The sequence below is a fragment of the Sceloporus occidentalis genome, unplaced genomic scaffold (genome assembly GCF_023333645.1).
Source record: "Sceloporus occidentalis isolate IW3139 unplaced genomic scaffold, rSceOcc1.0.p SCAF_3, whole genome shotgun sequence".
NCBI classification, from domain to species: domain Eukaryota; kingdom Metazoa; phylum Chordata; class Lepidosauria; order Squamata; family Phrynosomatidae; genus Sceloporus; species Sceloporus occidentalis.
The window spans coordinates 231308574-231596931 of NW_028316983.1; the positions used below are offsets into that span (position 1 = coordinate 231308574).

General features: G+C 41.5%; 2 protein-coding genes across 2 annotated transcripts in view; both read right to left on the reverse strand.

Moving 5' to 3' along the window:
- Positions 1–1091: 1091 nt before the first annotated feature.
- Positions 1092–181326, reverse strand: SAMD12 (sterile alpha motif domain containing 12). Its single transcript, XM_089518390.1, has 5 exons — positions 181045–181326; positions 154597–154775; positions 111770–111899; positions 71864–72004; positions 1092–1219 (listed from the first exon to the last, which is right to left on the reverse strand). Exons 1-5 carry the CDS (start codon positions 181055–181057, stop codon positions 1092–1094), a joined length of 591 nt encoding a protein of 196 aa, XP_089374516.1. The 5' UTR covers positions 181058–181326.
- A 98070-nt stretch (positions 181327–279396) lies between these two features.
- The window catches only part of TNFRSF11B (TNF receptor superfamily member 11b), a 19224-nt gene continuing 10262 nt past the window's right edge, over positions 279397–288358 (reverse strand). The window contains exons 3-5 of the mRNA XM_089518943.1: positions 283420–283617; positions 280709–280924; positions 279397–279855 (exon numbers count right to left, since the gene is read on the reverse strand). Of these exons, the coding sequence (XP_089375069.1) occupies positions 279467–279855; positions 280709–280924; positions 283420–283617 (803 nt within the window). The 3' untranslated portion in view covers positions 279397–279466. The remainder of the gene's footprint in view (positions 279856–280708; positions 280925–283419; positions 283618–288358) is intronic.

Genomic DNA, 288358 nt, shown 5'->3' on the forward strand with positions numbered 1-288358 from the left:
ATCGTATGCATAGTCAACTGATGTTTGGCTAGTCACAGCAGCTGGTGTTACACACTTCATCTAATCTTTTCTGTGTTTGAAAATGGCTAAGTTTTAACTCACGTGCTAAGAATGTTAAGAGGCTAAATTCCAGCCTTTTCTCATGAGGTTCAAACCCTGGATTGTGATCAAGATTCATATATTATTCACCTTTCTTGGAAGGAAGAAACATAGCCTTTGTCATTTAAAAATATTTTTGGTGGCATTGCTCTATAAAATTCCATCAATATTTTATACCAGGGTTTTTGAATCATGGTTCCCTGGAAACTTAGGGGCTCAGGCTTGACAGATGGGCAGCTCCGTGCCGCCCCTTTTAGCTCTGCATCATTACCACAGCCACCAAAGAGTGTGGCAATGATGCGCTGCCTGAAAGACGCTTCTTAGAGCGGCTTCTTTTTTGCTGTGCCCTAAGTGCTGTGCATCGATGTTGTGATGCTCTTTCTGGCAAGTGACGTGTACACGCTGCGTGGTTTTGTGCATCATCATGGCACCGCCTGCATGGACGGCAGCAAGCCATGATGGCAGCGTCCTCATGGACATGTAAATGCCCAGCCTCATCTAGCCCTAGTTTGTGGTGAGGGCACCGCAAACTGCCCGTCTGTACCAGGCTTTCTGTACCAGGGTTCTATGAGCGGCTGCCAGGAATTCCACAAGATTATGACTGAAAATGATTATTAAATACATGAGCTGTAAATGTAATCATTTTTATGCAGGGGTTCCCTAAGACCTGAATTTTTTTCCAAGGGTTCCTCTAAGGTAAAAAGGTGGTGAAAGGCTGTTTTACACTGTCTTAACTAAAGGAAAACCATGCTGTGCTCCTCATCATTAAATCTGATCAAGTGGGGATATGCCCTGTTTATTCTTGTTCCCATTTAAGATTTAAGAATTTGGTCAATATCTCAAGAGCTCTGCTTTTTGTATTTGTTTCTCAGAAATACCCCAAAGTCTCTGAGCAGTGATTATGAAAGCATTTGCATACTTGAGCGTAATGCATGTTTTTAGCGTAATGCCTTTGGGGAAAAGTGCAGTGCAATATTGTATGACCTGATGCATCAGTTGTTTCTTGTTTCTGGAGGCAGCTGCTTCTTCCCTCCCAGCCAACTGAGATGCTCTTGTTTTCTAGTACAGGTGAGTATAAAAGAGTTCTTGAAGCGTTCCTTATCTTCGGTGCCCAGAAACTCTTCGATAAGAAAGAAAGAATAAAGGTTCATGACAGCTGACACTGTATTTTTAATAGCAAGCGGGGGGGGGGGGGAGGGAGTGACAAGAAAAACAATGGATTGGTGATGACATTAGGTTTGCTTTTAAATATTCGCTCCTATATGTATTGAGATCAGAATAAAACTATGCACACAGTCACAGCAGTTAGTTATTATCCAAATATGCCACATGCCTCATATTTTGGATGCACTGATTTTATATTATGGTTTAAAGAAGTGACGGCATAAACAGTAATTTAGGCCCAGTGCAGACCCCCCAGGGCGGCATGATGCCATGTGCCGCTCTACATGGTGCATGGCATCACAGAGCTCCTCTGGCACTGTGTCTGCACAACGTAATGCCAAAGGAGCGCCATAAAGCCACAGCACCACGGCTATCGCACCCTTTGCAGGGCGCTAAAAGGAGTTGGTTTTTGTGGCTCCTTTTTGTGTTCTGCAAAGGCCAGATTGGGGTCGAGGCATGCAGTTGCCATGGTCCTGATCTGGCTGTAAAAGGGGCAGCCTCTGGGGCTGTCTGCACAGCCCCATAATCACTAGGAGCAAGAAACAAAAGGCAAAAATGGCCACAGATATCCATCTGTTGTAGGGGTAGACAATACTCTACCCTCCAATGGACCTGGTTTGGCAGGGACAGTCTCAAATAATCCTCTCCTGTCCCAATTTTCTCTCCTCCTCCTATCTTTCCCTTGGTCTTCAGCTTACTGTATATACTGGACTGTAAATTGACCTCATGTATAAAAGTTAAGGGGAGGTTTGAGGGTCAAAATTATGGATTTTGATTATAGATAAGTCGAGAGTAAAACTTAGGGGCATGTAACAAAGGATCTAAAGGATGAAGCAAAGGAAAACAATGCCAAAGAATTTACAAAATACCAGCAGGCACAACTGTTTCTACTTATCCTAAAGGCTGGATGAGAGAACAGAGCGGGGTCAGTGTTTCCAGGGCAGATTACACTTTCACCAAGAGGTGGGTCCTATCTATCTATCTATCTATCTATCTATCTATCTATCTATCTATCGTTACTGATCTATCTATCTATCTATCTATCTATCTATCTATCTATCTATCTATCGTTACTGTACATACACTAACATGTGGGTAAGTCAAATATTTCTAGACTTACATATGAGTATATACAGTACATCTGTAGTACATTGCTGCAAAGTCAGTTCAAAGTGCAAAAGACATTTGCATTAAAAAAACCACTCAGCAGTAGGGAACAGATTCTGTCAGACCTTGGAAGATAGGAAGGGTTAGTCCTGGTTAATACTTGGGGACCACAAAGGAAAATCAGGTGCTATAGATTATATTTCAGAGCAAGCCTAAGAAACCCATGAAATTCATTTTGTTGCCATAAAGTGACAGGCAGCATGAAGGCATGCACACACACATGCACATGGGGGGGGGGGAGTTGCTGGTCCCCACATCAAATAGCTTGAGAATCACTGGATTAAAATGAATGAAAGAATGAATGTGTCCATTCTGACACTTTTTTTCACTCTTGAAAAAAAGTTGGGTAGACTTTAAACATAAATAACTATATTTTTAAATAAATACAACACTGAGACAAGGAAGATCTCAGATTATTTTATTAACTTCCTTATTCAATGTACTAATATACCACATTTCCAGGCAGAAAGTGTTTGACTGTGGTTTAAAAAACTAAAAACATAACTGAACTCACCCCAGAAAACAACACTACATAAATACAGTCGGCCCTTCCTATACACGGATATTTTATACACGGATTCAAGCATCCATGGTTTGAAAATGTTTTTAAAAAGTATAAATTTCCAATATCAAACCTTGATTTTCCATTTTTTATAAGGGACATCATTTTGCTATGTCATTATATTTAATGGGACTTGAGCATCCATGGATTTTATTATCCATGGGGGATCCTGGAACCAAATCCCAGCGTATAACAAGGATCCACTGTACTGGCATAAATCAAATTGTCAGTCCCAGCCAAAGCAGGCCCATTGAATCAATTGAATTTATAGAAGGACTTTACTCTTATTTATGCACCTTTGCATTGACAGGCAAAACCTGTCAATAGGCTCTCAATCTTGCTGCTATTCCATTTCTGCTTTTAAATAAATAAATTTCTGCTTTGGTGTGATAGGTTCGTTCCACAGTAGTTCTGCTTCTCAGGTATCCATGTGGTCTGACTGGCCGTGCTGCTTCTCTCCTCCTCTCCCTCTTGCAGCAATCATAGCTGCCAGTACCTTCCCAAAGCTATCTGCTGTGTGCACATTCACACAGCAGCTGTCTTTGGGAGGTGAGTGGCACCCACGACTGCTCATTCCCAGTCTTCCTCCTACAAGGCAGCGATTGGCAATGTGGAAAACAGATTACACATGGATTGCCAAAGCACTATTGTGAGGAGAAGTGTGATAAGAAATGAAGCCAAACTGGTATGCTTCCATTCTTAAATTAGTGCAATTGTGGCAGGACAGCAAGCTGGTGTGATGATGTCCTAAATGTTGACTCACTCAGGCCCTGTGCAGACCGGCAGTTTGTTCAAGCCTGGGGGTGGACTTGGGGTGTAGCATCTACATAAGGCATGCCCTGGCTCTTCCCCCAGGGTGCTGTGATGCCATGCACTGCATTGCATGGCATGTCAGATCCTGGTGCTCCTCTGGTGCTGCATCTGCACAACATAACACCAAAGGAACACCTTCAAGTTGTGGTGTCATGGCTATTGTGCCCTTTACAAGGCACAAAAAGGAGCTGTTTTTGGGGCTCCTTTTTGCAGCATGGAAAGGTCTGGTCAGGGCCACAGTGTGCGGTTGTCGCAGCCCCAATCTGGTGCACCTCGAGGCAGCTGCAGACTGCCCCTTAGGGTCTGCACAGCCCCTCAGTTTCCATTGATTCTATGAAACTGAGTACCAACTGGATTCTGGCCAGAATCCAACAACTAGTTCTACCATGAACTGGACACATCAACTGTGAATGCAACTGAAGTGTGAAATGCCGTATATATTTGACTATGCATTGACCTCATGTATAAATTAAGAGCAGGTTTTGGGGACAAAATTATGGATTTTGATATGTCCTGTGGATAAGATGAGGGTAAAACTTAGTGACATTTAACCAAGGATTTAAAGGTTGAAGCAAAGAAAATCAATGCAAAAAACTTACAGAATTCCAGCAGGCTCATGTTTGTGCTCATGCTAAAGGCTAGATAGATGAGAGAGTATGGATGTGTATGTGTGTGTGTCAGGGCTTCTACGACAGATTACACTAGTCTTGTCTTTCACCAGGGGATAGTTTCTTTTTTAATAAGAGTTGAAGTACAGTACTAACATTGACTCATGGATAAGCAGACTCAGGTTTGTTGGGTCAATTTTTTGACTAAAATTTCTAGATTTAGACATGTATATATACAGTAGTTGCAACCTGTTCTACTCTTAGACTGTACCTCCCAGCTTTCCTTATCCATTGCTTAAATTGATAAGGAATGTTAGACCCTGAAATGCAACAACCTCTGGAGGGCTGCATGATTTTCATCCCTATATAAACATTCAACACCAACAATAAAACAGCAGCAGCCATTAAATTTCTTCAACTACAGAGAGCATCAGCAAGTCAATTAAAAGCAATTTCAATTAAGAAGAGATTCAAACAACCAGGTCGTAAGGCCCCCTTTAAAAGCAGTCAATGAGGGAGCCAGATGCATTTTCCCAAAGCAGGGTGTGCCGCTATGACAGATTTTTCAAAGCTTACTTTAAATAACTCACAAATGAGCGGTGCTCCCAACAAAATGTGCTTTGATCAAGTTGCTCAGGCTTAGGAAAAACAACAAAGAGTCTTGTGGCACCTTAAAGGCTAACCAATTTATTAAGATGTAAGCTTTGGGTGGACACAGGGCTCTTCAACAGGACTGGGAAGTGATAGTATGTTGGGGAAGCTACATTCTCTCAGCCTCAGAGGATGGCAGTGGCAAACCCCCTGTGAATAAACCTGCCAAGAAAACTCCATGATATATTCGTCTTATGGTTGCCATAAGTTGGAAATGACTTGAAGATGCCTAACAACAACAACTCTCAGTTGTTGTAGTTACCACTACATGGGATTTGTATGGAGCTAAGGAGAGATGATGAATATGCTGTCAGGGATGATGGGAGTTGTAGCTCTTCACCTCTGGCTCGAACTCACCACCTTGTTACGCACCGGCGCTGACCAGTTTTGGCCAGTGGTTAAAGCTTTGCTCTAAAGCAGCAGAGTTACAGAGAATAGGCTGAAGACCCTGACAAACTCTCCAAGCCTTCTCACTCTTGCTTCCACAGAAGTCTTCCCACTTCTTCAGGATCCAGCTGGCTCTTGTATCTTCACCCAAGACACCAGACAACTCAGTAGTCTTATATAAAAGATCTACTTTATTCTACTATATACAGCTCCAAAACTATCCAATACTACCCACAAAATACATTGGGATTCATAGCCATTATTATAGTCATTGCAAAATACCACCCACTGTTGTCTGTTTCCACCCAGTGGGCGTGTACATCCACTCTCATTGGCTCTCTTGGTTCAACCCACAATTAATGATTTCATCATTTCACCTTGTCCACTTAACAATTCTCAGGTGTGTTCAATTATCCACTTTACATTTCTGTCCTTGGCATTTAGGACTTGTTAATTCCATTACCTTTTACACCTGTGTGGCTTCTAATTGCTTCTGCTGAGTCACCCTGACTCTCACATACATGTTTTATTTCATTCACTGTATATCCCATGTTGCATTTTCCTTAACATATGTGGGGGGGGGGGGGGGGGCTTTCCTTAAAGTGGCAGGAATCTAAAAACAAGCCCTTGTAAAAACTGACAAAGAAACTGCTGGCTGTTCATTCAGACTGTTGGAAGATCTAATAATTTTTGGATGACTGAGGCCTGGGGAGACTTGATAGAGGTTTCTGGAATTGCAAGTGATGTGGAGGGGGTTGATAGAGGCATCATGGAGTTTTCTTGGCAGGTTTATTTATAGGGGGTTTGCCACTGCCATCCTCTGAGGCTGAGAGAATGTGGTTTCCCCAACATACTAGCACTTCCCAGTCCTTGTCGGTGGCTGCCCCTAGACTCTGGAACTCCCTTCCTAGGGAGGCCCAAATGGTCCCTTCTTTGTTATCCCTCCATCAGCAAGCTAAACTCTTTTTATCAAGGCAGGCTTTTAAAACTGAACATTTTTTAAAAAGAGGCTAGAGAGTGCTGTGCTGAATTCTTTTTAAGAGTCTTTAATCTTTTAAATTACATTTTAGTCTTTTAGCTTGAAATGTGAAAATACTGTAAATAGTGTAATGTTTTCTTTTTTAATGTTTTTAATTCTTTTTAAATTGTGAGCCGCTCCAAGTGCCAAACTTGGGGGGGGGGGGGGACAGGATACAAACAACAACAACAAGGAATCTGTTAGTAACACGTAACTTATGGAGTTACATCTCTGAATTAGAGTCACAGTTTCAAGTAGTGACGCAAATGATCAAAAAATGAGTAAAGTTTTAAGAAGTAACATTCCAAGCTCTGTATCAAATAGACTCCTGGATATATTCTTATGCTTTGCTTCTTTCAGAGACTCCTGGCAAGACCAGTGAGCTTTTTCTGGTATCCACTGTTCACTGCTTGTAGAGCATGCAAAGGGCTTTGTTTTTCAAATCAAATTCTCCAGTTTTGGAATGGCTTCTATTCTGAGCAAGACACCACAACATTCTAGTTCTGAAGATATTATTCTGCTTATCCCCACCGAGAGAGTGCTGCTGAGCTCATAAAACAACCAGACTGCCTGTTCTTCATTTGGGCTACAGGTCTTCATTTAGACAATGTTACTTTCTAAAAACACCTTGGCTAAGTCCCTAGCTGGGATGTTATGTTTGCCTTCTACTGTATTAAATCCTTTGGTTAAGGAAGGAACACTGTTGTTTTTCTCAGCTTTAAAAAAAGGAAAAGAGGAGGGGGGGGGGAGGAGAGAAGGAACAACCCCCTAACAATGGAACAGTTTCATTTAGCTAGAAATATCTCAGATAAGAGACAGCCATAAAAATAGATTGGTTTTATAGTGACAAGCACAGCGCAGAAAATTATGTTACATAGCGAGGGCTCACAAGGGCCGTGTGGCAAATCACTGACTTTTTCATCACAGGAAAGGTGAGATTGCTCTAAGGTAAATGCTAGGTGAGCTGCCACAAGCAGCGGGAATGGCTCGTATTATGCTCCTTTCTCCGTGTGAATCTCATGCTGCCACACTGCTAATACCTAACTCTCCATAAAGTAACTGCTGGAATGGATGAGGTGGAGGGAGGAGGGACAGGAAAGAAGAAGACGAAGAAACCAAGGCAGAAGTAAATCCGCAGACTAATTGTTTCCCAGCAAAGAAATAACTCTTGAGTGCTGAGGAAAGAGTGAGCCCTGGAGATCTTAAACACATTTATCTTTATATGGAAGGAAAGATGTAGACACGTTCCAAGCAGATGGACATGAATCACACAGCAAAGCATAATTCTCCTTCCCCCTTTCTGGTGATGGGATAGGACCAGTGATGGGAAGGACTTGTGAATAAGTTCCTTCCACAAAGCATTGCTAATTCAGTACTCATTCCAGTCAATGGGGAAAAATAAGAATAATTAACTAGAAAGGAGAATGGGATGGGATGAGATATGGTCAGAGTGACTCCTAGGAGCACCAAGAGGGGATTTTTTGAAGAAGGAAATATTTCCACTTCAGAGAAAAAGGAGAAGAAAAAGCCTTCTGGCTTTGGTCCACCTCTCTTATGCAGTTTTGACTTGGTAAGTCACTGCAAGCTGCTCTGATGATTTCTGTGTGCCAAAAGGACTGTAGCAAACACAGAGGCACTGAGAATCAAGAGGAAGGCACTGAAATGTTTTGGGGTGGGGTCGGGAAGATGGGCACTTGAAAAAAATACAAAAATATTTTTTTGGGGAAAGGAAACAAGGGATAATTCTTTTCTTTAACAATGCTTTGTGGAAGGAAAGCCCACTGAGCATAGAACATGTTTACAGAAAGCTGATGACCTGTTGGAAAAGAAATGTGGGTCAAGGTGTGCTGGAATACACTGCCTTGCTTGAGTTCCCTGTATATTATCACATGGATGGGGAACTTAATTAGATCCAGAGGATCATTTTTGTGCTCACTTGGACCTTGGTTAGTACATGCCCCAAAACCTGCCACATACTTAAAAAAAATTATCAGAATGAAAAATAGTCAATGGCAATTTGGGGGGGGGGGGGAAGGATGCAATTCGTTGTCTTTAGGCTCAATGGTCACCTGAAACAGCACCAGAATAGCCAAACATATCCCCCACCCAAGTTTCGGGATCACAAAGGGCTATTTTCACACTGGACAATAATGTTGGTGTGTGTGTTGGGGTCTGGACTATATGTACACTCAGGTCCAGGTGGACTACACAGCACTTGCTAGCGATATTTTACCCATTCTGCATCTGAATAACTGCACTCCCGATAGATGGGCACAACATTTTGTTGCAGATCCTTCTACTATGACATAATAATTGCTATTTTCGAATAAGGTTCAAGAGCCTTCTCACTGGCTGCTCCAGACTTTGGAACTACTTCCCTTGGATGGCTCATCCTTGCTCTCCTTCTGATGGCAAGTCAAAATACTTCTGTGCCATCACAGGCTTTTACAATCTAGCTAGTGTTTGGCTTTTAATGCTGTGAAGTTCTGTTTTAAGGTGGGTATGTAGTCTTTCAATGCATTTTAATATTTTTAATATTTAACTAAATACTAATTTAACTTCATAAATCTTATATGTATACTTTTATTAAAGTTATTGTCTTGTTGTTAACCTGTATTGTTTCAAATATGGTGTCAACCACCTAGAGTCTCATTTTCAGGAGAAAGTCTGGATAAAAATGAATATACCTATCATCATCATCATCATCGTTGTCATCGGCGTCAAATAACTGGTGGCCATTCAGAGTTGACTGGTTGGCAAAACATTGCTGCATGTGGATTTATTGTCACACTTATGTTGGATCCACCACTTAACACTGGGTTGGGGATGCTCTGATTGTGGATTTCTTACATTGGGTAGTAAGAATTTGGGATATATAGCTTGGAATTCCTGTCTCCATTTAGAATTCTGTGTATTTTGAGGGCATAGTCTCAATGTTCTCATACCCGAGGACTGACAATATTAAGTATCTGCGGCATTTCACCATGCCACTGATGACATTTAAAGAATGATCTATGAAATTAATAGAGGTGACAGGAGCGGAGCCGGGAGAGATGCTGAAATTCTAGGCACGTCAATTTTGCAGATATGTTGGAATTGGAATATCTAAACCAGTTTTTACATCGTAGAATATTTTCTGTTTCTCTCTGTGTTTCCTTTTATTATTATATTTTAAAATAAATGTTCATCATTAATTTATTTTGGGAGTCAGTGGGAAATCAGCTTTGGCTCTTATGCCCAAGCTGACAGTCTAAGGTATCATCAGAAAGATTACAATGAAATGTTAGAGAGAGATATTATACCCTTCAGGCTGACTGAGTCAAGAAATGTCTCTTTGTGAGAATTCCTCCTGATTCTATGTGAAGCCCTTAGCTGCACATAACCACTTTCTTTTATACTCCCCTCAACAGCCATCATATTTATTGTATTACATATTACATTTAAAGGAAAGCCCTGCTGTAAACTGGTTTTTGACTAAATATTATAAAAAAAAATGTTGGGGCTGGCGTCGGTAGATTAAGCATAAAAATTAATTGTCTTGCAATGAGAGGAAAGGACTTTGCTAAGAACCTAGTGGGCTAGCAAGCCATGAGTGCTCCGCATGCCCTAAAGCACCACTGAAAACATTATTACTCAACAAGCCACAAAGCCTGGCTTCTGAGAGGAGACTTTCACAGTATGACATTCATAATTCATTAAGAGACTATTACCAAAAAAATGGGAAGAGGGGAATCTGCCTACCAAATGACGATTGTATTACTCGCACAACAAGTTCTAGCAAAAGCTACATTTGTTCACTCTGATCTAGCTAAATGGATCCATTCCCATAAGCAGGATCCTTTGGATCAGGAACTGGGAGCATGAAATAGGAAGTGCACCCAAGTATAAAATGGCATTTCTTCAGTGGCAGGTGAAGTAAAAGGTGAGGTGAAATGTGCTTCTAGTACTTTTTTTGGTGCAGTGAACAAGGCTTATTCCTCTCAGCCATAAAAACCCACTTGGTGGCCTTGGGCAAAACACACTCTCTTAGCTACAGAGGGAAGCAAAGCACCCTCCCCAAACAAATCCTGCAAAGAAAATCCCATGGTAGGTTCACTTTAGTGTCTTCAAAAGTTGGAAACAACTTGAAGGCATGTAACAACAAACAAAATTCTTGCTATATTTGAACATCCCAAGGTATTTGCAGAAAAATTACTCTGTGGAGGAAAGAAAATGGGAGCATTTTTATGCGGACACTGGTTTCCCATGAAAAAACAAAACAAAAAACAAAAGCCCATACATTTTTTCTCCATGGAATAATACTTCTGCAACACTTCAGGATGTTGGAGAAAATGCTACAAAATTCTTGCAGGTCTATTATTCTTCCTGACAGGGTTTTCTGGCTGTCAGGAACCCCATTTTTGATGTAGGGATGCATCATTATGATTCTGCCACCGGTATTACTTTAAAACTGTGCATTACATCAAATATGAAATTCAGGAATAGTTGGGTATGATTTTATATTTAGAGGCCACTAGTAATCAGAGACATTAAGTGAGTAGTGAGAATGGTCTCGTAAGTCAGAAATAAACTTGAAGGCGCATAACAACAACATCTCACATGGTGCTGGAGGACAGTTTACAGTTTTGTGTATTGCCAAAAAGACAAATACAGTGTGCCCGCCTTAGGTGCATCTTACACCGCTTCCAGCATATGTTGGAAGCCACGCCAGAAGAAATGGCACCGCACACCAGAAAGAGTAATGGCATGCATGCCTATGCACACCGCCGGGAAGGATCTACTGTACATGGATCCTAGAGCAAATCAAGTCTGAACTTTCTCTAGAAGCCATGATGACTATGCTAAGGCAGTAACTTGGTCATATCATGCGAAGACACGGTTTACTAGAAAAGGCAATAATGCTTGGCAAGATAGAAGGCAACAAGAAAAAAGGAAGACCACATTACACAATATTACATTATAGATTCAATGAAAGAAGTCACAGCCCTGATTTTGCAAGACCTAAGCATGACTGTTGATGATAGGGTCCCTCATTCATGAGGTCACTATAGTCGAGGTCAACTAAATGACAGTTAACAACAATACCTCAGTTAATAAAGTAGGTCTCTTCCTGGGCATTACTTCTTTAAGAGAAACTTTGGTCCCAGAGGAAGAGATAACATTCAAAGAATAAGGATATGGTTTTTCGGGCTATGTGGCCATGTTCTAGAAGTGTTTGTTTCTGACGTTTCACCAGCATGGAACTTCCATGCCAGCATTCTCTGAAGATGCCAGCTATAGATGCTGTTTTTATATCACAAAAAAGTAGTGTAGTTTGAACATCTTTCAACAGATTTTTATTGAGAACTAAACTATACAGAAGTGAAATGAAACAGCCTGATAAAACTTGCATGAGTAAACAAAAACACTTTGAACATTCTAGGAAGCAATGTGTTTTCCAAATTCCATTGTTGTTGTGTTCCTTCAACTTGTTTCTGACTTATGGTGACCCTAAGGCTCATGGGGAGAGGGTGGGTTGGTAATGCATGCAGGGATGATTTTTTTTTCTTTCACTAATCCCCACTTTTTTTTTTTTTAATGATTTCAATGTTGGTGGCAGACTTATAGATCTATTGTTTTTAAATGTGTTGGGAGTAGCTGGTGAGGCAAGCTTTTCTGCACTCCTCTTTTTTCTAGGTTTTGCTGTCCATATGTGCAAGGTAAGGGATTTTGGAGGCAGCTGCTGTTTACCTTGCCTGTTGCAGGCTGACACATGTCTATAATAAGATCAGATAGAGTAGCATCCCATTCTTTCCTAGCTCAAAGTTTATTGAATTGTTTACTGCACACATGCTGCCACCAAAAGTCTGTGTTTCTCTGCCCCTTTTTTGCAATCTTCTCAGTACTGACGCTGCTAAAAAAGCTTCCAGCTAGACAAAGATCAAGGAAGTAGAAGAGGCTAGGCAGGCATTAAAAGATTTTTTAAATATAAACTTCTTTCTCAGAGGTTTTGTTAATTGAGGTATGCCTGTAATACCATCCCCACTTCCCACTGGAAGTACATCATTTCTTACTTCTGCCGCTACAATTGGGTAGTGCGTGATGGATTTATCATCCCACTTTCATTGGAACCACTGGGTGACATCAGGGATGTAGTCTAGCTAGGACTAGAAATCAGACTAGACTAATGTATGAGTTGGTCCTTATTTTTGTGACTTTGCAGAACTTCAGCACCACAAAGACTGATGGCCTGAGTTATACACAAAGGAGGCAGAAGTGCTAGATGAAATGAATAAAATATTATGTTTACCACAAGGCCCATCAAACACATTCCACTAAACAAAGTAGATGCATACATATTTAGATACACAATAAATGCCTAACTGTACTAGAACTGGATTTCTAATTATATTAAAATTAACTGTTACAGTTAACTAGAGAAGAAGAGAGCCAAAATAAATTCTTTGGCAATTTTGTTAAGCAGAGCATGCAAAAGGCAGAAGAGGAATAAATATAAAGAAGGCACAGACCCTGTTCTTGAAATATAGGTCCACACTGTTTAAATCCAGGGTAGGCGAGTTTAAAACTGTTTAAACCAAGTAACTTTAAAAAATAAACAACAACACTCCTGGTTTTTAAAAACTGATTATTCATATATATTTTTAAAGTCTGGCTATTATTACTATTTCCAACCTTCTCACTGAAATAACAATGAGTATTTGAATTTAAACATTTTCTTTAACAGTTTATTGGAAATTGTTCAATGTTAAACTAGTGTCCGGTGTAAGTTGCTTCTTTTTAATCACTTTATTTTATAGTGCAAGAAATGCCATTCAGAAACAAATTCTTCAATTAATTTCAGCCAAAACAACTTGCTTTGAAAGAGAACTTTTAACAGAACAATTATTTAAAGTAGTCACCATAACACCTGAACTGCATTTTGCTACTTAATTTTCTGATTTAGTCTTAAATTGAGTTAGTCCTATACATGCCCACACATACAAAAAACTTGTTTAAATAAAACAAAACCACCCCAGTTTAAACAAACAAACAATACAATCTTTGAGTTTTTCTCCCAACCCTAAATCCCTAGTCAAAGGGACAACCAAGCAGTCTTCTGTAGTTTTCCTGACTAAATTGAGACTATTGTTCTTTGGACTTATCATAAGAGAGCATGCATGACCCATTGGAAAAGATAATGATGCTTGCTAAAGTGGAAGGCAGTAGGAAAAGAAGACCACAGGTCAAAAGACTCAGTCAAGGAAATCATGGCCCCGAGTTTGCAAGACTGAGATGTGCCAGACCAAGGCTCATGGGACCTTACCACACAGGGCACAGAAGTAGGGTCAGTTCGCATTGGTTGAAGCGTATTCGCGTTATATCGCATTGGTGTTTCACACTTGTGAGCTCAGAATACGTATTGACCAATGCGATATAACGTGAATACGCTTTGGCCAATGCATATTCACGGTGGGGTTCCGAACTGAAGGCAGCCGGCTCCTCCGTTTTGCGAGTCCGCAAAATTAGTGGATTCACGGGATCCGTATTGATGGCCAGTGTGAAACCTCTGCTGCTTTGGCTGGTGTGTACATCCAATCCGCTGGTTCTCCTGAAGACCACCGGGTTACAAATTTCCCATGATGATGCGCTGGAATTTCCCCCATCTCCTTCCATTGGCCCTTTCCCCTTTCAGGACAACCGTCAGGGCTGGGGAGCGATTTTTCCACTGAACGAGATAAAGCAGAAACCTTTTGTGTGTGTGTGTGGGGGCAATGTATATGCATATGTGTGTGTATATGTATGTGTATGTGTATATATATATATATACACACATGCGCACACACACACACACACACACACACACACTAAGATGTGTGTGTAAGCATATACATGCAGCATTACACTTTTGGCTGCTCCACAGTTTGTGTGTGTGTGTGTGTTTGTGTGTGTGTGTATGTATGTATATGTGTGTGTGTGTGTGTATATATTTATACACACACACACACACAAAGATGTGTGTGTAAGCATATACATGCAGCATTACACTTTCGGCTGCTCCACAGTTTGTGTGTGTGTGTATGTATGTATATGTTTGTATATATGTATATGTATGTGTATATATATATATATATATACACACACACACACACACATATATATACAAACACTCAAGCAGACAGATGTGTGTGTACACATATAAATACGGCATCACACTTTTGGCTGTGGCACAGTGTGTTTTTGTATATATATGTGTGTGTGTTTGTGTGTGTGTATTTATATATGTATATGTATGTGTATATATATATTTATGTATGTATGTGTGTGTGTGTGTGTGTGTGTGTATATATATATATTAACACTCATACAGACAAATGTGTGTGTACACATAAAAAAGGCATCACACTTTTGGCTGTACCACTATGTGTATATGTGTGTATATCTATCTGTGTGTGTGTGTATGTGTGTGTATGTATGTATATATATGTGTGTGTGTGTGTGTGTGTGTGTGTGTGTGTGTGTGTGTGTGTGTATATATATAAACACTCATACAGACAAATGTGTGTGTACACATAAAAAAGGCATCACACTTTTGGCTGTACCACTATGTGTATATGTGTGTATATCTATATATGTGTGTGTGTATTGTGTGTGTGTGTGTATAAACACTCATACAGACAAATGTGTGTGTACACATAAAAAAGGCATCTCACTTTTGGCTATACCACTATGTGTATACATATAAGTATGTATGTATATATATAAGTATGTATGTATGTATTTATGTGTATACACACACACACACACACACACACACACACACACACACACACATACAGATGGTGCATACCCCTTTCGTAAGTGGCTAAAGGCAGCAATTCTCGCGATATTACACGCTAAACAGTGACCTCATTCTTCACCCCGGAAGTTAAAAATGTTGCACCCCGTTCAGAGCCCCACAGAGCATGCTCAAGGCTGCCGATGCGAATCGGCCAATACACATTGTATTGGGCTGGTGTGGTTATCCAATCTGCACTTGCCCCACTTTGCCTGAATACGCATTGGCCGATTCGCAAAACCTCGATTCGGAAGGCCGCCCAGGTGTGAAACAACAATGCGATATGACGCGAATACAAATCAGCAAAGCGTATTCAGAGAGCGCGGGTGTGAATGAACGATGTGATATAATGTGAATACGCATCGACCAATGCGAACTGACCCTACTTCTGTGCCCTGTGTGGTAAGGTCCATGGAAGCACAAGCTTGGTCTCATCTGTTTCCAGAACTGTGAGCCAGAAGCAACTGAGAAGTGAGCCCTTTGTTTCTTCATCATCCTGGCCTAGACTTGATGTCTTAAAAACACAGTGATGACACATGCCAGGAGCGTGTTTGCAATGCTTTATAGATAACATGGATATGTGTACTTGGATTACTTGCTAATAACCAGTGCTCACAGATGTGCTTGCTAAAATTAGTGCCTTGAAGTGGAGTGGTCAGAGTTGGAGGAAACGGGACACTAAATCTAAGGAAGCCAAACAGATGTTTCCTTTACTATGCTACACCCTTTTCGGAACAGAATTAGTAATATGTCTGAGTTGAGTAAAAAGCAGTGACAGTTGTGACTTCCGTATCGGGGGGGGTGGGGTTAGATCTGCTCTGGATTTTACTCCAAACTTTAAAGGAGCTATCTATGGTGCTGAACGCATTTGAGCTAACAGGGTTCAGCTCCTTGCATAGACCCTTTAATGTTTGGACTAACCTTGTCTCTCAAGATGTTTTGGACTACAACTCCCATAATTATTTACAATTCACCATGATGAGTAGGGCTTCTGAGAGCCTAAGTCCAAAACATGGGTGGTAGTGGGGAGAACAAAACTTTGCCCACTCATGAGCTATAAAAAACAATTGGGGATTGTACTTAATCCCTAATCAGGATTGTAATAGAGCTGGGATTTGCAAGCAATTTGGATGGAAATTAAGGTGGTTTAAGTAGCCCATTGGGTTACAGAGCAGTTGATCAGCAAAAGAAAACTAGGAGAAACTGAAAAGAGTTTAGCAGCAAAACTTAGGTTTTTGCTTGTTTTGGTTCAGTATGTCTGCCATCTTAAAGGGAAAGTGAAGGTGTTATGTCAATAAACCATTCTTAAATTGTTTGCAAATACTGGATGAATTGTCTGCCTGGGTTTATGGAGGGGAGAGAGAAAGAAACCAGGTGTGGCTGACAAATGCTTGCAGAGAACAGACAACACCATCTAGTGGTATGTTTGGTACCACAAGAGGCAATGTCGATATAAGCCTTCCTTTCCTAGCATAAAGACTTTGGGGCTCAAATATGTATCCGTGATCCCTTAAAATACTTCCTGAACACTTTCAGCATCCTGAAAGGATAGGCTGAGTCTCCCTTATTCAAAATTATTGGGAACAGAAGTGTTCTGGATTTTGGATTTTTGTGCATTTTGGAATACTTGCATTTATAAATCCATTTGTTGTTGTTGTTGTCGTCGTTGTGTCTTCAAGTCATTTCTGACTTATGACAACCCTAAGGTGAATCTATCATGTGGTTTTATTGGCAAGATTTGTTCAGAGGAGGTTTGCCATTGCCTTTCCCTGAGGTTCAGAGAGTGTGACGTGTCCAAGGTCACCCAGTAGGTTTCATGGCCAAGCAGGAATTGAACCCTGGTCTCCAGAGTCATAATCCAACAGACCAGTACACCACACTGCTTAATGAGATATCTTAGAGATGGAACCAAAGTCTAAACACAAAAGTCATTTATCTTTCATATATACCTTACACACATAGCCTGAAGATTATTTTTTATACAAGATGTTGAATAATTTTGCGCATGAAACAAAAATTTGTGTAGATTGAACCATCAGAAAGCAAAGGTGTCACTATCTCAGCCATCCATGTGGAAAACTTTGGATTTTGGAATATTTCAGATTTTGCAATTCAGGATAAAAGAGATTCAACTTGCACAATTAAGCCCACACTGTGTTACATATTCTGTAATGAATTATCTTGATGCTGCTTCCTTAAAACACATACTTAAATTATACGTTTAAAATAAAAGTTTTAAACTAGTTATCCAATATTTTTCCTCTTCAGCTCAAAGCGTTTGTGACCCTTTTCCTCCTTGCCCTGCCTTCTTCTCTGCCCGGCTAGGAACTTTATAAAATGATATGACAGATGATGAAGAAACATACTGGGTAAAGTTGCAAGCAATCTTCTTCATGCTATAGGAGTCCTGTCCTTCTGCTTGCAGTCCTTTCTGCTCTCTTCTTTCCTGAAGTGGGTGGGTGTTGGATGAGGGCATACGTTCTTACCCACTGATTAGTTAGACACAGTCCCTTTGTTTCTACAGTCATATTCTGGCACCTTGCAACCAACATTTATATTGCAAGCTCCCATAGTCAAAGATCTGACAGAGTAATGCTGTTCCACAAACTGGAAACATTATCTTTGGGATGACAACTCCCAGAATCCCCTAGTTGACTTGGCCACATTTTAACTCTCTGCTTTTAAATTCCTGGTTTAGATGGTCTTACTTTCAAGTACTGTTTAATGTTATTTTAATCTTCACATTTTGTACATTTTTTAGTTGCATGCAGTATTACTTGTATCTCTTTTTATTCTGTAAGCTGCCTGGAATCCTACTTTGCGGGGGTGAGGGAGACAGGATATAAATAAAGTGATTGATTTATTGATTGATATAGGCTGGGGAATTTGGGGAGCTGTAGTCCAAAAAGTAACTTTTCTTGGCTCTGGTAAAGTGTCATGTATTCAAATACTGTCAGCACTTTGTTGTTGTGTGCCTTCAAATCTTTTCTCACTTATGGTGACCCTAAGCTAAGCTTACCACAGAGTTTCCTTGGCAAGTTTTTTCAGAGGCGGTTTGTAACTGCCATCCTCTGAGACAGTGTGACTTGTCCACGGGCATCCAATGAGTTGCCATGGCTGAGCCGGGATTCAAACCCTGATCTCCAGTGTTGCAGTCAAACATTCAAACTACTACGCCATGCTTGACTGCTGCTAACCATGAATCATCATCATCACCATCATCATCACCACCACCATTACAAGTCTTAAACTCCATATGAATGGCTATCAGTTAAACTGATAGGACTGCTCTCTTTCTGTGAGAAGTCATGCAACATTTACCCACTGGTTGTTCAATTTGTAATTACAGACTCTGGCTTAAATGTCGACTCTGAAATCTTCCAAGGCTGTTCACAAACAATCTAAATGGCATACTGCCACCTGATCTACATGGAACTGATCTAAGTGCCACCTCCAGAAAAGGAGATGAAGAGGAGGTTGGCATGCATAAAGGTTGGAAATTAGAAGCTTGAGTTGGAAGAAGCTTATACAGGTATGACATTTTGGAGCCTCTAAAAATTAACTGCATGGTTGGAATACAGTTGTACACCTCACTCCAGGGAAAGGTAGCAATGCTTCTTATGTACCATTCAAATCAATAAAGCTGACATTAATCATAAGTCACTTAAGTCCTATTGATTTTAAAGGCAATAGATCTGTTCTGGATTTGGGTCATAAAACTCATACTACCCACCATGGCATAGTGGTTTGAGCATTGGACTATGACTCTGGAAACAAGGTTTGATTGCTAGCTCAGCCATGGAAACCACTCGTGACCTGGGCAAGTCACATGCTCTCGGTCTCAGGGGAAGGCAGTGGCAAACCTCCTCTGAACAAATCTTGCCAAGAAAATCTCATGATAGGTTCACCATAAGTCAGAAAGGACTTGGTGACACACAACAAGAACAACGAAGAAGATACTACAAGAAAAAAAATCAAGTTCAGCCATTTTGTCCTAAAGCAGGATACATTTTGCCTAATCATCCTTGACCAGGGCTGGCACTACTATTAGGCACATTGAAGTAGCTGCTTCAGGTGACAGATAGTAGGGGAAGACTGACAGCTCTCCACCATTCCCCTTCCTTCCCTTGCTCTAGTCTGTCTCCTCCAGATGTGATGGAAAAAACAGTGTTAAACTGACAGTCCAGTTGGATTCTACACAGAAGATGGGAAGTTGTTTCTTAGCTTTCACTTAGGCAACAAATTTAGGCTAGTCCTGACCCTATACAGCAGGGATGGGCAACTGTGAGAGGCTAGGGGGTGCATTGTCTGAGTAGCCTTTGCAGGTTGCACCAAATCCCCCCACTCAAAAGCCTCCCAAAATTGTTTGCCCAAAGTTTCCCCAATGTCCTTTCCAGGGCCATTTTTAGCCTCCTGGGCCATTTTAGGCCCAAGAGAAACCATTTTTTCAAAAAGAAAAGTGGCCAGAAGTCATTTCTAGTTTACAACTAGTTTTTTAAAAAGGCCTTTCCTGGGCCTAAAATGGCCTAGGAGGGCAAATGTGGGAAAAGTGCCCCCATGTCCACTATAGGGCATTTAGGGGCATTTTCCACCCAAAAAACAATAATGTTTCTGGCCCTTAGAGGGCACTGAGGGCCATGAAAATGATCCCAAGGCCCATGAGCATCACTTTAGCCACCCCTGATTTACAGCCAGAAATAAACATATTCTGAAAACTTTCCAGATCAGGAGACTGTGTAATCACATGGAGTATTTGAGTGTATATTCTGTCCAGAAATACATTTTCCTTACGCTTAAGTTTAAGGTACTGTTTTTTAAAAAAATCAAACCTGTAATCATATTTAACATCTACTCACCCTTAGGACAGCAATTATGCTACTTATCACTGCTGAAGAAATAGGATGCACAAATGCCTCATGCTTCCTGTTGAGGCAGACAACTAGGCTAAATTAAATGCCAAAAATAATCCCTGTTATCCATGAACAGAACTGCAACCTTAACTGTGCAAAATGAAAGTCTCTTGGTGAAGTTGGAAGAGCCGGTGTGGTATAGTTGTTTCAGTGTTGGGCTAGGATTCTGAGAGACTAGAGTTCGAATCCCTGCTCAGCCACATAAAGCCACTCAGAGAGATGATGATGATGATGATGATGATGAGGAGGAGGAGGAGGAGGAGGAGGATTTATTTATAGCCCAAGGAATCAGGTCAGGTTATAATAAAGAAAGTTCAAAGCAAATAAACAATAACAATAAAATAATGAAGCAATTCACAATAGCAATAAATAGCAAACATACATAGCAATTCACAGCAGCAATAAAATAAAGAAAGTAAATTACATAGCAATAAATGAACAAAACAAGTAAAATAGAAAATAATCCCCATTCTCAATCCCCCATCCCAATCCTAAAAACAATATAAATGATACACAATCTTAAAACATTACAATCTAGGACCATAGGGGGAAAGGAAAACAAAAACAAAAAACAGCTGGGCTCCTGTGCCTCCAGAGTCTCTCTGCTGATCCCTGGTGTTTCTGGGAAAGGCAGGTAATGGTTCTTGGATGGCCAGCTGAGAGCATCTTGCCCACTGCCCCCCTAGATGCAGTAACAGGGCGTAAAGGAAAATAATGTGGCATAGTGTTTGAGCACTGGACTAGGAATCTGGGAGACCAGGGTAGAAATCCCTGCTCAGCCATGGAAACACTGGGTGATCTTGGTCAAAGCACCTATGCTTAGCCTAAGAGAAAGGCAATGCCCAAATCCTCTGAATAAATCTTGCCAAGAAAACCCACAGTGTAGCGGTCTGAATGCTGGACTAGGACACTTAGAGATCAGAGTTGGAATCCTCGCTTGGCCATGAAAACCCACTGGGTTACCTTTTGCAAGTCACACTCTCTCAGTCTCAGAGGAAGGCAAGGGCAAACCCCCACTGAATAAATTCTGCCAAGAAAACCCATGATAAGATTCAACTTAGGCTCACCCTAAGTCAGGAATGACTTGTAGGCACACAACAAGGACAGGGACACCACAAACCATGGTTGACTTAGGACCTTATTGCATGTGCATGGCCAAGTGAAAACACATTTTATTGCATGCCATACTATCCTCAAGGTGGCCTCATGCCATTGCCCAGCCCTAAACCATCACCGATCAAGGCTCAGCTGCATGATTTTGCTCTGCCAGAAAGTTTCTCTCTTTTGAAATTCATGCTCCTGAGCCCTGATCAAGAACAGGTTAGCACCGGGTGATGGCATGGGGCCATCTTGAGGGCAGTATGATATGTGATAAAATGCCTTTTCACTCGTTCACACGTGTCCCATGCCTGTGCCCAGATCGGGGGCAAAAGTATGTGCAATAAGGTCCTTAAAAGCACAGAGCAAGAGCAGGAAAGATTAAGTAGACATTACATTTTATGACCCACTGCTAGCTCCATATGTTAAATTCTAAAAATGGATCTTAATTTGGATGCCCCATTATGGGATGGGTCCAAATTTAATTACATAAAAAGGTAAACCTCCTCATCCTCTCATTCCTTTTCTGCACCCCTGAAAATGTTACGCAGAGGTTGAATTGTGGCAGAGGGAAATTCCACACTCAGAGCTCTTTTATCAGCACAATGTGGGAAGATCTATCTAGATGTTTTTGGACTGCAGCTTCTATCATCTCTCATAGGTTAAGGTGGCTAGAGCTGACAGGAGTTTCAATACAATAATATCTGTAAAGCCATACACTTGCCTCTTCTGAGCTAGCAAAGGCAGAATCTAGATCCTACACTTATTACATTCACAAAAGCTGAAAGAAAATTAAAGCTGTGAACTCGCAATCTGTCTGCCAGTATTAATTGCATGGGTAATAAAATTAAATACCTGGCTTATGTTCATGTTTCCGTGCTTCCAAGAATTATTGGGTACACATTTCAATGTGCTGGTTTCAAATAAATACGTCCTAGTTATGTCAGAGCATGTATGAAACATGACACATTAAAAACAGGCTTCTTGCTACATCTTTATGGAGTTTATCACACTAGCGATTTTCCGCAGGCATACTGGAGTTAAACATGATTTAACGCAAAAGAAACCCAGAAATACCCATATGACATTGCAGTTAATGTGCAATAACACGAAGTTAATCTGCAGTTAAAGTGGAGAAAACCGGCAGCTTTTTACTTTCGGAACAAACCGAATTTAAAAAGCTGCCGGTTTCCTCCACTTTAACTGCAGATTAACTTTCCATTATTGCACTTAGTGTGAAAAATTAACTGAATTTACAAGTCTTTAAATTTGAATGCACTTTAATTTCCTCATGGAAAATTGCTAGTATGATAAAGACTTATGGGACTATAGGCCCTTTTGCACAGCACAAATATAACACTATGATCCTGCCTCAACTGTAATGGTTCCAGACTATGAAATCTTCCGGTTTATAGTTTGATGAGGCAGTATTGCTATATGGCAGAGAATGCTACATAGCTCATGAAATCACAAAACCCAGGATTCCAACAGATGGGACTAAGAAAGCTAACATGGGCGGGATACATACCTCCATTTTGTAGCGTGGTGGCAGCAGTAGGGTTAGGGAGTGTGCACCATTCACATGCTCCCTAACCCTAGTACGTACTAGGCTAACCCTAGTACGTACTGGGAGTGAAAAATGGCGTGCCCTGTCTACATGGGTGCTGCAATTTTGACGTGATGGATGCCTAGCATCCTCACGTCCTGGCACACTTGTGACGCTGCAAGTGCGCCATTGGCACATTGCGGCATCACAAGCACGCCTCAAGAAGAACCCGCTTTCTGCGGGTTCTTTTTGTTCCGCGACGAAGCCATGAGGTTTGGCCTCTGCGGCTCCCTCGTGGAGCAAACCAGGGCGGTGGAAGACCGCTCTTTTTGGGTGGTCTGTATCCTGCCATGGAATCATAGTGCTATATTTCTGTAGTGTGAAAAGGCCAAACGGTAGAGGAGAAATGAGAGATCAGCTCTGAATCGCCACTTTCTGCCCCCCTGTTCAACCATTAGGAAACAACCAACCATAAAATTAATCCAGCATGCAAACAGTGTCCACTTCAGGAATCCCATATACTTCACTGGGAGCATCCAAACTGAATGAAACATGGGATCCTACTTAGCTGTCCACGTACCTAATATGTAAGCCAAGAAGCTCATTAAAAAAAACAACAACCTGAAACCCAAAAGCATACCTCTGGATATGAAATAAATACATTTTGCTTCAAACTTATGGAAAATGATTGACTGCCAAAATGAGAGTCTATATCCCTCCAGTGTGACTGAATCATCAAATGGCACAATGCATTTTACAGATTTCATCCTGGAATGAGGACAAAATTTAAAACCAGACAAAAGGACTCAAAGGACTTTTATACATGGTCGGGGTGTGCCAACAAAATATTAGAATGAAATCTGACCACCGTTTTTCAAAATGCACACAGCACCGAGTGTATAAACATTGCTGCATTGTCCATAAAACCTATTTTTCAAAAGCATTGGTGCCATTTATTGAGTTCTGGAAGTGTAGGCCCTAGTGGATCACTATGGTGATTCTGGAGAGGACTTTGGGGCCCAGTTTAAATCCTGAAGAAAGTGCAGTAACTGCCATATTTGGACTCTTAAATAACTATCATTATTATAGTTAAAATACTGATTGATATAGCAAAGTTAATGTATTGCACTGATATAACACTGGGCCCTTGGTATATGCTGTAGTTTGGTTCCAGAGTCTCATGTGGATACCAAAATCCATGGACGCTCAAATCCCATTATAGATAATGGTGTAACAAAATGGTATCTCTTATATAAATCAAAGTTTGCCTTTTGGGTTTTTGTTTTTGACTATATTCCAACTGTGGATGGTTGAATGTGGATGCAGAATCCATGGATATAGACGCCTGACTATCCTATTTATATGATGTCTGTGTTGTTTATTTTGTGTTATAAATAAATAATAATTTTACAAACCCTGTTTTCAGTAACAAAAGCACCAGCAAGGTGGCAACAGCATCGATGTGTTGGACACTTAAAGGGTGCAGTATTTGTTTTTCTAAAACACTGAAGAATTTCCTGCCATAAATCCTCCTTTAAGCCCATCAGTGACCTTCCTATTTCTGTCTATTGTTTTTGCCAATCCTTTCCCTTTTACCTAAAAAATAACTGAACCACTTTTTACATTGTAGCCCTTGCAGGAAACATTGATCCTCCCTCAACTCCCTCTTCCTTCTGCCAGTGTTTCTAATGGAGCTTGAAATTAACATGGCTTTTTGTTTAGCTCCTAATTTGAGCATCAACATCATCAATGTTGTCAGTAGAGAGCTGCAAAAAGTGTTTTTGTTTACTACTAGCCAGAGAAGGACAAAAGAACACATGGTGCTAAATACAGTATTCCCTCCTTTTAGGGAGACAACAGACACACATCCACATTCATCACTTGTTTTGTTGCTCTGTCTGCTCCACATTCAGTGACCCACACCTGAATGTGTGAATGGTCTATCAGCAGCAGCAGCAGCATCACACTCCCTCCCCTAAAATTGGGACACAAAGTGGCTTACAAATTAAAACAGTATAATTAAAACATAAAAATACACATTAGAATAGCTATAAACATATACAGAGTGAATACAGTCAGCCCTCCATAACCACAGATTTCTATATCCATGGATTCAAGCATCCACATCTTATAAACATTTTAAAAATATATAAATTCCACAAAGCAAATCCTGATTTAGCCATTTTATATAAGGGACACCATTTTACTACCCATTGTATTTAATGGGACTTGAACATCCATGAAAAGAAGGGGGGGGGGGAATAAACTCTTTCCCTCTATTTGCTGCTTCCTAATCTGCTGCCTGAGAAGAAACCTCAGAGACTCAGAATCAGAGTAACCCTGGATGTTGCAGTTCTCTGAATGTGGCATACCTTCATCAAATAATTTTTCCTTCTGCTCCTGAAGTGGTCTTCATGCAGGGTGACCAGAGGTCCACCTTTCCTAGGATATGTACTACATTTCAATGTCCTGTCCGGGAGGAATTCCAAAATATCCTCCATTTTGAGCATGAACCAAGAAGTCAATTGAGTAACATCATGTTTGCTGTTCCCCTTTGTGAACTTCCCATTCTCACTGGCACTTTTGCGCTGGAAGGAACTGGGAAGCTTCGGTTTCTCCCTCCCCAAATCCTTCCTGAAGCAAGTGCTGACTACCAATCAGGGGCATTTTAATCTGAATGCCCTCATGCACACATTTTGTCAAATTTAAAAACCTCCCGTGTGTGTGTGTGTGTGCTGTGGGGGTTTGGGTCAGTGCAGGTTATGATCTGTCCTTGGCCCCATTTTCAACCCCAAAATGCAAGCTAATGCCATCTCTGCATCCTGTATCCCCCCTCCTTACAACCCCAGAATGCCTCATACACATGCAACAACAACAACAACAACAACAACAATAATAAATTCCTCAACTTGGAATTCCAGAAAAGGATGCGATGCTGTGCATTCTTTACTTTTCCTAGACTACCCCTGAATTCCTTAGAGACAGTAGCAAAAGCATTCTGTGTGTATCAATTTGACCATTTGCCAAATTGGAAAGAGAAACATTGTAACATTTGCATTGTAGCATTCATTCGCAAAGGAAAAAAAGTATTGCAAAGTGCCCTTTGCAGCATTTCCCCATTGCTGGAAGTGAGGAAATGAAAGGGAAAGTGAACAAGCAGCTAGCCACGTTCTATCTAATATATATCTATCTGAAGCAAAAAACATGTGCATTTTTTGCAAAAAATAATTAAAAAAAATAAAAAGGAAAAGGAAAAGGTCACTGCTGGAGAGCAGAGGCTTGGCTTGCTGTGGCCCTCTGACCTGCCCTGAATTGACCCCGTTAGTCACCCTGATTCCCCCTTTTTGTCTCCTGTCAGATTCCCCCTTTTTTGCATCCTCTCTGGCTCCTTCCAATGAGGGGAGGGAATGCTCTGCCCACTGCCCTCCCTCTGACCTAAATCCCTCCCCTGAATTTTCCCAATCATAATTGGGGGCGAGTTCATATTCAGCAGAACCCGTTTTTTCAAAAGAGACAGCTTTTGCCCTGATTGCAAATGACCCGCACTAAGGGGCATTGGCCACAAAACGTTTGTGCAAGCCTCTGATTCGCTTGTGGGAGATTCAAGGCCAATATGAACTTCACGTGAAAGAATCAATTTCTGATCTGGGGTAAAGTGTAGTCTGAAGGAATTGACACAATTGCCGACCACCCTGAACCCTTTATTAGAACCAACTATAGCCTGCTGTGATGCTTTCAATGACTTTTTCGCCGATAAAATCTCTCAGATAAGGGCTGATCTCGACGCCGGCTTTTTGACAGAATCAACAAAAGAGGTATCCAGTGGCTCTGGAAACAAGGTTATACTGGATCACTTTGAGTTTGTGAATACCGAGCACGTGGACAAGCTCCTTGGAAGTGTAAGGAGGACGACATGCCCTCTCGACCCTTGTCCTTCTTGGTTGACCGTCCAGGGAGGAGATGCAAGAAAGACATCATTACATCTTATAATTAATGCATCCCTTTGGGAGGGCTTATTTCCATCTGCCTTAAAACAGGCAATAGTGAAACCTATCTTGAAGAAACCCTCCCTAAACCCCCTGTTGAGAAACAACTACAGACCGGTCTCCCTTTTACCATTCTTGGGCAAGGTGATCAAGAGGGCGGTTGCCTTCCAACTCCAAGCCGTCTTGGAGGAAACCGATTATCTGGACCCATTTCAAACTAGCTTCAGTCGATGATCTTTGTCTGGGCATCAACAGGGGAAGTGTGACCCTGTTGGTGCTCTTGGACATCTCAGCGGCCTTCGATACCATCGACCATAGTATCCTTCTGGAACGCCTGAGAGAGTTGGGTATTGGGGGGCACTGCGCTCCAGTGGCTCCAGTCCTACCTCTCAGGAAGGTTTCAGATGGTGAGGCTGGGGGATTGTTACTCTCGTAAAAGAGAGCTGACATCTGGTGTCCCTCAGGGCACCATTTTGTCCCCCGTGCTATTTAAGCCGCTGGGACAGATAATCCGGAAACATGGAGCACAGTGTTATCAGTACGCTGATGACAGCCAGATCTATCTTTCCATATCTCTGACTGATACAGTGACTAAGGAAGGCATCTCTCCTCTGGATGCGGGCCAGGGATCAGTAATGGGCTGGATGAGGGAAAACAAACTCAAGTTGAAACCAGAGAAAACAGAGGTACTCGTGATAGGCACCCCAAGTCCAGACAGGGAAATTTGCCATCCAGTCCTTGACGGGGTCACACTTCCCCTAAAGGACAAAGTTCGCAGTTTGGGAGTACTTCTGGACTCATCTCTACAGTTATCATCTCAAGTGGATGCGATGGCCAGGAGTGCTTGGTACCAGCTTCAGCTGATACACCAACTGTGTCCCTGTCTGGACTGAAAGGACCTTGAAACTGTAGTACACGCACTGGTAACCTCTCGCTTAAATTTCTGTAATGCACTCTACATGGGGTTACCTTTGTACCAAGTTCAGAAGCTTCAGCTAGTCCAAAATGCTGCAGCCAGATTGGTCACGGGAACATCAAGATCGGACCATATTACACCGGTACTAAAATCCTTACACTGGCTGCCAATTAACTTCCGAGCCCAATACAAAGTGTTGGTTATCACCTTTAAAGCCCTATATGGCTTGGGCCTGAGTTACTTGAGGGAACGCCTCTCCCTACACAATCTGTCCCACACTCTCAGAACAACTGGAAAACTCCTTCTTGAATATCCTAAAGTGAGATTAACAGCTACTCACCAAAGAGCGTTTACGGCCATGGTCCCCATGCATTGGAATAACCTCCCGGAAGAGATTTGACTCATCCCTATTTTGGACGCCTTTAAGAAGGCATTGAAAACTCACCTCTTCCGACAAGCATACCCCCCTGACTCTCTATAAAGGAAATAACTCTCAAATAGGATTCTACCTCAGGATATTAAATTGTGAATGGTAATTGTATGTTTTTAGATAACATTTTAGTTTTATAAGCTGATTTTAAATAATTGTATTAAAATTAACTATGTATTGTTGAAGTGACACTGACTGTAATCCTGCCTCGATCCGTCGGGAGAGGCGGGAAAATATAAATAAAATTTATTATTATTATTATTGAATGGCCCCTTCATTTACTCATCAGCCTGTCCTCACTGCAAATAGGGGATAGGATGGATCCTTTTAAAGTCCTTTCTTCTTAGAAGCAGCAGCAGTTGGGACTTGTCCCCAGAGTGCAAGGTGCATTTGTATCTCAGAGGGGGAAAGAGACATGTTACACAATGGGCTGGTTGAGAACACAATGCAAATGTTGAAAGGTCCCCCCCCCCCTTAATTCCAGCACAATGGACAAATGAACAAAATAATTTGAATGTACATTCAGCCAAGGGGTTGTTGCTAGCAAAGTACAATTTTAAGCATTTGTTTTGCTCAGAGTTCTATAAGTATATTGCAAGCCAACAAAGCATTTTAACAAAGATAAATTCATCAGAAAAATGTGGTTGAGTACATAATGAAAATCAGAATATGTAAAATAGATGTAAATAAATCATATGAAATTAATTTATTTTATTTGTGTTTTTAGCTTTTTTTTTAATGTCTGACATTTTGTAGTGCCTTGTCCTCCTTTGCAGTTATGACCTCTGTTCACCTTGCCTTCATGCAAAAGGGGGTTTCTGAGCAGGGCAGTTAATGCCTCAGCCATCTTAGCCCCAAGTAATCCAGGTTGTTGTATTTAACTGCCTTTGAGTCAGTCAGTTGATGCTTCAGCCATGGTGACCCCATGGATGAGTCATCTCCAAGATTCTGTCCTCCAATGTTCTGCCCAGGTCCTGCAAATTCATACCCATAACCTCCTTAATAGAATCCATCCATCTAGCATGTGATCTTCCTCTCTTTCTACATCATTCCACCTTTCCTAGCATTATTGTCTTTTCCAATGAGTCGTGCCTTCTTATGATGTGTCCAAAGTACAACAGCCTCAGTTTTGTCATCTTGGCAGGGAGAGTTTTGGCTTGATCTGCTGCTCTAGGGCCTATTTGTGTGTCTTTTTGGTTGTCCAGGGGATCCTCAGCACTCTTCTCCAGCACCACATCTCAAATGAACTTATTTTCCTCTTATCTGCTTTCTTCACTGTCCAGCTCTTCCATCTGTACATGGCAATTGGGTTTGAGCTTTTATGATTCTAACTTTTGTGCTCAGTTGTATATCTTCAAGCTTCAAAGGATTTTTTCTAGTTCTTTCATAGCTGCCCTCTGTGTAATACTCCAACTATGTTTTCAAAAGACCAATATAGGAGGGACTGGTGCATGCTCACATCTGCGGCTCCGTGTCCCCCATCTTCATGCTCATGATGAGCAAATGGCACAAATTATATGTAACAACAGTATGGAAACTAGCCAGCAGCCTTCCACTTCATGATGTTTTCTTACTTTAGGCAAACTGCCCACCCTGGGTTTGCAATGAGCAACTTAATGTTTATTAGGGCAGAGATCAGGGAGATGTAGTCTCAAAATAACAAAAATGGTGACAACTCTGCACTGTGAGCTATTCTGCTCACAGCAATTGTCTTTCTGACTCATGCACTCATCTGTTTTCATTTCCATTTTGTTTGTCAAAGATGAAGGTCCTAAAATTTTTAATGCTGCATAATTATATATTCTGTAAATTAAAGCAGCAGGGCATGCTGGCTGGTAACAGCACATTTCACACTTCATTATGTCTGCTGCAACTCAGCTAATATTAAGGCCAGATCCCCCCACCCTCAAACACACACATTACCTTTCCATATTTTTCATTAGTGGTGGGAATTTCCTTTTCCAGCAGATTCTTGGCACAGGATGAGTCTTCTGGGGATCAAGAGTACACCTTGCCACCTCCCCAACAGATGCACAAGGTACTCTTTCCATCAGATTCAATGAAGCTGATGCTCAGCTAGGAGGCATGAAAGTCACTCTACAGAGCATTAGCTTTGGGAAGCCTCAATCTAGTAAAGAAATATTATTTTCTGTGCAGAAAATGCTGTTCCTGTGTAAAACAACCCTTGGCAAATTTTGAACAGAGTAAGTTCTGAACTATGAAAATAAGGGTTCTAATATTGCATGGCTTTTTAAGACTTTGTCACAGAGGAACGAAAATGGTTAAAACTACTTGTTGCTTCCTTTGAGAAGAAACTTAAGTGAAGAATTACATCCCTGCTCTTTGTCTTTATGAAACTGACAGCAAATGTGCTCTGTCAAGAGTTTACATTCATATCACTACTAGGCGGTTGTAAGAGCTTCTATGGTTAATATCCAATTGCTAGTTCCAAGTAGAAGAGACCAACTGAATCATATGTTGGATGATAAGTCAACATAATGTAAATCAAATAGATTCAGTTGGTCTACTGTTGTTGGGAGCAGCAATTAGCTTCTGGTTAATGAAAGCTCAAGGTATAATAAATAATAAATAAATAAACCTAAAGGTATAATAAATTTGTTAGACTTTAAGGCCCCACAGAACTGTCTATTTATTGCTAACAGGACAGACAATGCAGTTAAAAGTATGGCAGCAATGCCCTTAAAAAAGTCATATTTTTGAAGTAACTTTGTAAGTGAGAAGGGAGTTACTGTACTGGTATTAACTATTATATTATGAACAAATTGCAGGTTGAGAATCCCTTATCCAAAATTCCAAAATATTCCAACATCCAAAACTGGCTGAGATAGTGACACCTTTGTTTTTTGATGGTTCAGTTTACACAAACTTTGTTTCATGCACAATAGTATTAAAATATTAAGTATAGAATAATCTTCAGGCTATGTGCATAAGGTGAATAAAAGATACAAATGAATTTCATGTTTAGATTTGGGCCCCATCTCCTAGATATCTCATTATATATATACAAATATTCCAAAATCCAAAATGCTTCCTAAACCTTTATTTCTCAAAAGCAATTTCCCAAGCTCTTATTACTACTAACTACTACTACTACTACTACTACTACTATTACTACTACCATCACTGTTAATCATTCACCATTTTCACTTTCCCATTTACTAATGGAAATCCAATTTGCTAAAGTGATTCTTTACAAGTTAGCATTTCTTCTTCTTTTTTTCCTACCTCGGAGACATTAAGGACCGACACAGCCAGTTTGTTGCCTGACCTTCAGAGGCAGTCCTATCACATACCTGATGTTGCGGCAACATTTTTTTTTTACCAGCACTACACTTTGGGAAGCTGGTACGCCATTTGTTTTACAGCTTTGGGAAGGCTCATTTCAACAGCCTGAAAATCCCTGTTCTGCCTGACTGCATTTAATCCCCCTCTGTAATAGCCAGCATCTATTGTTGTCCAATAGGACAGGATGCTCCGTCCAGTAACACTAGGCAAAGGCCCAAGAGAACAAATCTAAACACTGAATAGAAGTTGCAAAGGTTCCCAAAGAATTGTGTAATGCATACACCTTTAAACACTCTTATGTGGATAATAAGCTCAATAAAATCCAGGCCAGTACAAATGTAATGTTTAAAACATTAGTACTAGCAGCTCTGTGCTGCTCTTAATAGCTCTCAGCTCTCAGTGTGTCTTGCAACATTAAGGAACACGAACCCTCCCCAAAGCCTTGGGACAGTAAGGATCACCTGCCTTTCCAGCAAAGGGGGCTTAAGTTGTTTGCCAGATTCATAGCCTTCCAGCAATTTGTCAGAGTCATTGCTACAAGGTTACCTATAAAATCATTCCTCTCTTTACCTCTTTTTCAAAAGCTTTCATCCTTTTAGAGATGTCTGGTTGTAAGTCATCTATGTCCTTCCCTTGACACTGAGAAGACACAAGGCGAATGAGCTGGGAAAAGTGCAGAAGAAGGCAACCAAAATGATCAAGGCAGCTTTGAGGAAAGGTTACTATGTTTGGGGCAGTACAGTCAGCGGTTGGGGAGACTAGGGGCAGCAATAAGAGAAGTATTCAGAATTCCACATGGTGTGGAGGAAGAGAATGAGAGGCTGTTTTTCTCCTCTTCTCATAATGTCAGAACTGGGAGGGGTGTGTGAGGATTGGTGGGGGAGTCTGGATAGAGAAATGGATGCTGGAAGAGTTTGCATAGAGACATGAAAGCACTCTTTTACAAAGCACATAGTTAACATGCTGCAGTTCTACAGTCTCAAGGTGGAATGATGGCCACCTACTTGGACAAGGGGATTACCTGTTTGTGGAAAAAGGAACTGCTAGTGCTGATGGATACATATTAGTATCAGAGGTGGCATACCTTCACATATCAATTGCCAGGAGACTTTTGCAAGAAGATGAAGCTATGGCACTTGTGATCTGCTTATGGGCTTTCTAGTGGCATCTGCCTGGCCACTCTGGAAACAGAACACCATTCCAAATTATCCTTTGGTCTATCCACTCGGTGACCTTGGACAAGTCATATGCTCTCAGCCCCAGGGGAAAGCAATAGTAAACCTCCTCTGAACAAATCTTGCAAGAAAAACCTATAATAGGATAGAAATAGCAATAGCAAGTACATTTCTATACCGCTTATCAGTGCACTTAAGCACTCCCTAAGTGGTTTACAAAGTGTAAGCTAATTACCCCCAACAATCTGGGTACTCATTTTAGCGAATGAGTACTCCTCAGAAAGATGCAAGCCTGAGTCGAGCTTGAGCCCTTTTGCTGGTATTGAACACACAACCTTATGGTTTGTGAGTGAGTGGCATTTAACCACTGCACCACCAGGGCTCCTAACAGGTTCACCTTAGGGGAGCCTTAAGTTGGAAACGACTTAAAGAACAACTACAACTGATCCAGAAAGGCTCTCTGTGTGTTCATATGAAGTCAGGAGTTTACTACGCAAAGGGGTTTGGGAGTTTATCCTGTGAATATCCTAAAAAAAAATCATGTAATTACGTGAAATAATTTCACACGACATCACACAAAACCCACCATTACAGTAGTCACAAAGAAACATTAATGAGCATCTTTTTACTTTCAGGATTTCAGTGGCAATGCATTTCCAATATCACTTTATTTGCGCAATTGTGTGTGATAATCATTTGCGCAATTACTCACCATTTTTGCTTTATTTATGGGATGCTTTAAATGTGTTTTAATCTCGCTTTAATACTGAAATTAGCCCCAGTGTGATAAACCCCTCAGTTAGGTTAAGGCAAAAACCAAGTCAGAGATAGGCAAATGAAATCTATTCTCAGCAACAGTGGAGTATCCGAGTTTCTCAAGCTGTGAGTACATTCGGAGGGTGGGATATTGGGATATGGGATTCTATGTAATTTTTAAATGGTAAGCTGCCTCAATTGTCATTGACAGAGAGGTGGGATATAAATAAAGTATTATTATTATTATTATTATTATTATTATTATTATTATTTGATCTGGCAGCATCCTGTTTAACCACCAATGGGTAGCACATAACTATCTGCTTCTGTTTAATACAGTGGTGACAGGTAGATTATATGTCAACAGGGTGGTAAAGCTGTTCCAGATTTTAATCCAAATTTTAAAGCAGTTGTCTAGGGTGGTGATCTGTATAAAGCAGTCATCTAGGGTGATGATCAGAAATAGGTTCAACTCTGTAGTTTGCTTCTTTAAAATTTAGCCACCTTGAATCCCATTTTGGGAGCAGAATATAAATTCAACAAATAAATGAATGATATAGTTCCGATTGAAAACCAGAATGGATCTGTCACACCATTCACATGGAAGACACCAGCTGCCACTGATTTAAAAGTTTCCACTGGAGGCATGGCTGGTCTCCCTGTAGTTTCCTCTTTGGATCAGAGGTGAGTGTTGACTGAGAAATGCCATTTAAAGAAATCAAAAGTGGATTTAACCCACATCCAGTTGCTGCTGCTCCACTAAATCTGGCAATGTGTGCTTGCCCACCCTTATCCTAAGCAGCCTGACTTCCTCCAGGTGGTGTTGGATTGCAACTCCCATCATCTCCTCTAGCTGCCTCAATCTTGCAAGGGCAGTCACAATTAATCCTTTGTCATTCCATTTTTAAAGCTGGTTTTAAAATGGCCCAGTTTCTGTTTTCTCCCCTAACTTTCCCTTTGTATCAGCTTACTTAAATTGCTGCAAAATGAGCTGAAATTATAGAAGCAGTTTGCACGTGGTGAATTCGGCAGAGTGGAGAGGCAGAATCTTCCCCTTCCCTGTAGGTTCTGGCAGAAGCAAACTGCTGCAGCCTTTTCTAGCTTGTATCTTCTTCCTCATTAATAATTTTTCCCATCTTAAATTACACTTTGATGCTGCTTTATATCCTCCATAATTTCATCTGTGAAATGCTGGAAGGTATGCTGTCTCCATTGCACACCAGTGGCTTATGTCTAACATTCAGAACTTGCTGGATGTTTAAATCCAGACAGATGATGAACACTGATAAAGATAAATACAGGTTGAGTCTCTCATATCTTGAATTCAAAAATCTGAAATACTCCCAAAGCCAAAACTTTTTTCATGGGTGCTTGAGGTAGTGACATCTTGGCTTTTGAATAGTTCAGTGTACACAAAATGTTTCATGCAGAAAACTGTTAAAAATATTGTGTATAAAATTACTTTCAGGCTATGTATATAAATGAATTTCATGTTTAGACATGGGGTCCATTTCCAAGGTATTTCATTGTTTATATGGAAATATTCCAAAATTTTGGGAAAAAATCAGGATTCAGAAAAACTTCTGGTTCCAAACATATTGGATAAAGGAGACTCAACCTGTAACAAAATGCAGTGAGAAAACTCACATTCACAGGGTTTTCCAGCATGAGAGAACACCTCCCTAGGAATCTCTAGGTTCTCCAGTGCAACCCTGTTGTCAACATACATCAAAGTTGACGATAGAATTAAACTGGAGGGCCTATACATGCCCAGAGAATTCTCTATGTCTAGATCCTCCAGTGCAAATCTATGGAAGCTTTCAAGGTATTTAAACTTTACTGACTTTCACAACTTTTATTTTGATCACTTCACTCGGTCAGCCAAAATTAGACTTACGAATGAAAACAACACACACATAAGAAAAAGCAAGCAAATCTGTGGGTAGTTAACTTCAGTTTATATAGCCAAAATTCAATAAAACATGCACTAATTTGATAGCCATTGCAGAAAAATTCCAGTGATGGTAGTTCCAAGTGCATAAGATACAGGCAAAAAAAGTTAAGGAAATGTACAGTTTGTGCAAGCAAAATTACGCATTTGCTACAGGACTCCATTATGATGGAACTGTGGAGCTTAATTTGCTTCATGCAGAGAAAGAAAGATCAAAATGGTTTTATTTCTTCCCTCAGAAGGAAACTGTTCCATTAATTTAATAATGCATGCCTCTTACTGGCTTTCCTTCACCAGAATCTCAACTTAGGAGCAAGTTTCTCCACCTCAAGAAACTCTCTGCTCTAGTAGGGGGTATAAAGTGAAATTACAGTAAACAACTCTTCTAAGTTAGTTCACTATGCCTAGTTAGAGAACTTTTAAAACAGAGGTGAAAAAAAACAGAGAAGGCTGACATCTGGACATCTGCCTCCAGTAGTCCATTTTAATTCCACACAGTATTTACAACATTACACAGATGAAAGCCAGGATGTGTGTGGTCAAGCAGCATTAGAAAGTGGTCAAGATGGCTAAAGTTATTAATGAGGAAGAACACACAGGTTAGGAGAGACTGCAGCAGTTTGCTTTTGCCTGAGTCTACTAGGAAGGGCAAAAATCTAACCCTTCTCTCCTGTCCGCTGTGTGAGGTAGGTTAAACTGGGAGACAGTGACTGGTCCAACATCCCCAGCTGACTTCCATGGCTATATGGTGATTTGAACCTGAGTGTTCTCAATTCCAAGCCAATACTCTAACACTATGCTAGCCCTTCACTACTCAGGGAGGAAAGTATCTGTTTTGGTCCCACAGTCAACTCTCGGCATCTCAAGGGCAGGTGGTGCAGATGGTGGAATTGGCTTAAAACAATGTTGAGTCACTCAATGCCAGTCTGTGACAATAACACTAGGCTAGATGGACCAGTGGTCTGTTTCAGTGTTAAGATGGCTTTTGCTGCTTGTATTGATGCTTTTTTGTGAATATTCTAAGAATGGAGGAGACATTTGATCACAGATACTTGAAATGGGGGTGAAAACTAACAAAACCTAACAGTTCAGCAGAACTGACAAGAAGCTAGGGAAGAAGAAAGAACAGACAACTCTTGAAAGTAGGCTGGAGGTTTTATAGGCAGAAACCTTTGTGGATTACAATATTTGTGTAATAACTCTTCAGACCTTGTGATGTTATACAATAACCCTGCAAACATCAGTCACCTTGCAGATTTTCTTTGTGGGATGCTTTATAGTACATGGATTTAATTTTCATTTTTTCCCCTCTTCATGTGCACCTGAATTTGTCTCTCTGTATGTTTGCATGTGCGTGTTGGTGGAAAAAATATGGAGAGAGATAAAGAGAGGCGGGGGGAGGGAGATGGTGGTGTTTTATGAAGCTGTTATACATTTTTGTCTGATGTGCCAGGACCACATTCAGTTCATGGTCATAGAAACACAGTTGCACATGTTTTGCCTTTGTGGTTGAATGGGTATTATGTGTGAATGAACATGTGCATTATGTACTGATACACATGTGCATTTGGTTGCATGTTTGGTTTCTTGGTTCAGTTGAGTAATGCTATTCAACACAAAATTTGCATGGCACATTTAATGCATAACTACACATGTAGAAATTTCCACTGTGGACTTTATCACAACAGGCCCATAAGGCACCCAATAGTGAAAAGAAATCAACTCATTTGAGATGTGGTGCTGGGGAAGAGCATTGAGGATACCATGGACAGCTAAAAAGACAAATGAATGGATTCTAAACCAGATATCTCCCTGGAGGCCAAGATGACAAAACTGAGGTTGTTGTACTTTGGCCACATCATGAGAAGGCATGGATCACTAAAAAGACAATAATGCTAGGAAAGGTGGAGGACAGTAGAAAGGGAGGAAGACCAAACACCAGATGACTAGACTCAATTAGACAGGTCATGAATGTAAATCTGCAAGACTTAAGCAGAGCACTGGAGAATAGGGGGACTTGGAGATGTCTCATCCATAGCGTTGACATGAGCCAGAGCTGGCTGGAGGGCAATCATCATCAACAACAACAACAGGAAATTCAAATGTACTGGGTTGGAGACTGTAAATATACTCAAAGGTGTGATGGTGCTGCTTCTATCCCAGCCTTTCCTTCTGCACATTGGCCTCCATAGCCCCACCTCCCTGCCCTAACCTCTTCCCTGCATGCCTTTTGGTCTGTATTTATTTATTTTTTTATCTGTTGAGCAACTGCAACAATAAAAGTAAAAGTAAAAAAGAAAGAATGAAAGAAAAAAAAAGAATAAAACAGCCGTGGGAACAGAATCATAATCATGTCCACTCGCACGACATGACTGCCTGTATATTGGAACTGCAGCAGAAGGAACTTATCACATGTGAATCAAAGTGGAAAAGCAGTGTGATTGGGAGGCACTGATGAGTTTTGCCCATCAATGAGAAAAAGCACTTCAGTAACAGATGGTTACAGACTAGGCACAGTGTCTTGCAATAAGGTATGCCTACAGATGCTGCTTTGTTGTTCTGTGCCTTCAAATTGTTTCCAACTTATAGAGCCCTAAAATGACCCTATCATGGGGTTTTCTTGGCAATATTTGCTTAAAGGAAGTTTGATATTGCCTTCACGTGAGGCATGTAACTTATTGAAGATCACCCAGTGGGTTTCATGGCTAAGCGGGGTATTGAACCCTGATCTACAGATTCGCAGTCCAACACTCAAATCATTACGCCACACTGACTTTCTACAGACTCTGCTCCAATTTCACTCTTCAACCCTTGTGTGATAACGTCCTGAGCCACCCCCATGCAGTATTCCCAACTACAGTATTTTGCTCACATTTCTCAGTAAATATTTAACGCTGTTCATTTTAATTTACTAATTACATGATTACCTCAAGATGGCTTTATGCTGAATAGCTGATCCAGCTGAAAGTACAAATTGAACCTGGTCCTGTCTTAATGTGAAGTTGAAAAGAGCATACCAATTTAATTGTGAATATACAATACCTATTGCGATTAGAGAGACGTGTTCCTATTCTATTTTGATTGCTATTACTGTATTTTCTGTAAACCAGTTTGAGCATCATTCATTTGTGGCAATTATCTCAGCATACATCTCCAACTGCAATATATATCTCAGGACAGCACCAGAGTAGTGAGAGGCTGTTTCTAAATACAGACAATGGAAGGGTTTTTAAAAACCAGAATCTTCTGTTATGTGTTGTTATTTATTATTCCTAGTTATATAGCTATCCCACCTTTCTTCCACCATGTTCTAGATGGGAGTACATGGCTCTTGTCCCCCACTTTATCCTCACATAACCCTAAGGGTTAGGGCCAGGCTGAAAGTGACTGACTGGCCCAAGATCACTCATCAAAGTTTATGGCTCAGTAGGGATCTCCCAAGGTCCAGTCCAACACTATACCACAAAGGCTGTCCAGATTACTATACCATATCAACATTGATCACTCCATATGTTTAATATTGCTTGTGAACCACACACTCATCTCCTTCATTGGCACAGAACATGTTGTTGTTGGAATCAGCTGCAAGAACTGTAAGACATTCCTCCTTCACCATCCATTTTTGTTTATTAATCAAAAGACTGCTGGTTGTTGTTCTGTAGTTGCATGCCTCCAAGTTGTTTCTGACTTCTGATCACCCTAAAGCAGACCTGTAATGGGGTTTTCTTGGCAAGATTTGTTCAGAGGAGGTTTGGCATTACCTCCCCTGAGGCTGAGAGCATGTGACTTGCCCAAGGTCACACAGTGGGTTTCATTGTTGAGCTGGGAATTAAACCCTGGCCACCAGGCTGGCAGTCCAAACCACTACACAAGTGTGTAAAAAGAAGCCTTATAGAGGATCAGAATTTGTTTTGCCTATATAGCTCAGTACTCGCCCTCCACGAACTCTGTCACAGGCCAGAATGGTGCTTCTAGAACAATGTTCCCCAAACTTTGGTCCTCCAGAGGTAGCGTTCAGAGACATAGCTGTGTTATATAGGTTTTTTGTGGGTTTTTGGGCTATGTGGCTGTGTTCTAGAAGAGTTTTTTCCCGACATTTCACCAGCATCTGCGGATCACTATTGGATCACTAATTAAACAGTGATCACTCTGAGGCTTTGCCATTCAACACAGACCAACACAGAGATTAACATGTAAATCACTTCCTTCCAACTAAAGGCCACACAGTGTATACATACCCTTCCATGCCAGTATTCTATGAAGATGCCAGCCACAGGTGCTGGTGAAATGTCAGGGAAAAACTCCTCTAGAACACAACCATATAGCCCAAAAAACCTACAAAACACTATGGATGCTGGCTGTGGAAGCCTTCGACTTCACATAGCTGTGTTAGTCTGAAATATCAGTATGCAAAGAGATTGTCTACAAAGTTAGTCTCAAAGGTGCTATGAGATCCCTTTGGTCTTCCAGGTGTTTTGGATTTCACCTCACAGTAATCCTGACTGTTGGCCAAGCTGGATGGGGCTTCTGGAAGCTGAAGTCCAAAACACTTGGAGAACCAAAGTTTGGGAGCCTCTGTTGTAGAGTGAGATGCCAATGACTAAACCTGGCATATTCTGCATACAAAGCCTGGGTTCAGCCACTCAGTTATGGTCCCTTTCCAGGAAGAAAGGTTTTGGACTTCTATAATCCGAAAGATTATACGAGAGCAATACATCTGACCTACTACACAACAGGTTTAAGCATTTAGCTCAGGTGGTCTTCAGAGCTGTGGGAACCTGAACTAGACTAGTGAATTTTGAAGTACGGATACTCATCACAACAACCCCATATAGTTGTGTTTCCAAAGAGAATCCCAAAATGCAGGCAGCTGCATTGATCCAACAGAGCATCGTTTGCAATTTTCACCTCTACCCAGAGCAGGTGTTTTGTAACACCAAAGGGTCTTAAGTACCCAAAGGTGAATTAACCATATCCATACACTAGGGATTTGTTGTTGTTGTGTACCTTTGAGTTGTTTCCAACTTATGGTGACTCCATCACAGGGGTTTCTCAGCAAGATTTGTTCAGAGGAGGTTTATCATTGCCTTCCCCTGAGGCTGAGAGAAATGTGACATGCCCAGTGAATTTCATGGCACTTCACCACTATATATTGTCTTAGGGAAATCTATTCTCCCTTTCCAGCTAGTAGGAGGTCTGGAGGTATGTTCAGAGGGGAGAAGGAAGCATGAGGGGTTCTTGAGGTGAAGTTACTGTTTTGTTAATAAAAAAAGTCACAGTGGTTTGACTCTGCAATTCCAGACTCTACTATACCACTTATATCTCTAAGTTTAGATTTGGGTCCAGAAATGTACAGTCTGGCTCTGATGGGTGATGACGATAAAATATCTCTTTTCTTAAACTCTAAAATGGGAAGGGGAGGAGGGGAGAGATACAGATTTGGTCCATCAAAACAAATAAGTGCATTCATAGACAGGTTTGATCAACAGTCAGCTGATGGAACATGCTGTACAATGAGATGTCTGCTATTAATGTAGCAGGGCTTTCTGGCTGTAGGGAAGCGTGGGGATACAGCTGCTGAAGACTGATGTGAAATTAAAGAGGGAATGAAATGTGTGATCTTATTTAATCACACCTGGCGCTTCAATTTTTCAATAACAGCACCCTGCTAGACTGTGTCAAATCACTTTCACAAAGGGGGAGGAAAATTGATGGCAAAATGAATTAACTATTTCACTATCCTTGCAATAATGTTCAACACATGCAAAGCAAAGGTTTAATTTAAGGAACAAGATTCCAAGCCTAAACGTGTCGTAACAGGGTCAGGCTCAGTTCGTATTTGGATGAAGGACCACGAAGGAATATCTAGAGCCTATTCACACTACATAATTATAGCACTATTATTCCATAACTGCCATGGTTCCAGCCTATGAAATCCTAGGGTTTGTAGATTGGTGAGGTAGTAGACTGATCTGGCTGAGAACTGCAAATGACTCTTGCTACATTGCCAACCCCATGAATTCATAGGACAGAATTATGGTGGTTAAAGTGGGACTATAGTGCTATTATTCTGCAGCGTAAATAGGCCCCAGGAGCTGTAGGCTATGTAGGTAATGGCAACCCACCTCAGAATACTCTATGCCTAAGAAAATCCTATGAAATTAATGGGTTGCAGTAAGCTGACACAAGACACATATACAAACAAACAACAACACATTGAAGATCAAGTGACTGCTAAAGGCTTACTCCTACAATAGAAACCATCAAGTTACCATCTCAGAGGTGTTGTGAACCTCCAAATCACTTTTGATGTATGGTGACTCACAGGGTTTTATTTGCAAGATTTTTTTCAGAGGGTGATGGGCACTGCTTTCCTCTGATGCTGAGAGTGTGACTGGCCCAAGGTCACCCAGTGGTTTTCCATGGCTGAGCAGGGATTTGAACCCTGGTCTCCCAGAATTATAGTCCAACACTCAAACTATTACACTGAGCTGGCTCTCTCATCTCAGGATTATTGTCTTTTAACAAAACAATCAGATCAAGGTAGAGCTCATGATGTGTATGCCAATGGTCCCCAGTATGATTCTTGGCATCTACAGTTTAAAAGGGATTAGACATTGCTGATAGTAAATACTTCTGCCCAATGACCTGAGCAGATAATACTGGGAATATAAACAGATTTCTTGGCCCAGAGTTTAAAGCAACTAGTTATAAAGAACTGGGATTTTAGTCTATAAAATTAAATGTGACAGACCTTCTACTGCAGGAGTGAGAAATTTGTTGCTCACAGGCAAACTGCTCTTTGTTGAGGGGTCCCTTGTGCCACTTGTCCTTCCATTCTGTACTATAGAGCTCTCCAGCCTCCTTCAAAAATGAGGTTAAATATGTTTTTGTCTGAAAATGGCTTACATGCAGCGCATCTTGCCCTTAAAATGCTTGGGAGGGGGCACACTAAATCAGCAAAGTACTAGGGTGAGTGGTTCTGTTGCTGCAGCCCACCAGGAGATCAGAGAAGCTGTAAGATGATATTTTGGGTCTAAAATTGCCCCTTCCCAGAAAAGGGGACACAACTGTCTATTTTAGGCTAGCAAAACAGTAGGGGGGGGGGACTACTGGAGAGCAGGACTGGTCTGGAAGGTGCTGAGGGGCACAGTAGGAAACCTGTTGGTCAACATGTGGTCCTTGGACCATACAATTCCCACCTGTGTCTTAATAATAATAATAATAATAATAATAATAATAATAATAATAATCTAAGACAGCTTCACTGGAGAACAGTGTCAAAATGGTTTCATTTTGAAATTACTGGGCAGCCCTCCATTAACATACTAACAAACAAAGTTTTTTATACAGAAGTAAATCCGCAAATAGAGAATAAAGCTTGGAGCAGGTCTGCTTCTTTTTGAAACAGCTGAGACCTACCAGCATTCAATCCGCTTTGGGGATCTGCAACTAAACAAGATGTTGGAATTACTCCTCCGTCAGTTATGTGTTTAGGACTTTGGATGGAAGAAAAGGTTTACTCTAAGAAGTTTAACTTTGAAGATTCGATGTCCAGGAACAATGATATACCCATATTTCCAAAGAACCAGAACATTGGAAGTAATGTGTTATAAGTAACAACATTACCTGTAACCCCTTATTTTTTTATCATACCAAGGGCATAATAACCTCTTTTTGCAAAACAATATAAAGAACAGGAACATCAGTTTCTTCATCATGTAAGCAGTAGCATTCTATTCCTTCTCATTACTTGGTGGAGAGGGAGAGCAAAAATGAAAATTTCAAAACCCAATATTTATAGACCATTGGGTTTAAGGTTGATATTTTTTAAAGGAACTAAAAGCAGTAAGCATTGTAATGAGTAATGTAATCAGTTATTGTGAAACTGTGCAACATTAACAGTAAGAAATCACTGAAGGGTGCTTCGTAAAAAGTTATGGAACAAGTTACTTTCACAAAGTAAGTTTCTAAATTCTGGGGAGAGCAATGTGTAAAATGCAGGGAAGGGGGATATGTCTTTGAAGTCATGTGCATTTTGTCTCCTACTTCCTAGGAGTAAGTATGTTCTGCATCTTAGGTGTTTGGGTTTATATTAAATGCAAAATATAATTGCAACCTCATACTGTGCAATTACCCATGTTTCACTGGTTAGTCAGACACTGTATCTCAAACAGTATGCCCCTGTGTACTAATAAATCACTTTCTATAACAGACATCAAGATGCTTTATCTAACAGGGGGAAATGGTAATTGTGGTCAAAAGCTTCATTTTTTCAGAGTAACTGGGGATAGAACATATTACTTTCAGCTCCTGGGTGGCATTGTTTAAGAAGCTACAGGGTAATTAACTTCACATAACCACCTTTGTATTACATAAATGAAGAAGAACATAGAACATTGGCAGGGGAAAGCATAGCATCTGTTGCTTTATTTTTTCAAATCCTGACTGTCAAAATAGCATTAAGCAAGAGAACCAATCTTTTTACTCTCAGGGACTCTGGGGAAATCTGCACTGCAGAAATAATCCACTTTACCTGGCATGGCTCCATACTGTGGAATTCTGGGAATTGTAGTTTTGTGAGACATGTAGACCTCTCTGTCAGAGAGCTTTGGTGGTATAACAAACTTTAAGTCCCAGGATTCTATAGCATTGAGTCACTGAAGCTAAATTGTAAAATGGCATTATTTTTGCAGTGCTATGAGTAGATTAGCTGCAGTGGGGGTTGCAAATCCATGCTGGACTTTACTGCTGTTCCTTCTGAGTCAAATGGGAGCTCTGTCGGTTACAAACAAGAGTTCAGCACAGCCCCTAGTCAATTAGGAGTAGCTGCAGGAGGACTGGCGGAGTGGATTTTCCAACCCCACGGCTGAAGCCATCTCAGACTGCTCTGCAATATCAGGTGTTTTCTCATTCAGCTGATCTGGAATGCTCTGCAGCATTACCAAGATAATGGCCACAGATGGGTACACCAGCACATCAACCCAACTGGGTTAGTCAATCTGGGGAGTCAATATAGGGTTGTTTGGCTTTATGCACGAGCCTGTATGAGCTGCCTGGGCCTTGAGATCATTAGGATAGACCCTTCTCTTAGTACCTCCACCATCACAAGCATGGTTGATAGAGATGTGAGAGAGGGCCTTCTCAGTGGCTGTCTCTAGACTTGGGAACTTGCTTCCCAACAAGGTCAAAATGGCCCTAGTCTATGCTGTCTTTCCATAAGCAGACAAAGCCCTTTTTATTCTGACAGGGGTTTAAAACAGATTTTTTTTTTTAAAGAACAGGCTAGGGGCTACTATGTTGTTTTTAACAGATTTCTATCTTTTAAAAAAATCATTTTAATTGGAGAGTTGAATTGTTCTAACACAGTGAATTGTTTAATTCTATTTATTTATTTTTTTGTATGTTTCTAATTGCATTTGAGTCCCAATTTGGGGAGAAAAGTGGAATACAAATAAATATAAATATAGCAATAACATCAACAACTTGCAGTTGGTTGCTCAGTCTGAATATTTTGTAAAACTGGGAGAAAAGCATGGAGAAAGGTGTTTTAGGACTTCCCATCCTTCCTAAACCTGGCTTTGGTTCTTGTGCGATCAAATACCTCAAAGCCCGGACACCTGGTTAACAAACCAGTATTTATTAACCCTGCTATTCCTTTGTCTCTGGTGATTTCTAGCTTCCCCAGTTTTTCCAGCTTCATGTTCAGGAAGCTCCTTCCAACCTATAGTCAGACAACAGTGGCCCATAATCCTGGCACATTCACGAAACACGTTAGTCAGTGTCATCTGTTTCCAAAAATATGTCCAAACACATCATTCTAAATGTATGGTAATTTATGCATTCCCTTCAACTTCACTGACTTCTACAGGCTCCTGTGTTATACTACATTCATTACTTGATACTGAAAAATATTATAAGAAGTAAATTAAGCCACACCAACAATTACAATGGTTTCTTATGGCATCCTTCTTCATTTAAACATATCCCCCTACAATATGGAATCTCACTGCTGCTGGATTATATCAGTAATGAAGTCTAGTAATGTTCTTTTGACATTTTTCCTACTGTAATATTTTATCATAAAATGCCTTGGGAGTTAGCTTGAGAAGCTGCTTAAAAACAAAATGAATGAAGAAGACATATGAAAATTAGGAACACAATATAGTTTATCCATCGGAACATTCTAGTTTTAAGGGCTGACTACTTCTCTGCAGACTATCGCAACCATAATCCGAGGCCTCCAGCTGTATTCAGCTACAACTCCCATCATTATCAAGAAGCACAATAGGTGTGATATTCAAGGATGATGGGTGTATTAGTCCCACACACCTGAAGGGTGTGAATTGGGGAATGTAAGGCTAGTTATTTAGTAAACAAAGGACTTTGGAATAAAAGTCAAAAGCAGAAGAATTTGGAATTGGACACCCTTAATGAAAAGGGGTGGAGAGAGAGAGAGAGAGAGAGAGAGAGAAAGAAAGAAAGAAAGAAAGAAAGAAAGAAAGAAAGCCAGATGAAAGCAAAACAAATTCAAAAATCTGAAAGGTCACCATATGGAAGATGATGTGACGTGAAGGTCACATTTGCATGTTGGATTTTACATCAGTTCAGTAATGGCAATGAACGCCAGGGCCAGCCTGGCATAACTCTGCTCAGTAGAGCCACATTGGAGCTGGCAATATCTGTGCCTATTCTAGGTTGCAAGCAGCAGGGCCATCAGGACAATATTTTACTAGTGCAACCTGCTAAAACCATGTTTACTCAGAGCCAAATTCAGACATTTGCTCCAGGGAGCACAGCAGCACCTAAAGATCTAAGAGGTTCACAGAGTCAGACCTCCTGCTCCGTTCAACATGTGCCGAGTCCAGTCCATTTAAGGTTTTTAATTGAGCCCAGAAGCTAAGTGGTAGCCAGTGTGATTCCTACCAAGTTGGGACTGTCAGACCAATTAATGTTTAAAATGCTGGAAGCAAGCTTTTAAGTTCCACTGTATTGGTCTTCAGAAGTAAGCGTTCAAAGGAAAGATGTTTAAAACAAAAACAAAGATAATATTTTTGCATATCTGGGCAAACCTGGCAAAATGAAATGTATTTTACAACAAAAGAGCAGAAAGGATTGACTAGGGGCTACATTAAATAAGTTACAACTAGTTAAGCTTTAGAAGCAGGATGAGGGAACGCAAAGCCCCAGAAACCATGTTAGTAGTAAACCAATAGAACCCAAAACAGCCAGCCCAAGTCATTTTGCTGCCTGAGACAAGTAGCTAATACCTTCCCCAATTAAAGTGCACAGACATAAAAGCCAATCCCGTTATTTTGGCACCTGAGACAGAAAATACCACAAACTTCTCTCCACATCTATAGAAGTATAATTACAATGACAACAAGTTCAGTAGTAAACAATTTGCTGTTCTTTCATCAGACTAGAGTCAATGTGGTGTAGTGGTTTGAGTGTTGGATTAAGACTCTGGAGATCAGGGTTCGATTCCCACTCAGCCATGAATCTCACTGAGTGGTCTTGGGCAAGTCACATGCTCTCAGCCTCAGGGGAAGACAATTGCAAACTTTCTCTGAACAAATCCTGCCCAGAAAATCCCATGATATTAAGGTCACCATAAGTCAGAACATACATTCATCAAGCTAAGAATCTGCTGCTCGAAGCAGATGACTAGAGAGGCTGGCCCTGAAATTAAACAAAGAACCAGTGGCAGGTGATGGCTCCAGGCCAGTTGGGAAAAGAATCTATTCCAGGTTTTAGTTTGAAATTTAAAGGAACAATCCAAGATGTTGAACCTATTGGGGGGGGGGGGATAGCGTTCACCACTGTAGATAATGTATTTGAATTTCTGATTAAGCACCAGACTAGATTCATCATCCTACTGACACATCAGATATTACCACCACTGTCAATAACAGTGTTGTCAGTAAAAATATCTGACACATCAGATATTACCACCGCTGTCAGTAACATGTTGTCGGTAATAACTTTGGACACACCGCACCTTGCTGAAAACTGAAGAGGGGCACTTATATGCTGCAAACAAACAGGACAAGAGTGAGACAGAACACAAATAAGGTATCTTGAACTCCATAAGTGTGAGTAGATGTTGGCCACTAGCTTGATTTTGATTCCGAATGTCTTCGGAATATGTACTTTGAGTGATGTTTTTGAGTGATGTATCAGAACTTGGAAATGTCACTTTTTGGACTTCAGTTCCAAACATTCACTGGGCATTTTTCAAAATTCTAGGACTGTGAATGGGGAATTTTGCCTCTGTTCTGTATGTAGAATGACTGGATTAACCACAGCAGACCTACCAATGCGGGAAAAAGACCTACCACTGCTCCTTACACTATCCCACATGGCTTAAATCTGGGGTTGGCAACCCCCGGCCCGCGGGCCGGATCCGGACCAGCCCCAGCCCGGTCCTGCCGCCGACACCAGGGGTCCTCCTGCCCTTTCCCTCCCTTCCCAAGGCTGCAGACAGCCACGGAGAGGAAGGGAAAGGGGCGGGGGTCCTCCTGCCCTTTCCCTCCCTTCCCACGGCTGCCTGGCAGCCGCGGAGAGGAAGGGAAAAGGGCGGGGGTCCTCCTGCCCTTTCCCTCCCTTCCCACGGCTGCCTGGCAGCCGCGGAGAGGAAGGGAAAGGGGCGGGGGTCCTCCTGCCCTTTCCCTCCCTTCCCACGGCTGCCTGGCAGCCGCGGAGAGGAAGGGAAAGGGGCGGGGGTCCTCCTGCCCTTTCCCTCCCTTCCCATGGCTGTACCACAGCTGTGGAGAGGAAGGGAAAGGGGCGGGGGTCCTCCTGCCCTTTCCCTCCCTTCCCATGGCTGCCTGGCAGCCGCGGAGAGGAAGGGAAAGGGGCGGGGGTCCTCCTGCCCTTTCCCTCCCTTCCCATGGCTGTACCACAGCTGTGGAGAGGAAGGGAAAGGGGCGGGGGTCCTCCTGCCCTTTCCCTCCCTTCCCACGGCTGCCTGGCAGCCGCGGAGAGGAAGGGAAAGGGGCGGGGGTCCTCCTGCCCTTTCCCTCCCTTCCCATGGCTGTACCACAGCTGTGGAGAGGAAGGGAAAGGGGCGGGGGTCCTCCTGCCCTTTCCCTCCCTTCCCACGGCTGCCAGGCAGCCGTGAGGAGGGAAGGAAGGGGGCGGGGAAGAGGAGGAGGAAGAGGAGGAGGCGGGAGGATGGAAGGAGCAGGAGGAGGAGGGAGGAAGGAAGAAGGAGGAAGAGGAGGAGGAGAGAGGAAGGAAGGAGCAGGAGGAGGAGCAAGGAAGGAAGGAGGAGGAAGAAGGAGGAGGGAGGAGGAGGAGGAAGAAGGAGGAGGAAGGAAGGAAGGAAGGAGCAAGAGGAGGAGGAAGAAGAACAGTAGGAGGAGGAGAAGGATTTCCATTCCATTTGTGCAGGTCTGCTTTGTTTTAACAATGATAGTGGTGATGATGATGATGATGATGATGATGATATCAGTCAGTTTCTGAGACATGCACTCACTCTTTCTGAAGGTGAGACAGTGTGACTTTCCAAAGTGCATTTCTGTGTATTTTCGGTGCTTTTAATGCTAAAAGGTCTGCTTTAACAATGATAGTGATGATGACAATGATGATGATGATGGTGATGGTGATATTGATATCAGCCAGCTTCTGAGGCCAAAATGTCCTCCATTTTGATCATGCCTAAGAAACATGCATTTATATTAACATTTTTTAAAAATCATCAAATTTTTTCGCATGTCTTCCATTTTTAAAAAAATGTGTCCTACAATTGAAAATGTTGTCCTATATTATTTAATTATTTATTTTTTTGGCTTCGGCCCCCCAGTTGTCTGAGGGACAGCAACCCGGCCCCTGGCTCAAAAAGGTTGCCTACCCCTGGCTTAAATATTTTCTTCCTATGGTCACTCTTACTTCTTATAGTTCTTTATTGTCCGTGTTCACATGTAGCTATTACGTACTTCTGGATCATTTATTGCATTAATGTAATAAAAATATAAACAATAAGTGCTTAAGTTTCCAATCAATGGAAAATCACTGTGTACTGGTTTGGAGCTAGTGATGCTTACAACAGGACTAATGAAATCAATCTATTATATTTAAATTACTTATGATTTTGACTTGTTTAAGCATGACTCAGTCCGGATCAAACCCTATGTGTATGTCTGTGGTTATAATCAAGCCCTATGTCCAGCACTCAATGCCTTGCAAATCTGTTTAATGAAACACAAACACACACACCAAACTTGAAAATGATAGCCCTTAAATTTCCTAAGTTGCACTGGACCAGCATCCAGTAACTCACACAGCCAGTCTGTCATTGCCTCCATAGGAGATTTCTAGAGCTAGCTGTGAAGAGAAACATTTTCTTCCTTTTACAAATGTACTATTTCACGGCTTTGTAATTTTAAATAGTCTTCAACAGTTCATGGCCACTAACCTTTTATTAGCTGCCGTATATAAAGATCTTGTTTGATTCCTACTGCTGGTATACAACCTGGGGTCTATGCACTGAGTCCTGCCTTTTCATCTTCCTGTGGCAGGCATATTTGGGTCTTAAATGCCAAGGATACATTTTGGAAATGGCAGTTTTCCAAAATAAAATTGATCAGCTTTAAATGGTCACATTATTTTTACATTTGTCTGCCTTTTACCTTCCAGCAATGAACAGGTTCATGGTTTTTCAACAGGGCTGCCTGGGCAAGGCTGAAGAAAAATGATGCTGAAAGGAACTGTGGCATTGGCAGATACTCAGTGGGAAAGTGCATGTTTTGCATGCCACATCCAACCCCAGGCAACTCCAAGTAGGGTTACAAAAGGCTATGTTTGAAGCAATCAGAGTATGCCAGCCTACTTCAAACTGACACACTCCAGAAGTGACAGATTTCAGCCCCCATCATCCCCAGTCAACATGATTGTGCTTGTAGACAATGTTGGGATTTATAATCCAAGACTTAAGGAGGGCATTGCGGTGCAGGAAGGTTGGGTAACTGCCACAGTGGATCCCTGGATTTCTGTAAGTGCAACCATGCTGCTGGATTTGCCAGTACAGTTTTTGTCACTGTCAAAATCTAAGGACATTATCCCCAATTGTGTTGCCATTGTTGCTGTCCTAGTTCATGAATAACAGCAGTGCCTCTCTATGGTGTGAACTCTACCAAAATGCAAGCAGAGCACTTACACTCTCTTCTGAAAGCAAAAGGAAGGGAGGAAGACATCTGATTCTGATGGTAGAATGGAGGCAAGGCTGCAAAACTGTAAAGTGAGAATTAATTGGCAGTGGTGAGAATCATGTGACTCTCCAGTATTATTGAACTGCATGTCCCAGCATTCTTTACTGCTGGCTTTGTTGGCTATGGCTGATGGAGAGGCACATGATTGTACAGTGGGTCCTTGATATCCACTGGGGTTTTATTTCAGGACCCCGGGGATACCAAAATCATTGGATGCTCAAATTATATTAAATGGAATTTGTGTCTCTGGTATAAAATGGCAAAATCATGGTTTGCCTTTTGGAATTTATGTATTTTTAAAAATATTTTTAAGCCATGGATTGTTGAATCTCTGTATAAAAAATCCATAGATACAAAGGGGCCGACTGTATGTGGCATGTCCTCAGGCTTGGAATATATATACATCAAATGAGAATTTCTAGCAAATTTGTAAGCACCTCAACATTGTTTTTGAAAGAAAACATATTTCGGATGGACTCAAGAAAACCCCATGCTAGGTTCGCCTTAGGGTCCCCATAAGTCAGAAATGACTTGAAGGCACATAACAGCAACAACATGAGAAAAGTGATGTACTTGGATTGGGATGCATGACCATCTCAACTTCTGGTGAGCTAACAGACATGACTACATTCAGCCTGGCAGATCTCTGATTCGGCAGCCCTGAAGTAACACATAAAAGGATGCTTCCTCTTCTCCCTCCATCCCATGTAGAATAGGAAAAGCTGTAGCGAGGGGCAATTATCGTCTTTCATATGAGCAGCGCTCTTACTTCAAAATGCCTAACACTTCTCTGATGCTTTTGGAAACCTATTACTTTTCTCCAGTGCCAAAAGATGCTATTTTGGGGATTTTTCCTCTCTTCTGTGGGTTTGTAAAACTTCAAACTGGCGCTATCTTTAGGAACCATACATACCAATGCAAGCCTTTCTGTTTTTGATTCGGCAGCAAGAAGCAGAACAAAAACATTTAAACATGCTGCAGAAACATGTTTGTGTTCTCTCTCTCTCTCTCTGTATGTATTTGTATGTGTGTGTGTGAAGGCTGTACTGTTTGCTGATTTGTTTTTTTGTTTTTAAATCTTATTAAAACTTTTTTTAGAGCTTCTGGGTTAATTTTTTCAAGCTAAATTATTCATTTTAATGATATGATTGTCAATGGTTTTGAACAAATTGCTCATTTATTTGCAATGGATGTGTGCAGAAACAATCTGCCTACAGGGTAGAGAAAGCGTAAGCATAAATTACAACTTTGGTTGCATTGTGAAAGATGGTCTACACATGTTCTTGAAAATACAGTGGATCTTTTTGGGGGAAAGGGACTGCTTAGGGGGGTCTTTTTTTTTGGGGGGGGTGTCTTGGACTTTATTTCAAAAAGTAACTTAGACCAACATTTTTTGTTTGCCATAAATAGGATTTTTTTAAAAAATATGAATGGATTTTTCAGTATAGAAATATAATTACTGTAGAGGCATTGTACAGGTAGCAACAATAATACAGTTGGACCTTTGTATCCATGGGGGACCACCAAATAGATATGAAAAAAATGCAGGACCTCAAGTCCCATTGTCCCCAATGGTGATGCGATATGCACCCAGCCACCATTGGGGACAATGGGAATTGCTGTCGATGGATGCTTTAATACGTGGAGGGCAAGCTCATAGATAGCGAAACCCCACTGTAATTGATATTTTCATCATCATCAAAATCAGTATCATCTATTTATATTTCGCTTTTCTTTCCAAGACAGCTTAAAATTTAAGACAAGCACAATATAGTTAAACACAGAAAAGGCTAACTTTAAAACGTAATGAAATAACACTGAGGGGCTGGAGTGCTTCTACTGTCTGTCAGTATGTATTCCTGTGTATGTGTGTACACACAGGCCATGACAATTTTCTCTTCCTCTTCTTTTTGAGCTCAGTGACACAGTACCTGATTTGCACAGAAGGTCTGGGGTACATTATTATTATTATTATTATTATTATTATTATTATTATTATTATTATTATTATTTGCATTTTGAGCTGATGAGGAAGAAACCCTGACTGATGCAGCCAGAAAATAAGAACAGAATTTGGTTATTTCAATCTTTTGTGCCAACACATTTTTTGGCAGGAGGTGATGGTGACCTTTTAGAACCTGGACTATTTCTGCAATGTGGATACCACCTTAGACCTAAATGCCCTAAGGACACCAGATGCAATCTGATCATGGAAGCTAAGCAGGGTCAGCCCTTGTCAACAAATACCAGGTGCTGTAGCCTATATTTCTGAGGAAAGAACCATTAAAACCACATTTTGCCTAAAACACTATATGAAATTCACGAGGTAGCCATAAGCTGAAGCTAAAGGCATGCGTACACACCCACACACACACCACTAACTATCCCATGGAATGGTTTTGGTAATTTGGCAAATAATTTAGAGCAGTGGTTGTCAAGCTACAGCACTGCACTGCTTTTGACTTCATCTCCCAGAAAGCCTGACCATTGGCCATGCTGGCTGGAGCATCTGGGAGATAAAGTCCAAAGTATCTCTAGGGAGCAGAGCTACAGTCCCCATTCTTGGCTTATCAACCCGAATATGAAAAAAAATCTGATCCTTGTTTCCTATCTCATTTGAAAATTGCAGTTTTCTACTTCAGATGCTATATGAAACAGAGGCTTAACAAGCCAGGCTGTAAGAATAGATGCTAAATGTGTAAAAGGGAAGGGGATGCATAAGTGATTGCTAGAATGATAGTCGTTATTAGTCTGAGAGGAGTGAGACCACTGTCTCTTCAGGCTGTTTCATGCAAGAAATAAAATAAATTCTTCCATTTGAATGTGGGAGGTGACAGGACCACTACATCATTTGGGAAAGGCAGCTTCCACGCTCTGACATCTTTACCATCTGCCAGTCTCTGAATCCATATGTGGCTCCTTCTGCCCCTCCCCCTGCAGGCGACAGCCTGGAACCAAGATTATCTTGTACCTTTATGAGGATTTGCATTGTTAAGCTGCTTTGGGATCCCAATTTAGCTGGAAAGTGGGGTATATAAATGTAATACCTATAATAAATAGCTAGTCAACATGCATACGTAGCTATATATCTATATCTATATATAGATATATCACCAGTTGTGTACATGTTGGGAATTTTCTTCCATGAATGCCTCCTGCAAGGGAGTGTTACATTGTGTAATCTATATCCATTCCCCATTTTCAGGACTGAAAGGAGATTGTTGCCAGATCTTTCTTCAGCCCCATTAACACACACACACACACAAACCTCAGCTTTACAGGTTTTATCCCACAGCCATATAAAATGGATGTGTGCCAAGTACACAGATGAATCCAATTTAAGCATCCAGCACTGTATGTACAATCCCATATGGCAAGGAGATAGAGCATAAAGAACTGTCATTTAATCTCTCTCATGCTATAACAGCCTTGCAATACAAAGACGAAAATCAACAGCTAGTAAGCTCTTTAACACACACACACACACACACACACACACGGGGGAGGAGGTATTTCCCTCCTACAAACTGAACTGTAAGACATATTCTGCAAGTTGTTGAAATGGACAATATTATAACTATGTTCGGAAGAGCATTTGATAAATTCAGGGGTGTCCTGTTATTTTGAACACAACATGTTGGATATGGGACAAAAAAAAGTATGTCTCTACTAATTTCTCCTTACATCTAATAGGCATTGCACAGATTTACATGGTAGATTCTGATGACTTGTTTCTAAGTGTACCACTTCAAACTGCATCTGACAAGGGAATCATAATGACCCACTCCTTAGAGCAGTGGTTCCCACTTTGGGGGTCGAATGACCCTTTCATGGGGGTCACCTAAGGCCATTGGAAAACACCTATTTAATTACAGTTATGAAGTAGCAATGAGAATAATTTCATGGGATTGGGTCACCACAACATGACAAACTGTATTAAAGGGTCGCAGCATTAGAAAGGTTGGGAACCACTGCCTTAGAGAGAGAGAGAGAAACACTCATCTATCTTTGCTAGGGTTGCCAAGCACTGAGCCAGGGCAGTTAAAGCGATCTCAAACTGGATTATTTCTGCAGTGTGATTTGGCCCTAGGGTTTGAGTCCTGCTCAGCCATGAAACCCACTGGGTGACCTTGGGGAAGTCACATGCTCTCAGCCATAGGGAAGGCAATGGCAAACCGCCTTGGAACAAATCTTGCCAAGAAAACGCCATGATAGGGTCTCCGTAAGTCCGAAATGAGTTCAAGGCACATAACACACACACACACACACACACACAGATATGCCTGCTTGGAACCCTCTGTATATTAAAGAAGCACAGATCTATAACTCTGGCCACCAAAATGGAAATCATAAGAAAAGTGGAGACTGATGAAAGAAAAATTATCCCTAAATGTAATTTGGAAAGCAATTTTGAATGCTCTACAGAAGATTCAAAATGTTTTTATTTACTTATGCAAAGCTTACTTGACATGGTTGATTCACCTCATATTTACATATGGTTAGTTTGGAAAGAAAAGTCTGCTGAAACATGAGGAAATGCTTTTCTTTTTTTGTAGTGCAGGAACCTATCCCTATTGTCTTCATGTTATTTCTGCCTCTGGTACCAAATTTTCTATTAAACAAGTAAGGCCTAGGAACTCATCTACCTTATTCCCTTACTTTTGCAAGACTGAGGTAGCAAAACAGTTATTCCAACCATCTGCCTTTGGAATATGTGCAACAATTTAAACAGAACAAGTACAAAGAAATCATAATTAGCCACTTCCCATGGTTTGCTCAAGGAAGGGAAATACCTGGACAATTCTTAAGACAAATGGTATTTCAAGGAGCTGGCATTCTTTATAAGATGTATCCCTGGCTGTGGTGATAACTGCTAGAACTGGTTTGCTGATATAGATTAACGCTGCAGCCCCCCCCCCTTTTTTTTTTTTTTTTACTTGTTAGGGAAAGGGTTTGGGTAAAGAGGTTGTCATATAAACCACCTGTTTTGGTTTATCTGTTTGTTTTTTCTCCAAAATTTACCACTCCATGTGTGCATACTGCTGTACATAGAGACTTGCTTTCCCTAACTGGAAATGGTCTCTCAGGCCATGAAGACTCTGGCTGCATATGCACAGCAGAAGTAGTCAAGGTTGAAACCACTTGAACTGTCATGCTATAGAATCCTGGGAACTGTAGTGTATTATGGAACCAGAGTTCTCTAACAGAGGTGGTTAAATGTCTCAGATAACTGCAGTTCCCAGAATTCCACAGCACTGAGCCATGGCAGTTAAAGTAGTGTGAACACGGATTATTTCTGTAGCGTGGGTGCAGCCTCTCTCGGTATCTCAGATCCCTTAAGTTGCAATGCAAAAGGATAAGCCAAACAATTTTCTTCTGCATGGAAAGTTTGTGCTCTACCACCGTGTTACAGTCGCCACCATACCACTCTGAGTACTCAGAGCATTAATCTTGTCTGATTTCAAAAGTCGAGCATGGTTAGGCTTGGTTAGTATTCTGAAATGTGGTGCTGGAGGTGACTTCTGTAGATGCCATGGACTGCCAAGAAGACAAATAAGGTGGTCCTATAGCAAATTAAGACTGAATTTTCCCTAGAAGCCAAAATAACCAAACCAAGGCTATCACACTTTGGACATATCATGAGATGACATGACTCAATTCAAATAGATGATAATGCTTGGTAGGAAAAGAGGAAGACTGCATTCTAGGTGGATAGACTCCATCAAAGAAGTCATAGCCCTGAGTTTGCAAGACCAGAGCAGGGCTGTTGGTGATAGGATGTCTTGGACATCTGTCATTGTCAGGTCACAAATAATCAACATCATCTTGACAGCAATTAGCAACAAAGTACTTAGAAGAAAGATTAAAGTAATACTAGGGGTTGCCAGGTAGGGCTAGGAAATAATCTTGCCTAAAATTCTGGTGAGCCATGCCTGCCAGTCAGAGTTGATAATACTGGGCTAGGATGACCAGTGCACTGTAAGACAGCTTCCTATGTTTTCATGCTCTTTCCTGATACGCTTGCTACAAATGAAGCTACACATGCATGCACACTTTGTCACTGGGCAGCAACATTGCTTCTAACCCCATCATCCCTCTTCCACCCTTTAATGATGGTTTACTTTCTTCAAGAAAATCCACAAGCCAAATTCTCTTTGCTTTTGCCGAAGCATGGGCTTAAGTTGCCATAAATAGTCTCCAAAAGGTTTATTTGTATGTTCATGTTTTCATTCTCCCTTCACGTTCTATAGAAGTCCCTGGGTAATGTACTTTTAAAAATTAATGTTGCTCTATTCAAATAAAAATGTACTGCTAATGGCTTTCATGCTTCATCTGACATAACACCCTTCATTTGTTCATTTATACACCAGCAGTCAACAGCGTTATGAAACACCTTTTATTGCCAGGATGTGTGAAGATCTGGAGCATCTCACAGAAGACAAAACAGTTTTGTTGCTCATTTTAAAAAACCCTGACACGATCATAAAACACAGACTGAAGATGAGGCTTTTTATGATGGCTGCAGCAGGAATTAATAATTTCAACAATATTGGTTCCTCCTTCAGATCAATACCAAGGATTTTTCTTCCCCAGCACAGTTTGCATTGATATAACTGAAATTGATTTACTATGAATGAATACATTGAAATGTTTTAACCATGCCCTTCAAGGTAATAATATACTTTTGCAGGCTTTGAAGTTTTAAAAAAAATCATTTCTGCAAAAGAGAGTTCTCAGTAAAAAGATTTCCAGTTCTATGAAGTCTACAGTTTAACAAATCATCTGTCAATACCTACACTCATACCAAAGACAAACGGATTTTAAATTTGTGCTCATGTTTCAAAACCAGTGGGAATCAAATTTTCCTCCATATACTGCTAAACTACAACTTCCAGAACAGCCGGAACAGCCAATGGTGAAGAATGCTGGGAGCTGCAGTCCACCAATGTCTTAAGGGCCATGTTATTACAGTGTTACACCTTTCCAAAGAAATATCAGTTTTAATGATGTATAATGAACCTGCTTTCATTTTCCCCTTTTGGTGTATTTGTGCTATGTAAACAAGTAGTTACTCTAGGTCAGAGGTAGGAAACCAGCAACCTTCTAGATGTTTTGGACTACAAATCCCACAACCACTCATCATTAGTCATGCTGCTTGCATCTAATGGAAGCAATAGTCAAAAAATATTTGCAGTGTACCAGGCTACCTACTCTTGGTCCAGGTTAGGGGTGGCCAAGGTGCACCTCAGGGGTCGCATGTGTGCCCTGGAGTCCTCCTATGTGTCCCCTGAAGTCTTCAACCCCCACTGTTTAAAAAAATGTGTAATTTTCAGGTAATTTTTGCCCCCAAACCACACAAAAAGCCTTTGAAACATGTGAAAACATGTATAGGTACCCACCCCAGAGTCCCATTTGCTGTTGCTGTGTGCCTTGAAGTCATTAACCTATATGGATTTTCTTGGCAAGTTTCTTCGGGGGGGGGGGGGGGTTGCCATTGCCATCCTCTGAGGCTGAGAGAGTGTGACTTGCCCAAGGTCACCCAGTGGAATTCATGGCCAAACTGGGAATCTAACACTGGTCCCCAGAGTCACAGTTCAGCACTCAAACCGCTACACCACACTGACTCTCCCAAATAGCTCCATTTTCCTCTGAAAGTTCCTCTCAAAATGGTGACATGAAGTGACAGGACATCTTTCCTGTCACCATTTTGAGAGTGAAGAGAGCAAAAAGGTGATACCCTAAACCCAGAAACAACAGTTTTGAAAGCAAAAATGTCTAGGGAAATAAACTATAAAAACACAGTAGTTTTATTGGGACAAAATGAAGCATTAAAATGCGAGAAGAATTAAAAAGATAAAATGTATACAATCCTTCAGACAGACTGGCTTGTTTTGGTCTGTGTGCAAAGCCCAAATGTAAATAAAGGGCCGGTGTGACCAATATGTATTAGGCTAGAAAACTGTAAATCTCAAATAATGTATCAGATGTATGGAGGTGTCATACATACAGAGCACTAGTACAGATACAAATAGGGTTCTTAATACCTCCAAGAAGATGAATAAAAGGGATAACACAGTAAGCCCATTACAACTGAGAAATAAACCAACCAGGACCAAACACGTTTTGACTAAGAATCTTCATCAGTGGTCAGGATTAACTGGTGTTACTGCTTGAAAAATATATATCAAAATATGTGGAGACATCCAGTAATAGTAAGCTTGTTACAATAGATACAATAGGGCTTGTATCTATCTGTGGGACATCCAAGTTTCTGTACTGCACAAGGTCCATATTGGACAACTACTTGCTTACTAGTAGCCTTAATTTCACTACACCACTGTTTTCAATTTAAGAGAGGTTGAAAACCACTGATGTATTAAATTCATTTGGCTATTCATATTTTATATATCCACAGACACTTTGCTGTCTGAGGCAAATGATAAATCATCCCTTGTTATCTGTGGGCTTGCCATCCGCAGATTTGAGCTTCTGCAGACAACAAGCCCCATTGTTTTAAATGGCCGCATGCATGTTGCACGGTCATAGGAAAGAACGCAACTTGAGGTCCTGCAGTTTCTGCAGTCTGTGGGTTGGGGGTCTGGAATGAATTCCCCCATGGATAACAAGGGATGACTGAACAGAAAATGGTTAAGCTGAATCATACTTCAGTGCTGATGATAGGACTGCATCTCCTACCATGTCTGAGGCTGTTGTGTGGCTGCAAGTAATTTCCAACTTATGGCAATCTTAAGGCAAACCTATCATGGCGTTTTCTTGGCAAGATTTATTCAGAGGAGATTTGCCTTTGCCTCTCTCTGAGGCTGAGAAAGTACGACTTGCCCAAGTCACCCAGTAGGTTTTCATAGCTGGGTGGAGATTTGAACCCTGATCTCCAGAGTCACAGTCCAATGTTCAAACCACTACACCACACTGTCTGATTGAGGAAAGTAGGATAATTAAGAGGACACAGACCGAAGGACAAACAAAGCTCTATCCTCCAACAAAGATTCAGGAGAAATAGCCAGAGTAGTGGTGATAGCACTGCTGCCCTCCCTGTCCAGCATTTGCAGCCTTAGACAGTATGCTTAATAAGTGGACAAATCTTAACAGTCTCTTTCTGTTTCCCAGGAACAGTGCAGGTATGATAATAGTTTCAATGTGTGACCTCCTTATTTTTATTAGGAATTGAAGAAAGTGCTCTGAACAATTTCATGCAGATTAATGGACACCAGATTATATCCACTTCCCATTATGGCCAGGCTGATTTGTATTAGAAGCAGTTCCAACACATTAACCTGAAAACGAGGCTTATTACTGATCTCCCTTGGAGGCTTTACCTATGATAGTAACAGAAACTTTCAAATGACACTGTACTATCATTAAATATTCTATATAAGATCAGAGCAAGATATGAGATACCAAGGCCAGCCTGTCTACTGGAAGTAGGGTAGTCAAGATGTTTGTTCCAGAATTCTGTAGGAAAGGAACAATGGGCTGAACCTAGGGAATAAATAATGTCAAGTACATTCACCATGTAGAAATTTGCAAATAAAAGGAAATGCCCAAGTTTAAGCAGAGGAATAAGTCATAGGACACCAGCAGAAGCAGTGCAAGCATATTCCAAGAACAAAAAGGTAGGAACAAATTGCCAGTGCAAGGCAGAAGTCTGAAAAATACAGAACGGAAGGTTGGCATTTGGGTTGATCCATATACAGAATGGTCCACACAAGGAAACTAAAGTTGGAGACAATAAAGGAAGCATCAAGGTCCTTTCTGCCTTAACAAGGAATCAGAAAGATTCCTTGTCATAAAACCTTTTGAACTATAAAGTGTAGGTTGATAGAATTTAAAATGAGGGGGAGGGGGTAACATTCTCCTGGAGCCAGTGTGGTATAGTGGTTTGAGTGTTGGTCTATGACTCTGGATACCAGGATTCAATTCCTAGCTTGGCCATGAAACCCACTGGGTGACCTTGGACAAGTCATATGTTCTCAGAATCAGGAGAAGACAACAAGCAAACCTCCTCTGAATAAATTTTGACAAGAAAAGCCCAAGATATGTTCGCCTTAGGGTGGTCACAAGTTGAAAATGACTTAAAGGCACACAATGACAACATTCCCAGGAGTGAACACCACAGTCCACAAGGCAAGCTATGAATTGAAAAGTTAAGTGTTTCTATACTACAATGTCCAAATTCCCCTGGCCAGCATGATAGGTTTCTGGGAGCTACAGTCCAACAACAAAAAAGACTGTCTCTACCAAGAAGTAGGTTCTTGAATATCATCATCACTCAGCTAGGCTGATTTCATTTGCAGCTGTTATATAAGTTACTAAGGCAGAAGGGTAACTGCCCCCAAGGCTGGCCCACCAGCATCCTCCACCCCACCCTCCAGTAAAGGAGTTTGGCACCAGAAAAGCTACAGAGACTTTTCAGAGTTTCTTATTTGGCAAAGCAAAGACATCTGACAGAGGGAGGTAGCTCAGGGCAAAGTACATCTATTGGGAAATTTGGCTCTATATGCACATATTTGCCAAAACAAAAAAACACCTTTTGTTTCTGGCATGAGGTATAGACAAGGAAACATTTGCATAGTAATGCTTGCTTGGAGCAAAAGAGGTGAGGCCCATCTGAATCCTGAATCTATTTAAAATTGCTTGGTTTGGGGAAAGAATAAGGTCAGGCTAGAATATAAAAAGCAAAGAGGAAAAAGGGAGGTATGCATGCATATATGTACATACAGGAGCTGAACTATCTTGAATTTTAGAGACTGCAGTAGCAGGGCTGATGGAAAAATAGATTGGAGTGGAGCTGCAAATTAATTACTGCCATGTCCCCCCCCCCCCTAAAAAAAGCAGTGCAAGGAATGGAGGGTGAAGAATAAATATGAAATGGAAGCAGTGGGTAACTAGGGAGAAAACACACTATGGATTTTGCTGACATCGCTTTGCTGTTAGTGGTTCTTCTGAGTCTTCAAGTTGACTCTGACTCATGGAGACCCTAACATATTGTCTTCTTGGTAGGATTTACTCAGTTGTCACTGTTTTTGTCAGAAAGGATGACTTGCCCAAGGTCATTCAAAGTGTTTCCATGGATGAGCAGGGATTTGGACCCTGGTCTCCCAGAGTCATAGTCCAAACTCAAAAACTTCACCATACAGTACTGGGGTGTCATTCACACATCATTTTTTGCAGCGGGAAGATGCAAATAACCTCACTCATGCTTTTTGTGGCGTTTATCAGACAGGGTGTCTGCAGCCCAGATCTGGGGCTTCTGTGGATTGGGCAATTTGCATTGACATGTTATCCAGAATGTATTTCCATACCTGGTTGATTTCAATGGGAGCCCCATCTGCGGGGCTTCCGAGGGACTTCCGAACTGGCTCCTCATTTTGGTGCGTTTTGGCGAGTTCGCTAAATAAGGGGATTGACGGGAATCGCATTGGGGCTCTGTACGATCTCACTGCGAATTGGTCTGGTGTGGAATCCCAATTTGCTTGTTCTCCTGACCACCATTGCAAAGACCCCCGGGTTGCAAATCTCCCATGATGCCCTGCTGCAATTTGCCCCATTTGCTTCCGCCAGGGCTGGGGAGCGATCATGGCTCCATCGGGGCTCTCTCCCCTCTCCTTCCCCACTGCAACTTTGGCAGAGGAGCCGGCCAGTGAGCACTTTCTCCCTCCTGCCTCTCTCTCTCTCTCTCTCTCTCTCTCTCTCACACACACACACACACACACACATATTTCAGCCACATCTATATCTACATCTATCATCCTGTCATTCTCATCTATTTCACATACACAAACACACACACACACTCATACATACATACACACACACACACACACACACAAAGGGGGGGGGGGGAAGGTGCCTGATGGGAGTTCCGTTCATGCCCTGCCTTTGGTCTGACCTGAACTGACCCTTTTCCTCCTGCTGACAGGTCACTGAGGCTGAGAGAGAGTGACTTGTCAGTTCCAACTAAAGTAGACCCATGGAATCAATTGGGAATAAAAGGGAAATGCAGCGCTTGCATATAACACTAATAATAATAATAACAAGAATAATAAAGGCTCTTAAGTTCCAGGAGGTAACATTTGCAGCACTCATTGGGCATCGGAAGTCTGCTTCCCCCTCCGTTTTTTAGAGCCAGACGCCAGAATGCTCAGATTCTGTCATCAGATTAAAAATCTCTGGTGTGTGTGTGCTTGTGTTGTGGTCATTTGGGTCATTGCAGGTTATGATCTGCTCTTGGCCCCATGTTCAGTCCCAAAATGCAAGCTAGCACCATCTCTGTACCCTGTATCCCACTCCCTTGCCACCCCAGAATGCCTCATACACAGGTAATAATAATAATAATAATAATAATAATAATAATAATAATAATAATAATTCCTCACCTCGGAATGCCAGAAAAGGATGCATTTTTTTTCTTTCCCTAGGCTCCCCCCCCAATTTCCTTAGAGACAATAGGAAAAACTGTATCAATTTGACAATCAGCCAAATTGGACAGAGAAACATTTTTAACATTCGGATTGCAACATTCCTTCAGATTGCAACATTCCTTCAGATTGCATTGCAGCAATTGATTCCAAGCAGCTAGCCACATTCTATCTAAATATAGATCTACCCATTGCAAAAAAATATGAGAAGGGAAAGGTCCCTGCTGGAGACCAGAGCCTTGCCTTGCTCTGCCCCCCCTGACCTGACCTGAATTGACCCGTCAGTCACCCCCCTTTTGCCTCCTGTCAGATTTCCCTTTTTTGCATTCCTCCTTCGGCTCTTTCCTCTCCTCCTCCTCCTCCTCACTTTCAGGTAAAGGGGAGGGAATGCTCTGATACCTCCCTGGATTTGCCCCAATTATGATAAGAGAAGGCAACTGCTACAAAGGGAAGGAGAGAACTCCCATAATTCCATAGCATTGAGCCAGGACAGTTAAACTGGAGTTAAACTGGATTATCTCCCCCAGTGTGGATGCAACCTAAGAGAAGGCAACTGAATGACAGGAGGATGGGGCTCTGACATTGAATTTCACTGCCAGGGAAGGGAAACTAGAAGGGAGAAAGAAAATAGGGGCAGCTGTCATTGACGTGAGGCTAACATTCGCATGAAAGTGGAGGCAGGCTCCCTTCTTGCCCCCGGAAGTGCAAAGGTTCAAGATGCCTTCAGGGCCCCACTGGGCATGCGCAAGGGTCCCAATTCAAATCGTTGGAACCCCCATGTTATGCACCGGTGTGGAACTTCCATTTGCACTCACTCCGCTTTCCCTGAATCCGCATCACGTGACTTCCTTCAATTCGATTCCCCCCCAGTTCGGAAGGGTAATGTAACAGCGACCAGGTATGAAAATAAATTCTCATTATCATGTCAATGCAAATGGCCCAATCTGCAGAAGCCCCTGCAGAAACCTCGTCTGATAAATGCCTGTGTTTGTTATTCACATGATGAAATGGCATTGATCTGCATTTCTGCAAGATGGGTTGAGGTGGTCCCCCATTGCCGGGTCTGGGCTCATTCTCCATGGTGGGGCGGGGGGGGGGGGGGAAGGGAGATGCTGCTTTCTTCCTAGGAAGTTGCCAGAAGCCAACCTGGAGCAATGGGTGTGGAGGGAAAGAGGAAGAGGAGGAGGGTCTCCTCATAAGGCTGGCTGGGAGGAGCCTCATCCCCAAAGGAATCAATGATGTAAATATATTTGAAACCTGTCCAAGGTATGCAGAGTTTAATCTAGGTCTGTTCGTATCGGTTATTCACAATGTTGGTGATGCAAATCTTTTTTAAAAACTCAAGGGGAAAACCCAAAATCGACTGTCCCAGATTAAGTCAGTTTTTTGGCAGTTCCCCCCAAACTTAATTGGGTGCATTTGGAATGTCTGTGAACAATGGAGATTTAACCCAGATTCATCCTGGATTATTTTCACAGTATGAATAAAGCCTGGGTCCCTCTATGCCCTTAGATATAGTTCATCTAGGATGCCCTTGGACAAGGTGGTCTCAATGAGCAGTGACTTTACCTGTTCCTCACTTTTGTCTTCACTGCTTGTGCTTTCCTTTTACACAAGCTCTGTACCACTGCTAGAGGGGGAAGGAAGGTGGAGTGAGGTGGGGGAGGATGAGGAAAGGGTTGTTTGCATTGAGATGAGGCAGGTGGAGGAGATGAAGAGGGAAGGCCCTGGGGAGGAGTGAAGGGCTGGGAAAGAGACGCTGGGGGAAGGTATAAGAGGAGAGGGCGAGACCATCGCAGGGAGGAAGCGGAAGAATTGGTCACAGAGAGGCGGTCGGGAGAGGGAGAGAAAAGGTCACGAGGAGACCACACAGAGAAGGCCAACTGGTTTCCCTACAGGGGCAACATGGGCTGCTGATAATAGGGCCACAAACGGAGGTGTGGCTACGTGACCCCAAGGAGGAAGGGGACTTCAGGTACCTGCGAGAGGGGGAGTACAGAGAGAAGGAAGGGGGTACCCTGGAAGGAGAGTGGTGGGACCCGAAAGGAGGGTGCTGGGAGCAAGCCCCCGTTCCCACGGCCTGGGAAAAGGCAGAGTGTGAGCCCCTGGAGAAGCACAGGGTGTGCCAAGCCAGAGAAGAAGCCCCAGATGCTGATGAAGCCTGATGGAGAGAAGAAGCCTTGGTGGGGCAGTTGGGCAAGGGGAGTTTGTTTGGACTTTTGGTTGTTTCCTTCAAAGTTACAGTAAAGGTTGACTGAATTTACTCAGTGTGCATGTAAGTTTGTAGCACACGTGGAACAACCTGGGAAGACTCTCCGGTGGGATGCAGGCCGGAACACAAGCCCCACCCACAGCAGGGCAAGCTGAAGAAGGCATTTCATCTTCTCTGAGGACTCATCACCTAAGAAAAACCTATGAAATTCATGGGGTGGCTGTAAATTGACAGGTCACTTGAAGACACATAGATTAACACATATACACATTACTATACTATATTATGCTCAGAGTAAAAGGGCAGTGAGAGCCAGGAGGAGAGAATCAGGGCCGAGAAGATTTTAGAAATGGCAATATGCCTTCTGCAGGTTTACTGGGCCCTAGCATTTTCCCAGTGATGCCTACCTTAACAGCCTGGCCATTAGAGAGGTTAAAGAATTGGTCCTTGTGACCTCCTCCATCAAAATCAATGGCATTTAACTGGGAGTAAACTTTGGCAGGATTGTTCCTCTTGTTTTGTTAATACAACTCAATATTGTCCTATCTGTTACAGTGGTGTGGATGTTCTGTTTGTTTTGCTTTGGCAATTGTATTGTCCAGTGTAAAACTCACCCAGCAAATGCCAGCCCCAAAGCTAGCTGAAAAAGGAGAGATGCGAGACCTGTGCAAAAAATGTATCACTCAAATATGCTTCCACTCTGAGCAAGAGCAGCAACAGATCTTGAATAAAATGTGTTTTGCTTCAACAAAACACACCAGCCCACACAAGGAGCAACCAAGCCTTAGCTAAGGGACACACCAGCTGATCTCGCCCAGAGCTCAGCAAGCCACAAATATCCAAAAATAGTTTCACACCATCATCAGGCTGCTGGTTGCTGCTTCCGATGAATCAGGATTAGGAAAGAAATGAAGGATGATAATTTCCCTCTCTCCCTCCCTCTCCTCAAGCAGCTCTCCCAGAGAGGCAAGCTGCAGATATTTTTGTCAAGTAAGTTCAGTGACCTGACTGCATTTCTTTCAGACAAGCTTGCGGGGGTAAGGAGGTCATGTCTGTGCCCTTCAAGCCTGGGGAAAGGGGAAGGAGAAGGCGAGGAAAATCAGCCAAACTTCCTAAAGAAAACTGGCCCAGTTATCAACTTTTTGCTTTGCAGCAGGGCTGGAAAACAATTTTACAGTCTGTGCAGGGGAAACATATTCCCTCCATCCCTTGTATGTCAGGGGTGGATGGAGAACAGCTGGCAAGGGAATTCTTCCTCCTCTCATTATTTCCTATTCAGTGATTGTAATTTCCAATGGGAATTCCTGTTTCCTGCTCCCCATAGCCTACATGAAGTGGGGTTGGGGCTAGATTCTTATTCCCAATAGGGCAGAGGTCTCCACCTCAACGGAAAATCAACAGAAAACCAGAGCTTGGAAAGAAATATTTTTTGTGAACTACAAGTCCCAGGATCCCACAGATGGTATTGGGGGCATTAGCAGGAAAATAGAAAATAGCAGGAAACAACCCAGAGCAAGATAAAGAGTAAGCAAGGGGGTCTATGAGTACATCTACATTGCAGAAATAATGCAGTTTGGTGTCACTTTAATTATCATGGCTCCATCCTACATAATCCTGGAATTTTTAGTTTTGTGAGGCACCAGCACTCTTCAGTAGAGAAGGCTAATGATCTTGTAAAACTACAGAGCTACAGCACTTAAAATGGTGTCAAACTGCATTATTTCTACAGCATAGATGCACCCCAAGTTAGGACTGCCAGATGAAATCAGAAACAAGTATCTTGTGCTTTTAACAGTTGTGCAGAAGAGGGAATATCTGCAGGTGCTGACAGCTAATACCCCAGATGACAGGATCAAACTGTTGACCTTAATAAATTAGAAAGCTGGTCCAGGACTAACAAAATAATTTCAACATGGAGAAATGTAATGCAGGGGGAAAAATGAAATGTGCAGACATAGGATGGGGGACACCTGGCTTGACAAGACTAGATGTGAGAGGGATCTAGGAGTCCTACTAGATCACAAGTTATATTTGAGTCAACAGTGTGATGCAGCAGCTAAAAATGTCAAGATAATTCAAGGCTTCATCAATAGATCTAGAATGAAGGGATGTAATAATGTCACTCTATTATGCTTTAGTCAGACCATACCTAGAATTCAAAAAGGATATTGACAAGCTGGAGCATGTCCAGGGGAGGGTGAACAGAATAGTGAAGGAAACCATGCGCTATGAGGAACAACTTAGAAAGCTGGGTACGCTCAGCCTGAAGATGAGAAGGTTGGTGATATGATAACCCTACTGAAGATGGAGCAAGTTTGTTTTCTGCAGCTCCAGAGAATACGACACGGAGCAATGGATGTAAACTACAGGAAAAGAGATTCCACCTAAACATTAGGAGGAAGTTCCTAACAGTAACAGCTGTTCAACAGTAGAATGCACTACCTCAGAGAGTGGTGGAGTCTCCTTCTTTGGAGGTTTTTAAATAGAGGCTGGACGGTTATCTGTCAGGAGTGCTTTGACTGTGACTTCCTGCATGGCAGGGGGCTGGACTGGGTAGCCCTTGAGGTCTCTTCCAACTGTTTGATTCTAATTCTATGAACTCTAACCTAGGGAGAAATGGTATCAGAGGTGAACTGGAAAGATCACAATTTCTTTGAATAATGATAAACAAAATACACAGTTAAGATGTAATTCACACTACATTCCCATGAATGGAAAAAAACAACAACAACCCAAAGCTAAATTTACTCTTTATTTGCTGGATTATGGCGATATTGCCGATGTCGTCTGATAATCTTCAAGCAATTGCAGGATAATGATAAGAACATCTCACTATGCTCCTGTCACTTTTCTCCATATGAAAGAGTCCAGTGATAGAGTAAAGTTCAGTTCTAAATTATGCTAGCAAATATGGAAAACAAAACAGGAGCCTACAGACTGGAACTGATCAATATACATTCCTGTCCACAAAAAAGACTGCAGTAGTTACAGGACCATTGCACTGATTTCTCACACAAGCAAAATACTGCTCAAAATTCTGCAGCACAGACTCCTACTATATATGGAGTGAGAGATCCCAGAGGTGCAAGCAGCTTTCAGAAAAGGAAGAGGCTTTAGGGATCACATTGGAAACATATGGATAATAGAGTGCCAAGGGGTTTTTCCAGAAGAAAATCAGCATGTGCTTTATTAACTACAGCAAAGCATTTGACTGCATAGAACATGAAAAGCTAAGGCTTGCTCTCAGAGGAATGGGCATGCCACTACACTGATAATCTTCATGAGCAGCCGGTACTCAGGACAAGAGGCTGCTGTCAGACTGGACTGACAATTGAACCTTTCCTAAACACTGGTGATCAGAACAGGGGTTGGGCATCATGAGGCACATGGGCTGCATGTAGTGCTTAGGACTTGGTGAAAGGTGGGATGCCAAATCCTGACCTAAAATTTTTTGAGTTCTACTTGATGGAATGTAATGGCTTCAGATTTATCTTTTTTATTTATTAAAATGTTTATCATAGCCTTCAAGGGTAAGAAACATGGGGGGGGGGGGGGACAGGTAATAAATAACCAAATTAAAAACACAGCTAGAAATTACCAAGATCTACAAATGCTGTTTTCTTCACAGAGAAATATTTTAAGTAGTATACAACCATTATGCAAAAATGGAAAATAAACCTGATTTCACCCCAAACCAGGTGCAACATCACTAGAGCAAAATGAGATTTCTCCATGTTAGGCCTCTATGGCTTGTCATCCCTGAAACCAAATCCACACCATAAGCCATAAATAGTGACTTGCTGGATGTTCAAAATATATTTCAGACTCCCCCCACAAAAACAAACAAACAAACAAACAATGAAAACAGAAGAAGTGAGGCTAACAGGCTTACAGGACAGGCCTTTGCTACCTGAAAAAAATAGAAGAACCAAAATGACACACCCTCCTAATCCATGTATGAAAGCTGATTGGGCTGACAATTGAATCTTTCCTGGTGATCAGATAGTGTCCTTTATTGCATCAGAAGGCTTAGAGCATGCATGAAAGACCTCCCAGCACCCCACTGCCCGAGAGAACTGCCCAAAGGTCAAGTCAATCATGTTAATGTAGAAGTAGGACTGGCCAACTGTATATATCAAGGAGGAAGTACATGGGATATGAGCACTGTATCTCATATGATACCATAAGATGGTTTTAGACTTTGCTCATTGAATCAACAGAACAATTAGCATATTATTTGACTGTGCAGGAGTCCAAATTTTACCATCAAAACAGAGTTTTCATGTCAGTGGGACAGTGAATCTGCTCTGAGCTTTAGTTTGAGCATTGAAGAAGCCAGCCAAGTTACAGAATCCTATCTTCAAAATATGTTCAGTACCTTGGATAGTTCTTTTACAGTCTGGAGTGGCTTTACAAACCCACTTGGCATGGGACCCACCAGCCATTACTAGTATATTGGAAAGATGATACATCATCACAATGACACTAAGGCGCGCTACAGACCGCCGGAAAGTGGTGGTCTGCCTGCGCCATCATTAGCGGCGGCGAGAAGCCCCAGCGGCCAAACCGCAAGGCTTCCCGCCGCCGCTAAGAAGCGCCAAAATGGCACTTTTTCTTGCGCCGCAGAAATGACTCGGCAAGGCGCCAATAGTGCACTCGCCACATCATTTCCGCAGAGTGGTGTCCGGACGCTATGCGTCCGCGGCGTCAACATGGCGCCCCCCGGCTGTATAGGGCGCTGCCATTTTGTACGCGCAGAGTGCGTACTAGGATTAGGGGCATGAAAAAGTCACGCCCCTTCCTAACCCTAGTACGCGCTCTGCACGTACTATATGCCTGTGCAGAACGGGCCTAAGATTCTTCATAGTTCTTAGCAGGAAACAAGTCAACAAAGTATCAACCACTAAATATGATCTAGAACATCTCTGTAGACTTAACATGCTTACAAAATGCTTACAAACTGATCTATAGGTTTGCTAATATGAAGATTAATTTCCTACACCATATCTGTTCTCTGTGGTATAATGGCCTACAGCTCCCAAAACTGTTGGTATCACCAATATATTACTACAGGTGGTTGGCAAAGATTTTTTTAAATATCCTATCACCATCTTAAGGCCATTATCCAGAAGCCTCCCCCCCTTTTTTTTTTTTCAGAAGCTCCCTTTTCACATTAGGTGATCCATAACATCATTTATGTTTGGCTTTTCTTGCTACACAATATGAAGATGCTCCATGGACCCAGTTTTCCAATTTGACTGGAGTTCAGGGGTGAGGAACCTGTAGCCCTCAGCATGTTGTGGGAGCACATTTCACTTCTTCTCTGACCAAATAGCAAGAGCCAAGTGCAGCCTATTTCAGAATTTGGGTGAGCAGATCACCCAGTATTGGCATTATAATACAAACTGGTATGCCTTCCCAGTAAGGCCAACTTGGAGTGCAGGCACACTATGTAATTACAGGTGGCCCTCAACTTTCATGGGCATTAGGGGAAAAGATCCCTGCAAAAAGGGGAAAAACATAAATATTAGCCTTCTGTCTGTCTGTCTGTCCATCTGTCCATCCATCTATTCATCCATTCTATCTGTCTGTCTTATCTGTGAGAACACTCTCTAGGCATTCACTCAAAGTTGACCGTAGAATTATACTGGAGGAACTACAGATGCCTAGAAAGAACATACTGTTTTGGCAGCAGGGTCAAATATAGTAATTAAATAACCAAATCTGCAAATGCTTAACCCAAAAATGTGGAAAGACAACTATACAGCAGTCTGATACCACTTTAAGTGCCTTGGCTCCATCCTACACAATTACTGTATTAGAAACTTAGTGAGATACTTGGAATTGTCTAATGCACTTGCCTAAATTGCAGCATTAGAACTCTGTCATGGAGAATTCTGAAACTAGAAATCTCAGAATTCCATAGGAAGGAAGCATGGCATTTAATGTGGTATTAAGCTGCTACAATATCATAATGTGGCAACCTGTTTGGTTGTAATAATTACATTTTTGGACTACAAATCCAAATGGCTATTAATGTCCTAGTAAGTATCTGGAACACAGGTGAGGGAGGGATTGTGAGAGTAGTACTACCACAGAATGTCACCTTTTTTGAGCCTGAGATTCCAGACATTGCGGGTGGGATTGACAGGGCTGTTAGCCCACTAGCTACCTTTGGGAATGCAGTAGAATTTAGGATCGGGCTGCTATTTTCAAAGGCAGCCTTTTTGTCAGGCGTAACACCAAGTTATTCAAGTAGGATGAGAGAAACACCAACAATTACACTTCCAGTATTTGATGTTTACAAGGCAATACTGAATCCCTCCTGTTTGTTTTAGGAAGACAGGTGTGTGTGTGTGTGTGTGTGTGTGTGTGTGTGTGTGTGTGTGTGTGTGTTGGAAAAGCAGTAGACTTTTTTTATTAAAAAAATTGCTCTTATCATAACAGACAGGCAGTCCCTAATACACATATTGATCTGCTCTTGTTATTTTCCCTTTGTTCTCCACCGGGGAAGGCGCTACCACCCCATGAGGCCTCTTCGTGCAACAGTTCATGCTGGAGAACATCAAAGCCATCTTTGTACTTTCGTTGGTGACCTTTTCCCCTCCTCTCCTGTGGTCCCTCATCAGAAGGTCTCCTACCTTGCGTGAGTAACTGAAGGTTTCGGACCTCCTCCCTCACTTTTAGCTGAAGGACCTGCTGCAGAATATGCTGCCGCAAGCTCTCTTGAGCAATCCCCATCCGCTCAAGCTTTTTGTCTGTCAGCCTGAGCAAGGCACGACCTAGATCCAAAGGAAAAAAAAAGAAGAAGAGAGACAGAGACAGAGAGAGAAATTATCCAAGGATTTTCATTTAATGAATCAAAATTCTACATGCTGTAAATGTCCTTATTCCAGCAGATAAAACCTGCCTGCACCACTAATATCATCCCTGGTGAAACAATTCGAATCACAATGGGATAGAGAGGGGGAATGAAGCCTCAAAGCATATGCTGGCTCAGTCAGTTAATTAGCTCCCACTCGGGAGATCTAGATTCAGAAGCCAACTAATAATGTTACCAGAAAGGGTTAGGGTGGAGGGGAGGTAGGCTGTCCACAATGAACATACTTGTGATGTGAAAGAAGACCTGCTATCCTATTAAAGTAAAAGGTTTACTCAGCAGTGGAGTGCCAAATCTTGCATACAGAAGGGCCCAGGTTCAATCTGCAATATCTACAGCAAAGACAGGTATGGTAAAGCTGGCATCTTTTAGCCTAACTTCAACATGGGGCTCAGGAAAGTTTATCATCATCATCATCATCATCATCATCCCACCTTGCTCCCAAAACTGGGACTCAGGGTCACTTATAATCTAAAAAACAGAACAATGTAGCTAAAATTGTATAAAAAGTGAATACAGTCAACCCTCTTTATCCATGGTTTTTTAATGCATGGATTCAACCATCCACAGCTTGAAAATATTAAAAAATAACATGAATTCCAAATGCAAACCTTGATTTTACCATTCTATATAAGGGACACCATTTCACTATGCCATTGTATTTAATGGGACTTGAGCACCCAAGGGTTTAGGTATCCATGGGGGTCCTCAAACCAAACCCCAACTGATATCAAGGGCCCATTGTCCAATGATCAAACCAGTACATCATGCTGGCTCTCTTGAAGGAGATACACAAGGAAAACAATATAGTTTCTTATGCTGAGATGGTAGATATCTCAAATTTTCCCTCTGCTTGGAGAGTTTATGAGAGGCTTTGCTCATTTGTGAATGATTTTTCAAATTTTTGGACTTATTTTGGCAACATTTACCATTTCCGTATCAAAAAATTGTTTACATTACAAATTGCATTTTGCATGTAAAACTTCTTTTTTTGTTTTGCTATTCTGGGAAAATGGGTTGGTCTTTTCACTCATGTGCAGGAACAAAAAATCTCATGGTAATTGCCATTTTTTTCAATCATGCATCTCAACATGTTGAGATATCCTTGTCTCATGGCAAGTAAAATTTTTTGCATTTCTAGTATCTCCTCCTCAGATCCTCCTCTGCCTCCTCACTGTGGTACGTAGGAGACCCTAGGATTTTGAAGGGCTGTGCAGGCGGACTATAAGATCTCTTTCTTAATCAAAATGGGAAGGCTTTGGGGACAGTCTGAGAAGGAGATTGTATGTCTGTTATTTGAGGTCCAGCAGAACTAAGGTCCCCTTTACACTACACAATTACAGAACTATGATTCCACCTTAACAGCTAAGATTCCAAAGTATGGAATCCTGGGATTTGCCATTTGGGGAAGTGTATTTAGCATTCTGAGCCAAAGAATTCTAATAATGCACCAGATCACAAATCCAAGGATTCTACAGGATGCAGTCTTGAAGGTTAAACTGGAATTGCAGTACTATACTTGTGTAATATGAAAGTACCCTAAGTAGAGAAAACATCATCTTCAGAAAATTGGTCACCAATAGATGAACTAGGCAAAGTGTCTATGATGAATACAACAACCATGTGTAAGAGTTGCTGTCTGCGTCACTGGAAGGACTATGTGCATAAAATTGTGGATTTTCAAGATATTCAAGAGATCGATAGGAACAATGGACAGACAGGCAGGCAAACCTTTAGTCAAGAATCTGTCCCTTTAGATGGTGTACGGCTTTATAAAGCAGTATAACAACATGAAAGCAATTACTAAAAATGATTAAAACAGGTTTTTTTTTAATACAGAAAGAGCAGCAGAAAAAAAGAGAAATGTTGATCCAACAGCTGGTAAGAAAAGAAGAGCCATGGAGATAGGAAAAGGACCAGCAGGGGTGATCAATGGGCAACCCCCCCCCCCCCAGTTTAAAAAAATGCTCCAAAATTATGAAAAAGTATTTCTAGGGGGACGTAGTGGACATTTTCATAATCTTTGGAGCACCACTGGACCTCCCATGGGTCAAAATAAAATTCTGCAAAATTTTCAAAATGCTTTTTTTTGGCCATATAATGCCCCTCAAAATACCCTCTAGAGGTTGCCCAGTAAGGCCCCAAAATATGTCCCCCCATGTCCCCTTCAGGGCTTTATCAGGCATATGGCAGCAAAATCTGAAAATTGTGGGAGCAGGTTTGGTGGTTGTGTGGACCTCCAAGGTCACCGGGAGGGCTAATGCCCCCCTTAGTCTTCCACATTTTCAGTAGATCTCCATGTAATAGGGAAAAGCTTGACTTGACTTTCCCTTGGGAGCCCTTTGCAGTTAGGAACTTTGTATACAAATTTGGCTCTGGCTCCACTGTGAAGACTCATACAGCACTAAGCCCAACCCTGGGGATATAACAAGCTATTAATTTTCAACCTATTACTTTTTTTTAATGGAGGGTAGAGAACAAAATGCTAGCTTTCCAGTCCTGTCAATAAGATTCTGGATGGAGAAGGGGAAGAGTTAATATGAAATTGTACATCATGATTACTGGAAGTGGTTCAGTAGGTAATTTACTGTTCTGATGGGAACTGTATCGATCCTTTACAAGTCTTGAGTATAAATGACTGTTAAGACAGTCCTGTTTTTTTAGTTGAACATATTTGGGAGGGCCTGATAATTTCAATGGGAGGAAATAATCATAACTTTGAATTCCCAACTGAAGTATAAATTCAAGCACAAATCATATTAGTCTGCTTTGCAAATGTACTGTAAAATGTGAGACAGTCACTTTTAGAGCACTCAGGAAGGACTGAGCAGACCCACAAAGCAAATTTAGCACAAATCTAAAACTTTAGCAGGCAGACCCATAAATCTACATTTGTTACATGTACACTTACAAACCTATTCCCTGGATGCACTAATTGCCCAACATCCATACAACACATGTTGTATAAACAGGTACGCAATTGCTAAAGAAGTCTATCGATTAAGGATTATTCTCTATTGTATTGCCCCTCCACTACAAGGTCCAGCCTTAACATCAGCCCTGACCTATATCCCAGTTGGACAGCATTGACAGATTTATGAGATCCTCATCAAATAAGATGACTTCAAGGTCTTTTTTGTTTGAGAAGGCTAGAATGAATCTGTCAACATGGTAGATTGTACCTGGCAGCAAATGGATGCACTGTCTAGGTTAATATGGTGTTGCACAGAAAACTATCCACCAATGTATTATCAAACAAGGGATATCATGCAGCACTAAGACCAACCCCAAGGATATAACAAGGTATTAATTTTCGACCTATTACTTTTTTTATAAAGGGTGCAGAACAAAATGCTAGCTTTCCAGCCCAGTCAATAAGACTCTGAATGGAGAAGGGGAAGAGTTAATATTGGGTCGAAGGCAGATTTGGATCTACCAGTAGATCTTTGAATGATTTGCAGGAAAAGGCCCAGAATTTCTAACTGCTTTTTCAAGTAGCACAAATACCAATTTCACAAGGGTTAAACACTTTTTCATCCTCCATTGTTACCATGGTGCTCTGTTTCTTTCTCTCTGCCCTTTCTCTTTTCTTGCCTACTCTCTCTCTTTTTTATTGATGTTTTTCTCTCCCTCCATCCTAGTGGCCATTCAGCCTTTTCCTCTGATCACTTACCTTATAACTTCTTTTTCTAAGGGCTTGCATACAAAAGCATTACAAAGAGTTGCCTACAGGCCTTCTGGATAAATGAATATGCTAGGTCTGATTGTTAGGTAAGCCTGCCTCCTAGTGACTAAAAGGGGGGGTCCAGTCTAAAGACAGCATTTTAATTACCAGTAAATAAAAAATAATTCATTTTACAAACAAGATATCCCCATGATACACAGTCCTAGGATCACCTCCGTATACCTGATAACTTTCAGTTGTCTAGGTTTCATGCTCTGGGAATTACAACAGAGACAGATGAATGCACATACATTTCAGAGGTAAACCCCATCTGAACAGGCCTTGCCAAGAAAAACCCATGATAGGTTCACCTTAGGGTCACCATAAATCAAAAACCACTTGGAGGCACACAACAAACACATTTAAAAGCAGTATAAACACCTTGTTGTTGTAAACTGCCATCAAGTCAACTTCAACTTATAGTGACTTTATAAATGAGAGACATCCAAGATTATAAACAGATCTCCTCATGTCTTCCAAACTCAAGGCTTTGACTTCCTTGATCCAGTCAATCCACCTATAATGTGGCTGCCTTCTTCACCTATTGCCTTCCACCTTTTCAAGAATTATTTTCTTTTCCTGTGTGAGTCCTGTCTTCTCATGATATACCCAAAGTATGACAGTCACAAACATATTAAAACATTTCACATTTAGAAATTAATCATCTAAAATTCAGAATCATCTGGATAGGCCTGCCAGAAGAGACTGTTCTTTAGTGCTGTTTTAAATTTTGGCAGCATATTCAACTGTCAAATCTCTTCTGACAGGTCATTCCACAGTCTAGGGGCAACTGAAGAAAAACTCCTCTGGCTGACAGTTGCCAACTGTCTACAGTTGGCTAGTCTACATGTAAGTGTATTATGAGAATTGCTGCAGATTTTCACACAAACGCATCAACATTTGCCTTCACTTTTCTGCACATATTCACATTTATTCTCCCTCCCTTTACCCAAAATGTGCAGGCATCCAAACCCATGTGAAGCCGACTGAGGTCAAATATTTGATTATGTGCATCCCTGCAGATACTTTTGGATATGCCAGTGAACATGAAGTCTTTTCTCTGGAGTCCCTCCCCCCCCCCCCCCACACACACATACACACTACAAAGGGCCCAAACCTCTGCAAATCAGCCACAGTGGCCAGTTCATATTGAAAAGACTGGAATGAGACCTATTTTAATCATGTAGACTAGCCCCTAATCCTGGTTGACTGGAGTAAATGTCCCTGAAAGGACCGGAGTGATAACAGAAGGACAGCGAGTAGGAGGCCATTTCAGCCTCCAGGTGTTCCAAAACATGGAAGCAACAACAAAGAAGGCTACATACACAGATACATGCATGCACTTAAAAGTATGTGTGTCTATACTATACACAGGTACACATACACCTAGGGATGCCATATCCCGGCGGCACCTGGGACTGTACCGGTTTTGGCAGTACCAGGCCCGCCCTGTCCCAGGTGCCGCCAAATCACAGGTTGGGACCCAGCCTCTGAGCCGGGCCCGCTCATGCGGCCATGGCCGTGGCCGCTAATGCACGCGGCCAGCCACGCCGCCCATCTCCTCCTCCTCCGCCTCCTCCCTCTCCTCCCCTTCCGCACCACGCAGCCGCGCTGCCCTCTTCCGCCTCATCTTCCTCCTCCTCCTCCGCCTCCTCCCCTTCCGCACCGCGCAGCCGCGCTGTCCTCCTCCTCTTCCTCCGCGCAGCCACACACCCTTCTCCTCCTCTGCACAGCCGCACGGATGAAGCGGAGGAGGGCAGCATGGCTGCACGGAGGAGGCGGAGGTGGAGGTGGCGCCTCCTGCGTGCGGCCCCACCACCCTCCACCTCCTGTGCGCAACTGCACCGCCCTCCTCTGCCTTCCCGCACGGCCACGCCACCCACCTCCTCCTCCTCCTCCTCTGTCCCAGGCCGGGGGCCAGCGGCAGCTCACTCTGGCACGCACACATGCGTGCGTGCCTAAACGGAGCACCATCGTCCCCTGGAAGCTGGGCAATGGCAGAGCAGTGGGGGTGGGGCTGATTCCAGCCCCAGTCTCCCATTGGCCAACCTCAAGGAGGAGGTGGAGCCTCAGGCAAGGAGGAGGAGGAGTGAGACTCTGGCACAGCCACGGGGAGGGAAAAGCGCACTTTCTTAGCGCATGGCGAGGGGGAGGAGGAGGGGGAAACAGGAGGAGGAAGAGGAAGAGGAGGAGGAGGTGGATGCCCATTTTTAAAGTTTTTTTCACGTGCCTTCCAATTTAAAAATGTGTCCTACATTTGAAAATGTTGTCCTACATTTGTCCCGGTTTGGAGGTCCTGACTTATGGCAACCCTACATACACCTCAGTGCAAAGCCGACATCTCTGTGTATCTGTTGGCTATTTTCTGCTAGCATTGAATAAAGCATTATCTTGGAGTAGAAATTCCCTAGCCCTTTTTCAAGAATAAGTGGGTTGGCATCCCAGGTTTTGAGAGCTTTGATCATTACATCGACACATTATATTATAACATTGGTTGTGCAGCCCAAGTCTGCAGAAAATAGTCAGATCATATTCATATGCTCCAGCTGTCCTGATTTGGGAGGGACAATTCTAATTAATCCTCTGTCATCCTGCTTTTTCAGCTGCTTTTACAATGTCCCAGTTTCTCTCTCCTCCCTCATACCCCCTTCATCCTTAGCTTACTTCAACTGCTAGAAACTGAGTTAAAAGTACAAAAAGTACAAAAAGTAGTTTACACTCAGTTAATATAGTAAGAGAAGGTGGGATGGAAACTTGCACTTCCCAATAGGTTCAGGCAAAAGCAAACTGCTGCAGCATCTCCTTACTTGTGATTTGTTTTTGTATGTTCTTTTGCATCATGGCTTGGCCTCACATCTGTTCTGGTTTTACTCTATGAAATATGGGATGGGATGGTTTTTTCCTCTTCTCCTTTAAATTAAAACTAGAATGCCACTTGTGTCTTAAACACAATTTCCCCCCACCAGTTCTCAACCCATGCAAAACGCTTAACATTCAGAACTTCACAAACCCATTTTACCATGCCTCCACGGGTCTTTCATTTTCTTTTTCCCTTTTTAATTTACTAAATAGAATTAATAATACTAAATTGAGGTTGCCCATTAATATTTATGAGATTAAATAATTGATGTTAATAGAAACGGAAAATTAAAAGCAGCATTACTATAGGTTAAGCAACACAAAAAGCAGCAGTGCAGCAGAAGTCCCCACACAACACACGCACAGAGAGAGATACACATTGCCACTGCAGCTTTCATCAAATGATTCCTTCACCTCCATCTCTGCAGATTCTGTGAATAGCCTTCCTGACATTATCTCAGCAACAGGATTTCTTGATGGACTCTCAGCACTTTAGAGCCACTAATGTATTTGCTACCCCCAGGGCCACACTGTAAATTTATAGTGGAGTTGATGGACAATGTCAAAAAAATTGCTCCTTCTAGTTTCATGGAAAGAAGTTACATCATAAATTTACTGTTCATTTGCATAAATATGGAAGATGCCAAGCCACAGCTGGCAAACAGGCTTCAATCAGCCTCTGATTTTATTAAAAAATATAAACGGCTTATTAAATTTTGCACAATTGTAATTACAAGGCCTCTTGAAAAAATTTAACTCTGCATCAACAACAAGTTTCCAGTTCTCTTCTCTGCTCCTTGACACAGCATTAATCTACCCTCAGGCAGTTGGGTATTCTTCCCTGTATTCTCCAGTATTCTTAACTGCATATTGTTAATCCCATATTATGAATAAACAATTTAAACCAGCCTTGTAAAAGGTAATGAAATTAGAAAAAATAATTAAATGGGCTTTTAAAAAAATGTTGCCAACTGGTTTGTGAAATATGAAAATAAGAAAAATGAGTGGCAAGCCATAAATATGCAAAAATATTTAATACGATGCAGAAGGTAGTTCTCTCCTGATGTGTTCTAAGCTACAAACAACTCTTCTCAAGTGCAGAAGGTAAAATGAAAATTTAAAACACTTTTGCAGCTAATCTGTATATACCACAACCCAAGTGAATAATCTTAATAAAACCTCAGTAAGTACAATATTGCAAATTACTGATAATACATTATGCTTTTGCTCAGAGCAATTTAAACCCAATCCACTTCCACTTGGGTCCTGAACACAAGTGAAAACTGACTGAGAAATCCAAAAGTTCATTATCATTACTAGAAATTTAAAAAACGTCTATAGTTTCGCTAGATGGACTATATAATTGCAAAGGTAAGTACAGAAGATTTTAGTTTACGCAACTTTAGAATCTGATTTTTAAACATGGAACCACTAATAATTACAAAAAACAAAAACAAAAAACCCTTAGTAGAATTGGATTTAATTTGCAGATAATATGCTGCATCTGCACTGCAGAAATAATCCAGTTTGGCACCACTTCAACTGCCATGGCTCAGTGCTAAGGAATTTGAGTTTGTTGTGGCATCAGAGCTCTTTGACAGAGAAAACTAAATATCTCACAAAAATCCCAGAATTCCATAGCAGTTAGTGGTATCAACCTGGATGATTTCTGCGGTGCAGATCAAAGCTGCCAAGTTTCAAATGAATAGCCATAATTATCAGGAGGGTGGGGGGTGGGTGGAGGCAGGGATGATTTATTTTATTTATATATCTCTCAAATTGGAAATGTCACTTTGTGAGAAGAATCTTTCCATTTATTTTTAAAATATTTTTTATTAAACACAATCACAAACACATTTTGTAGATATAGGTAAAATAAAAACAATAATAACAAACAATAATTAAACAAACACAATTAAAGTACTAAACAAAAATAAAACATACATTACCTACTCCCCGCCTCCAGATATATACCACTATTATTCTGCTTCCTTATATACAGTCAGCCCTCCATATCTGCAGATTTTTTATCCACTGATTCAAGCATCCATTGCTTGACAATATTTTAAAAATAGATACATTTAAAAATATATAAATTCCCAAAAGCAAACCTTGATTTTGCCATTTTATGAGGGACACCATTTTTCTATGACACTGCATTTAATGGGACATGAACATCCACAGATTTTGGTATCCACTGGGGGGGGGGGTCCTGGAATATATAATATATTTAAACCTCTGCAATATACCAATTCTCTTAAGATCAACCTTTCCACTTGCGTGTGCAACAAAAAACATATTTGGCCTCCCAGGATTTTTATAGACCACTGTTCTAAAAATATAAGATAGAAAGAGGGGCTAGACAACAATTTGTTAAGGCCCCACCTGTCTGCCCAGCCAGACCCAGAAAGACCTCGGTGCTATTTGTCAGAATAGAAGATTATGCCTTTTTGCTATTGTTTAATTGTAAAACAATGCTCCTGCATAATTTGCTGCAAAAAGAAAGAGGCAGTAAATGAAGCCACTTCAGATACCAGCATAAACAAGTGATGTTCCAATAATTGTGCTTGTGCTGCATCCTGAACTTCAATTTTCCAATATATAATAACCTGTGTTTTTCAATAAATAGATTATGTTGTCTGTCTGCCTTCCTTTACTTGGATTCTGTGTGTCAGCTTAATCATGCATCATGCTCTTCAGTTCATTCATCAGTAGCTAGAAGATTATTCCCTCTCCACTCCATTTCTAACCTAGGAGGCAGCAATCAAGAAATGGAATATAATTTATAAATCAAATACACTGTTTTAATATAGGGAATCATGAGATGTTGGACTAAAACTCTCAGCAGCCCAAAATAGCACAGTACATGGTGAGGAATACTAGTACTGTAGTTGCAGTCTGACAACATCTGGAGGACCACACAATTCTAGCCCTTGTTTTAACATAATGCAACATCATAAACATCCAATCCAATTTTAGTTAATGAACTGTGGGGGATTTTCACACTACACAGTTATAGTGCTGTGATTCCACTTTGCCATTGCAGCATGCGATGGAATCTTGGAATTTGCAGTTTATTTAGAATTCTCAACTAGAGAGCTCTATTGCCGCACCAAACTACAAATAGCAGGATGCTACAGGATGTTGCCATGACATTTAAACTAGACTCATAGTGCTATAATTGTGTAGTGTGGAAGGATTTTTTAAATTTCTTTTTTCAAAAACATCTTTTCTGATATCCATAAAGATCCTGTCTTACAAACATAATCAAAATATCTGAAATGAATCTGCCCAGTGTGTGAGAGTGCATGTTCTTTCAAGTTGCCTGCCAACCTAGGGCAACCCCACCTAGGTGGTATTTGATCCTATATAACAGGATGGTGAAGCCAATGTGGCATAATGATTTGAGTGTTGGACTATGGCTTGGAGACCAGGGTTCAATTCCCAACTCAGCCATGAAACCCTCTGGGTGACCTTGGGCAAGTCACACTCTTTCAGGCTCAGGGCAAGGCAATGGAAAACCTCTTCTCAATAAATCTTGCCAAGAAAACATGATATGGGTTGCCAACGTACGTAAGTAGTGTCGCCATAGGTTGGAAACAACTTGGAAGCATACAACCAACAACAACAGGGATAGTAGCTTGGGGGGGGGATCTACTGGCCTGTGCATTAAATTTCCTTGCATTGGTTGTGATACAAACAACACACGGTTGTGCTCAATCGAGTGGGGCTCTTAACTTTCACGTACACTCTATCACACATAGATTTTGCTACTGTACCAGAGCCAATCCAAGATACTTTACTACTGGAGATAAGAAAGTTCTTTTTTCAATTCTGTAAGAAAAGCCAACTGGATTAGAAGGCAAATTACTCTGCAGCACAAGGAATGGGACAGCATTTTTCACTGCACCTAAAGAAATCAGAAAATCATAGTGGTCCATACTCTCTCTTTATAACCTGTTGCCACCTTGCAATCTCTCTCCTTGAAGGAAATGCTTCAGTCTGCTTAATGGTAGGGTTGATCCTATATTCTACCCACAGCACTGGATGGCTGAGTATTGAGAGATTTATTATTGTTGTGTGCTTTCAAGTCAATTCCAAATTATGGCAACCCTATCATGACTTCTTCATGAGATTTGTTCAGAAAAGCTTTGCCATTGCCTTCTCCTGAGGCTGAGAGCATGTGACGTGCCCAAGGTCACCCAGTGGGTTTTATAGATGAGTGGGGAATCAAACTCCAGTCTCCAGAGTGGTAGTCCAACACTCAAACCACTATGCCACATTGGCTCTCTAGATACTTTTCACAATAGAAGTTGAGAAAGTTGTTTTTTTAATTGGATGTTTAAGGTATGATTGCCAAGAACAAAACAAAACATAGACACCAAACCAAAGCCCCAGACAACAGGAAAAAAGAAAACCGAGAGGGGAAGTGGGGAGAAAGAACTGGAGGACACAGAATATGAGCAAAGCCAAGATATATAATTTTATGCAGACTGATATTTCCAAAAATACATGTTCTTGAAATAGACATCTATAAAATACACATTTTCTGAGCATTGAGCAATGGATGGTGAATGCTTATCTTTTCATCATGGAATATCAGCCTTTTGAGTGCCAGCCCCAGTTCTGGGGGGAAAGCGGGATATAAATAAATAAATAAATAATAATAATAATAATAATTATTATTATTATTATTATTATAACAGTAGAAACAGGCAGCATCCAACAATGTTAATCTTCAGTCTACAGGAATTTAATGTTCACCTTAGTGTCACCATAAGCTGCAAACAACCTGAAGGCAAACAACAACAACAGTAAAATGTAAAATACCATGGGTATTTAAAAATACCAAGCTAAGACAGTTAATTGTGAGGAATAGTCAAGCAGGATCACTATTTGTATAACAAAGTATTTGATTGTAATGTGGGAGTGGAAAAACACCATCAAGGTTGGTCTAGATGCCTTTGCGAGATGCATGCCAAGAATAGAAGGCTATGATTCTGTGAGCTACATGTTGAAATCTTTTTTAAAAAAAATAAAATCCATGAATATCTGCATGCATGTCAGCTCTTGTGCAGCTCGAGCAGACTATCTTTTAAGAAGATTTAATAAATAAAGAACATTCAGAACTGTTTTTGTAATTTGTTAACAGCTGCCAGAAGCAACAAAGTGGAAAAGTAAATGAGAATCAGGAGAGAAAGAATGGTTTACAAATGTTTGGACTACAACTTGTATGATGCTTGATTTTCTACATTCATATGCAAGAAAGCAGAAACTTTTGGAAGTCCTTTGATGATGTTTGGAAATCTCTTTTTTCTTTCCAAAATAGGTGAAAACAAGATCATGTCACTGAAGTTGATTTAGCTTTCATTCAAAAAATAAAGCAAAATGAAGAAACCCTTGCACCTGTTGCAGATAACAGGACTGGGGGGGGGGGGAGGGGGGGGGATGAAAAAAGAGAGGTCACGATATTCATAAAACCCAGCTTGGTAATATTTTTGGAGTACAACTCCCAGAACTTTCCAGCAAGCAAAGGCATTAATGATGCTGGCTGGGGACAATCGGAGTTGTACACCAAAAAAGTAACTTTTTCCCATCTGACTTCCCATCAGATGTCCCATCTGACATTTCACTTAGGATCTCCTTCACAAGGACAGTGTATGCTTTATGCATTTTTAACTTTTTAATTTTAATTTTTAATGTATTTGTATGTATTTTACTTTCATATTCCTCAAGGGAAATGAGAACAGTGATTTCAGCTCCTGGATGCCTGCTTCACTTGTTTTACATATAACCCCCAACATCTGCAAAGCCTCTACACTTCTAAATGCCAAGAATAACATTCCAATAATTTTAGTGAACCGATGCATAGTTTATCGTGTCCAGCCCTACATCCAAAAGCATTTTTAGTAAGATAGATAGATAGAGAGAGAGAGAGAGAGAGAGAGAGATAGGTCTCCTTGTGCTTTTTCCATGTCAAATTGTAATCAACACCAAGAAATCAGAGGCTCCTGAAAGGTGAAGTATGAACATAGATTGGAATTTACATTTTTACTATAACTCCTAGACTTCCATAGCCAGTATGACCACAGCAGGGGGGGGGAGGGACTGCAGTCTCCAAAAGTAAGTTTTCAAAGCTCTGAATATGAAGACAGAATCTTTTCCTTGATGTTTGTTGCCTGGCATCTAGTATTCAGAGATATAGTACCTCTGAATATGTTAGTTCTCCTTTGCTAATGATTGTCCATAGATCTGTCCTCCATTAGTTTGCTTAAGAAACACCAGCTACATCTTTGTGGCTGTAAATTCAATATATTAATTTTAAGTTAATATGACATTTACCTGTTCAGTGTTGTTTTTATCTGCCCAGAATTGATTGAAAAAATAAGAAACATAGGATATAGCATCCACACTGTAAAAATAATGCAGGTTGACTACATTAACTGCCATGATTCCATTCTACAGGATCTTGGAATTTGTAGTTTTCTGAGACATCAGCACTCTTTGGCAGAGAAGGCTAAAGACCTTGTAAAATTAGAAATGCCAGAATACCATTGGATGGAGTTAAGCACTTAGTGGTGTCAAACTGCATCATTTCTCCAGTGCAGATGCATCCACAGAAGACTCTGGTTGGCAGGGAAAATAAAATAGTAGTTTTGTTGAGAGCAGGTGCCCTGATTGCCACTACCCTATGGACGCATGTGCCTTCAACACACCTATTGAACTATGGTGATCCAATGAATTTCATAGGGTTTTCTTAAGCAAGGGATACTCAGAGGCTACCGCTACCTTGGATAGTTTAACTCCTCATGCATTACAATGGGATACTTATATCCTGCAGACACATTGTACTGTAAGGTAGGCATTCCAGGACTCTGTAACCTACACAGTTACAAACAGTATTCCCAAATTTCAACCACTTGACATACTGTCACTTCATTTCCTCCCCACCCTCAACAAAAGAACAAAGAAATGGGTGGCACCACAAAATGCCCAACAAATCTAGCTTGTTGGGACCCAAAACACCCCAGGCCATTGTTTAACAAACCTTGTGTGCATCTATGATGCAGAAATAATGTAGTTTGACACCACTTTAAGCACTGTAGCTCCATCCTATGGAATCTTGGGTTTTGTAGTTTTACAAGGTTTTCTCTGTCAAAGAGTGCTTGTGACTCACAAAACTACAAATCCCAGGATTCTGGACAATTGGCCCACGTCAGTTAAAGTGGTGTCAAACTCCATTATTTCAACAGTGTAGATGCAATACCTAAGAAGAAAATAAAAGTGATGTGCTCTAAATTGTCCCCTTTCAGAGGAATTCCCCCCCCCCCCCCGATTGGATTTTACTTCAATTCAAAAATACAGCATAATACAAAGAATATACCTTTTATTTTGCTTTTATTATACCTTCTGTTTTCTGGGTCTGGGAGTTTGGGTGGGACACACATGATTTTGTACACATAAGCTCTTATTTGGATGTGGGGCATTTTTAATCACTGCCATACACTGGTACTATTATTGGGGTGAAAAAATACCATATAATTCATCAAACACAAGGGTCCCCCTGCCACCCAAAACCTATTGCATAAGGGTCAGGCACACATTATGAGCCAAAGGAGGCAGATCTGATTCTGCTCTTAAATTCAGCAAAAAAACCTCAATTCAGTAAAAGCTTTCACCAGTGCAAAAAAATCATTAAAGAAGGGGAATTTTGACCAGCAGAGCACTTTTAAAGGTCAGAATCAGAGAGCTAAAATTGGAATTTGCTCTTCTGGATATTTAACTACTGTGTCATTCTAATTCAGCCCACCCATTCCTTTTACCATGGATTTCTTAAAAATGTTTATTTGCATGCATACAGTTAAAATTTAGCATTTAGTTTTAGTGCAAAGCACAAAGAATCTTTTGTTCATTTTGCGATCAATCCACAAAACTGCCAATAATGACTTTTTCCACACACACACACACACACATACACCCAAAGTGTCACATTGATTTTCAGCATCCACCTTTGGGATCACAGGGGAAACCTGTCTTTAGGAAAGCAGATGAATTTGAAAACACATCACTTGCAACCTGTCTGAAGCCATGCCCCTCCAAAAAATCAATAGCCATTTTTGAAAAATAGCAGCTCCAAGATACCATCGCTGTTGATGTGACAAGAAATGGCATCAGTGCAAAGGCAGATAGAAATATCCATACCAGTCAGATTAATATTTGAGGTCTGATCCTAGAATTCTCTGAATACTGCAGTCCCAAATTCTCTTAATATTGCAGTCCTGCTCCTTTAACACATTTTAAGAATATTTAAGGCTTTAATAAAGTTATTTTAAAAGGGTGTTGGCACATGCCATACTATGCACAGGCTGATAACCACTGCATCTTTATAGATGTCAGTCAATCTCATCAGGGTATCAGATTCTGGTCTCCAACCAAGACAAGAAAAGGGAGACATGATAAAAGTATATTAAATTATACATCATGTGGAAACATTTGACACATGTTCATTTCTCTATCTCTCATAATACTAGAACCTGTGATCGCCCACTAACTCTGAATGGTAGAAGATCCAAACTTTTGTTTGTAGCACTTGATGCTGATTTTCCCACCTTGTAATGTTGGTCAACTGGTTTGCCTGCCTCCAAGAAGCAGAGCAACTTTGCTGTCTTTCTCCTATCCCCCTGTCCACCCTCCTATCCTGTAATTTGAGAATTTGCTCTCACATGACTTGGTTATACCACTTCTTCTTTCATCTGCCTTCTCATAAACTACTCCACACCTCAGACTGACTGCAAGTAAGATTACGTCCTAACTTCTCCATTTTCTCCATCATTCAACATAAGCTGTTTTATTGCCCTGCTGCCTTTAATCTTCTGTTGTTGTTGTTGTTGTTGTTGTTGTTGTTGTTGTTGTTGTGTGCCTTCAAGTCATTTCTGACTAATGGCAATCCTAAATTGAACCTATTATGGGGTTTTCTTGGCAGTTTTCTTCCAACGGGGTTTGCTATTACCATCTTCTAATACTGAGAGTGTGTTCTGCCCAAGGTCACCCAGTGGGTTTACATGGCTGAGCTGGGATTCAATCTCTGGGATCTCAAGAGTCATAATCCAACAGTCACACCACTACAGCACACTGGGTCTCTAGTCTTATAAAAGTAAAAGTATAAGTATCCACTTTGATAAGGTTGTCAAGTTGTGTACGACCATAAGGGTCAAATCACTACAGCACACTGGCTTTCTAGTCTTGTACTAGCTCCTAAATTCATCTCATTTTACCTCTGGATCCCCTCCTGCTCACTTACCAGTACTTCAATTTGCTGCTGCTGCTGCTGCTGCTGCTGCTGATGATGATAATAATAATAAGTTTTATTTATAGACCGCTATTCTATGTTGATCATAGCAGTGTACAGTAAAAATTGCAAAAATGATGGAACCAATCCTCTGACAAAGAACTAACTGGCATCTGTCTGCATTTCAAATCAGCCATCCAGCTGCCCCAAGACCTTATCAATATGACCACTGGGGTTGGTGATGCGGATTTTTTGAGGCGGATTACCCTCAGCCTCCCTTCCCTATCACTGCCTTGCCCACCTACCTGGCCAGACCTGGAACAGCAAGGCAGTTGTAGGGAAGGGAAGGCAGGGCAATGCTCTGCAACAGTGGCAGCATCTCCTGTTTTGCAGAGGCACATGAGATGGCAGTGGGGGGTTGAGATGGACAATCCCTCTGAGCTGTCACCCAGTGTAGTTCACACACCCACCCACCCACCCCCCCCCACCCCCCCCCCCCCCCGTAACTCCCATGGATCTAATGAGTATCCATGTGAATCCAACCTTGGCTGTACCTACCACAGCTTGAAAACTAGCACTGATTGGAGAATGAATAGCTTTTTACTGCCTTGAAGAAAGACCTATTTAAAGTATTTTCAAGTGATGCCATCAAGACTACAGCTTCTTCTGTCGCTCACGTAAGTGTCCTTAACGACAGATTTGAACAAACCATTTGCCTCAGTTTGTAATGTTTTACATAACTCTTAAGAGAATTTTCAAAAAGTATAAATTCCCACTGGTGCACTGGGTGGATGCTGGTTTTCATTTTGTAGAGCAAAGCGGTAATTTAATTGTAGTTTACTGCATTTTGTTTCTTGGCAGATGGATGCTCACACAATGTAATGGCTAACAATTTCTGCAAGTCAGCAGTAGAAAAAAAGGGCAAAGAAATGGAACTGGTTTAGCCAGGCTGTTACATAAAGCATACACTTTTTTTGTCCAGAGAAAGATTTGTTGTAAAAGGGATATGCCAAGCATCAAACTTTCTATTCAGCTCGGGGGGGGGGGGGGGGGGGATGGGTACAAAAGCAATGATAGGCTGGAAAGGAAAGGATAAAATATCTGGACAAGGGCTTCTGAGCCTAGAGGATCCAAGCATTTTCCTCTCTACCTATTACTGCTTGCCAGAGTACAGAACTGTTGGCCTTTAGTGCCATCACAATAGATGTCCAGAGGATGGGACTGCAATTACATTACACAGTTATAGCAATGTGATTCCCCCTCAACTGGCATAGCAATCTCCTATGGGATTTATAGTTTGGTGACACTCTAGAGTTCTCTGGCTGAGAATTCTAAATGACCCTCCCCAAAACTACATATCCTAGGACAATGGTTCCCAACCTTCCTAATGCCGCGACCCTTTAATACAGTTCCTCATGTTGTGGTGACCCAAACCCATGAAATTATTTTCATTGCTTCTTCATAACTGTAATTAAATAGATGTTTTCCAATGGTCTTAGGCGACCCCCATGAAAGGGTCATTCGGCCCCCAAAGGGGTCCCGACCCACAGGTTGGGAGCCACTGTCCTAAGATGATGAATGGTGATGATTATCTTTATTTATATCCCAGGTTTTCCTCCAGGACTGAGACTCGGGGGGGGGGGGGGTAGGAAAAAGGTGAGTTGCTTTCTTACTATAATGCGAACATCTTGGAAAATAGCACTGTTTTCAAAAATGTTCCCACAGCAGGGAACTGATTAAATTTTCCATCCTCTTCTGCAGGAACAAATAATTTAAATAAAACATCCCTATTTATTCCACGCGCTATGTTGTGGAAAGGTTAACTAAAAGAGTCAGGGTAACTAGGAGTTGTGTTTAGCATGGCAATCTGTTCAATTCTGGTTGATGTAATGCGTCCTCAGGTTGAATCTAGCTGTTGCCACATTACAGAAATAAAGTAGTTTGACACTACTTTAACTGCTATGGTTCAATGTTATTGAATTCTAGGATTTGTAGTTTGATGAGGCACCAAAACTCTCTGATAGGGAAGGCTAAATATCCCACAAAACTCAGAATCCCTGAATTTCACAGCATTGAGTCACAGCAGTTAAAGTGGTATCAAACTGCACTATTTTTGCAGTGTGGCAGCAGTCTCTGCCTTATGGCAACCACATCACAGGGTTTCCTTGGCAAGATTTATTCAAAAGGAGGTGTGTCACTGCTTTCCTGAAAGGCTGAGACAGTGTAACTTGCCTAACGTCACCCCCTAGGTTTCCATGGCTGAGCAGGGATTCAAACTTTCATCTTCCAGAGTCCTGATCCAGCACCCAAATGACTATATCATGCTATTTCTCTTTAGTTCTGGTGCTCAGCATAAACCCACTGGACTCAGAATTTTTAAATTCTAAATGTATGTCTTATGGACCAGGCTATGGCACTTGGGTCTCAGCGCTCAATTAACAATCAAAGCAGATCCTGCAAGCCTCAAGGCTGCCCATCTCTTCTGTATAATAAAAGAATGAAGAAGATAATAAAAATGGATACCCTCTGCATGTCTTCTTGGAGGTCTTGCAGATTGATAGTCAGAAGTAGCTGCATTCTTGAAATAATTTACCATTTGTTGTGCTCAAGCATAAACTGTAGTTCCCTCACAGCTCGACTGTCTACAGTCATATATCTATGGCAGCCCATGCAGAGCGCCAGACAGCCAGACTATGATTTTCAAGAAAAACAGAGAGCAAGAAAAGAAAATTCTGTATGTCAGTTTTTGAGGTTACAAATAAAGGATCTTGAAGTTCATAAGCTACTTGCCTACAGCAGTCAAGTAAAACATATACGCACCAGCATTTTTATTGTGCGGACAAATAGACAAGCACACTCTCTATTCTTCTGTATTGGGTTGGACAACTTCAGTGAATCTGGTGGCCAGTTTTCTGTTACTGGGGCCCTCTAGTGACCACATAAGCTGCCAAACAACAAAAATGGAAGTATGTATATGCTTATGTATAAGTCTAGAAATTTTAGTCAAAAAAAATTGAACCCCCCAAAACCTGAGTCATCTTATCCATGGGTCAATGTAAATACTGTCCTGGCACTGACCCTCTTCTACTCTCTCATCCATCCATCCTTTAGTGTGAGCACAAACAGTTATGCCTGCTGGGATTTTATAAGTTCTTTGGCACTGTTTTCCTTTGCTTCATCCCTTGCATCCTTTGTTACATTCCTCTAAGGTTTACCCTTGATTTATCCATGGATCATACCAAAGTCCATAAATCTGACCCCAAACCTGCCCTTGTACATGAAATCAACTTATAGTTGAGTATACATGGTAATTGTCTACTTTTATTTACAAAAAAAGTGTTTGTTTTAATGTTAGACAATACAAAGGGATTTTGCTATTTATTTAAAAGATGATTTGTTGCTTCTGAAGATCATCAGAAGAAGTTTGGTCCAGGGAAAGAGTTCTTCAGGATTCATGAGGCCCAAACATTGTACCGATATCTGAGCTATATGCTTACATAAGAATGCCTTTGAAGATTTTTCAGAAGCTTCTGCTAACCCAAATGATTAATTCTAACCATAGGGCACATGCTTCACCCATCTTGGCTCAATTGCACTACTCAACCAGGGACGTAGCAAAGGGGGGGGGGGTCCGAGGGATCCACCCCCCCTTGGGGTTTGGGCGCATTCACGCCCCTTCCTCATCCTCCTCCCATCGGGAGCGCAATCACTGAAAGAGAGGGAGTAGGAGGGGGCAGAGCCTCCCTCCCTGCGACTTAGTTCTTTCCCTTACTTTCCCCCTCTTTCCCTCTTCTTCTGCTCCTCCTCCTCCACACTTTTGATAGAAAAAAGTCTCCGTTCCTACAGAAAGAAAAGAGGAGGTGGAGGAGGAGGAGGAGGGAAGGAAGGAAGGAAAGAAGGAAGGGAGGGAGGGAGGGAGGGAGGGACTCTTTCCTTCCACTCCTTACCAACCCACCCTTTCTGCACAGTCACTGTGAAGGAGAGATAAATCTCTACATTTTCCCTCCCTCCCCAGAACTGGTGCCTTTTTTTGAGGAAGGGATGGTCAGGAGGGAGGGCAGGTAACCTCATTCGTTCCCTTCCCTCTCCCTTTCTCATGCCTCCAAAGCCAGGGATGGGGGAAGGATGGCCAAACAGATTGCAAACATTTTGCAGGGTTTTTTGGGGGTGGGTGGGAAAAGAGCACCCCCCTTTTGGGAAGGCAGGACTGGGGGAAAGAGAGTCACTTAAAGGCTGGAAGGGGGGCAGGTTTTCTTAGTAAGAGGGCTCCAACCCAGGAAGAAATACAACAACAACAATAATAATTGTGGTAGTTTTTGCATCCCACTTTTCTCCTCAGATTGGGACCCAAAGCAGCTTTGGGTTGATTATTATTATTATTATTATTATTATTATTATTAATGTATTAACAGCATAATATTGAACAAGTTTTAACCTTATGAGACTAGTAAAGTGCCTGTATGTCACATTAGTATACTTAATTCTTCTTAATAAAGAAATTTGTTATAGTTTTTTATTGGTTTTATTGGTTTTATTTTACCACAGTCCAAGGACTGTGCTGTTGCTGCTGGGGCTGCTGCTTCGCCGCCGGACGGCCCTCCGTGTTTGGAGGACACTGCGCTCCTGCGCACCCACACAGAGGAGCCGCCATAGGACTCACCATCTGCGGCTCCCCAGCAAGCTAGCCTTCATCTCGGGGGCCAGGCACATCTGGAGGAAGGCGGGGAGAGGAGGCGTGTTGGTGAGAGCAACACACATAAAATCTGCCTGTTTGGCCCTCCTCCTCCGCCCCGCCTCCGTTCCGCCCCCAAGGACTGTGCTGTTGCTGCTGGGGCTGCTGCTTCGCCGCCGGACGGCCCTCCGTGTTTGGAGGACACTGCGCTCCTGCGCACCCACACAGAGGAGCCGCCATAGGACTCACCATCTGCGGCTCCCCAGCAAGCTAGCCTTCATCTTGGGGGCCAGGCACATCTGGAGGAAGGCGGGGAGAGGAGGCGTGTTGGTGAGAGCAACACACATAAAATCTGCCTGTTTGGCCCTCCTCCTCCGTCCCGCCTCCGTTCCGCCCCCAAGGACTGTGCTGTTGCTGCTGGGGCTGCTGCTTCGCCGCCGGACGGCCCTCCGTGTTTGGAGGACACTGCGCTCCTGCGCACCCACACAGAGGAGCCGCCATAGGACTCACCATCTGCGGCTCCCCAGCAAGCTAGCCTTCATCTCGGGGGCCAGGCACATCTGGAGGAAGGCGGGGAGAGGAGGCGTGTTGGTGAGAGCAACACACATAAAATCTGCCTGTTTGGCCCTCCTCCTCCGCCCCGCCTCCGTTCCGCCCCCAAGGACTGTGCTGTTGCTGCTGGGGCTGCTGCTTCGCCGCCGGACGGCCCTCCGTGTTTGGAGGACACTGCGCTCCTGCGCACCCACACAGAGGAGCCGCCATAGGACTCACCATCTGCGGCTCCCCAGCAAGCTAGCCTTCATCTCGGGGGCCAGGCACATCTGGAGGAAGGCGGGGAGAGGAGGCGTGTTGGTGAGAGCAACACACATAAAATCTGCCTGTTTGGCCCTCCTCCTCCGTCCCGCCTCCGTTCCGCCCCCACGGACTGTGCTGTTGCTGCTGGGGCTGCTGCTTCGTCGCCGGACGGCCCTCCGTGTTTGGAGGACACTGCGCTCCTGCGCACCCACACAGAGGAGCCGCCATAGGACTCACCATCTGCGGCTCCGCAGCTGCGCAACTACGGCGACGGCTAACGGAGACGGACCTGTGCCGGCTTTAAGGCGAAGAATGGTCATTGTGACTTTTCTTCGCCCTTCTTGCTGTACTGTGGGGGGAGGGGGAGGACATGGTAGCGGGGGATGGAATCGCTGGGGAGGCAGTGGATAGTCCATCTAGTATGAGCGGAGCTCCCATTGAGGTTGTGTGGGGCAGGGGGAGGTATGGCGGTAGGAGGAGGGACTTGCGTTATGGGGGAAGGAGAGATCGATGCTTAATACCTATCTCTCCTTCCTGTCCCTCTCCTATCCAAAGGAACCTGAGGGTCACTCCATCCATACCACAAACCCTGACTCTGCTCCTGTGCAATGCCAGGTCCATTAAAAACAAGTCCCACATTGTATACGATCTTATAGAGGACAACAACTGTGACCTGGCTTGCATTACTGAGACCTGGCTTGGGCCTGGAGGGGAAGCTGTGTGGGCCCAGGCCCTGCCTGCCGGGTACTCAGTGAAGGACCAGATCAGGTTAGGTGGGCGGGGGGGGGGGGTGTCGCCTTGATCCATAAGGACACCTTGTCTCTTTCTAGGAACTATGTTCGTCAAACTTCTTATATCGAGTATATTTACCTGACCCTGAAGGCCAGTGACAGCTTAGGGATTTTGTTGGTATACCGGCCACCTCGTGCGCTGACTGACTCCCTGGACGAACTGACACAGCTGGTCTCGGAGGTATTGTTGGAGTCTCCCAGGCTTTTAGTCCTGGGTGACTTCAACATTCCCTTCGCGGCCAGCTATGTTCCATCCAGTGCAGTTCGTGAATTCATGGATACCATGACTTCCATGGGGCTGTCTCAACTGGTCTCGGGTCCAACGCATTCTGCGGGTAATATGCTCGATTTGGTTTTTTGTTCGAGCATGGAAAATCCGTGGGCGGAAATAACCAACATTTCCCCCCTGTCATGGACGGATCATTTCCTTGTGGAGGCAGCGATCAAGGCGTCTACCCAGATCCCCCTCGGAGGTGGCGGACCTATTAGAATGGTCCACCCACGAAGGCTGATGGAACCCAAAAGGTTCCAGGAAGCCCTAGAGGGGCTTATGGATGGAAATGACGGCGATTCTGTTGATGTCTTGACCGGTATTTGGGATACCGGTCTCTCCAAGGCTATACACAGTATCGCTCCCAAGCGCCCTCTCAGGCCTGCTTCCAAACGAAAGCCCTGGTATACAGAAGACCTCCGGGCACGGAAGCGGGTTCTGCGACGGCTAGAGCACCGCTGGCGGAAACACCAGCGCTTATCCGACCAGACTCTCCTAGACCATCTTTTGAAGGACTATGGAGAGGCGATACGTGCAGCTAAGAATTCGTTCTATGCTGCACGTGTCGCGTCCGCGGAGTCGCGTCCGGCAGAGTTGTTCAGGGTAGTGAGGGAGCTAACTCAGCTCCCTCCTGCCCCGAACCAGATCCTTGAACCTTCTAAGGCCTGCTGCGACCAATTTAACAACTTCTTCGCGGATAAAATCTCTCGGATAAGCGAAGGTCTTGAGGCCAGCCTTAGAGCAGAACCTAGAGTAGAGGTATCCAGGGCTTCCGTGAACTTGGTTAGTCTGGATCAGTTTGAGTCTGTCAGTACCGAGGATGTGGACAAGATCCTTGGAAGTGTTAGGAAGACAACATGCCCTCTCGATCCCTGTCCCTCATGGCTAGCGGCACAGGGGGGCCCACCTGTAACCTTGTTGTTACAGTGGATTATTAACACCTCACTGAGGGATGGGCAATTTCCAACAAATTTGAAATTGGCCGTAGTTAAACCTCTACTAAAAAAGCCCTCCCTTGACCCCCTGTTGCATAACAATTATCGGCCTATCTCACTATTGCCATTTTTGGGGAAGGTGATCGAGCGGGCGGTTGCAATCCAACTTCAATCGATCTTGGATGAAACGGAATATCTAGACCCATTTCAAACCGGCTTTCGGGCGGGTTACGGGGTTGAGACTGCTATGGTCGCCTTGGTCGATGATCTCCGTCTGGGCATGGACAGGGGAAGCGTGTCCCTGTTAGTGCTCTTGGACATCTCAGCGGCTTTCGATACCATAGACCATGGTATCCTTCTGGGGCGCCTGGCGGAGGTGGGAATCGGGGGCACTGCACTCCAGTGGTTCCGGTCCTACCTCTCCGGGAGGTCCCAGATGGTGCAGCTGGGAGACGTGCGCTCCGATGAGAGGGCCCTTACATCTGGGGTCCCTCAAGGAGCCATTCTGTCTCCCATGCTTTTTAACATTTACATGAAACCGCTGGGAGAGATCATCCGGAGACATGGGGCGCGGTGTTATCAGTACGCTGATGACACCCAAATAGTCTTCTCTATGTCTCCGACTGATGCAGTGACCGGGATTGGCGTCTCTCCTCTCGTGGCCTGTCTGGAGTCGGTAATGGGCTGGATGAGGGACAACAGACTCAGCCTGAATCCAGAGAAGACGGAAGTACTCGTGATAGGTTCCCCCGGTCCGGGGTTGGCGGTGGTTCCACCAGCCCTGAACGGAATCACGCTTTCCGTGAAGGACTCTGTACGCAGCCTGGGGGTGCTCCTTGACTCGTCGCTTCACCTTACATCTCAGGTGGATGCGACGGTCAGGAGCACCTGTTATCAGCTTCGGCTGATACGCCACCTGCGTCCCTACCTCGACCGGGGAGACCTTGAAACGGTTGTACACGCCCTGGTAACCTCTCGTTTGGATTTCTGCAACGCGCTCTACATGGGGCAACCCTTGTACCATACCCGGAAGCTGCAACTTGTGCAGAATATGGCAGCCCGTCTGGTTACTGGCACTGCCAGGGCCAGTCATATAACACCAGTCCTTAAAGACTTACATTGGCTGCCTATTCGCTTCCGGGCGCAATACAAGGTGTTGGTTATTACCTATAAAGCCCTAAATGGCTTGGGCCCAGGGTATCTGGAGGACCGCCTCTCTCCGTACAATCCGCCCCGCACACTCAGATCATCAGGGCAGCTATTGTTAACCGTTCCAGAGGCAAAATATAGTTCCACCATCAGGAGGGCTTTCTCCATCTCAGCCCCCAACCTCTGGAACGCGCTGCCCTTCGAGCTCCGCTCAGCCACCTCCCTAGCCCAATTTAGGAAGGGGCTAAAGACCCACTTATTTGAACAAGCTTACCCCTGACCAGTTACTCTCCCCCCCTCCCCTTGTCAGCACTGTCTTGCCGGCATGGACATTTTGTTATTTTTATTAATCTGTTTTTAATGTTTTGTATGACTTGTTGTTATATTGTTCGGAATTGTTGTTCACCGCCCTGGTTTTTAGAAGGGCGGTATACAAATAAAGTTTTATTATTATTATTTATTATAATGGCTTTATTCACTCAAAATTGTAGGCTATTTATTAACCATTCACCAAGGTTAAGAATATTTTGGTTTATTGTTATATAAGTCCTTAATAATAACATTACGGGGACTTTCTGGGGATTTTACCTCAATATTCCAGCTCTTAGCCTCTCAAAATGGTGGCACTTAATCTGGACCCCCCCTTCCCAAAATCCTGGCTACATCCCCGACTCAACCATGCACATACTCCAGCTACAAGGAGTAGGTATGGCTACCAGGTAAGTGATTAAATGAAAGGTGGCCTTAAAATCTTCTACTGAGTTTATTTCAGCATATTTCTTCTCTGTTAGTTTCCCCACACAATGTGAAATCAACCAGGGAAGTTTGGGTCCATGTGTCATTGTCACATAAAGTGTGCAGTTCATGAGACAGATGCTTTCTGGTACTGAATCCCAACCTTGGAAATGGTCTCCACCAGGAGTCTTATTGCAGCTCATATCTTGTTCTCTTCTTAACAATTTGGATCCAGATCTAGTCATAAGAATCATAATTTGGTTTTCTGTATACAGTGCGCCCGCGCCATACGCGAGCGCGCCATACGCAGCCTTGAGCATATGCGTTCAAGCTGCGGCGCGCGCGCGGGGCAGAAAGGGCGGCGTGTCCTATTCAATTGAATGGGTGTGCACGCCCGTTGCGCCCCGTGCACCGCCGTGCCACCGCGCACGAGCCCCATTGTTTCCAATGGGGCTCGAGCATAGGCGGAATTCACCTTACGCAGAGGGATCCGGAACGGATCCCCCGCATAAGGCGAGGACGCACTGTACAACCAGAAGCTTTCTAAATCAATAGCAGTTGCTGATCAATATGGTTTTATAAGACATTAAATGAAATACGCATATTCATCTTTATAGATTTTTTTAAATTTGGCATTTTCTAAAAATATGATGTATGCTTTCCATTACTCTTGGGAAAGGCAACTGACATATTTTATAAATCAGTCAACTGATCAATAATGCAGGTATTTAAAGAAACAATAGCTACAAGGACTGGGCAACATATAAACAGAGATGGGACCATTGGTCTTCCAAATACCTCTGGACTATAAATCCCATAAGACAGCACCATTATGCATGCTGTCTCTAACTGACGGGAGTTGTAACCCAACAGTACACAGAGGTCTACAAATTTCCCATTCCTGATATATATGGAGCCCATTTGTTTTTGTTATGTGCCTTCAAGTTGACCCTGGCTTGTGTAGGCCCTGTCATAGGGTTTTCTTAACAAGATTTCTTCAGTGAAGGTTTCCCATTGCCTCCCTTTGAGACTGAGAGAGTGGGACTTACCCAAGGTCAACTGGGTTTCCATGGCTGAGCATGGATTTGAACCCTGACTTTAGAAAAAACTTGAAGGCACACAAAAGCAACAACTCAAAGAGTCCCAGTCCAATGCTGCCTCATCCAAAGCCTATGCTACTCCTTCATTAGTATATGGCCTCAGAACCTTCATCGTCCACTAAACACATCTTTAGCTATCATGACAGCAGAGAAGTTTGAAAGCTTTATGACAAAATGTCCTAACATTGCCCTTGGTGTGGAATATATTGCTCCTGAAAAAGGTCCAGATAAACTGCTGCATTTCAGAGCCTGCCTTGCAACAACGATGAAAGCAGAAGATTAGATTCAACTATATTTTGACCACAACCTTGGAAGCATTCCCACTTGTGACTTTTCCTTCTCTGCTATATTTCCATATGCTGTTTGCCCACAAACACCTTTCCCAAAAGGGACATGATCTTCCCGCTGATAGAACTGAGAAATTGCTGTCCTCTTTTCTTAGATTTTTCCTTTTTGCAAAGAATTGAAATAAACAAAAAAAAAAAAATTGTTAAAAAAAATCCTAGTTAGAATATAGACTCACTACTTTTTTTAAAAAAAAAATTGAGGCTTCACATTGCATTTATGGGCATTTGCAAGCAAATTTTAGAATCCCTTTCTTTTTAATGAGTAACAATAAAGGGTATTTCCATCTCTGAATGCGAAAGCATTTGAGTATTATTCAGCTGCATGTTTCAAACCAGATATGACATTAACTGCACAAATGCAGCAAACCTGTCTGTTTTGCTCTGTAAATAGCAGCCGATGTGTGGAGGGGAATTTTAACTCTTTCTAATCCTGCAGTCCCTGAAATGTTTAAACCAGAAATCGCATAGCACTTAGACATACATTTTAAGGTAAACATAAATAAATGGGATATCTGGAGAGTAGGGGCGGAAGGGAAAAAGTACTCAGTTAAGTACTATTGGAAAATATAGTAAGAGCTGTCTGTTGGAACACAAAGATTTTGATAGGTATAAGGATATAAAGGATCTGCTGTATCAAGTTACAATTCTCTACATAATTTGAATTCATTTCCAAAGCCAGGATCCCATGAAAGAGTGACCTCCCCCCCAACCAACCAACCAACCAACCAGGCACAAAAATTGGGAGTCAGCATAGTAATTTATGTGCAAGCTCCCCCATGAGGATATTGAAGTTACTACACAGCTTGAGAACATGCTTACGTGAAGTACACTGTGATGGAGAGAAACAATCTTTATTTATTCACCCCATTGACCACCATCTCCTGGTAATAAGTGGGCAAAATAAAGGTTTATTGTGACTACCCAACAGATCGAGATCAGCATGTGTGACTCACTGAACAGACAAACATATCTACTATGGTTGCTGATAAACATATTCTACAATATTTGATCTGTGATGGCTTATTCACACTTAATCTGAGTAGATCCAGATTCCACGATGTGTGTAAAGAGTTGTTGAAAGAAGAAACTGTGGTGTCTGCAAGTGATAAAAATACCTGAGTAAACAGGAATCCTCGAAGAATCTGATCTCTAGGAATTCCACAATGACAAATACTGGGCCTTTTTCACACTACACAGTTATTAGATGACCCCACTTTTGCTGCCATGATTTCCTCCTATGGAATCCCAGGATGTGTAGTTTAGAGTCATGTATTTCAGATTCTCAGCAACAGAGGTGTAGTGCTCTGCCAAACTACAAACCTCAGGATTCTACAGGGCATGATGATGTAAATTCAAGGGGAATTACAGTGGTAAAACTGTGTTGTGCGAAATAGCCCCTAATTGTATGGATTAGGGGGACCTTTCACATTGTACAATTAAAGTCTCATCGTTCCACTTTATTATTATTATTATTATTATTATTATTATTATTATTATTATTATGTTTATTTATACCCTGCCTTCCTCTCAGTACAGGGACTCAAGATGGCCACTTTAACTATTGTGGCTGCACATTATGGGATCCTGGGAATTGTACCTCCCTCCCTAAACTGAAAATTTCAGCACAGTAGTACAGGGTGAATATCCCTTATCTGAAATGTTTGGGATTAGAGACGTTTTGGATTTTGGAATATTTTCATATTCATAATGAGATATCTTGGAGATGCGGCCCAAGTATAAAATTCTTTTATATTTCATATACACCTTATACACATAGCCTGAAGGTAATTTTATATAATATTTTAATAATTTTGTGCATTAAACAAAGTTTGTGTAGTACACTGAATGATCAGAAAGCAAAGGTATCACTGTCCCAGCCACCCATGAAAAATGCTTTGGATTTTGGAGCATTTCAGATTTCCGATAAGATATATTCAACTTATAATGTAATCCTTACAAATTTAAACATAGGGAAATATGTATTCAAATTCGTATATCTCAACATACATTTTAAAAAATATCTTTATGAAGTCAATCAATCAATAAAACCATAATACGAATGCTAATGTATACCAGCATATAACATAAATAAAAAACTCAATCAAATACAAATGACTTCCTCTCCCCACCCCACTGCTGGTTTGAAATTTGTATCTTACAATTTCTTTCATTTCATCTATTCTCTACTTAATTCTCTATTTTTTTAAATCTATAAATTTTCAACTTATTTTTCAATATCTTATCAATAACAAATTTTTTTTTGTCATACACGCATAATCTCTGTATCCCAACATATATTTTGGTAGGACATTTCTCCTTTAAAAAAAAATCACAGATGAGAATGGAAACCGAATGGAATAAAGTCATGTCCAAGTGACACAGCCTGGAGGAAAAAACACATCTTTTTGTCTCTGGTGGTGTATCAATTAAAAGGATGCAATGACCATGTTTAACACTTGAAGTATAAAGCCATTTCACTGATGATGAGGATACCTGGAAATCATCTGGCTGGTCATCAGAGAATATGCCTTTTAATAGTAATACCCCATTTATGGAATGATCTTCTGGCTATGAGTTTTCCCAGGTACCAAACTTAATACTTTTGTGCACCCTTCTATTCATCCAAGTCTTTGTACATGCCTACAAGCTGAGAGTACAGCTTCCTGGTTATTTGTAGTTATTTATCTGTATATATTGTGCTGCTCTTTTCCTAAAAAATAAAATAAAAATCTCTTCTGTAGAAATTAAATGGCTGTGCAAACCTCTTTTTTAAAAAAGGCTGCTCTTCAGTTTGTAAGCCTGGAGCTGACTTTGCCTAGAGCTGGTTTTACTACTCCCTTTACAGGAGATGAACAATCATAGCGTGTGCTATAGAATCTGGGGATTGAAAAAGAAAGTATAATCCCTGTCTGGTATATTCTTCAAAAGAACAAATTAATCCTGCTCAGACTTTCCAGTTATGCTTTGCTCATGATTTTGCAACAAAGGAACGGAAGCATAACTAAAGGAACACTAACTTAATTTCCTTCTGAGATTACTTCCACTAGCTTTTTTCCTCAATGTGCCTAAGAAGAGCAGGTTGCCTGACCATTTAAGGCATGAAACCATGTAGAAATGGGGCATCTTCCCTGAAGCAAATTGATAACTGTTTGGTAGAATCTCCTGGATCACCCCCAAGCTCCTCTCCAAGCTTTCTGCTTATTATGTTGAATGGAAAAGAATCCCAAATATTTTCTCCAATCAGTGACTAGAGATAACAGCAGGAATTTCCCTATTCCAGTCTCCTCCTAATCACATTGCTTCCTTTGTTGTAATTAGCAGTCAAGTTGGCTTCAACGTACAGCTACCTCTGTCAATGAGAAACCTCCAAGAGCCCTAGTCAACAACCCTGCTCAGCTTTTGCAAATTGAGGGCCATCATTTCCCTTTACTGAGTCAATCCATCCGTAACAAAGTTTTCCTCTTTTCCTACTGCCTTCCTCTTTAATGAGCATAATAATAATAATAATAATAATAATAATAATAATAATAATAATAATTTATTTATTATTTATGGCATTTATACTCCACCCTTCAGCCCTAAAGGCTATCAGAGCGGCTAATAATAATAATAATAATATATATATATATATATATATATATATATTACCCACATCTTTTCATGGACTGAGGTGGGGGACAACAACAATTAACAAACAAACAACATTAGTCAAGCACACATCAGTTAAAACATACATCAATTTAAAAGGACAAATAAGATGTACACATATTTAAACTGCCCACATCTAAAATTCATCATTTAAAATACACAATTTTAAAATCATCTGGATAAGCCTGCCAGAAAAAACTGGTCTTCAATGCTTTTAATTCAGATAGCATATCCAGCTGTCAAATCTCTTTCAGAAGGTAATTCTACAGTCTAGGCCTACTGGGGGGGGGAAATTCTATAGTTGACAGTTGCAAACCTAGGGCTGAAACAAACAGCCTAGTAAAGTGGGCTTCTTGATGGCTTGGGGGCATGGCGTTTAGACACAATACACCTCTGAGTTACGTAGAAGCCACACCAGAGAATCAGGGCATGGCATTTAGACACAATTCACCTGGCTCCAACAGCAAAGGGGCAGCTTTTTTCTGCCCCAAATAAGAGTGGGCATTTTCCACTTCTATTTGCAGCAGAAGCTGGCTGGATTGGGGCTGTGACATACAGCTCCGCAGTGGCCCCAAACTGGCATTTTGGGGCAGCCTGTTTCACCCCCTACTCATGGCTGACTGGAATAAATGTTTGCCAGAGGACCTGAGTGTATGTGGCACATTATATGGGAGGAGACAATCCTGTAGGTAACTTCTTATGATCTTTTCCAATGAGTAATGGCATCTTGTGATGTGTCCAAAAACTTCAGCCCAAGCTTCACTCACTCTCAGACCATTATATGTCTTTTTGGTGGTTCACGGTTTCCACAAAAATTCTCCTACAGCGTCACATGTCAAATTAGCTGATCTTCTTTTGTCAGCTTTGTTCACTGTCCCATATTCATAACTATAAACAGAAATCAGAAATTCTATGGCCACATAGCCCGAAAAACCCACAAAAATCTATCTATGGCATGTATCATTCGGACTTTAGTACAGTGGGCTCTCTGTTTCACTGGGGGTTCAGTTTTATCCACACACCCCCCCATATTATTCACGGGTGGTGATGTGCTCACACTGAAGTATGTGAATTCACATCGCCTGATAATATTAGGCACAGCAATCCATGGGCAGTCAAATTAATGGATCCAAAGCCAGCCACTGTATGGAGGGCCCACTGCATTAAATTCATGACAAAATTGTGGAAGCCAAAACTCAGCTGATCATTTATGGACAAAGAAGCCCCTTGTCACCCTCTCCTACAGATGAGAAGAAGAGAGAAGATGACCAGTTTGACCATGGCTATCTAGGATATTGTGGAAAACTTCTTAATAATTCAAAGAATTATGGGATTTCCATGCAATAGTCCCCACATACCCCTATAGCCCCAAAATTAGGAGGAAGGCATTGCAATGGCATACTTGCCATGGAAAGTAAACATGTGGAAATGTGGGGTGTGTGTGTGTGTTCAATTAAAAATTTACTTGTATAAAGGCTGATGCTGTTACTGTGGTCAAATCTAAGCATAAGTATCTCTTGTGTTATCTTTTGACAGAATAGGGTTTGCATGTAATAATTACTGCATTTCAAGGATGCTCTTCCAAAGATATACTAAAATCCTTGTTTATGGAAGATACGACATGACAGATGAAATTCTGAACAAGAAATGAACAGGCAGCTGAACTTGAGGAAGCACATGTAACAGACAAGTGTCCCACTTATAGAAGAGGGTTAAGATGTGAAACCCAAAAGTAGAGATGCAAAAAACTGTTTTTTAAACTGAATCCGAGCTTCATTTCCTTGCATCTATATTTCAGAACTGATTGTGAGATTTTGTGCTTTCTCACCATAGTGAAATTCATTCTACTTTCTATGAATTTTTCCTAATTTGTGGGTTTTTTGCTTGATTTACCTGGCTTTACAGAACCTTCCCTCGTTGATTCATTTTTTCCTGTGTTTTTCTACAATTATGCACACTTTAGCCATTCACATTTAAAATATAAGCATTGTTTTGTGTTGTCCCTAGTGCCTGGAAATGTTGCAAATGTCAAAGAAAAGCTGTAATTTCTTGCAAGTTTCAGAAGGTTTAAAGAATGCTGATTTGGGTGACAGTACCCAATTAAATTTCTTTCCATCTCTAACACCACCACCACCACCACCACCCCACACACAAACACGCCTTAAACACTCTTTCTTCCACAGTTTCTATAGCAGAGACAAGGTGAATATTGCATAGGTCTGCTGAATATGAGGTACCTCTTTACACCAAAGTTAGTGCACTTGGCACAGCACTGTGCAGAAATTGTGAAAGCTACTTTTTGGACTAGAACTCCCAATTCCCAGCCAACATGGGCATTTACCACATGGGTGGGGGCTGGAGCCAAAAAGATACAGTCAAAAAAGTATTTTCCCCCCAAGCTTTGAGGACTTTGCAGGGACTTGGTAGAAGGTACTTCCCAGCCCTGGCAATTGAGATCTTTTTCCTGGAGATGTCAGTGACTGATTCAAACAAAGCAAATGTTCCACCACTGAGCTGTAGCTTGTTAATGGCCAATTCTGGTTCTTGTATTTCAATATCCAACCTGCAAGACATCACCATCAGCCTTTGGTGGGTGGTAGAGTGTGTGTGGTGAGAAGAAGGATGAACTGAAAGGGAACTTTAATACTCTTAATATCTCAGTGACGTGACCCAGCTTTCTAAACACACCTGGTCCTTTACCACTGCACATCCTTAGGAACTTCTGCAAAGGAGTCAGGAAAACCATTGTCTCTCACTTCCCACCATTCCCCTCCCAAAAACAGAAAAAATACATGAAATATTTATTAAGCTTCTAATTTTCCAAGGTATATATGCTAACAAATTCCTAGGAAAGCTTTGTGAATTGATTTTTGACTATAGTACTTAGGAGCCAGTGTGGCTCAGCCATGAAACCCACTGGGTGACCTTGGGCAAGTCACATGGTCTCAACCTCAAGGGAAGGCAAGGGCAAACCTCTTCTGAACAAATCTTGCCAAGAAAACCCTATGTTAGGTTCAGCTTAGGGTTGCCATCATTTGGAAATGACTGGCAGGCACAATACAACAAAAAGGATATCTCCCCAGAGAAAGGAACAGCTGGGCATCTGCTGAGGCCCCATTATGGAGAGCATTCTTTCCTAACTAGCCTTCCTCCTCCTCACTATTGCCATCCATTCGCTTGTTCCCTCTCTCCATCCCAGCAAGAGCGGGTAGTAACTACAGGACATTTTTTTTTCTGGCATGTAAGTGGCTGACAGAGAGTGAGGAAGAGGAATACATAGTGACTATCAGAGTGAGGGGAGAAGAGAGAGCCCAAGGGGTCCTGATGCTGGTACCTACCTTTCTCTGTTCCAGCTGAGATTGGCTCTATCCACCACCCCATGGATTCCTCATCAGCCTCTGGGTCTTGCCCAACCATGAGGGTCAGTACTGCCCAACATTCAGTATTTAATTTTCCACAATATGCTTTGCATTAACCAAAATATGCTTGGAGAATTTTATCTAAATGCAGTGATAACTATTTATATGGGATGCCTCTCAATATTCTCCTTTTCCATTTTTGGTTTGCATAATTAGAATCACTGATATTAAAATCTTACCTGATGGAAAGCATTTAATCTTTTTCATTATCTAAAGGTGAAGAACCCGTCTTCTGTTTTAAAATGAAGGGATGCAAAATTCTATGAATTGTAAGAGTAATATACCTCAGGACCACTAAGTTGCTTCTGTGATTTTGAAGGCAGGCATCCACTTGCCATGACAAAACCATCTCTGAGTATTCCTTGCCAATGAAAATACAATGAAATTCATAGGGCTGCTATAAATGAACAGGTTATTTGAAGGCACATACACATAGACAAGGATTAGGACACTTGCAATGCAGCATCTAGAGTTTGGGAGCATGTTTCATAAGAAAATGTGCTGCATGTGGCCCATGGTCTTCATTTTGCTGACCTCTGGACTGTAGGTACAAACAGGACAACATTTGTGTGGGTGAGTGAGCTGCAGCAGAACACAAAAAATAACTACTTGTTTCCAGGATGATCAGATGACTTGTGGAGGCTCCTGGTTTTTTAATTTTTATTTGTTTTTGTTTATTTGTTTGTTTTTGGCTAAATTAAACCTGGCTAGAAAAGGATTCAAACTTTAGAAGTTTGACACACTGGGTCATCTTGGGCAAGTCACACTCTTTCAGCCTAAAGGAAGGCAATGACAAACCTCTTCTGAATATAGCTTCTCAAGAAAACCCTATGATAGGGTCTTTATAAGTCAGAGTTGACCTAAAGACACATAACAGCAACAAAGAACACACACATTTGCCTTATGAACTTCAAACACAATAGGTGCAGACAGCATAGGATTCAAGCATTCATTTTTAAGAAGGTCACAAGCCTCATTAGTGCAACCTTTCTGGAACAAAAAGGACACTGTACTTTGTCATGCCAACAAAATATATGTGCACAAAAGCCATCATCTTCTATATCTGAGTGAAGGAAGTATGTACAAAGAAATGAATGGATATATTTATTAAAATATTTATATCCTATCCTATATCATGAGTTTTCAGGGTGGCATACAAAAAGAATTGGTATAAACATATTACATCAATTTAAAACTATAAAAATAATTTAATAGACTAAAACACATTAAACATTGTAATAAATTAAAACAGCTTTAAAAGGTTAAAACAGTTTAAAACTATGTGCATATACATTTTAGAGTGAACCACTTTAAAAACAGCTAAGTCTCTACTTGGCATCTAAATGAAGCCAATGTTGATAACTATAGGCCTCTAAGGGGAGGACATTTCTCAACTGGGGTGCCACAACTGATAAGGCATTTCCCCCTCTCCTCAAACAGTGTTTTGGGTTCACTCATGGAACACAGAGGAGTCCCCTCAGTAGACCTCAATCCTCAGGCAGGCTTAAATAGCTGTCCATTATTTAACATTAAGCCTTCCCAGTTGTAAACTATTTACTAGTATATAGGCACAATTATATGCCCACAGTTCTTTCCTTTGCCCAGAAGTTATTCCAGCACAGAGGGAGATATGGAGATGGCAGGGTGACATGTCGTTACAGAGGAAGGAGAGAGGCTTAATATCTGTCTAACGTTCCAGTCACCCTGCCATCCTCTGAAACTTGAGGGAATGAATCAAGCCACCCGCAAAACCTGTGTAATGTCAGATCAGTTTAAAATAAAATACATACAATCTATGATCTCCCTACAGATAGTTGAGGAAGCTGGCCAAGAAAGCTTTACAGAAATGTGGCTGTGAGGTGATAGTGGCCCGACATAGCTCAAGCTCTCCCTGCAGGGTACTGTATTAATTAGCAAGCAGTTGAGGGAAAGTGGATGTGTCATGATGAAGGCATGGCTCAGGTCTACAAAGATCATCTTAATCTAACCAGTTTACCTATTAGGGAGCTGAACCACATTGAGTGCATAAACTTGATCCTGAAGACCAGGGACAGACAGGAAATTCCTCTAGAATACCATCAACCCCATTGTCTATCAGACTCCCTGGCTGAGCTCACAGAACTAGTCTCAGAGTTGGAATCACTCAGACTTTTCATCTTGGGTGACTTAAACATCCCATTTCTGACCAGTCTATCAACTGCAGCTCAGAAGTTCATGACGTCCATGACAAGACACTGACCTAACCCAACTCATATCAGGACTCCCACATTCATCAGGTCACACTCTAGATGTTGTTTTCAGCTTGGAGTATACAAATCTATTGGCAGAGATAATTAATAATCTCCAAGGTGTCATGGACAAGCTACCATCTGTCCTTACAGAGCTGGTGGACTTATTAAGATGGTCTGCCCCTGAAGGCTAATGGATCCTTCAAGATTCTGGAATAATAAATAATAATAAAAATTTTATTTATATACCGCCCTTCCATCAGATCAGGGTGGTTTACAGCAAATTAAAAACAATACAAAGGCACTAAATCCATACAATAAATCAATAAAAACAAAGACAGAAAAGCCCCGGATTAGCCAATCCCTTTGCCAGTGTGGAGGGAGGAGGCCTAAAGGACTTTAATCAGGGAATGCGATCTCAAACAGGAAGGTCTTTAAGTCCCGTCTAAATTGGGCCAGGGAGGTGGCTGAGCGGAGCTCTATGGGCAGCGTGTTCCAAAGGGCCGGGGCGGCGATGGAGAATGTCCTCCTAGTAGTGGAGACAAACCTCGCCCCGGGAACCCTAAGTAATTGCTGCCCAGATGTTCTGAGGGTGCGGGGCGGAATGTATGGGGAGAGGCGGTCCTTCAGGTATCCTGGGCCCAAGCCATTTAGGGCTTTATAGGTCATCACCAACACCTTATATTGCGCCTGGAAGCGAATGGGCAGCCAATGGAGATCTTTTAATACCGGTGTTATATGGCTGGCCCTGGAAGTACCAGTGACCAGCCTGGCTGCCATGTTCTGCACCATTTGTAGCTTCCGGGTTTGGTATAAGGGTTGCCCCATGTAGAGTACATTGCAGAAGTCCAGTCTCGAGGTTACCAGAGCATGTACCACCGTTTCAAGGTCCCTCTGGGCCAGGTATGGGCGCAGCTGGCGAATAAGCCGAAGCTGATGACAGGTGCTCTTGACCGTCGCATTCACCTGAGCAGTCAGGCGAAGGGACGAGTCAAGAAGCACCCCCAGACTGCGCACGGAGTCCTTCACAGGGAGCGTGACCCCGTTCAGGACAGGTGGAACCACCGCCATTCCTGGACCAGGGGAACCTATCACGAGTACCTCCATTTTCTCTGGATTCAGCTTGAGTCGGTTTTCCCTCATCCAGCCCATAATAATTTTTATCCTAAATCCCTGCAACATGCAGGTCCCTTTATTCATGTATTTGAATCTTTTAGAAAACACTTCACAGTTCAAAGAGAGGGAGGAGGAAACAGGGAAACAGAAAGCAGAGACAGGCAAATCCAACTAGAAGGAATGCTCCCAGATTCCCATAAGAGACGCCTCTTACTGGCCACCAGTTCCTTCACTGGTGTCCGTAACATTTTCCATCCTGTTTACTGTCCACAATCCGCAGGCCTTCAAAGCCGGCTGTAGGGGCAGATGCCAATAGCTATCATTAAAAGTGGAAAGCGTTAGAGGTTTTTATGGCTGGTATCTCCGACAATTCTGCTGAAGCCCTGCCCAAAAGATGGAATCAAGACCTCATTAGGGCTATTGACATGATCACTCCCAAACGTCCCCTCCAATTTATTACTATTCGGGCTGCTTATTATACAGAGGACCTAAAGGAGAAGGATGATAACTGAATTGAAGATGGTAGAAAACTCAACTTATATCCGATAATACACAATATAGAAATCTTATTTGTTGTATCCACTGCGGTTTGCTTCCAGGAATCCGCATGGATACCAAAATTCATGGATGCTCAAGTCCCCACTATATACAATGGTCCAGTAAAATGGTATAAAAAATAGCAAAATCAAGGTTTGCTTTTTGGAATGTATACTTTTTCTGAATACTTTCAAGCTGTGGATGGTTAAATTTGTGGATAAAGAATCCATGGATACAAAGGCCAACTGTACACGCAGTGAAGAATGCCTTCTTCTCTGCCCATATTGCATCTGTGAATTTGCATTCAGCAGAATTGTGAAGGGTGGTGAAGCATCGAACTCAGCCACCTTCCCGATGATTCCAGCTGTAGAGCTTTCAGTAGTTCATTGTGAGGCTTTTAACAATCATTTCTCAGATAAAAAACCTTGGATAAGAGCCAGCTTAGATGCTGTCATCATAGTAGAAATTGTCAATGGGGTGCCCATCAAATCCTTGAGTAGGATTACATTGAGTCACTTTCCATTGGTGAATACCAAAGATGTGGACATGCTTCTAAACTGAGCAAAGTGAGCCAATTTGTCCTCTCAATCTCTGTCCTCTTTGATTGATCATCCAGAGAAGAGATTTCAATTACAATCTGTTATTAACATATTTCTCAGAGAGGGAAGTTTTTCATTGTTTAAAACAAGCAATGGTGCAACCAGTTCTTTAAAAGCCCTCCCTGGACCCCTTGGACTTTAACAACTATACTAGCCATATCAAATCTTCCTTTTGTGGGCAATGTAAGTGATAGGGCAGGTTCTTTGCAATTCCAGTTAGTCTTGAATGAGACACACTTCTTGACCCATTTCAAAAGAGTAGCATATTGTGTTGAGACTGCTATGCTCACCTTAATGGATGATCTACACCTGAGCATTGATAGGGAAGTCTGTACTGGTGCTTTTGGACCTCTCAGCAGCATTTGATACTATTGACCATGGTATCCTTCTGGAACAATTGAGGGATTTGGGAATTAGAAGCACTCTGCTTCAGTGGTTCCAGATTTATCTCTCTGGCAGGTTTCAGATGGTAGTGCTTGAAGACAGCTGTTCTCAAAAAAGGAGCTGTTATATGGCCATTCTACCATAATGTTAACATCTACCTGAAACCACTGGAAGAGATCATCTGGAGGCATGGGGCAGAGTGTTATCAGCACCTGTAATACTATGTCCAGTGGCACCACAATTCAAAAAGGATGTTGACAAGCTGGAGCATGTCCAGAGGAAGGTAACCAAAATGGTGAAGGGTCTGGAAACCATGTCTTATGAAGAGAGACTTAAGGAGCTAGGTGTTTTGCCTGGAGAAGACAGTTAAGAGGCAACATGATAGCTCTGTTTAAGTATTTGGAAAAAAAAGCATGCCTTAAAAGAAAACAAGGAGGTGCTTTGGGAGAAATGGAGGCAGTGGATGGCTGGGAAGTGGGTAAGCTAACATTTCTTGCTAGCTCACATTTTAAATCTATGTCAAGGAAGAATTCAAGCTCCTAACTATTTCTTCTCTGGAAAGGGTGTTTCAATCCCCCAAAAGTCACATCCAACCTCCAGATATACTCTCCTTTTTCTAGCATCATTATACAAAGGATGTATTGCTCCCCTGAGCCAGGCCACCTCTGTAAAGCAACATTTCTTGCATTCAAAGTCTCATTAAATCCTAATCTATTCATTCCTTATTTTCCTTGCACCTTTACTTTCAGCTTTAAGCTGGATTTCTTAGTTGGGAATATATCACTTCAAAAACTCCAATTAAAACGGCAAACCTTTAGCATGATAAAGCTTCCTCATTGTAGATCTTCCACTAATCATTCCTTTAAATAATGCAGCTGTACACTGTTTATTCCCTCCTGACCTCACACTGTTCAGTGTTCAACATTAGATGAATGATTAATAGACATTTCATTAAGCAGTCCCCACTTGTAAAACAAGTTACAAATGTAAAACAAGACAAGACGTAAAAGAAACGAAACACATAGATAAAAATTCCAAAGTGAAATATGTCTGATATTCCATACTTTACCAGTTATGTCATGCTGTTTGAATGATTCACTGTAGATCTGATACTGATTAGGACAATGTTTCTTCAACCACTTGCACACATCCTGCTGCGTCCACAGTGCCACTGGTTTGGTCAGTTTCACAATATTTGACTGGAAAGGGAGAACAAGTAACAGCAATAAGATCAGTCCTTTTTTCCACCTCAGATGCATACTTCTGCAGTAACACAAGGATATCAATAATGAAGGAATATTATTCTGACACTTTCCCATATGGCTGGCAATTAATAAATCAACAATTACAAGCATAGCTATCAGAGCTATTTCAGAGTTTAGTGGCAGGTGTGAAAATATCATCAAAGATAATTCAGGCAACCATTTCGATGATCATTGTACATGTCATACTATCTCAGCTCTTCAACATGCAAAATAAATTTTATGTTTCCAACCAACAGTGGATTGTGAAAATTTAGCATTTCAGTATCTAATTATAGTAATGTTAATAGCCTAAGAACTCCAAGGATTTTGGAGTGGTAGTGGTTGTTATGTGCCCTCAAGTCATTTCCAACTTATGGTGACCATAAGGTATAAACCTATCACAGGGTTTTCTTGGCAAGATTTGTTCAGAGGAGGTTTGCCTTCCCCTTCCCCTGAGAAGTTAGAGAATGTGACTTGCCCAAGGTCAGCTAGTGGATTTCCATGGCTAGATAGTGATTGAAGCCCTGGTGTCTTGAGTCGTAGTCTAGTGCTCAAACCACTACAACACTACAGCTCTCTTCCAAGAATTGGGCAAAAATATTTGGTAACAAATTTATTTTGGGGTGCACTCTACTGTCCACATACTCTCTGCTGGCAAGGATAGTCTAATGCCTCATAAATGTTCAAACTCTTCTGGAAAAAAAATCTGGCAACTATCTGTTAAAAATGAGTGCATCTGACACTCTACCAAGAGGATGTGATGAAGAAAGTAGGAACACTGGTAATGGTTGTATTTCAAAGAAGGTAGCTAGTGTTACAAAGTGATGAAGAAAACTTCCACTGATTTTAACTGCATGAGTTTTAATTATTCCGGAAGTTCATTAAAATCTGCATGCTTTCACTCATACATTCCACTTTTCCAACCAGCTCCAAGTAGCCATGTGAGTGTCTCCTCCCAATTTCATCATAACATGTTTAATGATTGAGAGAAGATTTGAACCAGGTTCAAGTCTGTACCACCTTAATCTTCCAAATCCTCTGTATCCAAAACACATTTTTGCACAAAATTTGAACTTGGATCTTCCAGGTCCACCTTAAATGCAACCCATCCCATTTGATTTTCAGCATTATTTTTATTTAGATTTTAAATACATTTACAAACAACAAGTATACTCTTCCTCCCTCCAAAATTAGTTAAATTAATACAGTTAGCAATCACAGTCTTATACATCTTCCACCTAGCATGTTTACATAAAGTCCAGTCACTATTCATGGGCTTCCCTTCCAGTTTCAAATCAACAGGTCAAAAAGTATTAATCCATAACTTCTAAGGATTTGTTGATGGTCCATGTAATGAAGGCAGATCTGTACTGCAGAGGAGAAATGGTGACTAGATTTATATGAAGCTATCTTCCTTTATTTTCTCCTGACCAATCAGATAAGTTACTTTTTCAGATAGGGCTGTACACCAAACTCTATCTAGCCAACACCTTAATTAGTAACCTTGCAAAATTTTCCAAAATTTTGCAGTTTCCATGCAGGTAGCTCCCAGTAACAAACAGATAGGATTTTTATGGAAACAATCTTTATTATTACAATGAAAGAGAGAAAAGAATAGTATATGTATCTCTCAACTGGATAGTATGGTAACGACTCTATTATTTCATTCCAAGAGTTCTTCATCTTAGGACAGAGTCACCACATATGTTCCAGTGAGGTTGTACTTCCACTTCCTCTCTAGCCTCTTTCTGAAATATTTTGATTGATTTTATGTAGCTTAGTGGAAAATATACACCACATATAAACTATTTTAAGTAAACATTCCTTTGCTGATGCTTAAACAGATTCAAATGCAGGAGAGGACCAAATTCTATTATAGTGTTCTGAGGTTACTTCTGCTAGATCAGATTCCAACACTAGCTTTGATCCTGATTTGCTTGCATCTCATTTGATTTTGGAGACTAAGGAGGGTCAGGCCCAGTTAGAACTTGGATAGTAGAGTACTAGACAAAACCAGGGAATTCCAGGTAAGGATGAGGAAACCCTGGGGAACCATGGTTGCCAGTCAGAATTGATAATACTGAGTTGGATATAAATTTGACTCAGCTTCCTATGTTCTGTGTATTTAGTCTAACACTGTAAATGATGACATTTGTTTTGAATAAAAGAAGCACTCATTAGATGAAACACATACAATTTTATTTATTTATTTAATAGTCTGCTTTTCTCTTGATATAGTAACACAAGGTGACTAATGGCAAATTTAAAACAATACAAATTAAAAATAATACAAAAGCATTTAAATGTATGAATATAAACAAACAAACAAGCGTCATTTATATACCACTTCATACCACCTAAGCAGTGTCTAAGCGGTTTAAACTGTAAGCTAATTTTCGCCCAACAGTCTGGGTACTCATTTTTGCAACCTTGGAAGGATGCAAGCTTGAGTCGAGCTTGAGCCCTTTTGCTGGGCTTGAACTCGCAACTTTATGGTTTTGAGTGAGTGGCTGCAGTACAGGCATTTAACCACTGCACCACCAGGGCTCCTTTTAAATATAATGTTTAAAACTATTAAACAATTTATAAAGTTTAAAAAATTTAAATAGTAAATTTTCACATATTAAAACTATATACGAAGCTTAAAATATCTACAATATCTGACAGGATCGGGATCTAGAAAGAGGCATTACCTCATGAGAGAATAACAAGAGGTTATACCTTCTAAGATAGCATTTGCTAGTTTTCTTTGCATTCTTTCATATCACCACTCCATGCAAAAGTGTGCTTTGGATACAGAGGGTCGTAAGGTCAGTCCCTGGCATCTCAGTGAAAAGATGGCAGGGAGCTGATGCCAAGGGAAATCCCTGTCTGGAGTCCTACGAAGCTGTTGCCCATCAAAGCAAAAAATGCTAGGTCAATTGTAAAAAAAATGCTGACTTGATCACAAGACTGTTTTTTTAATATTTCCAGGATAAAATTCTGAATAAATGAAATGAAAAATTTGGTCTCTCATACAAATAAATGATCAACAAACTCAAAGTACACAGATTTGCAGACACTAATTTTAACAAGTAAGAATCTACTGAGGCAAATGGTCACTTCCCTGTTCACTTCATGCTTCAGAAACAGTCTTTCCTGGACATAACGTGGCCCAAGGGATCCCAAAACATGGTGGAAAGACCCTCAAGATGCCTTAGATGTCAATTGGAGCAGTTTTTAAATCCATGTGAGGCTGCATGCAGCTGGTAGGCCACACTTCACATACACACATACACACACGTGGTATATGCCTCCCAGGCTCCCCAAATCTCTCTCCACTATACTTTATTGGACCTAAGCCAAAATAAATATAATTTAAATATAATTTCTCTAGCTGTCCCTGCTGCCATTTCCTCCTTTCTTTGTTTTGTCCCTATATCTACTTTAGATTGTAACCTCATGGGACAAGGACCTGTCATATTTTTTCTTTCTAAAGTGTCATATGCATAGATGGCAGTATATCAATAAACTGAAATTATTTAACAGATAGTTCCCCCTAGATGCATGATGCTTTACAAAAATATTTTTTTTAAAAAATGGAAGCATGAAAGAAAAGGTAATCCCTACTTAGATTTTTAGAAAAGCCTTCAAGTGCTTCAAGGTTCAAAATGTTTTCATTTACTCATGCAAGACTTTACTGAACTGATTGTTTCATTTCACATGTGGATATTGTTACTTTGGATTTAAAAAATGGCTGAAATGTGTTAAACTGCTCTTTTTTATAGTGTAGGAACCTATCCCTATTCTTTCCATGTTACTGCAGTCCTTGGTACCAAATTTTCTGTTAAAGATGTAATGCCTAGGGACATATTTACTGTGTTCACTGAAGTATACCTGTTGTTGTTGTTGTTGTTGTTGTGTGCCTTCAATTCATTCTTGACTTATGGTGACACTAAGGCTAACCTGTATCGCCTTTTAAATGTTCATTATGTGAGGTGTTCCATGGACTGGCACCTGGCTTCTCTGTCTGCTAAAATGGTATGCTTTGAAATAAAGAAGAACCTAATCATTTCCTTCAGATTCATTCCCCACTACTTTGAGAAGGCCAAACTTGTCTTCATGCAGGGAAATAAGAAAAATGCTAGGATTTCTTTCTTCCTTTCTGCTTTAGCTGGGGCAGAAAGGAAATGTGTGGTTAAGGTTAATGCCAAAGAGGAACCAATATAGGGCAAGATTTGGAAGGCTAATGGTATGGGGTGCATGTGTGACAGAATCATTTCAAGGTTAATCTCGGTAAGGTTTTTGGTAAAATAGCCTCCCTGGCAGGGATTATCTTCTTAAATTCTGAAGTTTTGAAAAGCTCAAAGTGGCCTCTGGAGACTGTATATTAAGGAATACTGTTCCAGGTGGGGGTAGTTTGTTTAGAAAGGTTGTGAACAAGTCTTTTTAGCTAAGAGGCAGGAGCCTTTTTAGCTAAAAGGCAGGATACAATTGCTTGAAGGAAAAATAAAATAAATGTTAATTTGTTAATATAAGAGGTATTTAATTTATCTAGAGGTGTCTGGGAGGCAATGATGAGCACTGGTAACAGGGACGTAGCTAGGATTTTAGGAAGGGGGGGTCCCCAAGAACCCCCCCCCCCCGGCTACGTCCCTGCTGGTAATTAAATGAAGAGAAACAGATTTGAAGAAATATCTGAGTGGAAAATTAATTGGGGTAAATTAATTGAAGAGGACCTGGTACAGGGGTGACCAGAGTTATTTATTTGGTGCCCTGAATTATTTATTTGTGGTAAACTGGGTGAGTAATTAAAAAGGGAAGTAAAGTTATTGAAGGAGGACAGATTTGGAAGGGAAATGAACTGACCCACCTTCAGCAAAATTTAAATTGCAGCAATTATGTCTCAAGTTGCATCTATAGATATAAATTAGCATTTGTGCAAATTTTATACTGATATGTGTCTTCTTTTCTGGTGATGCACTGCCCACCCCATCCCACCCGTTATTTACAGGTTATGCTTATGTGGCTAACCTGCTCCCAAGTCATGTAAGGTTTTAAGCACACAAAACCCAAGACTGTGCTCAGAAATGGATCAGCAACTAATGCAGTCTTTTCAAAACTTTTAAAATATGTAGGAATTTTAATCAAATGAGTGGTCAAAAGGAAAAAAATTCTCTCAATGTATTAACTGTTCATAAGCACAGAATTGTTTGACAGGGAAGGCTTACTGTATTTTGTAGATTAGAGACACAAACAAATGAATTTTCTACTAAAACATCATTATTGCTAGGTGAACAGCACAAGAAATTCATATTTTCTGATCCTCAAAAAATCTCTCCTGAGATGATGCACCCAACAGATAAAGGAACAATCTTCTCATTTTTAAAATGAGCACATGAATGATGCATCAAAGAAACATGACTTTCACTATGCTGTTCCAGTAATCATCTCTTTACAAACCAGAACCACACTTTCCTGTGTGGAACAATAGCATGTTCATTATCACATGAAAGAGCAAGAAGTCATATGCAATAACTGATTTTGTTACTGAGGTTTGCCACAGGATTCACATTTAATCATAAATCATTGATTTTTTTAAGTTCCATCTTTTATTTTTATTTAAATTATGGTGCAAACCTATTTGCCACACTGCTTCTAAGGTTCATAACATAACAAAAGTCTTGCTGGATGCATTTCATTTCCAAATCTAGGCAGCCCACAAAACATAACATGAAAGCAACTATCTTCTCCCACTGCTGTTCCTTAGAAATTTGTTTTCAGTGCCATCTTGCTCCTGAACTTTAAGGTTCAACATAGCCATGTTGAGTACTAACAGACAAAGACTGTACCACTAGTCTGGAAATGTTTGTAACATTGCAAAAACAAATGGGAGCATGATTTTACATTGATTTTTAACTATTACTTTTTGATTATTATTGCTCTTTATTGTTCCTTTATCCATTGCTGTGTGTTCATGGGTGGGCAATTTATTGTCAAATGACCTGTGGAAGAGGAGGAGGAGGGACTCATTTCTGACCAACAAGCATGATGACAACTGAAATCCAACTACATTTGGAGCTGCCTACCATGGAAATTTAGACCTAGACAAAAGAATGGACCATCTACCAGGCACTGCTTTATAAAGAGGTCAGCTCAAAAAGGGAGTTAAATGGAAATCCTTACAAAGGCAGAATTCTTTAGATCAAGCACAGTCTACTGTAGCCCTAGGTCATTTCTATACACAGCAGTATTTCGTTCTTCGGAAGAGGAACACAAACACATACACACACACACACAAAACACACAGAGAGAACTGTTTTGAATTTCCACCACTATTCACTATATACAGATATGCTAGAAGGCAAAAATCTTTCTAAATTGGCTCTCATCTCTGTGAATATCCAGAATAGGCAAACAATTTCAGATTAGCATTTTCCCACTCTCACTAGGACCATTAAGAACACAACAGAAAGGTTACTATCAAAAGGTCATGACACCAAAAGTCTGTATTTTCATTAGCAGATGAAGATTTTTCAAGATGGCTTTCTTTTTCTGCCTAGCATGAGCGCTACTGAGAACTGGAATTTTTTTTTCTTTGCTTTTAGCATAATTTTTGACCATTACTTAACAACCATTTAAAGAGTTTATATCTGATTTGTTTACAGGATTAAGATTAAGAGGTGAGGGAGAATGAATTTTAGCAAAGGCAAATCAATTTCCTCCCATATGAATCATTTCAAGAGTAGTTCCAAAACCAAAGAGAGTACATTCTCAAAGGTAGACAAAATTTTGACATCCATACAATGCAGACATCTCAGACAGAGAAACTAAAAGAAAAGTGATTAAAACTTTGAAGTTAATGTCATGCACAAAAATGCAAGATTTACAAGGAATCTGCACCAATTCATGCAACCTTAAAAAATCTCAAAGTTTGCAACATACATTGTGACAAAGTTAAGATTCCTGGACAAACCAGCCCGACACTTCAATCAACTAAGAGATTGGAGTGTGGGCACATTCCCATTAAAAGGGCCTCTTGAGAGTGTATTACACAAGGGTTTGCCAAATCCTTGAGCTGGAATAGTGATTAGAAGACAGATACTCTTATCTCACACAGCTTGTGTCGTCAATTACCACTCTAAAAGGCCTTTTGTCCTTGGCATAAATCCAGGAGTTGCGTAGAATACATATATTAACCTTTTTTGTTTGTCTGTTTGTTTAATATGAAGACATCAAATGCTAAGGAGTCAAGTACAGCACCTATTAATGCATTTTTTAAATATAGAAAAGCAGTCCATTAGCAACCTTTTATGAGAGGAGTGTGCTAAGATTTTATGCCTTAAGTGTAAATATGTTCTTAGTAGTACTAAATTACCACTCAAGTGTCAAGAATACATATTAGGAGCCACTTATGGCCTTTAAAGACTCTTTCAGCCCCCATCTAGGGAAAGTTTTAGGCAGTTTAGTTTTCTTCCTCAAGGACTTGTGCCATCTTTTTTAAAGAAAAAACAGCACACAAACATTGATTCTCTCTCTCTTAGGGCAATTTTGTCTGCTGAGGTTAAAAATAGCTGCCATTTTAAAAGCACCTATGTGGCTGTTTTTAAATAGCTGGGAAATAGGGGAAATGGCTAGTTTAGAATGCCAGAATGCAATACTGGTTAGCCCCAAAGTGCATTCTTGCTTTAGATGAACACAGGGACTTTGAAACATCTAGCTGCTCTTTAATGGTGGCAGATGAGTGCTCACCCAACTTAATAAAGGGCATCATACGTCATGCAGCTAGAACAGCTACACAGTAAACATCCCTGTCTCATCCCAGGATAAATGGAACAATTGTTCCAAGGTCATCTGGCTGGCCTCCAGATGACCTTCTAGACCTTCTTTAAGCCCCATCACCTTCACAGATGTAGCTGATGCGTACATGGGATACAGCCTTCTCAATGGTTATCCCAATTCTCTGGGATTCCCTCCCTAGGGAGCCCAGAACTGCTATTTTTTGACTGACAGGTAAATATTACAGTGACCCTTGGTATCTGCTTGGGTTGGGCTCCAGGGTCCCCTGTGGATAACAAAATCTGTGGATGCTGAAGTCTCACTAAATACAATGGCATAGTAAAATGATGTCCCTTATATAAAATGACAAAATCAAGGTTTGCTATTTGGAATGTGTGTGTGTGTGTGTGTAATATTGTCAAGCTGTGGATAGTTGAATCAGTGGATAAATAATCCCTGGACAAGGAGGACCAGCTGGATAAATCCATGGAAATGGAAGACCAACTGGATAAAGAATCCATGGATATGGAGGACCAAATGTATTCCAACAGGCTTTTAAAACAGCAGTTTTAAAATTTTTAAGGAAGGGCTTTAAAGAGGATGCTGTTGTTTTAAATTGTACTATTTTTAATTGCTTATCATATGTTGTTGTTGTTATTGCTGGTCTGTGCCTTAGGTGATCCTAAGGTGACCCTCATGGGGTTTTCTTGATAAAATTGGTTCAGAGGAGGTTTGTCATTGCCTTTCCTTGAGGCTGAGAGCATGTGATTTGACCGGGGTCACCCAGTGGGTTTCATGGCTGAATTGGGAATCCAACCCTGATCCCCAGAATCATAATCCAACACCCACACTGGCCCTCTTGTTTACTATAATCATAGTTTAAATGTTGTGTGGTAGTAATCTCTTTAGACACAGACACATGCCAGAATGAAGCTTGTTTGGAATCAATCCACCTGAAGTGCCATTTCCCTTTTTTCCTACTGCTATCCACTTTACCAAACTTTATTGACTTTTCCCAACAAGTTACATCATCTCATGGTACTGTATATCCTAAGTACAACAGCACAAGTTTGGTATTCTTCACTTATAGCAAGAATTTGTGCTTGATTTGCTTTAAGATCCATTTGTCTTTTTCTTCTTTCATAATTGTATTTATTTATTTTTACCACTAACAGTCTATTATACAACCAAAATCAAAATGGTACACATTAAGAAAATATATACAGAAAATAAAGAAACAGAGAAAAGAAAAAGCGAAGAAGAAAAACCCATATAGCTAAAACACAGAAGGGCTCTGACATCCCAGTATTAACTATAATGAAAATAAAAAATAAAAATGATATAAATATATGTTATTCTACTATTACAGAGCCAATTAAATAATTCTACTAGAATTACTTATAACCATAACCACAGATTATTATATCAAAAGTGTTCTTATTGGTACAGAAAGTCCCTCAAAGGATTCCTGTCTTTCAAAAAAATCTTCAATTGGCTTATCCTTTAGAACCCACATTAATTTGGCCATTTGGGCTAATTCAGCAACTTTAACAATCCATTCTTCCATCATCAGTGCTTCAGTCCTTTTCAAGGTTTGTGCAAAAAATAATCTTCTTACTGTTCTCATATATCAAAGAAGTAATCCATATTTATCATCCAGTTGTTTATCAATAATGCCCAACAGAAATATTTCTGGTAACATTACAAAATCTTAAATGAATAACTTTTCACCCATTTACAAATCCAACACATTTTAAAGGAAGAGCCCTCCTTATCGTAACACCCCCAGCATTGGTTTGAAACATTCTTAGACATCCAGTTCTGGTTGACTCATTTTAAGAAGGATATAGACAAGCTGGAGCATGTTAAAAAAAATCCAATGAAGATGATAAGAGGTATGGAGAAGAAAACATATGAAGAATGTTTCAAGGAGCTGGGCTTGTTCAGCTTGGTTAAGAGAAGACTGAAGGGTGATATGATCACACTCTTTAAATACCTCAAGGGATGTCACAGAGATGAAGGAGCAGGCTTGTTCTCTACTGCTTCAGAGGGCAGAACTACACCTAATAGTTTTAAATTACAGGAGGTTAGATTTCAAATGAACATTAGAAGGAACTTGAGAATGAGAGTGATTTGGCAATGGAATCAATTGCCTAGAGAGGTGGTGAGGTCTGGATATCTTCAAAAATAGTCTGGACAGTACCTGCCAGTGATGCTCTAGCTGCAGATCCTGCACTGAGCAGGGGGATTAGACCTGATAGCCCACAAAGCCCCTCTCAACTCTATAATTCTATAACTTTCACAGTCCATTACCACTGACTATTCACAGGCAGGGATTATAACATCTAGAAAGCAACTCTGGATTATGGACCCTTCATCACTGTTTTCCATTTGAAGATCAGTGTTGGACTGCAGCTCTTCAAATAGCTTCATTTTTTGAGAACGTACTCTTTTGTGGAACAGCACATCACACTGTACTTTAGTACTGAGGAAAAGACAGAGCGACAAGTAGAGCACAGCTACTTCTGTTCACATCACTAGTTCTTACACTTCAAAACTAGTTTCATTTTTATGCCAAACTACTGCGTAATTATTACATTTCTGCATGAAGTTGGTGAATTGCATCCAACAAGGATTTTGCATGGCCTCTGCTAGCAATAAAATGACCACACCGAAAGCAAAATAAAGAATGGGATGTGTTTTAAAAAAAGTTAAATCAGCAGATTTAATATATGACATTTAATTTCATGCTCTGTTTGTTCTATTGTGCAAAACAAGAGAGTACTTATAGGACAGTCTCACAAATAATAATAATAAAATTGATGTCTTTTGCATTTTTTGATTGTATTTTTCAGAGGCGGGGACATTAGCACACAAGTCCACACAAGCCCTTAATAACCATGGCAAGTTTAAATAATGCCTTTACAAGGTATCTCAGCAGCTTTACAAGTGCTGCCTACAAAGCTTGTATTTCCAAGGTCAATGTATTCATTGGCATTTCCACATCTTTATTTACAATCATTTTAGCTCTTTACCTAGATGTCTGTACTTCAGAATGGCAAAGATCTGAAGTAGAATGCAGGAACAGCAAACAGCAATGTGTTTTATATATTGCAATACTAGATTCATAAAGAGGTTTGTCAACAGACAAACCTGAGCAACAAACAATGCATATTTGGAGGTGGAATGTGTGTTTCGATTGCAAATGTACAAGACATCAGGTAGCCCATTTTAAAAAGGCTTACAGACAGAAAGAAAGCAAAAGATGAACTGGGTTTTTATGGCAAGCTTGCTGAGAAGGTATTTGACAGGAGTTAAAAACCTATTCAGTATACTCTGCAAAACTGTATTATGTCCTTCAAAACAGATTCCACGTTTTTGTTCTTACAATAACTCTGCAAGTTGAGGTTCAGGGTGAGTCAACTTTATAAAATCCTCCAAAATCCAAAATAATTTTTCATGGGTGGCTGAGGTAGTGACACCTTTGCTTTCTGATGGTTCATTGTACATAAACTTCCTTTAATGCACAAAATTATTAAAAGCTATTGTGTATAAAATTACCTTCAGGCTATGTGTACAAGGTATATATGAAACATACCGTATTTTCCTGCATATAAGATGACTGGGCGTATAAGACGACCCCCAACTTTTCCAGTTAAAATATAGTTTGGGATATACTCACCATATAGGACTACCCCTCTTCCAATGCACACCAAATAAAAATTTAAAAAAAAACATCAGATTTGATTTCAATATGGTAATTTTAATTCAAATGCTTATGACATGCAGGTACTTTGATCTCAAGCATTTAAGATAAGGGAGACTCAACCTGTATGCTGATGAGAAATAGCGAGTGGCTCCAGCCCTGGTGGCGCAGTGGTTAAATGCCTGTACTGCAGCCATTCACTCAAAACCACAAGGTTGCGAGTTCAAGACCAGCAAAAGGGCCCAAGCTCGACTCAGGCTTGCATCCTTCCGAGGTCGCTAAAATGAGTACCCAGACTGTTGGGGGCAAATTAGCTTACTTGCTAATTAGCTTACTTGCTGTTCACCGCTATGATCTTTGGAACAGCGGTATATAAATAAAACATATTATTATTATTATTATATCTGAACAGGTATATGCAGACACATCAGAGTTTTTATTTATCTGTCCACAAGCACATGACAATCTATAATATCCAACATAGTTAGCCATATAGTTTCCATGCAGCATTTATTAATACATTTACTGGTAAATGATAAGCACACTTATTCAAAACTAAGCCCAACTGTGTTCCATGGAATTTGCTTTTAAATAAGCATGCTTTAAGATTGTGGTTCTAGAACATTTGTATTCTGTTTTAGTCTGTGCCCCTTAAATTTGAATGAAAAAAATTGTTTTTTACTAAATGACTGGATGAAAGGGATAGAGAGCAATTAGCACATTTGCAAGAAAGCCATACCTAGAATCTCCACTGCACTGCATTGTAATGCAAACATGCAGACTGTTTGGCAGTTAAAATGTTATAAATCTGTTTAATACCACATTCCTAAAATCATGAAAGTGCTTCCTTTTTCATAGTTTATTATTCAGTAACACAAATTAACTCCCATGACTTTCAGACAATACTGTTGCAGCAAACTAAACAATTTGTACTTTATCTTATTCTCTTATGTACAAATCCAGAAATGTCAGGTGCTGATTTACAGAAAGAAAAGACTGATGTTAAATAACAGAGGGATACTGAGATGTGAATCTCAAGTCATTTCATAGCTCTGTATGTAATAGCACACAGCAGGCTACATTCTTGCCAATTGTAAGATACAATCTGTTGCTTCAAACCAGGTGCTAGAAGTCTTTTCCCTGAGAGTTTAATTAAATGTTTCTGATGAGAGTTACATCCATTTTGTTTTAACAGTTATAAAACCCTTCAGGTAAGACAACACTCACTATTAAAAGAAAACAGGATGCAACCCATAAGCCACTTTTGTCAAAGAGTTGCTGATGCAATCCAAGGATCTTGGAAGTTAAGTGTCCAGGAAGGTTTTTTGGCATGATTCATTACCATTATCATCGTTATCATTATTATATCCTATCCTTCAAAAACAACAAAGAAAGTGGAAGGCACTTTCTATCAAATGTTGTAGAACAAATAACCTAAAACACAAGAGCATAAACACAGAAGAGGATCTGAAATAATGTCTACATCTACACTGCAAAAATAATCCAGTTTGACACCACTTTAACTTCCATGGCTCAATACTAAGGAATTCTGGGAATTGTAGCTTGTTGTGGTACCAGTGCCCTCTGACAGAGAAGGCTAAATGTCTCACAAAATTACAATTCCCAGAATTTCATAGCATTTTGCCATGGCAATTAAAGTGGAATACACAATCAAAGTACTCCTGATAGATGGCAATTCAGCCTCTGTTTAAAAATTTCCAAAAAGTTATTTCTAATGTTTAGGGAAAATCTCTTTTGCTGTAGCAAACCCACTGATCTCTGGACTAGCAGAAAACAAGCTTGCTCTGCCCTCAATATGACATCCCTTGAAATATTTAAACATGGCTGTTTGGTACACAGATGTGCACATGACTAAGATCCCCAGTTCAAATCATATATGAGTACATACCCATTAACCTCCCATCCCATGACCTAAGTGGCATCGTACTGGATTATTTCTGCAGTGCAGATACAGCCATAGAGAACCTCACAACCTGCAGAAACTCCAAAATACAAAATCCGCCAGGCCAAAGATCTTCTGAAAAAAGCAAACAAGTCTGCAAGCCTGGATTAAATATTTTCAAAGATACATGGATCTTAGCTCAGTGAACACCACTGACAGCAACAGTGTACATTCACACATGTATTTAGATGATAGTAGTACACTGAAAGCAGAGTCTGGACTGTGTTCAAGATCCCTGAGACTGAGGGCAATGAATACTATAGTACACTAGCCAGCTGGAAGGCAAGTAGAACATTCCCCAAGCCCTCAGATTGAGCAGTGATTCCACAGGTGTTTTGGACTTTAACTCCCAGAAGCCTCAGCCTTCTTGTCAAATTGTCTGGGAGCCACAGTCCAAAACACCTGGAAAGCCAGAGTTTGGGAATCACAAGTAGAGAGTATTCTAGCAACCTGGACAGTTCACTACAGAGAGGGCACATTTTTTCAATGACATCTCCATTCTAAGGTCTAAGGAACATGTTAAACAGATACACAGTTGTCCCTCTCAATCTGCATGGGTTCCATTCCCCCCCCCCAAAAAAAATCGAAAATAATGCAAATATTCAAAGTCCATTGGTTAAAATAGGTGCACACACATTTTGTCTCTCCCCGTTTGCTGTCTGTGAAGGAGCGAGACGTATTCCAGGTGAACGGGGAGGGATGAGTGTAGTTTTAAATAACAATTGCTTATCCTTTTAGGATCCATCCTGAGACAATGGGGCAATGGAAGCTTACTCCAGCAGCTAACAGCAAGGAGAGGGTGGGTAGGATTTTGCTAATGTCTGTGAGCAAGGAGGGGAATATTACACTTCCTTCCCTGCACACTGATCATGATCCCGATCCACTTCTCCATGACAGCAATTGTTAATTCCAATGACATGTTAAATGCTATAATTCATTCTACGTATCATGTAGCATGATCCTTACTGAGATAAATTATTGGCTTAGTATTAGGATCTCTGACCAGTGCTTCCATTGCTGAAAATGTCTCAGTCCAGCTGGCCAACTTCTCTCATCTGTACTGAGTGCTGGCTTCTGCTCATCATCAGGTCATGACATATGCAGAAGTTGAATTTTTCAGGACAATGATTTGTCATTCAGTGCCAAACTGTCTGCTGTCTACTGATTTCACAGAAGTGCAACATATACACATAAGCCATGTTTAGAACTGTTTGCTAACAGTGCTCTCTTGAGTCTGAGGTGATGCTTTTCCTGGTACTGCCACTGTGTTGTTTAAAAATAAAAAAACCAGAGGGAGGGAGAGAAGGATGGAGGAAGAACTGACATGCTGCATTTTGAAGGACACAAAATTTGATTTTCTACTCTAGTATATTGACAATAAGAGGTAAAGGAAATTAATCAACCCCTTTCTGCTTGCTTTTGTTGATCACCAGGAGTCCTCAGACTCTCCCTGGGATGAGCAAATATAGATGGCAATGCTTGTCATGTAATTCTTTGCTCACTTAATTGGATTACTTCAGACTCAATTCTGCAAATCAATGGCTAAAATGCAAGACTTGCCGGCACAGCAACCACCACCTGCTATTCCAACTTAAGCTTCGATTTGGCTGCTACTTTCTTGACACACTTCAAAAATGTATGTAGATTCCAAGAAACCCTTCAACCAAGGTTGGCAGCATGCAAGACTGTGTGCAAATTAATGGTGATACCAAAAGCTTCAAAAAAATACATCTGTAGGAAGAACAATTTACAAATGAACATGAAAAACATCATAAAGGAAGAACAATTAAAGTTAATCTCATCCCTGCTTTGCAAAAGTCCTTTACTGTGAAGAACATGAGCTATTTTGCTATCAAAATGTAAAATTAAGTAGAGTGTCAGGGATCACTGCATTTTATTGTAATTTCAAACAACGGAATATTCCTCACAGAAAATTCACTGCATACAAAACAATACAATACACATTTGTGTTAATGCAAAATGAAAACTGGTAGGACTAAAAAGCGAAATTGCTTTTAAAGAATTAGAAAACTATTTATCACATAAGAATGGAGGCGAGGTGAGTGTAACCTTGTAAGAGTCATTCTCCACATAGTGTCAGAGAGACCATCCTTAGGAATAATGAATAGCTTTTGAAGTAGACATGGAAAGAATACTAAAAAATATTCTTAAAATGGTCAGAAACATATTTCTTATGTTTCAGTGGTGTAGTGGTTTTAGTGGCATAGTAGTCACTAGTGTTGAACTAGTGACTCTGGAGGCCATGGTTTGAATCCCAGCTCAGCCATGTAAACCCACTGGGTAACCTTGGGCAAGTCATATTCTCTCAGCCTCATAGGATGGCAAAGGCGCACCCCCCCCCCCCCCCCAGGAACTTGCCAAGAAAGCCCTTACGGTTGTCATAAGTTGGAAATGACTTGAAGGCACACACAACAAGGAGGAGAATCCTGGACTGATGAGAATCTTTGCAGTTCAAGACCTAATCTGCACAAAATTGATACATGACATTTTTGCACAGAACGGCAACATTTTCTTTACATTTTCTGCACAGAAAATAAATGGTGATTGCTGCACAAAAATTCTGTTTTTCTGAGGATCTCAAAATGAGCTTAGAGCTGCACTTTCTTCACTCCTTTTATAGATCTTCATGTATTTTGAATCTATAGTCCTGTGACCTGGAACTCTGCAGATGTTGGAAGAACAACAAAACACCTCAATATTCTCCTGCTGAGAAAAGTGGCCAGAGTTTGTATATGTTTCAAAGACCTGTTTGCATTTGCAAGACAATTTTGCATAAACAGCTGTTATTTTTACAAAATAAGCTGAAGCACTGGAAGGCTTCTTTGAATTTTCTGATCAATACCCTGCCCCCCCTTGCTTAATACATGTATTTTGCTTAACAATGAGAGAGAGAAGCTGGTTTTCTGCAGAGCCATCTTGTACAAATTGTGAAGATCTTAACAAAAAAGTAACAATACTTTTTTAATGCAGCAGGCCAAAAACAGAACATATTAATATCTGTGGCTTTAAGTTATGTCTAACCATTTTTAATGGAGAACACAATCTTTGATAATTCCAGGGAATTTCCCTCTTAATCTGTTACAGCAAAAACTTCAAGAAAAGAAGAATGTGTTTGGAGACTTTCCAGTCTGCATTCACATTGCAAAAGCCTGCATTCACATTGCAAAAATAATCCACTTTGATACCACTTTAACTGCCATGGCTCAATGCTATGGAATTCTGGCAATTGTAGTTTGTTGTGGCACCAAACCTCTCTGACAGAGAAGCCTAAATATCTCACAAAACTACAATTCCCAGAATCCCATAGCATTGGTCATGGGACTTAAACTGGTGTCAACTTGGCTTATTTCTGCAGTATGGATGCAGCCTAGGTCACTATGGGTATAACCAGAGCCCATCCCTGCTCTGCACATAACTCTTGGTTTTGTTGTATATTTTGTAAAGATTTTGTGTTACAGTCCCAGTTGACTTTCAGCTGGACTCAAAGATTTTATAATTTTTTTTCAAGTCAGAATTTTAAAATCCTTTTTGATAAATCATAGGTCTTGTATTGTCTTACCCACAAAATTTCATCAGCACTGGCTAAACCAGGTACTTTCAAGAGAAACATCTTACTTTTATGGAACTGGTTGCTATCTTTGATTTTGTGGTCAACACCAAAGTATATCACTTAGGCTGCATCTGCACTGCAGAAATAATACAGTTTGACATCAGTTTAACTGCCATGGATCATGGCTGTGGAATTCTGGGGACTGTAGTTTGTTGTGGCAGCAGAACAGAGCCACAACAAACTACAGTTCCCAGAATTCCATAGCCTTGAGCCATGACAGTTAAACTGGTATCAAACTGCATTATTTCTGCAGTGCAGTTGCAGCCCGCAATACAGAAAAACTGGTGTTTAGGGTGTCTAAAGATTTCTCAAGCAAATTCCACTCATAGTTTTTTGTGGGTTTTTCAGACAATGTGGCCATGTTCTAGAAGAGTTTATTCCTGACGTTTCGTCTGTATCTGTGGCCAGCATCTTTCTCACAAAAAACTATGGATGCCAATCATGTAAGCCTTTGGCTTCACAAATTCCACTCAACTCATAAAGTCCATAAAGACTTCTCAAGTAAATTCAACTCAAAAGGGCTCAAAGCTTGGAGTGCTGTATACAGGCTGGTGACTTGGAGTGCTGAAACAGGTGGAGCTGACCGTGGTGCTGATACTGTCAACCTACAACCTATGATTCCTGTTTCAATTTGTGGGCTAGCAGTGGTATCTAATCAAAGGGCTTTGTCTACCAATTGAGATTATATTCTGCACATCTAGTTAAATGAGCAGCAGTACATGAAAGTCAATACCAAATAAAACTCGTTGGTCTTTAAGGTTATTTTTCTCAGGGGAAAGGAAAAAAGGCCTTTAAGTTCTGGAGCTTTGTTCTTCCTCTCTTTTCTCCACCAACTTTGAATTTGGAGTGGTAAGGGTGATGAAACAGTTCATTCACAAGGCTTCCTTCTAGGCCACTGTACCAGATCCTAATTGCTGTCAAAACATGGAAACTTTGATGTCACTGCTAGCACAAACAACCCAGAGCACCAAACAACACCAAACAACATCTACAAAAGCTCTTTTTCTTTTTTTCCCCCCAGACCCAAACAGCATTTTACAGTCTTTCAAATGATAATACTCAAAAGTCCAGCAGAGCAGCAAACCAAAACAGCACACGGACAGATAGTAAACAGCATGCACAACACATCCAGTAAAAACCCTCTACCACAAAGGAGGAAGCCAAAATAAAACAAAAACCAATAAAGCAGGGCTTTAAAAGCCCAGGCAAAATAAAACAGCTAGCAAATTAAGAGCTTAAAAACTCCAGATAACACTTCATTGGGAGATAAAAATGCTGGAGCTCTTTAGATCACTCTCTATCATGTTTTCACCATTTTCTCCGTCAGCAGGGATGGGTACCACATGGCCCATGGACCACTTATATGCCCTTCAACCAACTCTGCACTTCTTCAAGACCCCTCTCAGTGCTACCAAAGTCACCCATGCACTACTGAAATTTGTAAGTGCAGAGGTGCATTTCCCTTTAAGAAAAAGACAAGCAAAATTGTACTTCTGCACATCTTCCGAAAACACAACTGTGCTTCGAAAAAGGCATATGCACCTTGTCTTTAAATGGAAAAGTGCTCTTTTTCCTGTCAACCCCTTACATCCAGAATGCAGACCTACCCCTTATATAGAGCACCGTTTGACATATAATCCAGGCTTCTGAAACAACATGATGCTGAGAAAATGGAAATGTAAACTCCAAAAATGGCTGCCAAAACCACTGTTCTTGTTGGTTGTTGTTTCTCTTGTTGTTGTGTGCTTTCCAGTTGTTTCTGACTTATGGCAATCCTAAGGTGAACCTATCATGGGATTTTCTTGGCATTTGTCTTCAGATGAGGATTGCCACTGCCATCCTCTGTGGCTGAGAGTGTGTGACTTGCCCAAGAGCACCCAGTGGGTTTACATGGCTGAGGTAGGCCACACTGGCTCACCAAAAACCAGTATAACATCAGTTAAAACCCAGATATAGAGGTCCTGACAGACACGTCTCTAAAGAGCCACCTATGACTGTTATGGCAAAACATGTCTGCACCAGGTCTATGAATCTCCTCTAACTGTTTTTAATGCTGCAACCATCCATAATTTGCAACTTCTAATATGCAATGTAATTTGCAACAACTAGCATTTAGATGTGTTGTCTAGCTCTACTCAGTCTGAAAAATCTGACAATATGAAACAGGCACTTCACTGCCACCACACACTCCAACAGTCACAATTACTGATAAGTGAGACAGTTCCCCCCAATTTTAGCATTAAGAGCAATATAATGATAAGTTCAACAATAGCTAAGCAAAAAAGAAAGATGAAAATGGAATATTCTGAAATCAACAGGAAAGAGTCAGGATTAAGATAACTCTGTAATTCAAAGATCAAAGACATATTTCAAGAGGAAAACGTAAGAGGCATCACCTTATACCAAATAGACAACATGTTCATTTTTATAGGTTCCTATTGCAAGAATAATATGCCACTGTTTACAAGGTTCTTAAATGTAATATTAATCTTCAATTCTGCTTCCCTCTTAACGTATCCATCTGCAGTTCACATAATCAAAACTGTCAACCACTCAATTCCTTTGCATAATGAATATGGAGCACAGATGTCTAAAACACTGTTTTGCTACCCCCCCCCCCCCGTTATTCAAACACTACTAGAAAAAAAACATTAGCCATCATGCTGTCAACTATCATGATTTCAGCTTCAAAATGACAAATCTCATCCTTTTTTGACAAAGCTTTTTGTCAAGTTTGACACAGATAGATCTTATATTTATTTTATTTTATAAAATGTCACTAAGACCTGCATCAGACATTAGGCTGGATCCAGACTAAGTTAGTTGCACATATTTTACATTGAGATCATTAGGACAAATTAAAACATTACTCACTTGTTCCACTGATTTTACAGAAGTGTAAGTACAACTAGCGCTGGCCAAGATCATGGTGGGTATCTAAACAAGTATAATTATGCCAGCATAGGCAGAATTAATGTGGCAATGGAAACAGGAGGGGAAAGCTTGTGGATGAAGAAGCTGAGAAGAATGGAAGACAAAGCTATCCTCATCAGAAAAAGATTTCTGGCTACAGTCTTATTTCTCCAATGCCTGGCTTTCAAAGGGTGAAGAAATAATTGGACGCAAGGTGGTTGGGAAACCTGGTTTAGAAAATTTTCCTTTCCACAGCAAAAGCAATTGTCCAGGTCAGAGATACCATACACCATGCCTCTGAGGATCTGTCTGAAAGATATATTTTGTAGAAGTAAGCTGCTCAGAGCCAACAGCCTTCTGTCAAGGTCAATCCTTTTGTAAGGTTTTTCTTCAGCAAGGAATATTTAGAGGTGCTTTTTTCAGTTCCTTCCCTTGAAATATAGCCAACAGCACCTGGAACATGTTGGTGGTCTCCCATCCAAGTACTAACCTATGCTGACTATGCTTAGCTTCTAAGATAAGATGAGATCTGGTGCCTTTAGGGTATTTAGGCCTTCTGTTCTGTTAGGACAGGGCAAAATAGGATTCCAGCTTTAGTCCAATCCCAACTGATTTTGCTTCTTAGAAGTATACCCAAGGTGTTTAAAGCACATCTTAAAATTTGTAGCGGCAATCACATGTATGTAAATATATGCATCATAACAGCATAATTGTCAGAGAGACTTATTTGGATACATTTCCCTGGGGAGTATACATACACCCTCAAATCTAGAATCATAGAATCGTAGTGTTGGAAGAGACCACAAGTCAAACCCCCTGCCATGCAGGAAACCTCAATCAAAGTCTCCCCGACAGATGGCCATCACACTGTTGACTCATGTTCAACTTGTGGTCTACTTGGACTCCTAGATCCTTTTCACATGTAGTCTCCTTAAGCCAGGTGTCCCCATCCTTTATCTGTGCATTTCATTTTTCTACCCTAGTGAAGTACCTTACATTTCTGCATGATGAATTTCATTTTGTTAGCTTTGGCCCAGGTTTCTAGTCTATTCAGGTCATTTTGAATTTTGATCCTGTCCTCTGGAGTATTAGCTATTCCTCCTAATTTGGTGTTATCTGCAAATTTAATAAGTATGCCCCCAATTTTGTCCTCCAAGCCATTGATAAAGACGTTGAATAGAGCTGGGCCCAGGACAGAGCCCTGTGGGACCCCAGTGGTCACTTCCATCCAGAATGAAAAGGAGCCATTGTTGAGCACCCTTTGGCTTCGGTCAGTCAACCAATTACAAATCCATATAACAGTTGCCTTGTCTAACCCACATTTTACAAGCTTGTTTGCAAGAATGTCATGGGGAACTTTGTCAAAGGCCTTACTGAAATCAAGATATACTATATCCACAGCATTCCCTTCATCTACCAAGCTGGTAATTTTATCAAAGAAAGAGATTAGATTTGTCTCGCATGACTTGTTTCTCTGAAACCCATGTTGAGTTTTTGTGATTATGGCATTGCCTTCTAGATGTTCACAGACTCTCTGTTTAATGATCTGCTCCAGAATCTTTCCTGGTATTGATGTCAGACTGACTGGACAATAATTGTTGGGATCCTCTTTTTCCCCCTTTTTGAAGATGGGAACAATGTTTGCCCTCCTCCAGTCTGCTGGGATTTCTCCTATTTTTCCAGGAGTTTTCAAAGATTATTGCCAATGGCTCCGATATTACATTTGCCAGTTCTTTTAGTACCCTTGGATGTAGCTCATCTGGCCCTGGAGACTTAAATTCATTTAGATTAACAAGGTGTTCCTCTACTATCTCTTTACTTATTCTGTGCTGAAATTCCCCTATTCTGTCCTCTGCTCCATTATCCTCAGTTTGAGCATTTTCTGAGAAGACTGAGGCAAAGAAGGTGTTGAGTAATTCTGCCTTTTCTCTGTCTTTTGTTCTAGATTTGCTTCTACATAATGTACAAAAAAGAATCAGTGTGGGGTAGTGGTTTGGACTGGGACTTTGAGAGACCTGGATTCAAATCCCCACTTGGCCATGGAAAACCACTGGGTGACCCTGAACAAGTCACATTTTCTCAGCCTAAGAAGAAGGCAACGAAGAAATCTTACTTTAAAAACCCCTCTATGAAAGGGTTGCCATAGGTTAGAGTCAACGTGAAAGCACATCATAAAAACAACACAACAACATGCAAAAGTACACCACCTACAGCCTTTTGGGGGCAAATATTAGCCACAGTTACAGAAGTCTTGATAATATTTACTAAAATACTAAAATACAGAGGAGTGGGGGTTTTTTTTAGTTCAGAACATAGTAAGGAGGCTATTAACTGTTTGCTGGCAGTAGGAAATACAGATAGCCCACATTTCAAGACTTTCATTGGCTACCAAAGAGGGACAGAATCTAAATGCAATGAAATCAATACAAATATATACTTTTTCTTAGATTTGGTGCCAAATTTTGGCTGAAGTTTGTTTTTCAAAATGAGTGTGGGTGGAGTAGGCAGCTTGGGGGGGTTCTTATGGTGACTGCCAAATAGAGATTGGGCTGTATGTGTGGTCCACGCTGATACTTTCCTCACATTCCATTATAAGGCTTCTACAAGTAAGGCTACCTGTTGACATACAAGGATGCATTGATTTGCTGGATTTAGCCAACCTTCCCACTCTTAACAAAATGCTAAAATAAGGTAAAATTGATACAAGAAAATGTACTAATAGCACATATATTAAACCACAACAAGCCAAAAATTTAAATGTTCAAACTTGGATCTTTCAAAGGAGGGAAACTAAGTTCCTTCCGGATATCAAAAGAAAAAAGGGAAGAAGAAAGGAAAGAAGGAAGGAAGGAATCTTTATTTGATAGGAAACGGTCAAAAAAGAGACAGGAACTCTGTGCCAGACCCTAATCTTATGGGTCAAGAAGTTCCACAGTGTGGGTGCTGCCAATGATTTCTGTGTGCCAAATAGAAATAGTTGCAAGATATCCTTTGCAAATTTAACATGACTATGTGTCCTGGCATTTCCAGACCACGAGGCGTTCAAATGATTCCAATATGTAAAGTCAAAAGAAGAATTCATCTTCATTCTATTTCTGAAAGCATCATACAAACCATTGTAACCACTAATCTATTTCACACTGAACAATTCCTGAGAAATAACTGAGAAGAATAATGAATTTATTGTTATAAACATGGATTCGACAATCTTCATAAAGGCATTTTACAACACCAGCAGTGAGGCGTTAAAACACTTTACTAGTTTAAACATTAGATTGCTTCCATGATACATTTTATCTTTAACCCCCCCCCCAAATATATGCAATTTCTTTTCATCAAGACATCAAGCTCCCCCCCCCCTTTCAAAACCCATCTGTACAGTTTTCCATTTGTTCCTGTTTCTGTGACTAAAGCAATTACACCATTAAACACTTGCAGGTTCATCTGAAAACCTATTGACAGTGTTTTGTAAAAAAAAAAAAAAATAGCAGTGAAATACTTGAATAGCTTTGCAATAATACAATAAATTTCAGAGGTGCTACAATCATATGAACACTATAGCTTTTAGAATGTGTCCCCCCCAACTGTATTAAGAAGTATGCATTTATTTTCTCCTTTAATAGAAGAAAGGAAAATCTGAAGAGATTAAAAAATTGCCTGTACAAAATTAAGCTAATCAAAACATCAATTAAATAAACACATACACCAAACATAACTGCATAAAAGCAAATTACATTATAACCTCTGGCTATAGCAATTAACAAAAGTATTGCAAAATAAAACGTTATGAATTTGTATGTTAGCATATAAACAATCTAGGAAATTTTGATGAAATGGCAACCAACTTGCAAAAAATATATCCATTTTCCCCATGCAGTTTATGTAGCTGGCCAGTTTCCCATAAGTACAACAGCCCCAATCTTGCATAACTACATTTTTTATTAGACAGTTATGCACATGTTAAAAATTCCTGCACTGGGATAATTATTATTTTAAAACCACTTACATGGCTGAGTTGGAAAGAAGTTCTGGGTTGTTTTTTTAACCCCCAATGAGAATGTGGTTACAATTTGGGTTATGATCAAAGTTTAGGTTTAATGTACTCTTCATGAATTTATTGATCCCAATGATAATTCTAAAGTCCTGTGTCCCTTGCTCTCCAAACCTGCCTCACAATATGTCACTTCTGCTTCACTGCAACATTTATTATTGTGAGTCTCCATGGTGTCTCCAATTTATGGCTACCCTAAGGCAAACCTATCACCAGATTTTCTTTGCTGGATTTCTTAGAATCATACAATCATACAACTGGAAGATACTGCAAGGGGCATCCAGTTCAATCTTCAGATGGAGGTTGCCATGGCCTTCCTCTGAGGATGAGTGTACCCAAGATAACCCAGTGGGCTTCCATGGTTCAGTGGGGATTTAAATAGTGGTCTCACAGAGTTCTAATCCAACAATCAAACCACTACACCACACTGAATCCTTCACTACATTATATTTGTGGTACTGGACTTTTCCCCTCTCCTAAAGCATCAATACTAGTTGGGACAGAAAAATTAACTCTGAATGAGTGATGCATTCCAGCAGCATCTGGAGACACACAAAATCCCTACTTTGATTACAGGGGAAAATTCAATAGGAAACATCTGACTAACTTGCTACAACATGGAAAATCAACACAGCCTCTCAGATGGCAGGGAAAGATCTTAGGCTTCCATGTAGGACTAGTGAGGAGAAAGCAGAGGATTTCCAAAAACACTGTAGCACTGACAAAGGGCCACAGCAATATTTTCCAACCCTGGGTGCCTAGTTACCGTTAGACTGTTAGTATCCACACTGCAGAATTAAAGCCACTTGACACCACTTTAACTGCCTTGACTCTATCCTACAGAATTAAGAGATTTGTAGTTTGGTGAGGCACCAGAGCTCTCCGAGAGACCAGGTTGAACACCTCACTAAACAACAAATCTCAGGATTCTACAGCATATGAGTTATGGCAATTAAAGTGGTGTCAAAATGCTTTGATTCTGCAGTGTGAATTTGCCCTACAACCTCCACCATCCATGACCAGTGCCCATGCTGGCTAGGAAGGATGGGACATACAGCCCAACAGCAATGATTCTATGATCTGGGAAACCAAGGTTACAAATCACAGCAGTATATGCTTAGCATGGCTATTTAAGAGCCTGGAAAACCCAGGAAATGCAGTTACTGGCCAGAATTCACTTAGGGACATACTGTATGCACACACACATCATGCTATGCATTGGGGGGGGGGGGGAATATCACCATTGCTCAATGGATGTATTCTGCTGATAGCATTGGAAGAAGAGCTACGCAGAAAGCCTGTTCCTCTGTGCTTTGTCTTCACAAAATGAGCATTATGCATTTTAGCTGGGCATCTTATAGTTTGCATTTGATTGTACTTCCTTTACTTTACACTATGATTATGCATTGTGGTTGTGCATCCTATACTTTCCATTGTGGTTGTGCATTGTGTATTATGCATTATGCAATGGTACTTACTAATTGACGTGTGTTGCACAATGTTGCTATTCTGCTTGAGAGCTATGTGGTGTTCCTGTGCCATATGCCCAAACATGGGTGTTTACACTATGCTAGGTGGATGTTGGGAGAGCCAGCATGCTGTTGAGTGTTGGAGTACAACTCTGAATACCAGGGTTCAGTTCCCTACTCAAGCATAAAAGCCCACTGGGTGACCTTGGGCAAGTCACACTCTCTCATCCTCTGAGGATAGCAATGGCAAACCCCCACTGAAGAAACTTTCCAAGAAAACCTCATGATAAGTTTGACTTTGGGTTGCCTTAAGTCAAAAATGACTTAGAGGCACAAAACAACAACAAAAGGGGATGCTGGATTGAGACTACTGATTGGCCCATAATCAGTCACTAGGTTTTGCTGGTCAGCAGGGATCAGAATCTGGATTTATTAAATCCCAATCAAGAAACTCCAACTATTGTATCACACAAATGACAAGAACAAAACAATGCTGGGTCAAGTTGCCCTAAAAATATGCGTAACGTTAACATCTTAGAATGCTTTCAAAAATCCACTAAACATCCTCTGACTTTCAGCATATTCATGCATCATGCACATTAATATCTAAGGCAGAACATGCCAAGACAGGAGCCAGAGGTCAGTAGCTAAAATCATTGCCATGGCACTCCTTTGAGTTAAGATCGTTGTGACTGTTAATCTGAGCCACCCTCCTTTTGAAACATGCCAGTATCAAGCAGTTCTGGCACTGTAATTTGGGCAAATTGAAAGCACAACGAGAAACGGCCATTAAAGGCTGACAATTACATGCAACACATAAAAGAGAAAGTGGAGTGTTCCAAATGGGAGCTGCTAATACGAAGAGCTAATTGAGCGGGATTGAAACAAACAAGCAAGCAAACAAAAACAACTCAAAATGAGTCCCAAGAGGAGAAAGTTGCCTTGAAACTGACTGATGTTTGGGCAGCATCAGAATTCTACACCATCTCGAGCTGAAAAGTCACTGGAACCTTTGGAGGGCTTTGAAGTGGCAGCTGTACACAGAGATTCAGTCCCTATCGTTTGTATTCCCTACCAAGTACTTTGAGCATGGAAAGCTGCTGAAATGCCTTAACCAGAGCTGCGGGTGTTCTGCTTGCTTGCTGATTGATTGCCTGAGTACTACCCAGCATCCTGATCAACTCAGAGTTGTTTAGTTTTATAAATAAGAAGCAGTTTCTAGTTTTCATGCAGTTGCCAAGGCTAAGCTTTTATTGTTGGTTATTATTGTCACTTTGATTAGAAAGTGTCATGCATAAACTTGCAACCTATTGGTCAATCTGAACTACAATATTGGATCAATCGCTGTATGGTAAGTCAACATATAAGAAAAACCCACTGGTTCCAATGGTTAGTCTAGTTGGGACTGGTAATTGGATTTAGGCCATAGAAACATACGAGTTGGAGGGGTTTTGTAGGACAACTAGCCCAACCATCTGTTGTCTGATGTATGAAATTCAGAGCTAGAACAGCCCCAAGAGCATGGAAAAGTTATGGTTTTGGAGTACAGCTTCTGGAATGCTTCCAAAAACATTTTGAAAGCTGCAGTTCAAAAAATAATTTTCTACTAGCTGTGGGACAGCTCACCCAATACAGAACCAATTCCATCTGCTCTTACCAAGCCAACATTTCCATTCAGATTTAATTAACACTGCCTGTAACTTAAGTCCATTCTTCTTTGCTCTCGTTTAGCAAACAAACCCTTTATGTACTTGAAGCGTCATTACCTATTTTCTTTGTCTTCTCAAACAGAAGATCCACAGCAATAGGATGTTCATATAAGCCATGAACTTCAACACCATCATTATTATTATGCAAAGGGATCTTGCAGCACCTTTGAGACTGTGAAAGAAGTTGTAGCATGAGCTTTCATAGAGTTGATGTACTTCTTCAGGTATTTTATGTGAACTGTTGCAGATTTTCACACCTCTGAATCAACTCCTATTGTCTAAATTTATCTAAGCTCATTCTGGCATATTTACATATATGCAGTTCCTGTTGGCCACATACTATATCATTTTTTATTTTTTATTTTGGCTATGAATCAAAGGATGCAGACAAACGCACCTCTGCTTCAGTTGTCATGTATCCCTCCCCTCCATACAGGTTTGTTTGTTTGTTTGTTTTTATTTCATTTGTATGCCACCTTTCTCCCCATGGGGACCCAAGACAGCTCACAGCATTGGCCATGCCAAGGAGAGACTACAACTCCAAGCATGCACCTTCCCTACTCTCTACTCCACTCCAGCATAGCAGGATACTTTTATCCAATCTCCTGCTACTTGGATCCATTTGGTTATTGTATGCAGCAAAGTTTCCTGAAGACAAGAGTTTAATTCATCTCTTCCTTGACCCCTGCGTGAAATCTTAGAAGGTTTTTAATATAATTAATATAATTAGCTCTCCCTTCTCCTGTGCAGTGGGTGAGAAGAGAAAAAGTTAATACCTAGGGGAAGGAAGGAGGGGTGAAATCAGTGGAGTCACTAAATAGGGGGTCACCCAATGTGGAGGGTGTCACCAGGAAGGGCATGCATTCCCCCCTCCTCTCTTCCATCATCAGGATTTATCCCCATGACGGAGCAGCTGGGAAGGGTGCATATTTGCCCCTCCTGTACCAAAGTGTGAGTAGGTGCCACTCCTCTTCCAAGGTGTCACTCGGCGTTGTTTGCACCCCCCACACACACACACAAACATTGATGCCACTGGGTAACATGCTACTGGGAGAACTCCAGCCATCTCCCTGCAAATGTGAGGGAGGAAGACCTATTTGCATATTTCTTCCAAGGAGCCTTTAACTAACTATTTAGCTATTTAAATGCCTATCACCTTTGGGTGATGGGCACTTAAAGGTGAAGGTGGAAATCGAATACCAATTTCAAATGACTAGTCCCATGCCAAAAAAAAATAATTAATTAAAAATGCTATATAATGCCAACAAGATTAGGCAAACCCTACATAAAGAAATCTGTTAGCAGTAACCCCAGTCCACCTCTCCTCTGCCATGTGAAGGCATTCAAAGAGAAGAGGATATCAACACAATCAGTAAAATAGGATTATTCTTCCTTCAGAATTATAAAGTTAAATACTATTCTATGATTCTAAGTATAATGGCGTTTTTTTTCAGAGCATGAAGACTTTTTTGCTCCCCCCCCCCCCCCACAAAAGGGACAAATACATTCGAGTCATGTATGGCTGGATCATGTTCTTTTTGCATTCTACCCGGAGAATTTTCATCATGTAGACTGGTCGCAAGTCTATGAAAGCTCATGCTACAACTTCGTTTGCACAGTTCCAAAAGTGCTGCCAGATCTCTTTCCATACTGATATTCCAGACTAACATGGCATTATTATTATTATTATTATTATTATTATTATTATTATTATTATCATTATCATTATCATCATTATTATTATTTGCATTTTCTTGAGGGAGAATCCTTAGGGTTCTCCCTCAAGAAAAACCAAGACTGGTTTGATGAAAACAACCAAGAGATCCAGGAGCTGCTGGCAAAGAAGAGAACTGCTCACCAGGCACACCTCGCCCAGCCATCCTGCCATGTAAAAAAGCAGCCTTTTGCCTTGCATGTAGTCAACTCCAACAAAAACTCCGAGACATTCAGAACAAGTGGTGGATCAACCTAGCAGAAAAGACACAACGTTGTGCAGATCTGGGTGATTCCAGAGGATTTTACGAAGCTCTTAAAGCAGTGTTTGGACCTACATATCAGACCCAAAGCTCCCTATACAGTACAGATTGTCAAACACTAATCACAGATAAAGCTTCCATTCTGAACCAATGGGCTGAACATTTCCAAAGCCTGTTTAGTGCCAACCGAGTAGTCCAAGACTCAGCTATTCAACATATGACACAACAACCAATGAAGAAGGAATTGGACTTAGCTCCCACTTTGGAAGAAACCATTAAGGCCATACAGCAGATGAAAAATGGCAAAGCTGCCGGGATTGATGGAATTCCACCTGAAGCTTGGAAACATGGAGGTCATGTACTCCATGCTAAACTCCACAAACTCCTTGTGAGTTGCTGGGGAAAAGGCGAACTGCCATCAGATCTCTGAGACGCAGTCATCATCACCCTGTATAAGAAAAAAGGAGTAAAATCTGATTGCTCAAACTATCAAGGTATAACACTGCTTTCCATTGCTGGAAAAATCCTTGCAAGGATACTGCTGAACAGATTAGTCCCTGCTATTGCAGAAGTACTTCTCCCTGAAAGCCAATGCAGCTTTAGAGCTAATAGGAGCACTACAGATAGACAACTGCAAGAGAAATGTAGAGAGCAGAACAAAGGACTCTATGTAACATTTGTCGACCTCACCAAAGCCTTCGACACTGTGAGTAGAAAAGGTCTGTGGCAGATCCTGGAACTACTAGGATGCCCCCCCCCCCCAAATTCCTCAAAATGATCATCCTGCTACATGAAGGCCAGCAAGGTCAAGTCAGATATGGCGACGCTCTCTCGGAGCCCTTTCTAATAACCAATGGTGTGAAACAAGGTTGTGTTCTCGCTCCAACTCTATTTACAATCTTCTTCAGCATGATGCTCCAAAGGGCTACCGCAGATCTCAAAGAAGAAGAAGGCATTTATATACACTATCGTACTGATGGTAGCCTGTTTAACTTAAGCCACTTGAGGGCCCGCACTAAGACTCTAAACTATCTAGTCCGTGAGCTGCTTTTTGCTGACAATGCTGCCCTCGTTGCCCATACGGAAACAGCTCTGCAGCACCTAACATCTTGTTTTGCAACAGCTGCAGAGCTCTTTGGACTGGAAGTCAGTCTGAAGAAAACGGAAATTTTCTACCAGCCGGCACCTCAGGAAGAACACTACCATCCCCACATCACTGTAGGCACATCTGTGCTTAAGTCCGTCCAGCAGTTCACCTACCTGGGAAGCATCATCTCCTCAGATGCCAAGATTGATAAAGAGATCGATCACAGACTGGCAAAGGTATATAGTGCATTTGGAAGGCTTCACAAAAGTGTCTGGAGTAACAAACACTTGAGGCGAAGCACAAAAATCAGTATGTATAGAGCCATTGTACTGTCTATTCTTTTTTATGGGTCTGAAACATGGGTCACCTATAGCCAACACCTATGACTCCTCGAATGCTTTGATCAGTGCTGTTTACGCACAATTCTAAATATACACTAGACTGATTATGTGACAAATGTTGCTGTCCTTGAGCAAGCAGGGATCACCAGCATTGAGGCCATGCTATTGAGGACGCAGCTGCGCTGGGCAGGACACGTTTCTAGGATGAAGGACCATCGCCTCCCCAAAATAGTCTTCGTTCGCGAAGCAAAGCCAGAGAGAGAGAGATTTGCATTTACCGTACATACGTGACTATAAGTTGACCTCAAGTATAAGTTTTGGGGCCAAAATTGTGGGTTTTGATATGACTCGTGGATAAGTCAAGGGTAAAGCTTAGGGGCATGTAAGAAAGGATTTAAAGCCTGAAGCAAAGGAAAACAGTGCTAAAGAACTTACAAAATTCCAGCAGGCATAAGGGCTGGATGGATGAGGCGGGGGTGGGGGAGCAAGTGCTTTCAAGACAGATCACACCTTGCTTTTCACCAGGAGATAGTTTCTATTTTAAAAAGAGAGAGTTAAAGTACAGTAGTTACACTGACCTGTGGATAAGTTGATTCAGGTTTTGGGGGACAATTTTTTTACTAAAATTTCTAGACTTATACAGTACATGAGTATATACAGTATATACTCCCAAAATGGGATCCAAGGCTAGGTTGTGCTAAGAAAAGAAAACCAAGCCTTACTATGACAGTTTTTAACTGTTTAAAGCATAGGTGGGAAAAGTGGATCCTGACTCATATGTAGATCCTCAGCCCTCATTACATGGCTTCCCAAGTCCCCCCCCCCCAAAGTCTCATGCCTTTCCCCATTAAAATTACCTAATAAAGGCCCTAAACCACCATCTGGAACAGTAGTACGTCTTAAATACCTCCCACAAGTACACATACAAAATTTAAATAAATAACTTAAATAACAGTTCAAACAAATGCAGCAAGTGAAAACATTAATTGATTTTGTAACCTTGTTGTCATAGGGGGAGGTTGTCTTGCCAAGTCCACCAGAACTTTTTATTCAGTGACCACAGAGCTCTGTATGAGTTAGCAATAGAATGGGGAGACAATTCCTCCAAGCTTCCAAGGCTCTATATGTTCAATGGCAATAAAACTGTGGATATAATGACAAAACCATACAGCTATTCAGTTGCTGCTGTTTTTAAATGAGAGTGAAGCTGGGGGTTTTGGTAACTGAAAAGCAATTCTCCAGGGGGCAGAAGAAGTGATAATTCCTCCAAGGGGCAGAATTTTTAAGGGGTGACCTATTTGGTGATAATAGAAAGAGAGAAGACTATCAAAAATCAAAAATTAATTTCAGAAAGTATTTTGTTGTTATTTAATTTTGTAAGCCATGGTCCTTGAGCAACCTGAAAACGGGCCCTTGTCCTCACTACAGTTGCTCATTCCTGATTTGAAAGACTGATCTTATTAAGATAAACTGACCACCCACTGCACCTGAGAAAGCAAGAGATTCTAGCTGAATCTATACATAATCATGCAAATTGAGAAACATAATGGCAACTGATATTCTCTAGGGTACATGCATCCCTTTCTGCATCCAAAGATGCATCCAGCCAGTTTCAGTGAATCCCCAGATGTCCATTACTATGCACATACTCATCAGTTTCACATCTGCAAATGTAGAGGCTGTCTGTACACCTGCTTCAGTGTGTGGATGCTTATCAAGGTGAATACATTTCTTAAGCTTCTGTCTTCATTTCATGTAAAGGGAAGGTTTCCAGCCCTTAAGACACTAAAACATATGAAAATATGGAAGCTTCATCTTCTCATGTTTCAGAATGAGGGAAGACAGCAGAGGAGGCATTGATACTATGCTTACTACTTGTTTTTCCTCACAATTAGAAGGAATTGTGTTAATTTCTGCTATATTTATCAAATATTTTCTGGACATAGACACTAATGACAAAGTTTAGTTGTTCAGCACAAAATATAAACAGCCCTGCTTCCACAGCTTTCCAAATTGCCCCCAACAATACAGCACCATGGCATCTTTAGTCAAGAATAGTGCCAGCATGGCATAGTAGTTTGAATGTTGGATTACAACTCTTGGAGACCAGGGTTTGATTCCACACTCGGTCATGAAACCCACTGGGTGACCTTGGACATGCCACATGTTCTCAGCCTTAGGAGAAGGCAATGACAACTGTCCTCTGAACAGATGTTGCCAAGAAAACCCCATAGCCTTAGGGTCACCATAAGTCAAAAACTTGAAGGCACACAACAACAGTGACCCATCAAAATCAACAGGTTAATGAGGACCAGATAGAAACTTAACCAGTTTTGGCCTGTGTGCCCAACAATCCTAATCTGGCCTACAAATTTATTAAATCTTCAAGAAAATACATGTTATCTCACTGGTTTAACCTAACTTTCCTAGCACAAAAGGAAAATGGGCAATCTGCACACAGAGGATCTGAAAAAGAGGTTCTTCTTGGTGGTGGATCCTAAGGCAGTCTTTACTGGCCATCACTCTGTTGTCTTTCCACTGGTGGGCAAAGATCTTCCTATTTAGGCGGGCTTTCAGCGATTAACTCTCTAAGGAAAGGGCTTTAAATAAACTGGAGCTTTGGGGTTATTTTTTTATATTTTATATTTGAGTTTATTAAGACACACCAAATATAAAAACACATACAAATTACATACAATAAACATTTGTCCATGAAATCCCCACCCCCACCCCCCTAGTGTTGGCTGCATCTTCCTGGGTTACCCTCTATCTTCTCCATCTTTTGCCATCATTGTGCTTTGGGGTTATTTTTAATCAATTGCTGTGTTTTTAATTCAATTGTGTTTTAATATTATAAATACTACATGCTATTTTCACAGTATAACAATGTTTTTATTTGTACCTGTTCTTAGCTGTGCCATGACCTACCTTGCTTCACAGCCTGGAAGAAAGATGAGATAAAAATAAAATAATTTTAAAAAAAATTCCATGGTCTTTGGTTAGTTATTCCAGTGATTAATTTGGCCCCAAAATAATTGACTTTCAATTCTGATCCTCTGTCCTAGCTCCCTTAGTCATTTTCTTAATGTTGTTTGATGTCATTTCTTGTAACTAATTATATATGGGGGAAACATTAAAAAGGACCCAAAACATTAATGAGCTACATTGCCGAGAGTTTTCTTTCTTCTCCTAAAAAGTACAGTATGCCAGCTTCTAAAAGCAGCTTGTCGACAAAGAGGACTTCAGATCACTTCATATGCTTTAAAAAAAAATTTACACCCCCACCGCTTTGAGATTCACTCAGTTTGCCTCTGGCTCAGATATAATAATAAAGCAATTACTTCTTAAAGGGGAAATGTAACTCTAGCTCTAATGGTCAATATGAAAAAAAAATCCAATTACACCAAGATTCAATCTACAATGACGACAAAATATCTATGGAATTAAGAAGATGAATCCAACTTCTGTATAGAACATGCAATACTTAAATGGCAATAAAGAGTACAGCACCCCTTTCCAAATGTAGGGAATAATTGGATATATAAAGATTCCTGGGACTGATTCACTTTCTAATACAAGTTATTAGGATTCATCCTCATGAGCTAGAGACTTGTCATCCAGTACACCATTAAAAAAGAAACCCAGTAGAATTTAAAAATTAGACACTTTGAAACTTTTCTCTCAAAATGGAGAACATTTAAGTGTACCTAGAAAAGTGGGGTGATAAAAGTGTGGTCCATCCTGACCCCACCCCCAAAAAATTTAAAAAAAGAAGAAGTGAGGGGAAGCAGTTCTGTCATTCCAGAAGAATTTACAGCATCATACTTTCCCAAGTACCCCAAATCCTTTCAGTTTCCCAAATCAAAACCAGAAATGGATGTATAATAGGGTTCCCAGGTTTGAAAACTAGAAAGAAAACTAGAAAACAGGTTTGAGAACTAGAAAGCTGGTCCTTTATTATAAGGGATGCCTCCTCTTAGAACGTTGGAAGGCTTTTCCTTTGTATACAGACCAAACAAGATGTCAACAAATTCTGTATTTTGTGGTTTGGTCATTTCATAAAGACAAAAATATGTTCATCATGTTGTTTATGAATGTGAACAATATGTCAGTTTTACAGAAAAACACATGGCTAAATTAACTTAAAATCAAAACTTTCATTTGGTATCCTCACAAAACACAAACATGATAATAGCTACTTCCGGACTTCATGTCATCAACTTCGACCTCCCTTATTGCTATTTTGAAAACCTACCATCACTAATGTCCAATCAGTTCTGATTTTATTTTTTCATTCTTATTTTTGTCTTGTTTAAAACCTAGTACAGTGGACCCTTGTTATACGCTAGGTTTGGTTCCAAGATCCCCCGTGGATAACAGAATCCGTGGATGTTCAGGTCCCATTAAATATGATGACATAGCAAAATGGTGTCCCTTATAAAAAATGAAAAATCAAGGATTGATATTTGAAATTTATACTTTTTTTGAACATTTTCAAATCATGGATGCTTGAATCCGTGTATAAAACATCTGTGTAGAAGAAGGGCCGACTATATAGCCTACAAAGAAAGAGAATCCTAGGGAGAAAGGAGAATCCTGGGGTAGAAAATGGATCCTTCAAAGTTACCCACTCCAACTTTAAAGGTGTCTCCACATCAAGTGCAAAGAGTAAGCCTGAAACACAACTAGAAGCTAAGATGATCAAACTGAGGCTGTCATAATTTGGCCACATCATGAGAAGGCACAACTCCTCGGAAAGGACAATAATGTTAGGAGAGGTTGAGAATAGTAGAAAGAGAGGAAGATTGCACGTCAGATGGCTAGACTCAATCAGGGAGGTCACAGGAAAGAATCATTGGCGGGTTACAAACCGCCCATTTGGGGCGGGCTGTACCCGCCCCTTTCTCCGGTGTATCGGGGCCTCAGTTGTCAGAACGGCAGCCGCTGAGGCCCCGATCCGCCGCTTTTCAGGCTGCAGGGAAGCAGCAAAACACCGCTTCCCTGCAGCCTGAAAAGGGGTGTCCTTGGGGCTTCAAGCCCCAAGGACACCCCGCAGCGGCGGGGAGAAGGAGAAAGGGGCCGCTTGGCCCCTTTCTCCCTTGCTTTGCTGGGCGCAGCCGTCTGAAGGCTGCACCCAGCCAAGCAAAGCGGCGCCGCAAACCAGGAAGGAGCTCCGAAACGGAGCTCCTTCCTGGTCCGCGGAAAGGGCGCACTAAGCGCCCTGGCGCAGACCGATGACGTCACGTCCGCACCGCCCCGTATAGAGGCAACGCGGTTGTGACATCGTCATGGCGGCCCCCTTGTGGAAGTTGAGCCGCCATTTTGTACGGACTCAGTCCGTACTAGGGTTAGGGGGGTGCGGAAGCACCGCACCTTCCTAACCCTAGTACGGACTGACTCCGTACTTTAATAGCGGTGTGTAACCTGCCTATAAGACTTGAGCAATAGAGCACAGAGGGTCTTGGAAATGTCTCATTCATAGGGTTGCTATGAGTCAAGGTCAGCTCAATGGCAGTTAACAACAACATAGGAAGGGGTCTTGGTTATTTATAAAAAGTCTTCCAGATGGGACAGTTCAATATCTAAGAATCAAATCTGGGCCACAAAGAGAATCTGGTAAGACAGGCCAACATGAGCTAACTACTGTGACACAAACTACTGCAATAATATATAGTTAAGGATATTTTAACCATAGCCCATAACACATATGAACCACCCATGGGGACGTGGAAGGGATTTCCTAAAGAAGCAGACAAGAATTGTTATTTTAACTTAGGGCATTGTTGAAGTGCCATTTATATAGCCATGGGCCCGGTACAGATTAGGAGAAAGGGGTGGTCAGAGGCCAACCCTTTCTCCTCTGTATCATTGCCACATCAACCACATGGCCGCAACAACGATCAGCTGGAAAAAGGAGCTCCAAAATGGACGATAATGCCAAGGCGCCCTGGGGCATCGTGGTGATGTGTCCTGTGTGCTGCGCCATTTGGATGTGTTACACAAGACACGTCATGGATGCACGCATCATATGGACAGCGCTGCATCGATGGCACCACCCATACGTACTAGGGTTCAGGAGCGTACGGTTGCTGCATGCTCCTGAACCCTAGTAACGGCGGCACCACCCCACTTTTGGCCCGTGTGTACCGGACCATAGTCTGGGAAAGAGAGATTAGACATAAATAATTACGGTGGTGGTGGTGATCAGTTTCACAGGCTACCAATTATTATAATTAGAGTTATAGACTCTCAGTGATTCAAATTCTATCCAAGAATATAAGAACCAGTATTCTCAGACAATTCTACACATTCCAAGTAGTGTCAGTTTTTGTAATGGTACAACTGTCTCTATGGTGATCACATTCAGATGTATTGTCAGTCTATTTGGAATTGCTTTCAGAAAACCTATCAACACTGGAATTACATTTCCCCCCCCCAGAGGTGCCCACTGGCACTACACATTGGCACTACCATTCCATGATGGTGGGATTATGTTCTGCCTGTAAAACAAGAAGCTGATAGGAGCAATGCTGCTGGTAGAGTCTCCCAAGTCAGACAGGCTTTTGCTGAGACTAAAGGCGTCAAAACCCCATTACATAGGGTGCAGAAACCAAAAACAAGATCCCACCAAATTGTTTATTATCTGAATCAACAAGGAAGCAACAAAGAATTGGGAAGCCAAAAACCTACATCATTTGCAACATGTATTTATACAACACAATTCAGGGGCTCAGATAAAACAATAGCTGGGTAATAATGGTTTTATGGTTTCAAATTCACCAGGTTTTACATTTTATATCCCAGCCTAAATGGCGTATAATGAATCATTCTTTGTAATGAATCATTAACTAAATTTGAGTGGTATTTCAAAGCAGCTCTGAATTTGCTGGATTAATTTTAAAAATCTACTCTGTGTTGATTGACAACACTTATAGTAGTGCAATGACTTTAAAAACTGGTCTGGAAAAAAGATCTAGGCTTGGTGATCTTATATTATTTATGATCCTCATTATGAAAATCCTCTACATTAAAATAATTTCAGCTAAAATAAGCAAACATTGTTTTAAAATTATTTATTGATGGCACAATAATCAAATGAAACTCAGTTATATAAATAAACATCTATCAAATGCTGGAGAAACTGCAGTACCGTTCGTACTTTCTTTCACATGCGGTGTGGCTTTCCAAAAACCCAATATTCTGGTTGGAGGTTTTCAATGAAATGGAAACAAAATAAATAATACACACACACACACACACACACACACACACACACACTTTCACCAGCACTGGCTTTACTCCTTAGTTACAGAAGAAAACAAACATCTTATTAGTAAAAAAAAACCCAAAAACCCCAAAACCCACCTAATATTATTCTTTTGTCTAGCAGTTCACATAGAAGTTTGTCAGACACCTTACCTTCCACCATGCTCCTGTCGCGTAAATGTCACTGATCTGCGACAGGAGCCTCCTGGTGGTATCGCGGATGGCGCTACACTTCTGTTTTGGTCATGGAAGCATTATCGTAAGTGTTTTAAAAAGGGCCATTTTTAATAATGGATTAAATTGTTATTTAAAAAGGGCCCTTTTTTAAACACTTACAATAACGTTTCCATGATGAAAATGGATGTGTTGCACCCTCCGTGATCCCACCAGAAGGCTCCCATCGCAGATTGGTGAAGTTTATGCAATGGGAGCATGGCGGAAGGTAAGGTGTCTGATAAACTCCATAGTGGTTGCTCAAAAATGGAAAGGCTTACACAATTTATCTATCGGCCTTTGGTATGAGAAGTTGTGGACTCTTGTTCCCAAGGAAAAAATAACACAACAGGTATGCAACTCAAGAAATGAAGTTCATGATGACTCTTTTATTACAGATTGATTATCATTTATTTCTTTTCTTAATACAAACAGAAGTAATCTTGATCCACTTGGTTCTCATGTGAGTCTTTGGAATGTCATCTTAACCTGAAGGTTAGAAAAACAAGTGTATGTCTATATATGTGTTACATGTTTAGCTGAGGCATGCTGTCAAGTTATAAACATTTATTTGTTCTGCTGAGCTTTATCAAAATATATTACTTTCAATACTTAAAAACACACACACAAAGGTCACATCAAATAATGGAGTTCCTGAACATCAGATGACAAATGAGGTACGGGACTTCATGTATTTAGTTTGTTTTATTTTCTTGTTTGATTTATATCCCATCATTTTTCCAAAATGGGAATCAGAACCTTTTGCTAGGCAACTAGGGCAAGATATTGAGAAGCTACTGGAACGTCAATTACAGCTGAAGAAATGGACAGCAGCAGAAAGCAGATTAATTATGAAACAACAAGGAGGAGGAGGAAATTAGAAAAATTATTTGCCCAAATCTATGAACTATAGAGGATGTCCTTGAGAATGATGAGAGGTTTGCCTTTTTTCTTAGACACCACAGTTTGGCCCTCTCTGCTTCAACTCTCTGGAACAGGGAGCTACAGAAGAAAGCAGCGATTCTCTAATAGTTTCACTGAAAGATGCAATTCCAGGAGCAAAGTTTATTAGCAAAACAGCTCCTCTAGATTTGACTCATGGGAGACAAGCTTTTGCACTTGGCATCTAGAATCCAAACCTAGACCAAAGCTATAGGGGTATAAAATTACAATTAATTTTAGCCACAGATTAGTGCAGTAATATTTAAAGTGTGGGAAGTATTGCTAATTTTAATTCTCTCCTACCCTGACTGGAGCATTTGTGGGCATGGCAACAGGGAGATTTTCAACCCTGGGGGTAAGGGAGCCACAGCTGAGAAAAAAACCCAGTATGCCAATATTCTGCAACAAATTTCACACAAAATCCACCTATCTTACAGTCACTCCTTGGCCACAAAAGTGGCAGTGGGGATCCGCAACAAGCCTAAGCATCATTCCTGTACAATGGAAAGACAGAGGGAGAAGAATGGCAGAAGCCACATCAATGAATATGGACACCATTTGTAAATCTTCTTGACATTGAAATTAACAGATGAATCAATATGGTGTCATTCTACTACTGTTAAGAGCTAGCAGGTTTATGAGTCATAAGTAAAAACCATCTGTCCTCCAAGTCAGGCTAATTACAAATTACTAATTATAAAAGGAAAGGAAAAACAAATATTTCCCTGGCATGCTTTTTAACTACAGTGACAACATTTTGATGCTGCCAGGTATAATGAAAAGTTGCACCAATCCTGAATGGAGTTTAATTAGTGAAAAGAAATACAGCCAGTATGCTGAACTGGATATTCTCATCAACATTTTAAAATAAAGAGACAATTTCTATCTCCCTTGAAGAAAGCAGATTTCTAAGATGGGAAATCTGAAGCAGAAAGACACAGCACAATCCATTTTCTCTAGTGGATCATGTAAAAAACCCTACCAGTTTGGATACACCCTAATTGTTAAACACACACACATTTGAATTAGCCTATTGATTGCTCATTTGTCAGCTGGCCAACATCAAATATGTTTGCAATTGGCTCTCTCCCAGTAGAATTAATATCACTCTCGATTAAAGGCAGCCATTCCCATTAAAAAGAAAACACTCTGCTGGGCCTGCTCTCCTTTTCATGGATATAAATGCTCTGTTAAGTCTGAAAACAAATCACAGTGTTGCAAGGAGGAGGAACTCTGTTTGCAGGAGTTTCATCTTATATTGGGAACAAATGAAACTGTCTTGGATGTTTTTAATTGTATTTTTTTAAATTTGTAATCCCTTTGTCTCCCAATAATAATAATAATAATAATAACAACAACAACCAGTCAGGCAATTTGTCTAACTAGTCCAATATTAGCATAAAATGTCTTAAAGGATCACAGTAGCACCTTTGTGACTAACAGGTCTATTGTAGCTTAGGCCTTGTGGACTTTTTGTGTACATACAGTTGGCCCTCCTTATTCACGGATTTTTTATCCACGAATTCAAACATCCATGGCTTGAAAATATTCAAAAAAAGTATAAATTCAGAATAACAAACCTTGATTTTCTATTTTATGTAAGGGACACCATTTTGCTCTACCATTATATTTAATCGAACTTGAGCATCCACGGATTTTGTTATCCACAGGGGATCCTGGAACCAAACTCCAGCGGATAACAAGGTCCCACAGTATTTCAACAGAATGGAGACCATGCAAGCTTATGTTACAAACAAACAAACAATAGTTTCAAAGGAGAGAATGGATACCTTTACACAAGGGTAGGAATGGTGTAGCATCAAAACCCCAATCCCATGTTTTTTTAATGACTTAATTTTCACCTCCAAACCATGAAGAATGCCACTCAAACATATGAAAACAGCCTGCCATTTCCACAAGCATCCTCTGTGTGTGTGTGTGTGTGTGTGTGTGTGTGTGTTGTGCATCTTCAAGTCATTTCTAACTTATGGTGACCCTAAGGAAAACCTACCAGGGGGTTTTCTTGGCAAGATTTGTTCAAAGGAGGTGTGCCATTGCCTTTCATGGAGGTTGAAAGCATGCAACTTGCCCAAGATCACCCAGTGGGTTTCATGGCCAGGCCATGAATCAAACCCAGGTCTCCAGAGTTGTAGTCCACCACTCAAACCACTACACCATGCTCACTCTCCTACAACCCTTTACTACCCTAATTTCCTCTGCTTTCCTCTGCAGTCCTTCTCAAAATGTAAGGTAATATAACAGCGCTTCCTGTTATCATTTTGAGAGGTGCTACAGAAAAAACTTGAGGTATTTCAGCTTGCTTGAGGGAAGGGGTTCAGCCCACAGGAGGGGATCACGAAGGATTTGCCCCTGCGTACCATGCATTTGTCATCCCTGATTTATACCATTTTATACTACAGTAGAACTTACTAACACAGCTTTCTCTTGGAATACTAGTCCAGTATTGGCAATGGCTCTCTGTTGTTTCAGGCATAGGTCTTTCTTTCCTATTGCCTGCTACATGGGACTTTGGGGTTTTTATTTTACAGTCAGCAGTGGTAAACTCCCCCTCTTCCCTACCCTTGGCAGGCTACGCACTCACTGGAAAAGCTATTTTCCTGTTTATTTTTTTCCAATGATAAATTGACTGGAATGTAACTTATAAAAAGAGGAAACAAATGCCCTACCATCACCAAACACATACTTCACATAAAAAATGCTGCTTCTGGAGAGTTCCAGGAGCATGGATCCTCCATGTTTTGGACCTTTGTTTCCTGGTTAGGGGAATATGGGAGTAGGAAACACAGCCTTCCAGGGCCGTGGGTAAAAGAATACCACCACTTCAGCTGCAGTTTCCGAATGTTGGGACTGGGACATTCTATATGTAAAGAAAAAGTGGTCAAGTGAGGCAGTCCTGCAGCAAGCCTTCACGCTACACATACTTTGAAAAATGTAAAACTGCAACCAAACAAGATCAGAAACAGCCAGAAGCATGCTCTAGGTTTTGGATAAACAAACAAACAAACAAACAAATAATTTAAACAGTGCAGGGGGCTGTAGCTATGGGAGGAGACTGAAATGAAGACATTGCCATCTCCAATATGAATTTTGCCTGCTCTCATTAAATTTTCCTTCACTTCTCAGTAAAAATAGTTCAGACCTCAGAAGAACACAGGCAGCCAAGGTGCCCAAGGGAATGCAAACACAAAAATGCACAGAGTTCTAGGTAGGAATGCTTTTCAATGTGCCACTCTTTACTAGAAATCTGGGAAGCAGAAGATTTGCCCTCATTTTGGCAAACACCTCCCTCATATAACTACACCCTGTTGTAACTGTTTATGGAGGTTTCCAGTAGATGAATCTTACACCCCTTTTTGGTGAGAAAGTCTGGAAGTGTTGAGAGGCCACAAAAATAGCTTTGGAAAAACATACCTGGTCACACTACCTAACCCTGTCACTCTGATATGGTACCTGCAAAACTACCTTTCATATTTAAGCACCTTGTCCAATATAGGTTTGCTGAGATCTTTTTCATTAGAGATTCTAGGGGTTCATTATGCTACCATCTGCATACAACCTGTGTTTGAGCTCTCCTCTGAAAGTCAGGTACTATTTCACTATGCCTACCTTAGATGCTTCTGATTCTCCTTGATGCCTCTTGGGTGTTCCTTTTGACTCTGGCAGCTTAGAAGAGTTTTCCTTCTTGAGTGAGGATGAATCCACTCTCTCACCTTCCAGTTGCAGGTTAATTCCTTCCGTGTGGACAGACAAATCGATACCGTTTGGATTTAGACTGCAATGGATAGCTGTGGGAAGGAAGTATGATAGGCTTTGAGCACATGAAGTGGAAAGAAATGTTAATCTTAAACCAGAGAGTTCTCAATATTCTCCACATTTCTGCAGGACTCTAGGAAATAGAACCCAAGACATGAAAATAGAACTGAAGTGAAATGCTGCCTGCATAACAATTCATTTAATTTGCAACTGTATACAATTGCACTGAACTGTATTAAATAAAAATCTTATGCACATAGAGCTGGCCATTCCCCCTCCCCCAGATTTTTCATCAGTCCCCAAATCTCTAGCAATGCAGAGACTGAGAAACTGAAAATCATTCACCCTTTGAACTCTTTTTTTCTGATATGCTTGCATTCTTTAAAAGCAGTCTAAAAACAATCCCGTTTTAAAACAGTTAAAACAGCAATTTCAAACACTGAATGTCTTGCAGAACAGCATTGTTTTTGCTGCCCATTGGAAGCTGAAAAAAGATGGAGCCAGCCTAACTTTGTTGGGTAGAGCTGAGGTGCTGCTACAAAACAAGTGTACCCACCAACCTAACTTTATGAGACGTTGGGGATAGGCAATACCACCACCTTGAATTGATTTCAGAAGCAAACTGGAAGCCAGGGCAGTTCTTGCAAGATCAGTTTTGTATGGTCTATATTTTATCAGGTTACTCAATAATGCTTGCCAACTGCAGAAGGAGTACCATGGGAGTGTATATGCTCCCTGTTTGGATCTGAGTGAAGTCTGATGCTTCAACCTGCCCGGGGAAAAGCCCAATCTCTCAGCAACCATTTAGCCTGGCTCATTTCCCAGTGGATTGCAAAAACAACAGAAGGGGCTCCAGAAGAATAAATGGAACAAAGTGGGAGATTATAGTGTCTTTTAGACTTCACACTTGCAGCCTGTGAACAGGCTACCCAATATGTAAGTCTCAAATTAAAGCTTATCAGGGTCACACAAAGGTTTGAAGCACTTGCCCATTCACTTATATATGGTTGAACATTGATTGCAGAGCATTGCTGGCCATACAAGGAGGCCAAGGCTGAAGTATGCAACCTTGCCTCTGTTTATTTTTAAACTGCAGGTAGGGTACATGCATGTTTATGAAACAAAACTGAAGAAGGGGACACAAGTGATCTTCCCTGGGGTCATTACTGGGCAGGTATTGGGACATGCCTACTGCTTTTGTTGCTGTTGTCACATATTGTCAAGTCAGTTTCAACTTATGGTGACTCTAAGAATGAGAGACTTCCAAGAGATCCTGTTATCAACAACCTTGCTCAGGGCTTCCTTCATTGAATCAATGTAGTCTGTTCAGAACAGGTTTGCCATTGAGCATGTGACTTGCTCAAGGTCACCCAGTGGGTTTCATGGTCGATCTGGGAATTGAACCCTGCTTTCCAGAGTCACAGTCCTTCTACTTATCCACTTTTTATTCATATACAATTAATTATCATATGTTTTCAGGGCAAAATACAAGACACCATAAACATAAGCAAAAAGAAAAACCAAAACAATTAACCATCACCACCACCACCACCACCACCAAAAATACCAGTATGAGAGAAACACAAGTTGATTCTTCCTTATCCAAAATGCTTGGGTCCAGAAGTGTTTTGGATTTTTAGGATTTTGGAATATTTGTATATACATTATGAGATACAGTGGATCCTTGTTATACGCTGGGGTTTGGTTCCAAGATCCCCCGTGTATAACAAAATCCGTGTATGCTCAAGTCCCATTAAGTATAATGACATAGCAAAATGGTGTCCCTAATAAAAAATGGAACATCAAAGTAAATTTATACTTTTTTGGAACATTTTCAAACCGTGTATGCTTAAATCCGTGTATAAAAAATCCGTGTATAAGAAGGGCCGACTGTATGTTGGAGATGGGACCCAAGTCCAAACATGAAATTCATTTATGGTTCATATACACCTTATACACATAGCCTGAGGGTAACTTTATCCATAATATTTTAAATAATTTTGTGCATTTTGTGTACACTGGACCATCAGAAAGCAAATGTGTCACTGTCTCAGCCACCCACGTAGACAATTTTGGATTATGAAATATTTAAGATTTCAGAATTCTGGAGAAGGGTAAATAGAAGCCATTCTACTTGCCACAGTATCAACAAATGAGAGCCACTAAGAACAATACTAATACCTATGCTGTTAATTAAATGTAAACTGAAACAGAAATGTTTTCAGAGCCTGCTCAAAAGGAACCAACAGAACATGGATGGGTGCAGGGGAGGGGATGGGAGATCTGTAACCCTAGAGCCAACTTTAAGATGGTGGATGGTTTTTTGTCTGCAAAAACTAAGCTCCCCTCCTAGTGATCACACAAGCAGAGCCTTTACAGTTTATTTCAATGCTCAGACTCTTAAGTAATTTGGTCCCAAGTTGTTTGTGGCTTTGAAGCACAAATCAGAGACACAAAATTTAATAGAAAAGTAATGCATTTAGTTAATCATTAATACACTAAAAAAAATGAACTGCATTTTTAGCAGAAGAGAAAATTATTATTATTAAGTTAAAACCCAGTACAAAAACTGATTACAGAATAAAGCTGAAAAATGTCTTACATTATTATACTCCTGCTTCCTTCTTCTCATCTTTAGCTTGGGAGAAAAGTAAACACCTCCACAAATTTCTGAAAACCCCACTTCTCATGCACCCCTCCAAATCATTTTCTTGCTTTGCATTTCTCCCTCCCTTATAATCGCACCTCTTTATCCCCACCCTTTCTTTAGCCACATGGATTCTAGAAAAAGTCCCAGGGTTAAGAGCTACAAAATATCACGGTACAAATGAGGCACATGGAGTGTCCAGTGTACAAAAGAGGAAAAGAAGAAGATTTCTCTATGAAGTTATTCTACTATATGATTTTTTTAAAAAAAAATCCTGTAAAAATTAATCTCTTCCAGCATAACCTTTTTTTAACTATGAACCTCCTTTAAATATATTTTATTCCTGTGGACTAGAAAGATTTAAAACCCTATAGTACATCAAATATTTATTTAAAGTTGCTCATCAAGGGTCTTCAAATTTGGAGAGAAGGACGTAAATTCACACATACTATTGTAATATTTTTATTGGAATTATTCCATACAAATTTAAAATAATACATGCTTTCCTGCCTTTTTCTCCTGTCAAAACATGTTTGTGAGATATCTTTGAAGAGGGTCAATTTGTGGGATGTGTAGTGAAGAACTTAAACCCTCTCTGATATATTTCTGATGTATCAGATTTCAGAATTCCAAATAAGGGATGCTCAACCTATATTAGAAAATTGGGTTCAGACAGGGTGTCTGTGGTAGCAGCAACTAGTAAAAAGGGATGTCTAGATGAATACTATCTCACATGGGAACCGCAAGGGTATCTAAGAGATCTCCTCAATTGGTGGTCATCATGGTAGGGCAGAAGGTACTTACATTTGTGGTAGAGGTGGCGATAAGGGAAAGATGAACATTGGCTTACCTTGTGATATGTTTGTTTTCAGCGATGGAGGCGATGGAATCCTCAATTGGGTTAGTTCCCTCCTCTCGCTCCAATAGGCAGGATCTAGGAAGTTGCAGGTGACGTCAAGGAGGGAACGCCCCTAACCTTCCAGTCGTTGTAACAGCCAAAGCTAAAGATTATTTAACACTAACATATAGAAGGTTAAGAACAGCAAACTATGTACAAAACAACTTGTATCTAGCTTATCCTCTCCAAAACCGAAGCGTGACCTCAGTTCTGGGAGGGCAGGATTCCATCGCCTCCATCGCTGAAAACAAACATATCACAAGGTAAGCCAATGTTCATTTTTCCAGCGATGGAGGGAGGGAATCCTCAATTGGGATATGCCAAAGCTATCTACTGTGGGAGGGAGAACTGACAATGGCAACTAAACAATCGCTTGGAGGACTCGTCTGCCAAACGAAGCCTCTGCGGATTGGAAAACATCCAAACGGTAGTGGCAGACAAAAGTGGAGGGGGAAGCCCAAGTGGCAGCCCTACAAATATCTAACAGGGGGGCATTAGTGGAGAGGGCAGCCGATGTGGCAGCACTGCGTGTAGAATGGGCGGTGATAGCCCGAGGGGCAGATGAGCTATTAGAAGTATAACATTTGGATATGCAGTCTCTTAACCACCTAGATAGTGTGGAGGAGGACACTCTTTTGCCCTTAGATGAAGCAGCAAAAGAGACAAACAGGCGATCAGAAGTACGAAAACGTCGTGTACGCTTGATGTAGATTCGAAGGGCCCGCCGAACATCTAACGTGTGCCAGGTTTTTTCCAATTGTCTTTTGGGTTTAGGGCAGAAAGACGGTAACACAATCTCCTGGGACCTGTGGAAGGTAGAGTTGACTTTGGGGATAAATGTTGGGTCTAGACGTAACACCACTGAGTCCTCTCTGAAAGAACAAAGCTCTGATCTGACTGACAAGGCTGCTAGCTCTTCTAGCGGAGGTAATGGCTATAAGAAATAACACCTTCCAAGTAAGGAATTTGATGTCCGTTTGGTGTAGTGGTTCAAAAGGAGCTGTACTGAGAGCTGCCAAAACCAAATGGAGGTCCCAAGTTGGATAACGGTGAACTACGGGAGGACCAAGTAGTGTAGCTGCCCTCAAGAATTTCTTGACATAAGGATGGGAAGAAATCTGACTTGATAGTTTGACAGGTAGAGCCGAAGTGATTGCTGATATTTGTCTTTTTAGAGTGTTGGGCTTGAGTCCCTTATCAAGTCCTTGTTGAAGGTAGAGGAGAAGGTCGCCTACTGAGAATGAGGCTGTAGATATATTATTTGAGTTACACCAAGAAGTGAAGTTGCGGTAAGTGTACTCATATATTCGCCTAGTTGAGGGTCTTCTAGACTGGATGATGGTATCAACTACCTGAGCATTTAGGCCATCTCTTAACAGGATGAGGCGTTCAGTCTCCATGCGTGAAGATTGAGCCATTGTGGGTCTGGATGAAATATCTGACCCTGGGATAACAGGTCTGGGCGCAGAGGAAGTCTGAACTTGTCCTGTGATAGGGATAAGATTTCTGGAAACCAGGCCCTTCTTGGCCAATGTGGAGCAACCAGAATCAGGGTAGCTCTTTCGCTTCTTAGCTTTAGCAGGCACCTGGATATCATTGGGATCGGGGGAAAGGCATAGAGCAGACCCGGAGGCCACGGAGCATGAAGGGCGTCTGTGTCCTCTGAACCCTGAGACGGGAATCGGGAGAAGAATCTTGGTAGGTGATTGTTTACTGGGGATGCGAACAGATCTAACATGGGAGTCCCCAGAGACCGGGATATCATTTGAAATACCTCTGGATGGAGATGCCATTCTGCTTGGTCTATGTCCGTCCTGCTTAGCCAGTCTGCTTTGGTGTTTAGAGTCCCTTTTATGTGTTCGGCCCTTAGAGACAGGAGGTTGATTTCCGACCAACTTATTAGCCTTTTGGTCTCCTGCATCAGCGCTCGTGATCTGGTTCCGCCCTCTCTGTTGACATGAGCTTTTGCTGTGATGTTGTCCGTCCTGACCAAAACATGGGTGTGGTTTACGAGCTGGGCAAAGGCCAGAAGGGCCAGGCGGATCGCCCTGAGTTCCAGCCAATTGATGCTGTGGGCTCTTTCGTGATCTGACCACCTGCCTTGAGCCACGTGCGTGCCGAGGGTGGCACCCCATCCGTGGAGACTTGCATCTGTGGTTATTTGTATCTGATGAAGAAGCCATATCGGGCGTCCCAGTTGTATTCGATTGGACATCCACCATTGAAGTGACCTTTTTACGTTTTGGGGCACATGAACCTGTTTGTGTCTCTTTTGGGTAATCATCTGTTGAAAGGGTAGGAGCAGCCATTGCAGTTCCCTTGAGTGAAATCGAGCCCAGGGGACACAGGACATGGCTGATATCATGAGTCCCTGAAGCCTTGCAAGGATAAGGAGATCTATTGAAGGTAAAGGAAGGATGGAAGTTATTAAGTCTTGAATGTCCTTTATCCGTTGTGGTGGCAGAGATACAACTCCCTTGAGGGTATCTATCAATGATCCTAAGTGAAGAATCGTCTGAGAAGGGATAAGGTGGCTCTTCCCATGATTTACCAGAAAACCATGGAGAGACAACGAATGTAACACCGCAGTGACAGCGCTGGAGGTCTGTTGAAAGGTTGGGGCGGCAATCAGTAAGTCGTCTAAATATGGGAAGACGTATAGGCCCTGTAGTCTCCAGTGTGCGACTAAGGCTATCATTATTTTGCTGAAAACTCTTGGGGCTGATGAGAGGCCAAATGGAAGCGCCCTGTATTGGAAGTGACTTTTGTTGTAACAAAAACGGAGGTATTTGCGGTGAGATGGGTGTATCTGAATGTGGAAATAAGCCTCCCTTAAATCTAGGGCTGCCATGTAGACTCGTGGTTTTAATGACTCTAATATTGTCTTTAGAGTCTCCATTCTGAAATGACGTTTTCGGACACTCTTGTTGACCCTCTTTAAGTCCAGGACTGCCCTCCATGATTTGTTTTTCTTGGGCACTATAAACAGGATGGAGTAGCACCCCTTGTGTCTCTCTGGAGGTGGTACTATTTCGATTGCCCCTATCTTCAGTAGGTGATCGATGGCCTCCAGCATCAGGAGGTGTTTGCGTGGACGCTTCGACCTTGGTGAAACTGTGAAATGGTCGCGGGGAAGGTGAATAAAGTCTATCAAGTAGCCCTGTGAAATAGTCGACAAGACCCATCTGTCTGATGTGGTTGTTTGTCAAACATGGTGGAAATGATGTAGCCTGCCTCCCACCAGATCCGGCGGGTAGTCAGGATCGCTGATTGGTTCCCTGTTTGCCAGGGTTGGAGGATCCAGTGTTGTTGGAGGCAGTTTTTCCGAAGGCTCTAGACTGTGACTGATGTTTAGGTGAAAATCTTCGATCAGGCCATTGTTGTTGTTTTCCATATCTGATGTCTCTTTGTTTGAAGGAGGAGTTGCTGTTGTTACGAAAGGAACGACCAGATGATTGACCCTGGCGGGAGGACTTTTTGTCGTCGCGTCTATATGAGGATGGAAGCGCCTTCTTTTTGTCTTTAGTCTCGATGAGTATAGGGTCTAGCACATCACCGAAGAGTTTTGATCCCCCGAAGGGAGCCATAGTGAGGTTCTGTTTGGATCGCATATCGACTTGCCAGTTTTTTAGCCAAATCTGCCTTCTCACCGGAATAGAGGCAGCCTGGGCCCTGGCACAAAATTGGATGATGTCAAGCGAAGCATCTGAAGTGAATGCCAGAACCTTCACTAGCTTATTTATACCCTGACGAAGCTTGGTGTCACCTTTGGGCACATGCTGGATAAGGTCTTTGGCCCAGCCATAAGCAGCCCTTGAGAGGATAGAGACAGAGGATGAAGCCCTGATGGCTGTGGAAGAAGCCTCGAAACTTCTTTTTAAGGCCGACTCTGCTCTTTTGTCTTCTGGGATTTTTAGAGTGTCGTCGCCATCTTTGGCGTAAATGGCTGATGAAACGAGTTGTGAGACGGGTGCATCAACCAAAGGGACTTGAAATTTTGACATCACTGAGGCTGGTAAGGTGTAAAATTGTTTGACTATTGAAGGGTTTGGTCTTACCGTTGCAGGTTTGGACCACTCTTCTCTGACCACTCTCATAAAGTCAGCAGGGAATGGGACCTCTGTGCAAGGAGGACAAGGACGTGGGAAGGAGTCACCCTTTCCCTGAGGTAAATCAGTGTCCAGAACCTGAGTAGGTTTGGGTGTGTCAGTCAATTCCAGAGCCTTAATGGCTTTCTTCAGGAGAATGGAAAAATCATCAGCAGTAAATAGTCTGGCAGAGGAAGGAGGAAGGGGGGTATCCATCTCCTCTTCTTCAGAAAGATCATTTTCACCCCCCTCAGAGACTGACTGTGACTCGGAGTTATCCATAGATTCATCTGAGGAATGATTGGAAAGTAGCAGTTTAGCTTTCTTGTAGTTTGACTGATGGCCACTAGATGTCGCCCTTCTCTTATGAGAGGCCTTAGAGTGAGTGGGTTTGGCGGGCTTTTTACCGCCACTTTTAACCGCTCCGAGGCGTTTGTGCCGCCTAGGTTTGAATTTGCCCCTCTCATTGGCTGGAATGGCCTCTGATGACGATCTGGCTGGCAATGAAGAAGAGGGTGAGTGAGCCCGGTGAGGGGAATCGTTGAGCCTCCTGACAGAGTCCCTGGGAGGGTTTTGGGAAGGAGGAAGGGCGGCTGGTATCTCACTGGGCAAGGACTGGGGATGGAGTAAGGGGGAAGGGGCGACCTGGCCTGCTAAGACCGAAGCCTGCGCTGCGATTAGGGAGGCCAGAAGGGAGGAAATCTCAGGGGGGAGGGTGAAGGGAGAGGCTGCTGGGAGAGGCAGAGAAGGGCTACTTACATGCCCGATGGGCTCCGCTGGTTGCACCACTCCTTCCCGATCCCGGGAAGGGAGTAAGTGCTGTGGCGCATCTGGGCTCGGAGACGAGGGTTCTCCCTCCTCCGGCCGCGCCAATCTGGGGGTCCCTGCTTGTGCCGCTGTGTGGACTCGCCGCAGGGCACCCTCAATGTGCGAGGAATCCCCGGACATGCCGGGGCTCTCCTCCGCATCCTCCATGCTGTAGCTCCTGACTCCCTATCTAGTCCTGCACTCGGAAGGAAGGAAGGGAAGGAGAAGGAAGGATTATTATTATTATTATTATTGTTAGTAAAGATGGAGAAGGAGAGAAAGAGGAAGAACGACCTATCTGGAGCGAGGCAGGAACAAGACTGGAAGGTCAGGGGCGTTCCCTCCTTGACGTCACCTGCAACTTCCTAGATCCTGCCTATTGGAGCGAGAGGAGGGAACTAACCCAATTGAGGATTCCCTCCCTCCATCGCTGGAAAACCCTCACATTTGGTGGCAATGGGTGACATCAGTGGAAGTCTTCACATTTGGTGGCAGCAGAGTATAACCAGAACCTTACAGGGGGTATATTTCTAACCTCCCTAAGAAAGGAATCCCAGTGCCTAGGGTCAACCACCAAGTAGGTTCCAAGAGCAACACCAGGAATGCAACTAAGGCATGAGGACATCCACAACATTTTGATGACAGGTTATGAAACAACACAGTACCATATTCTGTTAGGATGCCATATTTTTCATTTTGATGTTTCAATTCTTCACCACTGTATTTTAATTGGTTTAATGTATTAGTAACCTTGTGTCCAAAAAGTGAAATATTTCAGACAGACTCATCAAACACAGACAACAAAGACATACACTTTTCAAAAGATAATAACTGTTCTGATAGTTCTGAAATTTTCACCCCAACTCTCCTTTTCTTCTCATTATATACTGTGTGTGTGTGTATCATTTAATTAATGAACCACCTTCCCTTCATTTTCTGCAAAGACTTTCACAGGTGTCATCACAGCACACTGAAATTTGAACAGCCCTGCCTGCCTGCCCCCTCAAAAAGAAAGAAAGAAAGATTCAGAATTAAAAAGAAATACAAGCCAAAATTTAGTGGCCCGATTTCTACAGAATCCACTTAATCCACTGAATTATTTTCTATTCATTTTAATGGAAGTTTTGGATGTGTGACAAGACAAAAACAAGCCCCAATTCCCCAAAGGCAGGAAAGCAGGCTGGTAACTATAGTAGCACTACGGAAGCCATAAGTAATGAATTTGTTCTAAACTAGCTGAGGATTAGGGGCCCTTTCACACTATGTAATTATACCACTATGATGCCACTTTAACTTCCATGGCTATTTCTTCTGGATCTGGATGTGGAGTTTAGTGAGGCACTAGAGCTTTTTGGCTGAGATTTCTAACTATCCTCTTTCACAGGTATGCCAAGGCATTGAAAGTGGCATCATAATCCTATAACTGTGTAGCATCAAAGGGTCCTGGACTGACACCTTTGATTTCTTTTTTTTTCCCCAATCTGCATTTTTATAGGTTTATGATAAACCCCATTTTTTATTATTTGTTTGTTTGTTTTGCCATTGGGTGAATTATGATGTAGTGAAGCAGAAGTAACCATCACAAACCGTATCTTAACCCCAACCCTCAACATATTAGAATTCTCACTGGGGTCAGAAAATACCCCACAAGTCACTCAATAGCTGTCTTTATTGTGGTTGTCTTTAAACCTGGTGCATGAGAGTTAAAAATGTTTAATATAATGAGGCTTTAAGAAATCTGCCTTTATATAAGAACACACAATTTGGTCATCAAACTCCAGATGCTACCACACTGAGATTCCCATCATCCCTCCCCATGAGCTAGGCTGGCTAGGGCTGATGAGAATAGCAATGCAATGCAACAACTCGGGGAGAGAGACATATTCCCCACCCCAATGTAGCTCATCTACTCTGACCTGCACTCTTAAGGGCTTAGTCAGTTGTCTTTCTCAACTTCTTTTATCTGATCCTATTATAACCTGATGATCCTTCAGAAACTCTTAACAGGAACAAATTATACACATACATATAAGCAGCATTGCATTGCGGTTTGAACATTGGATTATGACTCTGGAGGCCAGGGTTTGAATCCCAGCTCGGCCATGGAAACTTATTGGTGATCTTGGGCAAGTCAGACTCTCTCAGCCTCAGAGGATGGCAAAAGTAAACCCTCTCTGAGCAAATCTTGCCATGAACACCCCATGATAGATTACCTTAGCGTTGCCATAAGTTGGAAACAATTGGAAGGCACACAACAAACAAACAAACAAACAAACACACACAGACACACACACATACACACACTCGAGAAGATTGCCCTGGGAGTTGGTGGGCCCTCCTTTACTAGAGGTATTTGAGCAGTGGCTTTTCATTTGTCAGAGACAGATATCCTCCACTGAGCAGGAGGTTGAGCTTGAGACCTCTGAGCAATGATTCCGTACTAAATCTTCACATGGGGCCTTCAGAGTACAGATCCCCAATCCCCATTTTGTACTTGTTATGCTACTGCAAATTAAACATTAATTTTACTGGTAACGAGGGCTATATCACATCCCCTATCTGAAGCAATAAGCTTTTGTGCAGCAGTTTCTGGGCAGTATGACCAGATGTGTGTTGTTGCATTCTTGTTCTGTTTGCAGGCTTCTCGTATGTCAGGGCGAGAAATTGCATGGAGGATAGAAGCCAATTTTTCCCTCAGAGCCCCCCTCTTTCCATGGTCCACAAACCCACAGCAAGCCAAAAGACGTCCAGTCTCTTCTGCAGTTCATCTCAAAATGATAACGTAACTTCCTTGAGCCATTTTGAGAGGGGCTGCAGACAAAAAGTAAGGTACAGTCAGCCATATCCACTGATTTTTTTTATCTATAGATTCATGCATCAACAGCTTTTGAAAATATTTTTTTAAAATATATTCCAAAAAGAAACCTTGATTTTTACCATTTTATATAATAGACAACATTTTACCATGCCACTGTATTTAATGGGACTTGAGCATCCATGGATTTTGGTATTCATAGGGAGTCCTGGAACCAAATCCCAGGGCCCAGTGTATTTAGAGGGAAATACATGGTTTTGATAAGTTAATGGAAATACGGTGGATATATTTTCACATACTGTCACCTGTAGCAGAGGCATTTTATGTGGTTTGGGGGGCAAAGACTACCCAAAAATCACACTGAAACTTTTTTTAAAATGAGGGACTGAGGACATTCAGGGCCTACAAAAATCAGGCTCCTGCATTGTTTCGGCCCCTGTCCTAGACAAATGGCTGGCTATTATGAGGACAGATCCCAGACTGAATAAGCTTTTAATCTGAACCAGCATGGCTGCTTTTGTTTTCTCACCAAAAGACATCATCAGAAAGCAAGGATCAGCAGCTCTAAATAGCATCAATGGAAAGTTAAGAAACTGTTCCCCCATCACCTCACCATCATTATTACCCTGTTAGAAACAAAGCCTTGAAAGCCTCCAGATATGTGATTTTAAACAATTATTCCTTTTAAAGCAGATGCCAAGACCCAAGCCATGCATGCCATTCCCTGGAGGAATTCCTTGGCCTCAAAGGATGCATGAAGCCATTCATTGCAGGACTCCAGGATGCTTATTTGGATCTCAGAGAGAAGACAGAAAAATAGAGATTCCAAACCAAGCAGGGGACCCGATGGAATCACGATGGCCCCAGGTGACATTAAATTCCTACATTTCCAAAAGTCACTAGCCAAGCAATTCACAATTTCCCCAGAGAAGCGAAGGTTATACAGTAATTTAAATCGAGCCAGGGTGTTTGTCACATCCCTAATAAAAAAAAGAATTGATACAAATGATCCTTCCAGTTATATCCCAGATACCTAATTGAAACTCTGGGAGGTCTGGAGGGGAAGGGAGGGGAAAGACTATTCAGTGGAACACTACTCAGGTTTTAAATCAATGTAAGCCAGATTTGGGACAGCCTGATCTAAAGTGAAGTTGAAAATCTTGCATGTAAGCTGATTAGTGTTATTGAAATCAATAGGCCTAAATCTACCCCAATACAAATAATTCAATTTAAACCTGTTGTGGAACAAACTGTATATGTCCAGTAGTTTGAAGAACCATTCCTTCCCCATTTTTTGCTAGTGCTAAAAAAGAAGGATGCAGGATAAGGCATTTGTTTAAGTAATGAGTCAGTCTGGCTAGAATTTCTATGTTTCTGTGCATCCACATAGCCAAACACCCTTTTTCCATGTCAGCTGTGGTGACTGGGGGCATTCATGACCAGCAAGGTAAGGAGTGCATGTCAGTAGCAGGGTGTGGGGATGGGTGTGTCAACACCTGCCCATCCCCATGCTGACCCAGACATCAACCCAGGTGAGCACCAGGGACAGGGGAGAATGGACACAGCAAGGTAAGGAACACAAAGGGCCATCTGAACAGCCTGGTTTTGCTGCAGAGTTTCCTAGAGACTCCATGAAAAACCAGGGGTTATCTATCCCAGAGTAAAGTCTATTTACCCTGGGGTCAGGACGGATCCTCTCCATGTCTGGACAGGCAGAATCCAGCCCGATCCTGCCCTGGGGTTTTTGGTCTGCACTATCTAATCATGATGACACAATGCTGGCGGAAACCTGGGACTTTTGGCCCTAAATTAGAATCAGATTGCAACTGGCTTTCTACACTGTGGGTAGAGGTTGTGTTTTCTCAAATCTGCACATCCCACTATATTCAGACCATGTTAAATGTGAACAGGAGAAAGCAATTGTGGTTTAGGTTTTGGTTTTTTAATTTGTATTTTTATCTTCATTTATCTAATTGAGGTTAAATTTCTTAGCATTATCTGCTGATTTAAATGCAATAATACTGCAATACATAAATACTTTTGAGTTTGCACAAAATTATTTTTAAATGTTTCTTCTGAAAAATTCCTGGGAAGTCTTCAGCTGGAGGAGGAGTTGCCAAGACTCCAAATTAAAATAAAAGTGGCAAAAAGACAGGGAAATTGGGGTATTTTTTAAATCGATTTTTAAATTAGTGTTATAACACTTTCATTTAAGTGCTACTGTGTGAATATTTTTGATACGTAGCTTAAAGAATATGTGAGCGCCAATTAAAAGATCAATTAAACAGTTGAAGTACCACCCTATGTTCCTTCTCTATTGCTGTAGATCAAGGGTGGGCAACCAGGGGGCATTTCTCCACTACCCTCCAGGCGCACACACACACACACACACACACACACACACACAAAAACCCAAATGCCTCCATTTTGCTCTCCAGTCCCTCTCAAAATGGAGACAGGAAATGATATGCTTCTGATAACAAGCTGTGGCCTCACGGGAGCCTTTCACACTTGCAGAACCTATTTGGCTATTGCTGCAGATTAAAAGTTGAAAGTGTTATAGGAAAATCGTTAACTATTAATTTAAAAATAAAATACAGTTTGCCTTGTACAATGACATTTGAAAACTTCAGTGAAACTTTTACAGAAACAAAATGCACAGATTAATCAAGGATGGACTAACAAAAGTTCTGTATTGTGTTATAGCACTACGAAAATCTGCTTTTCTAGATTCATACTTCTTCTACAACATTTTACTTGTTGAAGATGCTCAAAATCCATACTTTAAAAAAGCCATCTTTAAACCCCCTAAGGGGCAACTCTTATATTAAAAAAGTTTGATGCTTTCTAAAACAGTGAAGGTCAACAATGGACTATGTGGCACACAAAAATGAACCACACAAAGACACAGTTATTCATGCACCAGAGGTGGGCATTAGGTGGCCTATAGACCTTATTTGGCCAGTTGGAAGACCCTGCCCCTCCCCTGGAAGCCAAGGCTCTTGCTTTCAAGCAAGACTCTGGTTTGGGGACCCCAGCCCCCAAAAGCAAAACAAAAATTGCATTTAAAATGCTATTTAGGTGATCTATCTCATATGGGTACCACTAGACAAACTGCTGTTTCTCACTGGGGATCAAGGGAGGCAAAAATGGCCATCTCACCCTGAAGCATGTCCACCCCTGCACTAGGGATGCACAGAAAAGAAAGGTTGGGAAATACCACTGAAACTGCATGCTATTAGAGATGTTGAGCAGAGTTTGATTTCCAATGAAGTCCTCCCACATCCTATTCATACCATTGTTTTCTACTCTCCTTTCTCTACCTGGGAAGCTTGCAGGACAAGGCACAGCATAAGGACACTGTTCTTACCAGTTGCTATCTGTCTGTGTGCTCCTCTGAAGAGGAATGGTCACCCTATGTCAAGTCAGTTCACTGCAGCAAAACCTCCTTGGGATCAGCAGTTACTGCTTCTTCTGTTCCCTCTGGAGATGGTCTCCATACTTCTCTAGCTTGGGAAAGGTAAGCTCTTTATGCTTTAAACCTCTTTAAAATCGGTGGTGTGTTGAGTAAAATTGCTAATTTTGTGGCTATTTCAGAACACATCCCCCTGGTTTCCAATAATTCCCCATGGAATTGGCTTCCTTCATGTACATCAATCTCAGTTTACATCCCCAGCTTTGAAATGCAACCGCAGTGTAAACCAAGATCTGACTCTGCTTAAGCATTTAATTATCATAGTTATTCCCTTTAACTGAGCTGACGTACCCAGGAATTCATCTACTTTTGCACCTATACTAATCTTTATTTACTCACCATTTACCTATTTTATACAACACTTTATTTCACAAAACACAGGAGTGATTAATATAAATCCTATCATGTAATTAGAAAAGGATTGGTTTAGGTTCATTTAAGCCAGTGGGTTTCTAACCTTTGATCCTCCATTAGTTTTGGATTTCAGATACCAGAAGCCCTTGCCAACTTGGCCAACAGTCAGGAATTATGGGATCTGAAGTCTGATTTAAGCTGTCATTGTAAAACCATACAGTCTTCACAAACAATTATCATCAGGGTTCAAAAACTTATTTTCACCACTGTAGCCAATTTTCTTTGCACCTTGGAAAGAGAAGTTCCACAGTGAGGAATGGCTCCAAGCTTATTTCCACACATAAGAGCTAGATTTAGAGAGGCTTGAAACCAAGTATAGATTAACGTTTTTATATACAGCGCACCCTTTCCTTACACTGGGGATCCATTCCGGACCCCCCCTCCACATAAGGGAAATTCCACGAATGCTCGAGCCCAATTGAAAACAACAATGGGGCTTGTGCATGTGGTGAGGTGCGGCGCGCATGCCATGGGCATACACACCATTGCCTTTTCCAGCATTTGGCTTTCAAAGATGTGTATGACGTGCCTGCCTATGATGCAGGTACACTGTATCTCCTTTCCTGAAACAGTTTTGTGAGACAATAAATGAACGTTTTCTTCTTATCGTATTAAGCACCATGACTCCTGTTTTTACTCTAAGCTTGTCCACACTAGCCCATTTATCTCTAAATATCACATATTTCTACACTTAATTTGTACCATTTTAGCAACAGTAAGATTATCTAAATTCAATCTACCTTTCTCCACTATACACAAACCAGAAGGGGGGGAAATTGCAAACATTCTAACAAAGATCAAAAAGCTGTTCTTTGGTTGGCTCTGACCTATTTCTTTCACTTTGACTACAAGGAAACAAGCAGTTAAAAAGGAACACTCTCAAAAACCGAAGGTCTAAAAATAGACCTACCTTGGCAGCCATCTCAATGGACTGATATTTAAAGTCAGCTTGAAGGCTTCTTTTTAACCAGCCACCTCCTCATTTTCTTTTTTGCAAATGTAACAATAAGAAATGCAAACACTATACCATATGCTAAATCAAGACAATGTTAATACTATATAGCCATAAGAGAAAACTGTTATTGTTATTATGTTGACAACGCCTTCGCAACTGTTCATGTACATAGTATACAAGACTGTGTCTTCCAAACTATCAACAGCAGGAGTACAGCTGTTTTACAATATTAAAATTAAAAGCACATTTTACATTCCTTGCAGTCATTCCTTATAGGTGTCCTCTTGTAGAGGCAAATGCAACAAAGCCAAGTTAATATTGCTTCTAGCATCACAGTCTTCTTAAACACACTGATCGTGATCCCCTGGGACCCATTCACACTGCATAAGCATAGCACTATTATTCTATTTTAATGGCCATAGCTTCATCATACTGAATCCTGCGGTCTGTAGTTCACTGAGGCACTAAATTCTCTGGGACAGAATCGTAAATGTCCCTTATTAAACCAATGATATAGATTTAAGTCGATTGGCTCAGACTCATGTTGCATCAATGGAGATTATCACATACAGACAGGATAAGGATGGGATTGCTCCCCATGCTTATCCCATTGTTTACCTGTCTTTGACTGTGATAGTGCAAAAGGCTTTCAAATTGTAGCATGGATTCCACCATTAACACATTGCAATAAAGCAAACTTCTGTTAATGCAAAATGCTAGCCAATGTCACTTTAATGACGGGTTAATGACAGAATCTGTGCGACATCATCTGATAGTCTTTTGCACGATCGCTGTCATTCATGCCTCCCGGACAGTTAATGAAAGGATCTGTGCGACTTCACTTGAGACTTGGATTAAAAGACTTGAATACGTTACTGCCCAAAATTGCCATTGTCAGACAGAACCATAGTAGTTAAGGTGGGATGATAGTGCTATCATGCTATAATCTGAACTGACTCTGGCCTTCTCCAGTTCATCAATATGAGCTGCAACGGCGGGGAGTCTAAAGATGCAAGTCCCTTCTAAAACAACACTACCCCCACTCAACACACATACACACACATGCACATTTAGTTTCAAATACGGACCTTTTTTTTTAAAGCAATGGTGACCCAGGAAACTGAAAAAGCTGAACTTTTATTTCCAATTTCACTAGAAAGAGCTAGTGAAACCCATAGCAGTCCAGTGACAATAGAAAATGGCTTCAAATTTGCCCATCAAGGGTGAAACATATCTCACACATCAGATCTTGGTGGACTGTAGCTTCCACCAGCCCAAGCCAGCACTGCCAATGATGAGAGCTAATGAGAGCTGCAGTCCTTCAACATCTGGAAGACCACCCATTCTTCATTCCTGGTCCAGGGCAATGGAGGCACCTGACCTGGAGCATGGTTTTCAAGGCAAATTTCTACATGCTCCTATTCTGTATTCTACAATTCAGAAACTACAGTGTCACCGAACAAAATCCATGTTGCAATAATATACCCACAAAAAAGGACACATAAAAATGGTATGCATGCTTTTAAAACCAAACATATCTTCATCAGAAAATGAAGTTGTGTTTTTTTTTAAAGCATGCAAAGGAAGGGGAAGAAGGGCAATAACAGTATTAGGGAAAAATATGATCCCCTTGAAACCTCAGTTAAGAGTAACAGATTCATATAGTTCCTCAATGCAGGTTGAGTCTCATTTATCTAGAATGCATGGGACAAGAAATATTTTAATTTCAGATTTTTTTTCCAGATTTTGGAATATTTACATATACATAATGAGATCTCTTGGCAATGGGGTCCAAGCCTAAATATGAAATTCATTTATGTTTCATATACATCTTACACACATAGCTTGGAGGTAATTTCATATATACTATTTTCAATAATTTTGTGCATGAAACAACGTTTGTACACAATGAACCATCAGAAAGCAATGGTGTCACTATTTCAGACATTCACGTGGACAATTTTGGATTCTAGAGCATTTCAGAATTCCAGATAAAGGATACTCAAACTCTATCACATTAAAACTAGAGGCCCTTTCACTCTACAACATTATAGTACTATGATTCCACTTCAACACCATCCCATAGCATCCTGGAGTTTGTAGTTTCATGAGGGGCTACAGCAATCTGGCTGAGAATGAAGTATCCCTCCTTAAATTGCAAATCCCAGGATTCCATGGCAAGTAATGTGGAATCATACCTCTAACTGTGTAGTATAAAAAAGCCCTACGTGTAAAGCACAGACCTCATAACCATGACATTTGGCCTTTCTGTTTCTTCTCCCACCCCCTATCTTTGGTACCACCTAGCCTGATGGGGAGTTCTGAGCAACACAAAAGTATGCAACATTGTTTTATGACACTTGGGTTGGTCCTAATAAAAATATTGCCTAACTGTGGGTTTTAAGCATTCATTTTAGCCCACAAACAATCTCTCTCCCAATTGCAAGGCTCAGTCTATGCAAATACCAAAAGATTTTTCCCCATTGTTAACAGTATGAAATATTTCCTGTTGTTCTTTAGTACAGAAAGTTATTACTGCAATGATTGCAACAACCAGAATATACAAATTAAAGGTGCATGTTTTCGATTAAAGTCTTCCTGAAGCAGAAAGAATGGGGAAGTAGCCAATTTTTAGTCAGAAGGAAACAAGCAAACGAACAGAACTTTAAAATGCAAAGTGCATTGCAATCATATATAAATCAAATCGACATCAAAGACATTTTCATCCATAAATGTTCATCACCTGAACTGACACTGATATCAACTTGTGTGAATCAACAATGTTTCCCTAAAGAAATAATTCATAAATTCAGCTGCCAGACACCAGATTGACATACATCTCAAAAAAAAAAAAAAAAAACCATGCAAGAGATTGCTCTCTGAGTTATGAATTTGTGTGTATGTGTCTTCAAGATGCTTGTTGACCTATGGCAACCCCATAAATTTCAAAGGCAAGGAATATGCAGAGGTGGTTTTGCCAGTTCCTTCATCTGAAATACAGCTTAGAGCATGGTATTCATTGGCACTCTCTCATTCTAGTACTAACCAGAGCTGACCCTGCTCAGCTTCATACATGACCTGGTGCCTTTAGATATTTAGGCTTTGAAATTATGAAACAGATATATGTATAGGCCCAAGGTTTATTTCATTCCAATAAAACACACTGCCATCTACAAGTTAAGTTTTTTTAAAAAATTTATTTTGCTATTCCTTGGGGTTTATGTACTAACCCACCCATCCCTTACCACATGTTGTGTTTTAGTTTGCTCTGTGTTTTAGCTGTTCCATTTCATTATATTTTTGGTCTGTTGCTGCTTTTAGCTTGTGACTGAAATGAAAAGTGCACTGGAGGTTTCCTGTGAAGCTGAAACACACAATAAAAATTATTTTAAAATTATTTAAAAGGGAAATCATAGGCCCTCATGAAAAGAATTTAAAGCACTGACAACACAATCCTATACTCAGAGTAAGCCTCAGTGAGTTTACTTTGATAACAGGTACATATCTATAGGATAGGAGCCTAATAATGGCCTCATGTAGGTACTTCCCTGAACACTAAGGCTTAAAAATGACTACAGATCAGTAGCCTAGAGAAGTGGTTCCCAAACTCTGGTCCTCCAAGTATTTTGGACTTCAACTCCCAGAAGTCCCAGCCAACTGGCCCAATGGTCATAAATTCTAGGAAATGATATCCAAACCACCTGGAAGACCAAAGTTTGGGGACCACTGGCCTAGAGCCTACAATCTCGAGCCATGATTCAGCACATGCTGACAAGAGTTCCTGACTACTGGACATCTTTCAATTGCATTCAGATCAATGCCAAAACATGAAAAAGTTAGTTTTGGGGACTAGAACTACCAGAATCCCTAGCCTGTATGACTAGTTGCCTGAAGACTGGAAGATTTGGGGAGCTGCAATTCCCCCAAACTAACTTTTCCAAGCCATGCTGAATGGACTTACAAATTTTCTTCAAACTGTCATATCGTGTATACAGTGGTTGTGGTTCCCAAACTTTGACCCTCCAGAAGTTTTGGACTTCAGTTCCCAGAATTCCTGACTGCTGCCCAAGCTAGCTAAGGCTTCTGGGAGTGGAAGTCCAAAATATCTGGAGGGTCAAATTTTGGGAACTATTTTAAAAAAGGTGGTCCTGTATGCAAGGGCATCACTGATGGGCCCTAATAACCTTAAGAGCCACACTGGATCAGACCAAAGGTCTCCCTGGTCCACTGTTCTTTTCACACAAACAGTTGCCAATGGGAAACCCACCAGAAGAACATGGGTGCAACAACAACCTCTATCTCAGGTTCATCAACAACTGATTTACAGTGGCAAACTGATTCTGATACTAGGGAAGATATACATCCAACCTGACTAGTAGCCACTAATGGTTTTTAACTTCCACAGCCTGCATGCATTTGGCTTAGGAAGATGGGTATGTTTAGCCTGGAGAAAAGCAGGTTAAGGGATAACACAATTTGATGTTATTGTTAGTTTCCCTCAAGTGAGCCCCAACTCATGGCGACCCTGTGGATGAGACTTGTCCAAGATCCTCTATCCTCTACTGCTCTGCTCAGATTCTGAAAAGTCATGCCCATGATCTCTCTGATTGGATCTATTCATCTGGCATGTGGTCTTCCTCTCTTTCTGTTGTCCTCTACCTTCACTAGCATTATTGTCTTTTCTAATGAGTGACCAAAGTAGAACAGTCCCAGTTTTGTCATCATAGCTTCCAGGGAGAGTTCAGACTTGATCTGTTCCAAAACCCATGTGTTTGTGACATGATAGCCTTGTTTAATATTTGAAGGCATGTCATATTGAGGATAGAGCAAGCTTGTTTTCTGCTGCTCCAGAGACTAGGACATGGAGCAATGGATTCAAGCTACAGAAAGAGATTCCACTTCAGCATTAGAAAGAAATTCCTGATGATAAGAGCTGTTCAGCCAGTACTACAGTAAAAATACAAATGAATGAGTCTTAGAGCAAATGAAACCAGAACTCCCACTAGAAGCAAAGATGATGAAACTGAGCTTGTTATGCTTTGAACATATCATGGAAAAATGTGTCCCACTGGAAAATATTATAATGCTTAGTAAAGTGGAAAGCAGTAGGAAAAGAGAGAGATTCAAAGCCATAACCCTAAATTTGCAAAACCTGAGCAGGTCAGTTTACAACTCTTAGTGGTTTCTCATTTACAGAATCACTGTAAGTCAAAGCTGACTAGAAACTCAGAAAAAGAAGTTCCATTGCAAGGGGGGTGGGTTACACTTGGAGGGATACTACTATGTAGGACAACACAGAATTGCTACGTTAATTTGCTTTCAAAGAATGGTCACATATTGGTTTCACCATGGCAGTGCCCTTCTGCCTGAATACCCATGGCTGTAGAAAACAGCTAACAGTGAGCTAAAAACATGTCTATGCAAATCTACAGAAGTGATTATTTATTGTCCCTTCTTTGGATCCCAGCCAAGACTCACCTTTTCCTAATATGGCCACAAACGCTTTGGGACATGTTCCTTGAAGAGGTGCATCCCATGTGGTGTTTAACAGGGGAGAACATTAAGCCTACTTCTATCGACTGGCTAATTGATTAATTATTTAATTATAGGAAGAAGGATAAATCTATCTTTAAGGAAGAGATGGCCCTCCAGATTCTGCTGAACTCACTTCAGTCCTAGACAGCAGTCAGTGCTGAAGACTGGTAGGAGTTGCACTCCAGCATTTTAAGGCCACAGCTTCCTACTCTTTACATATATTTATATATACAAAGATAGACACAGAAAAATATATATCTATACACACATAGGATTGTAAAGGTAGGATTGAAAGAATCAGAACCATGGGACACCTATAATATGAAGCATATCTATTCAAAGCTTACTGTGGCTTCTATGTATTTCTCAAGAAGCAGCTCCCACAGTTACAGAGTAAGCTGCTTTTGAACCTGAGATTTTCAAAAGCAGATCATGGCCCATCATAAGAGGCTGCTGGGATCCAGGAGTGTGCCTAAGCATCAGACACATTGATAGTCTTTTGAATGACTGTATGATTATATACATTTCTGTTGTTCCACATGGGATGCATGGTACTAAATAAATAAAACTGGAAGAGGGCAAATGTTGTCGCCATCTTCAAAAAGGGAAAAAAGAGGAACCCAACAATTATCGTCCAGTTAGTCTGACATCAATACCAGGAAAGATTCTAGAGCAGATAATTAAACAAAGAGTCTGTGAACATCTAGATCAGGGGTAGGCAACCTTTTTGAGCCGGGGGCTGGGTTGCTGTCCCTCAGACAACTGGGGAGCCGAAGCCGGGGGGTGGAGCTTCCACCCCCGGGGGCGGGGCCGCATGCCTGGGGCGGAGCCTCCACCATTCGGGGGTGGAGCTTCCACCCTCCGGGGGCAGAGCTCCCACCCCTGGGGGCGGAGCTTCCACCCCCATGGGCGGAGCTTCCACCCCCAGGGGCCAGGCCACCTCCTCTTTGCCGGCCCCTGACGGGGCCCCAGGCCCTGTCAGAGGCCGGGAAAGAGCCGGCGGGGACCGCCAGCGCTGGAGGCCTCCCTGTCTTTGCCGGCCCCTGACGCCAGAGGCCCGCCGCCGCCGCCGGAGCCCTCCTGGAGGGCCCCAGCGACGGCAACGGGCCTCCCAGGGGCCCACTGCCACCGTTGGAGCCCTCCTGGAGGGCCCCAGCAACGGCAACTGGCCTCCCGGGGCCCGCTGCTGCCGCCGGAGCCCTCCTGGAGGACCCCAGAGAAGGCAACGGGCCTCTGGGAGGCCCACTGCCATCGCAGGAACCCTCCTGGAGGGCCCCAGCGATGGCAACGGGCCTCCCAGGGGCCCACTGCCACCGTTGGAGCCCTCCTGGAGGGCCCCAGCGACGGCAACGGGCCTCCCAGAGGCCCACTGCCGCCGTTGGAGCCCTGGGCGCCGCCATTTTGGGGGGGAAATGGCGGTGAAATCTCGTGCGACCTTCCCTGAGGTCGCGTGAGATTTCGCCACCATTTTTTGCCCAAAATGGCAGCGAAATCTCGGGCGACCTCCGGAAGGTCACGCAAGATTTCACCGCCATTTTGGGCAAAAAATGGCGGCGAAATCTCGGGCGAATTCAGGGAAGGTCGCATGAGATTTCGCCTCCATTTTCCCCCCCCAAATGGCGGCGCCCATAGCGGGGAAAAGCCGCAACCGGCAGCGGCGGCAGCAGGAGGAGCCAGGGGCCGGCTCAAAGGCCTCCGCGGGCCGCATCCAGCCCGCGGGCCGGAGGTTGCCGACCCCTGATCTAGATGGCAATTCCATAATCACAAAAACTCAACATGGGTTTCAGAGAAACAAGTCATGCGAGACAAATCTAATCTCTTTCTTTGATAAAATTACCAGCTTGGTAGATGAAGGGAATGCTGTGGATATAGTATATCTTGATTTCAGTAAGGCCTTTGACAAGGTTTCCCATGACATTCTTGCAAACAAGCTTGTAAAATGTGGGCTAGACAAGGCAACTGTTACATGGATTTGTAATTGGTTGACTGGCCGAACCCAAAGGGTGCTCAACAATGGCTCCTTTTCAGCCTGGAGAGAAGTGACGAGTGGGGTCCCACAGGGCGCTGTCCTGGGCCCAGTGTTATTCAACATCTTTATCAATGACCTGGATGACAGAATTGGGAGCATACTTATCAAATTTTGCAGATGACACCAAATTAGGAGGAGTAGCTAATACCCCAGAGGACAGGATCAAAATTCAAAATGACCTGAACAGACTAGAAAGCTGGGCCAAAGCTAACAAAATGAAATTCAACACGGAGAAATGTAAGGTATTGCACTTAGGGCGGAAAAATAAAAAGCACAAATATAGGATGGGGGACACCTGGCTGAATGAAACTACATGTGAAAGGGATCTAGGAGTCCAAGTAGACCACAAGTTGAACATGAGTGAACAGTGTGATGCGGCAGCTAAAAAGGCCAATGCAATTTTAGGCTGCATCAATAAAAGTATAGTGTGTAGAACAAGAGAAGTAATAGTGCCACTGTATTCTGATTTGGTCAGGCCCCACCTGGAATATTGTGTCCAGTTCTGGGCGCCACAATTCAAAAAGGACATTGAGAAACTGGAGCGTGTCCAAAGGAGAGTGACTAAAATGGTGAAGGATGTGGAAACCATGCCCTATGAGGAACGACTTAGGGAGCTGGGGATGTTTAGCCTGGAGAAAAGAAGGTTAAGAGGTGATATGTTAGCCCTGTTTAAATATTTGAAGTGATGTCATGTTGAGGAGGGAGCAAGCTTATTTTCTGCTGCTCCAGAGAACAGGACGCAGAACAAAGGATGCAAGCTATAGGAAAAGAGATTCCACCTCAACATTAGGAGGAACTTCCTGACAGTAAGGGCTGTTCGACAGTGGAATGCACTCCCTCGGAAGGTGATAGAGTCTCCTTCCTTGGAGGTCTTTAAACAGAGGCTGGATGCCCATCTGTCGGGGATGTTTTGATTTGGATTTCCTGCATGGCAGGGGGTTGGACTGGATGGCCCTAGTGGTCTCTTCCAACTCTATGATTCTATGATTCTGATTTTATGAAAACACTATTTAAAAAGTAAGGTTTTGAGATAAAAAGGCACCTTCCTTTTACTTTCATTTAAAAAGTGGCATCCCGCAAAAAACACTAGAAACCTGGGTCTCCTGAATTTCCTCTAACTTTTAAGAATGTTGTGGGTGGGGAGATGAGGAGAGCAGGAGGTTTGGCGGAGAAACAAGATTGGAAAGAGGCCATAAAGAGGGTTTCAGCAGCAAACAGAGTCGCCAGAATGAAAACTGGAGAGGACACACATGGTTCTATAGCAGAAAGAATTTCCCTAGCCATTATTTGTTACCTGGTAGTGTGACAAGTGACACCTGCTGAAATTCCCTCTTCTACTCAGCCATTCAAGTTAGAGAAGCCCTCTCCAGTTTTCAATCTGACAACTTTAGCAGCACATGATGTTAAGAGGAAGAAGTGCTAAAATGAAAATAGTGAAATAAAGTTAACAATTATTATTGTTTTTGTAAAAGATACTTTGTTGAAGCTGACCAGCACTGGGGACATGATAAAGAAAAGCCAAGGTAGAACAGTTAGAGCCTAGAAATTCAAGGGCACAACCATTCTATCCTGGAAACGCTGAGAAATTCCAGGATAGAATTGTCCTAGCCTCGAAATGCCAATGGAAAACTGTTCCAGCCTAGAACTGCCAGGTTGGAACCATTCTACCCTAGAAATTTCAAGGTAGAACTGTTCCGGCCTAGAAATGCCAGGGTGAAACTGTTCCGGCCCAAGAAAGGCCAGGGTAGAACTATTCCAGCCTTGAAATGCCAAGGTAGAACTGTCTGAGCCTAGAAATGCCAGGATAGAACCATTCTAGCTTAGAAATGCCAGGTTAGAACTGTCCCAGCCTAGAAATGCCAAGATAGAATTATTTTAGCCTAGAAATGTCAGGATAGAACCATTCTACCCTAGAAATGCCAAGACAGAACTTTTCTAGCCTAAAAAAATGCCAGGACAGAACCATTGTAGCCTCAAAATACCAGGGTAGAACTATTCCAGCCCAGAAATGCCAAGGTAGAACTGTGAGAGCCTAGAAATGCAAGGGTAGAACCATTCTATCCTGGAAATACCAGGGTGGAACTGTCCCAGCCTAAAAATGCTGAGATAGAACTATTCTAGCCTAGAAATGCCAGGGTAGAACTGTTTCACCTCAGAAATGCCAGGGCAGAATTGTCTCAGCCTAGAAATGCCAGGGTACACCTGAGCTACCCTAGAAATGCCAGGGTAGAACTGTTTCACTTTAGAAATGCCAGAGGAGAGCTGTCCCAGCCCAGAAATGCCAAGAAGTGCCAACCTGGATCAGGTGGGGTGGGATGGCAGCCCCCCTTCTTGCCTGCAAGGAAAGCAAGCAGGCCGAGCCCTCTCCTTCCTTCATGCCTGTCTGCCATGCCCCCCAGAGCCTTGCCCTTGCTGCCAAGGCTGCCTGGCTCTTTCCTTGGTCTCTCTTCCCTCCCCCTTATCCCTTGCAGGCCAGGCAGCCAGCTGGCTCTCAGGGCTGGCCCTCTCTCTCTCTCTCTCTCTCTCTCTCTCTCTCTCTCTCTCTCTCTCTCAGGTGAGTGCCAAGGAGGCCAAGTGGGCACCAAAGGAGGAGGAGGAGGAGGAGGAAGCCCAAGCAAAAGGGAAAGGCAGCCCTTACCTTCCACAGCCATTCTCTCAGAGCTTGCTTAGGGCATGCATGCCTCGCCTGCCCAGAGATGTTGCTTCTCTTTCTCCTCCTTCCTTCCCCCCCACCCTCCTTTTCCCCCTTTCCCTTTCTTTCCTTCCTTCACTGTTTTCTCTTTTGCTCCTCTGCAACCGAGAAGCTCAACCTGCAGCAAGGAAAAAGGCTAATCCCCCTTTCCCGCTGCAGGCTGGGAAAGGTAGTTTTTGCACTCTCCAGTGAAGTTTTCCCCCTCAGTCCTTTGGGCTCCTTCCTCCCCCCTTTCCTTTCCCAGGGTTTTGCAGGGAAAGCAAAGCCCTCCCCAGGAAGGAAAGGGTTGCTTGCTCTTTGCAGTCCTTCAGGCCAGCCAAGCTTGCAAGATCCAAGGAACTACAAATCCCGACATGCACCGCTGCCAGGGTTTTTGCAGCGACCTGGGAGTGGGACTCTGTGATTGAAGACTGGGCTGGCAAATTGGAAAGGGAGACAGCCGACAGGTAGAGAAAGGAGCCCAGCTGAAAAGGCTGGCAAAGGGAAAGAGAGAGAGAGGACCATCTGCCTCCAGAAGAACTTCCTTTGCAGCTGCCAGCAATCCAAAAGCAGCCATCAATCTGGATGCAGGGCTAATGTTGGCAAATAGTATTTTGGGGAGGGGACTGTTGCCATATGTTGCCATGATGTACAAATGCTAAGGAAGATCAAGGAGGAAAGTGCAAAGGCAGGCTTATGGTTGAACATAAGGGAAACAAAAATCATGACCACAGAAAATCTACACAAAGTCAGCCTGGCCCTAGACAATGAGGAAATGTAAATAGTAAAAGAAATTTCATACCTGGGATCAAATACTGATCAGAGTGGGGACTGCAGTCAAGAAATCATATGAAGACTAAGGCCTGTTACAGACAGCCAAAATAAAGCTGCTTCGAGTCACAGTGGATGTATGGTGTTTCAATGATGCAAGAGTCCAGAAGCCACACCAAAGCCACGCTCCAGTCCTTAGGGCTGGAGCGTGGCTTTGGTGCGATTTCTGGACTCTTAGGACGCATGCATCATTGAAACACCATACCTCCACTGTGACTCGAAGCAGCTTTATTTTGGCTGTCTGTAACAGGCCTAACAATGGGAAGGGCAGCTAGGAAAGAACTGGAAAAGATAAGGACTGTCCCAGGATACCCATCTCTTTGTTGCTGTCTGATTGTATTTAATGATTGGATGTTATTTTATTGTGATAGGAGAATTTTAAATTGTTGTGTTGGTGGGAGGGATAATGGGTTTTATTTTGTACCGCCATTGGAGAGGTGGGATGATAATAATGATACAAGAGCAAAGACATACAACTGAGCACTCAAGTCAGAATATCCTAAAATGTAAAGACATACAACTGAGCATGAAAGTTAGAATCATCCAAGCCATTGCATTTGCTATGACCATGTATGGATGAGAAAGCTGGACAGTTAAGAAGAGAATGAATTCATTTGAGATGTGGAGCTGGAGAAGAGTGCTGAGGATACTGTGGATGCTCAAATAGGTCCTAGAGCAGATCAAACCAGAAATCTCTCTGGAAGCTAAGATGACCAAACTGAGGTTGTTGTACTGTGGCCACATCATGAGGAGGCACAACTCACTGGAAAAAACAAAAGTGCTAGGAAAGGTGGAGGAAAGCAGAAAGAGAGGAGGGCCACATGTTGAATGGACTCTATTAAGGAAGTCACGGGGATGAATTTGCAGGACCTGAGCAGAGCAGTAGAGACATCTTGGAGATGTCTCATCTACAAGGTCGCCATAGGTCAAGAGCGACTAGAGGCTGCATAACAACAACAACAAATAAAGTTTAAAAATATTAAACTCACATAGTGTGTGGTTTATTATGATTTCTACCGTGTTCCCTGGATTCCTTTTAAGTGCTTGTCACATATCACAGTTCAATAACATCCAAAATCCACAAAATGTGATACCTCTATGGGGCCAGCCAAAATGCACAAAATGTGTTACCGCAACCTTGGAGTTGAGAACAAACTGCTTGTGCTGCATGATAAATATGTGTGTTTATAAGGCCCACTGGGACACGGACTCCAAGCTGACTTGGAAATAACACGGTGAAAACACATAAGCTTACTTCCCCAGCAACCCTCAGCATGTTAAAAATGAACCATGAGTTTGAGTACCAAAATGGAAATAATAAGAACAATGGAATCTCTGAAAATGCCAGCCACAGATGCAGGCAAAGCATCAGGAATAAACTCTTCTAGAACATGGCCACATAGCCTGAAAAACCCACAAAAAACTGAGAACAGTGGAAGCTAGTGATAAAGAAAGTCATTTCTGGATGCCTTTTGAAAGTAGCCTTCAGGTATTCTCTGGAAGGTTCAAAATGTCTTTGTTTTACTTATTCAAGGCTTACCTAACTGTGGTTGTTTCGTTCCACATGTGCCTATTATTAGTTTTGAAGAAAAAGTTTGCTGAACCATATTGAGATGCTCTCCTTACGTATTTATAAATAAAGCAAATATTTAAAAGAGTAGCCAAAATCCTGTTGCATAAGTTCTTGCATTCCAATCAAGACTGCAGAAGAAACATTGCATGTGCTGTATCATTGAACATGGATGTGCATGGACATCGATGTACATGCACATTTGGGTGGAGATTCAGTTGTAGGTTTGGTGGTGTGTGTTCTTTTGCACAATGCTGCTGTTCAACACAAGAGCTGGATAGTACAATCAATGTGTAACTCCATATGTGGACATGTATGTAATGTTGTCCTGGTGCAGGATCTCAACCAAAGTATCCAAGGCTTTCTCGTGCAAATAACACCAAACCTCAGTCTAATTTGCACTGCAGAAATAATGCAGTTTGACAACACCATAACTGTCATGGCTCCATGCTATGGAATTCTGGGATATGTAGTTTTATGAGATATTTAGACTTTTCTGTCAGAGCGCTCTGGTGCCACAACAAACTACAAATCCCAGAGTCTATAAAATGGACCCATGGCAGTTAAATCACTGTCAAACTGCATTATTTCTGCAGTGCGGATTAGACCATTGCTATCATTACCCTTGGAACTTCTCACAGCTCAATAAAACATAGAGCACACAGCAATACTCTTGTGCCAAAATACTATGAAAAAAATCAATGTGGAAAAATATTTAAAAATTAGGTCTTTGAGACATATGCACATCTATGTCTCTGTATGTATATAATTGGTGGGAGGGAGAGAAATATGCTAGATATTTATATAGTGTATTTCTTTCAAGAAGCATCCCACAGCCTTGTTTCTACACTTACATTTTCACCTACACTTGGGAATAAATAATGTTCTTGAACAGATTATGAGTCTCCTGGAGCAGGAAACAAGGATTCTTATTTTTCTTTTTAAAAAATTGCCCTGAAATGCTAGGTACACCTGTAGTCTGCTAAGCAATATTAACTGCAACAAGCTAATGTTTCTCCTCCAAAATCTCAGGAAAAAAACCAAGGCAATTGAATATAGTAATTACTCCAATACAGCATGTGCATCTCCATGAAAACAAACAGATGGAAGTTGTCAAGATTATCACAGTGACTTCTATGCTGCTCTGTTACCCAAATACATACTGTGGGCTTAGCAGAAACAAGGAAAACTTAGCAAATGAAGCCCATACACATTGAGTCTCTAAACTCTGATACCACTAAGGAACAATAGGAAAGTCTGCTACTAAACAATATAATAAACGTATCTGTGTAAAGAAAAATACCAATATTTTCCTACTCTAATACATAAAAAACTGTATAATAATATCATCAATATGAAACTAAGGAGACAATGAACTTACATTTCATTTTTTTTTTTTAAAAAATAACCAATAATGTACAGTGGGCCTTTGGTATCCATTGGGGTTTGATTCCAGGACCCCCCATGGATACCAAAATCTGTGGATGGTCAAGTCCCATTAAATACAATGGCATAGTCAAAAGGTGTCACTCATATAAAATAGCAAGATCAAGATTTGCTTTTTGGAATGTATATATTTCTAAAATATTTTCAAGCCATGGATGACTGAATCTGTGGATAAAGAATCCATGAACAGGAAGGCCAGTTGTACTCAAAACAATACATTATGTCAATCCTCATACAATTATAATAATAATGACTAAAAATCATTCACAATACTACTCCGAGCAACCATAGTTTATGCTTAATGTAGCATGCTTAATGACATCACCAACGGCCACCCACTGTGACATTATGGGGGGTGGGGGCATCTTTCCTTGGTCTCTAGTTTTGGGTTTAAATTTCAGGGCATGAGATGATGCTAATATGGCAGTCCTACTATAACACCCACAATGAACCACAAGGTAGCAGCGAAATCTAGCACTTTAGTAATGTGGGATTCCTCCTCTATTGAGTAAGGGTAGAAAAATAAAGTCATTAAAAAGTTGCCATTAACAGCACACAATAACACAGCAGCACACAATTAAGTCACAATTGTCATATAACTTGATTTATTGCTGTGTGTCTTTGAGTCATTACTGACTTTGGTGACCCTAAGGGAAACCTGAGAGCCAGGGGGGTATAGTGGTGACCCTGGCCAAGTCACACTCTCTCAGCCACAGAGGATCGCAATGGCAACCCACTATAAAGAAAAATGCCCAAAAAAACCCTATGATAGGTTCACCTTAGGGTCACCATAAGTTGGAAATGACTTGAAGATACACAACAACAACAACAACAACAACAAGGCAAACCTACCATGGGGTTTTCTATTAAGACTTGTTCAGAGGAAGTTTGCCATTGCCTTCAAATGAGGCTGAGAGAATGTGATGTGGCATGGCCAAGGGGGGATTTGAACCCTGATCTCCTGCACGGAAACCACTGCATCATGCTGGCTCTCGCACAACTTAGTTATGCCCTAGTTATTGAAAAATAAATTAACTACATGAATTTAGGTGTTTGTAACCTAAGTTATTTGTGGCCAGTTACTTCCAAAATTGGCCTAGATGTTAATATTGCTGTAGATATTGCAGCAGTAACTTTATAATTTGTTTTTTGCCTTTTGGCAGAATACTTTGTGTGTATCCCTGCCTTTCTACTTAAGATCTGTGCCTCTTCATATGCATTCTGCTGCTTCATGTTCTTGACTAAGCTCTGTATACAAAGACCTCAATATTTTGGATAAAGGCAAAGAACAACACACAGTGAAACTTCTTGTTTTTATCTCCCCTCCCCTTTTTCCTCTCCAGATCTCAAAGCAGCCTTTTTACTGGAGTTATTTGCAATGGGGGTTGTGCAGTTTTTATTGTTATAGCAATTGCAGAACTGTAGGCCTTTAAAAAGAGAGCTGCAAAGGGTGAGCCAGTTTTCTTATATAATTACTGGCACATTGAGATTTTAATGTTCTCCAATTCTATTCACTGTACCAATGTTTAAAAAAAAACACCCTTTATTTTTTAAAAAAGGGTGTGTGTGTGGCTGCTGGCATTCTTTTGGTAATTTATGATGAAGCAAGAGGAAGAGAATCAAGTAATGGGCTGCCAAAAAGACAAATAAATCAGTTCGAGATCAAATAAAGCTCAGATTCCCCCTAGAGGCCAAGAGGACTAAACTGAGACTGCTATACTTTGGACATATCATGAGAAGACATAACTCACTAGAAAAGTGGATAGATGGATAGACTCAGATAGACTCAATGAAGGAATCCACAGTCCCTAGTTTTCAAGACCTGACCAGGGCTGTTGATAGCTAGGTGTCATGAAGATCTCTCATTCATTGGGTCGCCATAGATTGAGGGCAACTTGATGGCAAGAAACAACAACAAAACCAACTTACAACTGCACAGCTTAGAACTGTGGCATTTCACAGCAGATTTATTCCAGGAGGGGAGTCTTGACATACTTGTGCCATTAGGATCATTACACAAGTGCAAAATGGTCATGATGTGCAATAGACTAGCCCTGGTGGCACAGTGGCTAAATGTCTGTACTGCAGCCACTCACTCACAAACCACAAGGTTGTGAGTTCAATCCTAACCGAGGGCTCAGGGTTGACTCAGCCTTCCAAGTGACTAAAATGAGTACCCAGCTTGTTGGGGGCAATTAGTTTACAGTTGTAAACCGCTTAGAGACTGCTTAGTGAGGCATGAAGCAATATATAAATGAAGCTACTTTTGCTATTGCTATATAGCACTTTGTGGGGCAGGCTGCCCTTGCACTATGACAGCATAAGGAGCAAGGTGAAAAGGCCCCCAAACAGAACCACAGGGTAATCCAGAATGGAGAGTAATGGGAAGTGATGGGTGCCCTGCACCCCACTGGAAAAATCCCCTAACCTTTCACAGTACCCTGTTGAGTAATGGGAGCCTCCATTGCACAACAGAACATCTTGTGTGGTAGCCTGTGGTACAGTGGAAGCCTCTGTTGTGCAATGGGACATTGTGTAAGGTACATCATCACACTGTCACAATTATGGTTAGCAGTTTAGGGTCATACCAGAGGCTAGGGTTTCTAGGTCAAAGCCTGAGGCCTAGAGAAAGCTCTTGGTGATGTCATTAAACATTATTCATTAAGTACCAATTACCATTGCTAACAACTTGTCACTCAAACACATACACCCATGCATGCGTGCACGCACACACACACATACAGAGAACAGATATTCCTGTTTGAAAATTAAGACAGAAATCTTAATTGTAGAGGATGTTCCCAGATGAAGGTGAAATGATGGGATTATTCTTTCACATGTATTTAGTGGTGGGTGGGATATATAGTGTGTCAAGTTGTGGGCACCACCATTCAAAAAAGATGTTGATAAGCTGTAGTGTGTCCAGAGGAGATGATCAAAATGGTGAAAGATCTGGTAACCAAGCCCTGTGAGAAACAACTTAGGGAGCTGGGTACGTTTAGCCTGCAGTAGAGAAGATTAAAAGGTGATATGATAGCCCTGTTTAAATATTTGAAGGGGTGTCATGTTGAGGCAGGAGGAAGCATATTTTCTACTGCTCCAGAGAATAGACCTGGAACAATGGATGTAAACTACAGGAAAAGAGATTCCACTTCAGCATGCTGCCTTAGAGAGTGATGGAGTCTTCTTTGGAGGTTTTTAAACAGAGACTGGATGGCCATCTGTCAGGGATGTTTTGATTGTATATTCCTGCATGGCAGGGGGTTGAATGGCCCTTGATGTCTCTGCCACCTCTGTTATTCTATTATTATAATCTAGCCTACAGAGCAGAGCATAGGGTAAGCCTGGCACCACAAACATTGGGAGGAAAGGATGACCTAAGTAAGTAAATCCATAGACTCCAGGTAGACTCTTTGCAAGTTAGCAGCAGTGAATCAATGAAATCTTTTTAAATTATGGTATAGCAAGCTGCTGCTCCCTAGCTGAGCTGGAGCCCTTTCCTCTTGCCTGGAGCTGAACTCCCTAAAGATGGAAAATTTGCACCCTCTTGTCCTACCTGGAAATGATCCACAGAAACTGGAGAGTCAATGCTAGACCCTGAGATCTGGCACCTCTAATCACAATTCTCTAACATGGCCTTATATTGTGTAAGTGACATGGCTGCATGGTCATAAAGCTATGCATTGCAGCCCAGAGCCCAGGGTCTCATCCACTGTGTTCAAACATATTCCTGTTGGCTTCCCCAGTGATAAAGGACCACATACTGATACATAAATAACATCTGTAGCAGAACCAGCTGTACCTCTAAGCTTGGAGTGGAAGCCATGTGGCCTAGAAGATGTATACACTGCCATGAGCATTTTTGCAAGGCTGGGCTTATCCTAAATTCTCCCATATCTTTTCAAACAACACACACACACACACACAAATACAAACAGAAACACACATTACCTACAAAAAAGGGGAATTGTCACTTCTGGAAGCTTCTAGAAACAGTAAGTCTTTCTTTAAAAAAAATGCAGCCACTCCCCTGCACCTTTTCCCCTCTCCAAAACTGGAAGTGGATTTCCACCCACTTCCAGTTGTTGTTGTTGTTGTTGTTGTTGTTGTTGTTATTATTATTATTATTATTATTATTATTATTATTATATTACATCCTGCCTTTCTCCCAATATAGGGACTCGAAACAGTTGTGTGGGCATTCTTCAGACACATACAAACTAAGACAAATATATATTATCACATATAACAACCTAAGCCAATTGATTTAATTTTAAAATCAAAGGGTTTGGGGATATATCTAAAGAGAATTGTCTATTGTTCTTACTCATTATTAGTTAGGAATGTCTTTTTAACTTTAATTGCAATTTCATCTCCTTTGCAATTATACCCTTAAAACAATTTCCACATGCCTAAATGCAGTAGGTTCTAAAATTATTTGCTTTGCTTTTAGATAATCCAGGCCTGTATTCACTGCTGCCTGCAATGCTGGGGTCAGGGGGATTCACTATGAAATTCTTACCCTGGTACAAAAAATGTTTTTGCATATATACTATATTTTAGATAATGGGTTGGAGAAAATCCTTATCAAAGTTGCAAGAGCAGTGAATCTTTCTTTAAACAAATTTCAGCCACTCTCCTGCACCTTTCAAAAGTAAGAAAGATCTCCTTTTGTTCCAAAATGGGGAGTTGATACAAAACTGGGAAGGGTAGCTAACACAAAGTACTAATAGTGTCCCTATATTCTGCATTGGTTAGCCCTGCTCTGGAGTACTGTATTCCATTCTGGGTTCCTCATTTTAAGAAGAACAGAACACAGAGAAACAGAATGGTTCCCAATTGGCAAAGGGGTCAAACAAGGCTGTATCCTCTCACCCTATATGTTCAACCTGTATGCAGAACATATTATAAGAAAAGCAGGCTTGGACACAGAAGAAGGAGGAGTGAAAATAGGAGGAAGGAATATCAACAATCTAAGATATGCAGATAACACCATAGTACTAGCAGAAAACCTCACAGACCTGGAACACCTACTAAGGAAGACAAAAGAAGAAAGTGCAAAGACAGGCTTAATGTTGAACACAAAGAAAACAAAAATAATGACCACTGAGGACCTTCACAAGTTCAACCTAGACAATGAAGAAATAGAAATAGTAAAAGAATTCCCATATTTGGGATCAAACATTGATAGAAATGGGAACTGCAGTCAGGAAATCAGAAGAAGATTAAGAATGGGGAGGGTGACTATGAAAGAACTAGAAAATATTCTGCAATGCAAAGATATATCACTGAGCACAAAAGGTAGAATCATACAAGCCACCGTATTCCCTATTACCATGTATGGAAGTGAGAGTTGGACAGTTAAGAAAGAAGATAGGAAGAAGATCCATTCATTTGAGATGTGGTGCTGGAGAAGAGTGCTGAGGATCCTGTGGACAGCCGAAAGGACAAAGAAATGGGTCCTAGAGCAGATCAAGCCAGAAACCTCCCTGGAAGCCAAGATGACCAAACTGAGGCTGTCATACTTCAGACACATCATGAGGAGGAAGAACTCATTGGAAAAGACAATAATGCTAGGAAAGGTGGAGGGAAGTAGGAAGAGAGGAAGACCACATGCCAGATGGATGGACTCCTTAGGTCATGGGTATGGGGTTGCAGGAATTAAGCAGAGCAGTGGAGGACAGAGGGTCTTGGAGATGTCTCATCCATAGGGCTGCCATAAGTCGAGATCAACTCGAAGGCAGTTAACAACAAACAGACAAATTGGAGCCAGTTCAGAGAAGGGCAACAAGGATGGAAAGAGGTATAGAGAACAAAACATATGAGGAGAGACTGAAGGAGCTGGGCATGTTCAGCTTGGTGAAGAGAAGATTCTTATGCTGGTACAGAAAAGAATATATGATTGTACTCTTTAAATGCCTCTAGGATTGCCCCAAAGGGTGCAGGCTTGTTCTCAGAGGATAGAACTAGGTTTAATGGTTTTATATTATAGGAGAGTAGATTTTGATTTAATATTAGAAGGAACTTCTTGGCAGGCAAAGCAGTTTGGCAATGGAATAAATTGCCCAGAGGAGTGGTGGGGTCTTCTTCTCTGGATATCTTCAGAAAGAGGCTAGACAGCACCCTGCTGGAGATGGTCTGGCTAGAGATCCTGCATTGAGGAGGCTACAGCTGATGGCCCATAGGGTCTTTTCCAGCTCTATGAGTCTATGAATTTAGATTCTTGCAATAAAGGCTATGCTAGCAATGCACTGTTTAAACTAAAATTAACAGTGTGACATTGTGTGCTTCTCAAATAAAATACAGTTGGCCTTCCACATTTGCAGCTTTGGGTTTTGCGGATTTGATTATTTGTGGATTTGATTAACATATTCTCTCTAAGAATCTCTAGGTCCCCCAGCCCAACTCTCTCAGAAGCTGACCATAGAGTTGTGCTGGAGAACCTAGAGACTCCTAGAGAAAACATTTGTAGGCATTTGTAGGTCCTCCAGCTTGATTCTGTTACCAACCTCTGGCAGGTACTTACCATAGAGATGCAATGGAGGACCAGGAGATTCCTAGAGAAGTGTTTTGTCAGGTAAAAAGAATAGTGTTTTTTTTTATTTATGGTTTTTCCACATTCATGGGGATCCTTCACTTCCAACCCCAGTGAATGTGCAGGGACCACTGTAATGTAAGTTCCTGTTACTCTCTGGCTGATAGAGAGTGTAGAAGATCCAAAAGCAATGCATTAAGATCCTGGCAGATTTTGTTAGAAGACGTTTTCTGTCTGCATCTGACTCTGGGGCATAGCCAGATGCTGCTCCGATCCCAATCCCTCTCTCCATCAGCCACAGAATGGCCATTCAGGGCAGCTGTCAGAGCAAAACTCTGAATTCTGGAGGTAGAAGTGGGGAGCCATAATGGGCAATGTAAGATCTTAGCATCTGGAATATTAGTAAGTTCAACTAGCACTTTGATGTACTGGCACACAGTCTTGGCTGCTAAGCAAAATTCTACAACAGTACATTTGAGTATGTCAGCATAGGCAACAATTTTCTTGGTGTTGCTGCATGCAGCTGAGGCTAGCAGCAGACAAGGCTAGAGAAAAAAGAAATCCCTTTTCTCTCTCTTTCTGCCACTGAAGAAGGCAATAAGGACTTTGCATTAGTGCAACTCCCCCACTTCTAGAATCCTGTCATTACTTGAACAAACGGCACTTTTCACATATACAAATGCATTCATATATTACCATCTGGTTAGATCAGGGATGGACAAAGTATGCCTTGTGGACTGAAGGCATCCCCCAAATTCCTTTTTGCATCTCTCCAGTTTATTTCTTAAACTAATTATCATTGCAATTTGCTGTCAATGTGGGATGCAGCACACTCACCTAGAAATATGCTTCGCCCCTTCTACATATCCTTCCATTTTCCTGGTTTTGCCACTGCCTCCAAGATTGGTACATATCAACAAAACAGGTGATGTGGAAGTAGCACAATATTTCTCCAGGGGAGTGTGGTATAATGTATATCCTACATTTTAAAGGAGTGGTGTAGCATTTACATTTTTTCCAGTAAGAAAGCACATATTAATATTGTAATTGCAAGCCATAGCATAAGTCATAGGAAATACATACTCATTAAAACAACAAAATAAAATTCATTTATTTTATATATTTTTTAAAAAGGAGACACACACATTTTTAAAATGAGGGTTACAAAACATGATGAGAGTTCACAGATTGAAACTGAAAATAACTACTACAATTTGGCTAAAGAAACAGCAAGTAAGGCTTTCTTTCTAATTTTCAGAGATCAAAAAGGTGAAGAAAGCTACTTGAGATGTAACATATTAGAGCACATTTGCCAGTAAGTATTGAATACATTTGTCTTTGGACTCAGAATCTTACAATAACCTGGATCAGGAATCTATAGCAACATTTTCATATTAAACAGGAGGCTACCTCACCCATAGATTCTCTTCCCACGCAGTTATATGGCATCCCAGTTCCATGACATAATCATGATCCCATCCAGTGGGGATTGTGAGTAGGAAAAGCATCTCCCACAATACCAGATTTAATGTTCCTTATTAGTATAGGAGTTAAATCAATCTGTTTTGCGGTACTTTCATTTCCCAGCATTGAGGATCGGAATGTTTAATAAGAAATATATGTAGTAATTGAGATTTTGTGGGACATGTGTGCACCATAGAATCCTAATTTCATAATTTATAAAAGTGACTTTAGACTACAAGTCCAAGAAATCCTCAACCATCATGACCAGAGGCCATGTAGGCGCGAGGATTGTGGGAGTTGTTGTTTGAAAAAAGAACTTTCACAAGACTGGACAAAAGCAACTTCTTACCACCTCCCTTGGGTAGAGTAAAGGAGGACATGTCTTTAGTCATATTTTCCATCCAACTCAAGGAAGAAATATCTATTTCCCCTTCTAAGCAATCAGTGGAAAAGGATTCTCTACCTCCACTGCAGCAATCAGCCTGTTCTCTCATGGGAGAGACAATTAACCTCTAGACTCCCTAGTCACACAGGCTTCAGATGGAAGGAAGCCTACAAATATTTGCAGAACAGTTTATTCTAAGCTGGTTATTCCAAATTGAGCAATCCGCTCTCTCTCTCTCTCTCTCTCTCTCTTTCCCTCCACATCCCATCTTACCAATAGCACACAAACACATGTGCTAAGCAGCAGCAATGGCTGTTATCACTCCAATATCCCCAGAATATCCTCTCATTCCCTGGATAGGGTTCAACACCTTGGATAGCACCATTAAATAGTATGGGATAAAACCTGCAGTAGATTCACCATCTCACTGGTGGCAGAGCTACAAACCACCACTACTTGGAGGGAATGAGTTAGGTATAAGCAACTGCAATCACAAATACCAAGTTACCCTGGGGAATAACAAAGTCACAGAAAAGCTACACTTCAAAATTACAACAAGTGGGGATTATTTTTATTTTTATTTTGGTATAATAACATCTAGTTATTCTGAAAATTCATTTTAAGGGCATTTGTAAAGTGGCAGAAATTCAACAGCGATGCTGTCTGAATTTAAAACAGCATTAAAGACTTATCTTTTCCAGCAGGTCTACCCAGCTGATTTTAAACTATTTTAAACTATGAATTTTAAATTGGGATATTTTAATTTGAACCTAGATGGCTTTGTTGATGTGTTTTAACTTACTGTGTTTAAATGGTCATGGGTTTTAATCTACATTGTATCCTGCTTTGGATCTTGGGGGGAGGTGGGTAATAAAGAAATATTGTTGTCATCATGATCATCATCATTGGCATTTTAACATTTTTTTTCATGTTTTTGGTCATTCTCTTAATCTTTCATTTTAAAAAAAGAAAAAAGTAATAGGAAAATAACTATGATGCTGAAATGAATAAGTGTACAATTTTAATTAAGGAGAAACCAACTTTTGAAAAGACTGGGATGTGTTTATTGCATTTTAAAAAAACAATATGGGGTTTTATTTCATTACATGGGTTTGGCCAATAGTTACAATTTATTAGTAGTAGAAGGAGATCGATACTATAATTAAAAGGAGGTGTTAATAAATTTTCAAGTATAATCAAATGTTTTGTGGAATGAAGTCACTAAACTCGCACTTTTCTTTCTTTTTTGTTTTTTCCTTCCTTCTATTCTCACTTTATATGGGTGCTTTTTAAATTTTTCCTTTTTGTTTTATGTATGATTTGTGTATTTCTTGTCTGTAACAAAATTATGTCTAAAGCAAAAAAATTTTTTAATAAAAGGAAAAATGAATAATGCAGTGAGTTATTTTCTCTCATTTTTTGTAATGCGCAATGACAACAAATTATTTTTCATACACTGTAATGAGTAGCGGCAGTGGATACCTTTTACAAAGTACCTTTCCATGTTTCAGGGCCGAGTCCTGCCATAGTTCTGCTTAGTTTTCCCTCTTATGATGATGTTCATCACATTACGTTCCCAAAGAAGAAGCAGCAAGATAGATGGAATTCAGCTCACCCTGCTCTCTGTATCCATTCTGACCAACCATATGTAAGCTCTTCTAAACCTCCCCCTTCCAATACTGAAATTTCTGCTCCTGTACATTTCAAAATAGCATTGCAGGTTACCAACTACTGGAAGAGGGCATAATTTCCTGCCTTTTCAGTTTCGTTCCTGTTTTCACAGCACCTTTCTTATTCTTTCAAGTTGCATCTGCACTGCAGAAATAATGCAGTTTGACACCACTTTAACTGCCATAGGTTGGATAGCTCTTTTAAAATTCAGATTGGTCCAAAACACACTGTAGAAATAATCACATCTGATACTGCTTTAATTGCCCTGGCTCAATGCTAGGAAATTCAGAGATCTGTAGTTTGGTGAGACATTTAGCCTTCTCTGTCAGAAAGATCTAGTGGCACAATAAACTACAGTTCCCAGGATTCCCTAGCACTGAGCCAGGGCAGTTAAAGCGGTGTCAGACTGGATAATTTGTGCAATGTGATTTGGACCATTAAAACTAGACTTAACTGACCGAGAAACCACTAACCACCTCTCCCATATCTGCTTCGCTTGCAAACAACATTAGAGTTAACTATAAATAGACTTTTTTTCTTTATGACAAATAACCTATTTATTTTCCATTTAAAGGAAAATTCCTTTTAGTTTCCTATTAAGCTAGTCCTCGGTTTGTATCCTGAAATTCTGTTTTTATTCATATGTGATAATTTAAAAACAAACTAAAGTGAATTAATTCTGCTTAACATTTGTATTCTGAGGACTTTCTAGAGCATCTGTTACCTTACTGCCTAGACAGTTCCTCAGATCCCAAAAGCTATTATACATTTTCCCATCAGGGTTTGACTACTGTATTTAAAATTTGGTAATTAGTCTCCAAAGTCATATGTGTTTTAAACATCACGGTTCATTTCCCAGTTTGAGTAACGCAGAGAGAAGACTGGACATTGCCTGACACAGTTGCAGGTTTGCTTCTAATTTACACTGTTTCCAAGAGGCAGAGCAATATATTCCCCATCCCATATCTAATTCCTGGCCCTACATAGCTCTTCTTAGAATAAAAGAACTGCATTGGGAATACACAGTTGCAACCCTAGTAATAAGAACTGAATTTTTGGAGTAGAAATAATTTTAATTACATTTGCTCTTTTCCCCAGAGAATAACACAAACAGAGAATTGTGTTGTTGTTATTATTATTAAAATAAACCTATTTATTTTTTGCTCCGCAGTTGGGAAGACAGCTTGTTACTATTGAGCCCCAAATTATTTTCGTTTCATACCTAGCAACCTATGTAGAAGCAAACACAGCTTCATGGGATGGGACAAATTTGTCTGTTGTGGTGTTACGTTGTACTATTTTTTTTAAAAAACCCTCCCACTTTTCTATTTATTTTTCCTATTATTGCATGGCTTAAACGCTGTTAGCGGGGTTTCTTGACAAGATTTATTCGGAAGAGGTTTGCATTTCCTTCATCTAAGGCTGAGAGAGTGCCACTTCTCCAAGAGCACATCTGCACTGTAGAAATAATGCTGTTTGTCCCCACTGCCATGATGCTATCCTACAAAATCCTGAGATTTGCAGTTTTGTAAGGCATCATCCTAATCACTCTTTGCCAGAGGATAAAGAACTTATAAAACTACAAACCCTAGGATTCCATAGGATGGAATGTGATGTCAAACCATATTATTTCTGCAGTATAGATGCACCCTAAAATTACCCAGGGGCAATCTAGGGCTAAATAGCGATTCAAACTCTGGTCTAACAGAATCAAATCGCTAAACTCTGCTGGCTCTCTCTATATATCTATGTCAAAGGTAGGGAACATATGGGGCAGGATACTTCCTACTTTAAAAAAAAGGCTCTTCTTGGGCCTAAAATAATGCAAATAGGGGCATGCTGAAAATGTGACAAAACCTTCCCAATGTCTCTTGATGGGAGATGGAGGACATTTTGCACCAAAAACATTTTTTTGGAAGAAAAAAATTCCATCAGTGATGTGAGTGGGGCTATTCATGGGTCTCAGGGTGGGGCGGTGTGACACTCAACCCCTGATAGTTTCCCAGCTCTGATCTAAATAAACTGGGGTGGACATATACCACCATAGTGTGGCATAGTGGTTTGAGTGATAGACTGTGACTCTGGAGACCAGGTTTGATTCCCCACTCTGCCATGAAACTCATTGGGTGACCTTGGACATGTAACATGCTCTGAGCCTCAGGAGAAGGCAATGGCAAACCTCCTCTGAACAAATCTTGCCAAGAAATCACCATGATAGGGTTGCCAGAAACAACTTTGAAGGCACACAACATGACATCACTCATAGCTAAGGCCAGAGGGTAATACTGTGTTCTTTCAAAGGGGCCTGTTCACATCACACAACTACAGTGTTATGATTCCATTTTAACTGCCATGGATCCATCCTGCAGAAGGCAGGGATTAGCAGTTTAGGGAGAAGTATTTTGAATTTTCTGCTAGAGAGCACTAGTGCCTCACCAGGCTACATATCCCAGGATTGCACAGGATACAGCCATGGCAGTTAAAGTGGAATCATAGTGCTATAACTGGGTAGTGTGAAAGGGCCCCAGTAGTGACTCATTTCCCTGCTAAAATCCCCTGCAAATCAGCACTCCATTTTATGCAACAGCTTTTAGTCAGCAGTGAAAACCAAAGCACAGTGCCATGCCACAGCATCCAGAAATTTAAATAGCTCTCTTGTAACAGATTGTTTATAGGAAGAATTGTAAGCACACACAAAGGGAAATGAAGCTTGTTGCAATGATTGTCGAAACACTACTTTCACTAATCTATACATAAAAATGCCCTCCCCTCAAAGTATCCCATTTGGGAGCCCTGGGCCAGAGGTTCACCCATGGGGGAGCTATGGGAGGAGAAAAATGAGATCCCCCAATAAGAATCCTCTCTCCATTTGATTTTTTTTCCCTTTATTCCCCCATTTTAGCATTGCCTACAGTTAGATACTAAAAGTTGTTCACACCAAGAAGTCTATGTTTGTTGTGTTCCTTGGTCACTGTGCATGTCCCTTTTCTTTGGGTGTCCATGTCCAAACTCTATTAACCCAGTTTTAAGCCACTGCAATGCTACGCATTTGACAACTGAAGGAAAATTTTGGGGGCAAGTAATTTTTATTAGGGGGCAATCAGAAGAAGCAGAAATCTGAAATGTGCCATGTGATTCTTCATTGCTTTGTTGCAATAGACGTTGTTGTTGTTGTTTTTGTTGTTGTTGTTGAGTGCCTTCAAGTCATTTCTGATTTCTGGCAATCCTAAGGCCAACCTATCATGGGGTTTTTGTGGCAAGATTTGTTCAGAGAAGGTTTGCCATTGCCTTCCTCTGAGGCTGAGAACATGTGACTTGCCCAAGGTCACCCAGGGAGTTTCATGGCTGAGCTGGGAACTGAACCTTGGTTTCCAGAGCTGTAGTCCAACACTCTAACACAGGAATAGGCAACCTTTATGAGCCGGGGGCCGGGTTGCTGTCCCTCAGACAACTGGGGGGCCGAAGCCAGGGGGTGGAGCTTCCACCCTCCAGGGGTGGGGCCATGTGCCGGAGTGGAGCTTCCACCCTCCGGGGGCGGAGCCTCATGCTGGGGGCAGAGCTTCCACTGTCCAGGGGCCAGGCCTCCTCCTCTTTGACGGCCTCTGACGGAGCCCCAGGCCCTGTTAGAGGCCAGGAAAGAGCCAGCGGGGGCCGCCAGCGCTGGAAGCCTCCCCCTCTTTGCCGGCCCCTGACAGGGCCCCAGGCCCCGTCAGAGGCTGGCAAAAAAGCCATTGGGGGCCGCCAGTGCTGGAGGCCTCCTCTGGTAAAAAAGCCGGCGGGGGCCGCCAGCGCTGGAGGCCTCTTCTTCTTTGCTGGCTCCTGACGGGGCCCCAGGCCCCGTTAGAGGCTGGCAAAAAAGTCCTAGAGGCCCGCTGCCGCCGCCAGAGCCCTGTTGGAGGGCCCCAGCGACGGCAATGGGCCTCCTGCCACCGCCAGAGCCCTGTTGGAGGGCCCCGGCCACCGCAACGGGCCTCCTAGAGGTCTGCTGCTGCCGCCGGAGCCCTGTAGCAGGGCCCCAGCCACCGCAACGGGCCTCCTAGAGGCCGCCACCAATGGCGGTGAAGTCTCATGCAACCACGGGAAAGGTTGCGCGAGACTTTGCCGCCATTTTGAGAAACAAAATGGCGGTGCCTGGAGCGGCGAAAAGCCGCAATCGGCAGCTGCGGCAGGAGTGCGCAGGGCCCAGCTGAAAGGCCGGAGGTTGCCAACCCCTGCTCTAACAAATATGCCACGTTGTTTCTCTGCAATAAGTCCACCTTTGAAAAACCATTTCCAGTGACTGTCATCAGCTGCCAGCAACCATTGATTACCAGCTGTCATTCTTTGTGTGAAGCAGGAAATTTCAACCACTGAGCTATACAAAAGCAGAGAGAGAGAGAGAGAGAGAGAGAGAGAGAGAGAGAGAGAGATGGCTATATTTCAAAAACTCAAGAGTATGCTTACAAAAAAGCATCATGAGAAGTACTCTGGCACTGATTATATTGGGAGTTATTGCTAGATATTCTAGGAGTGTAAAAGATTGCATATACTCATGTGTTAATTCAATCAGAATAACCACATTAAAGTGCATGCAAAACTTGCGCATGTTGTCTATTTCAGGTAACCTGGTGTGATGCTCATCACCGTTGATCCTCCTAATGGTGATGCTGTGTTCTTCCTTGCCTAGGGCCTTTAATTAATCAAACTTGTGAAGCACCTCAGGACAAATTACATTTCAACTGAACAGAAGATCTGTTCAAGGACATAAAAGGCCTGATCGCTGAAGCAATTTCCCCGTGTAACGGTTAATGGGGAGGTGGAAGGGGGGAAAACCCTCGAAATATAAATGGATTGTCATTTTACTTTAATTAAGAAAAAATGAAAAATAATTGTGCATTCTATTTCTACTTGGGTCACCTTGTTGGGAGTTTAACGTACAATTAGAGGGAGGTCAGTCGATTTAAAGAATACTGATTCACTTTTCCTGAAGTTAAGCTGTCTATGATTCTGAAGCTCTGATATAATTCCAGCAGTGCTTTTAATTTTCTCTTTTTAATTCTCTTGGTGTTCATTCCCATCTCCCCAGATGTTTCATCTTCAGTTTGCATCTTCAGATTGCCTTTTTGTCACCTTCTGTATGCCATATCTTCAGTTATATGTGCTTTTCTTTTTTTAAAAAATCAAAAATCTGCTTTTGCTTTTATACCACAGGGCTGGGATGGCTTCTATTAATTTGTTGGTGTGATGATTTGCAGAAAATGAGCATAGCACATCTATGGAAGAAAAGGCTTCAAAATATTCAGTCCTAAGAACTCTTCTTTAGTAGATGTTGTGGCTTAATGGTCAGAGTTCCCACTATTCACACAAATGGGCTCCAGGTTAAATTCCCAGCATTTATAGCAAGGTTGGGAGACACAGTTGCCTGGACAGTATGTGTCAGTTGACAAGCAACATAGATCAAGACTGGGAAGTCTGTGATCCTCCAAATTGTGGACTCAAACTCCCACCAGCCTCATCCCTCACAGCCAATGGACAGGAAATCTGAGAATTGCAGTTCAAACACATTTGGAAGGACCCAGATTCCTCTGTCTAGTATGTTGTTTGTTTGTTTAATTAATATTTTAATATGAATAAAGAAAGCCTTTTTTTGCAGCGTGGGATTCAAATCAGCTTACAGCCTGTCAAAAATAGTTTTAAAAACCCTGTTGATAACAAAAGTTAAAACACAATTAAACCCAACATCTATATTTAAAATGTGAGTTAAAAACATTTAAAACATCATAAAATAGAAAGACAACCCCCTTCATTAAAAGCTTCATCTGCTATGAAAGCCCAAATTTTGCTGTTGCCACACTATAGATTTAATGCAGCTAGACTAATACTTTGACTGCCATGGCTCCATTCTATGGAATTCTGGATTTTCTAGTTTGTTGTGGCACCAGAGCTCTCTGACAGAGAAGGTTAAATAGATAACCAAACTAAAAACCTCAGAATTACATAGCATTGAGCCATGGCTGTTAAAGTGGTGTCAAGCTGCATTACTTTTGTAGATGCACCTGGAATAAAAATGTCTTTACTTGCTGGTGGAAAGGCAGCAGGGAGAGGGCCAACTGGACCTCTTAGGAAAGGCAATTCTACAACTTGGGAGCAGTCACCAAGAAGGGTTCCTTCTGTGTCTTGACCAAACATATAGACTATCCTGAGCCAGTAATCATAGCCACTGTTGACTTGCAGATGAAGTAGAAGAGCCACCTCACCCTGAAATGGTGTGACAGAGCTACCTTTCTGGTCATCACAACTTCTGGAGGACTTCATGATTCTCACTCCTCTGCTACACCATATTAGCAGAGGAGTAGGTCCACTTGTTTTCAGTGAAACAAAGTAGGGAATTGACTCTTATGTGAATTGAAGGTGAGAAGGGAGATTAGTAGAGCCTATGCTTTTGCTGTACAAGATTCCAGGTTTAATTCCCAGTATCCTCACACAGAGTTGAGGAATATCCATTTTTGAATCTCATGTTGACCCAATGTTATTCAATGTAAACCAGAACAGGAGGACTTGTGGTTCTCCAAATATTGCTGGACACAACTTTCCATCAGTCACCCTAACTTGGTAAACGGTGAAAGATGATGGGAACTAGTCCATCTGCATCTGGAGAGTCAGTGGTCCAGCGTGTTAGAATCATAGAATTCATAGAATCATAGAACCATAGAGATGGAAGAGACCACAAGGGCCATCCAGTCCAACCCCATTCTGCCATGCAGGAACTCTCAATCAAAGCATCCTCGACAGATGGCCATCCAGCCTCTGCTTAAAGACCTCCAAGGAAGAAGACTCCACTACACTCCAAGGGAGTGTGTTCCACTGTCGAACAGCCCTTACTGTCAGGAGGTTGCTCCTAATGTTGAGGTGGAATCTCTTTTCCTGGAGCTTGCATCCATTGTTCCAGGTCCTGTTCTCTGGAGCAGCAGAAAACATGCATGCTCCCTCCTCAATATGACATCCTTTCAAATATTTAAACAGGGCTATCATATCACCTCTTAACCTTCTCTTCTCCAGGCTAAACATCCCCAGCTCCCTGAGTCGTTCCTCACAGGGCATGGTTTCCAGACCTTTCACCATTTTAGTCGCCCTCCTCTGGACACGCTCCCGTTTCTCAATGTCCTTTTTGAATTGTGGTGCCCAGAACTGGACACAATATTCCAGGTGGAGTCTGAGCTGAAATGTCACAGTGTTTTAAACTGTTTAAATTGATTTTCTTTGCACACCACCTTGAGATCTTACAATTAAGGGCAGACTAAAAGTATTGTAATGAATAAAATAAGACAGCTTCCTCCATTCCTTCCAGTTCCTGTGCTCTTTTATTGCTGGACATGTGGGCAGAGGATCAGCATAACTAGACCAGACCAGAGATTCCCAAACTTTGGTTCGCCATGTATTTTGGACTTTAGCTCCCAGAAGCCCAGGCCACCATGGCCAATGTCCAGGAATCCTGGGAGGTGAAGTCTAAAACACCTGGAAGATCAGTGTTTGGGAATCACTGCTTCAGACTTTGCCATGCAAGGAACAAGGAATATACTAAATGGATGTATGTTGTCCCCTCTCCCTCTACCAATCTCATGTGAATTATCACCAGAAAACAGAAGAAATGTTGGACATGACACTCCAATTTGAGTATTTTTAAAGCATATAATGAAATGTTTCCTTAACTGTCCTCTTGAAATCAATGGGACTTAAACCTTTGCCTGAAATCTGAAATGAGGGCAGGAGAGGCAAATATATATTTTTTTCCTTTCAGAAAAATTGCATTCTGGGCAGTACAGAGGGTATAAATACAGATTGCCTTTTGCTTATTCCTGGTGTACTACAATCTGGTTGGTTTAAGATCCTGTGGCCTACAGGATCCTGGATTGGTTCTAGAAAGTAATTAGGAGAAGCAGCTGAGAGAAAGAATAGCATGAATAGCTTTTAGAAAGCTAAATATTAGTAATTGGTGGGCTAAAACTTCCACCACACTGAAATAACTCCTTTCTACTCAACCTTTCAAAAGGAGAGAGATTTGTTGCTGCTTTGAAAAGGAAATTTTAAGAGCATATACAAGCCATCGAGCTCCTGGTGTGTTGGGAAATATTAGCTTCTGGCAATAAAGAAGAAAAAAATTAATGTACTGTCCTTGTCAGAACTGGACACATGTGCACTTTGGTAGAATTTCCATCTGCCAAGCCCCACAGGCTACAAGAGACAAGATGCTGCTTACAGAGGAGGCAGAAGTTCCTCCAATGGAACATTATAGAAATAGTTGGCAAGCTCCCTGTAAGCCAGAGAGATTGACATTCCTAATGGACTCAGGAAAGAGAAATTTAGCACAGTGCCAGTCTGGATTTGGTTGGCTGAGCTGCAGGAGGCGCCATGGCTTCATGAGGGACACAGTGCTCATTTCGGTTTCTGTTTAGCCAGCTTTCAAAAGAAGATTATACCCAGTGGGGTATATATTTGAGATCAGGAGCATGTGGCTATGTAGATGTCCTTATACTGAAAATTGTATCACCTCTCCCCATTAGACTAGTCCTGATGAAAATTACAGTCCTTTAGCATCTGGAGATTCCACACTTGTTTTCTAGAAGGAGCTGGTCAGATACTATAGCAAACTTAGCTCTGGTCGTACTTGAAATTGTGAAGGAAAACTCACCATATTTGAAATAGGTTTTCTTATAAAACCAGATTTCTTTGTGGGAGGGACATAGGGCTTGTCTACACTAAGGATATACACTGGACTCACCCTGGTCCCTGTGTGATCTGTCCAGATGACGTAGGGCCACATCTGCAGCAAAACTGCTCTTTTAATCTGGTTTAATAGAACCAGCTCTGGAATGTCTTTGGTTCTCTTGGCTGTCTGGAAAGCTGGATCAAGTCTGATTCAGTGTGATCCAGTTGTCCAGACAACAAATGTGGGACCATCTCCCTTACCTTGTGCAGAATAGCACAAGGAAGGGGAATGGATCCTCTTCTGAGCCACTGCCATTGCTGACACATCCTCACCATCCAAGCAACTCCCTGCAAGAGTCTGGCTCTCACTGTCACTTCTGCTGAGGTCAGAATGAAATATCTGTGTGATCAATGAGGAGGGGGAACACCATGTTGATCACATGGTAGGGTGCCCTGTTCTGACCTCAGTAGTAATGGCCATGCTCTTGCAGGGAATTGCTTGGATGGTGAGGTGGTGGCGGAGACAGCACCAAGGGGGACAGACTAGTTGGGCTAGTGCAGCATTGCCCCATCTGGCCCATGTGCACAATGACATGGCATCACCCCAGATTCAGCTCAGTGCATGTGGTCAGTCCAGGGCCAGTCCAGGGCATAATGATCTGAACTGGCCCCAGATTAAGACACCAGTATAGACATGCCCCATGACAACCCCTGGATTCCATAGGGTTTTCTTAGGCAAAGAATATTCAGATGTAGTTTTGTTAGATCCTTCTTCTGCTGTTCCTTACATGGCCCTCATTCTACTGGGGCCTAGATATCCACGCTGCTGCCCCATTTTTATGAGTGAAACAGACTGGGGATAGGTTGTACATCAGCCATGAAGATATTTATAAAAGCTTGTTTACTTGGGTCTCCATAAGTTGGTGTCAACCTGAAGGCACATATTCCTACACATTGTTTAGAGACTGTATTTTGCATGTGAAGTCGAAGGCTTTCATGGCCGGCATCCATAGTTTTTTGTGGGTTTTTCGGGCTATGTGGCCATGTTATAGCAGAGTTTCTTCCTGACGTTTCACCAGCATCTGTGGCTGGCATCATCAGAGAATGTTTGCCTGGAAAGGACTCTGTATTTTGGATTTCCTGCTTCAGTCCTGACAAGCTTTTATTGTGAAATTATCCAGGAAAATGGTAACATTTAAGCATGACTTCATTTTATCTGCCTTATTTATGTTTCGTATTCATATGAAGGGAAGGATTTTATTGTTGTGTTTACAAGCTGCCTTTGAAAGACCCAGTTGGCCAAGGAGCTCAAGCTGTTTTTATAACAATTTTTTGAGGGGTCACTTGTGAAAGTCTTACTGTGGTTTTCTTCTGCTTAGCTCTTCAAGTCATAAAAGTTAGCGACCCCAATTTACTTTACAGTCTTTCAGGGAAAGGATGACACCTATCTATGTAGTGACAGTAATAAAAAATTCATGCTGGCAAACTGCAGTAATCCAATGGCTTTAGAGCTGCCTATTATATTTTAAATAGCAGTTCAATGATGCTTATCGCAAGGCTGGGTTTTTATTGGTGGCTGGTTTGCATGCCAATATCAAGACAGACAGAGACAAGGAACTGTTAAACTTGGGGTTGACCCAAGCTGGATCCACATACAACCTACAGAAGCATTTTTGAAACCCTGACCCTTCTACACTCTGCTGACCACTTGCCAAAACAGGAAAGAGAATTGCCTATTGTGTAAATAACAAGGAGATAGAATTTATCTTTTAAATAGATTGCAAGATCTCCCTTATATGTCACATTAAAAACTACTGTTATTGTGTTTTATTACAAAACAAAAAGAAAACAACTGGATATTCTACTGCTTGAGTCCTGCCCTGGGAGAAAGGCAGCATATAAATAAAGTAAATATAATAAATTCTGTGATGTGTGGGTGTGAGAGAGTGATTTGTGGAAGTTTATTCAGCTTCCAAAAGGTCCCGGGGTAGAAGATTGACCTCTGGATTTGCTGAAGTTTTCAGTCTAATACACATCTAATACACATCCACACTACAGTCTAATACACATTGTTTCACATTATCTGTGGGGGAGAGAGAAAGAGAGGGAGAGAATGAAAGGAGTTGTGGGCAGGGGAGGGGAGAAGGGGAAACCAGCATGGAGGAGTGGTTTGCACATTAGACTACAATAGTGTTCAAATTCCAGCCAGATTACTCTCCAAACCATCACTTTTCAAGGTAGTCCATTCCATGTTTGAGGAACTCTTACTGTCAGCAGGGTCTTCCTCCTTTTTAGAAAAAAAATCCTATCATTTGAATCTGTTGGTTTGAGTCCTGCCCTTTGGGGGAGCTGTAAACAAACACACCCATCTTCCATCTAGCAGCCCTTCACATATTTGTAGATGGTCAACTTATCATGTCACCTTTCAGTCTTCTCTTATCTTGCTAAACATATACATCTCTTCTCATCATTGCTTGTAGGGTTTGCTTTCCAGACCATTTAACATCTGGGCACATTCCAGCTTGTTGACATTCTTCTTAAACTGTCCTGCACAAAGTGGACACAGTGCACCAGGTGAGGCCTGACTAATGCAGAATAGACTGGTTCTTTTTATTGCACCTTAGAAATGGGTTAGCTTTTTTGCTTGCTTAACCGCATTTTTGATACATGTTAAATTGTAGTCTTTTAAGACCCTAGATCCTATTTTTGTTTCTCCCATATTCAATTTAAAGATGTCTCCAACAACCTGAAGTTCTTTGTTTTGTGAATATGGAATAATTTGTGGGTTTTGGTAGATCCTTATTAAAGATGTACTGAAACGTAATTATCACCTTTTTCTATTCTAAAGTCTATCTTAAAGGGGCCCTCCACAAGTGATAAAAGCTAAAGCTAGAGCCCATCACTGGTATTTTCCAAGACTAGTCTAAATGGATGGCTTTGCAGCAAGGCATATATATATATATATATATATATATATATCTCTGAGAGAGTGAGAGAGAAGGATACTGACTGAGCCTGAAGACATTCATTCTTCCAGTGATCTATGTCTGAGCATTTCCAGGCTATTCACTCAAGCCTGCCCATTTCAAGAGCATCAGACAAAGCCTGTGTGCATTCACCTGTCAAGCACACTTTCTGGGCTGATGCATAACAGCCACTTCTTCCACCAAGGTTACTTCAAAGGTGTCTGCTTTGATTTCAAATGGAGCTCATCTCCCTTCAAGCTGGAGGCGAGGAAATCAATAGTCTTCTCACACTGAATAGCATAGGGCAAGTGAGCAGTGTAAACACTGTACTTCTTATGGCTCTGCTCTCTTTTATGGTTAGGCTCTCATCCTGCCAGACAGAGGACACTTGTCTTGATCCAAGAGCTTACTGCATCCAGGGAAGGTTTCAAATTTAAGGAGCTGTCCAGCAGCTTGGTTCTGTTGCCCTGTCTATCCTAATGTATATTTTAGGGATGCTGATAAAATGTGCCTTTAAATCTCATTCTAGATCTTGGCTTTTTGAATTTCCTGCTGGGCTTATTCACCTAGTGGCAGCAATGCCTTATGAGAGAAATGTGCTATGCTTCTACTTGGAGTTCTGGCTTGTGCAGTGATTGCTGTCTTTGCACAACTTGCCACTCATTTTATTTCCCTTATATTCACTCTTCTCTCTGCATCCAACCCCCCCCCCTCTGCTAAGCATCTCTTTACTTGCCCCTATAAAGATAAATTGAGATTATCATAATTCAGAATCCCAAATGAAGAGGTAGGGCACATACATTCTCTGCATGCAATTGTACAGGCCAGAAGACTTAAAAGGGACTCATCTACCCTCCTCCTCCTCCTCATTTATACTCCACTTTTTCTTCAAAACTGGTGCCCAAGTGACCCTACAAATGGAAATGAATACAAAATAGTTAAAACATACAAAAGATTGACCCTAAATTAGAATTAAACTATTAGCAATCTTCAAACAATTCAACGTACACACTTTAAAAATATTCACTGGCCTTCTGTTGGTTAGCACCAGCTACAGTAGCCCCATTGGAATGCCCACTTCTTGAATGGTGAGTCAACGTGTAGCTAAATCTAATGGATTCAATGGGTCTACTCTAGTCAGGACTACTATAGGATTTAGGCCAGTCATTTTTAGGATTTTGGATCCTAAATGTTAGTTGTTGTTGTGGGAGGCCTTCAAGTCATTTCCAAGTTATGACAACCCTAAAGTGACTCTATCATGGGGTTTTCTTAGGAAGATTTGCTCAGAGGAGGATTGCCATTGCCTTCCCCTGAGGCTGAGAACATGTGACTTGCCCAAAGTCACTCAATGGGTTTCATGGCCAAGCGGGGAATCGAGTCCTGTCTCCAGAGTCACAGTCCAACACTCAAACCTGTATGCCATGGTGTGGTCACACCTCATGTTAGCAGGAAGCCCCAAGTCTGACTTTTCCCTGCTAGCAAGGCAAATAAATAAATAAATAAATAAATAAATAAATAAATAAAATTATACCATACTTCTGCAAATTTGTCTATGTTTTCTGTTTTATTCATTTTCTCACATTATGTGTCATTTTCTCAGTTAGGTTAAGGTTCCAGCCTCTTCTTAGCCATTTACAGATTGCAAGGTCTTGCTGCTGTTTTCTACGCTGTTTCAGTTCCTAATCAGACAGCTATTAACAAGGCTGAGATTAGCTCTTTATGTGAATTGTTCGAATTTTCATCCAGAAAGAAATATATTAGCAATTCAGTTCATTGCCTTTATACTTTGGTTTGTTATTTTGCTAAATACAAAAGCAAGAAGCCAACACTTCTTACCTTAGAGGAATTATTTGATTGCAAAACACTTGAACTGGAACCCTGCAAGTCTCCTACACATACGTTAAGTTCCCAATGAATGTATTTAGATATTTTTGTCCAACATGGAGTGGCTACATTCATTTTAAGACTGCAGATGCTGAGTTGGCTAATACATTCTGTTGTGCCTTTCAGTTGATCATTTTTCCCCCCATTCAACAGGAGGACAGTATAACACCATCAATGTGTAGGTCCCCAAGTAGAGATTAATACTAAGCAACTCTGACATCAGGTCACTGCCTTGAACTGTTTTTCAACACAAGATTATGTAACAAGATGAGAGGAAGCTAGTTGTTTTGTGTCTGTTGCTTTAAAGACAGTTCAAAACTCATTTCTTTTCCTGGTGGGTCCCCAGACTGATTGATTTTTAATTTACTAAAATATTATATCCCGCCCTCTATCCAAAGCTCTCAGTATGGTTTCCAATAAAATCAATTTAAAGCAATAAATAATAATAATAGTTTTAAAAGATTAAAATATATTAGTTTACCAGTTACAACCAAATTATTTGAAACTGGTTAATTTTTTCAAAAATAGAATAATCCAAACAGATGCATCCTAGATAAGTTCAGTTAGAGCTGAAGGCTTTAATAAAAAGACAGGTTTTGACTTGGTACTTAAATTATGCCAATGTTGCTGCCAATTGGGCCTCTGGGGGAAGGAATTTGACAACTGCAGTGCTACTGTAGAGAAGGCCCTCTGTCATGCCTTCCCACAATATATTTTCCCTACTAGTCAGACACAGAGGTAGCGTTCCCTTCAATACATTTCAATTATCAGGCAGGCATAGATATAGAGAAGTGCTCCCTCAAGTATCAAGATCTTAACTGATGTAGTGCTTTATATATTAGCACCAGCAGCTTGAATTCAGACCAGGGATGTACTGACAGCTAATGCAGTTCCTTTAGAACTGGTTTGTTTGGTATCTAAATGGAATCCCATTGAGCAGTCTAGCTGATTGATTTTGCACTAGTTGAAATCCCTGAGCTGTCTTCAAGGGCAGCCCTACATAGAGTGCATTGCAGAAGTCTAATTGGGAAATTACCAGTGCACAGACTACTATTGCTAAGTTATCCCTGTGCAGGAAAGGCTATAGCTGGCAGACCAGTCAAAGCTGCTGCTGCACTACAACTCCACTTATCCCCATCCAACACAAGCTATAATATGAGGTGAAGGAGTCTGTGGTCCAACAACATCTGGGAACCCAATAGCATGTTGTATATGTCAACCATAAAAAATCCCTTTCAGCTCAAGAGCTAAATTTAATTTCAGATAAATTCTTAGGGACCACCGTCGAATGGTAGGCAGGCCCAAAGGCAAAAGGGTACCAAAAGTAACAGTATATTTTGTCTTGCCTCTTACTGCCAGTAACTAAATCTCAGGAGAGGAGTTTCAAACGCCTCTGCTAAGTACCTATACAAAAGCTTGGAAACCACCTACTGATGGCGCCATAGGATAGAGGATGTGGACCTCTGGTGAAAAACAAACAAACAAGACAGCCAGATTGCAAATTTATGGAGACCAGATTCAGCTCCAAACCCTGAGGTTTCCCATTCCTGGAGTATGGGCTCATCTGAACCTGCATTATCAGGGACTGTGTATCAGTCAGGTAGAGTGGAGGAAAACATGAGAACAAGCAGAAGTTCCCTAAAGATGTAGCAAAGTGCACCAGAGTTAATTTTAGAAATTTTCCTTGCAAATCTGTAAGGAAATGGGTCCTAGAACAACTCAAACCTAAAAGCCAAGATGACTAAACTGAGGCTAGCATACTGTGCCTACAAAAGATGCCTTTATGCTGGCATTTTTAAACAATTTCCTCCCTGTTCTTGGAAGTACTTTGGCCCTGGGGGTCACCCAAATTTCCCTAGGTTGAACATAGTATCTGCCATTATCAGGCCTTGCTAGGCCCTCTGATACTAATAATAAATAATAATACATATTTATTTATATCCTCCCTCTTCCGATTGAGGATCGAGGTAGGTAACAACAAGGAAAATACAATATACAACAATAAAAACAACAAGATCCACAACATCCCGACCCAACCCTCCCTCCCAACTATAAAATTAAACAGTAAAAAAAAGTGTTTAAAAATACATAACAATATATCAAAGTTAAAAACAATATGTTTTAAAAACCTTGAAAACAGCATTCTGTTCAATGGATCGCCTGACCATAAAGTTACCAGCAAATTACTGATGTATTAGCTATTCATAATAAAGATTTTGCCAGAGGCATTTCAGGACCAGAATGTCTTAACTACATTTTGTCCTATTATCAGAATATTAGGCCCCATGCAGACTGGCATCAAAGATCTGGAAGGAACTGGGCTGATTCGGATGCCCCTCCCCTGAATCTCTCCGTTAGCAAGTGTCCACTACAAAAAGAGGGGCATTTTAAATCGAATGCATTCTGTGCCTGTTGCCAAAGGTGCCTGCTGTCAATCAAGCAATCGTCATGGTGACGTTTTGCAGGGGCATCGGAGTGTCCTCCCCCCTCCTTTTTTTTAAAGAGCCATGCACAAAATGCCCCAAGTGTCAATTTTTTAAAAACCTCTTTTTTTGTGTGTTGTCTGTATAGGTGGGCATTTGGATCAGATCTGCCCCTGTCCCCATTTTCAATCCCATGCAAGCTAATGCATCCTCCACTCCTTGCCCCCCAGAATGCCTCTTACACATGTAATAATAATAATGATAATAATAATAATAAATTCCTCACCTCGGAAATGCCAGAAAAGGATGCAATTGCCATGCATTCCTTTTTCTTTCTTTCTTTCTTTCTTTCTTTCTTTCTTTCTTTCTTTTTTTTTTTTTTTTTTTGCTTTTAAAAGCAATTCAGGGCTGCCTCTGAATTCAGTAGCAAAAGCATGTATCATTTTGTCTAATTGACAAGAGCAAAAAATGTAACATTGATTGTAAGTCTAGACTTTTGCAACATTTGTAACATTCCCCTTTGCTGGAAGCGAGCAGATGAAAAGGAAAGTGCACAAACTGCTAGCGCTGCTCTATCTGCCTCAAGAAAACAAATCATGCGCATATTTGGTCAAAAATAATTTTTTTAACATATGAAGGGGGGGGGGGTGCCTGATGTGAGCTCCGTTCGTGCCCTGCCTTTGACCTGACCTGACCTGACCCTTTTCCTCCTGCTAGAGGAGCTTTGCCATTGCCTTCCACTGAGGCTGAGAGAGTGTGACCTGTCAGTTCCAACTAAAGTAGACCCATGGAATGAATTGGGAATAAAATGGAAATGCAGCGCAGGCATTCCTGTAGCATCCTCATATAACACAAATAATAATAATGATAATAATAATAATAATAATAATAATCCAGGAGCAACAGGAAAGTAGAACAAGCAAGCACCCAAAAAATAATGCGCATAAATTGTCAAAAGAGGCTGTTGTCCCTACATGCCCCAGCTTGGACCCACAGCCCTACTTCCCTGGGCAATCCTCCTTCCTTCCGACCCTCTCCTCCCTTTCAGCTTTCTCCACCACCCCCCACCTCCCTCTGACAATAATCCAGGAGCAAGATGAAAGTAGAACAAGCAGCCTGATTTCCCTACATGCCCCAGCGTAGCCCCACAACCCAATTCCCCCTGGAAATCCTCCTCCTTCTCCTTCTTTCAGACCCTCTCCTTCCTTGGGGATGCCCACTGACCCTTTCCCCCAGCTCCTTTATCCTCCTCCTCCTCCTGCTCCGTTTTAGGATCCCCTCCATGGCTCCCTTCCTCTCACAGCCCCTTTCTCCTCCTCCTCCTCTTCCTCCTCCTCCTTCATCACTTTCTCCACCCCCCACCTCTCTCTGACAGCCTTCTGCAGCCCAAAAGTCACCCCTGATTTCCCCCTTTCTCCTGTCACCCTTTGCATCCAGTGATTCTCCTTTTTTCGGCTCTTTCCTCCTCCTCCTCCTCCTCCTCCTCCTCCTCCTCCTCCTCCTCCTCCTCCTCCTCCTCCTCCTCCCCCCTCCCTTCTGATGATGGGAGGGAATGCTCTGACCTCTGCCCGCCCCCTGACCCTAATCCCTCCCTAATTTGCCCCGATCATGATCAAGGGCAAGTTCAAATTTCGCGCATCCCGAGTCTTTTGGGAAAAGACGGATTTTAGCCCAAATCTGGATACCTCGGTGTATGGGGCATTTCCTTGTGCAAGCCCTGACATGGATTGTGATGGATTCAGATCCAATATGGACTTCACGTGCAAGAATCGCTTTCAAACCCAGTTTTTTTTGTAGTCTGAATGGCCCTTTAGAAAAACCCAAACAAAATGCTGTTGAGTTATTGCTAACCATTACATCCTTGGTGTTTCTGACCGAACATGTTACTGTATTTTATTTCCACAGCACTACCTTTGCTATCTGCCACTCTTGCTCATGTCTAATCAAGCAAGAAGTTAACCTTGAATGCAAACACACACGAACAGACACAGACACACACAATCTATAAACTAAAAAGTAGAACTAATTTGATTCCCCCTTTGAAGATGATAGAATTTAAACAGAACAGAGCAATACCAAATGATGATGATGATGATGATGATGATGATGATCATCATCATCATCATCATCATCATCTTTCCACTGTGATTAAAACATATTGTGATTTTGTATCAGAAGACATATTTGTTTCACATAGCTATGTCTCTGTGCTTATATCTCCCAGTCCTCCCCTCCTCCCCAACCTCACCTTACAAATCACACAGACACCCCAACATGGCAGTTTCGGGTAGTTGGAAAGCAGAGGGGTGATGTATTCAGCTATTTCACTTTAGCTGGATGTGCTGCAGGAATGTCCCAGGGACCACAGAAAACCCTGCTAGGGCTTCTTGTGGCACATTCAGTTACAGCATTGGTGCTGATCCTCTCACTTTCCAAAACCTGGAAATTGCTCTATTGAGCTGTGCGTGCATGGCTTACGGTTTATTTATTTAGAATATTTATCCCCGTTCTTAGCCTTGTATGGCTATCAGAGTGGTTTATGGATTGCTAATTTGGCAGTTCCCTGCCCTCAGGCTTACAATCTTATTTTATTGTATATTGTGTTTTTAAATTGTTTTTATTATGCTGTAAACCGCTATGATCCATGGAATAGCGGTATATAAATAAATTTTATTATTATTTATTTATTACAATCTAAAAAGACATGCTACAAAAGGAAAAGGGAATGGCAGTGTGGAAGGGGATCAAGTCCAGCAGATACTGCCAATTTCCCCTCCACAGCCAGGATGGTGGCAGTAGGAAAGGAGGGAAGGTCCCCTGTCTGCTTCTGAATTTAGGCATGGTGGAGCTATACCTGTCTCTTCATCTCTCCCTCCAAGGCCAGAGTGGTGGCAATTAAAATGGAAGGTAGGCCCTTCATTTGCCTGTGGGGCCAGGCATGGTGGAGTTGTACCTGCTTCCTTCTCTCTTTCTCCAAGGCCAGGGTGGTAGCAGTTACGATAGAGAGAAGGCCTTTCATCTGCCCCTGGAGCTAGCCATTGTGGAGCTTACAAGGTGGGTTGAGGGGCAGTATTGATTGTTGTATGGTTAGAACAGAATTCTGACCTACACAATGACCAAAAAAGTGACTTGTGACAACATAAGATAGACTAAGGGGCAAAGCAGATGGGAATCTAGGAGTGGCTATGGCGAACACATGCCTTGGCCCCAAGGGCACCTCTTGCCATAATCCCAAATGGACTGTGGCAAGAAAAGGAAGAAAGCTGCTCCTTGGGGGGTGCGGTTTTTGGCTGCCTTTGGTGGCCCTGGGGTGGCTTCCAGGTGCTCTGGTGGTGTGCATTATGTAAATGCCATACCCTTGGAGTGGCCGGAAGCTGCCCTCATCTGCCCATCTATTTTGGGCCTGAGGCTGTCATAACTTTCCCCCTTTTTATTTGAATGCCTTAAACTGTATTTTTAAATACTCAGATAAAGTATTGGAAGAATAAATCACCAATCTAGAAGGACACGAGGAGGTGCTGTGAAGAACGTGGTCCATTATTATATTTTAAACTAGCTTTCATCCAAATATATTGTTGAGAAAGTCTGGTTTGGCAGCTGTATGTATGCAGATATAGCTCTTTTTGAAATACTAGATTTGTTAAAGAGCTTGCTTTCCAGTCTGCTTTCTTGAGGAAGAAAGTCAGTGTTTGTTAAAAGCAACACATTGAGATAGAAAGGTAAGAGAAATCCTAGTTCTATCTAAATAGCTAGGCTTAAGAGATATATTTGCCCCAGAGTCTTGGGATAATATTTCCTTTTTAGAAAACCAACAGAAATTTGAGAAAAAGCAAAGCAAGTGATATCAGCAATTCTAAAATTCAGCTTAAGAGCAAGCATGGTTTAGTGGTTTGAGCATTGAACTATGACTCTGGAGACAAGGTTCAAATCCCCACTCATCCATGAAATCCACTGGGCAACCCTGGGTAAGTCACACTCTTAAGAAACTTGCCAAGAAAACCCAGTGGTAGGTCCCCCTTAGGGTCACTGTTAAGTCAGAAATGACTTGAAGGCACAAAGCATCAAAGATTTCAGCTTACTTTTGCTGGAATAATAACAAGCTCTACATTCGAGCCATTATATGGTTAATAACCTTTACAGGGTTAATGGCGAGCTACTGAGAACACAGATGACCTACAGCTCTAATTCATAGCTCTAATCAACTTCTCAGCCTTAATAAGGCTAGCTTTGTACTGAGCCTTCCTCTCTCCCTCTTTCGCTCACTCTGTTCTTAGCCTTCTTTTCTGTTGCATTATACTTGAGTTATTTGATTGTATTATATAGTTTGTGTTATTATTTGCTATTTATTATTATTATGTTTGCCATTACTACTATGGTTTATTTTGTATCTTTTGTATATATGGTTTTGTATGATTCTGTTGAATATATTGCTTGTTACCATTTTAAGCATTTATAGATAAAGCCTTTTTATAGTACCTTGTCTCAATTAGTCTCTTTTCAAATCTATTGTTCCAGTAACTTTGATTAAATAATATTCTGGAATATATGAGAAGGCCTTCAGAGCAAGAGCATTGCCTTCAAAAGTGTATGTGTGTGTGACTTTCTCTTTCTTAGATTTTTCCACCTCAAACATTTGAATGACATATGTCTGTGCAGATGTGGTTCATGCACAATGACACCAAGAGTTGTTGCGCCTTCTAAAAACACTCTTATAACACTACCAAACCTTTCCTGCTATCCCTTGGTTTGAGAGTTTGGCATTGAAATATCAGGGCCTGAATTACTCCTTACTTGGTACCCCATGTAGCCACATACATCTTTTAAAAAACCTTTACTTAGGATTGTGGAAGGGGTGATATTTACCTGTCCTGAAGAGGAGACCATGGAAAGTGGGGTATGACTCAGATGGCATTTGAGGGCAATCTATGCCTGGAAGACACACTTCACATATGAGGGGGCTAGGTTTGGGACTGATATTTGTACCTGAGATCCTAGCATGTAGGGGTGTAACATGCTATCTTGCAATGTATCAAAGACCTAATGGAATCAATGATGGGTTTCTGGAATAACAAGGCTTTAACTTTGGAGTAACAAAAATACTGACTAGATTTAGGACAACCCCCAAATGGATGGATAGGGAAGTTGGCTGGAACATGGCATGGAGTAGATAGGAAGTGTTAGCTTTCTTGCTTTTGCCTTTGTATCTACTGCAAGAGGATATGCAAAGAGCATGGGGGGGGGGGTGGACGGAGTGATCAGCAAACCCATTTGTCACTTATCTTGGTATTACCTGGGTCCTTACATACCTTCTTCCTGTGCAAAAGCCCCCGGTGTTCCAAAGGTCATTGTGATCACTTAAGAACGTGTCTGGCTCCAGGTATAAAAACATGAAAATTTGGAAATCCCAAATATAAGGCAGGGAATGTCACATATGCTAACAAGGTGACTGCCTCCGATATTAGATGATGAGAGGCAGGGAATGAAGGTGAGGTTTTGGACATTGGTGTTGAAATGAGATGTAACTGTCAGTCTGCATGTTCTGTAAATGGAAGGGGGGAGAGGCAGCATCTTGTCCTTCACCTCAGGCTGCAAAACATCTTGGGCCAGCCCTGAGCGTCTGCAAAATTAATTTTGGCACATGCTGCATTTGGCAGATGGGAATGTGTGTTCAGTGCAAAGATTTTATTATTCGCCTGAAAGGATCATCTGTCCTTAATGATGCTCAACTTTTGACTTCAGTCTTTTGTTTTAAAAAAAGATTATTTTTTATTAATTTTTTGACACACTGTAATTTACAATAAAAGTAATATACAATCAAAGTTAAGGAAACTAGAGGGGGGAAAGAAGCCAAAGAAAAAGAAGACAAGGAAGAGGTGGAGGAAAGAAAAGAAAGACAGGGAAAAAAGAGTGGGAAATAAAAAAGACAAATAACATATACAGGAGGGCTTTGATTCACCAGTCCTAACTGTAATGAAAATAAAATTTATGAAGAGGGAAAAATACTATTCTACTGTTACAGATCCAACTAAATAATTGTACTAAAATTATTAATAACCATAATCACAGATTACTACATTGTTAGATTTTTTTATTACTCTAAAGGTCCATGAACAGTTTCTATCTTTCAAAAAGTCTTCAGTTGGTGTATGCTTTAGAACCCACATTAATTTGGCCATTTGGACTAACTCAGCAAACTTAATGATCTGTTCTTCCATTTTTCCATCATCGGTCCTATTGTTTCCAGAGCAAACAATGTTCTAGCTGCTGTTGTCATATACTGAAGAAGTGATCCATATTTACTATCCAGTTCTTTACCCATAATGCCCAACAAAAAAATTTCTAGTAACATTACAAAATCTAGCTTTATTTTTAATAATAAATAAATAAATAAATAAATAAATAAATAAATAAATAAAATTTCCCGCCTCTTCCAGGTAGATCGAGGCGGGATTACAATAAAATACAGCAGTAAAATATATGACAATTAAAACAATACAATCAAATCAAAACGATGGTGGCATAGAATTTTCTAAACCTGAATTAACATATAAATCTTAGATCAGTAACTTTTTGCCTTATTACAAGTCTACCACATATGGAAAAGGAGCTCTCCTTATCTCAACATCCTCAACTTTGATTTGAAACTTTCTGAGCCATTTTGACAGCTTATAATCTTATACAGGTTTCCTTTACACTAATTAAATTTTATATTTTTATGTGGACCACACTTTCTTCTATACATCCCTATGGACAGTGTGCAGCAAATTTTGGGATCATCTTATCATATACTCTTATAATGTGCTCATCTGCTGTCTCTAGTTTCAGAAGTCATTTATGCACTTTTTAAAATGATATGGTCATTTTCTGTATATAACTCTAATAAAACTCATTTTCTCTAACCTCTATGGCTGCATCTCTCTTGGCTTGATTAAATCTATCCTGAAGTTGCATACAAGCAAACCACTTAAGAGCTTTGCCTTCCTTAAAAACCATCTCTCTTGTTCAAAATGCAAAAGATCACTATAGTGCAACCATCTCAAATTTTTAGCCCCTTCTATTATTATTATTTTTTTAAGAAGATTTACTGTGGTTATGTAGATAATATTATTTTAGGAAAATGTTTCTGTTTATACTTGTACCTAACTAATAGGAGGGCCTTTCTAATACAATGATGTAATGCATGTGTGTATGCAAAAGGATCTTGTAGCACCTTAGAGACTAAGGGGTTGTCCACACAGGCCAAATGTCCTGTCTTAGATGAATCAGTTCAAAACACATGTTGTGGGATTGGGGCCAATCCCGCCAGAAGACACATGGATCCAGAGGATCTGGTCTCACCCAAGGGTTAAAAGCCCTTAAAAAGGAAAAAGTGAAGATTTCCACTTTGACAAGATTGTATAGTTATATCCAACTGTAGGGGGTGGTGCTCATCTCCATCACTAAGCTGAGGGAACCAGCATTGTCAAAGACAACTCCGTGGTCATGTGGCCAACATGACTTCACAGAACACTGTTACCTTCCCACCAAAGTGGTACCTATTTATCTACTTGCACTTTTACATGTTTTGGAACTGCTAGGTTGGCAGAAGCTGGGGCTAGTGATGGGAGCTCACTCCATCATAGTGCTGGTTTTGCATGGAGTTTCCATGCAAAGCCAGCCCCTCATGGTTATACAGCCCCCCCCCCCCCACGGTTCTTACCTGTGATGCCTGGTGATCCATCTGAGCAGCCAGACACCCAATTTCTGTGTCAGATGGGGGACTGAAGGCTTCTTTTAGATGGATCTCCAAGTGTCACAGGTAAGGAGCAATGAGCTGGGTGTTTGAACACCTGCCGAACTCTGCACCAACCCTGGGACAAAACAGGACAAGATAGCATGGGCTCAACCTGTGCTATCTTGCCCGTCTGCTCAGACTCTAACTGAAAGAAATAAGTTGGTAGCATGAGCTTTCATAGACTTGAGTCTACTTCCTCAGATGCATGGGGTGGAGAGGAAAGTCCAAGGACAGACTTATAAAGCAGTCTCTGTGTGAGAATGTCTATAGGAATGCAAAACTTTATGGGTATGGAGATGAGGTGACAAGTTCAGTTTTAATGATGGTTATCAGGGGACAAGGTGTAAGACGAATGAGTGAGTTCTGACTTAAACCCAAAGCTGAAGAACCGAAGAACCAAGGAATTGTGCTTTAAACATAGCTAAAGGACCAAACAAGATGGTTCTGCGCAAAGCATTGATGTGACGAAGGTATTTGGCAACCGAGGCGAGGAAAGTCTGAAAACTTGGAAGCTGAAGCGGGGTGCCGTCCAGGTGTGACGAACTATGACTGGGAAGAACCTTATCTCCTGAGTCGCCATGATGAGGAACTGACAGGACAATGGAGGACTTTGAACAGAACGAGTTGCTTTGAACACGGACTGATCTGAACAACCTGTCTGTCCTCCCAAAAGAAGAAGTTGAGTAATGGGCTGCAATATTGCAAGACTTCAGCAGCCAAAAGCCAGAGAGAAGAAAAAGTATAAAGACCCTGGACTTTCATCTCTATTTTGTTGGCACCATCCACGGCAACGGTGTCATCCCCAGCCTTCGAGAACAACTGATCAATGTTCGGCGGAAGGAAAGTGTGTGTGAGTATTGTATGAATGTGTGAGTGAAAGAGCTCTTGATAATCAATGTTTGTGTTACTTTTGTGATTCAATAAATGTTACATGCATGGTGTTTAAAACCAAATTTGGTGTCTCAATGTCTTTCTCAGCCTTGCTGTGAATAGGTCCACGGAGGGAGAGGTTTTCATTACACGCTCTCAGGATAAACAGGTTGCCCTTACAATCTTGGGCATAACAATCTTGGGTTATCAGGGGACAAGGTAGGAGGAAAGATTTCACCTAAAGCCAGAATGAGTAGATAACCATATGAATGAGCATTAGAATTTAGTGTGGGAACCCTAAGGAAGATGTGTTAAACTAACCAAGAGTGCCTTCAGAGAGCTGGGTGTTGGGGTTTAGCTAGTGTTATAGTAATGCAGCCTAGAATTGCACTGGCTTTCCTAGATGCTGCATCACATTACTGACTTATGTTCAGCCTGTTGTCTGTTCAGACTCCTAGATCCCTTTCTTATACACTGCCATCAAGTCAGGTGTCACCCATCCTATATCTATGCATTTCATTTTTATTTCTCAAGTGTAGTATCCTACATTTCTCCCTGTTGAAATTAATTTTATTCATTTTGGCCCAGCTTTCTAATGCATCAAGATCATTTTGAATCCTGATCCTCTACTACCCATCCTAATTTAGGGTAATCTACAAACTTGATAAGCACACCCTCTATTCCATCACCCAAGTAATTGATAAAGATGTTGAATAGCACTGAGCCCAGGATAGAACTCTGTGGCACCCCACTGGTCACTTCACTCCAGGTTGAGGAGCAGCCATTGCTGGTTGTATTTGCTCCATTTTCAGGCACATCGTGGTAGAATTATGATCTGAATTTATTTGTTTGTTTATTTTGGTAAAAACACACAATTTACTAAGTTAGCCATATTCTTAAAATACAGAACATGCCTATTCTAGAAAATGATTCATGGAATTCTGGTGTGTGTGTGTGTATGTATAGTCTCTAGAGTTTGGTTGTATACTCTGTGTGTGTGTGTATGTGTATTAATTAAATTCTAGGTAGTCTCCCTTGATCTTCCTTAATACCTTCCCTGGAATATTGATTTTTATTAGGATCAACAGCCCCATTCCAATTGCTTATGCAAATCAGATTTTGTAGGCTAGTTGAGATGCTTTTCTTAACAAATGTTCACAGATCGTTGAGTCCTCATTATTGGGGCCATAAATGCCCATTAAATACATTATCTTACCATTCCAGTTGATTTCCAAAATCACATTTGCCTTGTCCATTTTCAAAAATCAGTTTAGGTTGTAAAGTTTGATTTATATAAAAGACCACTCCATTTCTTTTATTCTTGTTTTCAGACACAAACTCTAAGCCCATATTTTTATTCTGTAAAAGTCTATAGAGTCTCTTTTTCTTATGTGAATCTTTTCAGGTCTCTTAATTTCATATGTAGGATTTTTAATGCCCCCCCCTTGCTTTTCTGAGATGAGTTCCATCTATTTATATTCTGTAAAATTATTTTCAGATTCATTTTAGTTGTTTAATTAAAATATCTTATTTAATTGTTATCCTTATCTCTTCTTAACAGCTTCTCAACTGTTTAAATGTCTCCTTCTGGGGCCTCTTTCTTCAACATTTTGAAAAGATCTCTCACTCTTTCCATAGAATTTATCATATACTTTTTACCTGTATAAGTGGACAAACAGAATTCAGTCTTTTTGAGGCAGTAAATTTCACAGGTTAATTATTCATTTTCCTCAGCACTGGACAGCATTAATTTCTGAAATATTCCATGGGTGAAGCCATTTTTCAAAATCTATGCCAGAGGTGGCTGACCTGCAGTATCAGAGGTGGCTTGCAAAGCAGTTTTATAAGTCTTTCCAGAGTGCACTATGAAATCAAGGCTATGCTCATAGTTCAGCATGGATAACTGATGAGCTGGCCTCAAGATGTACATCACGTTGCTTTGGGGTGGACGCAGTCTTCATATCAGTTTCAGTTGTGGGTGCGTAGTAACCCTTTATGATAGCAATATCATTATTTATCTACACACTACCAGAACAAGAAAGGTTTCTAAAACAAATGGTCAAAAATAATTGCCTGCCATGTCAGACTTTCAGTCTAAAAATTATCATTAAGAATGAGAAAAATGCAAATACTTTCCCATGCATTTGCATTTTTTTTCAAGAAAATCTCAAACTTTTTCTGTCTTGAGTATGAAGAACTATATAAATTTGGGTAAATTCTTTTTTTAAAAAAATAGCTAAAATGAAATTTCCCCCATCTGCGCTGGTTGTTCACAGCTAGAAGGAGACCATTTTGTCCTTCTGTCATAGAGGTGGGGAGAGTAGTTGGGGAAATTGCTTTTTTGTCCTACAGCTTTCAGAATCCTTCTGCATGTATTCTCAACAGGGGATTCTGGGAGCTATAGTTTAAAGAAGAAACTTCTTCAAGTTTTTCCCCCCTGGAGGACACAGGGGAGTGACTGGGATGCTAAAACAACAGGGTGCTGCTACAATTTACAACAGCAGAAAAACCACCACGACCACCACCTTAGGAGAAAAGAAGGCGTGTTAATGCCAAGGCCAACTCTACCATGGAGTTGCATGTAGGGTGCATGTAGACCCTCAGGTTTCTGTGGCCCCAAGGTCCCTAAATAATCCAGTTTTAAAAAATCTCCAATTGTCTTCTAAGTGATGTAGTGGGACAATTTTGCCATGCTTTCTGTCAACCAGGTTGTTTTAAGCACCTCCTGGCTCTAAAGAGAAGAACCAAAAGCTTGAGGAAATGTCTCTGCCCCATTGAGGGCATTTAGGAACTTTTTTAAAATGTGACATTTAGGCCCCATAACCCCCAAGAATTGTCCAACACTGCACTAGTCAGATGCAGAAATTTCAAATGACAGAGAATGGGAACAAGGTGGCAGAGGACACAAGCCTTTGGGATTGCCCTTAGTCTGGTACCTCTAGCTCTAGCACAAGATCCTTTCCCATCACTGTTGCAGGAGTGAGATTCAGTTACCATTTCAGTTGAGTTATTTATGTGGAATGAGGTGGGTGCCATCTTGCCCTTAGTCTCAGTTAGCACAATGTCATAACCCAGCCCTGACTATTGCCACTTTACAGATAGCCAGTGGCTACATTACTTAGTAAATCCACACTGGGTTTTCCAGCAGCCAGTCCAGGTTTAAGAGAGTCAGAGTGGTTTGAGTGTTGGATTAGAAGTCTGGAATGCAACATTAATAGGAAAAAAGGAGGTGGGTTATGTTTTTTGGAGGAGTGTCATGCAATGGACCTGAGGGGGTGGTTGAGTTCTGCTTAGCAGCCTGTCCCCATTAAGCATGACAGGAGCCTTGTAAAGGTTTTAAAAAGATTTAGAAGGAGGCTTCTGCCTCAAGCCCATTGCCTAACACATTTCCTGCTCTATGAGAAATGAGACCTGTGCTCTGCTGCTTGAAGTGAATAATGTCAGCAAGTTGGTCACTCAAATATACAAGTCGCAAGTCAAATTGAATCAGTAAATTATTTGTCACCCAACTGAGTCCAAATTGACTCATGGAAGTGACTTGAGTTTCAATCAATCGACTCAGGTTTACATCATTGGAAACACCAGTATAGTTAGATCAGTTGTGTTGAGGTACAGCTTTTCTGTGCTACAGAACAACAGCTCCATGACCTCCATGTGGCAATAACACCCCCTGCTCTCTAGGCTCCTGGACTTCAGCTTTCTCTTCCCTTTAGCATCTTCTGGACTGGCATTTGCCCTGCTCAGACTGCTTTTTATGCCTGTCTCCAGACTGCTTCAACCATGCTTTTCCTCTCTTTTTATGACTTTGGACTAGCTTGGTTTCTCCATTGTTTGTTCTCTTGGACTATAGTTGCTCACCTGGACACTTCCCAATAAGTGTCACTGGTAAGGGCAAGTCCTGCTCCAAGAAACTGTTGAAGAATTTAGCCTCTGCCTGAAGAAATTTTGGACCCCTTTCCCAAATTTCTTTGACTGTGAATATGCTTTTGCATAACTCGGTTGCACCTTGCCTCACTTTGGGGCAATTTACAAGTAATCAGCATGGCAATCAAAGACAGAATTGTATCACATGTTCCCCCACTGAGCTATTAGTAAAAACCGAAGTAGACAATTTTGGGAGAAAAAATTGAAATGCCTCTGGCTATTTGAAAGTAGTCGGGGGATCATCAGAAAGTTGGCCTCCAAGTTTGTTACATGCAGTGGAAACATCCACATGGTCTGTGACAGAAATAAATTGAAATTGTGTGACAGATTGCTATTCAAAGCTAAAAGGAAATAATCTGCCAACATGGAAGGGAGGGAAAAATGCTTGGATAATTTTTTATTAAAATCTGCCTGCAAGCCATCAGAGACGGGGGCCTTTCCTGATTACATTTTTAGGCTGGCCATCTGGACTTCCCCAGGAGATAGTTTCTGAGAATGTTTTGAGAGAATATTTTCTGCATCTTGATCTCTCTCTCTCTCTCTCTCTGTCTTTTTTTTTAACTTGTTGCCCATCAAAAGCTGGACTCTCAGGTGCAAGAAAAAATGAGAGATTAGACAGTGATGATATACTCCAGGGGATCTGAAAGGGGAGAAGCAATTGAAATTCTGCTACCGAATTATTGGAATGCATTTTCAGCTTCTGATGGCATTCCATCCCTGCTGGTAAATCATCATTAAAGAGGGATTACCTCTTTCTTCTGATCATAAAATCAAATTGGTTTCCTCCATAAAGATGACCCTATTATTTTACACAGAGGCAGAGCAGAATCAGAGGGCAATGAAGCCTTGGGAGATCTATCCAGTTCTTGGCACAGCCTCGATGGGCCACCGTGTTACACAGGACCACCTAACAGTAGAAACAGATGTATGGACATTGGTGTAGCAGTAGTTCAGTGCAGGAAGGGAAGAAAATGAGAACCACACTCACAGAAATGACTATTTTTCACTAGGGAGTAATGGAAGTAGAGTCCTAAATCCTATAATTAATCCCAGTATTGATCCCATTGAAGCAGTGGGATTTACCTACATTTAGACACACCATTCAGCAGCTGCTTCAGTGGATCTATAAGAAAATGGGTGCTAGAACAGATCATGCTAGAACTCTCCCTGGAACCTAAGATGACTAAATTGCTGCTGTCATACTTTGGCCACAAATTGAGGAGCCACAGCTCATTAGAAAAGGCAATGTTGCTGAGAAAGGTGGAGGGAACTACAAAAAGAGGAAGACCACATGCCAAATGAACAGACTCAATCAGGGAGACCATGGGCTTGAGCCTGCAGGACCTGAACAGGGTGGAAGAGGATAGGGGGCCTTGGAGACATCTTATTCACAGGGCTGCCATCGTTCGAGACAGACTCGAAAGCAGCTAACACCAAACAAATAGGAACCAGGCCCGAGACAACTATCTAGTGTTTCATTCAGTATTCCCTCTTTTTGTTGTATGCTTCAGTGCTTCCTTGTCTCATGAATAAATACTCTCAGGGTTGTTTCTACTTTCTCTCCCACACCTCCTCTCTGTTTCTTTCTCTCTCTCTTGATTCTGAAGCCAGAGGCAGCAGACCCCAGCCTGAACTCTATTGTTAGCTCCAACTAGAGTGGAGCCATTGAATCAATGGAATTACTTACATGTGGACTCATTAGTCATCAGTTTATTTAATAGCTCTAGTTGAGACTAACGAAGTCCAACCCCCATCTTCTTCTCCCTATCAGATATGCACTGAAAATAATGGTTAGTGATTATTCTAAACATACCTGCAAATATTTAGAGACTAGTTGTCATTACATGGCCTTAGATAAACCTCAGCTATCCTTCTCTAGTATAGGAATAATAATGTTTTACAGGGAAGACTCTAACTCCACGATGTTATGGGACTGTGTTGAGATCACCCCACAGATCCTTTCCAGCTTTGTCATTTTTGAAGGCAAGATATCTGTAAGAGCTTTATCACACTAGGGGAGATCCCATGGGAAAATGGGAGTTAACGCAATTTAAAGTACACTCGAATTTAAACCAAACATGTAAATTTAGTTAGTTTATCACACTAGGGACTGCCCAAGTGAAATAATGTGAAGTGAATCCAAATGCAAAGCAGAGAAAAACGGCAGCTGTTTTATTTTCTGATTTTCTGAATATAAAAAACTGCCTGTTTTCTCTGCTTTGCATTTAGATTAATTTAGTGTTATTTCACGTTAACAGCGACATCATGTGATAAACCTTGGGCATTTCTGAGTTTTCTTTGCTTTAAATCTAGTTTAACAACTTCAAATATCCTCCAGCCAGCATGGCTATGGCAAGTCTACTAGGAGTCTGGAAAGGGGATGGCTCTTCCTTATGCTGCCTGGGAGCTCCCTGCCTTCCTGACCACCAGTTTGATGTGGAGGGGCACTCTGGTGCTTGCAAGCTGTGTTGCACAAGGGATGGAAGAGGAAGATGAGTGGAAGCACACTGGAATAGATTTACACTTCACCAGTGTCCAATAGGATAATGGTCCATGTGTGGTGTGCATGGATTTTATAGTAAGATAGGCAGTCATTCTTCTGGTGCTTTGGTGTTTCATTTTAATATTTAGTTTAATAAGTGATATATGCATCCATTAGATTAGTTTAATTAGTGATATATGCATACAAGGAGGAAGGGAACAGAATAGGGATGTGCACTGAGCCCCTCTCCCAGATTAACTTTAGGCACAGATGTGAACTTTTGGAAATAACTGGCTCCTATTTGGATCAAAGTCTGAATGAACCTTTGAATGAGGTATATTCATGTTAGGCTCTTTGGAAAGAAACCTTGGGAGACACCTGATTGCAACTGAAGGGCTTCAGTTCTGTTTGGACTTTGGCCGAATCCAATGTACATCTTTAAAATAAAACAGCCTATCTAGAATTCCTCTTTTTCATTATTTCTGCTCTCAAAGCCCCTTCCCAGCCAACAATTGCTTCAGCTGCTTGATTCTTCACTTTCTTTGTACCATAGACAGGATGTCTGCCTCTCCAATGTTTGGTGGTTTAGCGTCTTTGTCAACTGACATTTGTTCCTTGCACTGTAACATATTTGCTGTACCCTTGTGGCAAAATGAATCATACTTGTGTTATGTAAGATCTACATTGGGACTGATCTAGTTTACCATGCATACCAGTGACCTGGCAAAAGTGAAGTACAAGGAAAGGACAAAAAAACTTTTTTATGCTGCGAAGCCAGAAGCAAAAGAATTACAGACTTCCAAACCACTGTGATGGAGAATCTGCTTCATATTCAGTCCAAATGTTAAAGGGGCAATACAAGGTGCTAAACTTATTTGGAGGACAGCATTCAGCACATTGGATAGTTCCTTGAAACTTAGATAGTACCTTTTAAAGGTCCTTTTAAACTTTTATAAAATGTTATTTTAAGCTGTATTTGTTTTACCTTTTGCAAGCTGGCTTGAATCTCAAATTCGGAAAACGAACAGATGATGATGATGATGATGATGATGATGATACATCAAGGAGATGGAGTGTAACTTTACACTCGTAGAGTTACATGACTGTGCATTAGTGAATTGCAGCACTACACAATTGAATATGCAAACAAGTGTGAAATGTGGAACTACATGTGCAATGTGTCATTTATTTATTGTTATTTATTTATGCAATTTATATCCTACCTTTCCCCCAAAATGGGATTCACTACAATAACACTACATGCAATGATACTACATGCACAAAGGCACTACATGTGCAGCTTTGTTTCTGCAACCTTTAGTTGAATACAGTTTTCCACATTGGACCAAGTGCTGGTCATGAACTATAAAACCCTATACAGTTTAGGATTATATTATATATTTTTTAAAAATGCGCTGTATTTTAACACATTTTAAATGTTTTTAAGTTTGTTCTTGTAGCGTGCCTTCAAGTTATTCGTAATTTATGGCAACTCTAAAGAGACCCTAGCATAGGATTTTCTCATCTAGATATGTTCCTTTGCCATTGCCTTCTTCTGACGGAGTGTGACTTGTGCAAGGTCATCCAGTAAGTTTCCATGGCAGAACAGGGATTTGAAACCTGGTGTTCCAGAGTACTAGTCACACACTGACATCACTACTCTATGCTGGCTCTTGTTTTAACCCTCTTTCTGTGTGTGCCTTCAAGTCACCTATGGCCTTATGGAGCTCCCATGAATTTCATAGGGTTTTCTTAAGCAAGGAATGCTCAAAGATAGTTTAGCCAGTTCCTTCCTCCAACAGCACATAATATTGGTTGAATGCTATAGACTGCTTAATTAATTACTATTTTAAAATAGCACATACACACACATCTGAAGTAAAGGAGAAGTTCTGGGGTTGGACCCTAGATTAAGCAAAATCTCTCAAGTGACCTCCATAAAATTATAGAATCATAGGATCATCCCTGGCAGCAAAAACAAAATAATAAAGTAAAGTGCCAACAAGTTTATCTTCTCTCTGTGACATCCAAAATCTGCTACATGACCTGGCTGCCCCATTTTGTACAATGGGAAGACTGCCTTGCTGATTTAGTCAACCTGAGGAAAATGACAAACTTGTATTCTAAACTGTCCTTCTAATCATTTCTCTGAAGAAGGTTGAAGGAGGAGAGAGATGCGGGACCAGACAGACCAGAAGAATCTTTTTGTATGAGAGAAAACTTCCTAAAAGGTTTGTTTACCAATTTACAATGGTATTTATTGCCCTGCAATTCAGTAGGAGCAAATGGGACATTTCAGTGATGGGAGACAGCAGAATTTGGATTCAGGAAATCCAATCTGAAGAGGTGGAGAGAGAATGCTGAAATCTTCCAACAGTTTCACCCATCACCATGTGAACATGCAAGAGCTGGACAGTGAAGAAATCAGTTAGAAAGAAAATCAATTCATTTGAGATGGGGTGCTGGAGAAGAGTGCTGAGAATACCATGGACAGCCAGAAAATCAAACAATTAGGTACTAGAACAGGTCAGGCCTGAAATACCCGCAGAAGTCAAAATGACCAAACTGAGGATCTTACTTTGACCACATCAAGACAAGACTCACTGGAAAAGACAATAATGCTAGGAAAGGTGGAGGGCAGCAGAAGGAAAGGAAGACCACATACTAGATGGATAGATAGAATCAAGAAGGCCATGGCCCTGAACTTGAAGGATGTGAGCAGAGCAGAAGAGGACACAGGGGCTTGGAAGTGTTTCATGCATGGAGTTGCCATGAATCAACAACAACCTGCCTTAAATCCCATTATTGGGGGAAAGATGGGACGTAAATAAATATAATTAATAATGATGATAATGATGATGATACCACTACCACTTTCCAGCCTATAATTGTATCACTTGTATATTTATAGGGCCCCATGTGTGCTTACTGCATTTGTATAGCAATACTGTTCCATTTCCAAGAGGTTGAAAATCTTGTTCTCTGAATTCTCTGATCATTCTCATTATCTGAATTCACCATGTGTCTCTCATTTAGCTGTCCAGGGGAAAAAAGCACTTTAAAAATAAATGGCATCTAATAGTTTAGATGACCCACAGGCCATTTAGATAGATGAGGTTAGACTGTGTGTCATGAAGATGATTACCATCACAGTTGGCAGTAATTAGCACCTTTGGTCCAAGCCCCAGAACTCTCCCTCCACTTCAGATTTATTGCATCTAGATTTTTATCTTGCCCAATTCTGTGAGCTGGAAGCAAGCAGCAGTATTGCCAAATGGAATTCAATAGAACTGAAGCCAGCCTGAAAGTTAAAATTTTAAGGCCAGAGGTGAACAGAATGTAGATCTGGATCTACTGGTGGATCCTTTGGTGACTTGAAGTATATTGGCAAGGAGTTAAACAATAGCAACAATGAAGTGAATTCCCTCTTGTTCTGGGAAAATGAAAAAAGCTTAAGGTAAGTAGGAGTGGAGCATTGTAAGGAAAAACTATGGCAGGTTACAGACCGCCGAAAAGCCTTTAAACCGCGCGGCTCCCGGACGCTGCAGAGAAGGAGCACGGAAATCGCGCTCCTTCTCAGGCCATGGAAGAGATGCCGCAAGGGGCCAGTCACGCGCTTGCAGTGTCATTTCCGTGGTGCGACGTGCGGATGCGGCGCAACGTGCAGACGCAGTGCGTCCACTACATCAAGATGGCGGCGGCCATGTGGAACGGCCACCGTCATTTTGTGCGCGCAGAGCGCGTACTAGGGTTAGGGGGTGCGGAAGCACCGCACCTTCCTAACCCTAGTACGCGCTCATCGCGTACTATATGGTGGTTTGTAACTCGCCTATGTATTCTATTCCATTTTGATGTGCTGTTGTTGTTTGCCTTCAAGTCATTTCTGATTTATGGCAACCCTAAGATGAACCTATCATATGGGTTTCTTGGCAGGTTTCTTCTGGGGGGGAGGAGTTGCCATTGGCATCCTCTGACACTGAGAGAGTGTGACTTGCCCAAGGGAACTCAGTGGGTTTACATGGCTGAGCCAGGTTACTCCAAACAAATTTCTGGGCTAGGAATTTTTTTAACTGTAAGTACATCTCAGAGCTTGGGTGTAACTTCAAAATCCTTGACTGAAATCCTGCAATGGGAGATGTACACCTGGTATGTAGCTATGTTTTCATAGCTAGTGGTGTAAATGTATCTCTTTATTCTTCTTGTCTTTGAAGGGGTGGGAAATGTCTTTATTTTTCTTGCTCCTTTGTGGAGAGCTGGATATTTCAACTTGGTTGCTCCTCATGGACAACCATTCCTGACAATTTCCCAAAGAACAAGGGCTATTAAGCACTCATCTGGCTTTTGTTCCCTAACTCTTCTTGCAATTAATGATGTGAACCATAAAATGTTGGCCATTTGCAGTGTCTAACAAGGAATGATGGCCTGTGTTCATCTATATCACCCTCTCCGTGTCTCTTCCTGACGCCCAGTGGAATAATTCAAACTGCCTTGACTGAAATTCAGGGGCAAAACAGTCTACCCTGAAAAGGTGGCTTCGAGCCATCCCTGAGAAAGCTGGATTGGGGCTGCAGGAACTGCACACTGTGGCCCCAGTCTGCTGTGGTGCTGGCCAAAAAAGGAGCGGTTTTCAACCACTCTGTATAATTATACACGCTGTAACGTGTATAATTACAGCGCTTTAGAAATAAAGTTTAATAATAATAATAATAATAATAATAATAACACTCTTTTTTCAGCCGCAGAAAAACTACAGTTAGTGGCTCTTCCATGACCCTGCAGCAGCTTCACAGTGTGTTGGCAGCTTGCAGCATGTAACCGCCATGCCCCCAAGATGTGTGGAAGCCAGCCCATGTGTGGGCAGCTGGGTAGCTGGAAGTCGGCTTTTGAGTGGCTTCAGAGCATGTGGCGTCAAAACGGCGAGCTCTGAAATCACCCGGATGGCAGCAAAAAGGGGCTGTCTTTCTCGCCCCTTAGAAAATTAAAATGAATGACTGATGCATTGGTACTTTTATTACTTCAGCAAAAAACTAACTAACTAATAAAAAAAACCAAACAAATCAGAAGAAACAAAACAAAACAAAAAACCCAAACATCCTAAACATTGAATTTCTCACTGAAGTACCCACCCTTCTTTGCAAATGAAGTGTCTGCAAATTCTCACACCTCAGAGAGGCAGGTGTCAAATTTAATCTCATAAATACTTGAGGCAAGCATCAAGAAAACCAAAATTCAAGCTTTCACCACATCCTTATTTATAGCTATGTCTCCCAGCACTGTTCTCTTCCAATTCACCTTTTAAGGGATCCAGCCTCCCTGACACAGCCATGTCTGTGTCTTCGGAAAGCAAGGGGATCAAACAAAATTGCACCTATTTTCATATAGCTGGAAATGCTTCAACATGTATCTTCAAGTGCCTCTAGGGGTCCTTGAGAAGTCCTTGCAGATGATGTCCTTGCAGAGCATCCAGCTACAGGAAAATACTGTAGCTGAATACATTGCCAGTCTCCTTACTCTCCAATGACACAGAAATAGCCATGTTGGTGGGACTGCACCACTTAAAAAGGTGGGTTGGAGTGTGGGGTTTTGGTTATTGCACAGTCTGTAAAAAAATTTCAACTTCTGCCATAACCGAAAAGTGTGTGATGATAGCATAAATGGGATTTAAACTCAAATAAGCAGTTGCTGTATTAATAAAACTGTGTTTTGCCTCACCCAGTTGGAATGGAATGTCAATATCTCTGTTTTTTCTTGCAGAACTATATCACTGTGGATGAATTATCTGATTATCTGGACCCATTTCAAACTGGCTTCAGAGTGGGATGCGGAGTTGAGACGGCCATAGTCGCGTTAGTCGATGATCTCCGTCTGGGCATCGACAGGGGTAGTGTGACTCTGTTGGTGCTCTTGGACATCTCAGCGGCCTTCAATACCATTGACCACATTAACCTTCTGGAACACCTGAGAGAGTTAGGTATCGGGGGCACTGCGCTCCAGTGGTTCCGTTACTACCTCTCAGGCAGATTCCAGATGGTGATGCTGGGAGACAGCTGGTCTTCTAAGAGATAGCTGACATCTGGTGTCCCTCAAGGTGCCATTCTGTCCGCCATGCTATTTAACATTTACATGAAGCTGCTGAGAGATATCATCCGGAGTCATGGAGCATGGTGTTAACAGTACTCTGATGACACCCAGATCTATCTCTCTATGTCTCCAACTGATACAGTGACTAAGGATGGCATCTCTCCTCTGGATGCCTGCCTGGGGTCAGTAATGGGCTGGATAAGGGAAAACAAACTCAGGCTGAATCCAGCGAAAACGGAGGTACTCGTAATAGTCATCCCAAGTCCAGGGATGGAGATTTGTCACCCAGTCCTGGATGGTGTCACACTTACCCCCAAGGACAAAGTTCGCAACTTGGGAGTACTCCTGGACCCATCTCTACAGTTATCTTCTCAAGTGGATGCGATGGCCAGGAGTGCTTGGTACCAGCTTAAGCTGATACACCAACTGTGTCCCTACCTGGACCAAAAGGACCTTGAAACGGTGGTACACGCACTGGTAATCTCTCGCTTAGACTTCTGTAATGCATTCTACATGGGGCTACCTTTGTACCAGGTTCAGAAGCTTCAATTAATTCAAAATGCAGCAGCCAGATTGATCACTGGAACTTCCAGGTCAGACCATATAACACCTGTCCTAAAATCCTTACACTGGCTGCCAATTAGCTTCCGGCTGCAATACAAAGTGTTGGTTGTTACCTTTAAAGCCCTACATGGCTTGGGCCCGAGATACTTGAGGGAATGCCTCTCCCTACACAATCTGCCCCACACCCCTCAGGACAACAGGGAAGAATCTGTTAGACTACCCAAAGGTCAGTCTAACAGTTACTTCCAAAAGAGCATATACAGCTATGGCTCCCAGGTTATGGAACAATCTGCCAGAGGAGATCTGTCTCATCACGACCCTAGATGCCTTTAAGAAGGCAATAAAGATGGATCTCTTCTGGCGGGCATACCCACCTGACCTTCTATAAAGAACTTTAGGAAACCTCACTTCCAGTCATAACAGCAGAACTGCACGCTGCCCTGCGATTACTGTAGTTGAAATTTTTATACTTGTGATGTTTTTATGATATGTATTTTACACATGATTGCCTGTATGGAGATTTTTGGTTGTAATCCCACTTCGATCTGCTGGGAGAAGTGGGAAAATACAAATAAACTTATTATTATTATTATTATTATTATTTACGATGGGAGCTACCTCCTGATCAGGACAAATATTGTATTGCTAGAATGGCACTTTACTCTGAGCTGGATTCTGAACCTGGTGTCCTGGGCTATATGCCTTTTTCTACAGCTCTCTATGGTGAAAGTGACCTTAATTTCACTAACAAGATGCCAGCCACCATGTTCCCTATTATGAGTACTAGCAAATAACTAATTGCCATTATGGTTGATGCCACAGTGGCTATAACATATGTTGCAACAGTTAGCATATTAGGTTACTGTTCAGAGACCTGTCTCAAACCTTATCTCTGCTCCTTCCCAGAAAGGAAAAACTGTGAGGAAAATTAATATCATCTACCACGTTTTACTTTTTAAACTGCAAGCAATCATATAGGACTTGTCTTACTTCGACTGCTCTGCAAGATTTCTAATAATGCTCCAGAATGCCTTCCAGAAGTGCTAATTGGAAAGAAAACCAAAGAGAAGAGTGGCAAGGCCCCTGTTAAATAAACCCTCCTCAAATCCCCCCTCCACTTTGATAACTGGCTAATTTTCAGCCAGTCTCTAACATTCTTATGCAAGTGTTTCCATAGAGATGTAAACCTTCATTTGTTTTATTCTTGCAGGCAAAAATAAGTAATTTGAAAAGCAAGGTAAAATTACATGGTTTTTTTTTTGTTTGTTTGTTTTTTGTTTTTTTGATATTTTTGTTTGCTTTTTTAGGATTTCTACTTTTAAATAAAAATAATAATTTGGGTTTCGGCACAAAAATATTATGCATAAATCGTGGCACAAATGATGTTTTTGTATGAATTAATCATTGTGGAATTTTTTCGCTGAAAGATCCCAGTTGGGAAGTTGGCCATTTTTGCAATTGGGTGTCTCAGGATGTAAAAACATCTTTTCTTGACAAGGGCGAGAAAAATAAGCTGCTCTGAGAGCCTTTGTGGCTGAAGAACAGGGTATAAACACTCTAACAAATGGATAAATAGCATTCCTAAGTGTATATGGTAGCATGATATGGTCTGGGACCTTGATACCTGAAGAAACACCTTTCCCTATATATGTCTGACCAAGCATTTCAGATCTGCTGAAGGAACGCTCTTTGGTCTCTTGCCAATGGCAGCAGAACCCAGTATGAGGATGTGGGAAACAGCATTCTGATTATGGAATACCTTCTTGTGACAGATCTGCTCTCCAAGTTGGCCCTACAGTTCCAGACTCTTAGCCTCCTGTCACTCATCTTGCTCCTTTTCCCCTAAAGACCCCTCCCAGATTGAGTACTTGAACCTCAAATTGATCTCTATGTGGATATGGATGTATTGTTTAGTGTATTCACTGGGTAAACATTGCCAGACTATCAAAACTTAACAGGAACAGACAGACATAGTTGTAAAAAAGTATAAACAGAAGCTTATTAATAAATGGCTAGGCTACGCTTTAATTCCTGAACTATTTAATCATTCACAGCCTCCCAAAATCCTATTCAGTTCTTCCTCTATCTGATTGTCCCATATTACAGTTTTCCCCTGTCTTTATGCCATCTTTCCCCTCTCACTATGCCATATTTCACACTTTCTTTTAGAGGCTCACTTGGTGGTGACTTTGGCTTCATTTCAGCATCAAGTTAAGACACGGCTTTTAACATTATTATTAAAGCATTTGGGGATCTAAGGGATCTATCCACATGGTTCTCACTATTCTAACTTAATTTATGCAAAGGGATCTTGTAGCACCTTTGAGACTAAGAGGCTAAACATACCGGCATTGGGCTGGAGTAGGGGCATGGTAACTGCATGCCTACAGACCCGACTGTTCCCTGATGCTACATGCCTGGCCCATGGTAGGCAGCATCACACCATTTCTTTGTCACAGCGTTCAAATGCACTGTGCCAAAGAATCAGCTAAAAGCCGCCACTCTGGTGGCAAGAGAGGCTTTTTGCCACTCTAAAAAGGAGCTACATTTTGCTGGTTCTTTTTAGGCCCCGTTTCCACTGGCCTATAATGCGGATCAGGACACGAATCATGGGTCCATCATTTCCATTAGAGCACACATTTGACCTGCATTGTTCCAAAATTGTTTCCAATGAGGTTCGAATCTGAATCGAATTATCTTGAAAAACCAGAATTATAGGCCGATAAACCGGTTTTAAAAAATAGTGGTTTCAAAGTGTATTTTCCTGTGCCTCCGGAGTCTGATTCAGGACAAATGAATGGGAATGAAAGGGTGTCTGATTCGGGAACCTGGAGATGGGAGGAGCAGCACTCAAGGGGCTGGCCTGGGGGGTGTCACCCTCTTTGTTCTCTTTCTGCATCGCCAGTGCCATTTTCTTCCATTCGCATAGCCTTTCCCCCAGTGGAGTGGGAAGCAAGGTAAGGCAATCAGGATACATTGAGCTCCAAATGCAGTAAACACATTACTCTCCCTGTAACCTCCCCTCTGCTCCACATTCATAGACCGATGTGTGAGGAGAACCATTGAACACCATTTTAAACTATTATTTTTTCTTTTTCTTTTTTTTCTTTTTTTGCCTCTGCCTGAGCGCCTGAGCAGCAGATGGGCTTTGCATGCCCTTGATCCACAGCCCCTCTCTTTGGAGTCTAGCCTTGATGGGCAAAGCCTTCTCTGAGGCAGAGGACCGTCCTCCACCTGAGAGAGGGCTTGGCTCCCAACCCAGCTACCCAGGCAGACAGTTATGGCAACCCTAGGGGAGACACAACAGAAGAGCCTTGGATGCAGCTGGTTTTCATTGGATGCCCCCCCCCCCAAAAAAAAACCAAACCCAAGACCTGTGATGTCTGAAGCCTACGCGCTTGACTGACAGCTTGCAGACACAAATGGGAACGGGGAGCAAATTACTCTGCTTTAAAATACATCGATGTAAAATAAATCGGAACGAAAACAGGGTCTAAATAAATCAAGGTAATTTGCCCCTTTTCGTAATGGAAACGATGGGAAAAAATAAAATTAGACTCGGAACAGACTCGGAATCAGAATCGTGCCAATATAATCCGTTTTATCTGCCAAGTGGGAATGCCCCCTTAGAGCTGCAAACTGCCAGATTGGGACCACCGTGTGAGGTGGCTGCTGCCCTGATCTGGTGCTAAAAGGAGCGCCAGGATGCCAATCTATTGGAACAGTCTCTTTTGCCCCTTACTGTGCAAAAGAAGTAACATAAGCTTTCATAGACTTGATAGACTAAGCCTAAACTGCATCTGCACTGCAGAAACAATCCAGTTTGAAACGACTTTAACTGCCATGTCTCAATGTTTAATTGTTTATTGTTCTTTCTTTAAAATGCTTTTATAGTGTTTTTAAAAATCTTTTAAGCCACCTTGGTTCCCTTTTTGGGAGAAAGGCAGCATAAAATGGTTTAAAAAATGAAATAAATAAAAATAAATGCTATGGGAATTCTGGGAATTGTAGTTTTGTGAGATGTTTAGCCTTCTTTGTCAAAGAACTACGGTGTCACAGCAAACTAGAATTCCCAGAATCCCATAGTATTGAGCTGTGACAGTTAAAGTGGTGTCAAACTGGATTGTTCCTCCAGTGTGGGTGCAGCCTACAAAAGATTATGCTACAACTTCTTACACACAGTCTCAAAAATGCTACAAAATCCTTTTGGATATTGATATTCCAGACTAACATGGTTATATCTATGAATTCTAACTTATTACAATTTGTTAAATAGTTTAATATCTCTTTGGACCAGTGATTCTCAAGCTTTGGTCCAGATGTTTTGGACTTCAACTCCCTGAAGACTAAGCCAACATAATCAATGGGTAAGGATTCTGGGAGGCCAAAAACATCTGGAGGACCAAAGATTGAAAATTACTGCTTTAGACCATAAATTATTTTTCGTAACTTAAATTATCTCACATTGTTTAAATTACTTTTATTGTATGCTACTGCAAGGTCTTTGGATTTGTAGCTGTTGTGTTCCTTCAGATTGACTTGACTTCTGGTGATGCTATCCTTGGCCAAATTTATCCAGAGGAGGTTTGCCATTGTTTTCCTCTGAGGCTCAGAGACAATGACTTTCCTAATTCACTAAAGCTGAATCTGCACAGCAAAAATGATGCAGTCTGACACAGCTTTAACTGCCTTGGTTCAATGCTATGTAATTCTCAGATCTGTAGTTTTGTGAGATATTTAGCCTTCTCTGTCAGAGAGCTCTGGTGCCTCATAAAAATAAAAATCCCAGGATAGGATGGAGCCATGGCACTTAAAGCAATGTCAAACTGCATTATTTCTGCAGTGCAGGTTGAGCCTAAGTGGGTTTCCTGAGCAGGGATTTGAACCCTGGTCTCCCAGATTCTGTGTACAACATTTCAGCCATGATATAAATATTTTAATAACTAACTACATATCTCTGATGTTTTCTGGAAGAGCTAGGTTATCTATTGAAGTATAACATAGAATGGCTACTACAAAGGAGTCCATTCTCAGTTGCCAGCAGTTGAGAAGACATCTTTAAGCTCCTTTTTGATGTCTGGGACACAGGTGAATATTATTCCCAAACTGTACAGCAGAAAGGAATCGACATGTTTTATGACAGCCAAAATACCCAACTTCAAAGCAAAACATAAAAATAAATAAAAAATGAACATTTAATCTTCTTAGCGTGGAGTCCTTTTTTAAGCACTCTGTTACCACATACTGAGAGGGATGCTGTTGTTTCCAGCAATCCAACAAGAACATTACAACTGAGTTCCTGCAGTTTTCCTACAAAGCTTTGAGTAGGTTCTCCTGTTGCTGAGGTCTGGAGCGCAGTGGAAACTCACTATTAGTAGCTTGCCAGAGCTTATATCTAAAATGCTGCTGTGCTTTTCAATCAATAAACTCTCTGCTTATCTGATTTTGTGCTTGTACACATCCTGATTGCCGCCTATCACACACCACACACTGAACTAATAACTTGCTGAAGGTCAATCTTATCCCAGCAAGAGGAGTCAGACACAGCAAGGCCATTCTGGACAGAAGAAAACACACACACACACAGACACACACACACAAACACCAGTCATTGGATAATATCTATTTTTACAAAGTTCTCCACCACCCCAGCTCCACAACTCTCAAAAGTGCAGCAGACTATATTGATTTTCTAGTCTAAATTTGTTTAAATGTCAATATTTTTCTAACCTGTAGCTCCACAGAAATGCAACTCACCAGAAGTTATTTTGATCTGTTTGTTTTATATCTGAATGACATGTGAAGGCAAACCATTCAAAGAGGGAATCAAACTTAAGAAAAATGCATCAAAAAATCAGTCACCAAGGCCAAACTACCTGTGACAGGTGGTTCAGAAATATTTCTCCTTTTGAAAAGCAGCCATGGATGACTGAAATTGGGAGCGGAGGGTGAACAAAGAAAGAGATAACCTTGTCTCATCTCACCATTTGTTGTTAATTGCCCTCAAGTCATCTCCAACTCATGGTTGGATTAAACATCTCCAAGACCTCCTTTCCTGCTTAGGTCCTATAAATTCAGGCCCATGATCTCCCTGATGGAGTTTATCTGTCTGGCATGTGGTCACTTCTCTTGTACTGCCCTCCACCTTGTCTTTTCTAATGAATCATGCCTTCTCATTATGTGATCTAAATATGACAGCCTCAATTTGATCATCTTGGCTTCCAGGGAGATTTTTGGCTTTGTCTGCTCAAGGACCCATTTGCTTGTCTTTTTAGCCATCCATGGTATCCTCAGCACTCCTCTCCAACAATGAATCTTGAAGGAGTTGATTTTCCTCTTATCTGCTTTCTTCACTATCCAGCTCTCTCATCCATACATGGTGATGGGGAAAACAATGGCTTGGATGATTCTGTCTTTAGTGTTCAGTTGTATATCTTTACACTTTAGGCCAGGGGTAGGCAATCTTTTTGAGCCGGGGGCCGGGTTGCTGTCCCTCAGACAACTGGGGGGCTGAAGCCAAAAAATAAATAATTAAATAATTTTTTAAAAAATTAAATATATAAATAAACCAGGAAAATGTAGGACAAAATTTTCAAATGGAAGACACTTTTTTTAAAAAAAATGGAGGACATGCGAAAAAATTTGCTGATTTTTTAAAAAATGTTAATATAAATGCATGTTTCTGAGGCTTCTATAGACAATTGCCACCCAAAGGCCCCGGCGGCAATCGGTGGCAGGACCGGGCTGGGGCCGGTCCCAAGGCCTCACCGGGCCGCATCCGGCCCGCGGGCCGCAGGTTGCCTACCCCTGCTTTAGGCACTTGTCTAGTTCCTTCATAGCAGCCCTTCCCACCCTGGTCTTCTGATTTCCTGATTACAGTCTCCATTTTGATCAATGTTTGATCCAAAGCACAGGAACTCTTTATTTCAATTTCTTCATTGTACAACTCCCAAAATCTGCCAGCCAAAATCTGGATAGAAAATTCTAGGTTTTGTAATTCAAAATATGTAATGCCCCCAGCTCTTCTATTTGTCTTCTGAAGATCAACCTCCTCAAATGTGATTTTCACCTGCTTCTGCAAAGGTCCAGGCAGAGTTTCCTGGATTACCAACAGTCCTAATGGTGATGGCAATCATGCTCTTTGATGGTGCTGGTGCTGTTTTTTTTTTTTTTTTTTTTTTAATGTACAAGTTACAAGATTGGGATGACACCAATCAATGCCCACACCCTGATTTGCTTCCAGCTATGATCCCATAGTAAAAACAGCATTTATCATGAAATCAGATCAGAGTAAATTGTGTGTAAAAGCCAAAGTTGCTGTCAGTCAGACATACAGAAGCAGTAACATCATGACCATGAAAAGTGAAAAGCAAAGGAGGAAATGGGGACTAACATGGTACAGAACAGGTTTTATGATGCCCCTCTCTTTCTCTCTTTATGACGTCCTATATCGAGTGTATTTACCTGACCCTAAAAGCTAGGGACAGTCTAGGGATTCTGTTGGTGTATCGGTCACCCCGTGCGCTAACGGACTCCCTTAACGAGCTGACACAGCTGGTCGCTGAACTGATGCTGGAGACGCCCAGGCTACTTGTCCTGGGCGACTTCAACATCTCCCTCACGGCCAGCTATGTTCCACCCGGTGCGGCTCGCGAATTCATGGATACCATGGCTGCCATGGGCCTGTCCCAGCTAATTCAGGGTCCTACGCATTGTGCGGGTAATACTCTCGATTTGGTCTTCTGTTCGGATGCGGAAAATCCGTGAGTGGAAATATCTGATATTTCCCCCTTGCCATGGAGGGATCATTTCCTGGTTGAGGTGAAAATCAAGGTCTCTACCCAGATCCCTCCCGGGGGTGGTGGACCTATTAGGATGGTCCACCCTCGAAGGCTAATGGAACCTGACCGGTTCCAGGCAGCCCTAGAGGGATACATGGTTGGAAGCGACGGCGATTCTGTTGATGCCCTGACTGGTATCTGGAATACCGGTCTCTCGAGGGCTATACACAGTATCGCTCCCAAGCGCCCTCTCAGACCCGCTTCCAAACGCAAGCCCTGGTATACGGAAGATCTCCGGGCGAGGAAGCGGGAGCTGCGACGGCTAGAGTACCGTTGGCGGAAACACCTTCGCTTAGACGACAAGACTCTCCTAGACCAACTGTTAGAGGACTACGGAGAGGCAATACGCGCAGCAAAGAATTCGTTCTATGGTGCTCGTATCGCGTCCGCGGAGTCGCGTCCAGCAGAGTTGTTCAGGGTAGTCAGGGAGCTCACTCAGCTCCCTCCTGCCCTGAACCAGATCCTTGAACCTTCTAAGGCCTGCTGCGACTTATTTAATGACGTCTTCGTGGATAAAACTTCTCGTATAAGCGAAGGTCTTAACGCCGACATTCAGGCAGAACCTAACGTAGAGGCGTCCAGGGGCTCCGTGGACTTAGTTAAGCTGGATCGGTTTGAGTTGGTTAGTACCGAGGATGTGGACAAGATCCTCGGAAGTGTTCGGAAGACAACCTGCTCTCTCGATCCCTCTCCCTCGTGGCTAGCAGCCCAGGGGGGACCGGCTGTAACCTCATTGTTACGCCGGATAATTAATACATCTCTGAGGGAAGGGCAATTTCCATCTGTTCTTAAATTGGCCTTAGTAAAACCTTTATTAAAAAAGCCCTCCCTCGACCCCCTGGTATATAATAATTATCGGCCAGTTTCACTGCTGCCATTTCTGGGGAAGGTGATCAAGAGGGCGGTTGCAATCCAGCTTCAGGGGGTCTTGAATGAAACGGATTATCTGGACCCATTTCAAACTGGCTTTCGGGCGGGTTATGGGGTTGAGTCGGCCATGGTCGCCTTGGTCGATGATCTCCATCTGGGCATCGACAGGGGAAGCGTGTCCCTGTTGGTGCTCTTGGACATCTCAGCGGCTTTCGATACCATAGACCATGGTATCCTTCTGGAGCGCCTGGCAGAGGTGGGAATCGGGGGCACTGCGCTCCAGTGGTTCCGCTCCTACCTCTCCGGGAGGTCCCAGATGGTGCAGCTGGGAGACGTGTGCTCCGATGAGAGGGCCCTTAAAACTGGGGTCCCTCAAGGAGCCATTCTGTCTCCCATGCTATTTAACATTTACATGAAACCGCTGGGAGAGATCATCCGGAGACATGGGGCGCAGGGTTATCAGTACGCTGATGACACCCAGATCATTTTCTCTATGTCTCCGACTGATGCAGTGACCGAGGATGGCATCTCTCCTCTCGTGGCCTGTCTGGAGTCAGTAATGGGCTGGATGAGGGAAAACCGACTCAAGCTGAATCCAGAGAAAACGGAGGTACTCGTGATAGGTTCCCCTGGTCCAGGAATGACGGTGGTTCCACCTGTCCTGAACGGGGTCACGCTCTCTGTGAAGGACTCCGTGCGCAGTCTGGGGGTGCTTCTTGACTCGTCCCTTCACCTGACTGCTCAGGTGAATGCGACGGTCAAGAGCACCTGCTATCAGCTTCGGCTTATTCGCCAGCTGCGCCCATACCTGGCCCAGAGGGACCTTGAAACTGTGGTACATGCCCTGGTAACCTCGAGACTGGATTTCTGCAATGGACTCTACATGGGACAGCCCTTATACCAAACCCGGAAGCTTCAAATGGTGCAGAATATGGCAGCTAGGCTGGTCACTGGCACGTCCAGGGCCAGTCATATAACACCGGTTTTAAAAAACCTCCATTGGCTGCCCATTCGCTTCCGGGCGCAATATAAGGTGCTGGTGATGACCTATAAAGTCCTAAATGGCTTGGGCCCAGGATACCTGAAGGACCGCCTCTCCCCGTACATTCCGCCTCGCACCCTCAGAACATCTGGGCAGCAACTCCTTAGGGTTCCCGGGGCAAGATTATCCTCCACTTCTAGGAGGTCCTATTCCACCGCCGCCCCGGCCCTTTGGAATACGCTGCCCATAGAGCTCTGCTCAGTTACCTCCCTGGCCCAATTCAAACGGGACTTAAAGACCTACCTGTTCCAAATTGCATTCCCCGATTAAGTCCCTATAGGCCCCCCCGCCGCACAGGCCGCACAGGCAATGGTTTGGCTAACCCGGGGGCTTTGGTTTTTGGTCTTTGTTCTGTTTTGCTTTTGTCTTGTTTTTGTGATTTATGCAATTTTTGATTTGGTTTTTAGCCTGTATATTGTGTGTTTTTAAATGCTGTAAACCGCCCTGATCTTATGGAAGGGCGGTATACAAATAAAATGTTTATTTATTTATTATTTATGTTGCATTCAGAGTGAAAATATTAACTTTTGACTTTGAAATATCAGGATAAACAGAATCTACAATAAAATGCATACAATAAGATGTATGGTTTAGTAATTTGATGATCAAACTAGGATTCCAGAAGACCAGGGTTCAAATTCCTGCTCTGCCACAGAGCACACTTGAACAGGTCACACTTTCTCAGCCCAAAAAGAAAGAAATGGCAAACCCCTTAACAAAATTTGCTAAGAAAAGCCTGTGATAGATTTACCATGTTGCTATGTGCTTTCAAGTCATTTCTGACTTATGGAAACCCTAAAGTGACCTATCATGAGGTTTTTCTGGCAGAACCTGTTTAGAAGGGGTTGTCCAGGAAAACAGCCAATGGAACTGCTGATAAAGGCTGAGGCCAACTTTATAAACAAACGGATACAAGGCTTTACATCAGCAAGAAAGCCCAGTATCACAATACCAATCCAATGTCCAATAGAGCAGAGTCAGAGGCAAGCCAAGGGTCCAGGATTTCAGAGAGCAGGGCAGCAAGTCCAGTTCAGGGTCAAGGGTTCCAGGTCAATCTGTAATTTAAGAGGCAAGGTTTCAGGCAACAAAGTTCAAGGGAGTCAGAGCAAGACACTTTCTCCAGGGAATGCAGATAAGGTATGACAAAGAAGCTCAGCGTTTTGTAGCTGTTTATATTAGTCCAGTTCCTAACCACAGCTGTTTAGTGATTGCCAAGCGTTTCTCATATAACCTCCTGGATCGATGGAGCACACCCTTTCTGTCCTTCTCTGGCTGAAGGTAGATACAACTTCATTCTGCTCCTCTATGTCTCCCAAGCCTGGAATCTCTGCTGGGGGGAGGCTGGGCTGCTGAGTCACAGGCTCTGCTGGAGCTGGCATCACAGAGCTAGAGCCTGGCTCCACAGACTGTGCTGAAGCTGGCATCACATAGCTAGGGCCTGGTTTAGCCTCCTCCTCTGAGTCCTCAGAGTCCTCAGCCTGGCTGGCCATGACAGGGGTTTACCCTTGTCTTTTTTAGGGCCACCATAAATCAGAAACTACAGTGCACCCTTACCTTATGCGGGGATCCCTTCCGGATCCCTCCGCATAAGGGGAAATCAGTGTATGCTGAAGCCCCATAGGACGTAATGGGGATTGCACCCATCAGCGGTGCTGTGGCACACACACACCACAGCGTGTGCTGCATTAGTTCTTCCGGGGTGCGCAACAGTCTCTTCCAGAATGGCTTTCAGTGTATGCTGAAAGCCGCATATGGCGTGCCCAGGTAAAATGCGGGCACACTGTACTTGAAGTCAGTGGCATTACTAGAGGGGTGCATGGGATGCAGACCTTACCAGGTGACACCCTGGGGGGGATGACACCACTGTTCCTCAAATACCTACTTTTTGGAAGAAATGAGCTTTGGCATTCATCTGCTTCCCTTTAAAATGTGTTAAAAGATAGTGGGAGTGGGATGAATCTCAGCTGGAGGAGAAAGGAGAGGCCCTAGAATTTTTAAATATTTAAATTTCAAAATTTTAATATTTTTTAAAATTATTTTTTTTAATTTTTGGGGAATTTAATTGTTTTATTTTATTTAAATTTTCTTTAGAAACATAACATTTTAACAAAATCTTCAGTATGCATATGTAAATACATTTAGGTTGTGCATGTGATATTGTAATTTTTGAAGGTATAATTTTAATTTTGCTCATTGTTTATGTCACAACTAGTAGCATGACATAAATCATAAATCATATGATTTGTGAGTAATATTGGTGTAGGAAAGCATTACTAAGATTCTGTATGGTATGAAATGGGGGGAGGAGGTCAATGGCAGGGTGACACTATGAGTTACCGCACTGGGTGACGCCAACCCTAGTGACGCCACTGCTTGAAGTCACACAACAACAAAGTAGAAGACTCTTGTTCAGGGAGTCAGCTTTTTCTCAGTCCTCATTGGACTATTTCATTAACCACCCTCGGATTTTTCCTAAATTTATTTTCCTCTTGGAAATCATTGGCTAAATTAGAATTTGCACTTAGAAGAAATTTGTATTAGGATATACAGGAAAGAAACAATAAGCATCAACCAGCAGATGGCAGTCAAACTGCACATATCTTTTCTGTAACACTAAGCAGCATCTGTTCTCCTAGAAAAAAACATTCAAGGAATATAGGGTGGTAGTTCAAACCAGTGGCTGGCAACTTGCTGGACTGAAGGTCTTTACAGGGCTCATGGGAATGCACAAGGAGCTGGACCCTAGAATTGATACTAGATATGCACTGATCTCACCCACATTGATTTCTGAGGTGAAGTACTTACTGGACATGTTGGTCAAGATCCTGTTCATTTCTGGTAGAGTATAAAGCTCTTCCAGCATATTTACACATGTGATTCCAAGAGCAACAGCTAGTCCTTCTTCTCCAGTTGCACCATAGCAGCTGGATGGATGTGGAATGCATTTCCACAAGTAATCAGTGCCCAGAGGAAGAACAATACCCTTGCACTGTTGGCTGCTATTGCCCAGCCATGAACAAGCAAGCAACCAACAACTTCCTGAACTTCTTGAAAATATGGGAGGGCAAACAGTGCTGCACATCTGGAGTAATGGCTGGTGGAGGTTACCAGCCCGCCCCCCCCCCCCCGATTGATTATGCATTGATTCCCCAAGCAGGAACACTAGATGTCATAACTTCAAAGGCAGTCAAGGCATTGTGAAATGTTGGACATTCAAGAAAAATGTAGGACTTTACCAAATCAAAGCTAAAAATACTTAATATAAATGAAAATTCATGCTTATTATTCATGCTCATAATGGAGGACATTTTGAAATTCCACCTGGACAGAAGATTGAAACGTAGGACATATCCTGGAAAAGGAGGATATCTGGCCACTTTGTCCTAAAGTCTCCTGACTATTCTCCTCTATTGGAGGGCAGACTTGATGAGTGCTATATGGCTTGTTTTGTAATCCCTAAATTAGCTTGATGCAGTGATGAACCACATCCCCATGCCAAAGTTGATGCAAAATACAACTGGCACTCTAGGTTTTTCCCCTTCTCTTTTTTAAACATGGAGCAGGGAATGGGAGTAGAGGAGAATGAACTCCATTGTGTCAATTATCTCAGACAATAAAATTCTGGCTTGGGGAGGAGTCAGGGAATTATAGTCCTATTACCCCCCCCCCCCCCCCAGCTCTCTCCTGAGCTCCTTGGAATAAATCTAGGATGTGATTTCAAGAAATAATCACAATGGCTTAGATGCTAACACCAGAGTTATGTAGTATAAACCTCTGGATGCAGAACTGCACATTGATGCTTCCATGAAATCTTTCTGAGCTGAAGTACTTTGTGCAACTGAACCAAGACACCCTATGTACAACACACAGTTAAATGTTTGCAGGTACATCCATGCATAATGCATATCCATATGCAACACTAATGTGCATTCATGCACAATGATCCTTTGTGAACCTTGAACTAAATGCAGCCATTCTTAATCAGAAAAAAGTTAATCAGTTTTCATCAGAGAACTTATATATCTATAAAATACCAATATGACTTTAGCTTATATCTGCCCTGATCCAGCTTTAGTCATGTTTACAAATGACATTCATATCACCTTGTGCCAAAACGAGGAAGGAGATAGGCATTCAACTGCACAGCTCATTGGAAATATTTTCTGTGTCTGGATGTACATCTGATTTATTAAGACAGTTTCCATGTTTTTTAAAACAGCAACTGGTGTGAATGTAGATCTCTTCAGCTGGATCAGTTCGAACAGATTGATCTAGCCAATTGGTATTGTTAGGAAAGATGGTATTACCAAGAGGACGCTAAAATTCAACCATAACATTCCAAGTATGGGTGTATATGTTTGTGTGAAGGGGGGGGGGGGGCGCAGCAGTTTTTATAAACATGAACATCTTCAACCACTTTGAGATCAGATACCATCTCATCAGGTTGTTGCAACATGCCAAATGTAATCGAAAACACCACATCCTAGTAGATATAAATGGCACGTGGACCATGATTATACAGCTGCAGTCAAAGTCCAGATTGCCATCCCATGGAAAAGGGCAGTGTGCATGATGGCAGAGCCCATTTGATCTAGGAAGTGGTCTTGGTTTGGCTGTGTTCACATGGGTTTGGAAATGCCTCTTGTTATGTAAGCTTGAAATTAGATCAGATGGCATGGCCCAAGAATGCAGTGTTTTCAGTGATTTAGTCCATGTGTCATCCAAGCTGGCTGGAACAAAAGAAAGGTACAAGGATCTATTGAATAAATGCCATTCAAATGTACCACCACAACGCTATAGCATAAGCAACAGTGCTTTTCTACAACCCACTCCTAATTCATTCTATTAGTTTGTTCTCTGGCTGTGTTTGAAACCAACGCCAGTTGGTGGCTTCTTTATGAGTGCAGCCTTGAATCTTTGCTGGGTTTTGATCTAAACATTAAAGGAGATATTTTGTGGATAGGGTTCAGCTCTTTTAAAGTATGGATTCAATCTCAGGGCAGATTGACCACTCCACTGACATGGAAGCAAGCAGCGTTAACTTTGAGTCTCATTCAGTATCAGAACCATGTTATTGATAAGAAGGTCTGTTAAAAACATTGAAACTAGCAGACATAGCAAAAAACAGGAATGAAGAAATATTGATCCACCAGATGTTCTGAACTGCAATTTCAATAATCCCCTGCCATTGGCCACCCTGTCCAAAGCTTTTGGACAGTGTATAATTTCACAGCTCTGAATTAAGAAATGATAGGAGGAAAAAGGGAAGAATATTTTGAAAAAGAGAGCTGGTCACCATTGATAATATTTCTAATTTAGAAGAATATTTTATATACATCTTCATAATGAATTAAATCTGTAAGGATTGAGTCAAAGTATGTGTGCAATCATATTCCTGTCTGTTCAGAATTCAGAGGCCAACTGAATTCAGCTGGACTTAAGTATATGTAACTGTGCATAGGACTGCAACACTAGCATTCTGTTTTTATTAATATGTAGAGATCTTGTAGCACCTTTGAGACTAACTGAAAGAAAGAAGTTTGCAGCATGAGCTTTCATAGACTTAAGTCTACTTCCTCAGATGTATTTGGTTGTTCTTATTAATGTAAACTATATTTTGAGATGCTCCTTAATCACAGATATTTTACAAAATAATAGGGTTGTTTTTTTTTAGAATATTTGCACTCAACAATGGAATTAGATAGTTTTTGTGGTGTATGTAGATTTGTAGAGTTGGAATGGACACTGTGAACCATCTTGTTCAACTCCTTGGCAAGGGAGGAAGTCATCAGATGCTGCTGTCAAAAGGCAACAACATAACAGACAACCAAAGGCAGGCCCCTCTTTCCTCCAATACTTTTATTGCTTCCCCGCAGCTGTCACCCAAGGCAATAAGCTTGCTGTCCTGCCATAGAAGCATCCCGATTTTGCATAATGTCTTATCACATTTGGTGATTCATGCTCTGTTTTCTGCATTGCTGAATGCCACCTTCTGGGAGAAAGGCGGGGAACAAGTGATCGTAGCTGCCAACCAACAGTTTTGTGAGCATGCACACAGCAGCTGGCTTTGGGAAGGTGTTGGCAGCCATGATCACTGTGAGGAGGAGGAGGAGGGGGTGAAAAGCAGAATCAAGCCCACTCATATGACATGACTGCCTGAGAAACAGAACTGCAGCAGAAGGGACCTATCACATGAATGCAGTAATGGAGTAGCAGCGAGTTTCACAGGTTTTGTCCATCAATGAAAAGGTGCACTTTAGTAATGAATGGAATGCAATGAAGTAGCAGGATGGACACAATGACAAATTATACCAGCCAAAGATACTTTTATTTTGTTAAAATTCCACTTTTCTGGCCTCATGTGATAAAATCCTAAGCAGAACTAGATCTTCTTAAGTGCTCAGGGTGACCAGATGCCTCCTTTTCCAGGACATGTCATACATTTCAATGTTTTGAAATTTACATTTCAATATAGTAGGAATTTCAAAATGTCTGCCATTTTGAGCATGAATAAGAAGTGTTTTTAGCTTTTATTTTGTAAAGTCCTATATTTTTCTTGAATGTCCTGCATTTTGCAGCATCTTGTCCTCTTTTGTGGTTAGGACAGCTGGTCATCCTTCTCCTCCCCCCCCAAATATCAGCATTAATAGAAAGCAGCATAGATAGAAAGAACATGATATTAAAACAATCCAAAGATAGAACAAAGAGAAACAGATAGATCTGGTCCCATGGAATATAAACCAAGCAACAGAGACCACAATCCAGCTTTATAGTGTACCAGTTTATTACTCATTTGACTGCTTTTCACTCACTCACATTTCTTAGCACATGTCCTGGGGAGACAACATCTGTTCCCAATGTATGTCTCCTCCTCATGCTGTATGAATGCCTCCATCTTGTTTTTGCCCCTTTGAACACCGCCTTGTTTGTGACATATATACACAAGTGTGGTTTAAACATATCTATGGCCTGTTACAGACTGCCCAAATAAAGCTGCTTTGGGTCTCTTTGCAGGTATGCTGTTTAAATGATGCATGCATCCTAAGAATCCGGAAGCTGCACCAAAGCTGCACTCCAGTGCTTAGGAATGGAGTGTGGCTTTGGTGCGACCTCTGGACTCTTAGGACCCATGCATCATTTAAATAGCATACCTCCAAAGAGACCCGAAGCAGCTTTATTTGGGCAGTCTGTAACAGGCCAATGTTTCTTTTTGGATGGTGCAATGGTAGGGTGATCAGCTGTCATAAGTGCAAAGGAGGACAAGACACCTCCAAATGTAGAACATTTAAGAAAAATGTAGGACATTACCATACAAAAGTTACACACACTAATATACAATGGTCCCTCTACATTTTCTGGGGTTGGGGTGAAGGGCCTCTGTGAAAGTGGAAAAACTGCAAATAAAAAAACACTACTCTTTTTACCTAAGACAACATCTCTCTAGGAATCTCCAGGCCCTCCATTGCAACTCTCTGGTCAACATCTGCCAGAAGTTGATCATAGAATCATGCTGGAGGCCCTACAAATGCTTAGAGAAGTGTTTTCTTCAAAAACATCTAGGTTCTCCAGCACAACTCTATGGTCAACATTCAGCCGGATTGCTCTGGAAGACTTAGAGATTGCTAGAGAGAACATATTAATCAAAACCACAAATAATCGAAGCCACAAAAGTAAAAGCTGCAGATGTGAAGGGCAAACTGTAAGTGTAAATTCATTTCATATGACTTATTGATTGTTGTATTACATATATTGTATTTTATTATGTACTCAACCATATTTTTTTCTGATAAACTTATCTTCATTTAAATGCCTTGTTGGCTTGCAATATACATACCTTCAGACCTCTGAGAAAAAGAAATGCTTCAAATTGTACTTTACTAGCAACAAACCCTAGACTGAATCTGTATTTAAATTGTTATTTTCATTTGTAGTTTTCCCATTTATTACTCTTCCCTCCTGCTTCTTCCTCAACCCAAATCACATACAAACAAAAACACCACATGGTCTTCAACAGTTTTCTCAGCAACCTGGGCAGTAATAAATCTGTTGTTACCTCTTGCTCACCTGCTGGGATGACACAAGGGCATGTTTTATGGCTAAAAATAGATACGCGTTCTGGACGGGCCCTATGGGGCACCGTCGTTATGCGTGAGGGGCGGCGCTTCCTGATGCACCTTGCCCCTCGTGCGTAACGACTACGTCAAAATGGCGGCGCCGCATACAGATGGGCGCTGCTATTTTGACGTCACGGACGCACAGCATCCGCACGTCATGCCCCGGAAGTGGCGCCATGAGTGCGCGCCTCACGCTTTGCGGCGCCTCTTCCGGGGTGCAAGAAGAAGCACCATTTTGGCGCTTCTTTGTTGCTGCGCCTGGGAACCACGCGGTTTGGCTGCTGCGGTTCCCAGACACAGCAACAGGCAGCGACGTGAGACCGCCCGTTTTGGGCATCTGTAACACGCCAGAGAACATTTTGCAATTCTTCCTGGAGCCCCGGACCTAAGGTTGAAATGTGTCCAGGAAAAGGAGGACCTCTGATTACCCTGTGCACAGGGAGCCATTGTCTAACACTTTGGATCCTTTCTAAAATCTCCCTCAGGCAGGGATCACACCCTCCAAGGGAGTCCTGCTGCTACCTGGTGGGGAGGATATAGAGGGGGAGACAGTTCAGATTTTGAAGATGCAGTCAGTCTGGGCTCCAAAGAGAAGAAAAAAGAGGATGCACCCCATCTACGACTGTGTCCTCATTTCTTGCCCCCTCCAAGCCTCTGAATTGCCTTTCCCTTCTCTCCCCCACTGCTAAGTAGTAACAACAGTCGGCTGCCTCTGTGCTTGACTGCTGTTGAGGGGAGGTTGTGGAACCGCATAGGAAAAGCATCACATTTCACCTGCTCAGTGAAGGATCTTGCTTGTACTCTGCAAATTTCCCCATCCATCCACATGATTTGCCACAGACCAAAAAGTTAACTCTGGCTCTCTTTTATTTAAACAATAACCAACCCCAAACAAGTTTCTGTGTCCTAAATTACATTACAGCACTGTAAAAAGATCAACATAACAAAGAGTTGTTGACTCTATTCTTATTAGTTAGTTCTAACTAGAGAAGACTAGTGAATGAATAGTTGAATGAAGAGTCAACACATTCTGTAGTTGAATCCCATTAATTCAAATGGTCTCCTCCAGCTGGGACTAACAATGGGGTGTGGTTGGTTTGTGAAAAGATTACGAATTCATGTCTGCTACTCAAAATGGTTGGAAGTGGAGAAATGTGCAAGTCATGCACATACAAGTAAGTAAAAGTAAGTAAGTAAGTAACATGAGTCAACAGTGCGATGCGGCAGCTAACAAGGCCAATGCGATTTTAGGCTGCATCAATAGAAGTATAGTGTCTAGATCAAGGGAAGTAATAGTGCCACTATATTCTGCTCTGGTCAGGCCCCACCTGGAATATTGTGTCCAGTTCTGGGCGCCACAGTTCAAAAAGGACATTGAGAAACTGGAGCGTGTCCAAAGGAGGGCGACTAAAATGGTGAAGGGTCTGGAAACCTTGCCCTGTGAGGAATGCCTTAGGGAGCTGGGGATGTTTAGCCTGGAGTTAAGAGGTGATATGATAGCTCTGTTTAAATATTTGAAGGGATGTCATATTGAGGAGGGAGCAAGCTTGTTTTCTGCTGCTCCAGAGACTAGGACCCAAAGCAATGGATGCAAGCTGCAGGAAAAGAGATTCCACCTCAACATTAGGAGGAACTTCCTGACAGTAAGGGCTGTTCGACAGTGGAACACGCTCCCTCGGAATGTGGTGGAGTCTCCCTCCTTGGAGGTCTTCAAACGGAGGCTGGATGGCCATCTGTCGGGGATGCTTTGATTTGGATTTCCTGCATGGCAGGGGGTTGGACTGGATGGCCCCTGTGGTCTCTTCCAACTCTATGATTCTATGATTCTATGAAAAACAAACAAACAAAAAAGTAAGTATATTATGAGAAAAGCACAGTGTGTTTTTCCCATTTGATTCAGACAACAAAGACACAATTCACTGGAAAGAAGCCTTTGTCCAGTGGGTGGATTCCTCTCCCCCCCCCCCTTTTCCCACTCCTGGTCCAGCCTTTGAACCAAAATTCCAACAAAATGCTTTCAAGTGGCTATTAGTGCTTGGAATAACCAAAGAACATTGCTGTGTTGGTATCCTTTTTTGCTTTGCATGACTGTGTCAGTTCCCTTTTATCTCCCAGAAAGGCAAGCATGGGTAGAACTTTAATATTTCCTGAGAACATTGAATGTGACTCACAAAAGGATGAAGCAGTTGCCAGGCCCCTTACATCTACTGGGCTTTTTGTGTTGACCTGTGTGTGCCCTCTGTTGCTATTTCATGCATTTTATACAGATTCCAAAACACTGGCCAGCATCCTTCTCTCATGCCTATTACTGTTGCAAACATAGTTGGTGTAGTTGCAAGAGAGGGCCTTCTTGGTGGCTGCCCCTAGACTCTGGAACTCCCTTCCCAGGGAAGCCAGAATGGCCTCCTCACTGTCCTTTTGTGGATAGGCTAAAACCTTGTGATTTAGGCAGGCTTTTAAAACAGAAAGTTTTAAAAGAATGGGCCAGAAGGCACTGTATTGTTTTAACTGAACTGTTATAAAGAGTTTTTAATCTTTTTAAACTGCATTTTATTCTTTTAATGTGAGGTGTGAATGGTGTTAATACTGTAAATAGTCTAATTCTGTATTTTGTAAATTGTATTGTTTTTTTAAATTGTGAGCTATTGCATTCCAACTCTGGGGGAAAAGCAGGATGATGATGATGATGATGATGAGGAGGAGGAGGAGGAGGAGGATACTCTAATAATAGAGAATGACAGGTAGCTTTCTTCTCCTTCTGTCATGATTGGTGTTGTACACAGCTGCGGCCACATCTTTTCCTCCTGGCAGTGGCATCACTGGGGTTGGTGCCATCTGCTGAGGTAACTCATAGTGTCATCCCGCCCCATTGGCCTCTTCCCATTTCACACCATACAAAATCCTTAGTAATCTCCCCCCCTCTCTTTCTCTGCTGCAGCTTAATGGAATGGCTGTTGTCAGTAACAGCTGATAGAAAGAGGAGCCAAAAGTACCTGCTCTCTCTTAGAAGTCTTGAAGATGCCCATCAACAGTACACTTCTAGCTATCCAACTATGCACTGTTTCTGCTTCTTGTGCAGCAACCAAGTATGAAATAGACACATTGGCAGGGCTTGGTCAACAGATCAAATAGATGGAGGAAATGTCAACTCTGGTTGATTTCATGATCTTTTTTTAAAAAGTGGTTGTTTGAATGACCACAAGGGCAACTCCTTTCAGGCTAAGAAAGGAAGTACAGCAATAGGGAACTGATAATATTGCCATTCCTTACAGTTAAACTAGATGTAAGTGCAAACATGAGGCTGTTGCATAAGGATGCTCTCTTATCATGTTCTTTCTTGCCTCCTAGTAGCACTGAGTGAACATTTTTGCACACTATCTGACATTATCCCACTAAGAAGTTCCTTAGTCTACTTTCTCAGCATGATAAAGATGAGCAGCAGGGACAGGAAAACTTAATGAACAATGAATTTCATTACACATGAACCTGGAACAGTGTGTGCATGTGTGTTGTTATTTTTATCTGCTGTAATATTTTATGCTATCCTTATGGTGTTGCAATTTTTTTAATCCCAGTGTTTTAAATCAAGGATGGCCCTCCAGAATGGGAGCGATGGTATAATCCCCTCTGATGGAGTGCAGCTCCATTGGTTATGCTGGCTAGGTGATCAGCCTTCCATATCCACAAACTCTTTATTCATTAATTTGACCATACACAATTTGGAAAATCGTTTTTTAAAAATATACATTCTAAAAAGGAAACTGATTTTGTCATTTTATATAAGGGACACCATTTCCATCGTATATCCTGGGATTTGAGTATCCATGAATTTTGCTATCCACAGGGGGTCCTGGAACCAATCCCTAGCAGAGACCAAGTGGCCCCTGTAGTTATCTGTAACAAGTTATTTTTCTTGATTATAAGAAAGTATTGAAATTACACATCACATAATTCTTATCAAGGGATAACAACATCGCTTTCCTGATATAACAAGTAAAAGTTTAGAGTACTTTTACTCTTAAAAGGGTTTGGATGACATGACTCTGGGGTATGTTCCGGCTTCATGATTCTTTTATTCTAAATTGTGGCCTGTTACAGACTGCCAAAATAAAGCTGCTTTGGGTCTCTTTGGAGGTATGCTGTTTAAATGATGCATGCATCCTAAGAATCCGAAAGCTGCACCAAAGCTGCACTCCAGTGCTTAGGACTGGAGTGTGGCTTTGGCGCGACCTCTGGACTCTTAGGACCCATGCATCATTTAAATAGCATACCTCCAAAGAGACCCGAAGCAGCTTTATTTTGGCAGTCTGTAACAGGTCTGTGTTTTTAAGCATTTTGATAGGAATTTTTCACATTCTCTGTCATTTTCGTATTATTCGTGCTTTTAAAAAAAAAACACAGTCAAAAGCAGTTAAAATTAACTAGCAATGACTCAGCCAATACAATTTAGTTAAAAATGTATTCTGTCAAAATAGTGAGAATATTTAAAAAAAAAAGATGCCTCAAACAATACAGACAACAACAAAACAATCCCAAAGGAAAGGACTGAAAACCAGTTTGTGAACAAGTTTCTGTTTACATGGTAATGAGTAACCACAATGGTTTACTGTTCAAATACATAACGAGTGATGGGATAATACTACTCCAATGTTGTTCAAATATGTAATAAGTGACAGAACACATTATGTATAAGAAGGATTTTTACAAGCGTTGGCTAGGGCTGATGGGAATTATAGTCTGACAAGATCTAGTGGGGTGCGCATTCTCTAGCTTTAAACAATCCTGAGATATCTCCTTCTAGGGATAATATGGGGCCTTTTTTTTTTTTTTTTTTTTGGAAGACAAAAAAAAAACCTCCTGAATTTTAGAGCAAATGCAAAAGAAACACACACGGCCTTTCCAAACCTCAGACCATTTACTTTGGCCACCAATACACCCACAGAAAGAGAGCTTTTCGATTTATATATTTATACTTTCCTTACTTAGTATTGATTCTAAATAAAGAGGAAACCATGCTTGACGGGAAGCCTATGAGTAAGGGCCTGTGAATTAAAGAGTTTGTTTTATCTACCCACTTTCCTTTGACTGTTGCCAAAATAAAGACACCCTCCCTTCCTTCACCTTCTTTGTAGTAGTAAGGAGAGGGATAGTTCCCTAGTTGTAATGACTGCAGTTTGTATTTGACAGAAAGTGACCTTTCTTAAAGACTCCTTGACTGATAAGCCTCTGTTCTTACATCTGATGTTCTGTGGAAACATGGAGCCAACAAGGGGCATGAAATGACTCCTGGAGAGAAGAAGCAATAATGAGAACAATGGCTAGGTCTACTAGAGAGCAAGGTCACACACAATCCACAGAGGAGAACAAGACAGTGGGAAATCCATTGTGACCGCAGAGCTGGTTAACCCCAGGCCTTTGAAACATTGCAGTGGGTACACAGGAAGTGAGTGGAAGGTGGCCCAAGCTGGTAATTCTTCTGGAATCCCTGTGGCTCTGTGTAAGAGACTAGGGCATATTTGGAGTCTCCACAAGTTCAGATGACAGTAGGTGGGTCTTAGGATAGCCACATGTCCTGGTTTACAGACGACGGTCTCCTATTTAGGAAAGAGTCTTTTGTTTACAGTGATATCTTACTTAGGAACAACCAACACACACCACCCTCCAACTCTCCTGATTTGGTAGGGACAGTCCCAGTTTCTCTCTTTAAAAATATCCTAGTATCTTTCCCATTTTCTCATTCCCCTCTTTGTCCTTAGCTCATTTCCAATTTGATTTCAACTCAGGGGGCTGGGGGGGGGGAGGAGAGGTGAGGAGGTGGCAGAATCTAGGCAAAAGTAAACTGCTGCAGCTATTTATTTATTTATTTATACCCTGTTCTTCTGCTACAGAGTGGTTTGCAGATTGTTAATTTGACAGCTCCCTGCCTTCAGGTTTACAATCTAAACAGACATGGCATTGAAGGAGAAGGGAATGACTATGGGGAAGGGGACCAAGTCAAGCAGATACTGCTGGTTCTTCTCTGCCTTTGAGGCCTAGATGGTAGCAGATATGATGGAGGAAGGACCTTTACAATCTTGGCATAAGAAAAGGAAATAATAGCATTTACAGTTTTACAAAGAGTAGTTATTCCTATATTTGCTAAAGAGCTGCTGTGAAAGTGACACTCCTTCGCCTTACTGCGAAGATGGCAGCACAATGGGGTTTCTTATCCCACCACTGCCACCAATTTGTGATAGGGACCTACTTTGCCCCCAAACCACTCAATGAGACTTAATAATAACATATTTTCTTTAGTGTTGGTAGCGTGTAACTGTATCTTTGAAAACACTCCAAATAGTAATTTATTGAAACAACGTTATAAATTTATTTGCAAATTAAGGCCCGGTGCACACCACCAGGAAGCGGTGTCCTGGCGGCGATAGTTGGGCTTGGGACTGTGCACCAACTGCATGGCGGCTTCCAGTCCACATGGGGGCCACCAACTTTACATAAGGGATGCACAGTGTTGGGACATTGCTGCGTGTTGCTTATGTTGCAAGTGCGCCAGTGCTGAGCACCGCAAAAAGAACCTGGAAGAACCGGGTACTTTTTACTACGGAGGGATGACGTGCAGTTTCGCAGCTGTGGTGTCCCGCCATAGTTAAAACGGGTGCCTGCAGACCACCATTTTCAGGCAGTCTGTATTGCACCTAACTTAAATACAGTATCATTTGTGTGGGATGTTGTTCACTTTTGATACATTACTGGTATATTTTATTTATTACACTGTTTTAAGTTTGTTGTTTCTTGTTCTTATACTTGTTATGGTAATCCAAAGCCATTCAAAACTTCACTTCACCTAGGACACTCTTAGTCCTCTCTTGGGTGCTTTTTAAAACTCGTAACTGACTTTCTCTGCAGTATAACCTAGGCTCCCAGGCTCTTCATCCTCTTACGGTAATTCATATCTTGACCCTCACTGGTCCCTAACCAATTTCCTGTTTTGGGTACCTAAATCTGGTTTAACTTCTGAGCAGTACAGTGGACCCTTGTTATCCACTGAGGTTTAGTTTGCTCAATTTCCATTAAATATAATGGCATAGCAAAATGCTGCCCCCTATATAGAATGGAAAATCAAGGTCTGATATTTGGAATTTATACTTTTTTTTCAATATTTTCAAGCCATGGATGCTTGAATCCGTGGATAAGAAATCTGTGGATAAGAAGGGCTGACTGTATAACCCAGCCATCAAGGCTCTTTACCCCTCAGGGTACACAAAAACATCAACCCTAACTAACACCATCTAATAACTAAAACATCAACCCTTACTAGCACCATCTAACACCTAATAGTCCTAATGAAGAATCTGTAGCAAGGACAAGAGGCCACCATCAGAACAGAATTCAGGGAAACAGAGTGGTTCCCAATAGACAAAGGGGTCAGGCAAGGCTGGATCCTATCACCTTACTTGTTTAAGTTATATGCTGAAAACATCATAAGAAAAGCAGAATTAGAACCAGAAAAAGGAGGAGTGAAGATAGGAGGAAGCAACATTAACAACTTAAGATATGTGGATGACATCATATTATTAGCAGCAGACATCCAGGAATTGGAACAGTTAATAAGAAAGGTCAAAGATGAAAGTGCAAAGGCAGGTCTGATGCTGAATATCAAGAATACAAAAACAAATAAAATGACCACAGAAGACTATACTAATTAAGTCTAGACAACAAGGAAATTGAAATAGTAAAAGAATTCTCATATCTAGGATCAAATGTTGACCAGAATGGAGACTGCAGTCAAGAAATAAGAAGAAGATTGGAAAGGGCAGCTATGAACAAATTGGAAAAGATACTGAAGAGCAAAGACATACAACTGAGCACTAAAGTCAGAATTGTTCAGGCCATTGTGTTCCCAATTACCATGTGAGAGCTGGATAGTGAAGGAAGCAGACAGAAAGAAAATCAACGCATTTGAAATGTGGTCTGGAGAAGAGTACTTAGGATATCATGGACAGCCAAAAAGACAAACAAATGAGTTCTTGAACAGATCAGACCAGGGCTCTCCTTGGAAGCAAAGATAATCATGTTGAGACTATCATACTTTGGCCACATAAGAGAAGACACAGATCACTAGAAAAAACAATAGTGCTAGGAAAGGTAGAGCATAGAAGAAAGAGAGGAAGGCCACATGCTAGATGGATGGCCTCTATTAAGGAGGTCATGGGTATGAATATGTAGGACCTGAGCAGTGCAGTGGAGCATAGGGATTCTTGGCGATATCTCATCCACAGGGTCGCCAAGAGTCGGAACCGACTCGAGGGCAGCTAGCAAGAACAACAACTAACACCAAACACTGCTCTGTTCCTCTTTATATCCCTCCTGGCTCCACTCTCATTGGCTGGTGCTTGACTGGATGTTGCCAAGCAACACAGCCTTGTTGACTAACTTTAACTTGTAAGTATTCTCAGTAGCTTTTGTATTTTTTCTCATTAATACCTTTTGCCATCTTGAGCATGCTCTGTTCTGGCTTGGCCAGAAGTGTCCTCCTTTCCATCTGCAAAACTTTGGAGGCTAGGCCAGCGTCAGGGTTTGTTTTTTTTTAAAGTTGCTGCCTATTTGAAAGTCAGTCCAACCCAAATCTAAATTGAAAAGAGAGAACTGTATGAAGCTGCCAACCCATTGTTGATCTCTAGACAGAAAAGTGAATAGGTACCTCGAGCTCAGAAAACTCCTGGATTGCTCCAGGCTCAGACCCATGCTGGCTGCAAGAGTCTGTGAACTGGTGGTAGAAAAAAATTAACTTTTCCAAGCACTCAGGCTCAGAAGTCATTTTGTTTTCACTAAGGTGAAATGTATTGCATTTCTCCTTGAATGGCTGTCATCCCTTTGCAACTTGATCTAGACACATAAATTAATATGGACCAGCATTGCACATTTCTGCAACCTCTTTTGGCCTTTCATTTGGTGATGCATTTCCTCCCCTAGCAGGTGAGGTCTATGAGATTGGGTCCCAGTCAATCCAGACACCCAGCGCAGAACAGCCAGCTGTATCATGTATAGTAGTCCCTTTGTCCTCAGTTGTGAAATCACTTCACAGTCCTATAGGTACCTCCATGTTATCATAAATGAGAATTACACCAGCAGAAGTGCTTTGTGGCGTTTTACAGAGGGAGGTTTCAGTACCTGCTTGTGAGAAAGACAGACTGGGCACACCAGCAAGCAAGTAAGCAAGGAAGAAATGGGTCTAGCATCCCTCCTCAGCACTGATGTAAATTAGCATGAACTATTCTGAATTAACAGGGACATTTACAGACTATTCATCTCTCTGCCATCACCTGCCTGCCCTGCATCCTCCTCACTCACCTCTTTCTCTCAGTCTCCATTCCTACCACTAGCCCCATGCCTCCTTTGGCACTATAACACCTCTGTTATCCCTAAACCTGGCCATCTGCACCCCTCCTCTTTTTCAATATCAAGTTGATATCAAAAGGGATGTTTGAGACAAGAAAGCCAAGAATGCTCCCCTGGTGCAGAAAGTTATCCATACCATAAAAGGAGATCTTTGACCATATATTTGAGATCTGGGAGGGTCAGCATGCACGAAGCTCAAGAGCACATAGCCAAGGTTAGATCAATCAAGATTGGAATTTGCATAATCCCTTCATTGATAGGAGTAATGGTGGGTGAACAGGTCCCTGGACATTGTGTTTACAAGTAAACAAAAATCCAAGAATATATCCCTCTGGAAGAGATACTCCATTGTCTGAAAACATTTGCACTGATTTTCTGGCCATTCGGAAGTTCACTTCTCATTCTTCTCTCCTGGAAATGTCATTTTAATCCCATAATCTGCCCTGTGGATCTGTTTTGCCCTCTAAATATGCCTGTTCAGACATTCCCAATGTGGTCTTGCATTGTTCAGACAGACTCTCTGTGAGTATCTCACTTGACTCCTCAGCATCTCGGGCCATTCCACAATTCACAGGCAGCTTGCTGAGCCATTTCATTTCATATTGTCCCCCAATTGGAGCTCCACTTCTGGAATTGGAATAGTATTACCCTCTGCGGTCTCTTCACTTGTTGTCCGCAACCACCATTTTATCATTAGTTCTTGGATGTGGGCAGGAGTGAGTGTCTCTGAGTGAATAGTGATTTCAAATTCTATCAAAACATTCTGAAGGTTATGATAGAATCGTAGAATTGCTGCAAGGGATTACAGTTTTTGACTTTGATGTGGACAAGTCCTTTTTTGGACAGTTCTTCATGATTCCCCACTCTGGGGAGCAGAGTACAATCTACTTCAGCCTTATAGTATATTGAACAACACACATAGGTCCAGACAGTCATGCCAGCCTTTGCCTTGGTATTTGTCACGTGGCCGCTCCACTGTTGTTCAGTTGCTAATAATAATAATAATTTTGGTTTTTAAATCTTGAGTTAAGTCTTGAGAGTCCACAGCAAAAGGAGACTCTCTTTAAAGGGGATCTGTGGTAAAGAAAAGGTTAAGAACCATTGCACTAAAGCTCTGTAGCAAAGAATTGTTAGCACTCCCGCTGAACTACAAATCCCAGGATTCTTAAAACAAAGTCATGTCAGTTAAAATTGTTGTTGTTATTGTTGTTGTTGTATGCCTTCAAGTCATTTCTGACTTATGGTGACCCTATCATGAGGTTTCCTTGGCAAGATTTCTTCAGAGGGGGGTTGCCATTGCTATCCCCTGAGGCTGAGAGTGTGTTACTTGCCAAAGGTCATCCAGTGGGTTTCATGGCCATGCGGGGAATTGTATTCTGGTTTCCAGGGTCATAATCCAATGCTCAAATCACTACACCACACTGAGTACTTACCAAACTGCTATAAGTGCATGTCTTATGCATACTACAGGCTCTGTGCTTTAGACCTTTTTACTTTTCATGTGACCATAATCATGCTGGAGGAGGGAGATGCCAATATGTTCCCTTCCTTACGCATTTAATTAACCCTTATAAGAATACCCAAATAGTAGGGCTATTGTCTGAATGTGATACACAGACCTTAACTGGGTCCTCTCCATTAACTGAAGCATTGCAACAGTATTCTGAATTGCTTCTACAAATTGCCAATGAACTGATGATTTATTAAGTGTCCTAAGAAGTTCCATTGCATGCAATTGATCACCTATCACCAGGGAATGAGTGTGGAGTGTAGAAGTAATCGTTTTACTTTAAAATCATTCATTTTCACCCATTGTAAATGTAAAAGGCACCTGTTTTTGTTCAATGGATAAGTTTAAACCAATATTTTTGTTTTGTCTGTGCAAAGCTATAATAACATCAAACTCGTTTTCCAGATGCAGGTTACACTATATAATTAGGTACTCTAGATAAACATTACTGTAGCAGCTGGAACAGAACGAACTTTTAAAGCACATCGTGTTGATCCATTGGTAGGAATACAATTTTGACTGCAGCCAAGTAACAATGACTTGATGATAGCTTTACTCTCTTGTTTTAGTAAACAAAATTATATGCTTATGGAATAAGTGAGATTTTTAAAGCTGATTACTCAACTGTACTGCCTCTCATTTCAGTTTGGCAAAATTATGGCAAAGAGGAGAAAATGGAAGGGCGGTACAGATGTGGCAAAATATTTATTTTCATTTAATAATTCCATTTTTTATATTGTTAAGGACTGGAATGCTATTATTTTTTATTCATTAAAGGTACATGTAGTTGGCTAGTCATGCCCATTTTCATTTTGGTGTTTGTTTTTTTATTTCTGTGTTTGTGTGTGTGTTTGCTGCTACCTGATATCAGTGAAGCTGGTGTCAACCATCACACCCTGACAACCTCCATTTTGTTTCTTTCCTGAAAGTCCAGGGGCCTTTTCACATTATACAGTTACAACACTATGATTCCACTTTAACTTCCATGGCTGCTTCCCATGGAATACTGGGATTTGTAGTTAGTAGTGCTCTGGCAGAGAATTTTAATGCCTTTTAGAATTTTAATTTCAGCATTCTCTGAAGATGCCAGCTGCAGATGTTGGTGAAATGTCAGGAATAAACTCTTCTAGAACATGGCCACATAGCCTAAAAAAACGACAAAACACTGTAGATGCAGGCCACGAAAGCCTTCGACTTCACACATTTTAATGCCCTTCCCTCAATGCCAAATCTAGGATGCCATAGGATGTTGCCATGGTAATTAAAGTGGAATCATAGTGCTGTAATTATTTAATATAAAAGTGCTGAATGTGTTGTGTTACTACAGGCCATTCAGCTGTGTGCATGCAGGAGAGGGATAGTAGCCATTTCCCCTCAAAATTCCCCAGAACAATACAATATTCAGGGCATTATGGGAAATGTTTTTTGTTTATTGGTTTTTACATTTCCAACAAGAGACACTGTCATGAGACAGGTCAATGGGTAGAACTGCAGGTCAGAAACTGAGTTCACATCTATGATCTCTTCCAGTAGGTAAGAAGTGGGTAAATTTGTATTTTGAAAACTCAGAAGAGCAGCAAGTTCCACCTTTCATTCTGTCCCGGGACCAATAAGCTCATTGTGTGTTACATTTCAACAGAGTTAGATAAAGATTATTTATACTATTTTTGCTTTTTCATCTTTTCGGTCTTATGGTTTCAACAAAATTAAACATTTATTTGTTTCTTCTGTGAGGAAAAGCTCCAGAAATGTATTTATTTATTTCATTGTGAGAAAAAGAACCTGATTTTTTGAAAAAAATGCTGCATGAGGACAGTGTAGGATATGGAATTAAATAACATGTTGGTCAGAATCCTGTGTGTGTCTTGTTATTGTGTACCTTCAAGTTGTTTTGACTTACGATTATGGGTTTTCTTGGCAAGATTTGTTCAGAGGAGGTTTGCCGTTGCCTTCCCCTGATGCTGAGTACATGTGACTTGCCCAAAGTCATCCAGTGGGTCTCCATGGTTGAGCAGGGAATAGAGCCCTGGTCTCCAGAGTAGTAGTCCAACACTCAAACATTATTCTGTGTAAATTCCCTGATGAAATTGGTTTGAATTTTTTGTTTGTTTGTTTCAACACAGAATCATAGAAACATAGAGTTGGAAGAGACTGCAAGGGCCATCCAGTCCAACCCCCTGCCATGAAGGAAATCTAAATAAAAGCATCCCCGACAGATGGCCATCCAGCTTCTGCTTAAAGACCTCCAAGGAAGGAGAGTCCATTACACTCCATGGGAGTTTGTTCCACTACCGAACAGCCCTGACTGTCAGGAAGTTCTTCCTAATGGTGAGGTGGAATCTCTTTTCCCATAGCTTGCATCCATTGCTCTGGGTCCTAGTCTCTGGAGCAGCAGAAAAGAAGCAGAAAACAGCTGCACTGAGATCAAAGTTGTGGTGGTGGAGATGTGCATATGACACTTTGTCCATGAATGTGCATGAACATAATTCATGGATGTGCAATGTGTTTAGAGTCCAAAATGTGAAGTTTCCAAGCTCTCTTCATAGCAATCTGAACAGAAACTGGCACAGTTCCCTTACAATATGCTACGCCCTAGTAAAGGTAAACATTTGATAGTTTTAAAAAAAAATCTGGGAGCACCTCTAACATTAGTGGGTACATTTCTGATGAATATATTTCTATTAGCTCTTTGGGGATTTTTGTTGTCTTTATCCACAATGACATCATTTGTACTTATGCAAATGTACTTGGGTTAACCTTTTCTTTGAGCCTAATGTATCCCTCAAATTAGCTGCCCTGTGTCCACAGCTTTATGACTTCATGGTGTTCCCTTCCCATATCAAAGGCAGGGTTACCAGATTGTCCTTTTTTCTTTTTGTCCCTTATGACCACAAAACTGGCAGCTTGAAACTGGCAGATGAACATGAAACCTAAGCATAGCTGTTTAATTTCAAGCCCAAACCACCAGAAAAGAAGGCAACTACTGGGATTATTAAAGTGAGAGACAGAGGAGAGGAAGGAAGGGGGGAGGAGAGAATGAGAGAGAGGAAGGATGTCTTATTTGGTCATAGCTCAGTGGCAAGCCACTGTTTTGCAACTAGAACCATATTAGAGGTATATGCAAGTGTAAGTCCACCTGATACCTGCACATTTCTTTCTTTCATTGTTGCAGAGTCGACAGTCATTTCCACCTTCTGCAAAGTCTCCATGAATTCATGATTTTTCTGCAATAGCCCTACCAAATGGCTATTATTTGGCTGGTGGAGAGAGGGGAATTAGAGAAGAGTGGTGACATCATCTGTTGAGACCCTGGCAAACTTTGGTGGGAGATGTCATCAGTTTGCATGTGGCAATGGAGCACAGCCAGACACTTCTCTGACTCTCACCCAGCTATTCAAAGGGAGCTATTACAGCAAACCCATCACTTCTGGGAATGATGAATGAATAGCAGAGTTGCACCTACAGAGCTCTTACACTACTCTGAGCATCTCAAAGTTAAGTGGAGAAAGATCACTATTTGAAACTCCATATAGTGGAGTTTGGACCACTGGGAAATTTTGAGAGCTGTAGTCCAACTCTCCAAGTTCTAGTTTGTTCTAGCGAAGCCCCTTGGGACTGTTCCATCTGTGCGCAACTGCGCCTTCCAAGGGGACGCCGCTGGACTCTCCATCTCAGCGCCGCAAGCCCAGCTTGAGAGGGAAGCCGAAGAACACCTGGGGCAGCAAGGAGGGGCGTCCCTGTGGCAGGGGCACTCCATAAAACCCGGCCTCCTGGGGACCTCCTCGTCCCACCCCCGTTTGAGGCTCCCTCCCTCCGGACTGTGTGTGTTTGTTGGTGCTGCTGCCGCGGCACCGCTGCTGTTCCAGCGAACCCCTTTGGGACTGTTCCATCTGTGTGCAACTGCGCAGTCAGGGGGTGGGATCTTGCTAGCTGTGTTGCAGCAGAGGGATGACTTGTGTGGTAGTCATCCTCTGCTGCGTTGTTGTTGCTTTGTTGAGGGGAGATTATATGAACATGGGGTGTGCACAGCTTGGGGAGGTAACGGGTAATCGTGTTGATTTGAGTGGAGCTCCTGTTGGAGTAGTGTGGGGCAGGGGGAGATATAGCGGTAGGAGAGTGGAGTCATATCGGAAGGGAAGGCGAGATTGATGCGTAATATCTATCTCTCCTTCCATCCACTCTCCTAACCAAAGAGATCTGAGGGTCAGTCCAACTGTACCACAAACCCTTCTGCTCCTGTCCAATGCCAGGTCTGTAAGGAATAAGTCACACATCATATATGACCTGATAGAGGATAAGTGCTGTGACCTGGCTTTCATTACTGAGACCTGGCTTGGGCCTGAGAGTGAAGCAGTGTGGGCACAGGCCCTTCCGGCCGGGTACTCAGTCAAGGACCAGACCAGGTTAGGTGGGGGGGGGGGGGTTGTTGCCTTGATCCATAAGAACACCCTTTCCTTGACCAGGAACCATGTCCGACAAACTGACTATATCGAATGTATTTACCTGACCCCGAAGGCCAGGGACAGTTTGGGGATTCTGTTGGTCTACCGGCCACCCCGTGTGCTAACAGACTCCCTGGCCGAGCTGACGCAGCTGGTCTCGGAGCTGGTGCTGGAGTCCCCTAGGCTTCTTGTCCTGGGGGACCTTAACATCCCCTTCGAGGCCAGCCAAGGTCCAACTGGCGCAGCTCGGGAGTTCATGGCTACCATGACTGCTACGGGCCTGTCCCAACTGGTCTTAGGGTCTACGCACTCAGCTGGTAATACGCTCGATGTCGTCTTTTGTACGGACATGGAGATTCTGTGGGCGGAGGTAACCAATGTCTCTGCCTTGTCATGGACGGATCATTTTCTGGTTGAGGCTAAATTCAAGGCATCTACCCAAATCCCTCCCGGGGGTGGCGGACCTATTAGGATGGTCCACCCTCGAAGGCTGATGGAACCCAAAAGGTTCCAAGAAGCCCTAGAGGGGTATATGGTTGGAACTGACGGCGATTCTGTATCACTCCCAAGCGTCCTTTCAGGCCTGCTTCCAAAAAACAACCCTGGTATACGGAAGATCTCAGGGAAAGGAAGCGAGTTCTGCAACTACTAGAGCGCGACTGGTGAAGACACCAGCATTTAGCCGACAAGGCACTCCTAGAGTCCCATTTGAAGGCCTACGGAGTGGCAATAAGTGCAGCAAAGCATTCGTTCTATGCTGCACGTATTACGTCTGCGGAGTCGCGTCCGGCAGAGCTGTTCAGGGTAGTGAGAGAGCTTACCCAACTGCCCCCCTCCCGGAACCTTATTTTGGAACCATCTAAAGCCTGCTGTGATGAGTTTAACAACTTCTAGGCGGATAAAATCTCTCGGATAAGGGCTGATCTCGACGCCAGTATTTCTTCAGAATCCAGAGTAGAGGTCTCCAGAGCTTCTGTGAACTTTGTTATACTGGATCATTTTGAATCTGTGAGTACTGAGGAAGTGGACAAGATTCTTGGAAGTGTTAGGAAGACGACATGCTCTCTCGATCCCTGTCCTTCATGGCTGGCAGCTCAGAGGGGAACGGCTGTAACTAGTATGCTACGCCGTATAATTAATTCATCTTTCAGAGAAGGGCAGTTTCCATCTAGTCTAAAATTGGCCACTGTAAAACCTTTGTTAAAAAAGCCCTCCCTAGACCCCTTGATTCGAAATAATTATCAGCCTGTTTCGCTGCTGCCTTTTTTAGGGAAGGTGATCGAGAGGGCGGTTGCCTTCCAACTTCAAGTGATCTTGGATGAAACGGATTTTCTAGACCCATTTCAAACTGGCTTCCAGGCGGGCTATGGAGTTGAGACTGCCATGGTCACCCTGGTCGATGATCTCCGTCTAGGCATGGACAGGGGTAGCGTGTCCCTGTTAGTGCTTTTGGACATCTCCGCAGCTTTCGATGCCATTGACCATGGTATCCTTCTGGAACGCCTGAGGGAGTTAGGTATCGGGGGCACTGCACTCCAGTGGTTCTGTTCCTACCTCTCAGGCAGATTCCAGATGGTGCAGCTGGGGGACGTGTGCTCCGACAAGAGGGCACTTACATCTGGTGTCCCTCAAGGAGCCATTCTGTCCCCCATGATATTTAACATTTACATGAAACCGCTGGGAGAGATCATCCGGAGACACAGGGCACGGTGTTATCAGTATGCTGATGACACTCAAATCTGTTTCTCTGTGTCTCCGACTGATGCAGTGACTAGGGATGGCATCTCTCCTCTAAATGCCTGTCTGGAGTCGGTAATGGGCTGGATGAGGGAAAACAGACTCAGCTTGAATCCAGAGAAAATGGAAGTACTCATGATAGGTTCTCCTGGCCCGGGAAAGGAGATTTCTCCACCTGTCCTGAATGGGGTCATGCTCCCCCTGAAGGACTCAGTTCGCAGTCTGGGGGTGCTTCTGGACTCGTCGCTCCACCTCACATCTCAGGTGGATGTGACAGTCAGGAGCACCTGTTATCAGCTTCGGCTGATACACCAGCTGTGACCCTACCTGGGCCGGGGAGCGGTGGTGCATGCTCTGGTAACTTCTTGGTTGGATTTCTGTAACACGCTCTACATGGGGCAAACCTTGTACCAAACCCGGAAGCTTCAATTAGTACAGAATATGACAGCAAGGTTAGTCACTGGATGTCCCAGGACTAGCCACATAACACCTATTTTGGTTTAAGTCGATGTGGATGGTAATTTACAAAGTCAATAAAAAGCATTCAGTCCTCTTGAAATGTGTCTCATCTCATTTATCCATTACAATACTTAATTGTACTAGCAAGCTTTCCATCAACCACAAGTTCCAAATTCTCTCCCATCAATCATCAATAGTTAAAGTTCCATTCTTCGAACATTTGGCCACCACTATTCATGCAGCTGTAATAAAGAAAGCAATCAGCTTTCTATGTTTAAGGTTAACATTTCTATTAACAAATACCGAAAGCAAAATTCAAGTAGGACAAAGGTAGACAGTTTGGTGGGTGATATTTGAGATTTGGTGTAAGACCATGCCCCAAAATTTTTTTACCTTGGGGCATTCACCCCACATGTGTATATGTGTCCCTTTATCCTTGCATCCCCTCCAACTGTTTGGTGGGGAAATTTTAATCATTTTATATAATTTTTGAAGTGATGGCCAAGCTGGCTGTGTTGTTGTTGTTGCTGTCATTATTATTCCTCTCCTAGGAATCAAGGCAGCTTACAAACTAAAATAAATACAATACAGATCAACATTACAATGGAATTGTTTTAATGATATCATATGGAATCTAACCAAACAGAAGAAGGAGAGCTCTCACACAGTGCAAACCCCAAAGGTCAAGAAGCTACAAACATAACAAGAGTCTTAGAGTGTTTAGGAGAGAGTCCTGCAAAATTCAGTTTACTTTGCTATTTCCCCCTGTTTATGTCTATTTTGTCTGGGTGAAATACAGAAGAAGGCACTCCAAACCTTTATGCTCAATTGTATACCAAAGAGTAAATACAGCATTTCTGGGAATAGAGATGCCTCTGGCAATGCTATATTTAAGGATCATTTAAAGGAATATGGAAATAAACAAGAACATAATTCTGTATATGTCCAATAAATATAACCTGATTTTGATAGTTAAGGTTATGTTGACCTGGAGGATCACAGAACATAGAAGTAATTTCAGCTTGGCTTAAGTCCCCTCCTCCCAGAAAAGTATGTAAGGCTTTAAAATAGTGCATCAATCTATCTCTATATATGCCAATTGGCCTCTGTTTAGGAATTTTTAGCCCATGAGGACTAGACACTGCTGTGATAATAGTAGTAGTGGGTGTGCAACAGGAAATCCATCTTCCCCCCCATCAACGGAAGACTGGTCCCCACAGATGCTAAAAATGCAGAATAGCTAACGACAAAGGAAAATGCCCTTCTGAACTCTGCCTGAACTTTGGTGTGTCTGTTTCATAAAAAGCAGTTCTTAAAAATAGTCTGATGGATAACCTGCACATTGCTTCAAGACAAGTGCAGACAGACTAATGTGTCTGGTAGCCTGATTCTTTTCTAGTGTAAGTTGCAATGAAATCAATAATTATTGCTCAGTCGCAGCTTGGAAAATAGGCATGTATGTGTGAATTCTCCTGTGCAGTGAGGGGAAAAGGCCATCCAGCTAGGAATGCCCTTGGATAAAAAACATCCATAGTGCTCAGGATTGTGCAATGTATTTTTCTAAAGAAGGGAAAATGCATACAGAAATGCATATATCATGAAAAATGCACACAAATACGTGTCACTTGTAGGGAAGCATGCATAATAATGTACATACTAGTGAACATCATTATATTAAGGAAAACTTAATATTAGGAAAGCATGTGCCAACATGTTTATTAGAGAAGGTTGCATGTACAAGCAGGTATATTTGGAAAATGCACACAGAGAGAAGGTAGGGATGAGAAGACCAGGACAGTGACAAACTGTAGCACCAAATCTCCCTTTTCCTCCACTGCACTGGAGAATTTAAAACTATATGCACATTCTTTAGATTACAATGCAAACAATGCCAACAGAAATGAAAAACAATTGCAGTTCAAAAGCAAGGCTAAAATCAGAGGAGGTATCAAAACTGCCAATATTATAATGCTATTGTATAAATCAGTTCTGTGGCCAACTGTAAAATATTGTGTTTAGTTCTGGTTGCTTCATCTCATGCATATTTTAATCTAACACTCAAGGTCTTTATGGCATATACTTATGGTCTTTATGGCATATAGGGATGGAAAGAACATTCAAAATATTTTAAATTTTTTTTAAAAAGCCATGTTTCTCACATGTCAGGAAGCACTGGAGAAAAGAATCTTGCACTGACAAGAATCTTCACTGTTTCACTTTGTGCAAAAATCACACATGAGTGTTTTGCATAAAAAAATAGGATTTCACCACAGGAATGCAGAAATATTGCTTTATCCATTACAATACTTAATGCAGAAATATTGCTTTCTGTTCTGAAAAGTCTGCTTCCTCTGCAGAAAATTCTGTAATTGGGGACTTATTCTACACAAAATGTGCACATTGTTTTGCGCAGAACATGTTTTTTTCTGCAGGAAACAGCATTTTCTGAGCAAAACATCCATGATTCAGTTTTGCACAGAAGTCCCAAATTGTGGATAGTCTCCAAAAACTGAACAATTACCACAAGCTTTCTCATAAAAGAAAGGAGATCATGTAAATTGCTCATTGCTTCATTCAAAAGGAAAATTAGTGAAGAATTAGATCCTTATTAGATATTTATAGATAGCATTTGAAATAACAAAACCAAATAGTAACGTTTAAATGAATATTGTATTAGCACAAGCATTGTAGAAAAGAGGCACCAGAAAGACTGGTGTAATTGTAGTGAATATCATGGGCACCCATGGTATAATAAAGATAAGCAGTACTTCAAAGATCTGCCGTACCTGTGGGAATATTTGGTACTTGTACTAGTAATGTATAACATGCTAGTACTCTGATCTTTTGGTTTTAAAATGGTTTTAAAACAGTTGTAAATATTCTGGATGATTATCTGGAAAATTTACTGTTTCACAAAATCCATGAAACACAGGACAGCAGAGATATCGCTAGAGTTAGGTCTGATCTGCACTGCAGAAATAATGCAGTTTGACACTGCTTTAACTGCCATGGTTCAATGCTATGAAATTCTGAGATTTGTAGAGTCACCATAAATCAGAGATGACTGGAAGGCACAACAATAACAACAAGAAGATATTTAGCCTTCTCTGTCAGAGAGCTCTGCTGCCACAGCAAACTATGAATCCCAGAATTACATAGCATTGATCCATCACAATTAAAGTGATATCAAACTGTATTAATTCTGCAGTGCATTTAGACCACAGTTACAGAAGCTCTAATGCTAGCTTCTATGCATAGAAGTATAGTGATAGTTATCTTGGTGGTGGCATGGCCACATGTAAAGCTACATCTTTCTAGCAAACAGAGGACAGAGAATCTTAGAACTGGAAAGAATCTCAAGTACCATCTAATACAACTCCTTTCCACACAGGAGTACACAACTGCAGCATCCCTGAAAGTTGTCCATCCAACTTCTGTATAAAGACCTCCAAAGATGGAGAGTCAACCACCCTCCAAGGCAATCTATTCCTCAGGTCGGACAGCTCTCCTAGAAAAAAAATCTTCCCAATGTTTCGATGTGATTTCTTTAGAGGAAATGAAGACTGAGAGGTATCATAGCAAACCAGTTGCATGCCTTCAAGTCATTTCTGATTTATATGCCCTATAATGGGATTTTCCTGATAGAATTTTTCAGATGGGGTTTGCCTTTGCCTTTCTCTGAGGCTGAGAGAGTATGACTTGGCCAAAGTCACCCAGTGGGTTTCTATGGGTGAGGATTTGAATCCTAGTTTCCAAAGTCATACTCCAATGCTTAAACTACTACAGTACATCATGTTGGCTCTTATCAACCCGGTGGTTCCCTTAAAAAGGAATAGTCATCTTGACTATTTGAAACTTGAAGTGGCCACTTACACATCACCCTCCAAAAGAAGACACAGCTTTGCATAATATTTGCACATTCTGATTAAAAAAAAATTAATGCAGATCCAGGCATGCATTTTGCCACTGATACCACCAGCTGGGTGCAGCTCGGGTAACTTCTGGCTAGAATTGGAGCTCAGCCAACCTCTTTTCAAAAGCGGAAAGCTCCCGGCTTTGCAAATTGACCAGGTGAGCTTGGATTCTAGCCGCAGGTTACCCAGGCTGCATCCGGCCAGCAGCATCAGTGGCAAAATGCATATGATAATTTCAGGATACATCCAGAATTAGAATTAAATTCAGCAGCAGTAGGTCCCCTTTTTTTAGCGGTGCGCTATTCTCCATAGAGGAAGTTACTCTAACTTACAAAGAAATGTAAGCCATCTCACTCCGGTGGAGAAGATAGTGACCAGCTATTGATGGAAGTCCTCTGTTCTTTCTTGGAATAGTGTTTATAAACCTTAGACTAGAATTAACCTGAGCAAACCTTCAAACAGAGGACTATTCCAGAAGTTAGGAAAAGTAACATTTTGGACTGCAACTCGCAGGGATTTAGGAAGTTGCAGACCAAAAAATATAGTTTCCACGCTCCAGACTGTCCTTTGATAGTCCTTCAAAAAGCAAATTAGGGCATGTGACCACCTCAATCAGACTGACAGTGACTCTCCTGGGTCTCATAGAGGGTCTTTTGAAGTGTTGCAACCTGGAATACTTGCAACCTAAGAAACTAAGCAATGCACAGGGGACATTTACGTATGAGGCCTGTGATCTACCCCAGAGCTATATGGTCTCTCCTTTTCTTCCTGAGCAAATTGTCAAGTTTATATCTCCTTTGCACTGCCTGCTGCCATTTCTCACCCCATGCCCATGAGACTCCTGGTAATTGAAAGGGAAGATGAAAACAGCAGTGTTTCTTTTTTCGATTCTCTCTCCCGCTCCCCCACCACAAAACTCCCCCACTCATCTTCTCACACATCTTCAATAAATGTCACTTCGCACTAAAGACATCCATCCTTCTGCTAGACACAGTGTTTAAAAATTCCCTGCAGATTATACAAGTGCAGTTTGGGGAGAAAGCAACTTTAATGCCTTGTGACAATGAATCAATACAGATTTTATTAAAGCTTTCAGAAAGACATCTTGAGGCCTCTCTCTAAAGTGTGATGCATTCAGGGTGAAGCCAGTCACAGATGGCCTTCTATCTCTCTTGCTCCTGTGCTTTTTGTAGGACTAAGTATTCATTTTAGATGGCAGGAATGGGTCCCATGTTGCCTTGGAAAACTCCAAAATCAGCAGTGTGAAGAAATAAATAAACCAATCCCAAGGAAAAGTAATTCAGAAATCTCCAGTAGACTGATGGTGTAAAGTGTGTCATCAGTTCATTGAAATAGTATAGCATGACATGTGTTCTAAGTACACTGTTAATGTACAAATTAAGCACAGGCAGGCATTAAGATGCCCTTAGACTCCAGTATTTATGATTCACCTCCAGGCAGAAGATGAAGGTGCACATTCTCCAGTTTTGGTGGCCTCAGCTCCAGGCAAGAGGCTTGGATTCTGTGAAAGCTATTAAAGCAGCAACGTACTACAATTGGGAAGGCTTAATTGATTTGTTGTTGCAGCTAGTGAAGACTCTGCAGTAGGGCCTTTGGGCCTTTGGATTTTCTTAGCTGGCATCCTCCTTCTTTCCCAGTCATTGTGGTTCTGGGGCTCACTTTCTCTTCTGCATCCACTTTCTCGATAGAAGCAAGCAGGCTAGATTAAATGTTTCTTTTTATTATTTCCCTATGTGAGAAGAAAGGATGTTCTAATTTGCCATGCTCTGAGAACAGACCCTTTAGCTAAGATTTCAGTCTTAATTTCTAAATAGGAAACTATGTTCTCCTTGTGATGGTATGAATGGCAACCTATGAGCTATTGGTGTTAGTACCTTATGCTGAACAACATCAGTATAATACTGAATAATATCAACAGAACCAGCTGTACATATCAGATTTTTGGCCTAGAAATCTCAGGACCTGGAATTATCCTGAACTGGCAACCCTAGCTGGCATCGTGTTAGGGACATAAACATAGGTAATTTTCCCTTATGTTAGCATATGCTGTTTGGAGGGGACACCATGGGTTTTGGTATGTGCTCCCTCCCTTCATAGAACCAAAAGCCCATTCTTTGATCTTCCATATAGCTTTGAAAGCCTCCTGTATGGTCATTTCGAGCTTTGTGGCAAACAGCCATATTAGGGAAGCATATCCCCCTAGCTAGACATGAAATGATGGAGATTAATATACAGGAGCAAAGTGTACTTATCCCTTTGTTAAACCATGTTATTTGCATGATTGGGAGGAAGATTATCACACACACCCCTTGCACTTATCCCATTCTTTGTCTGTTCATAAATAGTAATGGACCCATCATTTGGTATTAATGAAACATCAACACAAAGATCCATTGGGGTCCTCTGGAGGTCTCAGTGCTGCTATATTCATCCATATCTGGCTGTGAGAATATAACCAGACACTTCTATAATCTTGCTTACTCCCTATGAAGCAAGGCATGGCTGTGTAAGATGGATACCGTAAGATGTCAGAGGCAGTTTGGGCCCCATTCACACTAGCGTTTTTGTGCCAGGTAGATCCAGGGAGATTTGATGATGCAATACCGAATCAAAGTTCCCACTACTCTGATCGAAATCTCTGTGGCAATTTAACCTTGATGAAGTTCACATTACCATTTTTATCAATTTAAAATGGAGTAGCCATTTTGCTTGTTCTCAGGTTTTTATTTTAAAACTGTCAATGAAATGATGCTCATCTACATCACACTGTTTGGCTAGCCCCCACCCCATTAGCCTCAGAGGATGACAATGGCAAGCCCTTCAGAACAACCCTTAGCAAGAAACCCTGGGATAGGTTAGTCTGGGGGAGGGGGGACTCACACTCTCCAGCCACATAATAATATGATAACATAATCTCTCAGCAATATAATATGTGTGCGAGAGCTTTAGTTTGCACCAATTTAGGAGCAGAGTCTGTTGTGGTTTTATTTCTTGGGAAAGGGGAGGACCCCTAACCCACAGCCCCATTAACAGGGTATTTAAAGGTGCAATCTACTGTGAAATAGCAAATATGTGCATAAACTGTCAAATTTTATTTTTAAAAAACAAACGCCATCTAATGATGTTCTCTGGAAAAAAAACCCTCCCTGGCATTGGTGAGCTCTGAGAATCAGACATCGGTGCAGATAAGGGGACTAAATCACTGGCAGAAGAGAAAAAAAGCCAGGCTGCACTTTAAAGAGACCATTTTCCAAAGTTTGAATTCACTGCATTTCTAGAGCTACTTTTTTCACTTCCGCAATCAAGTGCCGAGAGGGAAAAACAAACGCAATTGGCTGGCAGGTAGAGAGCAAAAAGGTCGGCATGCTCTGCCCCCGGCACTTTAACCCCTCCCTCCTGGATTTTCCAAATGGGATCAGGAGCAAGTTCCCATTGGCGGCACCCTGATAAAACCTGGTGTTTTGGAAAAGAATTTGCGCTGCCCCCCCTTGAATTCAGATCAGGAATAAATGGCGCAAATGTGAATGGCTCCCTTTTAACCTGGTTTGCAAACTGGTTTATAACATAGTGTGAATGGACTCAAAGGCGGGATACAGACAGGCAGGGGAAGACGTCTTGGAGGTGTATTCTGCTGAATACGGAGCCTTCAGACCGCCTGCCCCGGGGGCGTGGCTCAGGAGATGGGGCTTCCACATGGGGGGCAGTGAAGACGCCTCACCTGGGGCCGTTTCAGACCCGGAGTTTCCAAACCGCCGCCTCGGAGGACGCTGCAAAGAGAGAGGCAGCTTCCTCACGGGCAGCCAAAAACGGGGCTTTTTTTTTTCTTTTGCCGGCTGGCGGGTGCGCAGCTGCGCAGCTGCAGTGCTAAGCAGCGGCGGCAGAAAGCCTATGGGCACATTTAAAGTGCCCAAGCCCCTTTAAAACTTTCCCCCCCGTTCTGCCCAAGAACAATGGTGGTCTCCTGCCAGCTGGTGATCAGCTGGTGTTGGCATCCTTGTCCGCTTGCACTTTGCCAGTGTCACCAGCATCATAGATGCCTCCTCTCCTTTGGTCCCCACGCTCCTGCTGAATCTGCAATGCACAGCTACAGCTGTCTCCGCTGCCACCGCTGTCCCCCTGCCATCCCCCATCACCTCCCTTGTATATATGTAAATATTTACAGTTTTAGCGTTTTTTATTGTTAGGTGAAAATGGCACAGGAATGTGTGTAGGGGTTCACTTTAAAGTCCAAACTTTCCAAGCAGCGCATGCGTACATGTTGCTCTAGGGTTAGGGTTAGGGTTAGGGTTACGAGTCTTAAAATGCGCTGCAGCTGTGCTGCAGCTTCCACACCTGCATGGCAGCTGACGCTGCAATTAAAGCCTGACTGCAAACTGCGCATGTTCCAGGACCCCGACTCATTATGCGACGCAGCAGACATGGAGCTTTTAAATGGGCAACTTAAATTAGCGGCGTAGCAATTCTGGCGTACCAGTGCAGCAGCTTACAGACGGAGCTGCGCAGCTGCGCATCAAACGGAAAAGAAGCGGAGAAAAGCAGCACCTTTTTAATGCCGCTTCTTCCCGCTTGGGGTGTGCGGGGGGCGTGTTCATGGCGGCATTCAGGTAAGGGCCGTTTGAAGGCTCTACCTTCATGACGTCATGAATACACCCCTTTTTGCCCGTCTGTATCCCGCCTAAGTAAGTTGGATACATGTATGGGTCTCCTTAGTGTAGGTCTACACGAGGCCTACTATGCTACACTGAATGATATAGGACTGCATCTATAATCTGCTTGGCATTTCCATCTGTATTTATTTTAACTTTTGTAAGCCCAATTGAGTCCCAGGAAAAAAAGGTGAGATGATGATGATGATGATGATGATGATGATGATGATGATGATGATGATGATGATAGATGGTTGGCATCCTGCTGGTGTCTTAGAGATGCATAATTTCCCTTATGCACGTAGCTGTACATTTTTGGCTGATGAGTAACAACTGTATTCAGCTGAAAGTTATAAAAGTTACATGTGGTGTTGTTGCACATTGCTGAGCATTTCATGTACATCAGTGTATAACCTAGTTATGGTTGTACATCCTGTTCAGGGCAGCGTTCCCAGGCATTGCATAATTGTCACTTGCTATTTGATGTTCTTTTGTTGCCTGTTTTATTGAATCATTTCCTATATTGCTATGTATTTTATATGTATTATCCTACTAGAGAGGCCCCTTCCCCACCACCACTCCCTTTGTGTCGTGTCTTTTTAGATTGTAAGCCTGAGGGTAGGGAACTGTCCAATTAAAAAGATTGTATGTACAGCGCTGTGTAAATTTACAGCACTTTATAAATAAAGGTTAATAATAATAATAATAATAATAAAATATGCATTTGGTTGTAAGCAATAAAACTCTGTAATGAGATGGTGCAGCAAAACTGATGTGGATCTCCATTGGCATAAAGTTACATTACATCACTTTGATGCAAGATTTCAGCAGGAGAGTTGCTCACTTCTGTTCTATCACCTACAGAAAATTCTTTCTGGATCCCCCCCCCCCCCCCCATTTTGGATAGAAAATAGTATTCAAAATATTATTCATTTTTCTACAAGCCATGCTAATATAAAGCCATTAATACATATTTGCATGTATCAAAATACGCTGGCTCCTCCTCCTTCCGTTTGCATCATGATCCTTCACTTTCAAAACTAACACAATATTTTCGAAAGGCATATTTACATAAATTTTGAGGGTAGTATTTCCCATTTAGCTATGGATTCCACTGAGACAAGACAGTGCTACGTCACAAAAACACTACTACATCCAAATAGGGAAAATCTTATACCAGTGGAATTCATGGTGGATTTCAATGGTATGAAAACCATCCTGTTCAGAGAAGCCTTCCCAGACATTGCATAATTGTCGCTTACTATTTGATGTTCTTGTGGTGCCTGTTTATTGAACCATTTCCTGTATTGCTATGTACTGTATATGTATTATCCTACTTGAGAGTATGTATTTTCCCTGGAAAATGATTAACCATCCATTATGAAGCCTCGCCCTCCCTCCAGTCCATCTGCCTTGGTCCAGGCCTTGGAGGTAGAGAGGAACTGCTGGACCTCTTACCCTTTCCCTCCACCACTCCCTTCTCCTTCTGTGTCATGTCTTTTTAGATTGTAAGCCCGAGGGCAGGGAATCGTCTAACTAAAAGATTGTATGTACAGCACTGTGTAAATTTACAGCGCTTCATAAATAAAGAATAATAATAATAATAATAATAATAATAATATCCCTATTGAAAGCTTGCTGTTTGAATGTTGGGACTATCATTACTGCAAAGCACTTCTTATCATAAATGTATATAGAATAAAATGTTGAGGTGGGTACAAGCAGTGGTGGTCTGCTATATCAAGTAGGAAGTTTTGAAGAAACAAACCACAGGGATTAAGTGAAAAAATGTAATAGTTTTATAAAACACATCAAAATCCAACCCATCTTTTAAATATGGTACATTCATGTTCTAAAACAATACCCCATGTACAGCCTGTTCATCATATACTTTCATCATGTAATTCTTTTTTTTTAAAAAAAAATGACTGAATGAAGAAATTACATCCAGAAGATATTGCAATCTATACAGACAAACCTAAGAAACAATCTTTAAAAATCCACAGAAGAAGAATGACGGAAGGATCTGTTATGAAGTATTACATATGTGCATCTTATAAATACACCTCCTCATCCCTTTTAGCTTGAAAATAAACAGTGTACATTCCATTATTTTTTAAGAAAAAAAATGAGGGTAGAAACAAATGAAATGCAGAAGGCCCTGGCATTTCAAGTGGAAAATGTGAGACTTCTCTTAAAAAGTGGAACTGTAAAGCTTTTGTGCGTGAATGAAGGAACCATTCACCCGGGTTTGGATCCTGGGACTGTATCTCAGTCACATAGGTGCTCCTGAAGAATGATTTAAAGTATAGTAGAGAAGTGGGATAACTGTCCCCTGCCCTCTTTATATTTGTGTGTGTATGTGTACACACACACACACACACACACACACACACACACACACAAATATGCATATTTATATTTGTCCCACCTCATTTCTCCTTCATGGATTCACCATAAGGGACATTCTGCAAGCAACCTTTCAGTAAGAGGTCATCTGTTTCTACCCTTAATTTCATACAGTTGCCCTATAAGTTAATAAATATATACAACATTCTAGACTTCAGTGAATATAAATAGCCTGGTCTGGTATTTCTCTGCACATCCTATTGGAAATTGTGGATATACAAACACTCCTGATCAGGATTTTAGTGTTATTATAACAACAACAACAACAACAACAACAGCAACAACAACAATTTTAAAAAAGTCTAAGATAGCTCTGAGCTATCCCAGTCAGATATATAAATATAAATAAGCATAACATAGAAAAACATTCCCCCCTCCCCAGATTTAATTATTACTGCTAGCAGCAAATGGTGAATAAAAGAACAGATAGCTGGAACTACCCGCGCCTCACTTTTCCCAAAGGGATCTGATTTCCCAGTATTTCTAACAAAAGCTTCTGGTATAATTTGTGCATTGTGAGACTATGGAGGTACTTGACCACCTTCCGGAGGCCTTGAATGGTTGTCATGGGGAAACGATACGCTTTCAAGTGCTTCAGCCCATATGACAGGCCTTTGATAGTGTCTTGGTCTCTGTTTTTTATTCTCCACAGGTTGAGGAGCTTTAGAACCTGATCTGTGGATTTGCACATCCTCAGAATATGCTCTATTTCTTCCCTCCCTACTTTTTTCCCTGGTAAGTTTTCCATCAGAATGTTGAGCTGCTCAGAGGTGATGTTGAGATGGCCAATATGTTTCAAAATGGTGTTTTCACAAAGATCCATACCTAGAGAAAGCAAAGGGATATGCTTATTTATTTGGATTAACTAAGGCAAGAGATCTGAACTGTTCCATCTACCCTTTTTCCAATTTATTTTAAGCTCTCCCTTAAGCCACTCCTTTCCTAGAGTCAAGAACAAATAGATTTGGTGCTAAAATTCTATGTTAGCTCAAATCACTCCCATATAGATCTACAAATCCCAGGACTTCTGGGACGAAATCAGGATGGTCAAGGCCAGTGTAGTATCAGAGGTGTGATGCAGTGTGGCCAAGATCATGCACCAGAGGTTACAAGACATAACTTTATGATGACATAGCTATACCTCTGACATGGCATACAAACCTAATGAATTGCAACATTTTGTCTCAGAACATCTTGCACAGTATTCCATTGTGCAACAGGCAGACTGTGGGCTCTGTTGTCACAATGGTCCCAAATATATAGCTATGTCTCTGCCCCCCTTCTGAGAATATGAACATTGCGCATCATCACAATGGACTTCTATGCCCTTGTAAGTTGGTCTACAATGATGTAAATACCTAATAGGATGCTAGCCTTTTTCATTAACACTAGGGCAGTTTTGTGTCTTGAAATCTATAGGTTTGTCTCAATCAGAGTAAACTGATCAAATGAACTAACAAATCATACTGATTCAATGAGTCTCCAAAAGTTGGAATTAACACTAGGATTCAGGTCTGTGTGTCTGCATTCTTTCCCCATTGTCCTGCCCAGCCACTCTGTACTACTGACTATATTGCTTCTCCTATATCTTCAGCAGCAATACCAACATCATCACACAAACACAATGTACACTTCCAATATACAAATAACCCTGTTTTTCTGTAATATATATACATACCCTGAATAATATTCTTGCGGCCTTTGTTCTTTTGCTTCCATAATTTCAGTAGCTGGAAGGTCTGTTCCTGTGTACTGTGCCTTTGTTTTATCTTTTCAACAGTTTCTGCATTGACTTTTATACCAGGTAGACTTTCTTTGAGTGTATTCAGCCAGCTAGGTGTAAGTTTTGTCGGAACAGCAAATCTGAAGAATGCTTCTTCACATAAGGTTATATCTGAAACAGTAATAATAAACATAGTGAAATATAAATATGTGTGGGGAGGAGCTGGGGAGGATAGAAGGTTATTTAACTTTGAAAAGTCAAAAACAAAATCCATATCCAGGGATATCCAAAATCCAAATCCCAAATGCACAAAACTGTGATACTTTTATTGGACCAAACAAAATGCACAAAACACAGATAAAGATGTTAAATATGATACAGGATAAAAATATGACACTGTTAGTCACAAGCCTGCATTTTGTCGAGATGTAGCTATTCTCAGTCCAGGTGTTATGGAGAGACATTCATGCAGGCAGACCTCTCCACCTTCTGGCAAGTGGGTACTCCGGGAAATAATGGAACTTAAATTTTACAGATATCACTGTTTTGTGGATTTTGTAAGCTGAGATCCTACATCTTCACCTTAGTTATGAGCACGTAATTCAGTACTGTTTTCCAGCTTGACTCCCACACCAACTTATCTTAACAGCCAGCAGCTGCTTTGAGCAATGCATTTTTGCTCTGCTGGTAAATGAGGTTTAGCAGGATAATTTTTCCAGACTCATCTCACCAGCGATCTGTGGCATGACAAGGAAATGTAATTGGGACCTGCTTCTGATTGCGGATTGTTGCTGGAAAGGGGCTGGAAAAAAATCCTGCAGAAACGTTACCAGCAAAACCGACCTCCGTCACTCGGTGAGGCTCACTGGAGTTGAAGGTGGAATTATTTTGAGTGGGTTAATGATTAATGATTGCATTAACAATTGGGGTAATAGAGCCGTAATCATGAATATATAGTAGAATTGAATACAGTGGGCCATTGGTATCTGCATGGGAATGGTTGAAGGACCCCCTGCCCACCCCCACCCCCTGTGGATACCAAAATCCATGGATGCTCAAGTCCCATTAACTACAATACTGTAGTAAAATGGTGTGCTGTATATCAGATAGTAAAATCAAGCTTTACTTCATGGAATTTATATTTTTAAAAAATATTTTCAAGCCATGGATCGTTGAATGTATGGATAAAGAATCCATGGATAAGGAGGGCCGACTGTACTGAGCCATTATTGATCTATAATTGTAGGTTGTGAATGTGTAGCTGCAATACAGGATGCCAGCCATGGTGTGTGCAAGAAAATATGTAAAGAATGCACTTAGAAATGTGTATGGTGAAAGAAAAATATATAGATATAAGTTGCAAGAAAATAAATTAAGGAATATGCATGCAAATACACACACACAGTGGAACACGCTGCCTTTGAGTGTGGTGGAGGTTTTTAAACAGTGGCTGGATGGCTATCTATCAGGAGTGCTTTAATTGTGTGTATTCCTGCATGGCAGGGATTTGGAATGGATGACCTTTGTGGTCTCTTCCAACTCTAAGACTCTATAGCAGGTTACAGACCGCCCTCAAGCAGCCGTTTTCCTGCCGCCACCATTCGCTGCGGAGGGAAGCCCCAGTGGCCAGATCGCGAGGCTTCCCGGCGCAGCGAAAAATGAGCGCCAAAATGGCACTCCTTTTCAAAACGCAGACGTGACGCTGCGAGGGATGAAGCGCGCCTTCGCGGCATCACTTCCGCCACGACACGTCTGGACGCTATGCGTCCAAGACGTCAAAATGGCGGCACCCATGTGGATGGGCGCTGCCATTTATGAAGTGCTCTGTACGTACTACAGAAAAGGGCCATGAGGAAGGTAAGACCCTTCCAACCCTAATACGGCCCTTCCTAACCCTAGTACGCGCAGAGCGCGTACTTTATGGCAGTCTGTAACCCGCCGTTGATTCTATACAGTGTGGTCCAGCTCTAAGGTGACAAAAATGTACCAAAGGGTGTACTATTTTTGTTCATTTTGTTGAGCTGAGAACTCCATCACAAAATTCAGAGAGCTGCCAATTCCCAAAGAAGTGCATTGCAATCTACACATTACTCTGGGGGGTGCAGATCACAGTGGCTTCTTTTGAAATGCAGACTGAACAAAATCCTTGATTCCCATTTATTACTGTATATAAGAAGTCTAGAAACTTTAGTCAAAAATCGATCCAAAAAAACTGACTTGACTTATCCACGGGCCAATGTAAGTACTATACTTTAACTCTTTTGTAAGAAATGGAGCCATCCCCTGCTGAAAGGCAAGTGTGTAATTTGTCCTGGAAGCATAGATTCTATCTCTTATCCATCCAGCCTTTAATGTGAGAACAAACAGTTAGGTCTGCTGGAATTTTGTAAATTCTTTGACATCTTTTCCCCTTCGTTTCATCCTTTAGACCTTTTGTTACCTGTCTCTAGGTTTTACCCTTGACATATCCATGGGGTCATATTAAAATCTATAATTTTGGTTCCCAAACCTGCCCTTGATTTATACATGAGGTAGATTTATAGTCAAGTATATATGGTATATATGGGGAAATACTTTCTTGTTTATCAATCAGCTTCAAGCTATTTCCAGTCTGAAGTTCAATAAAGTAATCTAATCATCTTTTCTACTTTTAAATTTGGACATACCGATTTCACATTGCTGGTCTGATTTGTCAGTCCTTTCTCCCTGGCACACATTGTCACAGGTGGCATCACCCTTCCGCATGATTTTGACACCCAGTGCGCTGCAGTTGGTGTGTTGCTGGCAAGCTGCTTCGGATGATGTTTCGTTGGAGAAATAGCCTTCTGGGCAACTTTCACAAACTGTGTCCCTTTCAGGAGTACCTAGGATCATAAACAAGACAATAAAAACAGTTAACAACCAAAACATTTAACAATATAATGTTTCAGGGATCTTCCATATAGAAGAAAACATCTTCAAGGACTGAAATTAAAAAGAACCAGAGAGGCAAGTATTTGATTTATATACAGTGGGCCTTCCATATCCACTGGGAAGTTGGTTCTAAGACTGCCCCCTTCCTCCCAGTACCAAAATCCATTGATGCTCAAGTCCCATTAAATACAATGGCATAGTAGAATTGGTGTCCCTTGTATAAAATGGGAAAAGCAATGTTTGATTTTTGGATATATATATATATATTCCAAGCTGTGGATAGTTCGATCCATAGATAATGAATCCATGGATACTGAAGGCCAATTGTATTTCCATAAGAAAAGCGGTGTTTGTGTCCTATTACAGCTTTTTATTTTAGTATGTCAGCTACACATTCAGTAATGTTACATGGTACAGTCTTCCAATGGAGGGACTGTCCCACTTCAGAATTCAGGAGAATTATTGGTATGAATTATTTTGGGGAGAATTGTTTGTGGTTCTTCTTCATAACATAAAATATTATGAATAGAATATAAAAATACAGAATATAAAAATATTATGAATAGAATATAAAATTCTCCCTGGATACTTAACAGAAGCTTATCAGGAAAAAAGTGAGATGTTAACATGGAAAGAACTCAGACATGCAATATGGCCAAACAAAGGGTTTACATGTCAAGAATATCATAGCAGACAATACAGAGGGAATTACACTGGAATAATGGAGCTGATTGGCTTATAAAGCAAGCACATAGACCATGGCCCAACTGGGATGATCCAAAAATGATCCTGAGCAAATTTACTTGAAAGTCCTACTGATTCCAAGATTACCAACAAAAAAAAAAGTATTTTAAAATCCCCATGGACAGGCACTGAGGCCTGGAGTGTCCTCCATGTACATACAGACCAGGCAAGGTATGTGCTACTGCTTTATATGTCCCACAGTGAGAATCCAACACAGCATCTCTCCACAGGACACTGAGAAATTAAGATGGCAATCCACTAAGAATGGAAAGAATACAGTGAGCCTGCTCTATTGGCAGGCTAGGTATGCACGGATTTCAGCTCCTACAGATTGCTCCACCTCATATTAGTCAGTGGCAGTGTATGCATGCAGATATGCCAATTCAAATGCATGTATATCACTGCCCATTCAATAATATGGGCTTCAGCTCCTGTGTTTTTCCCATCCACAGAGGAATATGGAACTGAACTTTCAGGGATGGGAAGGGCCCACTGCATTCACAAATATTTGAACATTTGATTAAATTGGATAGGAAGGAGGGGGGTTGTCCCAAGTGTTGAGAATCTTCAGCAATGAGGATCTTCATAGTTTAGAACTATGAGCGGGGGAGGCAACATGGTAGACAGTGATGAATTTTGTGCTCAGCAAATAAAATGTGTGCAGAGAAAATGCTATTTTCTGCGCATGCATGCACACACACACACACACACACACACACCACACACACACAATCCACATGGTGGTTTTGTGCAGAATGAGTCCTGAACTGAGAACAGTCCTTTAAAACTGTACAGTTTTTGAGAACTTTCTCATACCAGGGACTACTCTGATTAAATTATTTACTCTTTTCTACAAGAGTTTTTTGCACCCCTTTAACTCTTTCAGCCCCAATTTCAAATGGCACCATGTCAACCAGTCCTGAGTGTGATAGAAAAATTAAAAAGCCTGTAATTTACTCTTCTTACTGCTGCCAGGTACTTGGAGAGAAGAGATAGCCAAAGGACACCTCCATGGGACATTTCTGAAAGTCCTCTCAAACCTGCATCAGAGTAGGCTTTATCTAGGAATGATTTCACAGAAATAATTTTTCCAAACCATTCCGAGTATCATGTGGCCTTCTTCCAGGTGTTTTGGACTAGAGAGTGAGTTACTGGAGTGTGCTGTATGAAGCTGACATTAGGGCTGATGGAAGCTGTAGGCCAAAACATCTGGAGGGCCAAAGGTTGCCCATCCTTGCCTTAAAGATTTCTCCTATCTTCAGAAAATTGAGTGAAATCAATTAATTTGGATAACTCCATAAAATTCTTCCTTAGGTTGCACTGGCACTGCAGAAATAATCCAATTTGACACAACTTTAACTGGCATGGCTCAGTGCTATGGAATTTTGGGTACTGTAGTTTGTTGTGGCACCAGAGCTCTCTGACAGAAGGCTAAATGTCTCACAAAAGTACAATTTCCAGAATTCCAGAGCATTAAGTCATGGCAGTTAAAGTGTCAAATTGCCTTAATTCTGCAGTGTGGATGCAGCCTTTGCCTTAAATTTGTCTGTTCATGTTCTTTGGGCTACATATACCATGCAAGTCATGCAATATAACCCATAGATTGTTTAATAAACTGAAATTATGTAGACAACCTAAAATCACAAATGACTTGAGGAGGAATACAGCAAGCACTTGGTGGTCTGCAGTGAGCAGCTGCCATTCTACAGATGGTCTCCCATTTTCTATAAATACTGACAGAATGTAGGTAAGTTGTTACATTGGCATTTTGTATATGTTGTTGTTATTATTATTATTATTATTATTATTATTATTATTAAACTTTATTTCTAAAGCACTGTAATTATATGCATATGCCTTTCCTACATAAATAACATCTTGGCTTTAATTTAGTGATATAGATTGGGCTGGAGTATGAAATTAGAGGTCTATAAACAAAATGTGTTGATGTTTCCAAAAATTTTAAAGAGCTGAGGTGGTCAGTAAAGCAGCACAGTGAAGATTATATATTGATTCTTTTTCTTCTGGTTGGCTGGATTATTGCATTATTACTCCATACTCAATAAAATAATATTGATTTCATTCAAATCTGTACATGTCCATGGTTATGAATTGTCCTTGCTGTTTTTACTGATTTTAAACAGTCTTGGGTTTTTTTTAAAACTTGTCAAATGTTTGAATATGCTTTTAGTTTATTTCAGTTATTTTTTGACAGTTTTAAATTCATTAATTTCATTTTCTTATATGCAATATTAGGATTCCATGATATAGATTGGGATATAAATATTTTAAGAAACAAATAAATAATTTATTTAGATGATACATTTGATTAAATTGATATTGTAAACCAGACCAAGCAATTTCTGTATTTAAATGATGGATTTTGAGGAACTTTGACAAGAAAATGATTGACTATTCATTCATTCAGTTTGTTTTTTCTTTCTTTCTTTCTTCTTGAAATTGCAAATTTGAATTTGGACTGCATTCAAGAACAAATATTTATTATGGCCATGAATATACATAGCACATAATATAGACCGCAAAACACAAGCAAGAATTATTACTAATCTATATTGAGAGAAATAGAAGCTCTAGGAATGCATTGTTCTGGTTACCACTTTATTTTTTGGCTTCAAGACATTTAAGGTCATGCATCCAATTAAGAGAACCCACACCTTTTATGAAATATGACCAGACTATATTCTCTTGCCATAGAAGACTTGCAGGGCAGGGTCTTCTCTTACCTGGCCCTATTTCTGTGGAATTTCTATCCCAGGCACTCTTGGTTGTACATATAACTACAGATTTAGGAAGGAGTGAAAACCTTTTTTTTAAAGTAGGATTTTAGGCTTTTCCATGAATCTTACCCATGCTTTTGCCAAAAGTGGTAAAAGTAGTTCTCCAAGATTTCTGTTTAATAATATTAAGAGATCACCTTACTCCTTCAGGTAGTTGGCTCCTTTCTAAATGTTTAGTTTTATTCTTCTTGATCTTGCAAGCACCATTATGTGTCTATCAGTCCTGATGCAGCTCATGTACTTCTTTCTTAGTTTGTACTTTCTGAAGACTGAGGGTATGTCTACATGGGCCAATTACACTGGGTTTCTCCTCTGCCTTCAGAACAACTTGTCTACATGATGCAGGGCCAAAGAAGTAACACACACACACACACACAGAGAGAGAGAGAGAGAGAGAGAGAGAGAGAGAGAGAGAGAGAGAGACTTGGAGCTTTATCGCACTGCGTTCCTTCCGTTCCTTCCGTTCCGTTCTGAGCACGGAACGGAAGGAGTAGGGACGAGTGCAGAACGAGTGGGGGACAGATTTTACCGCACGCACCCGTCCCTCATTCGTTCCGTTCCCCCTCTCTTCCGTTCTTAATCCGTTCCAGAGGGGGAAATTTTTGAGAAATGTTCTGAACAGTTCTCAAAAAGCGTTCCCTCTGGAACGGAATGGGCAGGGAAGAGAGGGGGAATGGAACGAGTGAGGGACGGGTGTGTGCGGTAAAATCCGTCCCCCACTTGTTTCCGTTTCCTGCTGGGCCGAGAACCCAGTGTGATAAAGTTCTTGGACTTGGAAGGGCAGCTATGAAGGCAGTAGACAAGATCCTGATGTGTAAAGATATTTCATTAAATAATAAAGTTAGGATTGTCCATGCCATTGTATTTCTCATTTCTATGAATGGTTGTGAGAGCTGGACAGTGAAGAAAACTGATAGGAAGTAATTCAACTCATTTGAGATGTTTATGTTGGAGAAGAGTGCTGAGAATACTGTGAAATGCAAAAAAGACCAGTGGATGGGTCCTAGAACAAATCAGACCTGAACTCTCCCTAGAAGCAAAGATGACTAAACTGAGGTTGTCATATTTTGGCCATACCATAAGAAGAAACGACTGACTAGAAAAGACAATAATGCTTGGTAAGGTAGAAGGCAATAGGAAAAGAGGAAGG

Coding starts and splice junctions, on each gene's coding strand:
- SAMD12 (XM_089518390.1), bottom strand. Junction 111,900..154,596: donor GAGAATCAGAAGCATCTAAG/GTAGGCATAGTG, acceptor CTCCCTTTCCAG/TCAAATATTGTGAAACTGAC. Junction 72,005..111,769: donor CAAACAGCATGACATAACTG/GTAAAGTATGGA, acceptor CTTTGGATCTAG/GTCGTGCCTTGCTCAGGCTG.